The 265260-nt window shown below is 39.5% G+C and overlaps 1 protein-coding gene across 1 annotated transcript; it reads left to right on the plus strand.

The window, feature by feature from the left end:
• The first annotated feature begins 1637 nt into the window (after positions 1-1637).
• Positions 1638-232121, plus strand: LOC134566100 (collagen alpha-1(XXV) chain-like). The gene is made up of 3 exons (XM_063425810.1): positions 1638-2632; positions 7629-7698; positions 232063-232121. Exons 1-3 carry the CDS (start codon positions 2333-2335, stop codon positions 232119-232121), a joined length of 429 nt encoding a protein of 142 aa, XP_063281880.1. The 5' UTR covers positions 1638-2332.
• The last annotated feature ends 33139 nt before the right edge of the window (positions 232122-265260 follow it).

The raw sequence follows: 265260 nt of genomic DNA on the forward strand, positions 1-265260 counted from the left end.
TTTCTGCACATATAATCTGTATTTTGTAACTTTAAAGGAACACTAATATCATCCTATCCACTCGAGCTGGCTGTAGTAATTATGGTGCCAGAAGTGCCCTGGCGCCCCCACCTTGTAAGAAGTCAAACTGCACGGCAGAGCTTATCTCAGGAGAACTAACAGAGGTCCCTGCATAGGAGCATCAAGCTCTCTGTGCTCAGTAGTGGAGGCTGGGAGTGGTGCCTTTACATAATTTGACTCCTTACAATGAGGCGATGCCAGGAGACCTTTGGCACCATAACCACTACAGCACTTTCTAGTAGTGTTGGTTCCTGGAGTGTCCTTTAGAGTTAAAGTGTGGCTTGAAAATGCTGCAAAAGTAGATGCAGCATTCAAAAACAGACTCCAGGTAAAGCAATGCTAAAGCATGGTCAGGTAGGCAATCTCCCCCCCCCCCCCCCCCCCAGATGTTGTGGACTATATCTCCCTTGATGCTTTGCCAACAATATGACTGTAAAACATTATGAGAGATGTAGTCCACAACATCTGGAGTGCTGACAGTTGCCTAACATTGCTCTTGGTTCAGGGGGTTTAGGGAGACTTTTTGTTAAGGGATTTTATGATTAAAGGAACACTATAGTGTTAGGAATACAAACCTGTTATTGCCCCCACCCCACCCATGTTCAAAGGGTTAAAAAGCACTTACCTCTTTCCAGCACCAGGGTCCCTCCATGCTGGCTCGGTCTCTGCCTCCTCTAACATCAGGAATGGGGGGAGGGAAGGGGGAACCTAAAGCACATTGCAGGACTAAGTGGGGCAGAGACATTGCACACAGACCACTTCAATGGGACGGAGTGAATTGGATGCCTATAGTATCCCTTAAGGAACCCTGGGCTTAGGGGGTACTTAACTTCAAGGTGCTGCTATGGACTGTACCTTCTATCATAGCTAGTCAAATGTCACCTTAAAGCATGCTGAATTCATGCAAGGTGGCACGGTTGCCCTAAACTGAGTTTGATTGAAATTGTGCAACCTGTGCATCTAGAAACTTTAATTCAGCGATGACTGTTAACCATGAAAATATTGTTTCTTATTTTATATATAAAATATATTTTTTTATTTAGATTTTTTTTGTGATGATGATTGATCTATGTATTGGCTATCAACCCATCATGGCATCATAGACTTTAACCCTTTCCAATCTGCACCTGGTGTCATGCCATGTCTCCCCTTTTGCAGAATACATGCACGTTTCAATGTCCCCTAACTATACTTGTGTGAATATTAAACAGTAATGTATAAGGTATGATGTAGTATTGTAATGTGTTAGTTACATAATAAATAAAACGGATTGAACAGATCTTTAGTATAATGAATGAGAAGCCAAGTTCAAGCTTGTGTCCAGTAGGTGTCTGATTTATGCTGACAATATGTGGTGGGTGAGTGTCCTGGTGGGGAGGTGCTGAGCTCACAAGCCGGCCACTGCGTGCTGCTGCTGCTACTGACAGATCGGATATTTAAAGCACACAAGGGGGCAGGAAAACACACGCACTTCAACTGAGCTGCTGTTAAAACACGTTTTCAAGCTCTCCCTCTCCTTATCACTGCCTGAGCTGCATGCAACTCCATCCTAGAGGAAAGCCAGATAGCAGGAGAAGACATCAGCAAGCAACAAGTCCATCTGACTGCAGAGTCCAGCGTTATAGTGACCACCTTCCTGGGCTGCAGAACCAGCATAGTGACCAGTCTCAGTCTACAGAACCAGCACTGTGAGCAGTACCAGTCTGCAGAACCAGCTTAGTGACCAGTACCATTCTGCAGAACCAGCACAGTGACCAGTCCCAGTCTGCAGAACCAGCACAGTGACCAGTCCCACTCTGCAGAACCAGCATAGTTACCAGTTCCAGTAGCAAACTGACCCCCCTACCTGGGCTGCAGAACCAGCATAGTGACCAGTCCCATTCAGCAAACCCAGTATAGTGACCAGTCCCATTCTGCAGAGCCAGCATAGTGACCAGTCCCAGTTTGCAGAACCAGCATAGTGACCAGTCTCTCTTTACTGCAGGATTCAGTATAGTGACCAGTCTGTCTGGGCTGCAGAACTCAGTATTGTGGTTGTGTAAATCAATCTGGACTACTAATTCAAATTTCCTATTTAGTGCTGGCTCCAGATCACTTTTTGGACTTCTCCTTTAACACCGCTTTGCGCATTAACATGTCCTGATTCTTCCCAGATCACGAATCAGCCCTGCATGGGATCACCGGGCACTCTTTTTCCACCGAAGTTCATCAATACTTATCTGGATTAAAAAGGATTAAATAGGAAGAAAAGATACAAGACAAGACATTAAACATGATGGTCAAATCAGAAAATAAAACCATGGTGGGAACCTACCAGAGATGTAATGGGGAAACACCAAGAGATGGACCAAGTTCTTGGGGCAGGACTTTGCCCAATGTGTTGGCTTTTGTCCTGTCCGTTTTATCCCTGGCATTTTGTCTCTATCTCAATATAAAAAGCAACGATTTGCACGGTAGGATCTGGGCTGTGGAGCATGGCAAGTCTGGGGACCTCTCCTTCCATGTACCAGGATTATCTGTAGATCAACTCAACTCCATCGTGCAGGAGAAGGTGGACCAGCTGCTGTCTCAGGTGTGCACTGTGATACAGCTAGTGTTTGTGTAGAATGTTGCAGTCAGTATGTTGTGTGTTCCAGATATTCCATAGTTTCCTGCTTGATTGGTTGTATCATGGCCAAGTACATCACTAGAAAGTGCCCGGAGGAGAATTATCAGTTAAAAAGTTCTTAGATCCCAAGTCTTATGTTTGTATTAAACAATAGCTGTTGTGTACATTGGGAGAAATATGTGGGCAGTTAGCAGCATTAGAATTGAAAAGCTTTTTAATTCCTTTATATTTTCATTTAAGACTTAAAACTGAATCAGACAGCCCCAAATGCCACAGGCAGTGCCAGGGCACCGGGAGAATAATATGTGTGAAAGATGTCTGATTCACTAACAGGGTGGATGCTTGTTTAGTTTTTCATAAATAGGAAACTGGTGTTTGAATAAACTGGGACACTATACTAAGTGTAAGTTCATTTATGTGCCAGTAAGGGAGCTGATTAGCATTCCAGAAATAGGTAGTCTTTCCATTCAAGTTACTCTGTACTAACACACATGTCATCCTTAGGCAGGTTCGAGTGTTCCCAGAGTTATTAGTGACACATATTAATAAATGTACAGTTTATTGGGCAGTGATGGTTATATTCTCGAACTTGTGGACTACATTTCCCATGATGCTCGGTAAGGCGTTGGGTTGCTAGAGCTTAATATAAAGTAGTCCAGAGCAGCTACATTGCCAGAGATTAGTAATTCATCACCATGACCCTCTAAATCTAAATGTTTGGTATTATTATGCAAATGATGGGCTGATAAAAAAAAAAAAATCAAGATAATGAGAGTTGCAGTCCTGGCAGTGCAGTCCTATGGTTTATAGGAGTTTTTTGTTTTAAATTTGCAAACCTGAAGATGCATAGAGATTTCATGTCCATCATCCTCAGCCAGCCAGAGGCTCTTGATTATAGACAGCATGATCCAATAACTCAGATCTGCAAACATGTATTCACGGTCTAATATATCTCCTAGCCATCTATTCATAGTGAGCCAAGTATACCTCACCTCTGGAGGCGCATTAGACGGACTATCAGTAAAGTTAGCACCAGCGAGCTATAAACTGGACGTTTTAATGAGCCAGCAGGAGTGGGAATACTGCTCTCAGTATCTAACGCTTGATTTATTTACCCGTTAAACCCATGTGATCATGTAACTTAAAAATATTAAGTGTGTTGTAACATGGTATTTGACCTCGCAGGGAGGATGTGTCTGGATGAGGCTGAACTTGACAAGCCATTGAGCTGTAATGACCAACAGTTCATTTATCTATCCTGCCGTCTGCTTGTGTTTCAGCAATCCTCAGTCCTATACTGACAGGGGTAAAGAGGGAACCCTCCAATATTCAGTGCTATACTGACTGGGTATAAAGGGCACCTTGCCTTCCTCAGTGCTATACAGACTGAGGTACAGAGGGCACCCTCCAATATTCAGTGCTATACTGACTGGGTATAGAGGGCACTCTGTCATCCTCAGTGCTATACTGTCTGGGGCACAGAGGGCACCCTACAATATTCAGTGCTATACTGACTGGTTATAGAGGGCACTCTGTCATCCTCAGTGCTATACTGACTGGGGCACAGAGGGCACCCTACAATATTCAGTGCTATACTGACTGGGTACAGAGGGCACTCTGTCATCCTCGTTGCTATACTGACTGGGGCACAGAGGGCACCCTACAATATTCAGTGCTATACTGACTGGGTATAGAGGGCACTCTGTCATCCTCAGTGCTATACTGACTGGGGCACAGAGGGCACTCTACAATATTCAGTGCTATACTGACTGGACTGGGTATAGAGGGCACCCTGCCATCCACAGTGCTATACTGACTGGGGTACAAAGGGCACCCTGCCATCCTCAGTGCTATACTGACTGGGGTACAAAGGGCACCCTGCCATCCACAGTGCTATACTGACTGGGGTACAAAGGGCACCCTGCCATCCTCAGTGCTATACTGACTGGGGTACAGAATGCACCCTGGTATTACCAATTCTAGACTGGCTGGGGTACAGAAGGCACCCTGCCATCCACAGTGCTATACTGACTGGGGTACAGAGGGCACCCTGGTATTCCTGATTCCAGAATGGCTGGGGTACAGAGGACATCCTGCAATCCTCAGTGCAATACTGACTTGGGCTACAGAGGGCACCCTGCCATCCTCTGTACTTTACTGACTGGGTACAGAGGGAACCCTGGTATTCCCAATTCTAGACTGGCTGGGGTACAGAGGGCACCCTTCCATCCTCAGTGCTATACTGACTGGGGTACAAAGGGCACCCTGCCATCATCTGTGCTATACTGGCTGGGTATAGAAGTCACCCTGCTATTCACAGTGCTATACTGACTGGGTTACAGAGGGCAAACTGGTATTCCCAATTCCAGACTGGCTGGGGTACAGAGGGCATCCTGCAATCCTCAGTGCAATACTGACTTGGGCTTCAGCGGGTACCCTGCCATCATCAGTACTATACTGGCTGGGGTACAGAGGGCACCCTGGTATTTCCAATTCTAGACTGGCTGGGGTACAGAGGGCACCCTGCAATATACAGTGCTTTATTGACTAGGGTATGAATTGTTGGCTGAGGGATCAGTTACCCATTTCTTTTCAAATTACTTATTATACAGCATTTTAGAATATGCTGTCACTCCATAAACATTTCCTCACATTAATAAAAGTAAATAAAAATCATGTAGTTTAAAGATGAAAGTATGTATTTTAGTTGAGTCCCTTTGCTTACTTGATTGGGAAATAATGATTTCTGTTACAATTCACGTGTCACTCAAACTGCATAAAAATACCCTGATAGCATTTTGCAGTATTCCAGAATAAAATTAACATTGTTTAAATAAGCTGTTATAAACCGTTATATAAGCCTAATTTTGTTTTCTAGATGAAAATGAAAGCAATGATTATAAATCTGCCCAGAACTGTCATTAGGTCTCTTTGCCATACAGAGAATGTAATAGATTACATAAAACAGGAAAAATAAAGAACTGGCAACCCCCAAACAAACAAACTAATAACTAACAATGCATTTATTGAATCATTTTACAAAGATGCAGGTAAACAAAATATTAATCTGTTACACCCTGTCCTAAACACAATACACTGCCTGACTGATAACTAGTTTTTTAAAAAAAAAATCATAATTTGGAGTCCATAGTCAATGCTTTATTATTCCTGTTAAATGTAGTGTTAAATGGGGAGAAGATCCCCTCACATTAGCTGATTGGTACTCAGGCATTTTTTAAGATCAAATGTCCAGATCCACTATCTCTCTAGATCTGGCTTCCCCAAACTCCGGCCCTCCAGATGTTGCTGAACTACTACTCCCATGATTCTATGAATGAAATAGATAGGCTGAGGATCATGGGAGTTGTAGTTCAGCAACATCTGGAGAGCCAGAGTTTGGGGAAGCCTGCTCTAGATACTTATTTGCTGTGCAGAATGCCAGACCCAACATCCTTTCAAGATAAGATGCAATGTCTTTGCAATAGGCATGTAGGGAGGGTTTAATCTGCATGAATAAGGATTAAGATTTCCACCAGGTGTCATTGCAAACTGTAATCTGCACTTCAGTTTTATGTACGGCAATAACATTAAAGTATGGGACATTATAGCCGTATTCCTACCTACTGGCTTACATTTTGCTTTTTGCTTAATAATCTAGTAGCTATTAACCTTTTTGAAGGAGACAGCATGTACTTACAATCCAATAGCTTGGAGTTCTGTTCTAGAAATATATCATTTGCTCGGTCACCCATTCTTTGATTGGCACTTAATGTACATTGAACAGAAATATGCATGCACTTGACCTAGGCCCTCTTCAATGCCAAATTTTGGATTTTCCAAATAAAGTAAACTTCTAAAATATGGGTCCTCGTCCAGAGGTTTAGAACTACTGATTTAAACCAAGATAGTTGGGGGAAAAAATCTTCAATTTAGAATAAATTAAAGTATTTTCATAATGTTTTGGCCTACATTTTACAAACTTGTCAATTCACATCAACTTACATTTAAGTGGATAACCCCTATAATAGATTATAGTTTTGGTATAGATATTGTACTTTAGTAGACATGTCAACAGTTACTGTCCTAGAATTACTGCAATAGCTCCAACTCTTCAACCAAACACTATCCCTGGTAACAAATGAAAACATTAGGCAGGTAACCTGATCTAAAATCAGCCATGGCTACATTAGTACCCCCAGCCTCTCTGTGCCCTGATTGACATTCATGCCTTTCTTACCTACAATACAGCTAAAATAATACTTGTTAAGAAACATAATTACATTATTTCCAGTGGAATTTGATGATTTTATAGTGCAGTATGTTCCAATGGTTTTCTAAGTTTTAGCTAGTGATGGCGTTTGTAAATATAAGCAAATAGGGAATTGTGGAAGGCTGTTTTCTCGAATTACTGTGCCATGGTGGACATTTCCCAAGGCCCTTCTTGAGATACGCAGAGGATGCACAATAGTAATTTTTCAATTTGCACAGATCTAGTGGGAGTTTTATTGGTATCACAGCAACTTTACACAAATTTAGTGATAACCTACCAAATTTGGACCCAATTAGCTGAGTCAAAATAAAAACTTAAAATAAACGACTGCTGAAGTAGACCTTTTTTCCACTCTCCAATCTTGGAGTAAATTATGTAAGCTAGTTGTCACCCTAATACAGCTCACTGTTTAGTGAATAGATCCCATTGCGAGGACTAGAAACATATCTTCACAATAAGGTACTTTTGGCAGTTAAACATCATTTTTCCCCGGTGCCCTTTTTCACACTATCATGTTACGTTTGCTTCCCTCGCAGAAGCAATGCTAAGGGATTTAATCGTTTATGTATTGTTATAGCCCCTGTCTGAAAATTTGTTCGGGTTCAGCCCTTGTTGAAGACTGTGAAATCCATCAAGCAGTACTTTGAGGTATTAACTCCCTATCTGTCTTTCTTTTTCTCGTTTTTCCAGAGGTCATATGAACACATGGCGAAAATCCGAATCTCAAGAGAAGCTCCAGCAGAATGCAACTGCCCAGCAGGTATGGTTGATCAGATGATTGACACACATCTGTTCCCTTAGGGTCCTAAGAATACAGACAAAGAAAAGCACACTATGCCTCATGGTCTCCAATTTACAGGACTAGGAAAGGTCATCTTAATGGATTAATATTCAATAATGTACAGGACAAACCTGAACGAATAGCTAGAAGGGATACTTTACTGCATGGCTAGTTTTTATAAATAAAACTAAACAGTATTTATTACATTTTGTTGCTGATTCTTTAGACTCTTGCAGGTTTTAGATTTAGGGCTATAATATCACAAAGGTCTAAAAGTGGAGCAATCACTGTGGAAACCAATGGAATATTCATGCAGATTGCTCTACTTCTAGCAATGTGCACCAGAATTGCTCTATAGACACAACATCTAACGGACAGCTAGAATTAAAAGGCTTTGTGTGTGATGAATCTGCATTCTAAACCCTCATTTAGAATTAGCAAAATGACTTTCTTTGGAACAGGACAACTACAATCTGCCATCAGATGACGGCTTCTGCCAATGTAGAGTCAGTCATTGGTGGCAGTGAATAGCCTATCTAAATGAAATAAAAAACACCATAATACAATTGCTCTGACAATAGAATTCTCTGATTTCTTTCTAGAAGATAATCATCTATTCATTAGTCAATATAGTTTGCTAAATATGTTAAAATAAATGTTGTTCTAAACTTGCATGCGTAAACAGTCACCAACTGGCCACGAATGAGCGAAAATGCACTCTGGAGGCTAATTTGATAGCAGATTTTAAGATTCTTTCTCTGAGGCTTTATATATTTTATGAGTGCAATGTATTTATTTGTAAAGATATCCAGTGCCCCTGTGTCCTGCAATGCAGTGGGTAACGTTCTAGAACTGGAATGGTTAAATGTGTGTGTTAATAGTTTTAGCTTCCACCTCACTGTATTGCAATGCAACTGTAAGTCATTGTCTGTGCTTAGATGAAATGACATACATTATGATGCTGTTGGTTAGATTGTGTTATACCTAGGGGTATGCGTACTAAACAGTCAGTTACAGTGCATTTATCTCTGCCTGGCAAAATGTAGGCCAAAATAGTAGAACTGGAGAAATTCTTTTGACCAAGATCCATATTATTTCCTCTAATATTGGCAAACTGTTGTAAGTGAGATTTGAACCCATCGCAGCTTACTGTTTAGTATATACAACCCATTTTGTTGTTAAGGCAATGCATGAAGAGTTCATGACCATATGAAAATTTCCACTTCATAGTTTATTGTATTTTTTTCCCATTTCATTTGTTCTGCAACCTTGACTGAGAGTTGGTTTTAGTTAACCATTTTTATGCCACTATGGGCTTTGCAATTAGTCACCCTTTTAGGTTCTGCAGCCAGTCAGTTTGTGGCCCCAGGTGATAATACATGTGTACCCTTAATGTACATTATAGTACTACTGCCAAGATCACCTTTGACACACGCAGCTACAGGCATACACTGCAGCATTGTGTAGAAAGGACTGATGAATGACAGTCCAGGGTCCTTGCAGAAGATGAAAGGCTATGTATAGAGCAGGAATTCAGGACAGAGTCTCTCTTTCCCCTGTATGCATGTGGTGGAGGGGCTAACTTGTGACAAACGCTGCCTGGATGACAGAGTACTGGCCCCAAGGAATAAAACAGACTGTGACAGTTGGCGTTCAGTGTACAATAGCTCTGCCAGAGAGCAGAAATGGAAATGTAATACAATGTATTAGCTAGGTTGGATTAGTATACATCACCCTGATAGGCTCATACATACTGACTCAAGCTTTGGCATTTGAATTATGTTCATAAACATGCTTTATCAAATGTTCGTTTGTCTTGTGTGCTTGTGTAAGGATTTATATTATCACTGATCTATACAGCACCAACTTGGTTTGCTGCGCTTGTTAATTTTTGTAACTGTTTGTAACTGTTACCAAATCTGTTTGTAACTTGTAACTGTTACCAAATCTGTAATTCTCATATTTACTAAAGGTAAATCTTTTTGAAATGTGGTTATTTCCAATGAATGAGTATATCTTATTTGATACCATCTGGTATTACCATCAGGAATTCTTATATAGTATTCACATATATACGTTTGACTCTCTAATACAGGCCTGTCCAACCTGCGGCCCCCCAGATGTTGCTAAACTACAACTCCCATGATTCTTTCAATTAAACAGATAGCCAGGGAATCATTGGAATTGTAGTTCAGCAACATCTGGGGGGCTGCAGGTTGGACAGCCCTGCTCTAATAGAAAGCAAATTTGCTGAAATCTGCAATAGTTGAACATTCAGTCAGAGGACAAATGGTTAAAATAAGCATATATTAATATGATAATATTTATTTTATATTTTAAATAAAGCAATGATATCTACAGTTAATAACCTGAGTTAATATATTTTAATTATTGGATTAGACTGGACCCTTCCATGGAACGAACTCTTTCTGCATTGACGTTAGTTATGGAAATATGCTAATAACAGCTATTTTGTAAAGACAGACTCTGTTGAATGACAGCTTCTGACTGTGTGCAAATTCAGCCCTTTTGAATTGTACAATTTGGTTGAACTGAATTTGCAGATGGGCCGCTGCCAATTTTGTTTAGTTATCATTGCATTTGACTGTTTTGTTGCCTATTGCTATCCAGATTTTAGCCGTTTGGTTGCATGATGAATTCTAGTCTACAATCAAGCTAATTCTGTGTTGCAGAATCCGCATACTGGTAAATCCTGAAAGCAATATTGGATTGAAATAATTTTTCAGAGGGTTCTGGATTGGTTTTGCAAATCTGTACTGAGGCCATTTGGTCCTCAGTGAATAACGCTGGCCAAGAGTCAAAAGGAAACTCGTTGTACCATATTCACTACAGCTTAGAGATAATATGTTCAGGATGCAGTTCTTTTCATTTCTTGTCAAGACATTTTAAAGCAGTTTGATTAAAATGGGTTTCCAAAGCCCACCCTCTATTGTGATGATGTAATAATGGGACAGTTGACTTCCTCGTTTTTTCGGCGACATTTTCTTCTTCAGTATCACATTTACTGCAGGAAGGTGAGCCTTGCGGGTGCAGAGACTTGTGTTTGTCAAAAAGCAGAGAGACTGCACCCACAGCCTCCTAGCACCACAACCACCTGGCTACAGTGCAATGAGTGTCACTTTAAGGTTAATCTACCATAAGGGCTATTCACTAAGCCATGAAAGATTGAGAATTGACATAGGAGTTGAAGCCAAAATAGTTGAACTGGAAAAACTCCCCCCTACAAGTCTCCCTGTGCAATTCCCAGAAACTCTGTTTTTTGAGAATAACTGATTATATTCCACCTTTATTCCTGCTGTAATATATTGATTTCTACCTAGATAGCCAAATTTAGGGCATGCGAACATCGGCATGCCATCTCTTTCGACTTACAATGCCAAGCATCCTAGCATCCTCAGCCATGTGAAAATGTATTATCTTGTAGTCCATCTTGACATCAAGGCCAGCGTACCAGAAGATGTATGCCTATATCTTTTTAATAGAACCAAGAGCTGAATATTGGGATAAACCTCTGAATGTTTGAAAAGGCCGAAGATGGACTATTTAGGAACAGGGAGATTTGTGTGGTGTTATGGTGTAGCTGATGAGCACAATACAGTGCAAATGATTAATAATAAGCAGTTAACTAAGTTTGACTGTGAGTTTCATTGTCTTGATGAGGACAAATGCCAGGGAAGAAGAGCAGGGTAGATGTATCTGAATCTCAGAGATCACAATCCCTGAAAAGTGGAAAACCTGAAATGTATGTTATTGTTGGAACAAAATCCAAAGATTAATTGGTCAATGCATTCTAAACTATTTCTGATTTAATAGAAACAAGACATTATAACTGCATTGAATGTACCGTCTTAGATCAAACAGCTTAGTGATAGCCATGTGAGTTTATGGCATCCATATGCCTATGGATATGTACAGTCTATGTCAATCGAGACTGCTTTTCTGCCTCACTGCCACTAGAGTTTCACATTACTTCATTTCATCGTGATCAGCAGAGGAAATTAGCTTCTGCTTTCATGCTGTGAGACAAACTGCTTTAAAGAGACACTCCAAGCGACTTTCATTTATTTTAACACATTATATGGATCGTTCATTAATGTGCAAAAGAAAAAAAAATATTTATACAATTAAAATATACCTTTAAATTTTGTAAAAAAAGACTGCTTCACTGGCACAAATAAGATGCACAGAAGAAGCCCTTCTTAGACCAGGAACAGGCACCACCAATCAAGAGCCTTTCGACCTAGTCCATGGGGTCTGGTTTTATCTTATAATTTCCTGTAGAGTAAATTTTAATGTGTTGAACTTCAAATAGCAAACTTTAAGAAAAAAAAATAGTTGATTTTGAAAAACTATCGAACTCAGCTCTAGTCAAAGGTAGATTTTTTTTTTGTCTTAATGTTACTATTCGTCTTGCAATCATCAAACCAAGTTTCAATCTTTCATAAGACTGAAATGGTTAAAGGACAACTAAAAGCCCCCAGACCACTTCATCTCAATGAAGTGCACTGGGTACAGTAGCCCTTAAGTTTTAACTCTGCAATATAAAACATTGCCAATATTATGATTGCAGGGTTAAAAGCACCTATAGTGGCTGTATTCCTTGTTTCTTATGAGAAGTATTTGATAGGACGCATGGCCCTCACCACACATGTACATATCGTCCAAAATGCTTCTCTATAAGAAGTATAGGATTTGGTAAACATTGAGGAAGTGACATTTCCAGATTGACGTTGTGGCAGGAGTGGGTCGCAGCCCTGAGACTTAAAGTTGTAACCTTTCTTTTTTACAGCTCAAATGGGGAGCGAGTCTGAATCTAAATAGGGACTAGGGCGTTCTAACATTACAAATACATGTTTGTATTCCTAACGTGATAGTGTTTATTTAAACTGTAGGAATCTGTATACTAGATATTACAATTATAACTTTAACTCAATTTGGTTTAGCTGAAGTATATCTAAACGGCTTGTATTTTCAGCATCATTTCTGATCTTTATGCAAAATTGTGTCGATAAATCCCTCTTATTAAAAATTACAAAGTAATATTGGCTTACTTCTTTGAGTTTTAATTTGTTTTAATTTATTAGGGCTAGTTAATAACTAACTTGCAAAACGTAGATTAATTTAGCTAAGATAGAAAACGCTTCCAAGAGTTCAAGATTCTGTCTAAACCAGCTATTTTGGCCTACGTTGTGCAGTGCTGTCATCAGCTCACCACATCTTACTGTTAGATGAATAAAACCTTTGTAACACTGTATATATGAACAAGTAAAATGTGTAAATGAGCTTTTATTTTCACAACCTCCTAGCTGTGATGTGAAATATACAGAATGATTATTTTTATTTTATGGACATTTCTCTGCTATTACCCTAATATTTTTCTAGAAACAACCATTTAACCATGCAGTCTATTACCTAGCTCTCGGCTCTCTTGAAAATTGAAAATATTTTTAATGCTATAAAATACCCTGCAAGAATTACATTTGCCAATAAAAAACAAAATGACGGAACATGCAAGTAATCTTAGAAGATAACCAAACTTGAATGGAAAAATACAGAAAGTATGTTATAGATACTTGTGCATAGTTGTGCAATGCTCCAGAGATCTATTAACAACATAACTCATCTCCATGAGATGTACAGGCTTATTACTTCACCCAAGTAATGACAGTCATTTTGGGGTGCGGTAATAGCTCCAACTTTATTTAATCACATTTAGTCAAATTAATATTTCCATTCAACCCAATATTTCCATGTCCACCGCATGAGGAATATTCTAGGGGTCTGTAGATAGCTACCATCACACACTTAAAGGAACACTCCAAGCACCATATCCTCTATCACCTGCTGTAGTAGCTATGGTGCCAGGAGTGCTCTGGTGCCATCCCACAGTAAGTAGTCACGCCGTTTTAGTATGGTTTGACAGCTGTTTGTCCTTTAGGTGGTTGCACCACTTCTGCTTTTCTCGTGCATCAGAAGTCACATATCTCTGTAGAATAAAGCAAGCCTGACCCAGCCCTGTGCTTGCTGGCTGACAGTGCTCAGCTGATGCTCTCAGCCAAATGGCCTAGTCCTGCATGACCTTGCTTAGCTCTGTAGAGCGAACCAAATTCTCCTGCAGACCAGAAGAAGGGGCAGTTGCCATGGCCACACAGCAGGACTCTGGTAAGTCATTATTCATTACTCATAGCATGTGACTATCAAGGCACATATATCTTCCTTGTCTGGCGAAACATTATGGGAAACCTAAAGTGCTAGCATTAGTATGTACTAATCTGTATTTGATCTGTTCTACAATTGAAAACTGGAGGACTAGGACCTTTGCACATATTAGTGACTTACCTGTGACGGTAGTCACAGTCACTGGGAATGGAAGACAGACACTATGTGGAGGTCCCCAGATTCCTCTTGTTATTTTGGCACTGTGTGCCCATTATTGGTGCAGGGTATGTTTAATGTATTGCTTGTCTGTGCCTCTCCTCCTCCCCTTTATCCTATCCCATTGTTTCCCCAACAGGGCATTGTCCCAGGAACACTGCCAGACTAGTTTAAACTAGCTGCCCTGTCCCTCCTCAATCTCCCATCAGCCCTTACTATTGTCTCATACCACCCTTCCTTGTACTATAGTACTCTATGCACCCTATTGTATGTAAATTAGGCTGTTGGGGGCTTAAAATATGTGTGCTATGTCTAGTAAAGTTAGTTGCTGTTTTAACCTTCACCAAGTGTCGTCTGGTGTTTGGGGAAATCTGCTGATGTTAAGTATGTCGGGGGCTGTAAACACAGTAGCCTGGTCCAGGGTGGAAAAGCCCCTCAGTGATCTCAGTCAAGCCTCGGCGACTGGGTCTGAAGTGCTCCAGTTTCCCTTATAGCTACGAGGAAGCAGATTTGGTGGAGGTACTCAGTCAGAGTACTGGAGCTCCATCACATTACCTATTCTCCAAGTTAATTTCACACAATTCTGCTGTGCCCCATTACTAATAGAAGGGATTCCCTATTCCCCCTGAACCCATAGGATAGCCTGTAACTTTTTGTACCTGTAACGGCACCCACAGGCATAAAAGGGTTAAACCGCTGTTTAGTAGATCTTCCCTTCCAGAGACACAGGCACAGCTACTGTAGGCACCAATCCACCGAACCGGAGAAGCATATGAATGCCGTAAACAGCTGAACCGGAACCATACAAATGCTGTAAACAGCTGAATAGGAAAAAACATACAAATAGGTTTACACTCCTAGCAGTCAAACTGGAACAGCATACAGTACATCCCCCCAAGAACGAGACAAAGCTCTGTGTTGAGGGTCAAGCAGGAACAGACAGAGCTGTGGGTTTATTGTTCTTATATACACATTAGTACCACCCACAGGGTTTTGGAAAACAAACAATGTTGCAAAGGACTCCCATAACAAGCCAGGACCATCAAACTCCTTTCCCTCTGGCTTGTCATGCTCGGCTGTCCAGGGTATATACTGTGCCATATACCACCAGAGTGCCTGGTAGGCATCCTCCAGCCATAGCTCCTGCCATACCCGGTGCTCTAGTTCCTTCATCCATTCCTCCAGGGGCTGCTCTCCCAGGAAGGGCATCCGCAGGGCCACTTGCTTCTGCAACCACTGCTCTTCACTGGGGAGACTCTCACCCCGCTGGTATTGTACATTATCCAGGGCCTGGTACCAGATGCCTTTCCTTAATGCATCCCGGCCATCCAGGTCCTCCTCCTCGTATAACACTGCTGGTTCCATTCTGTTGTTTTTAGGGTCGCTGTACTGGGCATGCGTTGCCCCCAACTTGTAAATCCACAGAATGGTGTCTCCTGTAGCTGTCCTTCTGACTGTGGGAACGATCCCGCCGCTTGCCACCAATTGTAACGGCACCCCCAGGCATAAAAGGGGTTAACAGCCGTTTAGTAGATCTTCCCCTTCCAGAGACACAGGCACAGCTACTGCAGAACCCCAAACTCCCGAACAGGATACCAAGTAGCACTCCAAACTCCCGAACTGGAACCTCACGAATAGCTGCTAGCAGCTGAACAGGAAAAGCACCCAAGCGGCTTACACTCCTGGCAATCAGTCTCTAACAGCATACAGTAAATCCCCCCAAGAACGAGACAAAGCTCCGTGTTGAGGGTCAAGCAGTGAACAGACAGAGCTGTGGGTTTATTGTTCATATATACACATTAGTACCACCCACAGGGTTTTGGAAAACAACCAATAAACACGTACAATACACTCAGACACTCCCACACAAAATCCTCCCCTCTGCCTGTGATACAATTACCTTACACAATGGGTAATGTAATTATCACAAGCAGAGAAATACAGTTTTTCCACATTATTCATAACTTTAACAGTATGCATTTTCAGAATCAGCATACTCCAAATACAAACATACGTCAAAATCATACAAATTGGTCCAGTGGTTCAAAAGATAGATTGTAGTCCTTTGTGACCAAATGAAGCATGGCTTTTCTACCCAAAACCAGTTCCACAGAGTCTTCTATCCTGGAGGTAATTGGGAAGTAATCCAATTATCTCCAAGGACAGAGGCAAAACTTAATTAAGCACATGGCAGTAAAATACAATAAAATACACAAGGTTACACTTATTACATAAAATACAGACATGCAACATATTCCCAGATAGCTTAGGTCTGAGCACACATTATTACTGAATGGCGCTCAGACCATACACATACAGTTCAATTGCCATGGAGCCAAAGTCTTTCCCATAGTCTTTCATTATACGAATGGGCTCCATGGCATAGCTATCTTGGGTATCACCGCTCAAACAGCGCAAGCACCGAATGACCCTGCTTTCATGTCTTTGCAGGGGAAAATCAAGCGTTTCAACATTGGGCCATAGTCTAAAGGCAGCAGGCGGGCAACCAGGCTCCTCCAATGCACAGTGGCGAGATTGGTCTCGTCACAGTACCCTTTAGTTATCTAGCACATTTCTCTGTGACTCAGTCGGTTTGTGGATTTGGATGTGCTTGACATTTTGAGTTTGTTAATGTGCTTGGGATGTTTTTCTGTATGGCTACAAAGTTGCAGATGGAGGTCAGGATCAAATAAAAATTTTCTATGTAGGTCCAGCATGATTTGCGGCTTCAGGCCCATGAAGACTCTAATCCAGCACTGACCAAATCACTTAATATATCTTCTCCTAGCTTTTTATCACGTTCCATATAACTCATAAAATAACCAACACCGTGTATCCATTCACTCTGTCTTTATATTTCATCTCATTTGTCATTAGTTCCAGTATCCTAATACAGCCTGAGCTTGTCTTCTCTGCAAACGTTGTTCATCTGGAATCCTTTATGAAAAGCCTCACACATGGCCTTGATTGCACTATGAGTAAGGTAGCCAATGTCAGCTTCTTGTAATATGCACCATAGACATACTCACAAACCATTAAGGGACACATTAAGTGCACTGTAGTAGTTATGGTACTAGGTATACCCTGCTGCCCCCACCGTGGTAAGTAGTCAAACCAATTTAGAATGGTTTGACGTCTTATCTAGGGTTTGCAACGTCAAAAGAGAGCTGGAAGCAAGACATTTTATAAGTACAATATCCGATAAAATTACCTTTTAGGCAAAAAGATCCACATCCTTGTTTATTCTTACTGTAAAGAACCCTTTCCTCTACTGTATGCAAAAGTTCCTTTATTCAAGTCTTAAAAGATGACCTTTTCCTCTATGTGCAGTGCAGTATTACATATTGCATCACATTATAATAACTGTTATTCTTCTGTAATATTTTGTACTCTCATCAAGCTGAAACTAACTCCAAACTATGTTTGTGTGAGAACCAATGATTTTTTACCTTCATAGGACATTGCGATGTCTTGGATACAATGGCATACAACCTTTCATATAGTAGCAATATACAATCCTTACTATTATTATTATGACATAATAATTATTACATACTTTAAAACCAGTAGAAGCTACACATCATCTGCTTAGTTGATTTGATAGCATTATACACTTCATAGTAGCAGCAGTAGAGGGAAGGTGCTGAAAGAGTGTTAAATACAAAATTCAAATTCCAAACAAATGAAAACCACTGTTTATTAGATATACCCCAAACGAAAACCTTCATGCATATAATTCAGATTTTTTTATTTAGGGGTAATTGTAAAAACAACTTTCAAAACCTGCTGTTCTCTAGTCTGCAGCCTTTGCAAAACCTCCTCTTCTAGTCCTGCCCAATTCTTCTCTCACTGTCCAATCACAGACTTCCCAATGAAGCTCAATGAGAAGTCTTTGCAAGACAGGTGCTCTGGGCAATTGCTGCCTCTTGTGTTTAGCTCAGCTGAGCTAACCGAACCAGGAAGCAATACGGCCTGCTATCTGCTTGAATGTCAAAGGGGTATTACCAGGTCAATTCATAAAAGTGTCAATATCTATTGAAATCTGCACTTTTTGCTAAATTAAAAAAAAAAAAGAGGACAAACTCTTCATGCATAAAGCTTTTTAGCAAGCTAAAGTGCTTTAGTGGTCTGGAGTGTCCTTTTAAGTAAACAGGTACTAGGTATTATGATAGTGTGTGCTTTGCCTTTAGGACAAATAATGAAAGCATTGCAGATACAAGCAGGATAATAAAATGCATTAAAGCTGCTTTTGCTGTAAGGAAATAAACATTAAATGCATACCATTGCTAAGTCTTTTTTTGCAAGTTTCTGCGTAGTTGGATGCAAATATGTTTTTTACATTAACTGTTTGATGACTTTAATCTCTGTGTCCGTCCACTGTGACTGTAAATTCTCCAGAGTATAAGTATCCATGCCTTATCCCATCACACGCAACGCACACGCAGGCGTCAGTATGTCAGCATCCCTGGGCCTTCGCCAAAATAGTGCTTGGTTCTTTGTGATGTGAGCATGTAGATTAATGTCCTGTCTGGAACATTAGTCTTAAATGGGATTACAGCTAATGTAAGGCGGACAAAAGCGTGCACGTGTGGAAATAGTTTTCTTTAAGGTTCGGATAAGGGACCAGGAGAAACGAGAGAAGAGATCATTCTTAGACATGTTCTATAGGGCAGATTAAAATCACATCAGTGGTCACTTTGAATCCAACTGCAGGTTGCCTAAAATTCTTGCGTATTTCACTGTGTAGTGTAACATGAGGCAGTCACAGGAGAGAATTCCCTGGGCAGACTCTTGTTTAGACCAGTTATTTACTCTTTGAAATGCCCTATATATCAACGAGGAACGTTTTATATTGCAGACTACAGAATAGCAGTACTGGACGCCATCATTTTACTGATAGAATCCTGCCAGTCACTTTATAACTGTTCATTTCCATTTCTTACAATGCTTCATTTCCCAAGAATAGAGAATATTAATTTTTTTGTCGCACGTCATTACTGATCACAACAATATATTTGATATACCTCTGAGCTATTTGTGTAAAATTGAATCCAGAGATATAAGGCAGAATCATAATAGACCTCTTACTTTAACAGCTCTATGTACTGAGGCATGATCATGTGCTATTTGTAGGTGTGTGTAAATACCTATATATAAATATGTACACATAATGGTAGACAGTTCCAGTAAATGTATTTATATTTTATCGCAGTGTGTGTTTATGTAACTATATGCATATATTCAGAATCTGTATATCAACAAGTAATATTCATACATTCCTCTGGAATAGCCTGCCTACCGCCACCAGACTCTCCCCTAGTCTTAAATCTTTAAATAGTGCCTTAAATCCAATCTCTTTAGGAAAGCTTATGGCCTCCCAGAGTAACCTCTACCTCACATACCTGTCCCTTGCTCTCTCCTAAAGGGCAGCACTCTACTCACTCCTCCAGCTCTGGTTTACTCCCACCTTGTTTGATTGCTATTCTCCTGTCCTATTATACCCGACCTAGTCTAGACTGTAAGCTGGTTTGAGCAGGGTCCTCTTCAACCTATCGTTCCTGTAAGTTTTTGTAATTATCTCATTTATTATTAAATCTCCCCCTCCAATAATATTGTAAAGCGCTTTGGAATTTGTTTTCGCTATATAAATTCCAATAATAATTATAATAATTATAATATTATATTTCTAGTGTATGCCTTTCTTGGTAAGCGTGTCTTCAAGTACTGTCTCCTGTGTGAAGTAAATGTGTACATTTGTGTAAGTAATGTGTGGAAACCTGAAACTAACTCCAAACTATGTTTTTGTGAAACCCAATGATTTTTTACCTTCATAGGACATTGTGATGTCTACTGCATGTGTGCAAGTAGTGTGTATCTCTCTAACACCTGAGCAGTAGTTGAAACAGATATAATTGAAGTGTTCTTTAAATATTTCTTCCCAATGCTTGTCCACATATAAGGAAATAGGTATAGATCAGTAAATAATAGTGCAATATATATATGTAATAATATTACAAAATGGAAAAAAAAGAGAATGTCGCACTTACACAGATCAGCGCCTGCATTTGTGTACATTTTGCATATAGGTTTCTGTATGTAAAAAGGGGATAGAATGGAGCGTGGATGCTGAAAGAACCACGTGTGGAACTTAGGTGTTCTTCTGGAAATTGCATGAAATTCTCTTACCTCAGACACCAAGCAAATATTTACTTATAGGAAAGTATGTAAGAGCTGACATCACCAGCAGAAAAAACAAGTTCAGAGGCAAGGGAGCCATTCAGGGACAGCTGTTTACTAGATCTGTGTACAATAGATGGTTGTTTGTCAATTTCTCAATATATATTTCATATGTCGCACTTGAAAACCCATCTCTACTGAAAGCAATGACTTTTGCATAAGGACAGTTGCACAATGTAGACAGGGTACCCTCTGTTGTACATTTAATTATCTTGATACTCAGTGGAATGCTGGGATTTGTGGCTTGAACCCTGATGTATTGGAGTCTCATGGTTTGTGTTCATAGTGTCTACCAGATGTCACTAGATGTGTTATGTGAATCAGAGAGATGCTAGACTGTGCTCATATTTAACATGAGCCACCAGCTGTTTAGTGCTATGTAATATTGAAATTTGCTATTTTGGCTCATATGTGGAATCAAGCTATAATAATATAAAGGAACACACCCAACCAGAAAACAATCAACAGCTTTATTGTAAACATTTAATACATATCACAAAACCTAGCAAAAAAACGAAATATGAAAAGCCAACCCCTCTGGATTACAATATTGAATATACTAGTTCTTCCAATGCCCTTGAGGCTGATTTAAATAAAAAAAATGTGCCTCTACAAAACGTGATAGCATTCAGATCATGTATTAGCTGCCCTGTGATCAAGCTAGGCATTCAACTTGAGAATTGTATTGTATGGTTTCGAAAAATAGTTATTAATAAAGGAATACTATAGCGGTAGGAATACAGATATGTATTCCTAATGTTATAGTTCTCTAGTCACCGTGTAGGTGGTCAGGCCAGCGATGCCAGGTTAAATACATTTTACATACCTTTTCTCCCTCACAGCACTGGTATTGTCAGGGGAGCTCCGCCTTTTTGGCTGAGATCAATGATCTAAGCCAACCCAATGCTCTTCCATAGGAAAATATTTGGAGGTTAGTGTGATTGTGCCACAAAACATAGTGTTGTGCCAATCAGGTGGTCTATCTGAGATCATCTGACTGAAATAGCAGCGTTATTTTAACTTTTCTCCCTCACAGCACTGGTCTCATCTGGGGAGCTCTGCCTCTTTGGCTGAGATCAATGATCAATGATCTCAGCCAATCCAATGCTGTGCCATAGGAAAACATTTGGAGGCTAGTGCAAATGTGTCACAAAACACCGTGCTGTGCCAATCAGGTGGTTTTTCTGAGATCATCTGACTAAAATAACCTTGCGATTAAAATTGCCGCACAAATGAAGTGGTCTGGTTGCCGATATTGTTCCTTTAAATGTGTAACTTTCTTAATGTGTCCTGTGACAGATTGCTGTGACGAAATCCAATCATTATGTATATTCTACATTTCTGTGATGATTGCTTCACTTCTTCAAAATCACTCTTAAATCTCATAAATTTCTAGTAATTAGAGTTGATTTTGAATGAAAAATAGTCTAAAGATGATAGTTTTGATTCAAACTAATGAACATTCTGGCAGTAATTCCTAAAGGAAAAAGAAAACCTCACATTGTTGATTAATCAATCCTAAAACTACCTGTGTTAAACCAAAGCAGAATATTTCCATAATTAAAGATTTACTCCAATTTAGCTCAGCTCGGCCAGTGTTGATAGGAGCTTCAGTCTGCATCTCGTTCCCGTACACCTTCTTCCATGTAATCATGTGGATCTGCATGTGCACACACTTACATGGAAACAGGTAATAATTTACTATAATAAAGTATCATTGTACACAATCGGTTTCATTAAATTCTTGACATAAGTGTATTCAGCATAGCAGTTCTACTTGCAATTGCCGTATAATTGCCTCAACAAATAGACCACTCTTTCCTTTCCTCTATAGACTGGTTAACGATAAAATATTATCTGGTAAGTGCTTTATTGTTGTGAGCAAATTGCTGCAAAAATCAGAATTTTCTTTGTCTTTACCTAATGACAACTCTTTTGTAATCACAGTAAGATGTATGAAAAAGCTCTTAGAACAGACTGGTTTTCTAACCATCACTATTAGTGAAGTAAACTGACACAGTGTATTTTACAGCACAGTTGATAAATGCTTTCTAAGAACGCAAAAGGAAAGGTAAAGGTTCTTTGTAAATCTTTAAAGACAGCTCATCTTTCCATGCGTCATAATATGGGTCACTAAAGAAGGTGACTATCACAAACAATTTCTCGGTTTGAGAATGTGTTTTGCAATGTATTGTCATTTGGTAGCAAATGTTTCATCTATGTGACAAGGCTCAGTGGTAGGTATATAAATTTGAATCATTGCGTTTGTCTGCTGTGCTACCTGTTGTCAGCATCAGCCAGTCATCTATCCATTTAATCAAAAGTACGATAGTAAGAAATAGTGTGCTGTACACTAGCCAGATCAATAAATATGATTAAAAAGAAAGTGACAAGGTGACAACTTAATTCTGTATATTGATTTTGCTGTTGTTACTCATGTGTTGTCACTCATCATTTTAAAGGAGAATAACAGCATTTTTCTTATATATAAATATTTGTATATTTTTTAGAGATGCATATATAAATATTCTCATTACAGAAATTAGGAACTGCGGTTTGTTTTGTACATGATGAGGGATACACTTGTCGCTTGCTGCAGTTATATATTGCTCAGAAAGTTTTCCAAATATTAGGCAAACTGTTTCCCCTAAAAAATTTAAAAGTTAAAACCAAACATCCACCAGTCAAAAATCTGCTCTTAACAATACAACATAAGATGTTACCATAATCATCAAGTGTGGATATGTAAAATGCCCATGTCAGGCAACAAAGTATATACACAAAATAATACTTTGTTAATTAACAACATCTAATAATTAAACAATTATGACCAACATGCTGAAACATGGCTGAGGGACTTTTTTATACACACTAAAACAGCATAATGCCCCTCTTCTTCATCCCTAAAGCATTTGGGAATATATTAATAATGTATCCGTATAGTCCTGCTATTCCTAATACACATTATGGGATTCCTCATTACTTCTTATCCCAAACCTCTTACCCCCCTCAGTATATTACCATGTATATCAAGTCTGGTTTAAAGTATATTAGAAGACATCCTTTCCCGTAGTGGCTAGGGATCCATTAGACCTATTCACCAATCAATTGAAAGGCTTCCATCTAAAATGTAACATTTTCTACCAGCCCAGCAATAAGTTATGGAAAATACAAAAGTAAAGTGATTACTGCTTTCATGTCTGTTTTTATACCTTAAAATAGACTTGGTCCATAAACAAACTATTATAATACAATGTAACAACAACAACAACAACAACAACACAACAACAACTAATAATCGCTCCACAAACAAACACACAAACAATGTCCTAGACGAATTAAAACACACTAGAAAACATGCAATGGAAGAAGGGATATTAATCATTCACTGTGCTCTAACTAATATATTCTTTACATTATGCTCCTACGCAGGGTATAGAGAAAGAGAGTGCAGAGAGTGTCACCTGCCAATTAATACTGATTAAACCTGGTATGAGTTGATATGCGGAATAATGCAGAAATATAAATTTCTGTTTATCAGACCAACTCAGACTGGAAGGATCGTGGGCATCTGACACAGCAGAGTAAGAGTCAAACCATTTGTAATCAGTTTGACAGATTTACAACATACGGCATCTGGCGACTTCTGGCACCATAACCACTACAGCGTGCCACAGTGGTGATGGTGCCCGACATGTCACTTTAACTAAAGATAGTGTGAATGATCTTTTCCACTCCCACTGCAGCTTGATCTTCAATAAATATACATTCCGAAGCATCATGCATTTCCTTTTTAGAGTTAGAGCTCTTTTTTATCTTTTCAGTGATAAATCTTTCATATCAATAAGCTTGATTTGATAGAAATGATGTAAACCGTGCCACTTCTCAAATAAACCTTTTGCCGGCACTGTCTGGGATATGCTGCCAGAATCTTTTCTTGTGAATATGAATTTGTCAAACCATTAAGATATAAAACCAAAGGTCAGTACAGATGATCTAGATTAAAAAAAATTAAAATAATAAGCAATTTTTATAGCTTACAGCAGCGAGGCTTTCTCATCCTTACTTATCCATACAATCGCAGATTTGTTTATTTTTTCCTTAAATTGTTAAGGTAAGTGAACTCTCTGATGTTTAGTGAAAAGTCGTTTGAAGTTCCATGACTCATCAATTTGAAGGAAAACAGTTCCCTTCCTTTTACTTATGGTGAGCAGCTGCATTGCACATGCATGCTCTGTAGAAGCTGCACCGGTCCTTGCAGTGTTCTAGTGAGCCTACCACTAGTTAACGCCTTCATTCAAACATGGCGTGTCATTCGATCCAGCAGTTAAGGAGTTAGCGAAGCAATATAACTTACTGCTACATGTGATACTAATAGATATGCACACTTACGTCCCATTTGGGAGGAATGACAAGGCATTTCAGCCAATACTTGAGAACACATTGTATGGAAAACCCTGATTTGTAATCTGTTGAAGAACCAGTCAACCTGGTTTGCTTTTAAAATTAATTCTCTTAGTGATGTCCAAATAGTTTAAACTGATTTGTTACAAGCTACGATTTCAAACTATAGAAAGTGAAACTTAGTTCTAGTGTCCAAACAAATTTGCAGAATCTAAGGAAACCACGTACCGGTTTAATGGAAGTAAAAGCTGTATCCAATTTCTTGATTAAGTTGTTATGTCACTTTTTAAACATGTTTCCTTAATTTTCGTCTTCTCCTGCTAAAATGATGTGCTCTCAGAATTTATCTCAGTGTTAGATCTGCAAAGAATCTGTTGAAAGCATGGCGTATCATCACATTCTTATCAGCAGTGGACATTAGTGTATTTTCGAACATGCCTTTTAGACACTGTTTTGATAAATGTTAATCACTCAATGTAAGAATGACATTGGCTAATAATAGTCTTTACAGGGTAACAAGACTATAGATATTTATTCTTTTGGGCATATGGATGCCTGTTAAACAACACTTGTTTCTGTCAAACGGCAGATAGCCTCTCAAATCATCATTTTTTTCCACGTTTCTTTTGGCGCGCAAGTATTTGCTCTTTGACAAAACTGCAGTGTTCTCTTAACTGGGTTACAGAAGTCACAAAAGGGTTGCTCACTTGTATGTCGCATTGTGTTCAGATACACTAATCTTTTTGTTGCCTCAAGATTGGTTACCTCTGTCTAAACCCTGTGAAGATTCTATGAAAAAAAAACTGTCTTGAGAGGGACGTTTTGTGTTAGACAAACCCCAGTTCAAAACCTGTGAAATGCTTAAAGAGGGACGGGAGTGAATTTTTAGGCAGAATGCCTAGGAGGTCTTTTGCAGGGCATATAGTAAGGCAGCAGTTTTTTTTTTTTTCAATTGGGACCAATGATATCTGCAAAAAGTCCAGTTCGAGCATCTTTCTCTCTGTGGGTCAGCAATGTTGGTGCATGATGAGAACACACACACATTTATATATGGGCCCAGCAGGGAAGAAGTTTACTCCATCTCTATCTCCCTTTTATGATTTGTGATGGTGGGAGGTTGACTGCCCCTATTATAATGTGCACTTAAGGTTTTAGTAAACCATCAGAGCTGTCAAATAGAGCATTGCTATCTTATGGTCCTCTTCAAACTCAACTGAATGCTTTGGATGTAGTAAATGCTGGATCCTTACCCCTTACCAGTACATAATGAATCCAACAACTCGTAGCTTCAGGACATATTCATATTTAATAAGAGAACTGGGAAACGGAGGTTTTATACACTAAACAGTAAAACTCAACTGGAAGAAAGCCTCCAACATATCAGAATTGTATGTCCATTTTATTTACGCCATGGTTTGCAAACAAGTTGTCAACAGCTAAAAACTCATGGTTAAGTGAATCAAGACCCGAGCCTAAATACAAAAGTCAGGATTATATAAATGTTTCCATTTTGTAACAATTTACAATACGGAAAACACACAGCCATGTTCAGTCCATTTTTGGAGAGTGGCAAGGCTTAGTGCTGAAAGAGAATGATATATAAAATACAGACGGTCCTTGCACTCACGCTTATTAGAAGTGTACGCCGGGTGCTAGTAATCCAGGGGTAAATATGTAGATCTCAGGTAGTGATCAGCACACATGGTCTTGTAAAGTTAAAAGTCCAAAGTTTATTTTAAATCCATTAAAATACGATCAACGTTTCAGTCCCCACTGGGACTTTCATCAGGATCAGATATATATATATATGAAAATAGATTTTCCTCACCCCTCCTGGGTGGTATGTTTATTCTTCATTCTCGGGTCCTATACCAGAGGCCTGGGAGTTTGAGGGTTCTGCGCAGTATCTTACCTGTTCCTAGAACTGCACTCTTCTGGACAGTGATCTCAGATGTCCAACCTGGAATCAGTTGAAGCCACTCCCCCAACTTGGAAGTCACAGCCCTGAGTGCTCCTATCTAGTTCTTCTTTCAGTCCTTGGTTTTTGTCCACCTTCTCGTGTTCTTCCTAATGTTATAGTGATATCCACCACAACTGCAGTCTTTCGTTCCTTGTCTACCACCACGATGTCTGGTTGGTTGGCCAACACTTGCTTGTGTGTCTGGATCTTAAAATCCCACAGGATCTTAGCCCTGTCATTCTCAACTACCGTTCGTGGTATCTCCCATCTGGGCTTAGGAAGGTCCAATCCATATGTTTCGGTACACAATCCCAGCAACCTGGTTGTGTCTCTCCGTGTATGCTGTTCCTGCTTACATCTTGCTCTTGCATCTTGCTACTAGGTGCTGAACTGTCTCAGAGGCCTCTTTGCACAGTCTGCACCTTGGGTCTTGCCTGGTGTGGTAGACTCCAGCTTCTATTGATCTGGTGCTGAGTACCTGCGTCTGTGCTGCTTGGATTAGTGCCTCAGTGCTGTCTTTCAGTCCTGCCTTTTCCAACCACTGGTAGGACTTTGTCATGTGAGCTACATTCAGTCGGTGGTACACCCCATGAAGAGGTTTGGCTTGCCAAGGAACCTCCTCTTTTTCTGCATCCTTGATCTGTGGAAGTTTCAGGCACTCCCTTAGCAGTTCATCTTTGGGAGCCATCTTCGTGATGTACTTGTAGATGCTCTGTGTTTCATCCAGGACTGTGGCCTTCCGGAAGGTGTACAGTCTCTGGGTGCTGGATTTCGGGTGGAATCCTGGTCTTGAGATCCATGGTGACCAGTTCTTCTTATGTCCAGGTTATTATTCCAGCTGGGTACCTGATGACCAGTAGGGCATATGTGTTGATGGTTTGGATCTTGTTCTTGTCATTGAGCTGGGACTTCAGGACCTGTCTGACTCTTTGGAGGTACTTGGATGTTTCTATCCTCCTTGCCTCTTCCTTGTGGTTGCCATACGTTTGTGGTACCCCCAGGTACTAGTAGCTGTTCTCTACATCTCTACATCTTCTATTTGGCCTTCTGGAACTTCACCACCTTCTGTCCTGATCATCTTCCCTCTTTTTGCTATTATCCGCCCGCATTTCTCTAGTCCGAACGACATTCCGATGTCCTTGCTGTATATCCTAGTTAGATGGATCAGCGAGTCAATTTCTCGCTCATTTTTGAAATACAGCTTGATGTCATCCATGCAGAGTAGGTGGCTGATGGTAGCTCCACTCTTGAACCTTTACCGTATCCACTCTTCTTGATGATCTGGCTAAAGGGTTTGAGGCGTATGCAGAACAGCATTGGGGATAGCGCATCACCTCAGTACATGCCACATTTAATGTTCACTTGAACTATTGTCCTGGAATTGGTTTCTAGAGTTGTTTTCCACTTGCCCATCGAGTTCTTGATGAAGGCTCTTATTGTCTTGCTGATCTTGTAGAGAGACAAGCATTCCAGTATCCATGTGTGTGGCATTGTGTCATAGGCTTTCTTGTAGTCAATCCAGGCCGTATATATATATATATATATATATATATATATGGTATTTACATTTTAGAATGGACTTACTGAATGCCATAGATGTCTTCCTGTACAGAGTTCATCATTTATAGGACTCTTACCATGTGTACAATATTTTATAGTACCATTTAAACAGTGATATCAAATATAAGGCAAGAACAGACTGCTCTGCTGTTGTTTTTCAGTTAGTTTGTATTTCATTTAAACATTTTTATTTGAAAAGGGCATAGTGTGACAATATAATAACAGTAGCACAATATTGTTCATTAAAATGTGTAACAACACATCAGCAAACAGCAGAAGTTGGACTAATGATAATAGTAGAAGTTGTCAAGGTAACATGCAATCCTGTTTCATATTTTTCACTTCACAAAATGCTAGATTATAACAAAGACAGCCAATTATCATAGCACAAAGAATAAAACATATAATAATAATAATACAGTAACAAAACGCAATAACAAACCAAGTCTTCACTGCCTTATACAACTCTTCAAGTACAGTATCCATATACACCAGCATCAATAAAAATAAGTTGTCATTCACATAGGGATTGAAATGTTTGCTGATTAAATTATTGTAGAAAGGGATATAAAGCAAGGGTGATATACCAACCATCACTTTTGCAGAGTGCCATGCTTTGAATTTCAAGGACTTTTTAATTTCTAATTGCAAAGTATTGTCAAGGGTGAGTTGTTTTGTAATTTGTATTATTGAAGTGACTGGGTGGATAGACATTGATGGATCAAGAAGACGGGACATTCTGCATAAAAAAAGAACAATTGTAGTGTTAAGAGAAAAACGTGTTATAATACAAACAAATAAATGAAACAAGCCTTAAGTAACACAAAGCAGAGTATACATGTGCACAGATCCAAGTTCTCTATTTAAAGGGACGCTTCAAACACCGTAATCACTGGAGCATGCTGTAGTTGTTATGGTGCCTGACGCCATCTCGTTGGCTTAGAATGATTAGCTGACTCTGCATGATAGGTGGCTGAAGTTACTAGCAGGAGCATCCGGCTCTAACTATCAGAAGTGACTGGTACTATATGAACCCCAGGTAAGAAGTCAAACCATTTGCTTCTATCTGACTTCTTACCTGAGGTTCACAGGGGTACTTATAGCATCACAACCACTACAGCGCGCTGTGTTGGTCATGGGGCTTGGAGTGTTTCTTTAAATAGTTTAAAAGTTGCCCCTGTGTTTAAATACATTGCACATGCACAAATAATGCTTTCAAATTAATATCTTACACAAAAAATGCTAAAAAATAGTAAAGCCACTCACTTTTAACGTGCTAGTATTTCCCGGGTTTCCATCTTTTTAGCCTTTGCCATTTTCATTACCCAGTCCCATTGTCCCCCATTTCACCTTTATATTTCTCTTTCATAACTTCCTAAATATTTCTCTTTTTTTCTTGTTGACCCTTCTCCTCTATTTCCCTCTCTCTTACTCAGTTCCTCTCTCTTAGCCTCTCCTGTTTGACTTTCGTTGCCTAGGCCTATTTCCCATCTGTGACGGAGCTCCAGTACTCCAACCGAGTACCTCCACCAAGACTGCTTTCACGTAGCTATCAGGGACCATAGAGCACTCAGACCCAGTCACCGAGGCTTGATTGGGATCACTAAGGGCCTTTTCCACCGTGGACAAACCCTAGATGACACTTGGTGAAGGTTAAAACAGCAACTAACTTTACTAGACATAGCATATTTATGCCCCCAATAGCCTCATTTACATACAATAGGGTGCATAGAGTATTATAGTACAAGGAAGGGTGGGGTCAGACAATAGCAAGGGCTGATGGGAGATGAAGGAGGGACAGGGCAGCTAGTTTAAACTGATCTGGCTGTGTCCCTGGGACAACGACCTCCTTGGGAAACAATAGGACAGGAAAAAAGGGGAGGGGGAAAGGCACAAATAATCAATACATTCAAAATACTCTGCACCAATACCGGGCACAGGGTGACCAAAACACAAGAGGAATCTGAGGACCATAATAGTCTTCCATCCCCAATGACGGTGACTACCGTCACACCATCCTACGCCCATTCCAAGACATTATCTATCCATCATCTTCCCGCCTGTGACCATTTTATACCAGAAATAGCTGGGTGATAAGGAAACTTGAAAAGATTCTGTCTCATTCAAGGCTTAAATAGCAATGATGTGATTTTTGGGCCGTGTCTTGCATTTAAGATGATACTGGCTCAGCATTTTCATAGTAATAAATAAAAACTCAGGCAATGAGAGTGACACTGTGCCTAGTACTTCAGCATTGTTATAAGTTAATACAGCCATGTTTTGAGCTAATATGGTCACTAAATCAAAATCTATTCAACATCATTTTAGGCTATGCTGTGCCTTAATCAAAGTCCTCAATGTTATATGTAATGATACTGTCTAAAGAAAACAAGTCTAAAGCAGAATCCTTTGCATCATAAATTATTCCATTGTTGAAGAGACGCCTAAGTACTTCTTGTAACTACAAATATAATATTGTAACTTTGTGTTTAATCAATAACTTCCCATCTCCCCCTAACAAAATAGCAAGTGATCTTTGAATGTTCCTTTATAGATCAGCAGATCGGCCTTGGGTATATTGTTGTGTACAGTATATCTCCAGGAGAATGTCAATACAGCAGGCATTGTCTAAAGAAAGTGTTTTAATTTATGCTTTGTTTACACTATAAACTATAGCAAGAATGGCTCAAGATTCATAATCTATATAGCGTTGAGTAAAAGCAGCAGGGAGTGGATATGACTACACAATTTATCAAAAAGGGAAGTTTTTTTTTTTTAACAAACAATGATAAACCATGACAAGAGATTGGAGTATGTGACTGAACTGTGAAAGACATTGCTGCAATGTTAATAAAAATTGTCATACCGAACTGGAGTAGTAGATGCAAGGAATAACCTTCCAGCGGCGGTAGCAGGAGTTTAGTAGATAATTTAAATGTGCATAGCAGAAACCATAGGTATTCATAGGAAAATGTTTCCACTATGTAAATAACAATAATAATAGTAAAATGACAAATGTACTCTAATATACATAGACAGATATGTGTGTATATGTACGTATATATAACCATGGTAATACTTAAACATTACATGCACTTCCTAAAGAGAAACTATTAACCTATTTTAATGCTTTTAAAGAGAGAAACAAACTAGAGGTGGACCTTTTTCTAGTCTCTGTATTGTTGAAATTCTAGATTATAACACAATTCTCTGTGAAAAACATTTTATTACCACAGTAAACCATCTTTATTAGTATTAGGTAATATAAGTAAATTCCCCGCTTAGTTATTCTAGTTTAGCAGATCTGGTTTGAGACTTAAACTCTGCATTTTAAATGAAACATGGTAGCATTAAGGTTTATGTAATATGATAACACATTTCTGTCATACAGCATACACTAGTTTTTTTTTACTTGGCTATATTATACTATACACTTACGGGGTCATTCACTAAAGTAAGAATTCAAGGTGAATTTCAAATTTAAAACTACACTATCTTGTTAGGAATACAAAAATATCTCTCCGATTCCAAAGCTAAAGTCCCTCAGAGCTGGATCGGGCTCATCCTCTGCTAATGTCAGCTGATGAGGTTGGGCCTCATCGGCTGACCTTTGGGGTTTTTGAACATGCTGGACATCCTCATGCAAAATGTGAGTGTGTCCAGCGTTGTTTCACAGAATCAAATCATCTCTAGTGGCTTTCTGGTCCCACTAGAGGCAGTCTTAACACTGTAATGTAAACATTGCAGTTTAGCTAAGTGAACAAGGGACTCTGCACCCATATCACTTTAATTATATGAAATGGTCTGGGTGCCTATAGTGTCCCTTTCAGGTAAAAAAAAGCCAAACTGGAAGAAATATCTAAGTCAACTATGCTTTCAGTGCAGCTACTTTGGCCTTAAATGCTTAAATTCACTTTGAATTTTCACTATTTACTGAATATAACCTGGCATCTCTTGCTCCCTCCGTCTCCATCTCGTTTCAGAACACAGCTCTCAACAACTGCACACCACAATTAAAATTTTTACAGCTGGATCCATGTAACATTGTATACACGGTAATCTACACATGTCTGAGTGCAAATGACAGAGAGCGTTTACACAGTGCAAATGATGAACGACTTTTGCGTGGTATATAGAATACACATTTTGGAATTTTCCCCACAGTAAAAGACAGCGATAGCATGAAAACAGAGTAATATCTTATACATACTAAACAATTAGAATAACATGTTGTCACCTGCACAAGTCATAGACCTATACAATGAGGGACACTTAAACACATTAACCAACAGTGTGTGTGTATGCGCCCATCTGTCATGTCTGTCTAGCTATCTGTCTAGATCAGGGGTAGGCAAACTTTGGTACTTCAGATGTAGTGGACTATATCTCCCATAATATTCTTACAGCCATAATACTGACAGAGCATCATGTGAGGTGTAGTCCAAAACATCTGGAGTGCCGAATGTGGTGGATCGTCTGGCACCCCGACTGGGAGCCTCCGCCAATTGCTGCTTCCTAGTAGCATTGAGTACTATAAGGACCGCACCGGACACAATAAGCACCATAGCCCCTTCGCTGCCGCAGCTAGGCTGGGTTCTTGCTGTCCTCCACCCACCCTGGGCCTAAGACAAGGACCTCTACTCCTCCAGAGAGTATAGCAGGTATAGCTGTGTAGCCTTACAAGAGCTAGTGATTATAGCCAGTATAGCAATCTGAAGCAGGTATAGCTGGAATAGCTGGTATAGCTGTTCCCTAAAATCAGGAGATGTGGCTGCATGTTGAGGGTGAGGTGAACTGACTTTAATGGAACCACACTTGGCCTTTTATGACAATCCCCATGCAAGGGGTACTCCCATCTGGACCTGATGAAAGACTATAGTACAAAGTTACAGTCCAATGACAAAGTTTGTACAGGATACATAATCAAACAATCCCTCCCCTCTGCCTGGGAGATAATTGAGCCAGGAACTGTACTAACTCAATTATCTCCAGACAAAAGAAACACACATTTTTATAAAACCCCATAAGTACCTTTAAAACATACAAAACCCCCACAAAAGTTACATCCCCTGATAGCCCCGATCTGGGTGAACAGCATATCCAAATATCACCCAGATCGGTTCATGAATTTCCTGGAAGTCATCGTTTGGGCCAACCGCACGCATGTTCCAATGTCCAAAACAGTTCCATAGAATCGCAGCTAAGTGACGCTGGAGACTGACTGGGAACCGCGAAGTCTTTCTGCCGAAAACAGTTCCATAGAATCGCGGCTAAGTGCCGCTGGGGGACCGACCGGGAACTGCAAAGTTTTCATGCAGAAAATAGTTCCAGGGCATTTGTGGCCCCCTGAAGTCTATTTGCGGTTTTGGTCCATGTGAACGGCCACCAGTGAGCTAGCGTTCGGTTCGATGGAAAGCGCCGAACCAGGGGAACCAGGGGGAATAAAATATGGGTCTTTACAGTCGCTGACCTGGCCCATATGTTTTTGGCATGAAGTCTTCAAGAAGGCCCTTCCAAAAGCCTGCGGCAAGGTTCTGTTCGCCACACCAAAGGTTTCTTAGCCCTGGTCGAGATGTTTGTCTGGTCATCCATACACCCATCTCTCTGTTCGTATGTGTATTTAAATTAAAAATAGGCTGATTTTTACATATTTATTTTTGCCTTTTAACACAAAGCAAATGCCATTAACAGACGTTTAGGCCATGTGTTTGGAAAAGTCTAGCTTGTTTTTCCATTTTTCCACTAAATGTTAAAAAAATTCCTATACTAACTGGGTCCACCTAAACAAAAACGCTTATGGAGACCAACAAAATTAAATAGAATGATACATATGCTGCTATGCCCATCAAGCTTTCAAACTACACACAAAGAAAGCTATTGTCACTTCTGATACGTTTTCCGTATGGAGCCATATTTGTTCGTTTTATGTACGATTTTGTCAGGAAGAAATGTCAGAGAACATTAGAGTGAGAGTTAGTTCTTTTCCTCACAGAAACATTTACACATCATCACTAGGATCCCATTTAGCTTGCACAGTTTCAAACCTTAATGCTTTCATGTGGTAAAAACAATCGCACAATACACAATTGTGTGAATCCTTCGTGTCAGTCAGGGTTTATAGCAAAATAAGAAAATGAAACATGTTGGTTTATTTTCTCTATAATAAACTGGTGATTTAGCACTAATTAGGCTGGGAAATTACTGTGTATGATACACTAACCCAAAAGCTATTTAGGCCTATTTTACAAAAATGTTGTCTGCTAACTTCATATTACAGCATTATTTAGGGAATAAACACTATAGGTTTGTTCATGCGGCTCTATAAGGATTAGAGACACTCTATGAACCATAACCACGACAACATGGCAGCTACAGGTGGAAGGACTATAGCTTTGTCAAACTGTTTTCCAGCTTAAACTCTATTCTCAACAACTCTACTTTCCAGTGCCATAATAAAGAACGAATGCCTTCATTATCTGTACTTTTAGAATTGACTGTGAGAGCTGAGCTATAGCAGCATTTCATGGCATTCCGTCACTATCCTTTCCAATTTGCAGAGTCACCATTAAATATGCACTATAAGTTCAGAGGCAGAGGGGTTTTAATTGTTTTCTTCTAAGGCTCATTAACCCCTTAAGGACACATGACATGTCTGACACGTCATGATTCCCTTTTATTGCAGAAGTTTGGTCCTTAAGGGGTTAAAGTGATTTTGAAAAAAAATGGAGGGATTTAACCCAGAAACCTCATTGCACTACAATCAATAAAATCAACTGTAGTGGCTATGGTGCTTTGCGTTTTTCTTCATCACTTCTAGGTCATTATGTACTCATTTAAGAAGCGCCGATGTACTTTATAAACACATAACATAGAGTGAGTCATGAATTTCACCAAATATATCAAAATAGTCCCTTCACTTCTGAGAATCTGTGCACCATTATATTTAGTAGTTAATGAGTTGTGATATCATTCGAAGTCTGACTGTATATACATGTCATAATATAGGAGAATTTAAACATATCTGTTGAATTCCCACCAGATGGAAAAGAGGTCTGGAGCCCACATCATTTGTTATTGTAGACAAAAAGGGGTCCTGATGAGGTAGCATGCCGAATTTGACAAAACGTTTAGACGATAACTAGCAGATGTACCCTGAGAAGTGCATTAAGCATTATATATACATATATATATATGGATTCTTGGTAACTGATGTAATTCTTTTCCAACAATATGATTCCTGCATTTCATACACTCACTCATATTTCTTTTAAGTGCTTTGTCAAAACAGAGAGTTTGTTTGATAGCCTCACTAAGAAACATCATATTAAATGACTAACAAAGGTACTGACATACATGTGAACTCTAAAAGCTTGACCCCAAGTCTCCATTCTCAGGTTCCGAGGGTGAATAGGTGGATATTCAGGTCCACACATCCTGGAGCATAGTAAAGGGGAAGGATTAATGATTCAAGATTTACACCAAAATGGATATAAATGTGTCCATCCTGTGCTGACAGGGATTTCTACTAAAAAAAAAACAAAAAAAAACTTAAAATATAGGCCTTTTCTGCTGGTGCACATTTACAGTGACAAACTTTAAAAATATAGGGCCAAAGTCCAGTTGGAGATAATCTTTTTTTTTTTTTTTTTACAAAATTAAAAAATATATTTCAAATTCAGCGTTATTGGCCTCAATTTTGCAAGTAATTTCTTACATTTAAAGGGTATACCCCATTAAACCTAACAAGATCAAACAAAATGCCCATAAAGGGAGCAGTACACACACAAACAAATGCAGTTTCCAAACTTACAAGGCTACTTAAATGAACACTGTAGGGTCAAGAACACAAACATGTACACTATCTATTCCTCGTTGCCACCCTTGCCCCCCTTAAATATAGTAAAATCTTACTTTTATTCCAGTCTGCTGCTGCTGGCTCTGCCCCTAACCTGCCCTCCTTGGCTGACATTATCAGAAGTGGTGATCTGATCAAATCACAATGCTTTACAATAGGAAAGCACTGAATTGGCTGAGACTGTCAAGGAGGCAGATCAGGGGCATCATGGGAAGAGCCCGCACAAGCCAAATACAGCCCTGGCCAATCAGCATCTCCTCATAGAGATACATTGAATCAATGCATCTCTATGAGGAATGTTCAGTGTCTCCCTGCAGTGGGTGGAGACACTGAATGACAATGCTGCACACTGTGTAGCATTGCCCCAGGAAGCACCACTAGTAGCCATCTGAGGAGTGGCCAGTGGAGGTATCCCTCGGCTATAATGTAAGTGCTGCCTTTTCTCTGAAAAAAACAGTGTTTACTGCAAAAAGGCTGAACAAAACTGATTATACCCACTAGAACAATACATTATGCTGTAGTTGTTCTGGTGACTACAGTGTCTCTTTAAAATCAACTGTCAAAAATATGCTGGGATTTAATCCCACTATAAATGTATCATTAAATAATATTTATTATTATCATTATTATGTTATTATTTATATAGCGCCAACAAATTCCTTCTAATTGCTTCTTATGGAAAAGCATTGGATTGGCTGAGATTGTCAAGTTTGTTGATTTTAGCCAAGGAGGTAGAGCAGAGGTGGGGTCAGCTGCAAGGAGGCCCTTGTGGAAGTTTGTGCCAGGGGGGCCAAGGGCCTACATATTGCTTTTGCAGCTATAGTGACAGGAATTCGTGTTTTTATTCCAGTCACTCTAATATTACGGCAGATTGCTGGGGATTGATTAGTTATTGTTTAAAGTTTAAAGGGCTTTGAATGTCTATGGTAGCTGACTCATAGACACAAAGTATAATCAATGAGATGATTCAGATTAATCAACTTTTACAACAATGCAGTCAGGTAAGATTTATTGACTTGTACCAGTAAGAAAATTATTGAAACTCTAACTCTAATATTTTCCACAATTTAAACTGTGCTTAAAAAGGAATAATTTAAAATCTGTTTAAAAAGGAATATTAAAAAAAAAATGTATTCGACAAAGAAAGTATTTTTTTTTTCTTGGTGCAGGTGTGCAGATTTAAACAATATATACAGAAATGATCTAGTATTTATACAGGTAGATGTAAGTTTACTGAACAGAAACAGTGGAATGCTTAAAAAACACATTTATAACAAGCATATAATTCATTATGGCTCAGAATATGCAGGGTTAAGCAGGACACATTTATTGGTCTTTTATAGCTCAAGGTTAGTAAAGATCACAGAAAAATACTACAGCAAAGACAGAGAATCACTAAATAAAATACAATAGGCTGATCTTATTTTTATTATTTTAAGTGTGTTGAATTAATTCTGAATACACTTGTTCTGTTCCTCTAGCACATGCCAAATTCATTATTTGCAGGTCACGGATCACTCCTTGTAAAACTCTGGTTATTATTGACTTTTCACGCTCTCAGACTTGTGCTAAATTAGATTCATTCACAATTTTTACATGGGACATAAAAGAGGTTGAACATAGATCTTGTTCAGTGAAATGCAATTTTATGCCTGTTATGTGGCATATTAATATGGTCATATACTGGAAAATAGCATTATTAATAGTATTTTTTTTTTTTTTTAATGCGGCAGTGGTTGGTTTCTACCCGAAATTACATTTTACAAAGTGGTGAGATTTTCAGCGAGGATTACTAAACTAGTACTTACTTGTCCTTTAGATTTATATAATAGCCAGGTAGGACACATTTAAGGGGCATTGTTGGCACTATAACCGGTTGTATTTGTTGTGCTGCCAGGCACGTCCCATTTTAGGAAACCAAACCATGGTCTACCTATTCCCATACTAGTGATATCATTTCCACCCATGTTTAGAAGAATTTCATTGGCGGAGAGAATGATTGTCATGCCCTAACTGTGTTCCTTCACCTTCTGCCCCAATCCACATTTCATGTATTCCAATTCAAAATATTAAGAGATACGATAATATTGGAATTGGGATACATTTGTTTATAAACATCAAACCTGATGCCATGAAGAGCACATTTTGTAGATTATTTTCTAATCAGAGGTTCGAATGAAAGAGTACATTGAAATTGTCATTGATTTCCAGTATATCCTGGGACATGCAAACAATCCGATCTTATGACAATGTTACACAAAGAGTCCTTTTCAGAGTTTGCATGCTTGTGGAAGGTTTGCTGTTACTTGGTCAGTTATTCTCTGTATAAGATGACGAGCTGCTTCCTTGTTGTAATGGAAAATAAAGAGTGAGGTCCTGGAATTTCTGTGCATATTTTACATCTATCAAAGGTGCGCACAGCATGCTGGAAACAGATCATGCTGGCATGCAGAGTGTCCGCAAGGGGAAACGTACTCTTACTCTTTCTCTCCCTCAGTGCAGTTTAAATTGCCACTCCCTCCACTCCCTTTAGCATGCGCATGCTCTCTGAGCTGGTGAAATGATCCAGTCACAATCTTCTCTATGAGAAGCCTGTGATTGGACTGTGCAAGGGCTAGTCATGCTTAACCATTCGAGAGCTCCCCGATCCTCAACGTCCTATTGGTGCGACTCTAAGTGCCGAATCGATCGGTATGAATGAGCAGAAGTACCCAAATTTGGATTTCATCCGAATTCGGGTCTATAGGCGCTCCAAAGGGATGCCAGTGCTTTCTGTAGCAAGTTGCCCTGTTGTGGTTCTTGATTATCAAAGAGTGCGCTTTATTGTATTTTGGATTTCTTGTTACGGACTTTGGCTTGTTTATTCGTCTCCCTGCTCTCTATGTTTCTGACCTTGGCTTGTTTCTTGTTTATGCTGTTTTCTCCTACGCTTGACCTCGGCTTTCTCTCTGACCACTCTTTACATTAAATCTGGCCAGTCTAGCCGTGATACTAATGATGTCGGATGGTGGAGGGAGATCAGCGTTGAGATTTCAGGTATGCTTTATAACCTTTTTTTTTACTTTTAAAGGGGGGCCCTAGCTATCAGTGCCCAATAGGGCATTAGAGGGGGTGAAAAACCTGGGTAGTTAAAAGGGTTGGAGTAACCGTTTAAGTCATTTAGTTCAAAGCAGACAAATTTGAGAATGCCTCCAACAAGGTTGACAAAGGGAGATTTGGTTTTCAAATTGCCAGCCCTTTGTCTGTTTATCACATGTTACAAATACAGCCAAGATTCTATTCTAGGGTTTTATTTTGACACAATTTGAATTCTAGTATGTTTGTGTGTATAATAGTATAATATACAAGCAAACTGTTTTCCACTACAGGAGGCAAATAATATGTTTTTAAGGACACACACAGCCAACAGATAATTATTATTTTAAAAACGAAAATTAAGCAGGTTAGTTAACTTACATTTCATGTTTTAAATTGCATATTTCTTATTTATGTGTTTGGTCTGTTACACGGCTGAGTGTTTCATTAGCATCTGCTTATAAAATAAAAAAGTACCTGCATAATGGTTGTGTTTTTCATTAGCAAGTGCTTATCGTGCAGTTTAATGTGTGCTCTTGCTGGTGATTTTAAAACGAAATTAACTGTGCTTTTCATATCCACTGCTTTTTAATAGCATCTGATAGGCACTCGTTAATGAAAAGCTTGGTCAAAAATTAAAGAGCAGATCTGATTTTCAAAGTGACTAATACTTAGAGGAAAAGCATGAATTAATTTTGAATTAGTCATAATTACTTTTGTTACATCTGTATTTTCTCCTGCTAACAAAATCTTTGATGTGCACTTATTTTTTCCTAAAAATTAAATATTCTAAGCATTAAATTATGTTATGAGAAACACAGCTCAATCCGTCTGGTGCTGACTATTTTAATGGGCCTATTTACAGAATGTTTCTAATAGAAAGCACTATTAACAGCCATAACTCCTGAGTGTCTTGTATCTGGTGGAGGTGCTGAGGATAGTTTTGTTGATGCTGGTGAGATAGCCCAGATTGGTTAATGCACCAACCGTAGTACTTTTTTAACAGTTAGAAACACAGATTCTATTTCTAGAAGTCGGTGCAAGTTGTGAGTTCAAGAACGTTGTCTGGAACTTTAACTCCACAGAGTGAAACTATATTGCTTGTTTCCCAAGGAAACTAACTGTGCTGGGAATGCGGAAATATTGTCCAACAGTATATACTACAATTATTCATTTTATTATTGTGAAAAAATCTATTGGAAACAACCAACAACCCCATCTATCACAAATCTTGTTGAAAATGTTTATTTAAATTACACGCAGATACACACAGGTGCATCCACTGTGACACAGAGGCACAGAGTGGATGAAATTTGACAACCGTGGATTGACTACAGGTCAGGTATAGCCATAGAAACATAGAAACATAGAATGTGATGGCAGATAAGAACCATTCGGCCCATCTAGTCTGCCCAATTTTCTAAATACTTTCATTAGTCCCTGGCCTTATCTTATAGTTAGGATAGCCTTATGCCTATCCCACGCATGCTTAAACTCCTTTACTGTGTTAACCCCTACCACTTCAGCTGGAAGGCTATTCCATGCATCCACTACCCTCACAGTAAAGTAACACTTCCTCATATTATTTTTAAACCTTTTTCCCTCTAATTTAGAACTATGTCCTCTTGTTGTGGTAGTTTTTCTTCTTTTAAAAATAGTCTCTTCCTTTACTGTGTTGATTCCCTTTATGTATTTAAATGTTTCTATCATATCCTCCCTGATGATCATGACCATCTATCTACTTCAAAAGGTGGGACAGAGGGGGAGAGGAAGAAAGAAAAAGGGAAAGAAAAAAAATATTATGCAGAAGCCTGATCGCGAGGAAGGTTGCGTTGGGGTGATGGGTTGGATGGCATGACTACTGCCCTAACTGACAACAATGTTCAGAGAGACCCTGTGCACAATGCTTAGCTGTTTGTTAGTTTTTCTAGTTTTTACACTGTTTCCACATTATTTCTTTATACTATTGCAATATTATCTTGCTGTATATCTTTATATTAAGTGGCAACGTACCGTATGACCAAGCAATATTTTCTGTTTGGAACAGTCCACTACGCTGGAACCTCACAACAGTATTTCCTATTGTATTGCTGGAACATTCCCTATCCTTAAAAAAACTAACAAAACACAAGTGAAAAAAAAAGTATATTTATTTAGGTGTGTTCCTTTTAAATATGCAATAACATTTCACCTGTAGTCCAGGACTTGCTACTCTCTGTAGCCTGATTTTACCTGTATTTTACTCTGTGTACCCTTATCCACCAACAATGATTTAATCAATAGTAATGATCTCTAGTCCAATACCATTCCAACTTTACCCCACTGAGGCATGAATTAAACATAATTTTGGTTTATGCCGGAGGATATAGGGTAGTATATTTTTTATTGGGAAGAAGGGAGATCCTTGGTTAGAATGGGTCCTTGTAACTACTGGACACAAATAATGTTTACAAACACATATCTTCACTTGAGTGAGGTTTAATATTTTGAATATTCAAAGGGAATCTATTAGCCTGAAAATAGCAATCATTGTTTTGGGACTATAGGTTCCCTCCTGACCATCCCCCTTTGCTATTAAAAATACAACTTAAATAAAAATTGTTACCTCATTTCCAGCACCAGGACTCTGATAGCTACTATCTGATGCACCCGCCCACTCCGACTTTGAAGACCTCTTCCTTGATTACAGCAATGGAATGTAATAGCCTTTGATTTCAAGACCAATTTGATTCTAGAGGAGGAAGCCCCACTAGTGGATGTCAGGAAGGCAGTCACTAGAGGTGTATTTCTAAAAAAAATGCAATGTTATACACTGCATGGTTAAAAGGACAGGACCTTTCCTCCCAGACCAGTTCAATAAGTTGAAGTGTCTTGGGTCACTTTAGTGGTCCTTTAACATAAATAAAAGCTATGGAAAAGACAAAAAAGCAGTTAGGAGGTAAAGGTTTACAAGAAGAGTAACATAAAACTGTTCACATATCTCTTATACCTATGAGCTTATCGCATACTGTCTTCTTGTCATATTCTCGTATATGGCAAGATGTGTTCTTCTAGTCATGTTTCCGCAATGAGATCATCATTGTGGTGTTTGAAACCATATTAGAAACGTATAAAGGTCCCTCCAGCATTTTTCTTTAAAAATGGTGCATCTAATTCATACTTTTCCTTGTGAATGATGAAGTTATATCTACTGTGAGAGGTTGCTCTGTTAGTCTGGGTAAGCCTGGTTATATAATTTTACATGAATGCCCTGGGTTTTATGAAATTATATAGTAAGATCCAAAGAAATGATGGCTGAAATCCAACCAATCTCAATAATGATCTGTGGTCGGTGAAATATATGAGCTCTGATCCGATGTTGGAAGTAGTTCACTTGGATGTTGTTTGAAGGCTAAAACCATACGTGTGATTGATGCAATGTAAAGAGGCGAAATGTACGGGGGACTGGCGACACAGATCTGCTTTGGGAAGTTGGAGCCTTCAGCAATTGACTGAGACAGATTATGTATGTGTATTATGTGAAATATATCCAGTAGAACTTGATGTGTTTCATTTACTATATTCTACAACGCATTTAAAAGTGAGCCAATAAAGAATAAATCTGGTTAATGCGCAAGGTATGTCTTAGTCTGCTAACTGGCATTACCAAACTAACTGAATAGGAAAAGCAGTAGGTTTTTTAGGAGATTTAATATAGCAATCAAAAGCTTTATACTTTAGTGTATTGGAAAAAGAAAAGGGAAATATTTTTTATCTGTAAGCTGCCCACAGTCTCAAATATCTAAGCATTGGAGCTGGCAACTCATACAAGACAAGGATCAGAAAAAATGACAGTTGTGGCAGTGCCCGATCTAAGGGGAGCATTCCAGCACTAAAACCACTTGTTACACAACATTGTGCGCAGAAAGGAATAATGGATGGCATAACCATTCTATAATATATTTTATAGGGAGTTCTCTTTCAACTGTTTTCTCTAAACTCATTTTGAAAGTTAAATGTGATGGCAGGGTCGATGCTTACAGATTTAATAGATGCATCTCCGGCACTCGAACAGTTAAAGTTAAGAAGGCATAAAAATCCATTGGTATGAGGTGAGCGTAAAGTAGAATATTGCAGCCCAATGAATCATGGTTTACTTGATGGAAGTGACACAAGGACTGGATTTGTGTTGGCTAGTGATATAGTGCAGTGATATTGGGCCATGACAGCATGTGATGAAAGTGTGATAAATAAGAATAATATAAGAAAAAAAAAAACAATAAGATTGGATGCTGATTGATGGATGGTTTTATATTTTAAGTTGCCTTAAGGCTTTTGTGCCATGTAGCTGTAAATTAGAAGAAGAACTCTTGTGTTGAACAACCTATCCCATCAATATTAAGTTTTAGGAGAGGTACAGCCCTTGAGGGCATATGTCTGATGTCGATGGCAGGTCATATTCTGTACATTAACAGCTATAACTTATATTGGAAGTTATGGTATCCCCTGTTAAAGTCGTGGCAATTTGATTATGTAAATGAGTTAGGATGCAGCACTACGTAGTTATGATGAGAGATGAAAAATATTTGTATTTTGTTTTAAGATAAATTAAGCAACCTTACCTGCACAATGTATGCATTTATACAATTGTAGTTAATAGAAACGTATAGCATTAACAGCACACAGTTATAAACGTGTAACAATCATCTTGGTAACTATAGACTTCAACACGAATTGCTCTTCTTTTAGAACTTTAGTGTGCAATCACCTCATTACACATAATATCAGAGTGCCTATGGAAACTGGAATGTTGGCTGTGGGAAGTAACACTCCAAACACCTAAAGAACTTCAACTGGGTTAAGTGCTTTAAAGGAACACTATAGTGTTTGGAATATATATATATATGCATTTCTATACACTATAGTGGCCTAGTTACCCTTTAGGCGACTTGGCCAGCACTGCCATGGTAAAAAAAAAAGGTATTTTACTTATTTATTCTTCCTCAAAGCGCTGGTCTCTTCCTATTTGACACAGATCATCAGTGTTGATGATCTCAACCAATCCAAGGCTTTCCTAAAGTGTTGAGTGTCTATTTAACGATTGTCATGAAATTACCTGTGCCTGGCGCCCGTGCTGTTCCCCTCCTCGGGCCACGCGGGCAGAACACACCACGTGGCCGCATTACCTCAGTCCTCAGACTTTATAGATATAGCTTACCTTCGGTCCCGTGAACTGCTCCTCTGCTGGTTCACAGGACGAACTGCAGCCCTTATAAATATAATTTTATACCATGACATCATGACCTTAACCCCTTAAAGACCAAACATGTCATGTGTCCTTAAGGGGTTAAAGGGACCACATCATCTAGGCGACCCAATGCTGTTTGGGGTCGCAGAGATGACATGGACCAATAGGAACTCTTTTGAGCCTATTTAAGGCTTGTTTTAGCCTCCATTCTTTTGCCCTATCATGATTACTTGTTAGATCCTCGTTTTGTGCTCCTAAAGATTCCTTTATGATTTCCTGTGTTTGACCTCGGTTTTGTATTTGACTTGTGATTTCTGGTATCCTGACCCGACTTTGTCTTGACTTTGTGTATTTCTGTATGCCTGACCTTGATTTGTTCTTGACCTTGATTCTCACTGATTTAATACGTAAGTCCAGCCATTCTAAGGCTCAGTAATACGTCTTTCAAATCTACCTTTTGTGGATTTCCTATTTTCTGCATGTTGGGGTATGACTCCCGTGACAATGATCCATTGTAGGATGCCTATTCATATTATCTCTGTCGGTACCATGTTATCACTTTGCTATTCTGATGCACTTATTATGACAGTAACAGGTTTCACATACAATTATTTTCAGACAGGTGCTGATCTACATTTTTCCATAGTCTTTGACCAAAGTGGATAAATGAGCCACTTTTGTTGAAACTAATTTTATTTATAGCTTCCGGGGTCAGTACAGTATATCTGAAGGGCCATTTTTTCCTGGAACCTTAGAAATGAAAACAACCTTTGAAAATCTTGCAAACAAACAATTCTAGATCTCCGAACTTATGCTACTTTTCTCACTTGCCAATGTAATTGGTGTTCAAAATAGTATGCCGACTGCTTTAAAAGAGCATACGTTTCTGAATTAGATCTATTCAACGCTAATTAACCATTACTATATTTTTAAAGCAGCTGCTGGCGAACTGTGAAATTATGTGACAGTTTCTGTACTTGTATTCAGAATAGTTTCATAATTGCCTTGCTTGCTAAATCACATATTCCTGTTAGATTTTTCATCGGGTGTCTTGTTTTTTGTTTTAAATTAGATTTTGTGAATTATCACATGATCGAGTTGCAAGTTATTATTAATGTTAGGCTAAAACTCAGCGCAATCACGCATGCATTAGAGGTGTTTTTTCCATCTTTTTCCTTTTCACCCATCTTTTTTTTTTCTTTCATTAAATCTGTTTTTACATGAAATAGATACTCAGGGCTCTTTAAAAGTATATAGTATGTACCATGAAGAAATAAAGAATAAAAAAAAAAATATACACTTGACTTTGATGTTCCTGCTTTTACTGCAAATCCCATCAGTGTGCTTCTTCTGTACGAAGTTCCTATCAGACCAGGAAGTTTTCATCCAATCCCGGCTTCATATTATTTTCACTGGTATTTTTAAAAAAAAATAGCTTTATTGTTACATTGCGAACAAAAACAGTGCAGATTGTGAATGAGGGACAACAGAGGTGGAGAAATAAAGGAAATGTTATTGTTTTATTAAAATGAAAGAACATTTGGGGGAACAAATTGAAAATCATCCGATCCCTATTCTAATTTACACATTGATTACATCTTGCATGGCTATTTAAGTTTCCATTTACAAATCAGCAATTCAGTTTGGTAAATGCAGCAATCCATTTGTGTCAATTATCAGGTTTTGAAAATAAAACACCCCACAATTTCTGAAATAGATGGAACTTTATAGAGCTTTTATGTCCACCCAGGGCCGTCTTTAAATTTGATTGGACCCTGGGCAAGCATTTACTTGGCCCCCCCTGACTACATATAGATACACAAATTCACTACCTGACACACATGCAGATACACACTGACCGCATATAGATACACACAGACACTGACACACACATAGACACACACACAGATACAAACACTGACATACATGCAGATACAAAGGTACACACACTGACTACATATAGATACACCGACACACACACTGACACACACACATACAGACACACAGATACACAACCTGACACATGCAGATATACATATACAAACACTGACACATACAGATACACACACAAACACAAATGGACAACATACAGTTACAGAGACACATTCTGACAGACGTACTGACACAGACAGCCATACTGAAACACACATACACAAAGACATACTGAACCACACAGACACTGACGGACTCACACACACAGACATACAGATACACTGACAGACATACTGGCACATATACACACAGACAGATAGACATACTGAAACACACATACACTGACAGACATATTGACAAACACAGACATACAGACCCACACGGACACTGACAGACTCACACATAGACATTCTGTCACACATACACACAGACAGACATACTGAAACACACATACACACAGACACTGAGAGACAAACACACATACAGACATTTTGACACTCACAGACAGCCATACTGAAACACACATACACACATGCATACTGAACCACACAGACACTGACAGTTTTTTGTGGTGGATAATCAATTCTGAAAATATTGCCTATTCCAAAATCTAAACATATTGCGTTCTACCATTAATTCTGACAAAGTTAGACATCAGAATTAAAAATCATCAAAACATATAACTGTGTTTAATGTTTATCATTGTCCAAATTAGTTTTTTGGTGGCTTTTTGATAACATCACAGGTTAATGGTTATCAGCAATGAATCAGATAATCTATCATCACGTACTGCAATACTTTTAAATTAGTTCATTTTCAGATATAAGTTAATTTGTTGAAAAGAGTATCAGTGAGTTATCAACTGATTTTTGACAGTTGAATTTTAGAGAGAAATATGTCAATAAATCTTTTCCAAAATTATTGAGATTAAGCTTGTTTGCGTAACGCAAAATATAGGATCTGTAAGATCTTTCTTTAATTTTTGTGAAACTAAAAATGCAAAAAGTGTTAAAAAAAAAAACACTTGGACGTGTGCGATTGTGATTTTGTTGACTATGTTAATAATTCATCAGCAAAAATAAACATGCAATTGAGTCTGATGCCTCTGTAATATTTGTTATATATTTGGCAATACTGTGATTGGCACCTGTCATAAGCAAGAGAACATGAACGCATTACAAACACACACAGACATACTGACACACTGACAGACATTCTGGCACACATACACACAGACAGACAGATATACTGAAACACACATACACACAGACACTGAGAAACAAACACACATACACACATACATACTGAACCACACAGACACTGACAGATTCACACACACACAGACATTCTGGCACACTAACAGACATACACACATACATATATACTGACACACACACACACTCAGACATTCATGCAAAATTTGATAACAACCCTCCAGTTTCTTACCTTTTCCTGGAGGGTGGATTCCCTGGGGTCCAGTGGGCTGGCTGGGGTGGCTGGAAGTTAAGCTCTCGCTCTCTCCCGGCCTGGCCCCCTCCTGTACAGCTGATCCTCCTTCCTCCGCGCGGCTCCTTTTTCTGTGGGAGGAAGTGACGCGCGGCTGCCACTTCCTCCCAGCCGGCTGCCAAAAAGCAAGGGCCCGGTCGCGCTGTTAAAGCGCCACAGCGCCCGACCGGGCCCCTGCTGACACAGGCCCACTGGGTGGCCCTAAGTGCATGGGCCACCCGATGGGCCCCCATAGTTTGCGGGCAGAGGGCAAACGGAGCAGCTGTCTTGGGCCCCCCAGCAGGGACAGGGCCCGGGGCAGCTGCCCCGTTTGCCCCGCGTTAAAGACGGCCCTGTGTCCACCTAGTCGAGGTCACATAAGCAGATACTCTTGTACTGTCATTTGGCTCCATAGCACAGTTCAACTCCCCCCATAGCTATCGCTGCTACCTCGCTTCTACCTCGTTCCAAAGACAGAACTAATTTCAAGTCAGAAAATAAAGGAATTTCCAAGCTGGCTGCGTGGGGCCTAATAACGTTTAGAATTTAATATAAGAGGCTTTGAAGAGACCCATTAGGAAATACTTTGTTATCATTTGAAGTTTTACACAGGACAGGCTTTCCCACTAGCCTTTCTGTCCTAGTAAAAAAAAAAAAAATAAAACAATACAAGAAAAGGCTTCCCAGTCAAAACCTAAGACTTTGCGTCTCCCGGATATGAATAGCCACTATTAGCAATAAATTCAACAAGTCATCGACTGGTACTTGTGAATCACTAACAAAGCATAATTAGTTTTGCAAAAAGCACAGAGCTCTCTAGGAGTTTACTGAATCAATGGGGTGTCACTGCCATTCAAAATAAGTGCCTTTTTGGTATTTCAATAATTTTCTCTTCAGGTAAACCTTCTGCCTGTATTAAAATGGCAGCAGAGCAATTGGATTTTCAACGCAGCTTTCTATCACACCGCGTACCAGGTTTGATTGATAGAAACATAGAAGAGACCAGAACACTGATTTGCAAAGCAGTTTGTAAGCTAAAATAATGATGACAAGTAGAAGTGCCTTCGTGACTGCATTTTCCATACAAACATGCAAGACTGAGCCTGCTTACTGGTGCACACTGCAAGGTTAATTGGGTCCCTTCATTGAATCAGTGTTCTTCTGGGTAATATTTTCTGATCAGAGCTACATAGGAATAGGGGAAGTTCAAGCCTGTGAATGCTCATTTTAAAATACATTTCCCTTAGGTTTCAGGCAGTAAATGAATGATTTTTGCATTTATTTATTCATTTATTATTTGATGATTCTGGACTTCTGACGTTTTTTTTTTCTTGTTTCTGCTTATTATAGTATATAATGAGACCAGTGGAGTTATTTACTAAGCTCAGATTGTGCATCTGAATGGCAGAATTTACAAGCAATATCTGAATTTCACCTGAAACTGCAATAAGGGTATTTGCAAAAGTCAGACATTGAGCCAAAATGTGTAAATTCATTTTGGAATAAATTGGAGTCAGCACAAAGGATGAAAAATGTCCCAATTCCATGCAAATTATCAGAATAATTTAGTACCATCAGTGTACACAGCCCATTTCATTGGTGTGTGCACCTAGTGGTGTTTTTTAATAACAGAGAAATATTTAAAACTCAACCATTAAAATGGTGATTTCTATTTATCAAACAAACTGAAATGTATCTAAGCCGTTTTTGAATTGCCAGCGGAACACTTAAACTACAAAGTTAAACATGAAGCAAATCTTTTTGATTCAGTAACAAGCATAATTTCCAAATTAACTGATGATCTTCAGCCAGGTTTATTTCTTGTTGTCCTTATAATTGTGACTTAAATGGGTGACAATGTGGACAGTTGCCCCCTCTCGTAGGGTTTGCCTGGTTCCGTTGGCACAATCATTCCCAAACCTCCATATAATAAAATAGTACAAGTTGTCCAGTTAGAGACAGATTCCCAAATTTCATATTACCTGATTAAGTAATTTGATAAATGATATAAAATGTGTACTTTAATAAATCAGTCCTTTAATAATTGAGAGGTGGAATCTGCTCAAACCTTTTCCCTCTTTACATGGGCAGACTAGATGGGCCGAATGGTTCTTATCTGCCGTCACATTCTATGCTTCTATGTGTGGGCGGTGAGGAAATAACAAAATTCAGTTTTCCAGGAATCCTACCAAAGCAAGTGTTTATTTTCTTCCTAGTTTGTTGAGGTTTTTTTACAATTTATTTATTGGCTTTATATATTTTGTGCCATTATGGTTCCCCTTTTATATGATTCTGGAATCCTTCTTAACAAGGATGGTATGATATAATACTAACACCACTTCCATTCCCTGCACTTTGACGGGTAATCTTGTTTAGTAGGGAATTCAATATGATATTATTTGTTAATTATTTTATACCTGTTATTTCCCCAGCATTTCCTCTAAATAGTTATTGTGTTCTATTTGTTTGTAAAGTCACTATGGCCTCAATTTAATAATGTGGGATAAGCTTCACAAATGATTTAATATTATGACAAATTAAAACATTATTTTATATTATAAAAAATATTGTAATTTTGTAATATTTTGATATTTTCTAATATGTTGATTTTTTTTAATGTATAATATATTTTTGATATTTTCATTTGTTGACAAATTATGTTAAAAGTTTATCCAAAAATATAAAATCATTTGGAAACCTTATCCAACAATATTAAATCGAGGCCTATTCAGCAAGTTGTTTAATTGTTGTTGTACTCAGAACTTAATGCATTATAGAAACAGAGCAATGTAAATCCTGGTTTATAAATGTGTAAATACTGTCTGTTACAGGTGCAATAACACATGTGCCACGTAGCACAGATAGCCGCTCTAATTAGAGCATATCTATATCTTATTACACATCACAGATGGATTGCTTTGGCAGGGTACTTTTAATGAAATAATTAAGATAAAACATTGTTCTATATAAAAGCTAGTTTAGAAGAAATCCAGAAAGGAGACTGTTTTACATTAAGTTCGAAATGACCTGAAGGTACTAAAATAAACCAGATACCTGTGTGTTATCTTGCTCTGTCAATGGAATGATAGAAAACAAACTATTGCCCATCACAAAATGCAATAATACAAGTACACGAAGGAAACAAGCTAAACATTACAAAAACAGTAAAAAAAAAAAAAGAGCTACAAAAGACTAAAATAAATGTTTCTGCCAGGTCGTTTGGTAGAGGTTTAGTCCTTGTGATCTTAAAAAGGTAATTTAGATTTGAAGCAATGACTTGGTTGAAGCAGTGACATGATTTGAAACAACAAAAGAGAGTCTTAACTTTAATAAAATATCATGTTATATCATATGTTACGTTAACATTTGGAACCCAAAAATGTTTAATGAGGATTGGAAAAGAAAGAAATATGCTATATAATTTGTCTACACAGTATCACCCATAGTCCATGGAATACTAAGGGCTGTTGGTTGCGTCCCTCTTGCCAACCGTGAGCTTGTGGTACTGCAGCTTATTTTCTCTTAGCAGCTTCGTGGGGACTTTGCACATTTCTAGGTTTCAATATTGGTACTGATTGTTCATAAGTGGATTATCACAGAGTACCATTCAATAGCCAATCAGCTTCTAGAGCGGGAATAGGCAACCTTCGGCACTCAACATATTGTTCGACTACATCTTTCCTGATGCTTTGCCAACATTATTGCTGTAACATCATTATGGGAGATGTGGTCCACAACATCTGGAGTGCCAAAGGTGGCCTACCCCTGATCTAGAGATATCTAGTTTGTTTATGATGTTTTCGCCAAGTTAGGTCATGTCACTACACATTTCCCTTTGTCTCTCTGTGGTCAGTAGCAATAGTTTGAACCCGACACAGCCACCTTGAAAAAAAGACATGACAACTGTTTTCAGCTAAATAAAAGGCAGTTGAAAAGTTGGAGTATACTGAATAGACCTCCACCACTGCAGGTGCTTAACCCTAATACATTTGCTTATCCAGGTATGCAAACTGCATCTTTATCATGATTTCAAATGTGTTTTTTTTTAAATATATTTTGGTGATATCACCCATGTTGTACTCCACTTCAGCAAACGATCTACCCAGGATGATTTTCTGTTGGCATCATTCTTCTCTGTGCTATGGCCACCTGGTGACTCGCTGAGATGTGACTTCCTGGAATTTCTTTTTAAATTCTGGCAAGTATGTCATTGCTATATTGGTCTCAGACAAAATAGTTTCCTTTGCCTCTTTGTGACATCGTCCAGGGAACCAATATTTTAGTCAAGCGATGTATTGTGTTTCGAAATCCTTCAGAACCACAATGCTTTCTTCATATCTAAGGGAGATATGCTTGTGTTTCTGATAAATTATAAAAGTTGAAAACATTGTTTTATTTATTTATCTATCTATATCACATACTGCAAAATCACTTGTAGTATTAATGTTTCTCTTTAATAAAAACAAAACAAAGAACTTGTTCACAACCAAAATTACTTTCAACACTATAACAGAACAGAACAGATCATAGCATAACATTTATTTGAAACATGAGGTGCATTGCTAGCAAGGAATGATTTGGGTGCCAAGTATGTTGTTCTAATGTGGTTGCCTCCGTGGGCTGAATGCAAGCCCTGTTAAAGTGATGGGGTTGCCATAAAGAAAAAAAAAAAGTATTATGTTCATAGATTGCTATGAAGGGATACTTAAAAAAAAATCACTTTTTATTTATTATGTATTGTAAGTTTTCATTTATTGATTCATATTTCACACAAATGTTGAAGGGATACGTTGTAGAGCTTTTAAGATATTAATATCTTATTTTTTTTGACGAAAATAGCTTTTTTTTAAAGTACATAAATAATACAATACAAAAAATAAATAAAAATACCTATACATATACAATTGCAAAGCATTATCTATACGTTAAGTTACAATTTTCTGCAAGATAAATTATGATCTGCATAATCCATATGCCTACATATATAACTCAATATGAACTCAATCGAGCATAATGCAATTGAAAAAGTTCTACAGCACATTAACTCATTTCAAATAATAAAAAAAAATGACATCAACAAAATAAAATAAGGAACCATCGGGAATACCATACTGAGCAAAGAAAGCAAGAATTAAAAGTGCAAAAAAGTTTTGAAATCTTAGTCGTAGTACAACATCAATTTCTCATTTGTTTGACCACATATTTAAAGGGTAGTATATTTCAAAATGTGTGCTTGGAGGCATAAGGGACTTTGCTTAGAATACATTCTTATGGACTAAAATGCTAGATTTTCCAACAATACCATCATAGTGGAGGCGCACTATGTTATTGGAAAGTTTGTAGGAGATAGCCTCATACTCTTTTGTATGAGAAATTTTAGCAATTACTTTTGTCACATCGGAAACTTGTTTGCTATTCCACAACGCTGTACGTTTTAGCTGCTGTGAATATATCAATAATCAATGTCGCCTTCTGCGAGGGAATTTCGCTGGGCAGTATATACAGGAGATAAGTAGCCTGTAACAATGGTATGTCATACCCAGCCTCTTCTTTGATCATACTTTTAATTGACCTCTAATAACTGGATAACTGTGAGCAATTCCAGAAAATATGGCTTTTAGTACCCACTTCCGTATTGCATTTACAACATACTGATGGAGACCCTAAAAACATGTTGGAGAGGCGCTGGGGAGTTAAATACCACCTCCACCAAATTTTATTTGAAGTTTCTATATGGTCAAGACAGTGCGTAGATTGTTTTGTTACTCTCATTGCTAGTTGCCATTGAGCTGGGTCAATAATACAATTTAATTCCCTTTCCCATTTTATCATATATGGTAGTTTGTAAGGCCTAGCCGCCTCTAACAAACATTTATAGAATAGGGATAGAAGTCTTGTTTGTTTTAATTTACCCGTACAAAATTTCCCAAAGCCACTTATCTCCTTCTCTGTTAACGTCTTCACCTTTTTTGTATGAGAATGTGTTTCACTCTTAAATAGGAAAATATTTCTTTACTGTCAAGTCCATACTCCAATTGTAAATCGGAAAAAGTTTGTATACCATGAAGATCATACAATTGAAATATTTGCCCGATACCCTTCTTTTCCCAGTTACTCAAGGATAAATCTTCTGAGCAATAAAAAATACTTGGAGCATATAACATAAATGTTTCCTTTTTCATCAGTTTTGGTACCCGTTCATTGCACATTTGTATAGAAAACCATGTTGCAGCTAGCGGCTTATTCCCTTTAGGTTGTTCCTGTGGCATCACTCATATCAAATCCATCAACTGATAGGGGTTCAATATTGCCTGCTCTATGTTATACCATAGAGGTATATCTGTTTGCCTTAATAAGCCAGCCATTTGTGCACGTAATAGTTATGAATACTGGGAACTCCCACTCCTCCCTCCACCACCCCATAACACATTGATGATAATGAAACCCTTGGTGGGTTTTTTCCAAATGTGAGCATTAATTAGTTTCTGAAATCTATTTAAAATTATTTGGGGAATAAATGTGGGTATTGTACGGAATAGAAACAAAATTTTAGGTAATAAATTAATCTTCACCGAGTTTATGCAGCCTAACCAAGAAGTCCCCCCCTCTTCCATTGTTCTACAGTTTTATGTAAACCAATTAATAAACTACCAAAATTAGTCTCCACCATTCTTTGTTTTGAAGTCACCAGTTCAATACCTAAGTATGTAAGTGTATCCTTCCTCCATTCCAATGGATATGCTGCAGTTAAATGTTTCTTGATTTTACTTAGTAATTGTATTGGCAAATCTTGAGTCTTGACAACGTTATTTTTATAGAAGGAAACTTCCCCATGTTGATTAAGTAGTTCCAATATTGCTGGGAGTGAACTAAAAGGCTGGGTAACTAGGAGAAGGACATCGTCCGCAAAGAGAGCAATTTTTGGGGGACCAGTTTGTGTTTCAATACCTTTTTATTGCCTGGTGTTGTTTTACATGGTGGATGAATGGTTCTAAGGCTAAAATTAAAATCAATGGCGAAAGACATCCTTTTAAGATATTACATGAAACATTTACAGAGAGGTTTAAAAAACAACAAAAGAATGTTTCCCATAAAAAGGTAAATATAATGGTTAAATAACTTGCTCGTCTGGCATCTCTGGAAACATAGCTTCTTAAAATGTCAACTGTATGTAAAAATAGCACCTGGACATGGTAAGTTATAGTAAGTACATGCAAAGCAAACATAAAGTTTGCCCAAAAAAACTCCAATAGCTCAGAGCAAAAATACACATGACGACAAATTATAAAACAAATATTACTACAATATTTATTAAAATTCATATTGAAATTGAAATTTTGGATACTGCATGCAGGTCAAGTGCTTGAAATGACTTTCAGTGCTTTATGTCCGATTCCTGATGCAGTTCTTCTATATACCTGGGACTTTGTCCTATGAATAATGTCATCATCGTCAGTGCCCCCATAAACATGTATCCTTCTTATGTAGACTACACTCTATTTAATACCCAATTAAAACTAGTTTGTTTCTTCTTTTCTGTGGAATGCATGCCAATTAAACAATGCCTTGCTTTCTCTTTGTTGCATATCCAATGCATGGATTGACACTTATTTTTGACTTTTCACCAAACTTCAGACTGCTGGTAGATATATTACAATGATCATTTTCAAAAAGTAAGAATATATATTTACTTAGTATAAGTAAAGGGCGCACATTTAATAGGCATTATTTTATTGTTTTATCATTTAGTTCATGACAATCACAATAGAAGTCTTGGGCTGTAGATGGATTTCTGTAACATTGTTGGTTATAGTATTTTATAATCGGCAATAACTAGAATAACAAATTAAACCCTGTAAACCCATCTTACACTCCAATGCACACCCTAAAATAGTAAGGTCAAGTAGTCTGTTATTTATCACTATTTGAACTAACCACTCAGAAATCAACAGAGTGATAAACATCTGCACAATTATTTTCACCCAAAACATGTCCAAATATTGACCATATGTTGGTTTTGCTCGGTTAAATTTCTGTAACAAAAATATGATTTGGAAACAATGGCTTGGTAGATTGGGCCCATGAGTATCGGAGCTTGCAGTAATGGCGTCCGGCCCGTCTCGCTACCAGGCTCCGCCCCACCTTTGGTAGCATCTTTATTACTTTTTTATTGTTCCATGTGTGGTACATCTTTTGTTTAAACTCAACATCCAAAACATAATACACTAATTACATTTTATTTATATAATTTAATTTTATATATATATATATATTCCTTATGCTAACAAATGTAGAAAGGATGCTTTAAGTTGAATGAGCAGATGGACAGTACATTATCATTTGGCATTGAGAGCTCTGTGTAATATCCCACTACTGTCTAAACAGTGATTATTTAAACAGAGACACACACACAACATTACACAGGTGAAAACGTGTATATATTATATATTAGTATTAGGTGTCAGTAAAATCTACTGCTGTCAGTCTTCATTACTCATTAGCGTGGGGTGAGGCATGTTTTCCGTAGCTGTGATGGAAGCCATTGCCTGTTAATTGCTCTGGCAATACATTCATGCTTCGCATTGCCAAATTAACCTCTGTTTAGTCACTGAATGCTTTTCTCTGGAATAGTAAAGAACTCTAAAGTCCAGCACCATTTATTGTCCAATCGGACACAGACAATAATTGAGTCTGGTGACATTAGGCCCATTCAGGTAAAGGACATGAAAAATGGGCATTAATGATATTCCAAATGCTTAGCTTAGACAAAGGCAGCAGTGAATGATGAATGTCATTTTTCAAACTAATCATAAGGAATTCATTATATTTAAGAATGTCCCACAGAGACAAAAACGGAACTTTGCAAGATAAATCCAGTTTTTTAAATTTGATTATGGTGAAGCTGAGGTTAGTGAGGTTTTGCTAACTATACTGCTACAACAACTAGTACGTTTCCTGTGCTGTAAATTAGAACTTATATTCCTACAATTTAATCGAGTCCATGTGCAGACCATTTGGGCAGAGAGGGCCTCTTGAAAGCTTATTATATTTTCATATTATCACGACAGTCTGGGTATGGCCACTTATCCACTGGAAAATAATGTAACTTGTTTCTATGGAGTCTGAGAGTAAACATTTACTCATCAAATCAAAAGCCTTGCTTTTTTCTTGCCATTTTCTATTTTCATGTAAGCTTCTGTGTAATCATTTAAAAACAAAATAGAAAGCTAAAATTAAAGCATGTGTTAAATGCTAGCTTTGAACCAGTAAATTGTAAAATATGCTCTATGCATTGTGCAAGCTATGTGAAATCTCTAGCCAATGTATGGGTGAGATACACATGCTTTATGTTTACTTCTTGATCTCTGGGAATGGTAATGTGACCACAAACTCTCTTAAAGGTACATTCTACATTTGAGTGCTGTGATGGGCTGAAAGTTGCCAGTTGAGACTCTGGAAAACAATGCTGCCAATTGCTGGTCAGACTATTGCTTCCTTTTTACCCTGAGCAACATAGAAGAGACAGGCTGCTGAGGACTATCGCTTAGCTAAGTTGGGTTGGCATAGCAGTGGCACGGATCAGTTTATTGGAAACCTGCTGAAATTGCACCTTCTCATTCACGCTCCCTTCAGTATTTTTGTGCATGTACACTATAGTGTAAGTACTGATTTTCGCACCATTGAGTGTCTAGTTAAAAAAAAACCTAGAGGTTGGATATTGTTTTTAAAGTTTTTGTGCAAATGATGTGCACTGAACTTTACATACCAAACACTCACTATGGCATTGTGATATGCTTCCCACATAATCTGTGAGATGAGCTGCTGCGGACACATTCAGTGCATCAGCCATTTTGAATGATGATGTAAACTCTTCAGACATGTACACTTTATTTAATGCGTATATTTACTGGAGATTTTACAAGTGAAGGAGTTTAAGCATGCGTGGGATAGGCATAAGGCTATCCTAACTATAAGATAAGGCCAGGGACTAATGAAAGTATTTAGAAAATTGGGCAGACTAGATGGGCCGAATGGTTCTTATCTGCCGTCACATTCTATGTTTCTATGTTTCTAAGTGCATTGTATCCGCATACACCTATTTGAATGTAATCTCCTTCTTTGCAATTTGTATAGGTTAAGCATTCAGCTGTGTGAATGTTGCCTCCTTCTTCATACTATGTGTGGCTTATACTGTATCATGGAGCTTTGGTGTCCATCTTTGTAATAAAATGGTTTGGGAATTCTTCAGATTTGCAGAGTGTGGCTAAGTCATAATAGGTTAATAAAGGAGTGATCTAGGGAGTATGTTTTCTTTATTTTCAGTCAATGCGTTGTCAGAAGGTGTTGGGCAAAAAGGACTGAAATTACTGTATTAAATGTTTAATTGTGATGTTATTTTAGTATTCTACATATATAATATCATACAGTACTTACAAAAGCACAGCCATTTTATTTAAGAAATGAAGATTACAAAATGTGTCACTTTTGACTGACAGTGGTCTTTCTGGTAATCCCTTGTGGCATGGTAGGTAAAAATAAATATGTATTTTTGAAAGACTGCAAAATGTTAAAATAACACTCAAGTTAGTATAATTTTTAAACAGACAACTTAACTCTAAAAAGAAATATAAATGTTATCTTAAAACTGTTGTTATCAAAAATAGTATAAGCTTCCTCAAGTAGTGTGTTAGTTGGGTTGTTAAAACATATTTTTCAACCTAATCTTGATTATCCTGGGCAAAGAACATTAGGGTTTAAATAATAGTTTCTTGTTCCGTGCTCAGTAATATTCACTACAGTTTGCAAATCACAACCAAATTCCAAGATGGCCGCTTCCATACTGAAACATAAAGAGATCTTCAAGTGATCCAAATTAAACATACTATTGTTTGGTTAGATGAAAATAATATTAATCTGTCTCTGCCCTACTGATTCTGTAAAGAATTCAGCCACTTACTGCATTGCTATTGGCGACCCAGGAAACCTATATATTTCAGTAAAGGAAAAAAAGGTTGCGCCAAAGATAAAATAAAAGTAAAGACAACAATACAATAAAAATATATATATAAATAGGTATAGTCCAAAATGGTTTATCAGTTCCAATAGGTGTCTTGAGGTAAAGTAGGTATGGTCACTAATTCCACTGTGGGGGTAGGTTCTCTTGTTGTAGTATTTTCTACCGTCTCGTAATATGGAAGACACAAGGTGAAAAAGACTAATCGTGCGGAGTGTATACACTTAATGTGATGGTATAAAAATGATATATGTTACACTCACATTTAGTTGAGCTATAGCCAGCTCGGGGTTTGTAGGCATACAGCGGTATAATCCCCGCTGATGGGATATATTGTTGCTTGTCCTCCAAGGGGTATGTCCAACTCTCAGGAGAAGAAGGAAATAAAAACAGCAGATAGTGCTCTCCGATTGATTGATTAAAAGGTGGTGAATAAAATAAGATAAAATATACTCACAAATAAAGTGCAGATCACACTGCACTCAGGTAATAGCGTTAGTGGTATAATCCCCACTTCAGGATATGTAGAATAAAAATGCCAGGAAAAAATTAAATAAAATAAGATTATAGTAATAATTGTGTATATAAAATGATAGTGGTACACTTATTAGACCAAAAAATCATTTATTATAAAATAACACAATATAAATAACCATTTAACGCGTTTCACCGCTGGGGCTTTATCAAAAATGGAATAACATATTTCCTGGCACATAAAGAATTTATATAGGTACTGGTACTTTAAAAAATGGCGCCAAGATGACATCATTGTTCGGCAGCCAATTAAAATCATACAATTAACATTTCACATAAAATAAGTAAAAACTTTAAATAAGAATATGCATCATATTCTTTAATGTACCTTATCCTTGTGGGTTACATTCTGTTCAAAACCGAAGTCTTGAAACATGGATTTAAATAACTTTTAAAAATTGCGCGTCACGTGACTCGCACAGCATCTTGGGGAATGTAGTGTGCGAGTCACGTGATCGGCGTGAGGTAGTGCAGCCGTCCTATTGGTGGGCGGCATGTACTCCTCAGAAGGTGGGGCAACGATCATCACGTGACCCGCGGCCAATAAGGGAGTAGTGTGCGGGTCACGTGATCGGCAGATCGGCGAAAGGGCGCTTGGGAGATGTAGTTTAAAGCGCCCTTTTGTCTAAAAATCGGATTTAAATGAAAAGGATTCTTTTCTTATACACATATATGTAGACTTAAGAATAGACATAATGTTTATATTTTGGTTGGACATATTTTGTATTCATATAAAAGCTAAATTGATTGTGTTGATATAAATTAGGGGGGGGGGGAATTAATTAGAGACAAGTGTATAGGAATTATATAACAAATATTAGTAATATGATTATTAAAAATACATAAAATAATTTTAAATCTAATAACACATTATTTGAACCATTTTACAAGGGGTATTCTAAATAAATATATTTTTTAAAAGTTATTTCTAAAAGTTAACTTAGGTATAATAAAACATTTTGAGAACCATTATATAATAAAATGGTGATAGGTAAAAATATAGGAATGCCACATAAAAAAATGATTATAGTGGGGATTATATGTACATACTGCAACTGTAATGCATACATTGAATGTGTGTTGACATATATATATATATGCTGCAAATAGCAGTGAGGGATGCTGTCAGGTTGGGGGTATCCTAGACCATAATGCCGTAGTTGACAACTATGAGTAGGATAGCCCCAAACTGACAGCAAAGAGATAAAAATGATAATATAATTTAATAACATCATAAAAAATTAAATAAATCAAAATCAACATTAAGACCTTGGGGGGTTAAAGTTTGTAAATTAAACACCCACTCCATTTCTAATCTCCCTAGAATATTTTTCATATTTCCACCTCTCCATGGCATTTTGCATTTCTTGATTCCTATACATTTGAGGAATTTAGGATCCTAAATTCCTCAAATGTATAGGAATCAAGAAATGCAAAATGCCATGGAGAGGTGGAAATATGAAAAATATTCTAGGGAGATTAGAAATGGAGTGGGTGTTTAATTTACAAACTTTAACCCCCCAAGGTCTTAATGTTGATTTTGATTTATTTAATTTTTTATGATGTTATTAAATTATATTATCATTTTTATCTCTTTGCTGTCAGTTTGGGGCTATCCTACTCATAGTTGTCAACTACGGCATTATGGTCTAGGATACCCCCAACCTGACAGCATCCCTCACTGCTATTTGCAGCATATATATATATATGTCAACACACATTCAATGTATGCATTACAGTTGCAGTATGTACATATAATCCCCACTATAATCATTTTTTTATGTGGCATTCCTATATTTTTACCTATCACCATTTTATTATATAATGGTTCTCAAAATGTTTTATTATACCTAAGTTAACTTTTAGAAATAACTTTTAAAAAATATATTTATTTAGAATACCCCTTGTAAAATGGTTCAAATAATGTGTTATTAGATTTAAAATTATTTTATGTATTTTTAATAATCATATTACTAATATTTGTTATATAATTCCTATACACTTGTCTCTAATTAATTCCCCCCCCCCTAATTTATATCAACACAATCAATTTAGCTTTTATATGAATACAAAATATGTCCAACCAAAATATAAACATTATGTCTATTCTTAAGTCTACATATATGTGTATAAGAAAAGAATCCTTTTCATTTAAATCCGATTTTTAGACAAAAGGGCGCTTTAAACTACATCTCCCAAGCGCCCTTTCGCCGATCTGCCGATCACGTGACCCGCACACTACTCCCTTATTGGCCGCGGGTCACGTGATGATCGTTGCCCCACCTTCTGAGGAGTACATGCCGCCCACCAATAGGACGGCTGCACTACCTCACGCCGATCACGTGACTCGCACACTACATTCCCCAAGATGCTGTGCGAGTCACGTGACGCGCAATTTTTAAAAGTTATTTAAATCCATGTTTCAAGACTTCGGTTTTGAACAGAATGTAACCCACAAGGATAAGGTACATTAAAGAATATGATGCATATTCTTATTTAAAGTTTTTACTTATTTTATGTGAAATGTTAATTGTATGATTTTAATTGGCTGCCGAACAATGATGTCATCTTGGCGCCATTTTTTAAAGTACCAGTACCTATATAAATTCTTTATGTGCCAGGAAATATGTTATTCCATTTTTGATAAAGCCCCAGCGGTGAAACGCGTTAAATGGTTATTTATATTGTGTTATTTTATAATAAATGATTTTTTGGTCTAATAAGTGTACCACTATCATTTTATATACACAATTATTACTATAATCTTATTTTATTTAATTTTTTCCTGGCATTTTTATTCTACATATCCTGAAGTGGGGATTATACCACTAACGCTATTACCTGAGTGCAGTGTGATCTGCACTTTATTTGTGAGTATATTTTATCTTATTTTATTCACCACCTTTTAATCAATCAATCGGAGAGCACTATCTGCTGTTTTTATTTCCTTCTTCTCCTGAGAGTTGGACATACCCCTTGGAGGACAAGCAACAATATATCCCATCAGCGGGGATTATACCGCTGTATGCCTACAAACCCCGAGCTGGCTATAGCTCAACTAAATGTGAGTGTAACATATATCATTTTTATACCATCACATTAAGTGTATACACTCCGCACGATTAGTCTTTTTCACCTTGTGTCTTCCATATTACGAGACGGTAGAAAATACTACAACAAGAGAACCTACCCCCACAGTGGAATTAGTGACCATACCTACTTTACCTCAAGACACCTATTGGAACTGATAAACCATTTTGGACTATACCTATTTATATATATATTTTTATTGTATTGTTGTCTTTACTTTTATTTTATCTTTGGCGCAACCTTTTTTTCCTTTACTGTATATCTCTTATATAGAGGGTTAGAGGGTTACCCTCTAAAGGTCGCTGCCTGTTTATATATTATTAGCGCTAACCTTTCCCCCCTTTTTTTTATTATATTTCAAACTGAATGGTTTAGGATTAAATGATATGAATCTCAAAAAGTATATTCCACATCATAAGGATGCACATCAAACTCAAATACTATTAAAAATACCTTTATTACAACGCACTAAAATAAACCAACAAAAATATAAATAGTGATATGGCTTGCACAACAGAATAAAGCATACAATTCAAATCTGAAGTGTACCAGAGTGCAAAACCAGTGTCACCAATCCAACCCCCTATCCTTAAAATTATATGACATTTTATCATCAGGCTAGGGATAGTCTGTAATATTGTGTACTAGTAAATTAATAGAAAAAAAGGGGAAAAAAAGGTTTTTTTTCTTATAGGTGTCAATTAACATTGCATTCTGGTTTTAATGTAAACTTTTTTAGTTTCAGTAAGTTTCTCCATTAAGTACAACATGTTTAAGTGCTCTAAAAAGTACCGAACTGGTACACAGACATACAGATAGATTGAACATAATAATTTTACATTACTAGAACTACTCAGTAAATATCTTACTGGTTTTCAATTTATATTGTGTTTGAACAATGGAGGAGTATATGTTGGAGACATACACAGCGTGAGTCGTTTATAGAATGATTGCACAACTATAACACATTGAAAAGTAATAGAGCAGTACATAGATTTTCTAGAGCATCGGAATTCAGATTCCTCTCATCCAGGACAAATTAATGATATGTAAAGGCATTTTTATTGTCTGAAAATGCATTTTAAAAATTGTTAAGCACTGCGTACACAGATAGACACTGCAGTAGATGGTTCATTTGTAAATGTCACAGGCAATTGAAAATGGCATCTCCCGTGAGATTCTATCTTTCAAGTTCCATTCAATAGGATGCACTGAACATCTCCATGAAAGTTTAGTCAAGCGAAAAACATTTAACGAGTGCCCAAAAATACATTGTCTCCCCACAGACAACACATTTTGCTAAATAGGTAATTGTTACCGGCAGGAAAATGCACATCGGTGCACTGTAAAATATATACATTACATTAATGTTATATATATATATATTTTGCATTACACAGATTGACCCATTTTTGTGCCTTTTGATTTGTTTGATTAGTTTTCTTGAATCTTTTTTCATTAGTGAAAATCGGAAGAGCCAAACCATGATATCCCCGAAATACTGCCATCCCTAAATGTGTTTTATTTTTGGAACCATGTAGAGGTTCCGACAAATTATTTTTTCGCCATGCACAAATCTATCACAGACTCTAGGAGAGTATTTTTTTTCTGTTCACCATGACCAGTATAACTTTGTACCATGTACTCAAACAGTCAGTTGCGGATTATGATGAATAGGTTATGATGAGGCATCCTACATATTGATAGTCCATCTCTGACCCTAAATCTTTTCCACAGATGAAATAGAATAAGGTTGTCTAATAGCTAAGCCAGCTTTTTAAGAGGTCCAAAGTGGGTCATCATTTCATTATGTCTAACTCATCTGACATATTTAGAATCCTAATTTCTTTTCCATTTGCTCTGTTTTATAGCGGCAAAGACATGGAATGCCAAAAGGCCACTTACTCCCTGTGATTAACATTCTGGACAAACTTTCTTCTTGTTAATTACATACATTTGTAAGGAGTCCTTTTGAATGTTTTTAATAAATATGCAATTGAATTAAAATAATAAACCTATGCCTCGTAAAGTTAAAAAAAATTGTACATGCCTTCAAATTGATATTTTGTTGAATATTTAAAAATACAATCTGAAAGATACCACTATGAAAATGTATTTATATATTTTATAGATACATTTTTAACCAAACTGCTAAATATAGACCATAACAAAATAGTTAGTTGTTAGTATTATATGCATAGTGTAAACACCTATTGTCTAAATAAAATAAGGGCAAATCATTATATGGTCATATCTCCATCCAACTCCCAGTGACCTATTATTTGTGCAGGTTTCTGAACAGACAAATTGGCAATTTCCCTTGTATTTTGTAGTAGATCATTCTATTCACTAGGTGAATTTGATGTTAATCCCTCTGCACCAGTTAACTCTGTGTATTACATAAATAGTTAATATGCCTACTGAATTAGCAGCCATGTTAGACACAGTTGATGGAATAGGCACATTCCTGGTGAGTTTCATTGACATCACTGAACAATTATAGATAATGAAGTCCCCAAATTCTCCCATTTCAGTTGTTGTGTCTGATTTTTGAACCATGTAGCATCAATTTTCTGGAAATCTTTGTCTAAAAAAACAGACGCACCTTCTCTGGCAATTTCGAAAGCAAGCATAATTTTGTTTACTCAGGCATTAGATTACTGTTTCACGTCTATCTCGCATCACTAATTTGTCTGCCTTCTAATATTGCTTTTGTATTTTTTCTGCATGCAAATTATTATTATTATTATTATTATTTTTTTTTATTTTTTTTTAAGAAAGCATATACAGTGTGTTGGTGAGAGAAAGACAGTATATCCTTTAAAAATGCCTGTATTACCATGTTTTGTGTACTATATGATCTGATTTTCATTTAAGTTATTGTAATAAATGTAAAAAAATAATAATACAATCAAATGAATACAAAGACCTTTTTCAAATCATTGATCACATTCATTCACCATTCTCTGTCATTTTTGGAAAACTTTGTGAGAAAGATAATGAATTGTTTACAATTACCTGTATTACCATAGCAGGTATAACATTTATTTTTAACTGACTAAAATAAATAAGAGAAATAAATAACAAACAGAAAGCATTGCTTCATGCCATTATTGATCACATAAATCGATCATAATGCATACTGATATTATTGTCATCCTCTATATACCGTAATTATTGTAGAGCAAAACTTTGAAGTCCTGGGATAGCTAGTACTTTTAAGATGTTCATATCAGTGAAATAAAGTGAGTTTAACCCCTTAAGGACCAAACTTCTGGAATAAAAGTGAATCATGACGTGTCAGACATGGCATGTGTCCTTAAGGGGTTAAGAGATTCTTGCTTGTGAAACATCATTGCTTGTTAATCTCCATCCTTGAAATGTGCACTGCACTACATAGATCTGAGAAGAGTATTGGGTCTCAATGAAAATATGTTTTAAGGACTTCAGAAAAATGAGTTGTCAGTTCTCGGGATGTTTGAAAGAAATACAAATCCATTGCTAAAGAAGTTGACCTCCAACAGTGAAGCAGATTGTGTAAAAGTGGAAGAAGGCTAGTTTCACTGTCACCATTCCTAGACGCGATCATCTTCTTGGGAAGGTGTATAAAAATCCAAGCGATACCAAGATCTCTATGGTAATAGTTAAGCATTTTCAAGAATCCTGTCCACTGGCAAACCCCAGTTTATGAGTCATAAGGAAAACACTAAACAAGAGAGATGATAAACATTGCTATCCTTCCCAAGTTTGGTAGAGGCCATCTGTATAATTCTGAAGGCTTTTGGAATATTGTACTGTTGACAAATATACAAACATAGAATATTTTAGGATAAATGACAAAATGTTATATTTGTTGAAAGTTAAACTCAAATTTGTGATAAAGGAATCCTGGATCCTGGATGGATTGCAATAATGCAGTGAATAAGGGAATAAATATTTAACGTGAGCATCTATCAGAAAATGTGAGGAAGTTCATTTGTGAATTGAAGTTTGTCAGAATGACTATGATGCCGCATAACAACAATTCCAAATGCACAATTTGTAAAGAGCAAGTTAGGTTTTCTCAATCCAAATTTAATATTGTGGCTCGACTTGAAGTGAACAATCCATTCAATGTAACCCATAAATACCAATGATTTTAACCCCTTAACGACGCAGGACGGTTCAGGACCGTCATCGGCATTTTTGCATTGCCGACCGACGACGGTCCTGAACCGTCCTAAATTTAAAATGTACTTACCCGATCGCCGTCGTTCCCCCGGCGGCGATCGGCGGTGCTCCCGTTGTGGGGAGACTGCCTGCAGCCCAGACAGTCTCCCCATGGCGGTTTAGGACCCCTGGGGCCATGTGATCGCCCAACAGGGCGACCACATGGTCACAATAGGTGTCCTAGACTCTGCCTGCAGGGGGACTGTCTGTGCTGACAGGCAGTCTCCCTGCAACTGTAAAATCAAAAAAAAAAATTAAAGTTATAGTTAATAAAAAAAAATATATTATTATATATGTGTATATATATGATATATAGACATATATTATACCTATATAATATATGTCTATATATCATATATATAATGTCATGCTAAGTGTATTTTTATATTAATATGTACATATATTAATATAAAAATACACTTATAATTAATTTGCACACGTATATATATAATATATATAATAACTATATATATTGTATATATATATTATTATAAAATACGAATAATAAATAATTTAAATTAAATTAAAAAAATTAAAAATAATAATAAAAAATTGAAAAAAAATTATATATCTATACGAAATTTTATTCTAACTGTATTTTGATATTAATATATATATATTTATATCAAAATACACTTAGAATGAAATTGTATATATATCTATGTATATTTAAATAAATAAAAAGAATGCGAACTATTCATATGTCGATATACAAAATTACATAAATAATTATATAAATATACACGTAGACTTCAAATATATAAATATGCATATATATTTAAATTCTACGTGCGTATTTAGGTAATATTTTTACATAATTAAGTTATTTTATTGATTGCAATTTAAGGGACCTGCCTGCCAACCCAGGCCGAAAGACCAGAGAATTTAATTTGATATCACTGTATTTTACCCTGTAACGTTCTACGACACCCTAAAACATGTACATGGGGGGTACTGTTTTACTCGGGAGACTTCGCTGAACACAAATATTAGTGATTCAAAACAGTAAAACATATCACAGCGATGATATTGTCAGTGAAAGTGACTTTTTTTGCATTTTTCACACACAAACAGCACTTTTACTGATGATATAATTGTTGTGATACATTTTCCAGTTTTGAAACACTAATATTTGTGTTCAGCAAAGTCTCCTGAGTAGAACAGGACCCCCCATGTACAGGTTTTATAGCGTTTTTGAAAGTTACAGGGTCAAATATATAGGTCAAATATTTTTACATTGAAAATGGCCAGGTTGGTTACGTTGCCTTTGAGAGCATATGGTAGCCCAGGAATGAGAATTACCCCCATGATGGCATACCATTTGCAAAAGAAGACAACCCAAGGTATTGCAAATGGGGTAAGTCCAGTCGTTTTTAGTAACCACTTAGTCACAAACACTGGCCAAAATTAGCGTTCAATTTAGTTTTTTACTTTTTTCACACACAAACAAATATGAACGCTAACTTTGGCCAGTGTTTGCGACTAAGTGGCTACTAAAAAAGTCTGGACATTCCCCATATTGAATACCCTGGGTTGTCTACTTTTAAAAAAATATGTACATGTGGGGTGTTATTTAGCAATTTATGACAGATAACAGTGTTACAATGTCACTATTGATACATTTTAAAAATGTATGTTTTGAAACCGCAATATCCTACTTGTACTTATAGCCCTATAACATGCAAAAAAAAAGCAAAAAGCATGTAAACACTGGGTATTTTTGAACTCAGGACAACATTTTGAATCTATTTAGCAGTTTTTTTCATTCGCTTTTGTAGATGAGTAAAAGATTTTTCACATAAAATTCAAAAAACGTGTATTTTTTTCAATTTTTCATCATATTTTTTCATTTTTTTTAAATTAAATTAGATGAGATTATATAAATAATGGTATGTAAAGAAAGCCCCTTTTGTCCTGAAAAAAACAATATATAATTTGTATGGGAACAGTAAATGAGAGAGCGGAAAATTACAGCTAAACACAAACACCACAAAAGTGTCAAAAAGATGCCTGGTCGCAAATGTACAACATCGCAAAAAAAGTCCAGTCCTTAAGGGGTTAATGCAGAAACGTTCTGCAATGGTAAATGGGTCAAACACCTCCAAAATCGCTTGGATTGATCGAGAATTACAGAAAGTGTCTGGTTAAAGTCATGATTGCTAAATAAGGTACCACAGTTACTAAATCTAAATCATGGGTTTCCTGCAAAGGCAGTGAATCTTGGACCAATGCATTCAATAAACACATGATTTTTTAAATCAGATTATTTTTACTGATTCCTTTTTATCTATTGATATGGGTATTAATATGGCTCAATACCCACCAGGATCTGTACCCCCATGATAATTTTTATAGGCTATTCAGGGGCTAGAGTGGGGGGCGAGTGACCAGAATGTAGACTTTTTACATTTTACCTTTTATTCTTAGACCTTTATGTTTAAATAGCATCATGTGGGTTGTAGTTCTCGTATAGCAGTGGGTCTACCTTCTGTTTGGCCCTTGCCTAGGAGACAGGGTGTTCAAGTCCAATTCTTGTATTCTTCATTCTTTGTGGACTATGGGTTTGTTCTCAGTTAAGGTTAATTCAAAATACATATCACTTATAACACACTGATGATGTTGAGCCATCCTTGGAACAATGTGCTAACTGTTTAACACGGTCATTATGCAGCACATGTACAATTAAGCTGTCTATAGCTTTTGTCCATTGTCTTTAAGAGTGGTGGGCACATTTTGGCATCATGTCAATGATGTAATGAACATTCTAAAACTAATAAAGTCCGTGTTGTAAAACCATAAAACAAATAATCAACTTCTTTAAAAGTTTATTGTGTGTGACAATTAGCATTAGGACAGAAGACACTTCAAAGGTGGGCTGTTAGGGGTCTTTCTCAGAGTGTTTATTACAGGACTGTGTAGAGACACTATTCAGACAAGTTATGTGCTGTAATCAATAATCTGTGGTCAGTAGAACATTGCTCATCAAAGGGCTATGTGCTAGGCAAGGGAACAAACCTGTGTGCTCACACATGTCCTCGGTATACACTGCTTAAACTGCACCTAGGAATCTTGATAGGAACAGGCAAATGAGTGTCACTGTGCTGATCTTTATTCCTTGTTAACATTTTACACATAGATTATTTTACCATTTGTGCGAAGGAGAGTTGCTCTTATATAGCTTAAGACTTAGATAATATTGTTCAGGATATAGACTGATGTCCATCTATACCAGTGATGGCGAACCTTTTTGAGCCCGAGTGCCCAAACCGCAATACATGCCAACTTTTTTTTCCTTAACCCCTTAAGGACACATGACGTGTGTGACACGTCATGATTCCCTTTTATTCCAGAAGTTTGGTCCTTAAGGGGTTAAAGTGCCAACACGGCAATTAAACCTCAATACTGAGGTTTAAGTTTAGAAAAAACAACTCGTACTGTTGTCCGAACTAATTAACAACTTTTGTTTTAAAAGAACACAACAGCAGAGAGTTCAATAATACAAATTTTAAATAATGATATAAATAGATCAAATTAAGCTTATATTTATTAGTATCTCCAACAAATGCAATACATACACACAGAGACTGCTGAATACATACACACAGTCTGCTGAATATACACACACAAGACTGCTGAATACAGAGACTGCTGAATACACACACACACACAGACTGCTGAGTACACACACAGACAGACTGCTGAGTACACACACAGACAGACTGCTGAGTACACACACACACAGACTGCTGAGTACACACACACACAGACTGCTGAGTACACACACACACAGACTGCTGAGTACACACACACACAGACTGCTGAGTACACACACACACAGACTGCTGAATACATACACAGACTGCTGAATACATACACAGACTGCTGAATACACACAAACACTGCTGAATACATGCACACACACACAGACTGCGGAATACACGCACACACACACAGACTGCTAAATACACACACATACTGCATTGAGGGGTGTAGTTTAAGGGGCATTGAGGGGTGCTGTGTGTGGGGTGCTGTGTGTGTCTGAGGGTTTCTGTGTGCGCTGTGTGTGTGTGTGAGGGGTGCTGTGTGTGTGTGTGAGGGGTGTGTGTGTGTATGAGGGGTGCTGTGTGTGTGGGGTGGTGTGTGTGGGGTGGTGTGTGTGGGGTGGTGTGTGTGGGGTGGTGTGTGTGGGGTGGTGTGTGTGGGGTGGTGTGTATGAGTGATGGTGTGAGTGTGTGAGGGGTGGTGTGTGTGTGTGTGTGAGACAGGGGTGCTGTGCTGTGTGGGGGGTAGGGGTGCTGTGTGTGGGGGGTAGGGGTGCTGTGTGTGGGGGGTAGGGGTGCTGTGTGTGGGGGGTAGGGGTGCTGTGTGTGGGGGGTAGGGGTGCTGTGTGTGGGGGGTAGGGGTGCTGTGTGTGGGGGGTAGGGGTGCTGTGTGTGGGGGGTGTAGGGGTGCTGTGTGTGGGGGGTAGGGGCGATGCTGGGTGTGGGGGGTAGGGGCGATGCTGGGTGTGGGGGGTATGGGTACTGTGTGTGTGGGGGGTATGGGTACTGTGTGTGTGGGGGGTATGGGTACTGTGTGTGTGGGGGGTATGGGTACTGTGTGTGTGGGGGGTATGGGTACTGTGTGTGTGGGGGGTAGGGGTACTGTGTGTGTGGGGGGTAGGGGTACTGTGTGTGTGGGGGGTAGGGGTACTGTGTGTGTGTGGAGGAGTAGGGGTACTTTGTGGAGGGTAGGGGTACTGTGTGGGGGGGGTAGGGGTACTGTGTGGGGGGGTAGGGGTACTGTGTGGGGGGGTAGGGGTACTGTGTGGGGGGGTAGGGGTACTGTGTGGGGGGGTAGGGGTACTGTGTGGGGGGGGTAGGGGTACTGTGTGGGGGGGGTAGGGGTACTGTGTGGGGGGTAGGGGTACTGTGTGGGGGGGTAGGGGTACTCTGTGGGGGGGCAGGGGTACTCTGTGGGGGGGCAGGGGTGCTGTATGGGGGGGCAGGGGTGCTGTATGGGGGGGCAGGGGTGCTGTATGGGGGGGCAGGGGTGCTGTATGGGGGGGCAGGGGTGCTGTATGGGGGGGCAGGGGTGCTGTATGGGGGGTAGGGGTGCTGTGTGTGGGGGGGTAGGGGTGCTGTGTGTGGGGGGGTAGGGGTGCTGTGTGGGGGGGGTAGGGGTACTGTGTGTGTGGGGGGGAAGGGGTACTCTGTGGGGGGGCAGAGGTGCTGTATGGGGGTTAGGGGTGCTGTATGGGGGGTAGGGGTGCTGTATGGGGGGTAGGGGTGCTGTATGGGGGGGTAGGGGTGCTGTGTGGGGGGTAGGGGTGCTGTGTGGGGGGTAGGGGTGCTGTGTGGGGGGTAGGGGTGCTGTGTGGGTGGTAGGGGTGCTGTGTGGGTGGTAGGGGTGCTGTGTGTGGGGGGGTAGGGGTACTGTGTGTGGGGGGGTAGGGGTGCTGTGTGGGGGGTAGGGGTACTGTGTGTGGGGGGTAGGGGTACTGTGTGTGGGGGTAGGAGTACTCTGTGGGGGGTGTAGGGGTGCTGTATGGGGGGGTAGGGGTGCTGTGTGTGGGGTTAGGGGTGCTGTGTGTGGGGTTAGGGGTGCTGTGTGTGGGGGTAGGGGTACTGTGTGTGGGGGTAGGGGTACTGTGTGTGGGGGTAGGGGTACTGTGTGTGGGGTAGGGGTACTGTGTGTGGGGTAGGGGTACTGTGTGTGGGGTAGGGGTACTGTGTGTGGGGTAGGGGTACTGTGTGTGGGGTAGGGGTACTGTGTGGGGGGTAGGGGTACTGTGTGGGGGGTAGGGGTACTCTGTGGGGGGGGGGGGTAGGGGTACTCTGTGGGGGGGGGGTAGGGGTACTCTGTGGGGGGGGGGTAGGGGGTACTCTGTGGGGGGGTAGGGGTGCTGTGTGTGGGGTAGGGGTGCTGTGTGTGGGGTAGGGGTACTGTGTGTGGGGTAGGGGTACTGTGTGGGGGGGTAGGGGTACTCTGTGGGGGTGTAGGGGGTGCTGTATGGGGGCTGTGTGGGGGGGATAGGGGTACTGTGTGTGGGGGGGAAGGGGTACTCTGTGGGTGCTGTATGAGGGTGCTGTATGGGGGTAGGGGTGCTGTATGGGGGGGTAGGGGTGCTGTGTGGGGGGGTAGGGGTGCTGTGTGGGGGGGGGGGGGTAGGGGTGCTGTGTGGGGGGGGGTAGGGGTGCTGTGTGGGGGGGGGTAGGGGTGCTGTGTGGGGGGGGGTAGGGGTGCTGTGTGGGGGGGGGTAGGGGTGCTGTGTGGGGGGGTAGGGGTACTGTGTGGGGGGGTAGGGGTACTGTGTGGGGGGGTAGGGGTACTGTGTGTGGGGGGGTAGGGGTGCTGTGTGTGGGGGGTAGGGGTGCTGTGTGTGGGGGGTAGGGGTGCTGTGTGTGGGGGGTAGGGGTGCTGTGTGTGGGGGGTAGGGGTGCTGTGTGTGGGGGGTAGGGGTGCTGTGTGTGGGGGTAGGGGTGCTGTGTGTGGGGGGTAGGGGTACTGTGTGTGGGGGGTAGGGGTACTGTGTGGGGGGGTAGGGGTGCTGTGTGGGGGGGGTAGGGGTGCTGTGTGGGGGTTAGGGGTACTGTGTGTGGGGGGTAGGGGTACTGTGTGTGGGGGGTAGGGGTACTGTGTGTGGGGGGTAGGGGTACTGTGTGTGGGGGGTAGGGGTACTGTGTGTGGGGGGTAGGGGTACTGTGTGTGGGGGGTAGGGGTACTGTGTGGGGGGTAGGGGTACTGTGTGGGGGGGTAGGGGTACTGTGTGGGGGGGTAGGGGTACTGTGTGGGGGGGTAGGGGTACTGTGTGGGGGGGGTAGGGGTACTGTGTGGGGGGGGTAGGGGTACTGTGTGGGGGGGGGTAGGGGTGCTGTGTGGGGGGGGGTAGGGGTGCTGTGTGGGGGGGGGTAGGGGTGCTGTGTGGGGGGGGGTAGGGGTGCTGTGTGGGGGGGTAGGGGTACTGTGTGGGGGGGTAGGGGTACTGTGTGGGGGGGTAGGGGTACTGTGTGTGGGGGGGTAGGGGTGCTGTGTGTGGGGGGTAGGGGTGCTGTGTGTGGGGGGTAGGGGTGCTGTGTGTGGGGGGTAGGGGTGCTGTGTGTGGGGGGTAGGGGTGCTGTGTGTGGGGGGTAGGGGTGCTGTGTGTGGGGGGTAGGGGTGCTGTGTGTGGGGGGTAGGGGTACTGTGTGTGGGGGGTAGGGGTACTGTGTGGGGGGGTAGGGGTGCTGTGTGGGGGGGGTAGGGGTGCTGTGTGGGGGTTAGGGGTACTGTGTGTGGGGGGTAGGGGTACTGTGTGTGGGGGGTAGGGGTACTGTGTGTGGGGGGTAGGGGTACTGTGTGTGGGGGGTAGGGGTACTGTGTGTGGGGGGTAGGGGTACTGTGTGTGGGGGGTAGGGGTACTGTGTGTGGGGGGTAGGGGTACTGTGTGGGGGGTAGGGGTACTGTGTGGGGGGGTAGGGGTACTGTGTGGGGGGGTAGGGGTACTGTGTGGGGGGGTAGGGGTACTGTGTGGGGGGGGTAGGGGTACTGTGTGGGGGGGGTAGGGGTACTGTGTGGGGGGGTAGGGGTACTATGTGTGGGGGGTTAGGGGTACTCTGTGAGGGGGGTAGGGGTACTCTGTGAGGGGGGTAGGGGTACTCTGTGAGGGGGGTAGGGGTACTCTGTGAGGGGGGTAGGGGTACTCTGTGGGGTGGTAGGGGTGCTGTATGGGGGGGTAGGGGTGCTGTATGGGGGGGTATTTAAGTAATAAAATACAAAATAAAAAAAAAGTACATTAAATTAGTCCCCCCCCCCTTCCTCCTTCTTACCTCTAATGAAGGAAGAAGGGGGGGGACACAGCCATCCCTGGTGGTCCGGTGGTGGCAAGCAGTTTTCCGGGTCGGGAGACAAGAGAGGGATCTTTGCAGCAGCTCCTCTGTTCTCCCGCGCGATGCTGTGTGGAGCGTTGCCATGGTAACGCGTGGCAACGTTCCACACAGCTTGCTCGCGGGAGGACAGGGGAGCTGCTGCAAAGATCCCTCCCCTGCCTCCCGACCCGGAAGCAGAATAGGCACCTGCCGTTTTGGGCAGGCAGGCGCCTACTCTGCATTAATGGTGAACCTATGGCCGCGTGCCCACAGAAAGGGCCCGGCGTGCCACCTGTGGCACGCGTGCCATAGGTTCGCCATCACTGATCTATACAGTTAATATTATAGTTACATTGTGAGCCTGGTTTGCACATACATACCCAGAATCCCTAGCTGTATAATAAGCACAATATGCTAAGTAAATATGCACGAAAGCAGGCCTACTGACTTGTCTCAATGTATAACTATGCTCAACAATGCGTGGTCACCTTGCAGTGCCTATAATTAAAGATTTTCTCTTACAATTTCATTAAAGGACCACTCTAGTGCCAGGAAAGCATACTCGTTTTCCTGGCACTAGAGTGCCCTGAGGGTGCCCCCACCCTCAGGGACCCCCTCCCACCCGGCTCTGGAAAGGGGAAAGGGGTTAAATCTTACCTTTTTCCAGCGCTGGGCGGAGAGATCTCCTCCTGCTCTCCTCCTCCGATCCTCCTCTTCTCCTCCCCGTCGGCTGAATGCGCACGCGCGGCAAGAGCTGCGCGCGCATTCAGCCGGTCACATAGGAAAGCATTCATAATGCTTTCCTATGGACGCTGGCGTGCTCTCACTGTGAAAATCACAGTGAGAAGCACGCAAGCGCCTCTAGCGGCTGTCAGTGAGACAGCCACTAGAGGACATAGGGGGAAGGCTTAACCCATTCACAAACATAGCAGTTTCTCTGAAACTGCTATGTTTATGAAAAAATGGGTTAACCCTAGAAGGACCTGGCACCCAGACCACCTCATTAAGCTGAAGTGGTCTGGGTGCCTACAGTGGTCCTTTAAACGTAAAGGGAATTCTGTATTAGACATACACATGCATATTGTTTATTTAACCCTTTAAGGACATTAGGATGTGTCATTATGCTCTAACTTTAATAAACTTTAAAGCATATTTTGTGTGAGCAGGGTTAAATCCCTGAATAGTTTTTGTGATAACTTTTGTCAAACAATTGATTTATCCAATAACATCATTTAGGGAGAAATAATGTGAAGACAATTATGTAAAATAAATGCAGTTGCAAACATTGGGAATCTGATAAAACTGTTGTTCTGACTCATTTAATCCCATTAAGAGAGTTATAACAGCTTCAAATGCATTCACATCCAATCTTGTACATGTCTGCAGAGGAATTCATATCTGCTCATAATTGAATTGAAGCACGCAGCATCTCCCAGAGAAATGCTGACAATGGCCAAGTCCCAAAGACAATTACCTATTATTATTATTATTGCTATTTATATAGCGCCAACAGATTCCATAGTGCTTTCCAATATTATGAGAGGGGTGATTTAACTATAAGTAGGACAATTACAAGAAAACTTACAGGAACGATAGGTTGAAGAGGACCCTGCTCAAATGAGCTTACAGTCTATAGGAGGTGGGGTATAAAACACATTAGATAAGGAAATAGCATTCAAATAAGGGGGGAGTGAAGCAGAGCTGGAGGAGAGAGTAGAGTGCTGCTCTTTAGGAGAGAGCAAGAGACAGGTATGCAAGGTAGAGGTTACTGTGGGAGGCCATACGCTTTCTTAAAGAGATGGGTTTTAAGGCACTTCTTAAATGATTGAAGACAAGGGGAGAGTTTGATTGGGGTAGACAGGCTATTCCATTGGAAGTGAGCCACCCGCGAGAAGTCCTGCAAGCGTGAATTGGCTGTACGGGTGCGAGCAGTGGACAGGAGAAGGTCACAGGCAGAGCGGAGAGACCGAGAAGGGGCATACCTATGGATCTGTGAAGAGATATAAGAGGGGCTAGAATTGTTAAGTGCTTTATAGGAATGGGTTAGCACTATGAATTGACACCAATAGAATACTGAATACCAATGTAAGGACTGACAGAGGGGTGAGGTGTGAGAGGACCGACTAGAGAGGAAAATCAGTCTGGTGGCAGCATTCATTACAGACTGTAGCGGGGCAATACAGCTTTTGGGAAGACCAATTAGGACAGCATTACAATAATCCAGGCTGGAAATTACTAGAGCATTAACAAGGTCCATGGTAGCATCTTGCGTAAGAAAGGGGAGGATGCGTGCTATGTTTTTAAGATGGAATCTAGTCTACAGCATTTGGCAAGATACTGGATGTGAGGCTCAAAGATGAGGCCAGAATCAAGTATGACACCAAGACAGCGCGCTTGCGAGGATGGACTTATGTGGATACCACTAACTTGAAGGGAGAGTGAAAGAGGAGGGTCAGTATTAGGAGGAGGAAAGACAAGGAGCTCAGTTTTAGAGAGATTGCATTTCATCAAGTGGGAGGACATCCAGTCAGAGATGGAAGAAACGCAAGCAGTGACATGTTGCAGGACGGTAGGGGAGAGTTCCCGGGGAGGAGAGATATATCTGGGTATCATCAGCGGAATCAAAATGAGGTAATAAGTTTGCCAAGAGAGGCAATATAAAGAGAAAATAGAAAGGTACCAAGGACAGAGCTTTGGGGGACTCCAACCGAGACAGGACGAGGGGAGGAGGTATCATTAGTAAAGGAGACACTAAATGAGCATTGGGAGAGATAAGAGGAAAACAACGAAGTTTGAAGAAAGAGAGCATGATCAACGGTGTCAAAGGCAGCAGAGAGGTCAAGAAGAATTAGTATGGAGTAGTGGCCTTTGGATTTAGCTGCGATTAGGTTGTTACTAACTTTGATAAGAGCAGTCTCAGTAGAGTGGAGAGGGCGGAAGCCAGATTGAAGAGGGTCAAGGAGAGAGTTGGAATTGAGGAATTGAGACATACGGGTAAAGACAAGTCTTTCCAGAAGCTTTGAGGAAAAAGGGAGCAGGGATATGGGACGATAGTTAGAGGGGGAGGACAGGTAAAGAGATGTTTTCAGGATAGGTACTACAGTGGTATGTTTAAGGTCAGCAGGGACAACGCCAGATGAGAGAGAGCATTTGAAGATGTGTGTTAAGGAAGGCACAAGACAAGAGGAGAGAGATCTGAGAAGGTGAGATGGCACAGGATCAAGCGGGCGAGTGGTGGTGCGAGAGGAAAGGAGAAACACAGTCACCTCTTGTTCAGTAGCCAGGGAGAACGTCTGAAGGGTAGGAAAGGCATGGTCTACGTGTGGTTGAGAAAGAGAACAGCAAGGTGGGGAGAATTCTTTCCTTAGCTGTTCAATCTTGTCGGTAAAGTAGCATGCAAAGCAATCGGCTGTAAGGTTAGTTTGGGGGGTGGTCACAGCAGCGGGGAAGAAGAGAGTTAAAGGTGTCAAAGAGACACCTGGGATTGCAGGAGCATGAACTAATGAGAGAGGAAAAGTATGACTGTTTAGCGAGGGCTGCGCTGTATTAACACAATATGAATCTATAATGGAGATAGTCTGCCTGGATGCAAGACTTCCTCCAGGAGAATTTAGCACAATGGGAGCATCTTTGCAGGTAGCGTGTTGATTTAGTATGCCATGGTTGGGGGCGTGTCATCTTTGAGGTGCATATTTGGAGCGGGGCTGCAGCATTCAAGGCAGAGGTGTGGGTTGTGTTATATGTGGAGATGGCCAGTAAGGGACAGGAGAGGGAAGTGATGGATAGCAGTTGAGAATCAATATCAGCTGACAGTTGGTGGAGGTCAATAGAATTAAGGTTCCTCCTAAATTGATGGGGGTTAGGCTGAGGTTGTTGGGTGAGGGGGTACTTGAGAGCAAATGATAAGAGGTGGTGATCAGAGAGAGGAAATGGAATGTTGCAGATATTAGATGCAGTACATGCATAAGAGAAAACGAGATTGAGGGTATTGCCAGCTACATGGGTGGGAGAATTAGCTCACTGTGATAGCTCAAAGGAGAGGAAATAGGGTAGCCAGGCAGCAAAGTGGTGAAGGAAGAGGAGAGGGGAACCGAGGGTTGACAAATAACCGCAATGTTAGCAGAAAAAGGTTTGAAAGGGCAAATCAAATTAATTTCAAATGATGGGAAAGAGAGGGAAGGGGTGTGGGTAGAGGTTTGAAGGAGCAGTGAGGTGAGAGGAGAAATCCTACACCACCACCTTTACATTCAGAGTGTCTTGGGTTGTAGGTAAGTTGAAGACCACCGAAGGATAAAGACGGTAGCAGTGTCAGAGGGGGAGAGCCATGTTTCTGTTAAGGCTAGTAAATCTAGAGAACGAGAGATGAAGAGGTCGTGGACTTTTGAGCAGTGGATTTTGTAATATTGCAAACAGAGCGTACATTCCAGAGGACGGTATTGAAGGAGGATTTAGAGGAAGAGTAACATGAGATGGGTATGAGATTTATGTGGTTCCTTGAGTTAGTACGCGGTGGGTTTGCTGAGATGGGACCGGGGTTTGGAGAGACATCACCAGCTGCTAGGAACAGAAGGATAGAAATGAAGTGAAGGTGGGAGTAGGAATTGATGCCTCTGCTTAGGCATTTCTGCAGTGCTTGGTTACTTGTGAGTACTGGGTATTGCTAAACAATGCTGTTTTTTGTGGCCCAGTCTCAAATATTATGTCTGGGGTTAGAAAAATATATATACCGTATTTTTCGCTCCATAAGACGCACCTCACCATAAGACGCACCTAGTTTTTAGAGGAAGAAACCCAGAAAAAAAATATTCTGAACAAACTGTCCCATAGTGTTTCTTACTATGGGACAGTTTGTACAGAATATTTTTTTTCTCCCTTGTCCCATAGTGTCCCCCCTCCCATAGTCTTCTCCTCTCTCCCATAGTCTTCTCCTCTCTCCCATAGTCTTCACTCACCCCCTCCCCATAGTCTTCACCCACCCCCTCCCCATAGACTTCATCCACCCCCTCCCCATAGACTTCATCCACCCCCCATAGACTTCCTCCCCCCCATAGACTTCCTCCCCCCCCATAGACTTCATCCCCCCCCATAGACTTCATCCCCCCATAGACTTCATCCCCCCCATAGACTTCATCCCCCCCATAGACTTCATCCCCCCCATAGACTTCATCCCCCCATAGACTTCATCCCCCCCTCCCCATAGACTTCATCCCCCCCCTCCCCATAGACTTCATCCACCCCCTCCCCATAGACTTCACCCCCCCTCCCCATAGACTTCATCCCCCCCTCCCATAGACTTCATCCCCCTATCCATATTCTTCTCTCCCATACTGTCCCCCTCCCCTTGTCCCATAATTATTTACCTGTCTTGTAGCGTTGGCTGGCAGCACAGGGCGCACCGCGGTAGTGGAACTTGAATTTCATGTTCCGGTTTCCGGCGGGACTGAAAGGAAGTGCGCACTCAGCTTGTGCACACTTCCTTTCAGTCCCGCCGGAAACCGGAACATGAAATTCAAGTTCCACTACCGCGGTGCGCCCTGTGCTGCCGGCCAACGCTGCAAGACAGGTAAGTAAAGCTTCAAATTCGCTCCATAATAAGCACAGACATTTCCCCTCACTTTTGAGGGGGGGAAAAGTGCGTCTTATGGAGCGAAAAATACGGTATATATATTTTAAACACCATTATGGGTGGGGAGACATGGAGATATTGAGGTAATTGGAGATGAAAAACCAGAGGAGATAACATTTGGGATAAAAAGATATGAAGGATCAGATAGGTAAAAGACATAAACAGTGAACATACATTTACAAGACTATCAGTGAAAGAAGTAATACTTGCTAAACAAACAATTAACAACAAAGTCATAAAGATTGAACATAAAATAACAAGACTATAATTGCACCAACTTAAAAAAAAATGAATATCAGGATGGGAAATATAATAGTTATCAATTAATTAGTGAGAATATAGGGAGGGAGGTGGAATAGAACACAATTTTAAATTAAGAAATAAAGGGAAACAATAAGTAGTACATGTAACTACCACACCTACTGTGGGATTGGCAGATGATGGTCTTAACTTGTTCTGAAATGTAAATGTGGAGAGCAGAAATTCATGAGCTTTGTCCATATTGATAAAAGCAAACAGTTCAAAGTGTTAGGAGAAAGTGATTAAAGGGTAAAATGCAACAAAAGTCAAATTCCAATTTTTTGTTGGCATAATGCAAGTAAAATGTGTCCTACCTGAATAGTGGAAATATCATCAAATGACACATTATATTAGTTTAGTCCCCAGGTATCATCCACAAGTGTTGGATTTCAGGATCATCTCATATATACAGATACAGGATTTATGCATGTATTCGTAGAACTGGATTTGTGCTGACTCTACTATTGATACTCCATCACCATTGTTAGTTACGGAATGCAGTATCTCTGTAAAAAAAACAAGCAGATCCATGTCTTTGCTACAGATGAGTAACTAATAATAGTCATTGGGCCTCACTGAACCAACAGCTGCCCTTGCTGTAAGTTTATTTAAATAATTCATTCTTAGTTTCAGTTTTTGGTTAGGTACATTTTACATCCACAGCAACACTCCTTTAACACTTTCATGATAGCAGATATGCCAGGGTGGTCCTGATGTCACAGGTTCTATACCCTTCTCCAGAATGAGTTAATGCTTTATACTGTGTATTACAATTGCCATAATTACTGTTGGGAATGTATACGTAGGTTAGTCACATTTGCTGTGTTTGCACTGTTCTGTAAAAAAAGCCAAATCAATGCGGATTTAGCATCAAATTATTTTTATAATTTTTTTTAAAGTAATTGAATATGAATAATAAATGCAGGAAGTATCTTCTACTATTCACATAAGTCCACGATACTAACGTATCATTTTTTTTCATAGCTCTTTTTTTCTTTTTCCTTTGGAATGAAGTGAAAGAACATAAAACGATTAAAAAAAATTGCTCCACATTATAGAGACATTATACATTATTATTCCTGCCTGCTGCATAACAGTGGCTTGGCACCTCGTATGAGTACATATTGTCACTGACTTTGCATGGATTACCAAAGCACTGTAGATGAATGGAGTCCTAAGAATGTGGTGACATTTAGTAACATTAAACAGTAAGTAGCTATGTCACCTGAAATTGACTTTAACTACAAAATATAAAAGGTATTCTAAACAATGTAATATTACTGCTATTACAAATACAGCTGTGATACTAAAACTAACCAGCTTTTTGGTTTGGTGGCAGTCAGTGTTAGAACCAAATCACATTTTTAAAATGTTTAAAAGTTATTGATACAAAATAGCTAAATAGAGTATGTGATGGCAATAGATATATTTTAGACAATCTATACATTTGTCACCATTTGCATACCAAGGGAACCTAATAAAATATAACTATAAAAAATTGTATAAATCAAATAAATCAAATTCAATATTGAATCCCTTGGGTTCCAAGGTTTTCAGCTTATGGGCTCATTTCATTTCTTATTTCCCTATATCTAAAATTTCCCATTTAGTGTTTTTCGAGCTGTTTTCACTTGTATTAGTGCTGCTTACCTTTTGAATACTCTGAGGTTTTTAAAATATATTTTTTTTCACTTTAAAATTGTGTTCACAGCGTCTACTTGATTTTTTGTAAAATGTTTAGTTTTGTCCACTCCTACTTCAACATCTTTAACATTCCAAATTCCAGACTTCATAAATAAGAGAGAACATTTTGTAACAGATATCTATATATCCTTTCTCTCAGCTTCACCAGTACAACATTGGAAGTGAAGGAGTTAAACTGTTTGTAGACTTCATTCATAACCATGTCTCATAGGTCACATTTATTTCTTCTGTACCAAATAAGCGACATAATCGATTTCCAAGACAAATCAGATATTAATGATGTGTTTCTAAACTGTTTTATGGATTTTTAAATCGATTTTAAAGTACCCCTTTATCATTCCGAGAGTGCTGTGTATATGCAGAATGACTTTGCTTACTAGGTGCCTGTTCATGTTTTTTTATTTCATTTTTTTTTTTAAACTAGGATTTTTATATAACTTTTTAGTCTATATTATGTAAGTAGAAAGACATGCACATGCCTGTTTAATTTCACATTTCTGTGCAGATGTCTACTGTATAGAAAATCATTCATCTTACAAAGTCAAAAACAGGATAGCTTGGGACAGAGTCTAGATAGCTAAAACGATCTTTCTCCAAGAAAACAGGGGACTTCTGGAAACTGAATTAAAGACAGAGTTCAAGAAATGTTAGAATCTCACTCTAGAATGCTATCAAATTCATTAATGTATGGTATGTTTTAAATGAAATTTAATACATGTCACTTATCGGCTAACGAAAGGTCAGTGTGCTTCTTGCATGAGTCCAATGGAATGAGTAGGTGGGCAGACATCTTGTTTATCAACCCCACTGGCCATTGTGTTATGGTATAGGAGAGGTCATATTGCAAGGCCTGTAATGGTTAAAGGGACATTATAGGCGATGAAAGCATGTAATCTTATTTAATTTGTTATAGTGCCATGCACTGTCTTTCCTTTCCGTGTTAAATCATTTGCATGCAGTCTAACAATGAATGAGGGTCCTTGGCTTCCCTACGGGAGGTACGGGTAAGGCAGTAAATACACACTTCCTTAGTCATACCAATTTATGCCAGCAATGGTCACCAGTGATAGATTAGAAGAGGTAAGCTGACACAATTAGCCAATCACAGCAACCCATTTCTCCTCAGGCTAATGGTTCTTCGTTACTTAGTCAAAACAGCAAAGAATGGATGGGCTTCTGTGGACTTTTATTTAGCATTTAACATTTAAAACCCTTTTAACACCGAACAGAAGGACAGCTTCAGGGAATTCTAGACACTTTAACCTCTTTAATGAGAAAAGGCAATTGCAGTTCCTACAGTATCCATTTAATGTGGGTCCAGGGGGCCTTCATTTCTTTTTTTTTTTTTTATTTGTATTTATGTTACCCTTTGTCCAATGGCAGATAGTGTATATGTGAGCTTTTTTACCTGAAAAATGCAGGCAAACAGAAAATCTCTAAATATACCTCCCAATGTTGAAATCAGTGGAAATTCTGTGTCATTTTCGTATTCCATCAATGTACTTTATACAGGCTCATGTAAGGCTATTTTTAGTAGATAACATTTTTTAGATGTGAATTCTATTTGGAACCTTTTTTGTTAATTTACTTCTGATTTGAGATTAGTAAATACTAAAATTCCAATTTTATGTCAAATTAAGTAATTTTGCCATTTTGCAATTTTGAATCCAAGTGTTTTAAACATAGTTCCTTTAATCTTTATTATCACTTCAAGTTCAGTAAAAGGTAAAAAAAAAAAAAAAAAAAAAATACCCTAGCTTAAAAGTTTTGAAATAGTTCAACACAATATACATGGATGCTGCTGAAAGCTTCGCGCAAATGACACTTTTTACAAAGTAAAATATATGGTAATGCATTACTTTGACATAGAGTGCATGTGAGTTTTAAAGGAAAATGTATAAATGTACAAATTTCTAATGCTGAAGGGTCAATCCCACAAATGGAATACATTTTAAGGAACACATAAATTCTTCACTTAAGCTTTCACCCCCTTTCAACTTTATCTGTTGACAGCAACCAAGGTTAAAATTAGGCTAGAGCCATCACTGGGAGAACCATTACCAATTAATACCTAGTAAAAATCACTTTAAGCATTAAATTTAGCAGATGAAAACTGGAAATGCACTGCCTTCCCAGGACTGGTATTTACAAAAGGCTATTTCATTTTGTCAGAAATATAGTGATTCCCTGAAACAAAAGAGTTCGGAGGAGTAGAAAATAAATGAGTGTTTCCTTCTCCTGAGTACTAAAAAGAAACATCTATCAAAGCAACTTTTCTTTTGCTTTAGAACACCTAAATAAACAGACTGGATCTTGACCCATTTCATTTCACCTTTTCGGTTTTTATGAGAAAAATTCTAGAATCAACTCCAGCAACAAATCATTGTTAGCAAATAAAGGCTTGGACCACTGTTATAGTAAATGACCTGAGTTCTCAAGAGGGATGGTTTGTCCCACAAGCAGCAACAAAGCCAGGAATGTTTCATCGCCTTCTGGCAATAACCATTTACATTAGTTCTGTGCTACCTGAATTCCCATAGATGCTGAATAAAGAGGTATTTTCATACAAACATAGCCATTAAGGGAGGACAGTTTTATTATGTTCTGTTCTTTTTCCTCTGTTATACACGCGCACATACTCATGTTGGTGCACCTACACACAGGGTCTCCTATACAAACTGTGAACTTACTGATATATTAAGAAAGGTTTTCAATAACAGACAAGAATACAGATAAGAGAGGAACATCCTTTGGAGATGTCGGTGCTAACACCATTTGCAGACAATCGGCATGGGTTAAGTGATGAAAGAACAATTTATATCTTTAAAACCTAATACATTTAATATGATGTAATATTTTATAATATTTTGAAGCAATAAAAGAGAATATGAGAATAGACAAGCACTTAGAGAAATCCAGTACTTTGCCCTGTGGTTAGTCCCAGCTCAGGTCTCAAAATAGCATGTGCTCACTTGTGCCATTACTGAGAGAACTATTTCTATATCATACTGATCCCACCCATAAGGGCAGTTCAGCTCCGAAATGCTGGCAAGTTCCCTCTGCATAAAAGATACAGCAAACATAAACGATTGTTTGGGCCTTCTTTGGACCACGTCAGTGACCTTTACGCACTATGAGCACAGGATCCATGTCTGGATTTTAAATTAGGGAGCCCCTTAGCAAACTGAAGCAAAAACAAAGAATATGAGAATATTCTAATATATGTCATTATTAGCTATGGATTAGAGGGGTCAGGGCACCAGTGTTTTAGGAAGGTTGGGAATACACTAGTCCACCCTAAATCTGACTACCCATTAACACAAATCCAGGGAAGTTGGAAGAAATTGTAGTGCCAGTTTCCTAATACCATCTAGTGAATGATTACCTAAACAGCTGCATTAGAAAAAATATCTGGAATCACTTCACAGCCATTTTGCTTTGCTTAAAATAATTACGTTATTCTACATATTGTTAAAACATTAAAATGTGCAACCCCTTCCATCCTCCCCCCCACCCCACTCCCAAACAATTAGGTCAAGTAATCTTGCAGGGCAGCATTGAACTTATGTGGTGGATACACTCTCACAACCCGGGGACTAATGGTTACCTATACTCTGGAAGCATGTTAAAGCGTTATGATTTTGTGATTCTCTAAATAAAGTTTATCTCTGTTTGAATCAGTTCTGCTCTTTGCCAATAACAACTCATTTTTCAATTCTAACGAACTGCATACATTCATGTTTTCTCCTTTTTCCTACGTTGGATTTTTTTCTCTAAAGGGCTATAGATTCTCATGTTACAATTAAAGCCTAGACGAGGTTTGTAGAAATCTTTACAAGTGTTTTCAGTAACTATATACTAAAACACGCAATGCGACCAATGTGGTAACTGATTGTTAGACATTTATTATATACAAAAAAGATGTAAGTAATATGGAATGATTTTTACTTTGCTTACTATGTATATTGTTATAAAATGCAACATTAGGCTAATTACACAACTGAAATGTATACGGTGTTACATACTCTGTTTGCTCTAAGACTGTCATACTGTCATGCAAACTCATGTAAAAGTCAGATGGTTAGAAATGTTTTGAAACAGTTAATATTAATACGTTTACTGGATACTGTCATTAAGATTCCTTTCACATATAGTAAAGATTTGTCAATTGCTACACTGTTAAATTAAATGTCAATAATACCACGTAGGTCGTTAACAGTATGTTTAATATAGAGCAAAGTTAACAGACTGTTTTATATAGAATAAAGTTTCACAAATGATAAGAAAACTTTTTTTATATAAATAAAGTAAAGAATGCATACGATAGATAGATAGAAAGATAGATAGATTCCAAAAAGGCCTATTATCTTTTTTTTGTGGGCAACATTTCTCGCTAAGACAGAATATTTTGTTTCAGAGAACTGACATCTATGTAAACGTTAGGTGTCTTCCAATTTCCATTGCAAATAAAAAAAAATGTGATTAATTTGTAGAATTTCTTTCATCACCTTTTTCTTTGAATCCAACAATTCATCAGGAACTACCTGTTTCTCAGAACAAATTTTACAGTTGCTTATCAAATATTTAAAGGAACACTATAGTGCGTGAGGGCTTGACGAGTGAATATTACCTACCATTCAGCACTCACAGTGTCAGTCTCCATCCTGCTGCTCCACTTCTGTGGCGGAGATCATCAGTGTAGATGACCACAGCGAATCTAATGTTTCCCAACTTAGGAACATTGGGAGGCTAAGGCGCATGCACGGCAAAATTCAGTTTTTTGCACAAATCACTGAATCTCACTCAAATAGCCAAGTTTAAGTCTGCAAATTTAGTGTATCTTTTATTTATGTGTCTTTGAAAAGATGCACCACTAAAAAATATGATGAAACCATAAACACAAGCTCTCTGCCTTTCACTCAACAACTCCTTCCGATACTTAAAGTATTCCGTTCTAAATGTGGAAAGAAGATTTAACAGGGGCAAAAAGCATTAGTGGAAAGGTTATTTTAACATACTATGTCATTACACATGGGATCATTGTGTAACCTAGCCTGCCTTACTAGCAATGATTGCAGCACTTAGAGTGCTTGGCATACAGGCTTAGTTTCCCAGATGATTGTCTTCGGGAAGTGGTTAGGACATATGTTTCCATGGTCAGTCCTTAGGACCACCCAAAAATGCAGGTCTTTCAAGGACACATCCCAGAGAGCCCAGCTGATTTACAAATAAACTGAGGTGACTCTTTAGGAATGAGACATTGACTGGTCCACTTGTGCCCCTTTAAGGATATACCGGGAATCAAATTTGATAGGGTTTTGTATTAGTAGATGTTAATGCAGATCTTAGAAATAGAGCTGATTTAGATTATAATTGGATTTTAGAGTATAATCATGTGGCTATTGGTGCCGAGAAGGTGACCAGTGGTGGTACTTCAATACATTTTGGAATTTAGTGCTTGACATTTCCATTGATCCTTTTGGAGAAAGGAAGTAGATGTTCTTTCTATTTACTATCACAATTCAGTTTTCTGCTCAGCAGCACAGGTTCACCCAACTTCAGTACAGCAGTGTATACTCTGTATTGTGAATAAAACCATGCAGCAATGCAGTATATCTTTATATCATTTGGATAAAAAGGCACATAGTTCATACATTTGCACCTCTCTAACCAGGTTATTCACTAAAGTAAGGATTATAAGTGAAATCAAAGTGAATTTTGAATTTAAGGTCAGAATCGCTGAAATGGAAAAAGTTCTGGAAATCAGCTATGCTTACAATTCGACTGCTCTGGACGTAAAGTGGAAATTCACTTTGCATTCTCACTTTAGTAAATAACCCTGTAAATATCACGTTACCTCTAAATGCACCTAATAAGTCACTGAAAGTCAATTGAAAGGTAAACTGCTTGCGAATTTCAATTAAAAAAAAAAAGTATAAAAAGTATAAAGATTGCAAGCAGGTAAACACGTGGAATGCTTGTAGAGACACATTTATGTAATATGTAGTTAAATATATTAATGTATATTGAACATGCACTAGTCTAAATTCACCAGAGGCATTGCTGGGGTAAAAAAAGACATAACAATTATTTGATGACCCGTAGCCAAAGCCTCACCCCAAATGAATACACATAGACATAGACACACACAGACATGCACAAGCATACACATGCAAATCTACCTGCAGCCTAAAAGCCTTTAAGAGATCTGTCTCTACATATCTCAAAGCATAATGCACCTGTAACCATGGCTGATTATATTTCTTACCAGTTGTGTGTTAAAATGAAATATGCATGGGTAATAATATTATTTTGTATTTTTAATATTATAAAATACCCTATTATCATGATGCAGTGTTAGTAGACCCAAAACATACTTGAAAATGAGAGAAATCTCAATGTATTCTTCCTGGTAAAATAAATGCACAAACAGGCATACACAGTCACACACAGGCACCAACAAGTGCGCACAGGCACAGACGACACAAAGACACAGACAAAAACACACAGACATGTACAGGCACACACAGACACAGGCAAGCACACACACAGACAGGCACACGCTAGTTCAGACAAGTGCAGGCACGTACACACAGACACATACTCAGACGCAGGCACACACAGGCACAGACAGGAACACACACAGACAGACAGGCACACATACGGTAGGCAATGACATGTATACACAGACAGACACTGACAGACAAACACAAACACATATAGACACAGATTAACACAGGCAGTCACACAGACCCAGGCAGGCAGAGACAAGTACAGACAGACACCTATACTCACGCACACACACACATACACAGACAGGCATACACAGACACTTACAAGTACACACAGGAATACACAGATAGGTGCACACACATACACATGCAGACAGAGGCAATTACACACAAACAAGCACACACAGGCATATTTATACACAATAAAGAGTTCTATTTGTATCTTACTAGTGGTACATTGACTGGACAGTCACTGCTTCAGCAGGTAAGCTGCAAGCCTACTGTAGAAATTACATTCAGGCAGCGTGCTGCCGGCCCTGCACTTCAGGGTCCGCCACTCTCCCTGGTCTCCTCTCCTGTCAGGCTGCTGCTCTGCTCTCCTCGCTTGCCGATTACGGTCTCCTCAGTAAGGCTCAGCAGTGTGTGGATGAAGAGCAGTGATAGAGACAGGGCTAAATTTACTTAGCAATATAGTCATTGTTAAAATAAATTATATTTTTCCCTCGTGAGCAGCAAGATTTTGATCATATTATATCTAACTATAGCAATAAATTTAGTTTGAGTATTATGTTAGTCCAATAAAAATGTATCATTGCATACTGCAATACTCTGGTATTTTGCCTTTATATATATAGCATAATATATGTATAATACAATCCACACTACATATAAAATATATATATATTTATTTAATGCCAAAATAATGTGTGTATATATATATATATATATATATATATATATATATATATATATAATATAATAATGTGTGTGTATGTATGTATATATATATATATATATATTAGAAGGGAGATTGTTCTGTTAGAAAATATCTTAATGCTCTTTTATATTGCTTGGTATTTGCAACACAATTATTAAATCCCTCTATTCACAGCATGAAGTCACAGTAACCGGTTACACATTCGGCCTGTGGCATGCCTCAGGCATACTATAGCTGCAATAAAATAGATGTTAGTGAATGGATAAATGAATGAACAGCCATGGCCCTTTAGAGTCACACATAAGTATGCAGAGACGACCTTTGACCCCGTCTTGGAAGTCTACTATGCTGATAGTCCACTTGGTGCAGTGTTCAGTATTATTTACATAACTATTGCTAATATTCTGCAGGATATGTGCCAGCATTTCAGTGCTTCTGTTTTTTTTCTTTGCCAGCTAATTGATTATCTGATATGGGATGCCATGACTTGACAGTATCATATGCACAAACTGTGAGATACAAGGGCAGCTGGCAAGCTCGTTTCTAAATTTTCTATTTGGCAACTTCCGAAACAGCACAGGGCACACTCAAGAGCTTGGCACATCACCCAGAAGATACAGTGATGTCTTCTAGCTAAGCCAGTGAGTGGGCAGAAGGGGGGCAAACAGGATGTTAGCCAATGTCACTCAGGAATCGGATGTCACACTTGAAGTGTATTGAATTATCATTTGTTACATGAATCAAAATATTTGTAGTAATCCCAATATATTTTTGCAATTGCATTTTCAGAGGTGTTGTATGTTTTGGGTTCAGATAGAGGGCTAGGAAATTGTATTAAAGCACTGAAGGTGAACTAATGAAATAATCCAGTACCTGTTCACTAAGCAGTGTGCACATCAGCTACAAAAATACAACAAAATCTACTAAAATTCTGATCCCCGTTTTCAGCTTGCCACAACTTGCTAGTTAGTGATTAAATCTACTAGTTTGAAATAAACTGCAATACAACTCATGCATGTATACCCTGGCAACAGCGACTGTGTTATAAAAAATGTCAAGTTAAAATACCTCATATCTAAAATGCTAAATCCTCAGTACCTGGGAATCACGTGGGACCTCAGTTAAATGGCTAATTAACAATTTTGTATAATTGCTAAGATTAGCTTGCAGAGAGCATCCTGCTCCCACTCTCCCTGCTGAGTGGAAAACAATGACAACAATTTTGATTGCCATTTGGCCAGACCTATTAACTCCTTTTCTGTATAAAGTCAAGGGAGTGCTACACACAAGTAAAAATACGGGGGAAGCTACACGGAAGGGGGTCTTCTGCTCACCAATAAAAAGTAGAAGTCCACAGGCGTCCCAATGAAGGGTGAAAACAAAAAGTAGTATTTATTGTGGCTCAAATAGGACAAAAAAGGATACAACGTTTCCTATACACGACTAAGGCCTCACAGCCGAAACGTTGTATCCTTTTTTGTCCTGTTTGATCCACAATAAATACTATCTTTTGTTTTCACCCCACTTTGTGACACACGTGGGCTTCTGTATTTAACTCCTTTTCTGTGTCAGTTATGTCCAACTTGTACATGTCCCATGCCCAGCTAAGAAGGCTCTCTCCTTCCACAGAGAAACCAAACTGTGGCCATGCACATGTACATTCTATGGCTCAGATGATCTCACAGCCTTTTTTACAACAAATAAATTGACAGCACCTGTTGCATGGCAGCTTATTGCACAGTAAACTCACTGGATAAACTACACATTTCATAAACTGCTGCTGGTATCATTTACCCAGCCTTCAAACAGAAAGTACAGGATTTTTATCAAGAGACTAGGAGACAATGATGTACAAATTACAAGACTTTGTGTAGTGTCTGTGTAGAGAATCTGGTAAATTGTTGTTATACATAGTTAAGAGGGTTTAGTGCATGTCACTGTGTCACATCCACTGTGACCAGAGTTAGGGCCATGACTTGCTGTAATAACCTGTAGGAAGCTAAAACCTATCTTACACCCAAAATTTGTATGAGTAAAACAGGATGCAAAACTGCATACCTTGGGAGGATTCATACAGGAAATGTAGTTCACATATAGAATACAATCTTAACAAGACCAAAACACGATATTTTAAACTGAGTAAATGAGTTAACATCTACTTATATATCAGTACACCAAGTACACACAGGAGTACACAGAGACACCTGGGAATGTTGCTACCCATCAAACCACTCCCAAATAGTTCAGCTATGCACAACCAACACAGAAAAAGAGGGTGCAAATACAGTGTAAAAAATACAAAAATAATAAAACAAAAAATGTATTTAATGTACACCATGTAAAAAAATCTTAACAGGTCATATGGGATCAGTAAAGGCACATAAAAGTAGAAAACAGAGAAAATATCATGGCACAGTACATTTATTTCAAAATAGAATTAAAAGCAAAATAAAAAGCGTAATCACACACATACATGGATATAAAACAAATGTTTGTTGAAAAACACTAAAGGCTAAAGTCTCTTTTAATATCTGCTTTCCTTTTTAAGATATCCGCTCAGCTGGCTCCCTCTTGCAACTCCAAGGGGGTCCTCAGGGCTCTCTCCACTTTCGGACACACAACAAAACCACTTTTTTTTCAACTGCTGGGCAGAGGCTGCAAATAAAATACAAATTCTATTTTCAACTAATGAGTTATTGAGCTAACATCTAATATAATGTCTACAATGGATACTCTAATGATAGATTGGAAAAAAAAAACACTAACATTCCTTAAGGAAAAGCTACTGGGGGCAAATAACGAAAAACATGGATGTTGGATACAATGTACATATCATATAAGTTGCAGTAAAATAAAGGGTCACCAGGAAAATGCATAACACAGCATGTTGAGATGACGGACAAGTCATTGCATTCCAATTTTATTATTCAAATGATTAGCAGTGTGATGCCAAACCATTGAATTTTAAGATATACTTTAAGAAAACATTTCTATACCTTGCATGTTGGAAGGGACATCTTTTATGTTGTCCCCTTTTATTTTAGCTAGCACATGACAGTTTTATTTTCAGCGAATTCAAACAATCCTAAGTGAGAATGGCATTGGGATTATTTTGACATGATGCAGGGATCAGTTGTAATCTTTTAGCGTCCGTTACAAGACTCAGATCTCTCACTCACAAAACAAGCAAATAAAAAAAATACAGCTATTGAATTTCAGCACGTTTACAAGAGGCCACACTACTCTTGAGTGAAACAGTGGCATGCAGGCATGAATGCTTGCTTGCTGTTATTTCAGATGAAATATTATCATTCTGTATCAATAAACTTTAATATGACAAAAACATAGATATTTATAAAAAATATGTAATTAACATTTACCAGATAATAGACTACATGGGCATTAGCCTCTTTGGCTTCCTGCAGTGCCAACCACCTTTAATGCAGGGACGTTCTTTAATATTGAGGGAAATAAATGTTGGCACTATCTTCCAAAAGGGGTGTCTTGGCTGAGCAATGCGTTTGCAGAGAGAATATACTTTTTATCCATTAGGGGAAAGTTAGGGGCAATATCTTGCCCATATCAACAGATGTACCATGCACGTCTGTAATTGACTGACTAACATGTTCTAAGTTAACGTAAGTGAAAGAAACAAGAGAAAAAGTAAATAAAAAAGAAAATCAAGGGCAACTCTAATGTTAGAACTACAAACATGCATATTATAGTGTTCTCCTGTATTTTTAGATTACAGCTTAGTTTAAACTTCTTCCTTGGCTGACATCATTATTACTGATCATCTCAGCCGACCCAATGCTTCCCCAAAGCAGAAGCACTGGGAAGCTACTGTACATATACACCAATCACCACACTGTGCATACAGCATCCCCTCAAAGAGATGCATTATTACAATGTATCTCAGTGAGTAGTGTTTGGCATTTTGAAAAAATAGTGAGTCATAATGCGAGATTTAACTCAAATTAGTCAGTACTTCACAACATACTGAATTGTGAAAATACTGCAAAAGTGCAAGAATTAATTACCGGTAGACGCACTGAAGAACATTGTATTGCAAGAACGTCATGCAAAAAATATATAATTTTTTGCATGATATTACTTATCGATTTTTAAAAAAAACACATTTTTTGGAAAGATTTCTCTACCACATTCCATATGCAAGATCAGTGATGAGGCTTCTTGCAATAAACATATATGTGTAAATTTTTACAAATTAATTAATGAGGCACGAACACACTTGTGCCATAGAACCACTCTCGGCAGGTCCTATTTACACATAAAACAGATCCAGGTTTATTTTGTATCAATAAATATTTCAATATTTTACGTAAACTGCATTTGTCTATGTCTGCAACTGATTTACGAACAATACCAAGATATATAACGTTGAAGGTAAAAGAGGTACAACATGTGTATGTTCAGTAGTTAAAGTGCTGTCATTTCTGCCAGGACCCGGTGCAACTTTAAACTGACCAAAACGTAATCAATACGTTGTGCAAACCAGATTTACTATCATTTACATTTCTTGATTTCAATATTTCTTGTCATTAGTAGACAAAAGGGAGCTGATCAACTGATAATTATCTCTGATGATGAAGAGGCGAGTCTAGTGACTTTGTAAAAAGATTGGGTAGAATATTTGTAGATTATACTAGCTTTAGTGTAACTATAATCTTAATTTTATAGCATGACAGGAGGCAAATATTTGCTTAAGTCTCTCTTTACTAGAACTCCACAGCAGCACATTAACATAGAGATAAAAACACCAGAGACAAAAAAATCAGGAATCTATAAAAGGCTTCTCCCAACTAACTATTTCCTCTTTCACGCTGCGACAAATAAAGTACATGAACAATACACCACAAATACAATAACAGGAGAAACAAACATAACATAACGATGAATGCCATGCAAACTTGAAACCGTGGAACCAGTGGGTGAAGCCTTGACCTTTATCCTGTAGAGTAGTCAGATCTAAGAACTGTAGCCAAACCATTAAACTGAAATGAGATAAACAGAGTCGAAAACACTGATTAGCGAATGAAATGTACTGAGAAAACATGAATCCCCATCGATAATACTGACAGTATAATATCCCAGATAGTGAAAAAACCTGAATCCCCATTATAAAATACTGACGGTACCGTGTCCCAGATAAACCCCAACTACCCCAGATAACCAACCTAGCCCAGGAGACCAGATGAATAAACAACAAGTCAGTCAAGCCAACAAACAACAAGGGGAGGGAGAAACTGGGAGGGAAATATTCGCCTCCTGTCATTAATAAAATTAACATTATAGTTACACTAAAGCTAGTATAATCTACAATTTTATAGCATGACAGGATGCTTCATATTTGCTGTTTTAACGCTCGGACAGCAAAGACCAAAGAAACACGATCCGCCGTACCAACCTAAACTCTATGAAGATAGCTTCTCGTAACCGTCAGGAAAGCGTACAATGTCTTGGAGAAAAACGCCCGCCCTGTCGGTACCTGAAGTCGCCGTGTTACGGATTGAAGTGAATCGAAAAACCTATACGCCCCGCCAATGCCAACCACAACAAAGCGGTACATAAAATCATAAAATCATAAGAGAAAATACATCCCTACAGCAAAAAAGTAGGGACAGAAAAATACAATCTAAATAAATAAATCATAATGGCAGTAGGGAGGTAAACACATTCTAAACAAATAAATCCCTGCAGCCATAAGAAGGTAGATGCAGAAAGACAGAGTAAATAAATCAAGCAATCATGCAATCACTACAGCACTAAGCAGGTAGGTGAAGAAAATACAGATAGCTAAATAAATCAATCACTAGAGCACTAAGAAGGTAGATGCAGAAAATACAGTATAGCTAAATAAATCATTCACTAGAGCACTAAGAAGGTAGATGCAAAAATACCCTCTAAACAAATAAATCAATACAGTAATAAACATATAAATACAGTAAAATATCCACAACCACCCATATATAACAGGAGGCAGGGGGTACTCTGACCTGTACTGCCTGCGGAGCAGCAAAGAAAGAGGAAATAGTTAGTTGGGAGAAGCCTTTTCCTGATTTTTTTTTTGTCTCTGGTGTTTTTATCTCTATGTTAATGTGCTGCTGTGGAGTTCTAATAAAGAGAGACTTAAGCAAATATGAAGCCTCCTGTCATGCTATAACATTTATGTATCTATAGATATGATATATACAGCTTCTTAAATTACTGGAAGCCACACTAATATAAAAAATCTATATATAAATATATTTTTTTCATTTAAAAAACTTTTTCCAGCTACAATATTTCTCAGACACGTAAAAATAATAACCATAAATATATATTTCCTTTGTCCTAACCCAAAGCTATTATGTTTCAAAAAAGATGATGTGAAATAATTTCATTTCTTATCAAAGATCAGTTCAAAAGGCATATGAAATGTATTTCTTCTTTAATCCACAGAGAAATAGAAGACAGTGGTCTTGAAAGCATGTACTTCTTTGAAGTTGCCCCTTTCCAGCTGCCTGAATGATAATATAATCTGAATCAGAGAATACTGTTTCAGAAATGGATACTAGTGCTTGCCCATTGAGGGGAAGACATCCTCACACAGCATAGAGAAGCTTGTGGAGAAGGCTTTCATCTAGTTTCTAATGTTTTACAAGTTATTTATGTCTTGGCTTGATGATGCTAAATACAGATCAGAATCCCAAATCCGAGGAGGTCCAGAAAAAGAATTGTTTAAAAATGAAAACACTTTTTCTGAATCCCCCACCACTAAGAGAGGCTAAGACAAAGTACAAGGCTTAGTGCTGACTGCTTCTTCTAGTGGTCTAATCACACATTGGATCATTTTCAGTTCACTCATCATCTTTAAAGGGACAGTCTAAGTACTAAAAATCACATGATCCTAATGAACTAATGTTGATGCATAGATGCTGCCCTTAGCCTTGTAAATGAAACCACTACTGTTTTAAAGTCTTCACTCCAATAACTGACTTCTTTAACACCTGACATCAGCATGTAAAATGTCCTGATACTAAACAATTGGGTTGCATTCAACGCTTCTCAGTGAGAAGCATTTGATTTACAGTGTGTGTTGATTGTTAACCATGTATTGTATGCCCACAGTGCTTCTCTAAGAGAACCATTTAATTGGGCGAAAATTATCAATCTTGAGGATCTCACAACAGAGATTTGTTGTGCAGTAAACTCATAATGGAACGTATCTTTCATAAAGGAGCACATCTTATTTAAAAACAGAATAAAAAATGTTCCGTTAATTATTGCTACACATCAAAATGACAAGAGAATAACAAACTATAATAAATGTAATACAGTTTATAAATGGTTATTTTTCTCCACCACAAACTATATGAGCTGCTGTCCCTAAGCAGCGGATCTTGATTCTGTGTCCATAACGTCATGGCACAGTTGGGAAAATGTTAATAGTAGAAGGAGAGAAAGGTAAATAATAACAGTGTAGGAACTTTATCTGGGTGACAATCTGAGCACGTGCCAAAGGGTGTATGTTTTCAGATCAGAAACTTGATTGGAAAAAGACAAAAAAAAAAATTCAATATTCATTTTTAGAAACATTATTAAATTTTAATTTACAGTATTTATATGTTGCTTTAAAATTTTGTGGAATCATCTAGAAATAACAAGTCAGGTATAGTCATTTTAATGCATGCACTTGAGAACAGAAAATAAAGGAACTAAGAAAAGGTTGACTCACTTTTACGAGAAGTTGCACCCTCCATTAAATTCTGTTTCCAGTACCTCTGTTCAATCAATTATCTGGGTGGAAGATCCTGGTTCTCGTGACATGGAAAGTGAATATTTACAATGTGTACCACTTTGTTATTAGGGGTTTATGTTTAACTGGAAACATGTGGTCTTACTTGTTTAGCTGAGCTGCTCCGCAGAATGAATGCAGATTTGTTTGCTAAACCAAGTTTGAGGAGAAGTTCTTGAGGGATGCTTTCAGAGGCGGGAAAAACCCAGCATGTGGAACCTAGTAAAACACGATTTCCATTTGTTTGCCTTGGCTTCTGTGTGCAATGATGTTTTCAACATGACAGGTTGTGGGAAAATGTAAACAAGAGGGTCCCCCTCACGACATGACTTGTTTAACTTTTCTGAGGAAAGAAAACAAGCTTGGATTGTTTAACGCATTTGGAAAGCAAAAAGCCTCTTGTTCTGACATGAGAAAAACAGATTAAATGCAATGTGTAAAAAAGGGCCTACAATGTAAAATAGAGGTGGTTTACAAGAAAGGGGTATTGCATTTACTGTTCTACTGTATCATGTTACCCGACCGTGGATCAAGATCACTTACTTTGTTCATTGCAAAGGTCCATCTCATAATATATAAATATCTTAAATTAATTTGGTGACCAAAGTGATCATCCTTATATAACTATGTTTCCTTTGAGACCTGCAAAAAACAAACATAGCAAAAAAAAATAAAAAATCCATGTGAAAGAGCAACAGTAATAACATGAAACACAAATGCATTTCAACAGATTATTCTTTGAAAGTGTACGGGTACAATATACTGCCTATTGTGAAAAAAATATTGTTAGCCACCTGGTTTAGTAAATAAAGAAAAAGTTATCAACACCACCAAGTGTAAAGAACTGTGTCAAGTTCAAGTGTAGACAATTGTGTCAAGAGTCCAAAATATAGGAAATGTATTCATTTGTGGAGAAAGCAATAAGCATATTAAACTCTTTGCTTGGGTGATGTGTACTCTGAGTGGAAGATTAGATGGCGATTGGATGCCAAACCTTTATTTCACTTAAAAGGTTTGTGCAGAGCTGGAGAATGTATAGCAATGCTACAATTAAAGGAACACTCCAGGTACCTGCCAATTCACCTCAATGCTCGTTCTGCTGCCTCACCTCCAGTGCTTGAGCTAATGTGGTCATTATAGGCTGGAAGGGCCAGATGAAGCTCTCAGCATATCACCAATCGCCGATCACAGGTACACATGCATATTTTGTTAACCTATTATACTAATGAAAAGCAGGTAGTGATAGACTGGGAGTTTCAGTTAACTCCTATCACTGCTGCTACTTTGCTGTTCAAACTAATACTTCTGCATTAGTCAGAACACAGGAGGAGAGGCATGGTACTAGCACTTGGAGACACATGTTATGAAGTAGTTATGGTACCATTAAAGTCCTTTTTTAGGCCTTCTATATAAATGATGAGATTTTGAGTTCATAGCCCCTTTAATTGAGAGTGAGTATACTGCCTTTAGTACACACACCTGAATACTAAATAATGCAATAATTCATTAACCCCTTAAGGACACATGACATGTGTGACATGTCATGATTCCCTTTTATTCCAGAAGTTTGGTCCTTAAGGGGTTAAAAAAATTAGGGACATAGGGAGAATGCAGTGTTGTCATAAAGATGTATAATTTCTAATTTGACATTTCCAATTTTACATAGCAGCTGAGAAGCAGTGGAGTAAGAAGGTCATAGAATACAGGGGCAATAAGCAAGATGGGGAAAAGGTTCCACCCATAAGATAAAACTGAAGTCATGATGCTGATATTAATATCACTACAGTCATATCAAACAATGTCATGCAGGAGCATGACCCAGCCACATTCCTGCTTTTTTCAACCATGTCTATCACATAATTTTTCTATATCATAAAATGGTATAAAGCTGATGCTTTAGGATTATGTGGTGTGGGGCATCTCCAACTGCTCTTCCAAAGCTATGACACCTCCAAGAACTGGCAACTAATAGAATATGCAACTCTGTCAGTAAATGCCCTTAATCAGACCGATATAGGAGAACATATCAAGGGATTGCCTACAGAACCCCCGTATGGCACCGCTACTATGTTCCTAATTGCATTTTGCTAAACTATTACTTGCAGGGATTAACGAGGTGGGTGATTATGTCCATTTAATAGCATATTGGCTGACTGGCATATTATTTATGACCTTAGATAGCTTAACTGAACAAGAACCTTTAAAGTAGAACTTTTAGATGTTATGCTTTGTGATAGGGTCTAAGCACTTTGCTCTTGAAAGCAAGGTTTCACCTTTCAGAGTTTGTATCTGTTTGTAGATGGAAGGAAGGAAAGGGGGAGAGTAGAGAACAGTGACACTAGGGGCTAATCAAGTCAGCTGTTGGAATGTGTCACCCAGGTCAGATAACTAGGATTCTCTTGCTTAGTTTCTCTCAAGGATATAGAGATTCCCACATCAGTGTCCTTCCTTTCATACAACAAGGTCAAGTCTACAAGCCACTCTTTATTCACCCCAGGTATTCAAAGCTGTAACAAGATGCCAAGTTTATGGGAACACTATTTAAAAATAAATGTTATATTTAAACTTTAAAAATAAATATGTCACATTTAAGGTAGATATGTTCCTTTATTGGTTGAGATTCAAGGCCTCTTTGTTTAAACAGAAACAAGTATTTAAACTCACCAGCACTGTGACAGTCTCCTTTCCATATTTTCTGAGATCACCAAAACTGATGATTTCGATCCAATCCATTGGGAAGCAGTGAAGCACTGGAGATGTATGTCACATTCCTGGTAATCTCTGTGCTCTGCCAAAGTAGTGCTTCTCACTGAAGAGTGCTTATTCCAATGCTTCTCTATGAAAATCATTAACAGTATGAAGCATCATCACACTGTGCATGATGACACTTAATTAGAAGTCCTTAAAAAGGAGAAGAACTTTGAAAGAAGCACCTTTGGTCGCTGTAAGTGTGACAGTCACAGGGCTTAGGCAAAATATTAAGATTGTTGTTTCTCTGGACAATATTTAATCTTGTCAACAAAGGGGCAGGACCTTTGGACCAAAACAACGTTAAGATGAAGTGGGTTTGATCATCCTTAAAGTTTACCTTTAATTTTCTCGTGCCATGAAAGAAATACTTAAAGGGACACTGTAAGCACCCAGACCACTTCAGCTAATTGAAGTGGTATGGGTGCTGTGTCCCTGTTGCACTTAGTACTGCAATGTAAATGACCTCCAGCGTTAGATTTTCCCCATAGAAAAGCATTGAATAATGCATGCGCATTATGTCTCCCCCGCCAGCTGACGTCGGTGGGGGAGAAGCGTGGGCGGAGCCTGACCCAGCGCTGGATTCAGGTTAGTAGCTGAAGGGGATTTAACCTCTTCAGCGACATGAGATGGGGGGCGGGAGGGAGTGGGGCACTCCAGGATTCTCTAGTGCTAGGGAAACGGGTTGGTTTTCCTGGCACTGGAAAATCCCTTTAATACTTCTTGTAGTCTTTTTCATTTACATGTAATCATTTCAAATTGGGTTTATATTTTTTCAAGTTTATATTAAACTAGCACATTTTTATTTAGGATGTGCCAAAATAGTTGGTGGATGATGAATTTTTCTAAATCTTTTTATCTCTTTTGTATAAGTATTCCTCTTTCATAAATGTTAATTTAAAACACGGTTATAAACACTATGGCAAATGTCATTAGGTAACAGCTTTTATTATGGAAATTACTGTTAAATAAAGAGTATTTTTAACTTTAGCATTAAATGCTATTTAAAGAGCTCCCATACTTCGGGGTGATTCAAGTTTCGGTAGAAAATGCTAAATAAAAATGATGTTGTGTTTTTGGAAGAAAATGAAAGATTATGATCTTAAGGCATTTCTGTTAAGGCCTGGAGAAGGTCTGTTTGCAGACTGCAACAGTTGTGTGCTATTTCTAATAATCTAAACAATGCCACGGTTTCATTTACATCAAGTACAAACGTGATTGCCGTTATAGTGGGGTAGCTGATCTCTCATCTCTGAAACCTTGTTGGAGTTAGGTACAGTGAGGTTTATAGATAACATTTAACTATGTACATGTGAGGTATGTTGTTGCTTGAAGATGCTGCAGGTAATTGTATTGTTGTCATTTTATGAACTATGATCTAATGTGCTTTATCTTTGTGTTAAAATCAAATTGATAAATACAAAATGTGTTGCAAAATGCATTTAATTGTATTTTCCAATGTTTTAGTGATAAACAACCCACAACCTCCTGGAGGTTGAGCTGGATAGGTTAATAATAAGTTAATACAATATTTTAACTTTAGCTGTTGGTAAACAAAAGCTCCAATCATCTGTAGAGTTGAAAAGTACATGAAGAGCCACCTTTGTCTCCTACTATACTTACATTTAGTTTATCAAACAAATACTATGCATTGAGCAGCACTAGATGTACATAGTAGTGGGTTGCGTAATTCTCAGTGTGCAATGTTTTTCCTGATAGCATTAAATGGCTTGCTGTTTAAAACAACTGAGAAAGTTTTCAACCCTAGCTCTACTAAGTTGTCTTTAACAACAAATCCACATAATGACAGATACGTACATCTGAAATATCCAATGACAGGTCATGTTTCATATTTAAAAAAAAACAAATGGACCACTGATGGGATAGTGCACTACTCGGTAAGAGTTTAGGGTCACCAGTTAATCTAGTGTCAGGTTTTTAGTAAACTTCTTTCTTTAATTACAAGGTCACATAACAAGGTGTGGTATAGCTTGCTCCAGAATGTCAAATGTGAGTATTCAGATATGCAGTTTGCACTCATAAAGTGTTCTACCCTTCCACAAAATGCCAACTGTGATGCTATGTAAGCCCTCTGTTGAAAGAAAAGGCTGATGCAGGTTACGTTGTAATGCATGTAATCATCACGCATACAGAGAAGATATTATAGTGAATCTCAGATAACGGATACCGCACTCTCACTGTGAAAACCAGATGCATCAAACACTGGGTTGGCAAAACCCAATGTAATAGATATATATTAGTAGAAAATAGGTCCAGGCTTTCTACTTTCTACTAACTATTAAATCTGTCACCTGAAAAATATATACATTAACCAGCGCAACATACAAAAAAAATTCTAAATATTGTGTTAACATTAAAAAACAAAAACAGGTTTTATTTGTTAATACAAATCTCCTAAAGAAAATTTGCTAATTGTAAAGCTCTATTTTTCTTCACTGGGCTGTACAGTGGTTAATTGAAATATCTACGTATATGTGTGTTTTACGCCAATTTAGTGAAATGAGGTATCAATATGGGAATTTAGTGAGGGTTAATCTGTTAGTTGATGTAATTCTCTGCTGATTGTTTGTAGGGGAAAGGTTTCACAAGGATAGATTGTGAAAGGGTGGGTTAGCAAGTTAGCATTCCATAAGATGGGGTCACTTCACACTAGACCATTTTTATGGAGCCTGACCTTTTCTCACTATTACGTATCTGCATGCAATCATGAACCATGTATTTCTTTTGAGCTTAATTGACAAACATTTACATTTGATATTGTAATTACTCTGTCTTTAACCTTAACTTCTAAACACTTGGGTTTGGCTTTCTGACCCTACTCTTTTAATTATGAACATTTTTCCTTTAGCCCTATCAATAAACCGGACCTTAACCTTTTAGATTGGTATAATTTTTGTTCATACTCTAATCCAGGTGTAACCTTAAACCTAACCTAACCTTTACTCAAATTGAGGTTAAGGATAGATCAATAGGCACACCAAAATAAGTGTTTTGTCAGTTATGTACAAGATATATATCTTAAATAGAATATGTATAAAATGGTAAGCATGTATATCATACCAGTACATCCTGAATTAATAGATATGTCTGTATACCATGGGTAGGCATGAGAAAAGTAAAATATTATTAGCAAATTCTAAGTTGTTCTCAGAAGTGACTTGTAAATGCCATGAATGAGTGGTGAAGTATTAAAAATACAACTGTTTTAGAGTATTGTATGGAAGTATTGTGACATTAGCAAAGAGCATAAGTCATGCATATTGTTATGTAGGTGACTGATGAAGAGTAGGGTGCAATAGTCAAGATACATACCTCCCTTTTCATGGTCTTGTCCCACTCTCCTAGGTTTGCAATCCACATAATACAAGTGCATCAATAGACGCACTTACACTGTGCAAATAAATATGAGGATACTAAGGCCATGCCTGGAGTGCTGCCCTTTGTGGGGCCTGCTTGACAGACTGCCCGTTTCCTTGTGTAAATTCACTTCAGGCTGACACAACCCTTCTTTGGGTTTTGGGCCTTGCCAGTGACACAGATAGTGTCACCGTTAGAGACTTAAGAGCAAATAAATACTGTTTTCATAAACACCCTATATCAATATGATAGTTATGTCTGCAGAAAAAAAAAGTAAATTTTGTATTTTCTTTTTTTTTTTTTAAAGCATGCTTTTTAACCCCTTAAGGACCAAACTTCTGGAATAAAAGGGAATCATGACATGTCACATGTCATGTGTCCTTAAGGGGTTAAAAATATATATATATGGGGTGTAAATTTGTACACAAATATATAAATGTTGTATAAAATAGCAATTTTAATTATAAACTGCTTGTTCATGGAAACCAAAATATTCAAATTATGTGATATTCAGTTCAGAACTGAACAAATCTCCAAGTCTAGTAAGAACGATATGAGGGTATAATATTAAATACAGTTATTACAGATACAATAAACATCCATACATCTGCACAATGCAGACTGCTTTTTCTGCCTCAAAGAATCCCTGTATTGCACTTAGTTTACTCAGAGACCCCTCTTTGGTTGTTAGAATGCAGTCATAAAATTTGGCCTGCAAAAGTTGCTGTAAAGTGTGGGATGAGGAAGAGGAAATGCCATTAGGCACGAAAATAGAGGGACTGAATAGAGCCATGACTGAAAGAATGTTTTTTTGCAGAGTTAAACACTGTTTTGAATAAATGTGAAGATCAGTGGAAGTTTATTTACTAAATTTAGTTTTGTATTGCAAAATTAATTTATTATGAACATACAACCCTTTAAATGTCTGGATAAAAGAAAGTAGACAAAGGGTCAACATTGCAAGTGGCAAAGCAGATTTGCAAATGAAAAATTAATGTTAAAATTAGTTTTAATAGCACATTGCTGTAATGTGATCAAGTACTTAAAAAAAAAAAAAAACATCAGAAAGAAATGTAACATGACATGATGGCATTTTAACATAAACATTAATTTTGCAAATAAATAGGGAAGAGGATATGGGCCTTGTTCAATGACCTAGTGGTTACAAAGTGTTTTCTTGTAGAATCGTACTCTGACTCTGTAAGTAAGAGCAGTCACTTTACATTTCAGTTTGTAAAATCCTTTATATTATATTATTAATATTTATTTTTGAGGCAGGAAATACCACATATAACATTTTGTGTACAATAGTGCTAGTATAAACAGGTATATCCAGTCCAAATTTTGAATGAAAATAATCACTGAAATTAAAAGAATTAGAAACTGATCAGGACAAGTCACAATATAAAGAGATGATCTGTCCTTAACGAGCTCTCACACCCATCCGACCCATACATTTTTTTCTAATGGACACGGTGCACACTTCCATCTTCCATGTAAGGTAAACCCAACACAGAGCGAGTGTCAGTAATAAGCAGTCTACTGTATGCGTCAAATGGACATATATTGAGTATATGAAAAAACAAAAAAATACTCAGATAGGGGAAAGAAAGAGGGAATTATGGTTAGGGAGAGGGGATAGTGCTGCTGCAAGGGGAGGGTCGAGGGCCAGTACCTAGAAAACGAGTTAAAAGAGTTATTAACAAACAATTGACAATCCATAACTGTGGCAGTGAGTTGGATCTCTATTTTGGCAGCTCTTGTTTAAGCTAATTAGCAGTGATCACTCTCTCCTACCTGCTAGGGTTATCTTATCATAAAGCCTTTGGGATTGTCTGTGTAGGCCATCTATAAAAAGTCATTTATATAATCTCTTTATAACAAATTGATCTGTAAATAATTACATCAAAGTCTTAGACTTTCCAGAAAAAAGCACTTTTTTTTTAATTTACCAGAAAACTTTAAGATATTTATTTTCTATAAAATTCATATTATGCACCTTTTACCAACAAAGAAAATGGTAAGTGAATGGAATGTATTCCTTTTTAATGTATCTAAATAAATAAGTTCATCAGGTTGGCCAGCTGAGAGAGAATCAGTGGCAGATATCTGGTTGACTTCCTAACGCACACATGGGCTACAATGAATAATTTCAGTCCTGCTTGGTAAATAAGAAGAGGAACTATACACTTCAATTGCATGCCAACAACTGGCGTGAGTATCAAGTGTACGGTACAAGGCACTTGTCAGGGGTAGTCAGACATGAGCAGGGGGAAGTTACTAGTCAAGTGGTTTGCATATCAGCATCGCAACTGCTGTTTGCACTGACTGACACTGACATAATAGAAGGAGCATGAATTAAACTGATATGATGATGGACAACAAAAAAAACCATGCCAAGACAGAAATTCCACATGGGAGTTTCAAATTACATAATCGAAGGGATTTTTTTGTGGACTGGTATTGAGGATATGTATGCAGAGTGTTCCTATATTGTAATACTTTGCTCACTGTGAACATAACATCCATAATATTAGGTGTAACCGTATAGCATCATATACTTTGAACTGCATCAAGTAGCTATTTGTCAATGTTAAAGAAAAACATTTGAGATGATTATATCATACCCTGGTTCCATCTCCCATGATCCCTTGTAGGCTCATGCATTTGTTGTCACAATGTTCCTTGCTATTTACAATACTGTGCCTTGACACGTAATGAATGAATGCAAAACAGAAAAATAAAAAAATACAGTTTTCAAAAAAAATATTACATAGCTAGATGCTGGGTTCCAATAGAATCTCTGAAGTGACAGTTCCTCTTGTGGCATGTCCAGGACATTAAAGCATGATATACTCCGTAAAGTAACATTCCTCCTGGTTACGTAGTGGTGGGTAGTTGTGGCTGATGACATATTACCTAACTGTTATGAATTTATTCTTAAATCAATTCTTAAATGAACAACAGACAACAAATGTAATAACTAAAATATGATAAAGGACAAAAGGGCCGAACTATCTGAAAAAAATAAAAACAAAGAGCAGAGTACTAACCAAGATGGCTCCTGTCTGCTCTTCTGTGATACTACTCTCTGCTCCTCAGCCCATTTCCTGATTCTGTGATTGATTCAGGGACCTAACAGAGCAGGTGCCGCTTATGTCTGGGTCAGCTACACTCAAACAGGTCCTGTAGGTATTTAGCGGGTGATGTCAGATGAAGATAGTAGAAGGAACGGTGTGAAGTATTAACTCCGAATAGATGTTCTTACACAAATGCCCAAATATTTTCTGGACAGCTATAACAGTGGGAGAGGAAGCAACATATTTATAACTATTACAAAGATATATATGTGGCACATTTATTTCTAAAACAGATATGTCGTAATTGTATGTTTATTTTTTATGAAAATTTGAAAGTCAACTCTTACCATCCAGAATTTTTTTTTTTTAGTTTTATTTTATATTCATAATTATCTAGTGAGGTGCTGCCCCAAGTGCCCCTATTGGCAAGCTTCCGTTGGTGAACAGGTGGTAAACAGAAAGGAAGAGATCTGTGCCTCTCTGTTCTGTTACGCAGTGGAAGTGAAGGAGGACATGATTATGGTGTTGCAAGGTAACAGGGCATAAAAGGTGCCTTGTGGAGGAACCCAACACACTATTACTTATTGATAGATAATCAAAGACAGTAGACCCCTCTTTCCCCATTCTTCCTCAAAGCTTTATATCAAAGATGGAGCTAACACGTGGGAACCTACGAAGATGTAAGAAAAATAATATTTAAAAAAATGAAATAAAGCAAATACAATGTTAAACATGTTGGTGATCTTCAGTGCAAGTATGGTGGAATAATGCAGTATAATATGTTTAACATTAAAATGTTTTGATTTATTTTTTTTTTTTACATAATTTTTGATTTAAAGCTTAAATGGCAAAATCCTTCTGTTAAATATTTGCCAGCTTTGTATTATTCAATTTTTTCATTGATGAAGAATTTCATACCTCATTGTAAAAATTTCTTTAATTCGGGGTTAAATCATTTCATAGTATTGTTTGGGATGGATATGCATCTTCATATCTATTGTCCTCCGTTCATAAATCGCACTTGATTGAATGAAAGAAAGGGTTTTCTAAAGAACATACCATTTAACAGCAAGTTACGTGCGTGCATTTTCTTTTATGCTGGTGGGATATGATTATAAAGCAATTCTAATCTGAAAAACAGTAATAGTTTATATAAGCCCCATCGATAAAATGCTTCTTATGGAAAGTGGTAGTTAATAATAGAAGGGTTTCTTAGGAATGTCTTACCAGTGGATTAGCTTACACTGTTAGGTGCCCTATGTGCACTAGACTGTGCATGGCTGAAAACATTTTATATGCAGTGGACAGCATATGAGTGGAGGCAATTAAGACATGTTAGTCGATGTAAGCGCAATACGACAATAATGAGACAAAGTTTAAATATACAATGAAATCAATCAATCTCAAAAGCAATTGAGGCAGTAATTAGTCAACAATCAGCAATGATGGGACGACCAGCCTATAAACAGCTGGGAAGAGAGTCTGATAGAGAAAGAGTAGAAGATGATAAAAAAAAAGAGAATGGAAGAAGTAAGGAAAGGGGGAGAAAGAGAAGAAGATGATAAGAAAGAGAAGGGAAGGAGTAAGGAAGGGGGGAGAAAGCAAGAGAGAAAAAAAGGTAATAATTCGGGACAGCAGAATTTCGTCCATATGGTGGTTCAGTTTGTGTGAATTTAGTTAACGGAAAAAGAAGGAAGCAATAAACCAATAGAGGGAAAATGAGGAGGACCAACAAAAATAAACTATATTTAGATATTTCTTAAATATAAAATATATTTTTTTTTACTGCTCCTCCTTTTTTCCCCTCTATTGGTCACTACACTTTATCTGTGAATAACATCAACATTTAGTGACTGTTTCCCAGCCATCAATCATTATTTTTTTTCCATCAGTCATCCTTGTTTTTTTATATCATGGATGGAATTCAGAATCACAAACCAAATGGAACATGCTCAGCTATTGAGTGATTCGTTTGGTTTGTGATTTAGGCTCAGAGTTCAAGGATTTGTATGATCATCTGATTGGCAAAAATTTTGACAAATTGCAGTTCATAACAAAACAAATTGCCAAATCTAATATGTACGCATTTTGGGGGATATGCAAAGGACATCAAGCATATGGCACATCATTTAAGAGGGTGCCACTGAGATGTTTCCAGTAACTAACAAATATTTGATTTTATAAGTTTACATTTCTTTTTAATTGAGCCAGTGTAATTTAAGGATTACTCCAAGCACCATCAATACATAAGTGATTTGAAGTGGTTATGTCACGGTACTTGGAGATTTTATATGTAGCATTTCACTGAATGTAATTATCCAGCCAGAAATGTTAGTCTGGGGCTGGGTAATGTCAATTTTGTACATATTTGGAGTCTTTCATCAGCATGTGTAGCATGCCCTTTAGTGCCTCCAAAGTCTTCCCATCAGTCCATTCTCTAGGAATTCCTGCCGCCTAGTGATGGAAGGTGATGTCCCTGGAGGGTTAACAGGCTGAGGGAAAACATGGCTTCAGTGTGGGATTGAAAGGTAAGTATTTTTCTTACAGTGTGTAACAGTGTTTTATTGGAGTAACCCATCTAAGTGAAAAAAATGTATTCCGTAACCTATGTGGGCGAATGTCACATTTTCTCCTGTGCTATTTATCCCACTTGTTCAGCTATTAACAGGATAGTACAGTATCCAGTGTTAGTTTGCTTTTATCTAGTGCCACAAACTGCTCCACATCCCGAACTCTGCATTACTCTGTAAGTACAGACTGGTTATCAAAGTGAAAATGTGTTAGGGCACATCAAATTACTGTCATCATAACCATAATTTCACTCAAAGTCATAAATGTGCTCGCTTGCCTGCTTTACTCTGGGTCATGAGTGGGTGACAAGTATGATTGCATCATATTCATTTCCTAATTTCTAACCATCAAGTCTACCCCCAGTCTCAGATCCCTAAAAACACATGTGTCAATCTTAAAGGAAAATCCCAAGGAGAATATCGTCAGTTTTTTTTTTTTTAAATTAATATATTGCAGATCGCATTGTAAACTATGTATTATATAATAAACGTGTAGACTCAGTACATCCTTCTTAGAAATGTATGGAAGTCACTTGTCAATAACTAGTAACACGTTACAGCTGTATAATTAATTTAGTGGGAGTTAAGAGTGGTTCATATGCAATCACCTCTCTTTTATTTCATAAGGGAAAAATCTTTACGCTCAGGTAGTGATCATACAGCTCTAAAATTATCTCAGCCTGTCTTCCGAAAGTAAAGTAACGTCAAAGAGCAGTCCAAACGTATTTGTATGTGTCAAGGAATACGTTAGGTGCCATGCATAAATTAGGTTGTTATGACTTAGTTGGGGACTATTTTCATTTATTTTCTTTACTTTAAGAATGAATAAATAATTTAGCTTCTTTCCTCCTCAACCTGCCTCCCTTTATGCTACATTAATACCTGACGTGGTATGCCTTGCACAAGTAGCTTAATACATGGTTTTATTAGTTAGGATATTTGCATACTGCACTGCTTTCAGTAGAAGCCTGACAGCTGAACTACAGCTACCATGAACCCCAATGCGTCCATAAAGTCCTGCTGTGGATGCTTTTATGAGATTTGCTCAGTGATCCCATAAAACGCTGTAGACATTACAAGATTGGCTGCGACGTCGCCTGTTTGAGAGGAACAACTGCATGCTCTGAGGATTTGCAGCAAATACAGGAACATGAAAACTTACTGTCGTTTTTATATTCCGTATTTTAAAGCATTATCTATTTATTATTTAATTGAAGTTATATGGTGACTGCCATTCACCGACATTGGTTGCCAAATATTAAAGGGACTCTTTAGACTCCTATAGAACTTCAGCATGCCTAAGTGCTTTATGTGTGAAGAGGGTGTGCTCTTTCTTTCATTTTATAAATAGTGCAGATTTCAGTAGAAATTGACACTATTATAAATTAATCATGTTACACTTCCTGGCTGTCAATTACATAACCAGTCCTGGGGCCGATAGTTTATTTTAGTGGAGCTGAACTCAAAAGGCAGCAATTGCTCAGAGCACCTGCCTTGCAAATACTTCTCATTAAGCTGTATTGGGAAATCTGTGATTGGACAGCCAGAGAGTGCCCTTTAAGTAGTTTAGTTACTGTTTAGCAGAGGTCCTTGGTCCCGCCTGCAGGCTAGCCCGCCATTACCATATAGCAAAGATGGAGTTATGCTCTGCCTCATGTCATAACGGGTAGATGCAGAGAGGGAATGACAGCATCAGCTGACGCTCTCACTCTATCACTTCCAATAATCACTGATATGAATTGGTATGGTGCGAGGCAGAGCATAGCTTTGTGTTTGCCATACCGTAATTGGGGCCTGTAGGCTGTTGGAACCAGGCATCTCTGCTAAACAGTGAGCAAATAATATAAAATTGATAGGCGTGGCCTCTGGGCTCCATAAATTCTTCAATCATTTGGAATGGTTATGGTGCCTACCATGTCCCTTTAAGTTCTGACAATTTACACTATAGTGAATAACTACAATATGGATTTTTATCGTATGCTCTGCAAAGAGGGCGAAATGTGTTGTTACTATGACTAGAGTTGACTATGTTTTCACATCAGCTGTTGTGGCCTAAATTCTCTTTGCAATCCTAGGAATTCACACTTGAATAATTCTGTGTGTAATTTTCCTTCTAAATACTTTAAAATTCTTTGGAAGTATCTAATAAGATGAGACTTTTAAGTGAATCACGTATCTTTTTATCCTTCAAATGCAAACTGCTAGAGTTGCTATATTTGTATTTGGTTCATTGAGCAAAATCAGCTGGTATACAGAACATAAACATGATTTGTTGGCATTTGCCTGCATTGAATACTGCATTTACTCTTACATTGTGATTTGCTAGGATATATGGTAAAATAAGTGGTACATAAAATTGGTCCAAACAAATTACCATTGTACACTGCAGTACTTTTAGTTCAGAGATTTTTTTAGTTTCTAATGTATCTTTACATTTACATTTTATTTATCACTGGTGATTGGGTTTACTCTAGAACCTGTCACTTTTCAGATATTACTGATATTTGAATGATCACGTTTGCTTGATTACAGGGTTACATTCTGAAAAATAAACCATTAACTGTTACAATAAAACATATGAACTGTTACAAAAAAAGAAAATAACAAACACTGTTGTTGTTAAGTGGAGCCTGTTACTTCCTTGAGAGAGGGAGTAGAGTGCATATTATATCCCATCAGACGTTTGTTCGAGTCTTCAATAATACATATGAAACTGAGAGGCCAGAAATATTTTAACCTGATTTGAAAATACATACTGTATATGCGTGAGTTTGATGACGGATTCAGTTTCTGAAGTCCCTGTGAGTTGAAGCAAATGTTTGAGATCGTAACAGCATATCAGAGGTCTCGGGTGACCATGGTAGGACTGAGATGAGACTTGGCTACATAGTTTAACCGTACAGGGCTTTGAAAGCATCAGGAGTGATCGTCGCTGTCCAAACAGTTGTCGTGTCAGGTGCAGTTGGGGCCATGCAAGACAGGTTGTTTGGAAGGCCATCTCTCTCTAGCATTATGAAGGATGTCATTCCTTCACTAGCTTGGAGGAATTCCAAATTCATCAACCCAGTGCATTAATTTAGCAGGACACAGATGTAGACTGTCACCTTTTAGTAGTTCCCAACCATGGGAGGGCGAACTTGTAACTACTACAGACTGTTAACGAGGGTTTGACACGTTACATTCTTCTATTTGGGTGGCAGAAAACATTCTTGAGATACCAGCCACTATATTTAGTTATCAAACGCATTGTAACAATTTTATACACTGATTTGATCAATTGTAGTTTGATAAATAAGCAACCGGATCAGATACAAATATATAACGTACAACATTTGATTTTAATATATGATGATAAACATTCTGGGACCCCATTCTGTCTTAGGGTAATCTCATACAAGATTCACGTTTGAAATTACATATAAATAATAATTGTACATAATTTCCAACAGGAGATTGTATTCTTAACACAGTTTATTGAAAACAATTACAATTATTTTTGTAACTAAACAGAGATATTTTCTGTGGTTTTCTTTCACTTTCGCTATAGCCGAAAACAAAATTCAAGTTTCCTTAAATACCGACTGCCTTGGTTTCCAGTGGTACCAACAGAGTTAAAGCGGCACTGTCATGCCGAATCCCGTTTTTTTTTAACCCCCCTCCCGCCTCCACTACATCCAATCGACCCCCTAGTCACCCCCAAATGCCCCTAAGCCCCCCACATTACCTCTTTTTAATTCTTTATCTTCTGCCCCGATCTTTATTCAGGGCGCCGCCATCTTTGTGTGGGTAGGTGAAGTCCCTGTGGGACACGTCATCTGCCCACACTACACAGACTGTGAGATTCCCGCACATGCCCAGTGAAACACCTGGACATGCGAACGGGAATTTCACCTATTCATTCATTCATCAGACAGACGAATGAATGAATAGAAAAAATCAGATGAACAAACTAACACTGTGTATCAGTGTTAGTTTGTTCGTTCAGTTTATTACAAGGAGGGAGCTACCGGCGTGCAGCTCCCTCCTTGTAATATGTAACTATAGAAGCGGCAGGGAGCAGTGCTCCTCGCCACTTCCTAAGCCCCCCATGTCCCCCCCTCACTCTATGGGGGTCAATATGACCCCCATAATAGCACAAGGGAGATTAAAATCTCCCCAATACCCCTACTCGCTATACCGCGAGTAGGGGCATGTCCACTAAACAGTGAGCAGCCTGTGGCTGCTCACTGTAAAAAAAAAAAAAAATGGTAATAAGTAGGTCCCCCCCCCCGGCCCCCACCCCTGCGCGGTGGGTGGGGGCCCTAATAAAACAATAAGGGGGGGGGGACCTATTGTCCTCCCCCCGGCCCCCACCCCTGCGCGGTGGGTGGGGGCCCTAATAAAACAATAAGGGGGGGGGACCTACTGTCCTCCCCCCCTGGCCCCCACCCCTGAGCGGTGGGTGGGGGCCCTAATAAAACAATAAGGGGGGGGACCTACTGTCCTCCCCCCCTGGCCCCCACCCCTGCGCGGTGGGTGGGGGCCCTAATAAAAACAATAAGGGGGGGGGACCTACTGTCCTCCCCCCCGGCCCCCACCCCTGAGCGGTGGGTGGGGGCCCTAATAAAACAATAAGGGGGGGGACCTATTGTCCTCCCCCCCCTGGCCCCCACCCCTGCGCGGTGGGTGGGGGCCCTAATAAAAACAATAAGGGGGGGGGACCTATTGTCCTCCCCCCCGGCCCCCACCCCTGCGCGGTGGGTGGGGGCCCTAATAAAACAATAAGGGGGGGGGACCTACTGTCCTCCCCCCCTGGCCCCCACCCCTGAGCGGTGGGTGGGGGCCCTAATAAAAACAATAAGGGGGGGGGACCTACTGTCCTCCCCCCCGGCCCCCACCCCTGAGCGGTGGGTGGGGGCCCTAATAAAACAATAAGGGGGGGGGGACCTACTGTCCTCCCCCCGGACCCCACCCCTGAGCGGTGGGTGGGGGCCCTAATAAAACAATAAGGGGGGGGGACCTATTGTCCTCCCCCCCCCTGGCCCCCACCCCTGCGCGGTGGGTGGGGGCCCTAATAAAAACAATAAGGGGGGGGGACCTACTGTCCTCCCCCCGGCCCCCACCCCTGAGCGGTGGGTGGGGGCCCTAATAAAACAATAAGGGGGGGGACCTACTGTCCTCCCCCCTAGCCCCCACCCCTGCGCGGTGGGTGGGGGCCCTAAATGAACCCCCCCCCCATCAAGGTGACTAGGGGTCCCAAGCCCCTAGTCACCCCCCACCCAAAACATTCTATCCCCTACCTACCCCCCTCACCCTAAAAATAGTGAGGGGGGAATAAAATAACTAACCTGTAAAAAAATAAAAATAAACTTACCATTTGACGTCTTCTTTTTTCTAAATTCTTCTTACTTCAGCCCCCCAAAAGGCCAAATAAAAATCCATAAACCCGTCGCACTTTAAAAAAAAAAAAAAAAAAAAAAACGAGCGCAAACAAAAATTAATCCATCTTCATCCATGGAGGGCACGCCGCGTACTGAGCTCCGCAGGGCGGGTCAAGGCTTATAAAGCCTTGCCCCGCCCTGCAATTAGGCTTAGAACACAATGATTGGTTGGTTTAAGCCAATCAGAGTGCTCTGTGTCATTTTACACAGCGTGGGAAAATTCAAAAGAACTTTCCCACGCTGTGTAAAATGACAGATCACTGTGATTGGATGGTTTTCAAGCCATCCAATCACAGTGCTCTGTGTCATTTTACAAGCGTGGGAAAATTCCAAAGAACTTTCCCACGCTTGTAAAATGACACAGAGCAGTGTGATTGGATGGATTTCAAGCCATCCAATCACAGTGCTCTGTGTCATTTTACACAGCGTGGGAAAATTGAACTTTCCCACGCTGTGTAAAATGACACAGAGCACTGTGATTGGATGGCTTGAAAACCATCCAATCACAGTGATCTATCATTTTACAAGCGTGGGAAAGTTCTTTGGAATTTTCCCACGCTTGTAAAATGACACAGAGCACTGTGATTGGATGGCTTGAAAACCATCCAATCACAGTGATCTGTCATTTTACACAGCGTGGGAAAGTTCTTTTGAATTTTCCCACGCTGTGTAAAATGACACAGAGCACTCTGATTGGCTTAAACCAACCAATCATTGTGTTCTAAGCCTAATTGCAGGGCGGGGCAAGGCTTTATAAGCCGTGACCCGCCCTGCGGAGCTCAGTACGCGGCGTGCCCTCCATGGGTGAAGATGGATTAATTTTTGTTTGCGCTCGGTTTTTTTTTGTTTTGTTTTTTTAAAGTGCGACGGGTTTATGGATTTTTATTTGGCCTTTTGGGGGGCTGAAGTAAGAAGAATTTAGAAAAAAGAAGACGTCAAATGGCAAGTTTAATTTTTTTTTCTTACAGGTTAGTTATTTTATTCCCCCCTCACTATTTTTAGGGTGAGGGGGGTAGGTAGGGGATAGAATGTTTTGGGTGGGGGGGTGACTAGGGGCTTGGGACCCCTAGTCACCTTGATGGGGGGGGGGTTCATTTAGGGCCCCCACCCACCGCGCAGGGGTGGGGGCTAGGGAGGAGGACAGTAGGTCCCCCCCCTTATTGTTTTATTAGGGCCCCCACCCACCGCTCAGGGGTGGGGGCCGGGGGGGAGGACAGTAGGTCCCCCCCCCTTATTGTTTATATTAGGGCCCCCACCCACCGCGCAGGGGTGGGGGCCAGGGGGGGGAGGACAATAGGTCCCCCCCCTTATTGTTTTATTAGGGCCCCCACCCACCGCTCAGGGGTGGGGGCCGGGGGGAGGACAATAGGTCCCCCCCCTTATTGTTTTATTAGGGCCCCCACCCACCGCTCAGGGGTGGGGGCCGGGGGGGGGAGGACAGTAGGTCCCCCCCCTTATTGTTTTATTAGGGCCCCCACCCACCGCGCATGGGTGGGGGCCAGGGGGGAGGACAATAGGTCCCCCCCCTTATTGTTTTATTAGGGCACCCACCCACCGCGCAGGGGTGGGGGCCAGGGGGGGAGGACAGTAAGTCCCCCCCCCCTTATTGTTTTATTAGGGCCCCCACCCACCGCGCAGGGGTGGGGGCCAGGAGAGAAGACAGTAGCCCCCCCCAATCTTTAACCCCCGCGCAGGGGAGGGGGGTGTTTATTAGTTGTTTTTTTTGTTTTTTACAGTGAGCAGCCACAGGCTGCTCACTGCTTACTAGACATGCCCCTACTCGCGGTATAGCGAGTAGGGGCATATTATTTACTAATACTAAGTAATCTTTACTTAGTATTAGTAAAGTTGGCTGAAAGACCAATTCAGGTCTTTCAGCCTTTTAGTAGATAGCTCCCTGATACCGTGGGAATTAGGGAGTTATCTACTAAGCGGCTGCAAGATGCAGCCGCGGCAATGAATAGGATCGGAGTTTCATTCATTAGAATGAAATTCCGATACAAACAAAGTACCGAATTGCATCCTAACACCAATGGAGAAACAGTGCTCATTCTGTTAGGATGCAATTCGGCAGTTTTGCCGGCGTTCTGTCTAAGTGACAGGACGTTCGGCAATACTGACAGGAAGCATTGTGGGAACAGGGAGGAAAGCTAGGGATCATGGGAAAATTGCTCTGACCAGCGGAAATGAAGCACACTTTGCTCCTCCGCTGGTCAGAGCTGGTCAAGCGGAGGAATCCCATAAGACAAAGAGTCCCTACTTTGTCTTATGGTTTTAAAGAAAACTAAAGAAGACAGGAAGAAAAGAAGAACAGATCCTGAGAGAGGGGGAGAAGAGGAAGAGATTGAGGAAAGGTAAGTTCGGCATGACAGTGCCGCTTTAATATTCCAAAATGCATATTTCCCAACTGTTGAATATATATTTTGGTGCTTTGTAGTATATGTATTTTTGGCTCATGAGATAATTCTTCATTCATGTGAGTATATACAGTTTTTTTTTTCATGAAATAGTGGAATTTGCAGGAATAATTTTTAAACAAAGCTTCCCAGTATTTGGCACATCAGACACTTAAAGGTTTTGAATAATTTAGAAAATGTTTTTGTTGTGAATCCAGGCACTTACTCATTAGCATGAATCCGGCCAGCCAAGCTGAAGCAATCATGTGAGAGAAATTCATAAACTGCAAGGCCTGTCATCTTCTGTTAGCTCAAAAGATAAAAAACTGGCCTCAAACAGATCTTGACTAGAAAGCGTGCGGATGGTATTGATAGCAGATGGTACCCACTAGGTATGCCCTGTAGCACACCAAGACAAAAGCAAATGTCCCTGTCAAATCTTCATGTATATGTCCTCTCAGTGGTGGAATCCGAGGGAGTTCATTTGCATTGAAATATTTCATATGATGACTGACTGCATACAGAGTACAATCAAAGTCAGCGGAACACAATATTAACTTACTATGGTAATTGAAAAATGTTTATATATTATTATTTTTTTTATTGGATAACATAATAGGATTATTCGCTAAAATTAGATTGTTGTGAATTCAAAGTGAATTTCTAGTTTGTGGCCAAAGTTTTCCAGTTTGGCTACTTTCACCTTAAATGTTAAATTCACTTTAAACTACAAGTCCAATCATCCTCCTCAAGCCATTAAGAGAGTTATGTTTAGGAGAGTTATGTTTATTACTGATTGACGTTATCATTTATTTTTTATTCACAAACATTGAATTGTGATGAACTGAATACAGATTTAAAAACTAAACAAGTTGGTTGGGAAAGGAGCTGAATTAAGTATTTATTAGTTGTTTAGTGAATAAACCCATATCTATAAAAAAAAGCGTGAGATTAAAATATTCTGTGCTGGGGACGGAGCCTAGCCATCGAGCAGAGCAGACGTGTGGGTCCTGAGCTCCTGCAAACTAAGCCGATTTCTGGAATTTAACCCCGGTCAGCCAGAGTTTTAACCTACCGACAGGCATTACTACACTCAGGGGGTTCCAGCGAAACAGCCTAAGGCTTTGTCAAAGTCTACTACCCACTGGGGACTGGAGATCCACTATTGCAGCCTGCTGTAACAGAGCTGGGGAGAGGCGGCCGATCTCCCCGCTCATTAGCAACTAAACCATCTTGACACTCCCAACCCCCCTCCCCCTTGGACCGGCGGGGGTCATCCCGGTCCCCACTGGACTAAGTAGATCTGCCACCACCTCACCTACCTTCTAAAGCCAGGGGCTAGCCACACTCTGCAGGCCTAGCTGACTATACACTCTGAGCACAGTGGACTGACTTAAAATGGCGGTTGCGTCTTGTCCTCGAGATGAAACACACGTGCAGCCTGAAATGTCCCCATGGAGCGATTCGTACAGAGGCTCGATGAGCATTTTCTTTTGGGATGCTCTGGAGAACCGCAAAGCACTGTTGCCGCCTCAATCACGGGTGAAAGTTTGGAGGGGTGAGAGCTGGGGGGCATGGGAGGCTGCCTGCTACTGGCTTACATGGGCTGAGGCCTCCCAAGGGCTTGACCCAAAGACATCGCCCACATCGACGGAGGGCCCACCGCCATAGGGACCCTCCGCCACTCCCGAACCCCACCAGGGCTACCAGTTCTGTGGACCGAAGATGTCAGTCTCCATACCGGCCTGGGGCAGGAGGGTGCACTTACCTCTCTCTCAACGTGCCGCCTCCTCTGAACACTGTCCCAATACATGTATCACTGGTTCCGACAGGGGCCGGAAGCAGAGGAGTACCTCACACATGGACCGCAACAGGGCTATCTCTGATGGATTTAGCTGCAACCTCTGAACAGTGCCCAGTCAGGAAGTCGGTGAAGAATCTCTGTATGGGGGACAGCTTGATTACCAGACTCTGACCACTTGCTACCTCAGCGGATGACCCGAATCCAAATATGTGCCCAAGTTCTTAAGGATGCGACCTAGGATTTCATGAGCATGTTTAACGTACTTTCTTATTATTATTATACATTTTTAAAATGAGTCCTAGCCTCAACTATCCTACCTATTTGCCCTCTCATGTCTTACTGTTAGTAATGCAAGGTGCTCGTGTTAACATGGTTCCAGTGGCTACCTCTGATGCTAGTTGCTGATATAGGCATGCTTAATTCCATGCACCAATCGTTGTGTCTCTATATTTAGCAATATTTTGCATGTTTGCAGCCCAGCATGTCTACTTATACACTACTCAACCTAGCATGTCTCCTAGCTATACAGCTCACCTATGTATGTTGGCATCTAGCCTGTCTCTTGATTATTAGCTATATAGACCTGACTAGACATGCTCCTATTCTGTTATCTCTATTATATTTAAAAATTGTGCTATAGCCTAGAAATGCCACAAAACGTTATATTTTACAATAGTAGTATGTGCAGAATATGTAAACGACGAGTAATTACTCTCTTACGCATTCCTTTGGACTTGTGAAACCTATTGTTGCCTCGCAAGCTAAACTGTCTTATCTTAACAAAAATTGTGCAAAGTCTCCACGTGCCATAACTATGTAACGCTATGCATATCTATCTCTGTCTGTTGATGCTGTTGTGGCACCACAAACGTGCTTGTAACTGCCCGCACTGCAAAAAAAAATATATATATACATATCATCTCAGTTAAATAATTACTAAGTTTGGAGGTCCTGGGTGGTCTATTGCCTTTGTTTTGCTAATAAAATATTGCCACTTTTAAAAGAAAAAATATTCCGTGCTAAAATGTATTTCTTTTCACTAAACTTATCATCTAGCATTGAGATTTTTTTTTCCCAAAAAATATTTTCTAGTTAATATGTAATCATTTCCACATTTTCTCGTCTCATATTGCTAATTCCAATAGTCATAGAGAGAAGTGTATATTTATCTACAGTCAGAGGTCATTTCAATACAAAGAATTTAGAGCTAGCTGTGAGCTCCAAAATCAATTAAACTGTAGGAAGCCTTCACCATGTGTCTATTGACAATAAAAAGCCCTGAAAAACCATTGCTTCGACTTGACTAAATATCCACTTCTTAGGAATGTAGACTAGATCCCCACTGTGAGAAATGTTCTTACCTGGGAACTGTTATGGTTTAATCGTGAGTCATAGTGTATTTACTAAGATGGATATTAATCTCTCAGGATCATAAACTCTTTTGCTGAAAGCTGAAATTTTGTTTTCTAGAATAATGTTATTCTGGAATAATTTCCTTCAACTTGTGTGACCAAATTGAAGACTCACTCTCCCTACATTGAGAAGTTATTGTTAAAAGTGCACCGCAATCATTTTATATCCAATCATATAACTAATATACTGACATAACTTATAGAGAGTATTATGAGAAATAGTCATGTTTTTATATAATGCCAAATAACATGGTTATAAAACAAAGAAAAGAAAACAAATTCATTGAACGGCTCCACCTCTTGTTTATTGCTTAGAACAGGAAGTGTTAAGGTGGCCAACAGGAAGTGTACTCCTATTAACTTGTTTAAAGACATGTGCAGCGTTTCCTTATTGAATTTAGATAGTGTACTTGTGTGTTTGCAAAGCAGACACTTGTGATGTCAAATTCACTGTGATTTGAGTGCATGGAAGATATTGCAAGTTATTTCAGCTAATAGATACCTGTGCAAGATTTTTTTAGACCTAATAATAAAAGTATCAAGTGAATGAAGTGCCTAGGTAGCTCTAAACACTTGTGGCTATTATTTTGACGTGTATTGTGTGATTGGTGATTTGTGAACTTAGAAGGGCCTCATCAGTAAGCCAATCAGACTGCCCATGACAGAATGTTTTGGAAACCATTTCATGTGGACTTAAATGACGTGCAATAACCTTGATTAGCTGTATCTTTGTTTAATGATCTGCTTACACTCAGCATTTCAGGGATTTTACTTGGTGTTGGCAGAAGGAGAGAATCAGACAATATATATATATAAATATATATATATATATAGAGCATAAAAAACATTTTTTTCAGTCATGTATTATATTTTTCTTCCTGTCTTTGTTGGTAGAGCAATCAATATCCATAGTTGTTTGGACAAAAAAAAATATCTAAAACAGTTCTTGACTGCAGCCACAACATAAAATCTATTTCCGTGTAATGGCGTACAATACAACATGTTGTGCTTAATGAGCCACATCACACCTCTGTCCCGCACTGTGGTTTTACCTTGATTTAAGTTGATCTCACCCAGCAGTGTATATAGATTTAGATACAATGTCTAAATTTTGCCTGTCAGAATTCTGTTCCTTACTAGCAGGGGAGCAAATGTAATTTTAGTTTTCTGTGATGAATAAAACATCAGGAAAATGTATATAGAATACTTGTTTAATTTCCTCCTCACCTGCTTTCTTCCCCAGAAAAATTATGAAGTGTTGTCTCCATAGGTTCTGTGAAATTCATGGTGCTGAAATATAATTGATGACATTTTTTCCCCCTCTTTTTCTTTCAAATTCAAAATACAGCCGTGTAAATGAACTTGAGTTTATTTTTGTAATATTTAACACATGCTCTTAATTTACAGTTGGTAAAGCTGAAATAAATGAAGAAATAATTCAAAACAAGATAATTTGACTCTACTTCACCACCCCCAATCTCACTTTCATACATTGGGCCTGGGAATGTTTACAGAGGTGTTAGGCTCTGAACATACACAGATCAGATTTTATGTGAAAGGCTAATCTCACACACCTATCTTTTATGAAACACAAATATTAAGTGTTGAGGGGATTTTGCAGGTGAACAAGCCTTGTATAATGTGACATTTTGGTATTGTTTATCTGTGAATTATTTGGTGAAGGGCTCCATTTTCCATATGCCCAAAAAGGCAGCTGCTTAGTACCAAACCAATAGATGAAGATGTTAGCTCTTTAGTGGGAAACTAAATAATAGGTTGCAATTTGTAAGCCTCTTTTAAGAAGTATTTGCGCCCTCCTTTCTGGGGACGTGGTATCTAGTGACCCCAGAAATAGAGCACCAGAGACCAAAAGCAGGGCAGTGGGATTGTCAAGGTGAAAGCAGGATGGTTGGTAAGTATGCGCCCTATCATATTTCATGCAAAATAAAAAAAATAATAAAAACAACAACTGTGTAACACCAAAGTTAATTTTTGTAATTATTTAAATAACCATTAAAAATGGACATGGCAGGGCTCCTTTTGGGTGGTGCAATAAACATTCACATAGATTAATTATGATATTGCTAATATTTTACTTTAAAAAAAAAAATTGTATTCTTCAAAATAAAACACCTTAGCTCCCATAGTCTCATTGGCTAAAATAACTTTTATACTTATTGTCCACTGACCTATTTTTTTCAAAAACATCACATTGGTCATACTAGATTTATTGTTTTTGTCATTCAAGTTATCTAAATTTGTACTTATGAAAACAACTGTCATGGTCAGTCGACAGCAAATGCATCAGAAAGGAAAAGAACACTTAAGGCCATATGGAATATGTTAGAAGGATATTTAATAGCACATAATCAAAGTATGTGAGTTATGAAAGGGTAAATCAATTAATTGACTTCATAATTTGCTCACAAATTGATTTAAGAATGGCAGGATTCCAAATGCTGTCTAAAAAACTGAAATCCTACCTCTTGTTTCTTATTTTTCAACTCCATTTGAAGTATTGAATGCTTAGTAAAAAAAAAACAAAAAAGATTGTTAAATTGAATCAAACATTTTCTATATATTGCATTCTTGAACTTACTAACAAAGCTTACAGGCACCACAACAACTTAATCTGAATTAAGTTGTTATGGTGCAAGAATGTCTCAAAGCATTGGCTTAACTCAATGGGTTTAACCATTAAAACACAGTTTAACACCAAAGTCTTGAATCTGGCATCCGATTGCTCTGCTCTGCAATTTCTGCTAAAGTCCCAGGCTTGAATCAGGAAGCACTGGAGTTGGAGCTGCTGATAGACGGAGAGCATCAGATGACTCTGTTAACCTATTAGTAGCTTCCCATTCACAAAACAGCTTGAGAAAAATACATACTGTATTTTTCTGAATATAAAATGCACTGGAAATCTGGAATATAAAACATACCTATATATTTTAACTAGAAATTTAGGGGAAAAAAAATATATAAAACAACTTCTACCATTATTACAGAACACTTCTGCTGATGCGTATAGGGGATGTAGTGTGTGTGTGTGGGTATAGAGGGATGTAGCGAGTGTGTGTATGGGGGATGTTGTGTGGGTTTAGCTAATATAGTGTATATGTATAGGAGATGTAGTGTGTGTATGTTTAGGGAATGTATGTATGTAAGAAATTCAGTGTGTGTGTGGAGTGGATGCAGTGCATGTGTATATAGTGGATGTAGTTTATAGTGAATGCAGTGTGTGTATAGGAGTTGCAGTTTGTGTGAAAGAAATGCAGTGTGTATAAGGGAGAAACTGTGTTTGTATAATGCATGCAGTGTCTGTTTGTTTAGTGGATGCAGTGTGTGTAAGGGAGGAATTGTGTGTGTATAGTGGATGAGTGGATGTATAGTGGATGCAGTATGTGAGTGTGAATTTGTGGGATAGGGGCTGTGATATGTGAGAGGTGAGTGGAGCAGCTTTATATATTTTTTAATCACTGTTATTTTACAGATTTATTTAAAATCAGTCCCCCACCTTCCTTACCTCTGTTTAGGGAGAAGGGACATGAAATTCCCTGATGGTCTGTGGTAGAAGCTCCTGCTACTCGTTCCCTGGTGGTCTTGCGACCTCCAGTATTGTGTAGTGTCGGAGTGATGCCATGGTAACCTGCGGCAACATTAACAGGCCAGGCCCGCTTGAGAGAGCGGATCAGGTGGAAGTGCAGACAGAGAGTGTGACAGGCTACACCTCTAACTGTAGAAGCCTGCAATGTCCTGTGAAGAGAGCTCCTTGGTCTTCCTCACCTGGCCTGACATATTTAGCAATAGTCACTATACACATAAAGAAAATAGGCTGCACTCAGGATTTAGCAAACAAACACTATTTAACCCTAAATTTCAGTGTTATTTATTGTTAGTTGCACTCCCCTCCCAATGCCACTAGCCATGGAGGGGAATACGGAATTCTCTGGTGGTCTGGTGGTACTATGAGGCTACATCTTGCTGGGTGCTGGCTCTTCATGTCAGCCCCAGCGTTCCGCATTCTTGATCTCTCTCACCTGGGCTGATCAAGGTTATATATAGGTATATTTAGTGATAGTCACTATATACATACAAAAATTAAGCTGCATTCTGCATATGGGACACAGGCAGTTTTTTATACCAAACTCTGGGGTAAAATAAGAAACTGGATCCTATATTCTAAAAAATATGGTACATTTCTCAAGCTGTTTAGTGAATGGGGAGATACTGAGCCGAAGCGTAAAGGGAAATTGCTGAGCATAGAGCACTGAACTCAACACTTTGGGATTAATGGATCAACACACATTCGTTAACGGTTGCTACCCATTCAGGTGAGGTTAGGGACGTTCTTGCACCATAACAACGTCATTCATATGTGGGTGATAAATCAGATTGCAAAAGTTATGGGAAAATAGCCAAGACATTTTTTTCAAATCGGCTATTTTTTACCTACATTTTCTTATTCTCTTTTCATTTCACTAGAATTTGATATGCAGTGGGTAAACTCCAAAAACACATAAAACTGGGACAAGTTTTAATGGAGATGTTAAATATATTCATCATAGCTCATACTATACATACAACTTCAAATGTATATTAGTTATATTATATTAAATTAATATGAATGAAATATTCATAAAGATCTTAAAAATAGGACGAAAACAAGATGCTGTAAGAATCTCCCGTGTTAAATATTTTTTTTAAAACATACAGAACCATACGTTCTTAAGCAATAAACTGAAAAAGTGTCCACATATATCATAGATGTTGGAGCCGATGTTCAATCTGTGCTATGTTTAATCTAAATAAACATAAAGTCCGATTTGTCAGTGAAACCTTTTGCTGTTCTGTTTTATATTTCACAGCCAATAATAATTATTTTAAGCCAAGTTTGTGCTCTCAACTTTCTCAGAAGGTAAATTACGCTACATCTAAAAACATTTTTCAGTACAAGGAGAAGATAAAAAAAGACAGAAAAAAAGGGTAAAAAAAGCAAAAGGAAATCTCCTAAATACGAGTAGTCATGTTGGCAGGGAAGTAATTTGTGATTTAAACATGCATTTGAAAGAAAATATTTTAGTTTTTCCATATGAATAATATTGAGTGAGCACTCTGACAATTAATACCACATTTGTGCCAAGGGAAACACATTTTCTCTTAAGCAGGGAACAGAGAGCATGCTACTGAATCCATTTAGTACCATTCAAGTTTCAAGTATTTAGACAAGTTCTGGAACCTTCACTGGTGAAGTATTTTTAGTAAACACAGTCGACTGTAATTAAAGGAATTTAACAAAATAAACAGTGGATGTATTTTTTTTTTTAAATGCAATGGGAAGGTATATAATCTGCGAAAATATCACCCTGTCTTTGAGTATATTCATTTTCTTTTCTAAAGAAAAAATATATTCAGACCAGAAATGTTGAAAAAAATCCGTCTGAGGCTCACTGATTATTCACCTGGTTCAAATTTAAATTGTTTCCCAGATGGAATTGAAGTATACAAAACATAGGTGAAAAAGGGAAACGAATCTGGACGCTCTCACGCTTTGCATTAGGATGTCCAGCACCTTGCAAAAGCCAATAGAAAAGTGTTGAGTCAATGCTTTCCAATGGGAAAGGCCTAATATTTACGGCGCTCGCCATGCATGCGCATTATGTGCCTGGATCATGCTGACATCGGAGGAGATGAACCCTTTTATGTCTGGGGGGTCAGAAAGGGGGGCTGTGGAGGCAGAGGGGCACTGTAGTGTTCCTCAAACTATAGTGTTCCTTTAACACGTGGACAATCTAAGCACTGCTTAGAATGACCATTAAACTCTCTGGCCATCAACTTTCAATTTCCCATTAACCTCTCATCCCCACTTCCCATTATAAACCTTTGATTGTAAGCTCTTGTATCATCATGTATAAAAGTGCTGTCGAAGCTAAGTGTTCTGCTCATTGACACGATGTTGTCTTCTTTTTGTACTAGTTATACAGTGCTGTAGGTTATGTTATTATTTTTTTTGGATAAATACGAAATAATTATTTGTCTGGTGGGTATCATATTAAGGAAAATATAGAAAGTTTTTACATTTATTTTTATTACAATCATGGATCACTTATTTTCCAAAGGTAAAGAGGCTCACTTTATATCCAAACTGTGTAAAGCCTCTGCAGCTGACAGACTGTTTTGTATGAAAGACCAGTAATGTCATTATTCTGGAGCGCAAAGACCAATGGCAGAAACTATCCTGATTGCAAGGTGCCTTGATACAGTGCATTATCTTACTTTATTGCATGGTAGAATGCCCCATGCTTTAGGCAACATGAGAATCCAAGTCAGTGAGTACAGTCCTGCAGGCAATAAGCGTTCTATGTTTACCTTTTTCATATTATACAGTACAATATGCTTGTAGTGTCTTCTTTTGTTCGTCGCTGAATGTATTGTGTGTATTTTTCTCCTGTATAATACTTGCCAATCCATGCGGTAACAGATTGCCAATTTGCTTTTATCTCTGCAATCTGCATTTAGAGTGCGTGATAGATTGTAGATTTGTAGATGTACAATAAACATTATTAATACGTAGAAACACAAAGTCAATGTATATGCTGTGTCTTTTATGTTAGCTAGGAACTGTGTTGAACATACTGTGTTAGTTTTCCATACAAAGATAAACAGAATGTCTGTTCAGAATTATAATCACTACTAATGATGGAAGAAGCTCTCATTTTCTCTTAGCGGATGTTTTTACATTCTAATTGCATATTTTTCAGGGGAAAAAAAACAGTACATTTTTGGAGAGTTAATTTCTTTCTTGTGGATTATTTGTGACCCAGAAGATTATGTGTTACACATGTATAGCTCTACCTCCATGTTTGGAGACTTCCTGTAAAGAGTAAAATACGATAGTGGAAACAAATAAAACACGTTAAAAATTCTAACAATTAGTAGTGCCAATTATATATTTTAATATTTAAATACATTTTAGGTGCAACATTTTACTTGTCCTTAAAGGAATATGTAAAAATACGCTATACTAAAAGACACTCCTTGTTTGTTTTTCCTTTAACACCATCTATTCCAGACGTCCCCCCATACAACAGACGTCCCACTTATCTGTTTCTCCAGGGGTACGTGCTCTCCATCCCTTGGAGACTACCAGTGACAACAGTCTCCCCTTCCTGGCCAATTGGAAATTTGGCCACAAATGCACCAATCAAATGCAAACTCATAGTTTATGTTGTGCAACAAGTGAGGACGTGACAGCTCATCATTAAAATGTACCAAAACAGCTTTAGTTTAACAAAGCTGTATATGGGTGTAGTCCATACCATGCAGTCTAACTGTTCAGTTTCCTGCCATTTAGGAGTTAAATCATTTTTTGCTTCTGTTTATGCATATTAATCGTATTTCCAGACATCTTAAATCCAACGGGACAGTCCTGATTTCGGAAGTGCCATTCCTCTGTCCCAGGTCTGTTCCCTGGTGTCCTGCTTTTGAGGACATCAGGGAACTGTCCATAGAAAGGAAATAAGGACCATGCAGAGAGTGCTGTAACAGTGTTCTGTGCATGGTTCACCTTTAATGGGTACAGTCAGCATGATTGTCAATCAGCCTAAGGTGCATTCATGCCAGAATGACATGACACTTTTTGGGCTGACCTTTGTGTCACTGGCATGCCCACTTTTGCATTTGCTACAAATCACCCACTAACCATAGATGATGTTATTGGGAGATATGGTATTACCTCTGGTTGATATAAACAACAATTTTGATATATTGTGCTTTTTTCATAACATAGCAATGCTCTTTATAGTAGTAGTTGGATTTTATATTTTATTATACATAATAAGTGTGTGTGTGTGTGTGTGTGTGTGTTTTTGTGTGTGTGTGAAATCTATATAAATCACAATATTTCATATGTTCAAAGAGGGCCACTTTTATTTTGCAACTCATTATACCCTTATTTGTACCTCCAGATATCTTTAATCACCTTAAATTCTTGTGTGGTTCTCTTGATCCCCTCACTGCATTGTTTGTTTCTCCAAACCACCTCAAGCCCTTTATGCGTCACTACTAACGCACCTTTCCCCCACCTAACAATGTTGTGGCTTGGCAAAGGGGGCCACAGCAGAAGGTCTGATCTTTTAGGGAGCTCCATATGATTTGCCAGTATTATTATTATTATTATTATTAATAAAAGGTAGTGGATCCTAAATGTCTACACATATTCTGTGCAGACTGAGTGGCCAAAGGAGGTTCAGTAATATTCACCTCCCCTCCACACACCTTTTGGAGTCTTTGAGAGACCGGACAGACAAACATGCAGAGCATGTGCCATGTTTCTGATTGTCCACCCTACAATACATGGTAGCAGGGAGGGGGTGTTGTGTGTGAATGCTCCCGACACCTCCCTTATTCATTATTGATCATAGGAATAAGGTTTCAACAAGCTCATTGTAAATAAGCACTCTTTGTTAACTGGCTTTTTTATCCTGAATTTCAGGGCTTGGGACCATCAATATGTGGAAAAAATGGGAACTTCAGCCAAATGCTTGTTTGTTTACTGTAATAAATTGTACCATTCGCCGTGACGGATGGTTTCTGTTTTCTCACTCAGACAGAATCCTTAAATAACAGTATGTGCAAGATAGCTGATGTTAATGGCTAGTGAATTTGCAGAGTGCATTGAGGGAATTGTATATTGAAAAATAATGGATTCATATAAAAACTAACCCATTACCTCAGCTGCCTTCCACACTTCCATACTCATCTGACAAAATCCATTAGCCAGCAGGTAAATTGTAAGGACAATCACAAAGAAACATTCATGCAGACTACCAAAATAGTATAAAAATATATGGTATTATCATTTATCATTTAAGATACAACTATCTAGTATTAGGTATTATCCCTTTTTTCTAGATTGAATTCCTGATGGGTTACTTCTCCAAAAGGTGCATGAACCTTTCTTAGATTTTATTCCTTGCAGAGTCCATCAAATCACACAATTCCAGCAGATTTTCATCCACCTACCATACTCATGCTCCAAATCTTCCATTCCATTTATTCCCAAAATGGATGTGTTTGTTTGAGATCTAGGGACTTTTCACAACTAACAAGATTGTGCAACCACCTTGAGGTAATGAACCCATTGTGAATGTATACATTGTAGACTTGCGCATTCAGTTTCAAACAAGTTGAGTTTGGTCCAAATATTGGCTGTTCAGCCGGCTGTCAGAATTCTGTAACTCCAAAGTGCCATCTGGAAGAATCATGAAACAAACAACATTGATAATAGATAAACAATTTAGTTTGATTTGTTATTCTGGCTGTGGTGCCTAAAAAGAGATGATTGATGGTTAGGGTACAGACACTAAATTATCTAAATAAATAATAAAGTATTCCATAGTAATGGAATGCTCAAAATAGCTAATATTGACCTATGTGGAATGAATACGATTCTATCAGTGGGAATTCGATCAACCACATTCCGTCCAGCTTTAGCTTTAATAAAAGGGTGCGAAGGGGGTGATAATGAGAAATCACTGTACTGCAAAATATATGTATATAAATATTGTATATGTTTTATAGTACAGTGATAGGCTCATTTTTGCACCTTTTTGGTTCATCTGAAGCATTTTCCGTGTAACATTTGCATGGCCAAAATTCAGACATGCCATTGCCAAACCACTGCTAGTGCAAGTCAACCAAATGAAAAAATGTTGTGGCCAAATTGATTTGGCCAATTTTTTCCATTGTGTGCAAGTTTTATGGTAGTCTTTTTTTGTTCTGCATGAACTAGTTAATAGTTATTTAACAACATTTTCAGACAAATTATGTTTTGTCCAAATCAATAATTTTCGAATTTTGAATTAAATGAAATTTGATAATTAATGAATATATATGTATTCTCTTAGCCTCTACTTCTCTGGCATAATTCATCAGTTTGCTAAGTCAGGAAGTGCATCACAAAGATGTCTCCCAAAGATGAGCTTCTAAGGGAATGCCTGACACAATAGTAGATAGAGAAAGCAGATTCCATGATTATTTGGGATGTACATATACCCATCGTCAGAATGTAACATTGGCAGATTGTGGATGTGATTCACATTAGGAAATCCTACCACTGGTTGGATTAACAGGACTGAAAGACAGCTTGAGGACAGGAACAGACACTCAATACCAGATCCATATAAACGTTAGGCTACCACACCAGACAAGATCCAAAGTACAGGCTGTGTCTCACTTACACACAAACACACACACACGTTTAGACAGACACACCCAGTTACACGTGTGTGTGTGTGTGTGTGTGTTTGTGTGTAAGTGAGAGACTGCCTATAACTGTGTGTGACTTTCTGCCTGTAACTGTTTGTGTGTGTGTGTGTAACTGTTTGCCTGTAACTGTGTGTCTGTCTGCCTGTGTGTGTGTGTGTGTATGTGTGTCTGTCTGCATGTAACTGTATTTGTGGTTGTCTGCCTGGAACTGTGCGTGTGTGTGTGTGTGTGTGTGTAACTGCCTGCCTGTAGCTGGGTCTGTCTTCCTGTAACTGTGTGTGTCTGTCTGTCTGTAACTGTGTGCACGACTGTCTGTCTGTGGCTGTGTGATTGTCTGCCTGTACCTGTGTGTGTGACTGACTACCTTTAACTGTGTGTGACTATGTGCCTGGGACTGTGTGCATGCAGGGCCGGCGCTACCATAAGGCGGCACAGGCAGCCGCCTTAGGGTGCACCGGCCGGGGGGGCGCAAATAACCAGTTGACCAGCTGGAGAGAAGTGCACAGCACTCCTCTCCTGCCGGTCATTTCCTGTAGAGTGGCCGAGCGCCAGTACCTCCACTGTCTCCACAGCCCGGTGCGGTGCAGAAGGAGAGGGCGCGCGAGGGAACTGATCCAGTTCCGCATCTCCTGTATGTATAGCTCCCTCGCGCGCCCTGTAGAGGTCCTGGGAGCTGGAATGTGATGTTATATTCCAGCTCTCAGGACCTCTACAGGAAATGCATATCTGGATCGGAGCTCCCTCCGAGGAGCACTGCAGCAGCCCAGTGGACCCCAGAAGGTAGGGGTTGTGTGTGTGTGTGTTTATTTATTTTTTATTTATTTATTTTTTTGCAGCCACATTAAGGTATCTATAAATCTAGATATAGAGATAGCCCTGGGTAGCTGTAGATTGGGAGCTACAGATAGTACACATCTATAGATAGAGCTGTATATAGAGAATGATATATAGGGGTAGTATTGATCAATAGATGTTTGTTTATTTTTAATGATTAAGTGTCCCACATCAGGATCACACTATGATTTTTAGAAAACAGACCAGAATTAAAGTGTTCCCTGTCAGATCTGACTTTACAATGTAGAGCTGACATTGGTTATTTTGCATATAATATGTACGTGTGCACGGAGGCTGCTGTGCTCACTTTCATGTCACATATAGTATACAGAGAGGTGTATATTCTGTATTGCATGCTTGTGTATGAAGGCTGCTATACCCACTTTGATTTAAGATACAATATATAGGGAGGCAGCTGTACATACTTTATGACATGCACTGTGTGGAATAATGTATAGTCTGCTTTGCATGATGTGTATGGAGGCTGCAGTGCACACTTTGTTATGGCATGCAGTATATATTGACCACTGTATAGTATGTATGAATGTGTATGTTGGCTGATGTACACACTTTGCAATGTCATTCAGTGTATGCATGTGAATGTAGGATATATACAGTATATAGAATACTGTATCCTTTGTATGTTGTCAGCTGTACACACTTTGATATAATATACAGTATATAGAATAGTATGTACTTTGTATGTATGCTGCTGTACATAGTTTGATTTAATATACAGTATACAGAATAATGTATTCTTTGTATGTAGCCCCTAACCCCCACAATACCACCCCACCCCCCATACTGTTCCTATCCCCCAACATAGCCCCAGTCCCCCACAATATTGTCCCTATTCTTCCTCCCACCATAGCCCCTGTCCACCACAATACTGTCCCTTCCCCCCACAATAGCCCCAGTCCTCCATAATGCTGCCCTGTCACTCAAAACTGTTCAGATCCCCCCCAACATAGCCCCAGACCTCCACAATACTGCCCCTGCCCCTCCCCACTAAAGTGTCAACCCCCACAATACTGTTCCCCACCATAGCTCCAGGTCCCACAATACTGTTCCTATCCCCCCTCTATAGACTCATTCCCTAACAATACTGTTCCACTACCCTCGCTAATGCCCCTGTCCAACACAATACTGCCAATATTCCACCACACTAAAGCCCCATTTCCCACAATACTGTTCCTAACCCTACCACTAATGCCCCAGTCCCCCATAATACTGCCCCTATCCCGCCACACTAAAGAATCAATCCCCCACAATATGGGCCCTGTCCCCGTACTAAAGAATTAATCTGCAACAATACAGCCCCTGACCCCATCACAATATAGCCCCTATTCCCAACAATACTGCCCCTATTCTCCCCCTCACTAAATTCCCTACCCCCACCACAATACTGCCTCTATTCCCCAATACTGGTCCTATCTACCCTTGACTAAAGCCCTTGTCCTACACACACAGTACTGCCCTATCCGCCTACTAAAGCCCCATTGTAGAGCGCTACACAATTTGTTGGCACTATATATATTATAATATTGATAAAGTCCCTATTTCATACAATTCTGCCCCTATCCCCCACACTAAAGCACAGTGACACAGAAAGGGGCTGGTGGGAAAGTAAGAGACACAGGGTGGGTGTAAGACACTAAAGGGGGTGTAACACACACAGGGATAACACATTCAAGAGGGGAGTAAGGAGGAGGGTAACACATACTAGAGGGGAGGATAACACATACTAAAGGGAGTAAGAAAATCAAAAAAGAGGAGTTACGAGGCACACAGGTGAAAATACATTGTTTTGGGGGGGTGAGGGGGAGAAGGGGAGGGCAAAATGAATATTCGCCTGTGTAGCCAAAAAGCCTTGCACCGGCCCTGTGTGCATGTGGCTGTATTTGACAGTGTATGTGTTTAACTGTGTGAATCTGAAAAAATGCACATCTGTATTCACACATGGGCCTACATACATATTTATTTGCGGGTATTTGAAATACTCATCACACACATCCAATAAAACCAGCACAAATATTATACACAGCCAGTGAAATATATGCATACATATATCACACATAGCCAATACACCCATTACAATTATCACACACAGCCAGCACATGGCATACATATCACACACAGCCATAACGCCTCTCACACACAACTAATAAATCCCGTCAACAAACATTACACCCCTTTACACACACTATATATGAATGAAGGGGTATATCTGGGGGGGAGGGGCGCTGTGAAGATATTTTGCACAGGGCGCCTAAAGGCCTAAGGCAGGCCCTGGGAGTGAGCATCAGAACCATGGAGCAATGGAAGAAGGTCTGACTGGTGTGACAAAGCATTTTTTCTTATAGATCAGGTGGATGGCCGGGTGCTAAGCTGTGAATTCCACATGCCTGGTAGTAAAATACCCTCTTTGCTTGTCAGCTCACCCCACTCTCTGTGAAAAAAACACTGAAATACACTCATACAAGAAACTATATATATAACTATAAACATAACTATCCAGCACAATTTATAAACTAAAAGCTGAGGCAAATAGGTCAGATGGAGTTCTCGGGCCAGAGCAGGATATCATTTTAGCATCCTGCGCAGACCAGTAGTGATACCACTCACAGCTCCAGTTACAGTATTTATTTTTTAGAATAAAGGAAAACACTGCATTGTTTACATTTCACCTATATTCCCAGATTCATTTACAATGGCTGTTATTATAATTCCTAATATCAAAGTTTGATCTGTTATGTTTCCGAACACACGGGAGACCTTGACCCTTCCTCTACTCACAGACTTTACAAAATGCTCAGACTCTGGAAACATTTTTCTCAGAGCCTCTCTTTTCTTTACAATTCCATTTGTACATAAAGAATGCCGCAAAACAATAGAGCTTTTCTGTATGGCTTGGGAATGCCTATCTCATTAATTGCTATATTACAGCCGAGTTTACATTTCTGTAGATGAATGATTGGCAGCACACCAAAATCACAACAAACTATTTGAAAAAATTAAATACACACTTCCTGTCCATGTCATTTAATACTTACATATACTATTATAAATATTTGAAGCTACTGTGGGTTCACTAAGGAAGTCCAGGTACATATATACCACAGTTGCATAAATCATTCAGCATATATTACATTTGCATAAAACAGACATTCATACATTGTCACACATTCTCTTTTTTTTTTTCGGGATGAACGAACTGTGAACCAAACACTCTGTGAACCAAATACTGAACACTCTGCCCACATGCTGCGCTTTTATATGAAGGAGAACATAAACATAATTAAAATAAGGCTTGTAGGGACTTGTATTACAGCTAGAGGAAAACGTTTGCTTCGCAATGATCATAACCCTATCTTAAGAAACACATATAAGGTCCATTCCAATATCTGTAGTATCCTGAATCTTAAGGTTTATTTAATGATAATACACCCATTAAATTGGGCAATAGTAACAACCCCTGGATGTTGGGGTAAGGTAACATCCCCAGGACGTACTTGAAAACCAGAGTAATCTGAATGTTCCTTTCCTGGTTAACCCCTTAACGACGAGTGACGGACGAGGTCCGTCACTCAGGGGAATGCGTTAATGACGAGTGACGGACCTCGTCCGTCACCCGTTAAAATTAACCCCAGATCGCCGCAATTGCGGCGATCGCGGGGTTAATGGTGCTCCGGTCTGCCTCTGCATTAGAGGCAGACCGGGAGCACCGGATCGGGCTGTCAGAGTACATGTGCCCGCTCTGACAGCATGCCAGAGCGGGCACATGTGCTGTGTATACTCACCTCCGCCTCCCTGCACTTCCTGGTTCTGTGTGAAGTGCAGGGAGACGGATCTTCAGTGATCCTGCCCCCTGGTGGAAAGAAAATATAGTAAAATTAAAATCCCACCCCCCTTTACCCCCCCTTTACCCATTTTAATAAAAAATTAACCCCTTCCCTGCCAATTGATCACTGACTACAGTGATCAATTGGCAGGGATTACATTTTACTAAGATCTGATTTTTTTTTTAACCCCTGAGGGTTAATTCTTTTTTTTTTTTAACCCTCAGGGGTTCAATTTATTTTATTAATTAATTTAAATATTTTAAAATTATAAATTTAGCTAGCTGGGGAGGGTGGAAGTTAGTGGGGAATTGGGGGATTTAGTATTACGCTAACTAGGGGTTAACGTTAAAAAAGTTTAAAAATACGCTTTAAAAAGTTAAAAAATTAAGTTAAAAAAAAAGTTTTAATAACATTTAAGTAAAAAATTTAAAAAAATAAACCCTTTACCCAGTCCAAATAAAAATTAACCCCTTCCCTGCCAGTCGATCACTGCCTACAGTGATCAAAATACAGATCACAGTATTATACTGTTCTAATTTTTTTTTTAACCCCTGACGATTAACTTTTATTTATTTTTTAACCCTCAGGGGTTAAATTTATTTAATTAACTAATTTAAATATTGTATAATTAAATATTTTGCTAGCTGGGGTGGGTGGGAGTTATGGGAAAATGGGGAATTTACTGTTAGTGCTGCTTACTGCTAGTTAGGGGTTAACGTAAAAAAAAAGCTTAGAAAAATGTTAAATCTGTAAAAAAAAGTTTTACGAAAGTTTAGGAAACTTTAAAAAAATGAATAATCAAAACAAAAGTTTAAAAAATAGTTTTAAAAAGTAAAAAAAGTTTTAAAAAGTAAAAAAATACATTTAATAACGCTCATTACCACTACACCTGGTACAAGCTAGCGGAAAAATGATCCCACGCTAAGGTTCAAAATATGCCTTTTGAAATACCCTGGGATGTCTTCTTTAAGAAATGGTATGGCTTTATGGGGTATTTGGTTTATATAGCCTGGTAAAATACTCTAAAATGGGACATGGGCACAGCGTAAAAATTCAAAATTTGAAAAAAAATGGAATGGCTTTGTCCCAAATGTGCCCCTCGGATGTCCACATATACCTGGCAAAGGTACATACGGGGGTATTTTTGTACTCAGCAGACATAGCTGAGCAACATATGAAGTATTATACAGTTGTAGTACACATAAGGTTTGCAAAATATACTGTGCAAACTCACTTTGTGTGTCAAAAAGGCAGAAAAAACGCTTATTACCACTACACCTGGTACAAGCTAGCGGAAAAATGATCCCACGCTAAGGTTCAAAATATGCCTTTTGAAATACCCTGGGATGTCTTCTTTAAGAAATGGTATGGCTTTATGGGGTATTTGGATTATATAGCCTGGTAAAATACTCTAAAATGGGACATGGGCACAGCGTAAAAATTCAAAATTTGTAAAAAAATGGAATGGCTCTGTCCCAAATGTGCCCCTCCGATGTCCACATATACCTGGCAAAGGTACATACGGGGGTATTTTTGTACTCAGCAGACATAGCTGAGCAACATATGAAGTATTATACAGTGGTAGTACACATAAGGTTTGCAAAATATACTGTGCAAGCTCACTTTGTGTGTCAAAAAGGCAGAAAAAACGCTTATTACCACTACACCTGGTACAAGCTAGCGGAAAAATGATCCCACGCTAAGGTTCAAAATATGCCTTTTGAAATACCCTGGGGTGTCTACTTTAAGAAATGGTAGGCCTTTGTGGGGTAGTTTGAATTTAAAACCTGCAAAGATGCTTGGAAATTGCACATAGGCCCGGCGTCAAAATTCAAAGTTCGGTCAAAACTGATATGGCTTGGTCTCCTATATGGCACTGTAGCTTCACAAAATAGTGCCATAGACATACAATGGGGGTGTCCTTTTACTCAGAAGACTTAGCTGAGCATAATTTGGGGGGTTTGAACTTAGTGGCACACATGAAATATACAAAATGCCCAGCAAAAATGCAATCCGTATGTAAAAAATGCACAAAATTATTTTTTACCACATACTTTGGCATGTAATGGTAAAAAAATGGGGGCATGTTAAGGCACAATATGCACCTTATGAGATACCCTGGAGTGTCTTCTTTTACAAATGGTAGGCCTTTGTGGGGTGTTTTGAACAGTAAAACTGTTATAATACCCCAAATGGAAGCATAGGCTCATTAAATCCGTCTCTCAAAATTCTACTGTGAATACTGAAAAGGACAGGTCTCCTGTATGGCACTGTAGCTTCACGAAATAGTGCCATAGACATACAATGGGGGTGTCCTTTTACTCAGAAGACTTAGCTGAGCATAATTTGGGGGGTTTGAACTTAGTGGCACACATGAAATATACAAAATGCCCAGCAAAAATGCAATCCGTATGTAAAATATGCACAAAATTATTTTTTACCACATACTTTGGCATGTAATGGTAAAAAAATGGGGGCATGTTAAGGCACAATATGCACCTTACGAGATACCCTGGAGTGTCTACTTTTACAAATGGTAGGCCTTTGTGGGGTTTTTTTGAACAGTCAAACTACTATAATACCCCAAATGGAAGCATAGGCTCATTAAATCCGTCTCTCAAAATTCTACTGTGAATACTGAAAAGGACAGGTCTCCTATATGGCACTGTAGCTTCACGAAATAGTGCCAAAGACATACAATGGGGGTACCGTTGTACTCAGCAGAAGTAACTGAACACATAATAAAACTTTGTACAGGAATAGCACACACCAAATTTACAAAATACACATGAGAAGTTCTTTGTTATAAGTTTGTGTGCGAAAACCCCCAAAAAACACAATTTTACTCCAATATTTAGCAGAGGTTGGCGGTAAAATGGCTATGTAGAAAGTGTCAAAACAACCTTAGGTAAATAGCCTGTGGTGTCTACTTTATATAAATATATACTTTTGTGTGGAAATTTTGTTTTCTTTTATGGCTATTAGGCTTACAAGACAAACATACCAAATTCTAAAATCGCTCCACATAAAAAGTTTATTTTACTCCTTGTGCTTTGTGACCTGTAACTACCAAAAAAAACTGAAAATCCCAGACACATTATATATTCTGTAATTCAGAACAACTAAATGAATTTATTTTTAATTACTTTCCTTAACCTGCACTAATTATGTACACATTATTATTGCAAAAACTGTAAAAAAAAACACACAAAAATTCATTTTTTTGCATATTTCTGTATTTTTTTTATAATAAATAAGCATTTATATATACATGTGTTACATCAAATTAAAGCCCTTTCTGTCCTTTAAAAAACGGTATATAATATGTGTCGGTGCAATAAATTAGTAAAATGCAAATTGCAGTTGAACGCAAATAGCAAAAAATGCAAAAAATGCCGTTGTCATTAAGTGAAAGACAAGCTTCTGAAGCTCTGTCCTTAAGGGGTTAAATACTTTGTTATTATTATTATTATTATTATTATTATTTCAGACTACTTACTACCATATGACTTATTAGATTTTTGGTTCATCTGAATGAATTTGTTAGAAATGTATTTAATTTTGTCCAAAACATGCTTGGTCCATTAGTCGATTTGTCTTGGCAGAAATTTGTTCAATATTTTCAGTTAGGGATTTCCATTCAGACAAATAGAACGCTGCATTTGCTCTTTCAGATAAGTGGTTTAGATAAGTATGTAATTCCCTAATTTCGTACCCTTATGTGGGATTTTAATATTTAAGGAATCTGTGTTTAAGTAGCTATCTACTAAACAGGTTAAAGATTAAAATTACGATACGCCTTTAAGGATAGTAAATAAGCGAGCTGGCTACTAAACACAATAGCTCCATACTTTGGTCCCCTTAAATATGGTAAACCTACATAAGGGTATCAATTTCATGAATTTACAAGAATTAATTATTAAACAAATCGCCCATGTAAGAATTTCATTTGTTGCACCATTCGTTCATAAGTTCATTCTTCAGTTGTGCTTTGCATAGATTTGATATTCAGCCGAATGGACGAATGAGCCAATTTCTGTCCAAATTGCGATTCTTTCAAAAAACAAATGCCCAAGTCTGTTACATATAAAATGAGTTGCCTGGATGACCTTTCTGAGATGACCCAGTATTAGGAAGAATGGATCTGTAGGCAACCATATCCTTCCATTTATTTCTTACTCTCTCAACTTCAATAAATACAGAAAACGATTTTTATTGTTAAATAAAGATGAACAAATGTATTGTAGCGGATGGCATTGGGCTGTCCTCAAGAGTTTGTTTTAAAAATGCATTTCATGTAATTATTCTCATGTATACCTGTATTGTATGTAGCCTTCGTCTGATTGTTCGGTAGTTTTCATTCCGTGTTCCATACGAATGAAAATACCGAACGATCAGACCACCCCAGAGAGAAGTATGTACCTCGTTAAGCTTTTCACATTCTGTAACTGCAAACTAATTGACAATGGTTCGTATATATCTGGGTGGTCGCCGTTCGGCATACGAACAGCGTGACGGCGGCCATCTTATGCAAGAAAATCTCAGCGGTGTTTGGTAGTTGAGTGTCTGGAACTCAAATCGGACATTCAATTACCCGAATACCGCTGAGACCTCCAGAGCTCCATAACTCCCGAACGGAGGGGCCAACCAGCCCCTCATTCGGTAAAATAAATGTCCCGAACAAGGGAATTAATATGAATACCGATTTAAATTTGGATGGCAAGTATTTCTATGCATTTTATCTCCCAAACAGAGACCGACCGCAAGACCAAAACACATGGAGCCTTTTTCGGATACTACCTCGTGTGCGGTCGGTCAAATTGCCTCTTCCACCTAACTCCCGAACCCCTGGTCCGATCTGGGTGAATTTTGAATATGTTAGTCACCCAGATCAGGGCTACCAGGGGGGACCCATTATATAATACTATCTGACTGTTTTGGGGTACATCCAGAAATCGGGTAAAACTGCAGGATGTATAAGTGGATTATGTGTCACCCTGAGGGGAGGAGATGTGTGGGAGGTAACAGTTACACTATTGGATACTGTACTGATTAATGTGAATCCCTCCCTTGCATGGGAGAAAGCTTTAAAAGAAGGTTGTTGGGAATAAAAGTTTAGTTCTGCTCCTGATGCTTTGTGTCGTCCAGTCATTGGGATCTGTATGGGGATATTCGTAGATTACCTTGCTTGCTGTGACTATTGTTATATGGGATTTTATTACTTGTTCCTGAGCCTCACTGGGATCTTTAGTGGAGATAACCTGTGAAAGACCAGCTCTCCGCTACATGTATCACATGACAAATCAGAAACACTGTCTAACTGTAATTTATAGACACCCGTTGCTTTGAAGTGGATATCACAGTATAGTATAAGTTCAATATGTGTAGTATTAAAACTCACAATAATATGTGATACAATAACTGTGTTATTTTTGCAGTTAACGTTACCAACATTGACATTTATAATACTGAATAATGTGGGTGTGCTTTTTGCTTCAATATGTATTTTTATATTATCTTGTTTTGTTTGAACTTACATTACACTTTACGGTTGATTTATTACTACTTGAAAACACTATTATTTTTAGAGTTTATTACTCTAAAGACTAGAATTTTTAGTAAATCTGACACTTTATATGTTCATTCAGAAAGTGAAAGTCTGCTCAATTCACACGGAAAAAAATGAATGGAAAAACATTGCTACATTTACTTCCGCTCCCTGCTCTTTTTCTTGGTCAGAGTAGATATCCACTTGCTGCCTTTGAACTGGAAACACATTCATCAACGTGACAATTTAAAATGTCAGTGGAATCTAATCTTACCACAAACCCTACCATGAACTTTACAGAACATAAGTGCAAAAAATATGCTTGAAAGACTGTACAGAGCAGCTCAGCACAGATACCCCCAGTCCGTCAGTGTCTGCAGGCTAGGGCAACAAACAGCAAGTGGTCCTTGTGAAAAATGTCTTTCCTTTGATTTAAGTAGTGTCTGTCTATATAGATTATGACTTCCCCCTACAAACCCTACCCCCAGAAGATTTTATTCGGATATCCTTCATCATGCAAAAGGCTTACAACCAAAAGAACTTATTTATTATTTAAAAATATTTATTTACAAGGGCATTTATTTATATAGCGCCAATATATTCTGCAGCACTGTACAACAGATAACACCAGGCAAATAATTAATTCTAACACAATAGATTTGACATATAGGAACAGTAGGTAAAGAGAAAGAAGAGAAAATAAAATTTAAGAAATGGAGCCAGCAGCCAATCCTTGTTTCAAGAGAGGATAAAATATATTGGTCTGTACCTTGTTCTTCCTCAATAAAAGTCAAAGAAATGTTTGTTTATCTTTTATATTTTTTCAATTTATATTATTGGATTAGTATCACCAGTGGAATTGCATAATTCCTACTGTTTTGAGTCACAGACTTTTAAAATGAAAATTTAATAAAAATGACGGTTTTATATTCATCATGGATAATAATCAATTAGTTTTATTGTAACACAGAATCGCAGGACTGGTGATGATTTTACAACTTGTTTATATTTTCAGTTTTAATGTAATTTGAAATTCATAGATGGAAACAACGATAAATGCTGTGTCCTCCCGAGGGTGCATATCTCATAAGACTACTTATTAAAAGATATCACACTGTCTGGCCAACAGTTTCTACTCCGTTTGAAACTAAGGACAACAAATATATCTTTCACAGACAGACTTCTTATTAACTAATTTTAAACAAAGACAATCCGCTAACGATAAACAGTTCCACATAGGCCATCTAGAACCTTTGTATTTATCATCTTGTAATCGAGTTCGAGTTTTTAAAGTGTTGAAAAAGGACATTTAGGGTATTAGAGACATGTACATTTGTAATATTGTAGTTCCTGTGCTTATTTTTCTCTTTAAAACTCTAGAGTTGCCTGTCTAGACATTAATTTGTAAAGATCCTTTGAAATGTTTTCAAAATCTCTATTGATTTTTGTATGTCTTATTTTATTGTTCTCCCTTTTTAAACATTTTAAAAATGAGAATTTATGTGCATGCACTTTTGTGTTGTGACACTTTGTAATGCAAATTTACACCTTTTAAATAGAAAATTAAATAAAATGAAAACGTATGAAATAAAGGAACACTATTGTGACCCAGATCACTTCATCTCAATGAATGTCCAGTATTTCTCGGGGCCGGTATGAGACAATTTTGTGCTCTAGGCATGACCAACTACTGCACCCCCACCCCAAAAAACTGCCAACTTTGTCACTTTCTTCCCCCAGCCCCTTTGTGTATCTTTTTCTTTCACCGGCCCCTTTGTGTGTTTATTTTTCCTCTTCCTCAGTCCTCTGTGGGTCTCTTCCCCCCAATCACCTCTGTATGCCTTTTTCTCCCTAGTTGCTCTGTATATACACACACACACACAGATACAAATATACAGACACACAGACAGACATGCACACACACATACACACACATATAAACAGACACACACATATGTGTGTCTGTTTATATGTTTTTTATATGTCAAAATGTTTTAGTCACCCTCCTGTTTCCTACCTTTTAGATGCAGGAGGGTGACTTCCCTGGGGCCCAGTAGCTCATCCTGATGAGAGTCAGAGTTCCTACTCTTACTTCCGCCTCCTTATTCCTGCGCGGAAGGCAGTCACTTTCTCCCAGCTCTGATGTCATCACAGGGGGCCTGGTTGCACTGTTAAAGCTGGAAATTAATTTAATTAAGGGGCCACCCGATGGGCCCCTTAATGCTAACGCAGCAGAACCGCCAGGGCCGCAACACATGGCGGCGGGCACCATGGTCGCAGGGGTCCGAATGGCATCTGGGCCCCCTGGAGTGGTGGGACTGGTCGCAGCTGCTACCCCTGCGACCGCGGTAATTCCACCACTGTGTGTGTCTCTTTGTACACCTCAGCTGTGTGTCTGTTTGTGCTTCCCAGCCTCTTTGTGTGCCCCTTTGTCCCCCTCATCCATTTTATTTGTCTCTTTGCCCCCCAGGCCCTCTGTGTGTCTCTTTTTGTCCCACAGCTCCTCTGTGTGACTCTTTGTCCCCTAGCACCTCTGTGTCTCATTCTCCAAACAGACCCTCAGTTTGCCTCCCCCTCCCTCTTGTGGTCTCTCGCCCCTCTCCACTCCAGTGCCTGCTTACCTCACTCCATGTAGCATAGCAAAGTGGACTGTGGTTGAGGATCTTCTGTTTACTCTACACAGACTGACAGGAAGATGTTCCCAGCAAGCAGCTTCTTGTCACTCCAGCTAAAGGATATAGAAGATGCTCTACTGATGGTTCTACCACACTACAAGCAGTGACCGGCAGGAGGGGAGCACTGTGCAGCGTGCTTGAGTCTTGCAGTTCACCTGGACATTGCGCCCTCTGGGTCAGTGCACCCTAGGCGGCTGCCTAATTCGCATAGTGGTCCCTCCAGCCCTGTTCCTCCTGCAGAGCAAATAAAACTCGGTCTGGGAATGAAATGTTGCTGATTGCAGTCTTTGAATGAATAAGTGTAGCTTTTGTCAGTGCATGCATACCTTTAACCCCTTAAGGACACATGACATGTGTGACATGTCATGATTCCCTTTTATTCCAGAAGTTTGGTCCTTAAGGGGTTAAACCATAAGCCAGGATTGGAGGCGATCATGAAGACATTTGCAGGTGAATAATCTTTATAAAACTTAGTTTTTTTTTTTAAAGCAAGGGGGGGGGGGGAGGGGGACAGAAGTAGGATGGAGAGAAGAGAATTTATAGTCCAGGAATAGATATGTGTTTGCATAGTTAGCTTTACTCTACTAGCAAATGTAGGTATGAAATAGTCCACAGGGGAAGGTTTCTCGTGCTTATTTACAGTATGAGGTACAGAGAGTGAACAACCCAAACCAGAGTCTCTTCTTTCTGGTCATAGTTTATTAATACTAGTAAATAAAAGGGGGAGGGACGCAGCTTCCCTTCCCCCTTTTTTCTAAATGTTGGTATGAGCCTCAACTAAGGACCGAGGTGTTTAAATAAAAAAGAAATCATTTATCTGAGTTGCATATATTGGCTTTAATTTAGCATTTTGGTTGTGAACCTCCCGCCCCCCTCTCTGCCCCCCCTTCCCCCCCCCCCCAAAAAAAAACCCCAAAACGCAGAATGCTTAATTTTGAATATTTTCTCTTATATTCTAAAGTAATAAATCTTAAGAATCACAAGAGAATAGAGTGACGGATAGAAATAAATTGCAATAGCACATATCAAGGCTTTCTAACTGGCAACTGGTTACATTGGAAACCATCACTGGATGCCATACCACTATCAGCCCAGCTTCCATACATTACGTACTATCATTTACCCAGTCTTAGGGCATTTCCCTTTAGACATCTGCAAGACATCCACATTCAAATGCTTGGGGATTATTTTTTTTTTGATGAAATGAAGCATCATATCTGTGCAGATGGCTAATAGAGCTGAAATGCAGGTGGCTTCTTGGCTCCTGACCCAGGAGATATGGTCTAAAAACACAGTAATGGAATAATCTAGCGGAGCGCTCCTGGATTATGTCAACTTTCCATTAAAATAATCGTTTTCTGGTGTTTCATGTTTTTTTGTTGTTTTGTTTTTTAATTCTCGGTTGTCTAACAGAGCAATTATTATTTTTCGTTAGTTTTAATTGGCAAAGTTATCTATATTGTTAAAGACATGTTGTAAAAAAATTGAATGTGCTTTGTACACTCTTGCTCTTAGGGTAAATACATAGACTGCCAAGGTTTTCCTATGTGTGTAGCCTTGCAAGATTTACAGTACACAGCGGCAGGAGATCTGCATGTAGTGTACAGTCTTCGTTGTATTGTATGTTTCATCATGTAGAAATATTTTGTAATGCTTTATTGCTGAAATGATTTTGTGGAAAGTCAATTCTTGCAATCTTCTTTTCTATAGAAATATGACGATGTTTAAAAAAAAAAAAAAAAAATGTGCCAGTTTATTGTGTTTTATTTTTTTATATACTACCAGTATATATTTGAGGAGAACTAGAAATAATATTGAATTATTGTTTTCTCTTACCAATTCACAATTTTTAGTGTGGCCATATTGCTAATTTTATTGGGTGTGATTATAATAAAAATTTACACTCCATAAGTGTAATCAGCACACAGCAATCCCCAATCATTATTTTATCCAATACAGCCTCAATTTATTCATTTTTGTTATAGGAGTTCCTGATAAAATCAGCAATGACATCACAATAATTATTTTAAATTCAGAAAATACTATATAGGTAGATGCAGTTCACAAAGCCTATAACACATTTGGGTTTATAGATATTCCTGCGTCAGCTGGTGTATTTGTTCACAGTAGTGGAAGGAGGACTCTCACCTCTTCACAGTTAACTTGCATCTCTATGAGGGAAGTTCAGTGTCTCGAAGCAGAGGGTGGAGACACTGAATGTCAGTCACACTGTGCAGCATTGACCCAGGAAGTACCTCTAGCAGCCATCTGAGGAGTGGCCAGTGAAGTTATCACTAGGCTGTAATGTAAACACTGCATTTCCTCTGAAAAGACAGTGTTTACTGCAAAAAGCCTGAAGGGAATGATTATACTCACCAGAACAACTACAAAAAAAATTACATTGTTCTGGTGACTATAGTGTTTCTTTAATTACAATAAACAATGCTTACGTGATTCTTTCATGACAGTCTGTGGGTAAAATTAATTTATTACAAAATAGAAAATGGTACTTTCCGAGTGTTTCTTTATTTTACAGAAACTGTACTCTTACATGTAGTGATGACCAGGAGAAATCATTTAGCTAAAAATAATAGTACTTTCCATCCTTCTTGCATTTTCAAAAGAAACGGACTATTCCTGTCCCAATCTTTGGCAGTAATTAAAGCAGGATCCATAACGTTGTCATAAATGTACCAATAACATTCTTCTCTTAAAGGGACTATAGGAACCTAAACCACTTCATCTCAATGATGTGGTCTGGAATCTGTGCTTCCCTCCCTACTCCCCACACACACATTTTAACCCTGCAGTTGATAACATTGCTGTGTTCGGGGTTTGGGTGCCTCTAGTAGCTGTCACTCAAGCACTAGAAGTGCTTCCAAGGATATAGCAGAGTAAGATGCCCTAGAGACCATCTGATTGGCCTAGGGCGGTGCTTTGCCACACATTAGCTTCCAATGCTTTCCTATGGGAAGGCAATGATTGACTGAGATTATCGTTCTTGATGATCTCAGGCAAGAAGGCAGGGACTGCGTCGAGGACTGGCACTGCAGGGACGGAAAGGTAAGTAAAACTACTTATTTTTCTCCTTGTATCACACATTTGTATTCATAGTGTTCCCTTAAGAAAATATGCTAACATAAATTATAAATCACTAATTAATGCTCCACAGTTAACCATTGTACAAGCTCTGTATACAATAGCAATATTATGCAGTACTGGTTGGTAGGTAGGCATGGTTCGCTGCTGCCGTGTGCTCAACAGTTAAATCATCTGAACATGTCCTTTTAAAATATGCAGCAAGAAGCTATCGGAAAATGATGTGCATTGGTCTATACAAAGCAAAAGTTGCAAAAGACATCAATTTGCTGAGCATTTGCTCCATTCGGTCTGATAAAACCACGTAATTGGCGATTACAAGCTAATGCCATTGAAATTTTATGTCACCAAGGAGAGTGATGAGCCATCATAAATCTTTGGTTATATGTGTCTGGAATAAAGCTATTTCTTCTGCTGGATATGCACTGTCTTATTATCCTCACACTATAATTCAACTTGCTGTTTCATTTTGAAATGCTGGCATATTAGCATCTTGTAAAAGGCTCTGTAACAATTGTGCTTAGACAACGATGATGCAAGTCTCAAAATTACAGCTATAACTTCAGGTGGAAATTTCACAGATGGATTGCGTTTCTACAGGGTTTTTTTTTTTGTTGCATCTAATGTAATGTATGGTTGGATTATGGAGATTGGTACAAATTGTTCTTACATCTTTTAGCAGCATTGTGCATGTTAATGCTGTTTTTACAGTCCCGTATTCATTAGAACAATTAAGAGAACGTGGAACAAAATTTAGGTTTTCAGAGAATTGCAAAAGAAAATATAGCCTTTAATTGTATTTCTTTTTTGAAGTTCCACATGCCTTACTTGAGTGATGTTCAAAAACAGGGGTGCAAAAGGGTAGCTTGCTAGATTTTGTAGATCTACAATTTCAATGATACCTCTGGTGTTTACCTTTGGGGCACCCCTGTTCATAAACATATGGGGGGGGGGGTGAGGGAGAGGAGCAAAAAAAAAACAACTCTCTCTCTCTCTTTTGAAAAAGAAAATATCAGCAAATTATGATGTAAAGGAAAAGATGACGGGAGAGACTTATCAAAGCAAAGCAGGTGCTATTCTGGGGCTCAATGTAGAACGTTGAGTGGAATTATATTGGTTGCCGTGGTGATTGCTCATATTGTAGCATTTTATACCAGAATTGCACCTGCTTTTACCTTGATAAATTAGTTTCTTACATAAAGACCCTAAATAAACAGGTTTGTTAGACTGGTTGCACAGTGCTGAATATTACTTTAGAATTAATGTATTATTAATGCAATGTAAATAAGGTATTATTATATACAGTCTACTTTGTTAGTTTTTCATTGTTAGTAGATGTAGTTTTAAAACATTTATCGATGCACCATCAATATTTATTCGTTGTAATCTAAGCATCAATGTTTATAAAGATAATCATTGGGTTTCTTTACTGAGTGTGTTGTGCACACAGGACGGTAGTCAGAGAGCATTGTAGGACTGACAAGGGCACGCCGTCATGGAGGCTCACTTGAAATCGACAGATGGCTTGTTGTCAGCATAGCTGTAATATCATATAGAGACATTTCAAAGCTTTTCATGACACAGACATTGGCATTTCAGTTATTCTTGTGCCTTTGAAACTTGCTGCACTGTTAGGAATAGTATGACACTCTTAAAGCCAAATGTGTTTAATATTGCTGGCTACATTGTAACCGCGTTCACCCCATCACAGTTTTGCCTTGTGGCAGTGGTGCAGCTGTGTTGCCTCTTTGATTTCAAGATCACAGACTAGTTTAGTAGAGCTAGATTCTAATGACATTGTGGCAAAGTTACACCAAAAATGCAGTGCTGCAGCATAACCCTGTAACTTTAGCCACATTCCCTCTTTTCACGAAGCAGCTTCCTTATTAGATGTACAGTATTTTACTACGTATTCAGGAGCTGTGCTGCTGACATCATTCCGCCCCACAGCCAATCACGGTTCTCTTATTATTCGTACCCGTTTCCCTTGGCACAGCTTTGAAATAAATACAGATTATCATAGGACAGTGATTGGCTGTGGGGCTAGAGTCTTCTCTCATTGGCTGAGATGAGTATGTACTCAGAATACATCTAATAAAGAAGTTGCTTTGTGAAAAGGGGTACAGGGTTATGCAGCAGTTAGCTGCAAACCCTTTTCTTCTTTTATGCCAAAGTAAAGAGATTTAAACAGGTAGAAAAATGCAGCATAAGTAGTCACTTAAGGTATGTTGGTTTCTTACTTGTGCATAAGTAACGGAGGCTGGACCATAGGGATAGGTCTCGAACAGGAGGCAATTGAGCCCTGTGATGGCAATTATGAAGGCCTAATTACAGATTCTTATCGACAGAAAACATTAAAATAGTTATACCGCCCAAGCATTATGTATCTGGTGGAGGTGGTGTTGAATGGAATATTACAGGATGCAGCTGCAAGAAAACACATACTCTTTATTAATATCTTGCTTCTAAATTCATGCAACAGCAGCGTTGGGCCAAGATGGGCCACTGGGGCTGGGTCTGCCCAAATAATTGGAAGGTCAGATTGGTGTGAATGTATGTCAGGATGCTGTCAATCATGCAGACTGGCCAACTAAGGGTGTACTATGCAGACAGCGACTTGGTACGAATGCGTGGGATGATGCACTCGCTCTATGCTTTCTGGGGTTTCAGATCCTCGACACCTGAGCCTTTTTGACAATGCATCTTTAATGTATGGTAAATAATTTTGGTACATTTAAATTTTTCATTTTAGTAAATCCAGGCCTCCAAACTACCCAGATTTAGGTTGCACTGTCTCTATTTCAGAATACTATCCCACTGTCTTGATTTATTTCCCTGGTGCCTTGCATCTGGAGACAACAGGGAACGGTTCTCTGGCAGCACAGTGTGAGAGAGCTATTAGACACGCACATGCCGTCCTAAGTGCACTAGGGCCATGCATAAAGAGCTTCACAGTTTGGGATCCCAAAGGACCAGTGACCAGAGGCCAGCCATGGACTGTACAGATTTGACCATGTGGAGCTCATCAGCATGGCTGGTCCTGGTGTGGAAGTTGAAGTGTCTGTGAGAGCATATATCTAGGTGCCACCAGGAACACCAGGAGACTGCTGGAACCATAACTACTACAGTATGCTCTACTGGTTTGATGGATGATCAGTATAAAACAGGTCTTTAGTTTACTAGTAATGGAAGATTATGATTAGAATGAATTTGTGCTAGCACCGTACCTGTATATGCCTTGAGAATTATTTATCATAATGAGCTTGTTTAAAAACCCTGCTTGCTGAGAAATAGGTATATAAAAAAGCTCATAAAAGCCATTGTATACGAGTTCACTTCTTAGACTGAAGCAGAAGTATCGCAAAATGAGAGAAATTGTCTGAGAACGGTCTGCCACAATCCCTGAGGTGTACTGGAGTTTGTGTATTGCTGAACGAGCATTTCCAAAGCGTGCTATTGGTTGTTTATAAAAGTTGTTTATTATTCTTTGTTGAGACTATTTGTATGTTGTCTGAAATCCTTGCATTCAGTATGACAAGTGAATCGCATTGGGCTGGGAGTGGGGAACTATTCTGCAGAAGACATAAAATCTCATGTTTGAAGTGCTAAATGAAAAAACTTGCGCAGGGAGAAACTTTGCAAAGGAGAGAAAAAGCTAATACAATATATATGAAGTGGAACGAGAAAGCACACTTGCCTCTAAACTCACACTTTCCCCACAGATAGAAAAACATTTTCTCATCAGCCTTCTTTTACTTTGATACAGATGATTAACTGTAAATTTGAAAATGCATAGCAAAAATTTGACAGGCATTCATGTATTTATACAGCTTTGTACTGGGTTGGCGTGATATAAAATAATACTTTACGTATCTAGCAAAAAAAAAAAAACGACAGACAAAAATCGACAGACATGTATTTGCAGAGAAATGTTTGCATTTATTTGACAAAGCAGGGGCATTATTAATTTTAAGGTCAAGCTTGTGTAAGCGCAAAAAACCCTAACAGCAAAACTAAAAGTGCCATTCAAGTCTGTACTGGAGCAAAATGTTCTGTGATATGGCTGTTGTATGGGGCTTCAGAGCTGTGCTGAGAGGGAGCTGATGGGCTCTATCTGCACTGACTGCCCAGCTTACACCTCACGCTAACTGCACTGATGCGGAAGCCTGGATGTGGCGTCACCTCAGTTCAAGCATTGGTACAGAACTGCCCATAGCTGGGCAGTCTTTAGAGAGATCCCAGCATCTCCCCACTGCATCCCAGGGATGAGGTTCCACTCTAGCTCTCCCATACAATGTAAGAAAAGGGAGGCTGGGTGATCCTCATTGTAACAAAAAAAGCAAACAAAAATTGAATAAGGATTGTGTCTGTGTGTGAGTCTGCTTGTATGAATGAGTGTTTGTATATGAGTCTGTGAGCATAGATAAATGCATATATGAGTCTGTGTGTATATGAATGTGTGTGGGTGTATGAGTCTGTGTAAATATATGAATGTTTGTATGTGTGTGTGTGTTTATGAGTATGGGCATGTGTGTATATGGATGTGTGTGTGTGTGTGTGTATGTGTTGGTGTGTCTGTGTATTTGTAGGGTTATATGAATGTGAGTATGTGTGTGCAATTTAACAAAAAAAAAAAAAAATGAGTGCCAAGATAAATGTATTTCTTGGGTGGCATGAAAACTAAGTACAACTTTGAATGGATAGATGCATGGATAGGAAAAGCTTTGATGAATACAACTTACTTGCTTCATGAGGCAGGATTTAATGTGTCTCTGTCACAAAAAATGAATTTATGAGTATTTCAAAAAGGCATATCGCCAGAGTGGCATATCGTTCGTGGAGGTACAATGACACTGCTGAGCCCCCGTGTCCCATGTGGGTATGTCACTGTTGGGATCATTGCAAAATATGGAAAGACCCCACTGCAGGAGACAGAGCACCTTCAAACACACATTATGTGTTGATACAAATTGGAATAAGAGATCGTGAACAAACAGTTGTGTCTAACAGTTTTATCTACTTGACACTGCTGGCAGTTGTGTACTAGAAGAACTGCAGAGAGACTATTATTGTTTGACAAGCAATAACCCATTGTCAGATGAATAATGTTTACTTTAAGTCATTGAGTCATATGAGCATTAGATAGATCTCCAAAACCCATATTAGTGCAAACCTTAGTTAAACCACTTCCATAGATTAATGAGAGCCCTGCGCCAAGCTCCATCACTGAGAGAGTACTAAATGTTTTTGCAGAAGCTAAGTATTTAAGGTACTGGACCATTTCACTTGATATATGCAGTTGTGCTAGATTGGTACTTTGCAGATTAGTTACAATACTGATTTGGGGTTGACATACCAAATGCATTTATCCCATAGAAAGAGCCAAAGCCTTTTATTTGCAATTATCTTCTGCATGTGTCCTTGGCATAGGCACATTTTGATAAATATCGTGACTGCATACAATGGAAAAAAGACAAAACAAATGGAAAATGGAAATTTGCTTTGAATACATTTAATTAACCTGGTTTGCTAAAAGGAACCTGACATAAAATATACTGAGAGGTTTTCTTATTTTGGATTCATCTCGTTAATTATATTAGCTTTCAAGACTTTAATAATCTAGAACACTGGCAGTTAGGGCTCAGATTTGTTTCTTAAAGTACCAAGCCTACTTCTCAGTCTGATGAAAGCATTTCCTGAAACAGTAACAGGACTACTCACTAAGTGAGAATTTCCAAGAATTCAAAGTGAATTTTAAATTTAAGGCCAAAATAGCCAAACTGAAAACAGAATTGATCTAGAGTTTTATTTTCTAGATCAGCTATTTTGGCCTACATTTTGAAATTGCTCTTTCAAACATAGGAGAACCATAGAGCATAGAAATTACCTTGTAGTGTATTTAATATGTAAAGTGATACAAAATAGGGATAGAAAAATGATTCACCCACAGGCTTCCGCAAACTCCGGCCCTCCAGATGTTGCTGAACTACAACTCCCATGATTCTATGAATGAAATAGATAGGCTGAGAATCATGGGAGTTGTAGTTCAGCAACATCTGGAGCCCCGGAGTTTAGGGAAGCCTGAAGAAAGAACCCATCATAATTGTTCAAATATGTAGTGTAATAGGGGACACTACCCCTTCTTCGAATATAAAATAAATCAGTGGAATGTGTAACGATACGCTGAAAGGTAATATTCAAATACTTTACTTAGAGCAATAAAACTGCAAAATACACAGCAAATTAGTAGCACACGCTTCTATCAATGTTCTAATCAATATGTGTGATATTTATTTGCTTTGTAGTTTTTCTTTATGTAATGCAAATGTAATGCTCAGTCTCATGCCTGCCAAGCTAAAATCGCCTTCTACGTATAAATGGTGCAGCAGCAAAGAATAATTGTATTTCCATCAGAGGAGCTTCGCTTGTTCATTTTAACATGCACAATATTTGGTGATTTGGTGTATTTTTCAGTGTTTTGATAGCTGTCGAAATGTCTGCAAGTCTAACATCATGATTATCCCTACAGAACATTATGTGTGGGAAGGGTTCTACATAAACAGCAAGCCTCATGCATTTCCCTCTAGTTCATTATTGTCATTACTTCTCAATTTAAGGTCATTGCCACAAAACTAGATAGGGCTGTTTGCCGTAGGAATTCTAAACACAGGTTTGGGGAAAGTTTTGCCTCTCTCAATAGATTAAAATAACTTTTTGTATTTTTTACGTGCAGAGATTAATGTTCACTATAACACTAGACAGGGGATGTTAATATTACAAAAACATGATCAAAAGAGAGCGAGTAGAGTATTTAAGTGGATTGGTTAATGTCATATTTCCTTAATGAACATTAACATCCGGAAATACACTTTTTTATTTTTCTTTACTATAACAGTAATTATTTATTAATGTCATAATTTGTTGTATTACTAAAACAGATAAAGGTAAATTAGCATTTTGCCAATAGAATGTGGTGTTCAAAACAACAATTTTTATTTGTTGCATAAGCACTTAAAATTTTTACTCTTTCACAAGTATGGAGGGACTCCAACATTGCTATTGTAGAGAGAATTGCACATTGTTATTGGTTCTAAATGTGAGAACGTCTACTTTGGATTGGCCCTGAGAGTGAGGGCCTCCCAAATGACCCACTTTTGGAGTGACAGTGCCTTTTTTACTGTGACAATTAATTTTCCTGGGGTTCAACATCTGGGGCAGTACCCACCACATTTCAAGCACAACACTAGATGATCAATAGCAGTGGAGGCCGGGAGTAGCATCCAGAAGACCCCAGGTAAGACGTCAAATCTTTCTAAAACAGTTTGACTGCTTACAATGGCACCATACCACTACAGTCCACTGTAGTGGTTATGGTGCTTGAATTGTTCCTTTAAATACAGGGTTAGTAAAAATTATATTAAAAATCATTGGGAGTGACAGTACACCTTTAAGCATGAAGAATCACTGGAACCCTAGCAAGTGCCTTCAGTTGAAATAAATCCCAAGTGTAGTAGTAAGGATATTTCTGGATTTCTAAGAATATATGTTTTCAAACATCTTTGGGCATAAGTGGAGCTGGTTTGCAGACTATGAGATTGTTTCAAGCCATATTCACGTTGTTAACCTAAACTGCTGAATGCAGGCAAAAATAGCCGAGCTAGAAAAATTCTACAAATTCATCATTGTTATAGCATGGCAATTTTATTCTGAATTTTTCAATTTAGTTTTCTGTTTATTTAGTTATAGGGGAAAATTGCCAAATATTGACGAATTCAACATTTCAGTCATTTTTCCAGCTTGTCTTTAAATTTGACAAGTCCTTGTCAGTTCTTTGTAATGCACATCTTAGTCACGACATGGTCGTATGTTTCTGCTTAAGAGCTGGACTGACAGGGACAGCAATGGAAAAATATTCACGTCACTTTCATTTATTTTGCTCTTTGTTGCTAATATGCCAAGTAGTATAACTGCTGTCAAGTAATACAGATTTTTTATTCATTTTATGGAGACAGGTGTAATAAGGTTAGCCCTTATTTATATATCTTTTTTTTCCCCGACACTAAAGATATTATGTTCATATTAATTACTCATCAAAAGAATTTTTTCATTAATCAGTATTCCTTCAGGACTCCATCAACCCTGCTGCTACATCTAGTCTCCCGCATTGCATTTAATATTCTGATAATGAGAAATCTCTCATCTGTCAACCATCTGGGTAGTTATTATCAGGTATTACCTAGAGTATAGATTAAGTCCAATAAGGCCAGGGTTAAAAGAAAAAAGAAAGATTGCAAAGAATGTGGCAGCTAAGGCAGCATGCCTGAAGCACTAATAAAGGGGCGAAATCCTTTTCTCCCTCCTCTGTGTGCACACTGATGAGTTAAGACTTCAACTCCACGTGCTTCAGTGTTAGACATTCTAAAGTTCTTTTCCCTTATTTTATATGACCTGTCTTTTTATATTTATAATAAAGAATAAACTTGACAAGAGTGTGTACTCCAAATTGCTCTTAACCTTGAGCTTGTGTTGCTGTAGGCTTTTGAGCTCCATAAGGTAAAATACAGTGTTGCTATGCTTGCCATTATCTTTATAATGTCAAGAGACAAGTCTTGGCTCCCAGCATCCATGTATGTCAAGTATACTTTACATGCAATCATCGGGTCTTGGCAAAACAAAGTCAGCACCGTCACTGTACGGAAGTGGCTTTCTGCGTGTTTAAGATGACAGTTGTGCATCTGCGCTAACCATGTTAAGACACCAATTACCGTGTTCTGCTTGCTCTATTGAGGCTAAATGTATTTGACTGGCAAAGGCCTCCGAACAGCATTTAAGGAATAAAGGAAGAAGAGAAGGAAGTCTTAATTGGCAAATTACTCCTCGTTATTTAGTTTGGCTTCCAAGTTGAAAACGATAATAATGGGCATCTTTGTGGGACATGCCCTGTAGGGGAACCAGGAGGCTTTTTGTTCAATTACTCTTTAATGTGAGAGATATTCAAGGAACATATTGTAGCATTTAAGTCATCACTTTTTATTGCACAAATATTTTAATTTAATGGTGTTTAAATCTCACCCCACGGATGCTTATATATTTAGCAATGACTTGGTGAACTATATGCTGCCAACCAGAGCTGAAAGGATTCTCTTGTTCATTGACTTTCTCACTGTTCAACCCGAGGAGGAAGAAACATTTCTTCCATTGAATTTTTAATTGCACATACAGGCATAGATTATTATGCTTGTGTGTTGGGTAATGGTCATTTTAGATGAAATTGACTGTTTTGTGGTCGCGCCGTTGAAGAAATTAATGGCACTAACAGTTATATAGCTTTCATTAAACTCATTGTACAGCTGTGGATGACTCTTGAGATGGAATTAGCACACCATGTGAATATTTTATTAGAACCGTCTGAGTTTTTGAAGCTGATCCTCCACGTATTGCCATGAGCCGTAAACAAATGGTCAAATGGAGTGATTGATATGGAAAGTCGTTGTCAGTCATCAGCTCATTTCCTAAATTAATTTCCTAAATTAATTTTTACCTTGATTAATATTTAATTACTGAATATTAAACTGCTCTTGTGTACAGGGCAGGATTTATATATCATTTTTTTTAGCTCCTCTTAGATAACCTTAAAAACAAATATTTGTGTTCTAAACATGCTCAGCACTTTATGTTAAGCAGTAGACCATAGCCGCACAGTGCTGCATTTTATTTCTACAACATTCTGTATTATTCGGATATTTTAATGAGAGATAGTATATTATCATACCTTCTCCTTTTCATATTCTATCAGCATTATACATTGTATAACTAGCACTTTGTTATTGACTCACAAACTATTTTGTGGATTGTCATACATTTCAAAGTACGTCATCACAACAGATACTGTTAATAACTGGTCATGCCCAACCTAGTCACATTAACATGATATTTTCTTTGCTCAGCTATTTTTGGTCTAAATTGTGAAATTCTGGAATATATGTAAAACAATACCTGGTATTATTATTATTATTATTATTATTATTATTATTATTTTATTATTTATATAGCGCCAGCAAAATTCCGTAGTGCTGTGGTATGGCGAATAACCCAAGATAAGTTTAATTTTACATGAATATAAGCAGTGTGAATAGAAAAAAAAAGTAAATCTCATCCTATTGTGTAGAAACATAGAAATGTTAAAAGAACAGTCTAGACATCATAACCATTACAATGCAGGGATTATGATGCCATTAGGCTGCAAGCCTGGTTCATTGTCAAAATGTTTTTCAGTGGATTAACCAACAAGGAGTTCCTGAGGAACGATCCAATAGTCAACTGATGTGCTCTTCCAAAAAATAGCATTAAAAACGGATGTTAGGATCAGGGGATGGTGCCGGCAGCCTAATGGCACCCTAACCACATTGGCATTGGCATGTAAAGCCTAGAGCATAGATTACTCCTTTAACTTGCACTTGTAGACATAAACGTCCTTTGTTAAATGCTACGATCTGCGACGTAACTGTGCTATTACAAATAACAACATAAACTGGAGTAGACAGTTCAGTTTGTAGAAAGGGCAAGGTGTAGAATTATACTGATTACTTGCTTTCTGTCCTGCAGCAGACTCACTTTGCCAAATTAAACCTCTTAGAGGAGAGAATGAATAGAGCGGGGCTGAAGTGGTTTAGCAATGAGATTACAGCATGAAAACCAGAAAATTTCTGTTTTAGGACAATAACAACACACAACATAAATCAGATCCAAGTAAAATAGAAACCGTATCAGCGCTTAGTTAATATACCCCTATATTACACATAGGGGTCAACAATAAGAATATATTAGACAAAAAGAGTCCCAATTCCAATCTTAATGTGGGTGCTTTCAAATGTTCGCAGGGATTTGATAGTTGTAACAGTAAACTTTGTCTTTATATGTAGCCAACCTTCAATAGAAAAGATACTGACATAGCCTAATATAGTTACAATATTTTATTCCCATACGAAAAAAAACCTTATTTCTAAGGTTCACAATAAATGCTTAGTGGTATAGGGTATTAGTTGGTAGGTAAGTGGTTACCGCTCCGTTGATGTTCAATTCCAGACCGGTCCTGTGCACTCGGATCGTTCCTCACAGAAACGCCAACCAACCGATACTGCTGCAAACACTCCAAATATGATGTTTTAAAACTTGGGAAGGTTTTTAACGTATTAAGCAGCTGTATGTATTAAGTTTTTCTTGTGGATGAGTGTTATTTGGAGCATTTGCTTAGAAAATCCACTATACTACAGATATCTATTTGCGCTCTCTATAAACTTGTTTTTTTTGATAAATCAGATCCACATTCAGTCGTTGATTATGGTTACATCATCTTCATTTGGTATTCTTTTCAAAAAACTTGGAAGAAAGGTTAGCAAGAGACTTTGAGGAGGTTTATAAATTTGTCACTAAGAAAAAAAAATGATGTAGAGTTATTAAGTTGTGGCAGTCACCCAGGGGCGTATTAGCCGCGAGGCAAACAAGGCATTTGCCTTGGGCGGCATTTTCCAGGGGGCGGCAAAAAAGCCGCCCCCAAATGCCCAAGGCAAATGTCTTGTTAGCCTTGCGGCTAACAGACATGCCAGCGGGCTGCTGGGCGATCGGGCGGCACTGCCTGGCGGGCGGCCGGCCGGCCGGCGAGGGAGCACTTCCCCTGACCTGTCTGCTCAGCTCCCTCGCCGGCCGCAGAGTGAGGCTGGGAGGCGGAGCCGGAATATGACGTCATATTCCGGCTCCCAGCCTCACTCTGAGGCGCGCGAGGGAGCTGAGCAGACAGCTCAGGGGAAGTGCTCCCTCGCCGGCCGGCCAGCCGGCCGCCCGCCCGCCAGGCAGTGCCGCCCGATCGCCCAGCAGCCACTGGACCACCAGGGAGGAAGAGACACCCCCCCTCCCCAGCATTCCCAAAGGTAAGGAGGCTGGGTGGGGGGGGGGGTGTTAAATAAAAAAAAATGTGTTAAAAATAAATAAATAAAAATGTCTTAAAAATAAATAAAAAAAAATGTGTTAAAAAAAAATGTGTTAATGTGGCTGGGTGGGTGAGTGTGTGTGTGTCTGTTAGTGTGTGTGTGTCTGTTAGTGTGTGTGTGTGTGTGTCTGTTAGTGTGTGTGTCTGTTAGTGTTTCTGTCTGTGTCTGTTAGTGTTTCTGTCTGTGTCTGTTAGATTTTCTGTCTGTGTCTGTTAGATTTTCTGTCTGTGTCTGTTAGTGTTTCTGTCTGTGTCTGTTAGTGTTTGTGTCTGTTAGTGTTTCTGTCTGTCTGTTAGTGTGTGTGTGACTGTGTGTGTGTGACTGTGTGTGTCTGACTGTGTGTGTCTGACTGTGTGTGTCTGACTGTGTGTGTCTGACTGTGTGTGTGTCTGTTAGTGTGTGTGTCTGTTAGTGTGTGTGTGTCTGTTAGTGTGTGTGTCTGTTAGTGTGTGTGTGTCTGTTAGTGTGTGTGTGTCTGTTAGTGTGTGTGTGTGTGTGTCTGTTAGTGTGTGTGTGTCTGTTAGTGTGTGTGTTTGTCTGTTAGTGTGTGTGTTTGTCTGTTAGTGTGTGTGTTTGTCTGTTACTGAGTGTGTGTGTTTGTCTGTTACTGAGTGTGAGTGTGTCTGTTAGTGTGTGTGTGTGTGTTTCTGGTAGCGAGTGTGTGTTTCTGTTAGCGAGTGTGTGTTTCTGTTAGCTAGTGTATGCGTATCTGTCAGTGAATGTGTGTGTGTGTATTTAGAATGCGGGGCGGGGGGAAAGGTTGGGTGGGGGTGGCTCGGGGGGAGGGGGGACGCCTGAGTTTTGTCCTGCCTAGGGCAGCACAAAACCAGGATACACCACTGCAGTCACCTAGGAAACCAATCGAGTGACCAATAACAACATTTTATTTGAAATGGTAGGAAGCGTGTGCTGAACATGTTTGCTCTTGTGCCTCCAGAAACATTTTTAAACAAAACGTGTTAGTTTCTTATTGTAATGCTATCAAAATATATATACACTATGGGGTTTAGGGTAAAAAAAAACAACAACAAATAGCATTGCATATAAAATTAAATTGCATAATTACATAAAAAGCCAAGCTGTGAGCACAGCAGGGTTCTAGAATGTTTCCAAGTCACCAATTTCTGCCCAAGTTCTGCAATTCCAATTTAAATTCAATACAATTTGGCTTTCATCGACATTACACAGAAAATCAGAAGTCCACAATGGATCTCCGAACCATGAGAGTTTGATTTAACCAATTATATTGAAACAGCTCTCCTGTTATTAAATGCCTTCTGCATCTGCTCGTACAGCTTTTACTCCTAACCAAACACCATATTTACATCTTAATGATAACGTTTGTACTTAATAAATGGTCCCTCGTGCAATCAAACTCTGTTTTTAAACCATCCATTAGATGTGTCTAATATAAATTAAATAGCCTTTCCCCCCAGAGCAATCATTATCTGCCTCTATGGTAACTGTGCTTCCTCATTACATCATCTAACGGGCAACTGGTCTTCCACTATATTATTTCAGAAATTACTTCAATGCACATTTGTTTGTTTTAAAAATGAGGGAATGAATGACTATTCATAACAGTAGCACCTAATGCGTGTAATTTAACTGATAACTGTTTCAAGATGCAGGGTCAATCCTTTCCCTAGACCAAGATATCAATCTTCATTACAAGCGAAACAAGCGCTACGGAATCTGTTGGCGCTATATAAATGGCAATAATAATAATAATAATTTGATTTTAGGCTCACGGAAGACATTGGACAAGAAGTCCCTTTCAGACCTCCATCTATGGCATGTACAGGTTTGTATCATGCAATAAAAAAGCCTCGCAACTTGTTGTTTTAGAGAAGGAACAGAAAACACTTAGGGTTCACTATCCATTAAAGTGAGGAATGTTGGGAATTCAAAGTGACTTTAACCCCTTAAGGACACATGACATGTGTGACATGTCATGATTCCCTTTTATTCCAGAAGTTTGGTCCTTAAGGGGTTAAAGTGAATTTCAAATGTAATACTAACATAACAGGACTGGTTCATCCAATCTGCTATGCTTTCGATTCAGCTATTTTTCCATACATTTGAAATTCACTTTTAATTCCTGAAAATCTCACGTGGGTAAATAACACTGTTAGTGATGTCAAAAGACTCTGTACCTATATTGTTAAATATTTCATTATAAATTGCACAAAATTGAAAGTTACAAATATATAACCACCGTTAAAAACTGCAAAACCCACAAAGTTACATGTGAATATTTATTGATTATCAGTTCATTAGATTATCAAATGTCAAATAATAGCTACCAGGATAACTGAGACTTGGGGAATGTAACAAGTTAGAGACGTGGAATAAAAGGATGGTTTTTGTTGTATTTTGTGCCAAGTTAAGCCTATGGTAGATGTGGTTTAACACTGGTGCGGAAACCGCTGCCATGGCCAATACACAGAATTCTACGAATCTTATGGGGAAATGCAAAGTCCAGAATCACTACAGAGGCATGTTTAATAGCGTGTGGATAAGGGATATGATTTTAAATGTTCTGCGGAAACTTTCTATAGCTCTAACTGCAGCATTAAAGAAAACAAAATAATGGAGAACTATTGTGAAGCATTTCCAGCTGATGGTTACAACTAGAAAGGCAAGACATCCAAGTAATAGAATCAAGGAACTGCTTGCTTCCAAAGAAGAAAATCTAAACTTTATTCACCCCATAACTTAAAAAAACTTTTTTGACAAAATAATTCACGAGAAAAAGAAACAGAAAAGAGACAGAAAACTGTAGGTTTGATCTTTAGAAATACTGATGTCTGCATTTTGTAAAAAAAAAAACTTTTTAATTATCTATTGTTCTATCTTGATAAACTACATAGTTCCACATAGTTACATAGGCTGAAAAGAGACGTGTCCATCAACAGAGGCGGCTCTCTAATTAGGCAATTGAGGCGGCTCTCTAATTAGGCAATTTAGGCGGTCGCCTAAGGCCTTCTAATCGCCTAAGGGCAGACTAATATGTCGGGTCCATGGCAACGGTCTGACTGTAGATCGCAAGACTTACAACGTGGTCTGCAGCTCACTCCCGACAGAGCTGCAGAACAGAGAGCCCACCGGGGAGAGAGGGCACCCACCAGACCACCAGACCACCAGGTATTTGTGAACCCCCTTTACCCCCTGTCACAGCCCTCTACCCCCTATCCCCTACCCCCTTTCACACCTCGGCCTATAAAAAACTGATTGACAAAAACAAATGTCAATTTTACATTGTTTACTTGTTTATTCCTCTAGTGTTTCCATTTTTGTCATTAGAATGTTTTCTCGTGTATTTTCAGCTGCATTTATTATAGGTACATGAAAATAATGTTAAATGCCAAGTGGTGGATTTTGTCACTTATTTAGCAAGCAGTCCATCCTAATTAGATCAATGGTCTTTAAACCTTTACTTGGGAAATACCAATAATCCAACTATGCATGGGCATCTTAGTGAAAATAACTGTGACACTAATGAAGAGCTGGAATATCAAGAAATCCACACCTTCTGGTGGGTGGGTCCTAATAAAATGTATTGATTCGAAACCTCTGTTCCTCATCTCCAATAGCAGAAAACCAATTCGCCAATATTTGGCTAATTGTTATTAAGAGAGATTAAGGAACCACTGTTCTAAATATCTTAGAGGGGTTTCTAAATAACTGTATGTGGAGAAAAAACTGTTGATTTGAATTTGTGGATATATATGTGTATATATATATAACATCAGTACAATACTGTTGATAAATATTAAAATATATTATGTTCTGAAACGTTCAGGGATTATGTACAAAGAACAAATCTGGGGCAAGGTTCTTAACCCAAAGGAAATAACATGAAAAAGTTATTCGTTTCCATGATAAATATTACATCTTTAGAAAATTCCTCCATAATCCTCTTTATACATGTATCCAGTTAACTACAAAATTATAATTCCTAGTCAACACTTCACCAATGAGCCAATAACACAAAGGGACCAAAGCAGTGGCACAAGCAAAATGAAGATGACTAAACCAAGCTTTTTTTTTAAACTCTGTAAACGTGTATTAAAATCCACTGTTTTTTAATACACGTTTACAGAGTTTACAAATAAATCACCATCAGTACTTTTTTTTGTGTGTATTCTGTAACTACCAGCAGTCTATCCATAGTTGGTTCACGGTTTTGTGAATTGGCCTGTGTGCAGTGATCTCTCAAATTGAAGACAATGCATCTTCAGGGGTGGAGAGGTACAATTGATATGTCTTTGCAAAATTATTGATGACATACTGAGTAAAATCTACCTGTAAATTGATAATGTGTCAAATGAAATATACCTGCATATTGATCACATATTATTAGCTCGATGTTGAACTGTTCATCTATTGTGTGAGCTTACTTTGCAAACCATATTTGTTTGCAAATGTGCCAATCTTACATACCCAAAGTAGTTCAAAAACATGCATGCACAATAATGCAGTTCAAGAGTTAACATCTATATTAATAACTGTTAATCGGGAAAACAGGGCATTTATACCACAGTACAGAGGTTTGGAGTTCTGTAGAAATGCAATAGGTCTAAGCCATTGCTTGTCCCATGGTGCAGCCAACTCAGCGATGTCACCAAGATGTATTTTAAAATATAAAAGCTATTTATTAAAATAGTTATTTGCTAAGATATATGGTAGTGTGCCAAATAAGTGAGAATATGCTTTTAGCAGTAGTTCTGGCAGAGCAATCAGTTACATATTTCATAGAATATGTGTACTTCCACTGCTTATACCTGACGTTGATATGAGCTATCAGCAAATACCAAAAACTGACCTGAACATTCTATAATCTGAGCACTTTGTCCAATCGATCTTTATCGTATCATTAATGTAATATCAGCTAAACACATTTTCTACACTGCTGGAAAAACCTATTTGTCATTTGACTAGTGGTTGTAAATACAGCAAACCTCCAGGTCTTGGGAACAGCTTTTATATTTACAGGATTAAATAAATTTTTGCTAAACCTACATCAATCAACAATCATCAATACATCCCAACATTTCAAATGGACAAAGAGGGACACTTTAATTGTAGGGGTGTGAATAGGGGTGCGATCAAGGGTAGGTCTGTTTTAAGACATTTTAGATGACTTACTAATAATAACTGATAATTGATAAAACTAAAATATATTTGAGAACAAAAACAATGGCTCTTATTTATAAAGACTGGTTTCTTTACACATTTATTGTGGTTTAAAGACCCATTACTGTGAGTATTATTGCTGTGGAGTTTCCCTAAAAATAAGCCCTAGGTTATTTTCGGAGGCTGTCTGTAATATAAATAAGTCTTGTGGCTTGATTGGTGTGTGTATTTGTGTCTAGCAATTTATTAACTGCCCACTTACTTCAGATGGAAGGGGTTTTCATCCACATTTTGTTCCCCACCACAACTCTTTTGGTATGTACTATGTACTAAATATTATGTATATATGTTGCAGTACAGTGATCAAACTGTTTTTACACCCATTTTTGTTTGTCTGAATAGTTTTACCCAAATCAATTTCATGTACGAAATTTAGAGAAGCCAAACTGCTACGTCAATGAAATTTGGTGGACTGAATAAATTTTTTTATATGTGGCTAAATGTATTCAGCCAAACCCATTTTTTCTGCTGTGCACATGGATGTTACAACGTGTATTAAAGTGTTGCGCAATGCTGAGCAGTTCGCTTGAAACTCAACAAAAATTGTCAAATTGAAAAAAAAAGCATCCATGTTATTCAAACTTATAGAGGTTTCTAATTAAAGTTTACCCACATAGGAGTTCATGAATCTGTCCTGGCCTAAGATAAAACAACAAACAATACATTCATTTTCAAGGGTTTGACGTTTAACTTTGATTGTCAGCAATTCATGAAATTAGCTATAAATGTGCTTGTTATCAATACTCCTGAGTCTAAACAAACCAACCCAGGCTACTGAACTTAAGTGCATGTTTACAGAGTTAACAAGTATTTCATCTAATTATACCTTTTCACTTTACCAAATTGCAACCTTTTCATTCATTATCTGGAAGTAAAAGGTTCAGCCACGCTAATTGGGGGAAATTGATGTGATAATCCAGTGAGGCCAAAATTGATTGTGAACATATACTAACATTACTCAGGTTTAAAGGACCACAAATAAACCTACAGTCATCAGTGGTGAGAAAATAAATCATCCTAATTCATTGTAGATAAAGTTGAATTGGAGTGCAAGCTTTCAAGGCCAAGTAGGTCACATCTTTTTTTCCAATGTATCGATATTTATTGAGTTTTAGTACAGTGGACAAAGTGTACAGAACCATGGCATGCATAGTTGATTGTTACATTGACAATGACAGAGAGAGAATTAGAATAGGTGCAGTATACAATTGCATACAAACAGTATATCACATTATTGCGGAGCGTAGTAACCCCAACCTTGTTGATTATCCATACAATAGAGTAAACATAAATCCAATGCATACTGTTATTAACAAAAAGGTCACATCTTAATGCAGGCTCCATCGACATGCCCAAATAATATATCAAACAGGATCATTATTGAATTGTGAATTAACCAGACAATTGCAAATGTTAGGCCAAAGTAGCTGAACTGGAAGTATAGTTGACTTGGACAAAAATTGTCCTTATAGTGAATGCCCCTGTACATATTTTTAACATCTACATGTTTTTCAAAGACTGGACTTTAAATGTCCTTTAACAATAAAGCTTGAACATGTTTTTTGTATTTTTTTTTCCTAATGATTTTTTTTTCACTACAAAATTCATGCAAATCTTTTTTACTTGAAAGCTATTAGAAAATGTATCTGCCGCAGTGCAATCTTGCTAAAACAAGTGCTAAGAACATGTTAAAAATTATTGTCAACCAGGCAAAACTATATACCTAAATAATCAAAATGGCTTCCGCATATATATCAAAGGAAAAAAAATCTGTTTTTGAACAAATTCACGTGGTTTTACTCAAACTTTAAATAATTAAAGCATAATTAAAAAAAATCAGAAATCTTCCTACAATTTGAATGACAAAATGCACAAGGAATTCATTACATAGCCTGTAAAACTAAACATTAAAAACTATTTAAATTAAAAATATATTTCTAATGTTAATGGAGGAAATTATTGTGTGGGCCATACACATAACTATGATTATTTACTGGTTTTTAGGGGACTGTAGAAGGAAAATATATTGTGCATGTAGTTTCTTGAATCCTTTCTCGACAATTTTCGAGCATGTCTCTGCTGTACCACTCAAAACAAAGTGATGAATTTGAATGAAAATTGCTTTTTCCAGGCAAATGACAGCGGGCAATGGAAATTCAATATTACAAGTTCTGTCAAATAATGAAATCATTAAGATATATCATGAGTGTTATAAAATGTGGTTTTATATTAAAGATATTTTGTTTTGTTTTTTGGGGGGGGGGGGCTATTATTTGGCTATGTGCAGTTTTAGTGTGCTCCAGGTGTGTTATCTATTTAGCTTTGTCTATTTATAAAGTTTAATATTTGAATATTTGTTAATCTAACATGTTTTTGTGAGTCCGGTGGAGAACTTGACACACTAAGTGATATACAAACATAGAAGCATAGAAACATAGAAACATAGAATGTGACGGCAGATAAGAACCATTCGGCCCATCTAGTCTGCCCAAACATTACCTTGAAATGATCAGAGGTCTTTTGGCTACTTTGGATGTCAAAAGTATCTTCCAGTTTTGTTTCTCATGCAAATAAGGTCTGTGCTGATTGTCCAGCTTATGTAAAACGTTATATATATAAATAAAATGCCAAATATATGTCCACATGCACACTAGAAAAAAACAATTACGTTTATTTTATTGGAAAATTGAATAAGTTGATTGTTCTTTGTCATTTATTTTTTATTTTTTTTAACTTTAACTATGAGGAAATTACTCATTCGATACTGAGTTAGAGATGAGATGAGAAGCAACTTGTAGCATGTAGGCTGGAATGAAAACTGGGAAGTAAACCCAGATTTGCTGGATTGGAGATTTGGATATTACATTTTGGAGAGTTTTTGCAAGGCTTAACCATACTCAAACGTTTAACCCTGAAGTTGTCCTTTTAGACCCATCCGCACTGCCTCCTGTCGCTCTCTCACCCAACTTATTTTTTTTATTTGTCTTTGGCTTTTGGTGTAGGCTGAAAGCATCTTCTGAAGCTCTCAGCCTATCAAAGGCAGCCCATTGCAACTAGCAGCACATACTGTTAGGGGACAGAACAAACTAAAAAGAGGTATAAGTCTGACAACAATGCATGCCAGGCTGATTGACAGTGTCTATGAGTGACTCCACTTAGGGCTTCACATGGCCACAGTCTCAATGCACTCTGTGCCACACCAGTTATTTTTCTATGGATGGCTACTCAAAGCGCCATCAAAGAAAGTGGAACTTTTTATGGGTATACACTCTAGCAAGTTCAGTTTGCTAGCATATTTTACTGTATATGCAATCAATTTGCAGGTATATTTTAAATGATATGTGATTAATTTGCAGGTATATTTACTTGATATTTGATCGATTTGCAGGTATATTTTACTGTATATGTGATCAATTTGCAGGTCTATTTCATTGTATATGTGTTCAATTTACATTTATATTTTACTCAATAGGTCATCACACATTTTGCAAAGGCATATCACACATACCTCTCCTCCCCTGAACACGCATTGTCTTCAGTTTGATAGATCACTGCACACATGCCAATTTACAGAACTGGGAACCAATTATGAATAGCCTGATAACTGCAGTATGCCCCCCACCAGCTTTTTGAGATGTTCAACTCATTTTATTTAATGTGGTGAATTGTGACCGGGATATCATCATTTTAATTATAGGATTGAAAAATCTTGTAGACCAGAATGTGAAACCTTTGATGGCTTTTGGTGGAGCTTCTTCCTGGGTTGGGAGGTATCTTCCAGCTACAAGTCTGTGCATTTTTGAAAAGTGAAATTATTTATCGATTTGTTTGTTGTATTTTTTTCACTTACTGCAGACACTACTCATACTCACTGACTGACTGTATAGGAATTTCATTGAGAATCTTGCAAACACCCACCGTGACATAATCAGTTTGAAAGAGGGTTCAATTCTAGCATAATGTTTCCATTTAAAATCTTTTTCAACTAACTGGGAATTAATTCAAAATCTGGTGTTTAACACGTCACCCTTATTCATCCTGTTTACTATTGAAACCCATGGGAAATTGTCTCTTGCAATGGTCATCTTTACACATCGTGTTTTATTCTTTCTTTATTTCAAATAATGTGAAATTATGTGAAACATATTTTAATATCAGTCTTAAAACAATATTATACTTGAAATTTTGGGGGGAAAAATATAAATGAGATACTGATTTTTTTTTCTAGAGCTATTTCTGCACTGTTTTAAGTATTTGCTGTCTTGAATAGCGAAAAAGCAAGACTAAAGGGGGTGAAAAACGGAGGACTTTCACCTTTTAACCTGATTGTATTTTTTAGCAGGTATGCATTATGCAGCCATTGATGAACTATCTACGTTTGACTCCAGTAACTGCTGAAATTGAATGTAACTATTGCAAATAGATTAAAATGTGTTGACTGTAAGGCATTTTCTTTAACCTTTGCACCCTTTTCTACATAGAGCAATGTCAGCTTCTGAACCCTCTGGTAGTGATTAAAGCGCCTCTTTTTTTCTTTTAAGGAAGACTTTTGAAAGGGAGCCTTTGTAAACATGAAACACATCTGTCTTTAGAATTCTCTTGCAAGCTGTAAAATTCCATTGTTTCCCAGACCACTCAAGATGTGGAAGGTTTCATATATTTTTTTTCAAAACAATGCTTTATGAAAAGTCTTACAAAGTGTCCCTTATGCCATCCGATATATCAGACTAATGGTACTTCTATTAATGTGCTGTTTAAACAGGATCTCACAATGAAGTATGCTGACGATTAAATGTAGACAGCAATGAAAACAGTTAATAGTCTATGTATTCACCTAAAAAGCATCAAAAAAGTGTGTGAACGTTAGTGAGTACAAATAACCCTTTCTTCTGGAGACCCCCAAGCAACAAACACTAAGCTATAAACATTTGCAAATGATAGGTTTTTACTTAGTGATATATCAATGGCTTCCTACTTAGAGCAATGTGTTTATGGTCGATACCTGCCAGATAGTGGGTAGAATACAATATCAGAATTTTTCCATGTAGCTGAAACCTGCTTTTGCTGGAGATTTTGCAAACATGCTAACATTCCTGCCTGTATTGTGGCTGGGGGCAGAAGTTACATAGTTACATAGTTACATAGTTAGATAGCTGAAAAGAGACTTGCGTCCATCAAGTTCAGCCTTCCTCACACCTGTTTTTTGCTGTTGATCCAAAAGAAAAAAAAAAAAAAAACCCCAGTTTGAAGCACAATTTTGCAACAAGCTAGGACAAAAAATTCCTTATTGACCCCAGAATGGCAGTCAGATTTATCCTTGAATCAAGCAGTTATTACCCTACATTGAAAGATTATATCCTTGAATATTCTGTCTTTGCAAGTATGCATCTAGTAGCTGTTTGAACATCTGTATGGACTCTGATGAAACCACTTCTTCAGGCAGAGAATTCCACATCCTGATTGTTCTTACAGTAAAAAAACCTTTCCTTTGCCTTAGACGAAATCTTCTTTCTTCCAGTCTAAACGCATGGCCTCGTGTCCTATGTAAAGTCCGGTTTGTGAATAGATTTCCACACAATGGTTTGTATTGGCCCCGAATATATTTGTATAATGTTATCATATCCCCTCTCAGGCGACGTTTTTCTAAACTAAATAGGTTTAAATTTGTTAACCTTTCTTCATAGCTGATATGTTCCATTCCTTTTATTAATTTTGTAGCCCGCCTCTGCACTTTTTCTAGTGCCATGATATCCTTCTTTAGAACAGGTGCCCAAAATTGCACAGCATATTCAATATGTGGTCTTACCAGTGATTTATAGAGAGGCAAAATGATATTCTCGTCCCGAGAATGAATGCCCTTTTTCATGCATGACAATACCTTACTGGCCTTGGCCACTGCTGATTGACATTGCACATTGTTGCATAGTTTGTTGTCTATAACAATTCCCAAGTCCTTTTCGTGTGTTGTTATCCCTAATTCGCTTCCATTAAGGGTATACGTTGCTTGTGTATTCTTTACGCCGAAGTGCATAACTTTGCATTTTTCAACATTAAATTTCATCTGCCATTTGAGTGCCCAGTCCTCCAGTCTATCTAAATCCTTCTGCAGCAAAGTAATATCTTGCTCACATTGTATTATTTTACAAAGTTTTGTGTCATCTGCAAACACTGAAACATGACTTTCAATGCTGTCTTCAAGATCATTTATAAAAATGTTAAATAGAAGGGGTCCCAGAACAGACCCCTGAGGGACACCACTTGCCACCTCTGTCCAGCTTGAAAATTTACCATTAACGACAACTCTTTGTATTCTGTTTTTAAGCCAATGTTCTACCCAAGAACAAGCATTTTCATCGAGACCGATTTCCTTGAGTTTGAACACTAATCTTTTGTGTGGAACTGTATCAAATGCCTTGGCAAAATCCAAATAGATCACATCCACTGCAACACCCTGATCTATACTTCTACTTACTTCTTCGTAGAACGCAATCAAGTTAGTTTGACATGACCTGTGCTTCATAAAACCGTGCTGATTTTTGCTGATAACCATATTCTTCTCAAGGAATTCTTGAATATTATCCCTTAATAACCTTTCAAATATTTTACCAGCCACAGAAGTTAAGCTCACAGGTCTATAATTTCCAGGCAAGGATTTTGAACCCTTTTTGAATATAGGAACCACATCTGCCTTCCTCCAATCCTCCGGAACACTTCCTGAAAGAAAAGAATCTTGAAAGATTAAAAACAGAGGTTCACTTATTTCTACACTTAGTTCCTTAAGTACACGTGGATGGATACCGTCAGGCCCTGGAGCTTTGTTTATATTAACTTTCTTTAGTTGCTGCAGCACATTGTCTTGAGTTAACCAATTACAATTATTCTGCAAGTTTTTAGTAGCAATCATTTGCACATCTATTGCCATGGGTTCTTCTTTAATATATACGGAGGAGAAATAGTTATTTAGAATTCCTGCCTTTTCTTGGTCTTCATTAACTAACACCCCCGTTTCAGTTTTAAGTGTACCTATACTTTCATTTTTGGGTTTTTTGGAATGGTAGATATACCTACCTGAACGTCTCCCTTGTAGGTACTGCCAACTCCCTTTGAAGGGACTCTATAGTACTGTGGCCCTGTCCATTTAACCCCACAATATAAAACATTGCAGGTTTTAGAAAGCCAGTATAACATCCACTAGTTGCCTATCCCTGATATATTACAGGTTAAAGAGAGAACTCACGGGTCAACTGACAACGTTAAGCTGCCTTTGTTGTAGACAAGTAGAGCCTTCATTATTTTAGTTCTCACTTCAGGACTTTTATAGGATCTAGGTTTCAGGGTACTTGTGCGTTGTTCTTGTAGTTAGTGTGTGTGTCTGTGTATTGTGACAGGGTAGTTTATGCATTACACCTTACTCCTCCCCCCTTTGGCTCCCCCCATCGACAGGCACACGCACATACATACATACATACACACACAGACAAACATACATACACATACATACATAGAGACACATACAGACACATGCACACTTATATACACACACACAGACACACACAAGACACACATACATACAAAGACACACACATACAAAGACTCTTGGGTCCAGTGGTGGCTCAGACTGGTGGGAGTCAGAGTTCCCAGTCTGACTCCCTCCTCTCTTCCTCCCGCACGGGCTCTGTGCAATTGCTGGGAGGAGTGACCGGGGCAGTCACTTCCTCCCAGCATGTGATCTCATTACAGGGGGCATGGTCGCGCTGTTAAAGTGCCCAGCGCTGACTGCGCCCCCTGAAAATCCATCTTCATCAGGTGGCCCTAAGAACATGGGCCACCCGATGGACCCCTTGAACGGAACCCCAGCGGTTTGCCGTGCGAGCCGGGCCGCAAAACATGGCGGCTGGCACAGGGTTGTAGGGGTCCACAGAGCGGCTGGGCCCCCTAGAGTGACGGGCACGGTCGCAGCTGCGACCCCTGCGACCTCTATATGTACGCCAGTGACTACCAGCACTCACTACAGAAAATTAACCAGTAGCCACCACATCAGTATGGCTTATGTTCAGTGAGGCAAGATTTGGGCACAGCTCTGATCTTGTCATATGTTACTATTCTAATATGAGCAGGGCTCAAAGGTCCTGGAGCGTTTCCTAAACTTGGGATGTCAGGTTTGTTCTTCTCCTCTGTTTATATTTTAAAACTGTCACTCAGTACCAGAGCTATGATTTTTGAGTAGCATTTTTGGAATGTCTACATGATGACAGAAGTTGTGATGAGCACCTTGCCTTTTTGTTTATCTGTTTTAATGATATTGATATCCTATGCTGGTAGCACAGTACTTACACGCTGGTTATCAGAGAAACAGTTAAGAGCCATAGATGTTCACCCTGAGGCATAGTGTTTATAACAATATTTATGCATAGTTATTGTTGGTATTTTTTTGTGCATCATTTGGCTCTTTTAATTAGTTTCTGTTGTCATGTGCGCCCAGGCATCCCAGACCAACAGTGGATAGTTTAATTTCAAGATCTGTCTGCTTCTAGTCTTATCAACATTGCATCCAATATGCAGCCTTTTTATTAACAGTGTACTCTTGGCCATTAATATTAGGCACCTGGGGCAATAATTTTACTTATCTCCTAGTCTGTGGGGCATGGTAACATTAACGCTATGCAGGCCCATAGCTCTTCTTTGAAAAACAAGTTAGCTTATGTTACAAGGTAATTTTATTTGCAAGAAATATTATATATTACACTGGCAGATTTACTCTTATATTAATATTTAGGAATTCAAGCCCATCAGATTGTAAGTCCCTTCATGTACAGCATCCTCTTTCTTATCCAAAATCTGCTAAATGATCAAATCCTGTATGCTCCTAGATATTCTTGGTTATAAAGTGCAGACTCTAAAAATAACTAATAAAGTAACTCTCATGGTCATTTACTAAAATGTCAGAAATTCATTTTAAATGTAAGGCCAAAGTAGCTAAACTGAAAAAAATCTCCCAGGTAGGATGGTTACTTTGACTTTCTGACAATTCTTACTTTTGGTGAATAACATTGACTATCTATAACTGATGGCAAGCTCTGTGGTTAGTGCTCCAACAGCATTGTATCTACTATCCATTGAAAAAAAGTTGACTTCCTGACTGGGCACATTGTCAAGATAAAAAGTGGATAGCATAACTTTGTAATAGTATTAAATTACATAATAATATTAAATTGAGTTATAGTAATATCTATACCGTTTAATATATTTTGAAAATAGCTAAAGCTCAAGGTATGCCTCTTAATTTGATATTATTAAAAATTATTCATATATAGTGCATATAATATGTAAAAGTTTCCACAAATACTAATATTTCCACATTTTCTCTAATCACAGATGTCCTCTTTAAAAAGGTATGTGCATCTGGTACTTATGTTTCAGGTTACTTCTGATATAGAATCAGGTGGTGCCTCTGTTCCATCTGTAGCCTAAAGAGTATGAATGGTCCCTGCCGCTATTATTCCTTTAAATTCTCACTGTCAGCGGATTGGTGAATTTTTACCCACCAATGGACAGTGGATGATCAGGAAATTTTAAGCCCTGTCTTAGTAGTTTGTTTTCCAGAAATATTCCCAAAAAATATCAAAGGCAAACAAAAAAATTGTATTCAATATTCCCTAAAGTTGGTACGGATGTGTTACTCAACCAATTCTATTGAAGGCACGTGCCCAGTTGTTATTAACATGAATTACCTAGCCAAAAGGGAGGTAGACCTCTCACAACACCTCTCATTTAGCTTTCTTATTTTATTTGTAGAGAACAATGAGGGGAATAGATAGAACTATTAATAAATAATCACTACTTGAAGATTAATTTTAAAACATGATTTATTTTTTTACATGAAAGAATAATAACAATGATGATTAAAAGGCAAACAAAAAATTCTATGCATAATGGATAAAAGTCAAATACGGATCATCTCAACAGAATATGTCCTTTACATGTAAGACTGGAAACAACTAGTCCGTAATTAATTGAATTCAAGATGTGATGAATTGACAACTGAATGTTAACATTTAGACTAAACTGTTGGATGAAAAGCAAACTCTTTAGTGAACACACCCTCTACTATCTTAAAAGCTGAATATTTGAAAACGAAACAATATTTTAGAAAAATGGTTTAGTGGTCATTATGAAACAATATATGTTGCCCTTTGAAATTCCACATTGGTGTACAGTTGTGTGTGTGTGTGTGTGTGTTTGTGTGTGTGTGTATGTGTGTGTATGTTCTTCACCTCCTCTCAAATTTCCAAAGTTAACACAATGTTTCTGTTTCGAATGTTTGCGCATGAGGTAGCAAACCAGATACCAGTTAAAGCAACTTAGAATTACCATATCTTCCTGAAGAAAGCTGCAGGCTATAAATTGTGAACTCACAGGAAAACTATGAATACTCCAAGCCTTGTTCTGGATCCACAGAAATGTTCACCTCCATTATTTTAGACGGTGATAAACTACACCAACGTAAATGTGGTCTGAGCGTTATCGAAAGAACATCTGTCTTCCAGCGGATGCTGGTGCCTCATAATTTCAAATAAACGTCATCCTCTTTGCTTGAAGAAATTCTTTTGATTATTTGCTTAGAACAATTAGTGTGGCTTACATTTCAATGACAACAGTTGTTTCAGAAGCATGGAAGCATTTTCTTTTCGATTTGGAATATGCTGTAATCACAGAACTGAAATAGCAGTGTAGTTTTGGCAGAAACCATAAAGATAATCTTTCACGTTAGCCCTTGAATATTTCAACACATTCAGTTGGATTGATATCACGGATTGTATGATCACATAGGATTACTTTACAGAAGCAGGACTATAGCCTGTAGTACAATCAGTAGAGAGTAGGTCATACTCTTTGGCTTGGCCCACCTTTTCCACAACAGCAGAAGTGGGAAAATGCACAGTTGTTACACACTTACAGTCATGTGACATATAAACGACTTCCTAAGCCAATGTATAATAAAACTTATATTACAAATGCTAAACTGTACAGCTGAACAGCTATAATGAGACAACAAGTGACTTGGAAATACAACTAATATAGATCATTTTGAAAATATTGCTAATTCTGGCAACATGGGAATTTTTAGAACTCTGTCAATGTGTAGTAAACAAACCACAATGATATTTTCAGAGAATAAAACTCTAAGAAAGTTTAAATCAGTCTGAAATGTCCATGAATATCCAACTATAGTTACTGAGGACAATACACGTCTATGCATTAAAGGATACTTCAAAGATTTGTTATAGCTGACAAATAAAAGAGGCAATGTGAAAGGGAAGTGCATCAGTCATCTCTAAGAAAAAAACATATTTTATTTTGGTCAACAGAATGCAGCTACACAATGTTAACCAATTGTATTCTATATTCACTAGAGTAGGTAGGTACTGGTGTGTTACTCAACCATTTTTATTGTTTTTTATATCTCACATTTAGATTTCTTATTTTGTTTTTAGAGGAAAAAAAATGAGGGGAAGCAAATAGTACATAGAGCAGTTAATAAATAATCACCACTTCAAATTATATTTTTTTTACATGAAATAACAATAACAATTTGTTGATTCAAAGGTAAAAAAAATAAAATAAATACTATGCATAGTGGATAATATTCTAAACATGGATCATCTCAACAGAATATGTCCTGCAGTTAGACTGGAAACAAGTAGTCAATTTGTGTTTGAATGCAGGATGGATAAATGATAAATTACACAACAACGACAGGGGCTGATAAAGAGTAAAGCTGGACTGGGAATGCTAAATCTCTCTAATTTATCCACTTCTGAGAACAACAGAGAAAAGTTCCTAAAAAAACGCAGCATCCTTGTATGGGCAGCCTTGGTTACTGTCTTGCAATGGTGTCTGCCATTCAGGCTACATGTCTGCTGGTTGCACCCCACCAGCTGTGCATATAAGCAGTAATAGCCATTTTTACCACTGGCATACTGCCAGCCCGGCGCTGCCTGGACCAATAACCTCCTTCATGAGTTTATATCTAACAATTATGGGAGGCATGCTGGTGTTAGAAACCCCATCATGCTTTGCAACTCTATAGACTAGTGGCAACCCCTGATCTAGCATGTGACATGTTTCTACATCGTTTGCCTTAACAAAACAGCTGCAGACTGAAACGCAAGGTTTTCTCCAATGGAGGATCAGCAAGTTGCCTTGCCGCATTAGCACAACAATATACCTTTCTGTTTGGACACCCATGGGGAAGTGTTTTATTTTACTTTAATTTAACCAATTATTAAAATGTTTTATTAGGCCTGAGAGTTTAATTGCACAGACCCAGGAATACAGCAACCTGACCAGCTCGCGCTTTTCCCAAACCAATAACAATAATTAAAAATAGAGTGCTGATACGTTAAACTGCTTGTCTTTGTGTCCGTGTATTTCGGTTCAGCTTGTTCTTATTTTCCCCATGTATTTACACGTAAGAATTTATAATTCCCTCTAGAGTCTCTGAATATACAGTAAAAGTAATGCTGTAGAGGGTTAGGCAACCAGCCAACATTAACCAGCTCCCAGAGCAACGGCGGTATGCAGAAAGCTGTATAACAAAGCATTGAAATTACATCTTTTGCAATTTCTCAGATTCAGCTCATTTGCAAAAGTCCCTGGTATGTGTACAATATTATATATTTACCTAATTTAAAAGAGCAGTTTAGAAACTGTGAGCACTATTTGGCAATGCAGTGGTTATGGTGTAATTAAACTGCAGCCATAATTTTTGGTCAAATCATTACCCCCTCCGCAGCCAAACTGATAATGCAGAAATAACACTTCAGCATTATCACATGTGAATCCCTCCACCAGCCTCATGTCTATCATGAATGTGCACAGTTTTGAGTAACTTCCACTTCACCCATGTGGCTGTTTAGGGTGCAGACTAGAGTGGGCTAAGGTAGGTAATGATTCCATATCTCTATGAGATACAAATTGTTTATGTCCAAGAGTATATGCAACGCACCTTGAATTCAATTAATAGGATTTGTTAATTACATAGGTAGCTATTATTTATTATTAAAATGGCTGATATCACAGTAAACATAACCTGTTAGTGAAAGATAATTACCTATTTAGGAGCACTCTGCGTGGGTCGGGGCCGCAACACATGGCGGCGGGCACCTGGTCGCAGGGGTTGCAGGGCTGCGACTCCTGCAACCGCAGTATGTACGCCAGTGCATGCAGATGCCCACACACTTAACCCCTTAAGGACACATGACGTGTCTGACATGTCATGATTCCCTTTTATTCCAGAAGTTTGGTCCTTAAGGGGTTAAAGGACTACTACAGACACCCAGATCACATCAGCGCAATGAAGTGGTCTGGGTGCCAGGTCCCTCTAGTTTTAACCCTGCAGCTGAAAACATAGCAGTTTCAGAGAAACTGCTATGTTTCACTGGGGGTTAATCCAGCCTCTAGTGGCTGTCTCATTGACAGTCACTAGAGGAGCTTTCGCGATTCTAAGACACTGAACGTCCATAGGAAAGCATTGAGTAATGCTTTCGTATGGGCGGTTTGAATGCGAGCGCAGCTCTTGCCGCGCATGCGCATTCGGAGCTGAGAGGCGGAGAGATCCCCAGCGCCAAGGGAGTCCGGCGCTGGAGAAAGGTAAGTGCTGAAGGCACACACACACTCTCACGAACAGACGCATACACACTAGCTAACAGACACACACACATACACACTCACTTACAAAACATACACTCTCACTGACAAACACACACTCACTAACAGACATCAAACAGACTCACTAACAGAAACACACAAACACACTCAGTAACAGACACACACAGTAACACACTCACTGACACTCACTAGCAGACACTCACTCAATAACAGACACACTCACTAACACACACACTAACACACACACACAAATACTAACACTAACACACACTAACACACACACTAACACACTAAGATGTGTTTTTTTTTTATTTAATCCCCCAGCCTCCTTACCTTTTGGAGTGCTGAGGGGATTCCCTGGGGTCCAGTGGTGCTGCGAGGAAGCACTCTCCCCTGTGTGCTCCCTCGCGCGCCGCGTACTGATGCCGGAGCCGGAAGATGACGTCATCTTCCGGCTCCGGTATCAGTGCGGTGCGCGAGGCAGCTGAAGAGGAAGCACTCAGGGGACAGTGCTCCCTCGCGCGCCCGCCAGCCTGCCCGCCTGCCCGGTGATACCAGGGCCAGCCTCGGGGTGCCCTGAGGTGGTCAACTCCTGCCCCCCCCCCCAGGAGAAGAGGCTGGCCACAGTGGGTAAATACCGGGTCGCAGTGGTGGCCGGGCCCCCTCTAGGGCCAGGCCCGGTCGCAGCAGCGACCCCTGCGACCCCGGTATGTACGCCACTGGTGGTTATGCAGGTAACTATAAAGTTGAAGACTGTACCTAGCTATATCTGCAGCAGTTTTGCAAAGTAAGAAGTATATCAAGGGTCCTGGGCAGTGCTCTCACCATCGTCCCAAAACAGGACCATTCATAGATGGGTTTTATACCCCCCTTCCTATAGACTGTAAGCTCGTTTGAGCAGGGTCCTCTTCAACCTATCGTTCCTGTAAGTTTTCTTGTAATTGTCCTATTTATAGTTAAATCCTCCCTCTTATAATATTGTAAAGCCCTACGGAATTTGTTGGCACTATATAAATGGTAATGATAAATAAACAGATACTTTATTACATAGTACATGTGTTCTATGAATTCTACTGTAGTTTTATTTCTAATTGCTGAGACTTGCATTTTGGCTAAATGTACTTTTGCTGAAAATCTCGCAAGTTTTTTTTCTTTTTTTATAATAATGAGAAAAAAGATAAATGTAACAAAAAGCAACAAACAAACAAAACGAAAACAAAACAAAACACAAAGCAACATATAACCAAACACAGAATATCAACTAGTCCAACAAGTTGGATACTTGGAGATAGAAGAAGCCTAAGAGGTGAAAATGGACTGGGAGAAGGTTGCAAGAGTAACAGAAGGAGCGAGGTGATTAGTTTACATTCTGAACATTATCACTGTTTGTTCCTAAAAAAAAATTGTTAATGAAATGTTCAAATATACACATTTACTGTACATGAAGAATATATTAAGGAAAGTAGTAAAATATTCAGTATACCCCAAGAGGAATGAATGGGCAAGGATGGAAATGATGTATATATGCCATATATGCTAAGCACAACCAAAAGATTTACAAGTGCCTATGAAAGATATTATGGAGAAGTCTGAAACGGTAACACATACATTTAGTTCATAGTTAATCTGGAAATAATAATTCCTTTTCATATAATTCTAGTGTGACAGTTTGCCAAGTAACAGCAAGGAATGGATGTATAAGGAGTGGACATGGTATTCATCCTGTGTTCTTGTGGAACCTGGAGGTCTCTGGCATCCACTCAATGAGAACCTTGTTCAATAATATATCATAACAGATGTAAAAAAAAAAATGCTTACTGGAAAAAGAAGGCATGATTAAAATTGGAGAACAGAACAGTTATGTGTGAAAGCGCTACTTTCGGGAAAGGGTAGTAGGTACCAGGGACTGCATGCAAGCCATAGTATTTGGTCCAAACACTTTTAATGAAATGAAAATAATGTTCCTAAAAAAGTGAACAAAATTATTATTTTTTGTTAACTAGGAGAATGGTCCAGTGGTCTTGTTACTATTTAATTTAATTTCATTATTATTATACTATTATTATTATATAAATGTTTATGTATAAATGTTAGGTTGCTTAATGTATTTAATGTTAAGTTAGACTTGTCATGCTTTTTTGAGTGGTAGGACTGATACATTTCTTCTACTACTTCTGTTTATATTATATTATGTGTTAATTAATTATGTCTAATTATCTAATTTTCAAGTTCTGGATATGTGAACATAGCGAATATTTAAAATTGGATGTTTACTGAATTTGCGAAAAAGTCATATGACTGCCCCGATCCATAACCTGACTGAGAGCTTAAAGGGACACACACTATAGTCACCTGAACAAAATGTTCTTCCCAGTAAAGATATGAAAGGGGCATCACAAGGCTCATGGAGAAAGATAAGAGAAAAATGACTATAGAAGAGTTTTTATAGATCTGAATTAAAGTATGGATCTCCTTGGCACAGAAACAGAGTGAACTAGATATTGACATAAAAAAAAGAAAATAAATCAAAGGTACTGAACACTCCAGGGGGACCTTTTTGGAAGCTGGCATAACATGAGGGACGGTGCATATGAGTGGGTCAAAACTGAAAGCTTTGTAGGGGTATAAAAAAAAAAACATTGTCATTTGAGAGCAAGGCCATTTCCTCCATAAGATGTGTGTCTATCAACATAAGCTAATGATTCTTACAAAGTAGGTGCCAAGGGATTTTTCCAATTAATCATATTGAGTTGCTGTATTTAATAAACAGACTTCTTGTGCCTCTGTGTAGATTGAACAACATCATTAGGTAATGCAAGATGATAGGTGTATTTTTTAAATTTACACTAATTCCCAGTAGTTACTGGAGGTGCATGCAGTAGCAATGAAACATTGCAACAACATTTAAAAAAGATTTCCAAGGGCCACTTTGCATTTTGTCACACTATATCACAATGAATCATATTAAAGCAATATGTACTTGATGGCCCCTTGACAACCTTATCTAGCACCGAGTAGAAATATTTGCAATGTCTATACCAAAAACTTTAATCTGTGGCTCAAAAGAATGCACAGACAGCACCAATGCTCAGATCCATATTTAGAGTAAACTGATGGTCACTTTGTATTAAAAATCAAAAAATACATCCACAGTCAATATACTTTAGCCTTACCACAAGTACAGGACAAGTTTTATTCAGTTCAAATACCTATTTTGCCTACTTGCTAGTTAGAATCTAGATCTCAGTTCTAGCACACGTGCATGACAATAAACCCACTGGACTCTCTTGTTCGGAACCTTTCTCTAGCCAACTACTCTATCAGGTAACTTTACAACTGTATTAGGCCAGCCTTGAATCATTCTCTTTCATCTAATGGTGTATAAAAATGGACAATGCCATGCACCCCCCTTTTCACAACTGGCATTGTCACTGTGACACAAACTATTAAAACTTGTTATAACAAGAGATGCATTTATGGATAGCATTATATGCCTTCCTAGCGTCTGACTCCTAACATTGACTGAATGTGATGGAATCCTTGAATAGGCTGAAATACAAGAAGCAGGGAGCTGAATTATTCCTTTGTTTTTGAGGATACAAAAAAATAGTTTTGGAGGAGGTACAAAAATATCCAAAGACTACTTTACATTTTCCAGTGTCCTTTGCTCCGGAGATGTCCATATTTTGGATGAATTCAAATGTTATAGGTTGCTACCAGGAGAGTTATTCTCCACACGTGGAATTTATCTGATAAGTATAATCTGTCACTTTACCAAACAAAATCAGAATATGTTCATACACTGGGCTGGTTGGAGGTCTCTCAATTCAAGGAACGTAAGTTTTTAAACATTTTCCAACATTGTGGGTCCTACATAAAGTCATTAGGTACACATACTAAAGATCTTGCTCACCATATTTTCCAACCTACCAACTGGTATTTAAGACTAGTAGATGGCTGACCTCCAGTTTGATTTGGAGAATGGGGATGGATGGGAAATCTTGTTAGGACTTAAATTTAGATACTGTTTTGTTTTTGTCTCTGAAATGTGGTTATTCTATGTTTGTGGAACTGATCATGACTGCTGTATCATATTGAATATTTCGTATAATTATTTGAAATGCTATAATTGTTTCATTGTTGTTATTTTTCCATATTCTTTAAATTAACTACGTGTCCTTGAGGTGTTTGAATGTTTAATCTTTTCTTTGTCTCTTTACTAAAAAGCATTATATGTAATTAGAAAACATTCCCCACATTATTATTACTCCACCACTGGCCTGTACACTTGACACAGGGTCCCTGGCATTATTCTGTTGATGCCAAATTCTGACCACAACATCCTAATTTTGTGGCAGAGATTGAGTTGTCAGGTCATCTAATGTTTTTCGACTGTACTATTCCAATCGTGTTAATTATTTGAGCACTGTGATCTCATCTTATTATTCTAATCTGAGCTGTGTGGAAATCAACAGCTGCCATCCATTCGATGTCCTGTGAATCCAGAGATGGACTTTTGCAGAAATGTTTTACTTTAAATTCACATTCGGGCAACCATGTGTTTCCAAAATTAAAATCCCATAATGCTTAGCATTTGACTTTATGTGTGGTATTATGAAATACAGCACTCGTCATTAGGGAGCGCACAGGTTTTTATGCTCCCACTGCCACCAAAATATATATCTTTATGTCCTAAACTACACTCTAAATGTAAAAATCTAATTATGTCATATGTAATATAGTCACATAGTAGTTGTCTAGGTTAAAAAAAAGACGAAACACGGAGCAAACACTTGGCACTGCCCTTGTAAAGGCAGGTTAGTCAGCTTTTGTGCAACTTCGGAGCAATTCTTTGCTTCATACTGATTTCTTGTAATTATCAAATGCACTATATGGACAAAAGTATTGAAACACCTGAGCATTACACCAACAGGGACTTTTATGGCATTGCATTCTAAACACATAGATATTAATATGTAGTTAGTCCCCCTTTGCAGCTATAACAGCTTCCACTCCTCTGGGAAGGCTTTCCACATGATTTTGGAGATGTTCTGTGTCCTTTCATCCAGTAGAATATTTGTGAGGTCAGGCACTGATGTTGGACCAGAAGGCCTGGCTCGCAATCTCCATTCCAGTTTATCCCCAAGGTGTTTAATGGGGTTGAGGTCAGGGCTCTGTTAAGGCCAGTTAAGTTCTTCCACACCAAACTCATCCAACTATATCTTTATGGACCTTGCTTTGTGCACTTGGGCACAGTCATGGTGGAATGGAAAGGGGCCTTCCCCAAACTATTCCAACAGAGTTGGAAACATAATATTGTCCAAAATGTCTTGGTATGCTGGAGCATTACAATTTCCCTTCGCTGGAAGTAAGGGTCCTAACCCAACCCCTGAAAAACACCCCCATACTATTATCCCTCTTCAGCTATGGAAGAAGCACTCAGTGACCCTGCTCTGTGACTTTACATGGTCTTCCGCTTTGTGGCGGAGTTGCTGCTGTTCCTAAACACTTCATTTCCTATGATACCACTTACAGTTGACCATATCTAGCAGGAAGGAAATTTCCTGAACTGTCTTAATGCAAAGGTGGTATCCTATCACAGAACCACGCTTGAATTCAGTGAGCTCTTCAGAACGACCTATTTGTTCACAAATGTTTGTAAATGCAGACAGCACGGACAGGTGCTTGATTTTAGACGCATGTGGCAATTGGTCTGACTGAAACTCCAGAATTCAATAATTAAAAGGTATGCCCCACTACTTTGTCCAGATAGCATATCTATTTATGGGTAAAATGATTTGGTACCAAGAAATCTTATTTTGAAGCTGAAAGTGTAAGAAACTGCTACAAGTTAAACATTGTTACAAGCCTGCAAGTGCAGGAAAGATTTTTTTCATAAGCATATGTTTTCTGAAAGACACATTTTTCTCATGAAATGATCCCAATATTCTGTGCTTCAGACTCCATTACCATCAGTTCTGCTTTTTTATTTACCTTGACTTTATTTACTTTTTCCTCAAACACTGGTTCCTCAAACACATGTCTGAACTTAATTACTAGAGAAATGTAATTTGGCACATCATGGTGTTGAAAAAATATGTTAGGATTTCACCATTTTCATGTGTAACGTCTGGTCTGAATGTTAACTCTTTATTATAGCCAAGTCTAGAAAAAAATTGTTGAAACTCGCAATGCATAGAACCACAGAGCAAATAACACTGCTACCCAGGGAGCATAGACAGTAGCCTGGACATGTCCACAGATTTTTAATATAAATACCAGACATGTTAAATATTTTGCAGCCAAAAATTATTTTAGATTGAAATAGTGCGTGCCCCCTGGCAAAGCATTATGGGAGTTTTAGTTCTGCAGCTGCTGGCAATCTGTTCTATTTACCTTAAATCACGGATAATAAAAATAATGATTAAATACTCATCTTTGCAAACCCAATGGATGCCGACATAGAATTTAAATTTTTTTCTGACTAATGCATATTAATTATTATGATTCTTTTAGGAGGAAAGTTTTTTAAAAATTTTTATAAAGTTTATTGCGCAAGTGACAAGAGCGCAAAACCACATTTTAGCTGTTTGTGTTAGTTTTGGTGCCAGTGTCAAATTGTTACTTAGCAGTCATTATGTTGTTTTCTAAAGTGATGCTTTATAACCTGAGTTACATGAAACATTCCTAAGATCTAACATCAAAACACTTTTATACAAAGATTAAAGTGGAATAGTGACTATAGAACATTGAAAATTATCCTAGCACCAGTGTTAACCTTTTTTTTAAATTTAATACTCAGTTTTTTTTTTTTTAAATGTGTATTAAAGATACAGCAAGTGATATCACAATTCAGTTCAGTCCAGGCCCAGCCAGTAGTACAAAATGAAAATAGGGAGAAAAATCTGAAACATTGTGTCAGTTTCTACTCTTACACTCCCGCTGTCAGAAAGGGCAGCATTTACAATAATAATTTACAGGGAGAAAAGATGGTGGTGTTCATTTCCAGGATAGATATGTGGATTCTACATTTCATTTTATTTTTAGACCTCAGAAAAACATTCCTATAAAATAAGTAGGGGATAAGTAAACACAATCTTAAAATGTCTGGGATGCGATAATTGCACCTTAAGCATACAAGTAATTCTATTATATGAACCAGTGGTAAGGTTTGTTTGTGTCATTGAGAAATAATGCATTTTAGTAACGTTTTTCTATTATCAATAATGCAATATTGTTACAGTACCCATTATAATGCCAATCATTATTGCAGAATGAGAACACTGCGGTACACATGTTGAAATAAGATGAGCTACAGCTGTGTATAATACACCATAGGTGTAGGGCTACCTAGAGTTAGAATTAGGGGGCTAAGGCTAGAATGGACATAGGGTTAGGGGGGCTGTGACTGAGAAAGACTGAGAGGTTTATTTACTAAAATGAGAATTGTTGGGCATTCATTATGAAATCAAAGCGAATTGAAGGCTAAAACAGCCAAACTGGAAAAACTGACAAAACCTCGTAGCAGGTCAAAATGTTGCTGCTCTCTCACTTTTATTAACCAATAAATCTGCCTATGGCTTGAACACCTTAAATGCCTGGAGATGTTCTTTCTGTCTGCCTGATCGTTGTAGGATTGCGGGTCCTGCTACAGTGCACCTGGTGTTTACTGGAATTCAGTGCAGCTCCTCTCCTCACTTTTTTAATGCACATGTGCGGCAATTGCCATAGTGCGGCAATTTAAGTATTACTTAAGCATTCAACGTCCTCATGTAATGCGAGAAGAACTGAGCTGGACTTGGTTCTCACTGCGGAAAAGCACCATCTAGTGCCTGTCAGTGTAACAGCCACTAGAGGTGTGTTTAGCCCAGGAGTGAAAAACAGTGCAGAAGCTCCTGTATGGCAATGATTTACATTGCAGGAGCTGAACAGCAGAGGTTCTGCACCCAAACAATTCATTGAGATTAAGTGATCTTGGTGCCTATAGTGCCCCTTTAAGAGAGGTATTGACACATGATATTCCCTGTACTGTATATACAATGTTAAACCATTTTGCAGTTTACAAGCTGGTCCCTACTCATTATATAAAGAAAATCATTTTCCAACGTACAGGGTCAAAAACTAGATGGGGAATCATGTGCTTGGCTTTCCTTAGCTAGCAGAGGTGCTTGAAGAACACCAGTTATTTCTTCGGACTCCAAAACACTGTAAATTGTGTGTATGATGGAAAAACAACTGAATGGTTAGCTTTTGATTCAGCAAAAGGCTTAATAATCCAAAATGCTATGGACGATATCTTGTACAGATGTAAGTTAATGCTAAGGACTTATTTTTATTATTAAGGTTTGTATGACAGTGACCTATATGCAACTCCTTCTAAAGCTATTAATTAGGGAGGAGGTCAACACCAACTGCACCAGAATATGCTTTATCTTTTTGTTACCTTAATTTAAAAGGGCTGTGTCAGGGTGGTAGTCCGGTGCCCGGAACCCAGACACAGTGTCCAGGCGGCGGTGCGTGGACCGGGACCCAATATGCCTGATGTTAAGTGGGAGTCTTCAGCGTGGAGGTGGATTAGCAGGGTCTGGTGCAGGGTAACCGCACACCCCCTGGTGTTGAGCACCAGCGTTTGTGCAGCCACATACCAAGACCCTGAATCAGCTTCAGCGGATACCAGGAACTAGGAGCCTGGAAATTAAGCAGACCTCCCAGGAGCTGAATAGGGAGGCTCTGCAGCAGGATTGTATCCAGTACTAGAAACAAAGCTAGACTAGAGATAGGCACCAAACATGAAAAGAAGACACAACTAGTAAAACTAAGAACCAGAGAAGGATAGTAAGCTAAACCCAGAACATATACACAAGACATGAGGAAAACATGAACATAACATGGGCATGACTGGACAGGACTGTACATGGACTGGGTATACAAACTAAAACAAGACAGGAGAACATAGGCAAAACAAAAGGAGAAATAACTAAGTACTACATATGGAAATCATGGGGATTTAGTCACACTATATGATCATACATTGCATAAGCCTGCCAACAACGCCAATGTACCCCATATCTGGCAGGTCCTACACTGCCTAATGTATGCTAAAACATCCTAAGTAGACATATATAGCACTTACCTGCAAGAAAGGGCAGAAGCTTCGAGCAGCTGTCTGCAGGACTCTGAAACAGAAAGGAATGATTGAAAACAAACGGGTGTGGCAACATAAAACAAACATTTAATGGAAACCTGGAGACTGGGAAATCCAGGGACGAACTATAGGAATGAACCCAGAAATCCCAGCATAAAGAAAACCAGACATAGAATAGAAAACCAAAAACCCAAGAAAGCTAAGCAAGAATAGCAAAAAGAGTACTGGATACCAGAAGCCAAGTCCAGACATCAGAACAGAGCAGAGCAGATCATGACAGGCTGAGTGTGAATATTTAGAAAAATAATATTTAGAAAGAGCAACTTGAGCTTCTTGGTATACGTTACTGACAATATTGGAAACAAGTACTTAGTTGTTCCCAAGTCAGTCCTGTGCTGACCACACCATAAGCTAACAAAATGTTTCATGGAACTGATTTAAAGTCATTCACCAGTGTAGAATATTTACAATATATCTAGTGTTTTGTGCCATGGTTCCAAGCAATATAAAAGTGACAAACACACAATATTCTGGAATAATAATTGCCCAGCTATTAAACACAGATACAAAGCACAGATATATTTTCAAAGCACAGATATATATTATCAAACTGTGATATTTAACCTTCTTGTTTGTCCATCTGGAAGTTAAATATTTTGTTGTCAGTGTTTGTACCACATGTAAATGAAAAGGGAGGGTCAATGCACATTCCAGTAGATCATTACTTCTTTAAAGTATATCCTGTGGTCCGATAATGTCAGATACAAAAAGCTTTCTCCTTGACCTCTCTTTCAACACTAATGAGCGAATTGTTTATTGTGATCAAGCTCTTCTAGTAGGTAGCCAGATGAATGACTAGAGAATTGTTTTTTGGTACAACTTTTGTCTTTGAAGTCCTTGTGCAGCAACCTAGTAGTCTTGAAGATCAGAACACTAAAGGGATGTTTTATGTTTAATACCATGATTTTTTTTCAAGAGCTTGACCGTGTCACTATAGTACAAATGAAGCTGTTTTTTTTTTTAGCATATAGGGTCAAATTTATTTTTTTTGGTCCAAATTTATTTTCTGTTGTGTAGTTGGCGTTCAGCCTAGGTCAGCATTCCATGACTAGAACTATTCCCTGTGCCGAAGAAGTAACTTTATTAAAGGGATCAGAAAAGGATTCAATCTTCTTTAGATGAATCTCAGCAGTCTGGAATATAACAGCTTCCTTCTGGCAGTAATATTTCCAAAATTTGTGAAATATTTCTCAAAGCCAAAGGGATTGCAAATAAGGACATTATTGCTTGTGCTCTAGAAATACAGACATTTTCCATTATCTACACATCGGTTCTATATACAGAGGGATTTTAATGTCTTTTCAAATAGTGCTGCAAGGACCGTGGCAAGTGTGATGCTATAAATAAAACGTTAAAGCAGGTACATTGTTTATTGCAGAAGTTTAATCCCATGTTTCTATGTAACTGGTAATATTACAGGAAAATAATAAAGTACAAACAGATACAAGCATATTTTGCAATTATTTTTTAATTGTTACATTTTAGACTATCAGGAAATTATTAAAGGGATCAGATATCTTTGTAGACATTTTCAATTATTTTTCCGTACCTAACATTAGTTATATATTTCTCACACAAAATAACCTTACAGAAAGCATTCTTCAAAATGTTTAATTATGTACAGTGCTAAACACAATGCCAACAGGACTTTAGATGCCGTGGAACCCCAATCTCATAACAAATAGACAGCTATATTTTGGAGACCTCAGCTGTGGAATGTTTATGCAGGGGACACTTTGCGGGTTGAACGTTAACTCGTGATTGGTAATGGGAAAAAAAAAATTGAGACTCTGAGTCACTATTCAAACACAGTCACATATTTCAACGGTTATTCATTAAACCCTGAATTATAATGATTCGAAAAACAAATTTAAGACAAAATTGCAAATCTATGACTATTAGAATTGTGCATGGCAAAAAAACATCCGTTAGTCCGAATCAATTCATCTGGAAATAAAAAAACAGGCAAACAAGGTATTTGGGCATTTCAGTTTGGAAGATTTATAAATATTTGGAAGTAACTAGTAAAGGAAAAAAAAAAGAGAAATAGTAAAAATAAATCTATATTCATATATTTTATATTTATTATATGGATATTTTTTACTGTTCCTCCTTTTTTTCCTTCCATTGGTCACTTGAGCTTTGAATAAAATCAGCATTTAGTGCATGTATCCAAACGGTCAATCATCTTTTTTCCATCAATCCTCTTTTTTTTGTGTGCTACAAATGGAACTTCGAATCACAAAACAAAAAGAATCATCCATTGTCGATTTTGTTAGCTTTGAGATGTGTCCATATGCCATTTCAGAGTTCTGAAATTTGGATGACTTAATGATCCCCCACAATTTAGATGAATCGCACAAGTTGAATGACTGTTGCTCTCCTTCCTCTCCCTTATATGTCACCTCTCCTCATATAATTCTGACATTGCCTCCTGGATGCCTTCACTGTTTCTGCAAAAGCTCATCTAAAACAGAATTGTTCCTCTCCCTGCTCCACCTCTATGACCCAACTTCCACCACTTAATATTCTTTTACACAACCCTGTCCCTTCCACCCACATCTCACACTGTGGGTGTCGTCTTTGACACTTCACTACTCTTCCTGACAGATGGACCTAACCGATGTTAATTCCATCTCTTACTCTCACCTATTTAATATGAAGCAGATTTACCACTTCTCACCTTCTCTGTTGCAAAATTCCTTATCCATTCTTTAATTTCACTATATAATACCTGCTCTATCACTTCTTTACAACAAATTCAAAATATAGCTGCTATATATACAAATCCGGCCCTTGGGTTGCTCCTCTCTTTCCTTACTCATATCCATGTATACTTTATTTCTTAGCCCACCCCCATAACCACGTGCACATTCTTGGTTCTCCTAATATTCACTGAATCTCCATCCAATCATCCACCTTTCTCTTCTTGATTTCTAAACTCCTGAAACCTCTAGTCTTCCAAAAAGCTATACCTAATACTTTATAAATCATTAGTTGTGCTTAAATTTCAGAGCTGGGTTGATGCTATATTAAATGTAAGTGCTTTTACACATCCATTTGATTCAAGTGATTATATATATATATATATATATATATATATATATATAGAGAGAGAGAGAGAGAGAGAGAGAGATATATAAATATGCTTACCCCTTCATTTCTTCAGGTACCCTTAACAATGGACTAGCGGGTGATGTCCAGTTTGTTTCCCAATGATAAATTAGCCTATCTATCTATCTATCTATCTATCCATAATTTTGTGCTATGCAACTTTGTGTTACTGTATTATAACTTAAATATTAACAATTGTAATTCACTACAATTTGCTGTTTAGTAAATAAACCATTATGTTTTAGCAAAAACCCTTAATGGACATGGAAAGACTGCTCGACCAAATACACTAGTGATACATGCTTCCCACTATTCGACATCATGGGGCAACAGTTCTGATTTGTCTGCTTAAGCAAATTGTTTTCCTCTGCTGACTTGCCCAATCACACGTAATAACATAGAGTATACAGTGTGACAATATAAAACGGTTCTGCTACCCTGTTATAATATAAACAATACAACTGAGATGCTCTGGGACAGTACAGTTTAGCAGATGTTTACAAGTGGACATATTGCACAGGAAACAAACTAGTTGTATGTCCCTGCTGATAACATTTATTTAGAGAGTCAGGAATACTCAATACAATTCATAAATGTAGCCATTTTCAATCTGCAAAATTGTGCTGGGTGCAAAGAATTGATATATGTTTGCTTATCATTGAATGTATGTATTTTTGTTAGATATATAATATCTTATACAAAATTGTTTTCCATTGTCATAATATTTGAATCAGTTTCAGTATGTATAAAATTCAATTTTGTTCAACTCAAACCAAGTTCAAAAATAGTTTCAATGTACCGTCCTATTACATAATGATATTGCAGCAACTCAGCTGCAACAAAGCTTATTAATGGTTCATTAGTTTTTATCATTTTAGCTTAGTAATGATAACCAAAGTTTGCATAATAATGAATTCCATTACACGGACAAAATTTTCCTTGGTGATAGAATTTAACAGCAGAAGAGGAAATAAATCCACTGTTATTTTGTGATGAGATGTTGTTCATTTAATTTATAGTTAGGTGTGTGCATTGTTAGAGTAATTATTACAGATTACAATGATTACATTATTAGATTTAGTTAAATGCATGATTTATCATGAATTTATTGGTTTTGCATTAAAAGCCTTAGTGTCAGAGGTGAACATTAACTACAATTTTTGTGGTGCTCTAGAGGTAATTATACTTCCAAAAATAATTTAGACCTCATTATCTTGATTAAATGTGTAGTATCAGTGCAGCAGCTAAAATTAACTTCTATTCATTTAGATATGTCCCAAGAACCTAGAGATGGCATTATTTACCTCTAAAATACTATTTTTAAATTACATTATATTTTTTTTACTTCATTATTTCCCCTTTTTTTTAATTGAATTTGTTTTATATCAGCTAGTGATTGTTCCCTGTTATATCATCTGTTTAGCCCTATGTACATAGGCCTATATACTTACCAACTAACAATGACATGCAAACACACTAATATATACACAAAGATGTTCACAAAGGCATGCACAAAAATACTCTCACAGACATACGTTCACATGCTCATACCAATTTTTCCTTTCTTCCTGAAAGTATAAATCAATATATATCTGCCTTGACCTGTGAGAGGCAGTAACAATATATATTGATGTTAAGGTAATATCCCACTGATATACCCAGTTCATTACTTATAGAAATAGCCTGTCTACTGCGATTAGACTCTCCCCTAGTCTTCAATCAGCTTAAGCCTATGGCCTCACAGAGTAATCTCTACCTCACATTCCTGTCTCTTGCTCTCTCCTAAAGGGCAGCACTCTACTGTCTCCTCCAGCTCTGCTTTACTCCCACGTGATTTGATTGATATTTCCTGTCCTATTGTGTTTTACACCCCACCTCCTATAGACTGTAAGCTCGTTTGAGCAGGGTCCTTTTCAACCTACTGTTCCTGTAAGTTTTCTTGTAATTGTCTGTCCTATTTATAGTTAAATTTCCCTTATTGTAGTATTGTAAAGCGCTACAGAACCTGTTGGCGCTATAAAAATGGCAATAATATTAATAATATATATATAATACCTCCAATGCATTTATCAATTGAATACCGAGAATTATCCCTTTGGTACTTAGTAAAGTATTTTAAGGGCTAATACAAGTTTCCTATAGCAGTGTGGATTGCATTGAGGTTAACGTAAAATGCGTTGGCATTTCTCTTTTTAGATCAGCTCAGGTAAACTTGTTGCCAACCCAGTGTTGTAATTTGACGTAGAGCTTGGCAGAAGTATGAAAGTAGCAACATACATTGGCAAGATCATGAATGAGCTGAGTGGTTTCACCTGGCTGTCTACTTATAGTAATCCCCCTACTAATCCCAATATTTAAGTGCTAGACTTTGAGAGTTGTAAAAGTAAATACTTGTGGTGCCAATTGACTTTTTCTCAAGCAGTTTGTCAGCAAATTAAAGGAACTCTTCAATTACAACACTCACAATAGCATGCTGTAGCCCCTATGGTTCCAGGATTGCCCTGCTCTCCATCCCCAATGGTAAGAAGTCTGTTTTAAATGGTTTCATATCTTACCAGAGGTCCACAGGGCACTGCCCACTACCTCTGGGCAGCTTTTGGCAGAGCCAGGAGTTTATCTTAGCTTCTGTGAGCTAAGCCATGTAGTGTAGGGCCAGCTGATTGGCTGAGAGTGTCAACAGGATTCTTGCATTCATCAGATCCTATTTTGGGTTTTATCCTTATTAAGTTATTTTGTACTAAATATATAAAGTGTACATATCTGGCATACACAGATATTGTTGTAGTTATATTTTTGTCTAAATGAATAATATTTGCAATTATTCATGAGTGGCACAAGCACCTCGCTGAGGGAAGCAATGTTAAGTACAATTCTCAAGACAGTTTTTAAGTTTTGCTGGGAACACAGTCTGCTTCCTTTAAGATCAATGCTGTGACAATGCAATGTGTCATAGAGATAATTGCAGTTCCCCAGTGCTTCAGCGGAGTAAATGCATGCTGTTGGGAAAGCAGATCTCAAATGATAGACATGTCTATATTTGTTCACCAGTATTAGCCACATGCTGGCACTGTCAATAATGTGAAACGGCATAGCATGATGTCAGGGCTGCCTGCAGGTGATAGCGCGCATCCTGTCACCCCATTACTCATCTGCAAATGACACATTGCTCTGTTTTGTTTCATGGCTGAACAATGCGAAGCACAGGCCTACAATGCTTTATTATTAGATATGTGGTATTTATTCTGCCAATGTGCGCGCAGGGAACGCAGCAATGCCGTGTTATAGAGATCTAAATAACTTCTTCTATAGGGGAGATGGGGGAAGTAGTGGGGTGAAGACCTAACAATGACTGTCCTTTAATGGCTACAGGTACACTGGAATTACATTTCTGACATCATCAATAGCTGATTTTACTGCATTGTTTCAGAAGTAGATAGACAGACAGATATGTATAGACACACAGATATGTATAGACAGACAGACAGACATATATAGACAGATGTACAGACAGACGTATAGACAGACAGACATACATGTATAGACAGACAGACAGACAGACATACATGTAAAGACAAACATGGATAAACAGACAGAAATACATGTATAGAAAAACACATACATACATACATGTATAAATAGACACACAGACATGTATAGACAGACAAACAGATATACATGTGTAGACAGATAGACATACATAAATAAATATATAAATAGATATGTACATACAAACAAATGATTTAGAAGCTAGATCATAGAGCGAGCTCATTACAGTTACAGTAAGTGTATTGTTGCACAAAGTCATTATAACAGAATGTATATGTATCAGCAGGGGGAAACCAGATAATGATTAATCCTCTCTGTAGCTTATTGCAAAATGAACTTTTTAAAGAATCAATGAGGAATAAGAATGAATATTGTCCTGTTACATTTTAAAATGATTATCAATTAGTAATCAAATTGCCCTAGTCCTGCTATCAAAGACTTTAAATGAGATAACTTGGAAAATGTAACAAAAATAAAGAAAGAAAAGGAGCACAGAGAGAAATTGGAGCCAGGTTTACTGCTGTGATACTTGCACTTTGCCATCTCTCATTGGCAGCATATTGTTCAGTTTTCCCAAACCTTGCTACACTACATATGTCTTTTCTTTGTACAAAAATACATTTCTGCAGTGAGGAACTGGTGAGCACTTTATCCTCTTTCAATTTTACTTGCTGTGCAGAAACAAACACTTTTGTATCCAACAAGATAAATCAGTCAGATCGGAGAAAACATTATCTTGTGCCAGGAGATTTAAACTGACATACACAGCTCGTTTGCCACTGCAGGCATTCTGCCAAAGCACAGACCAACCTTTTTTTTTTCACATCGGGATAGAAATCCTGGTGTGTTCCTCTTTACAAGATGCTGGCAAACAAGTCATGAGAAACTCATTTTGCTTAGAGCATTGAATGGGCTCATACTGTTGTATACAGCTAAGGCATGTGCTCTATAAGTAAATACAGTCAACTACGAGACATGTGGCCCACAGATATTGACCTTGCAATTCAGCTGTGTCCGTTTTGTATCTTGTGTTAAGAACAAATCTGTTTGAGATTGATCTTTGACAAAATCCAGCAAGGGAAATGATATCTTGTATCTGTACAGCATTCAGAAATAGTCTGTTTTGTTTAATAATCCGTATTTTGGAATTTTTTTTTTTTTTTACAATGAAGCATTGTTTTCTCTGTAGTATATTATTTGTTCCTTGTTATGTTCAGCTAATTTCTGATATATGGTCGTCAGTTTCTAGAGCTCTAAATAATTATATCACTATAATACTATGGTGTCTGTTCACAATGGTTTGTAGTTGAAAATAGTAATTTAGAGTAGGTTCAAGACAAGGGTGCAAGGTTGGCCTATACTAGTGCTATTCACTAACAGCAATCTGTGGGGAATAAACATATCAATTAAGGCCAGATTCTTATTGCCAAAGATATTTTCATCCCTGTTAACTAAAATGTTTCCAATGCATTTTTTTGCATGACAAAACATTACTGGCCTTAGCAACTGCTGATTGACATTGTACATTGTTGCCAAGTTTGTTGTCTATAACAATTCCCAAATCCTTCTCATGTGTTGTTATCCCTAATTCATTGCTATTTAGGGTGTACCTTGCTTGTGCATACTTCATCCCGAAGTACTTAACTTTGCATTTACCTACCTACATTACATTTATTTCATGACATTTCAGTTTTATAATAAAAGCTTTCATAAGTTTTTATAAAAAAAAAAACAAAAACCTGAAGCACTGATAGAATAAAAGTTACGTTTGAATTTTTCTGCCTAGACCTTGGACTCGAGTGTAAGTAATTCGGATTCTTTATCTTTATGTATGTGTGTGTGTATATAGACTGTAAGCTCATTCTATAGACTTTTAGCGCATTTGAGCAGGGTCCTCTTCAACCTATCGTTCCTGCAAGTTTTCTTGTAATTGTCCTATTTATAGTTAAATATATAAAATAATAATACTTTTATTTGTAAAGTAAATATGATAATTTTTCCATCAAGTGTTTAGTGAATAACCCTTTGAAATATAACATGATTTAATATTTAAGCTTAGTCTAAGTAACCAGAAATAAAATAATGAGTTAAGTTACACTATTCAGTTATATCTCTACTTTAAAGCATTACATAAAACCATATAGAATTCATATCACATGTACAGACATGGGCAACAGCATGTCGAGGTCATTTATAAAATTGTGCAATCTACAGAGGCTTTTTAAACTAACAAGATCAGATCTAAATCTAACATGCAGTTCGAAAACACTGGAGACCACATTCCAGAATTACTTAAAGTTTGAGGGCCATACAACGTGCTTGGTCATTTTCAAATGATCCACTCAGTAGAAACCTGACGTGTCTCGCACTAGTGCCCTGGTCATAGCTTACACAGAAGCAGACACTTTTCCAGAGAAGCAATTTCTCAGATATTTTATAATAGATTTCAGCCTGTCGGCTAAGAAAACTGACTATGCCACGGGCATTGTAAGAGCACACCTTAAGCATCTGCTTCCCATATTTTATGCACCAGATATTACTTAAAAGGCAATCCTTAAAGATGTATATTGCTGAATATTTTGTTCACAATACCGTAAAAATTGCTGAACCATTCAAACATTATGTTAACACAACACAATGTCAGTCTTTATGCTTCCATACACTTGCACAAGTGTTTCCAATTCATTCTTTTCCTGTCAATAAGATGCCGCTAGCAGCTACAAAGTACACATGTGAGCGATATTGCGTTGATCCCTGTAACAGGGTTAAGACAAGTAGTTTCCAGGATAGTGATCGTCTGCCTCTCTTAAATCAGGGGAATTTGGGACGGTCATAGGTTACACAAAGTTGATTTTTATTTTGAGCATGCATTTCAATTTGGAAACAAAATTTTATTAAGGGCATTAAATATACATCATATGTTTTTTAGGTGTTTGGAGTGTCATTTAACTTAGTTAGTTTCATGTTTTCCAAGAGTTTGAGATAATTGTTTCTATTACGTTTTATTATATTTATTTACAAATGTAGTAGTCCTTAGATATCATATATTTGACCTAAAAGCTTTGGTCTATAAGGTGCAGTGCTCATATAAAATGAGGTGTTCATGTAAATCGTTCAGACTTTCTTATCAATATAGTCATCAGTTTTACTAAACTTTACTCAAATATTCTTAGTATTTGTATACAATTAATAACTGATTGCCATTTTTGTATTACTTGTTCACAATCTGATTTAATTCAGTGTAATGCATAACAATTACACAATAGTAGTAAATGGTCTGTTCACTAAAGAGATGTATCATTTTCTTTGTACTGTTTTGGCTCTGTAATCTGGCACCTAATCAAAACCTCCATTTAAATACTATTAAAGGATGGTGATGCTTGAGCAATATTGCAGACCATTATCAGTTTATATGTACTCTTTCTTATTGTGGTGTGGCAAACTGCTTCTATCAGTTAAGGTCATGAGAGGGTTGGCAAGGGGACAGTGGGCAATTCATTGGTATTTGCCACCGGGCCAAAGGTTGCCAGGCCTCCCCTGGTTACACAATAACATACAATATATATAGTTAGACCCTTCTGATTTCTTAAAATCTTTGACTTTGAGGCAGTGATGCACCTGTTATTAGCACTTATTTTAATATCAAAGCCAGACATGTTTTATGAATGGTTATTGTGCTGAGAAGGGCAGTTTTTATTTTATGACACACTGGTGAGACACTTGCCTTTCACTTCCACTGTACTTGGTTGAAGAATGCCATATATATCTGCTGTTAATGTTGATGGGAATTGTCATTGAGGACCACGATGACAATTACATCAATGTCTTTAACTTAATACCTCTTTATGTGCGTAAGATAGATATGTCTTAAACTCCTGAGACACGTCACTTTCTACAGCACAAGAAAGCAATTTGGGAATACTTTAGAGAACAGCAACCTTGAACATGAATATTATCTCATTATGTTTGACCTAAAGACGAGCATGTTTTGGTATTGAGCAAAAAAAGGATATGAAGTCAACTTAATTCTGCTGACTGGTCTCGACTATTGGAATACTGCATATTCACGCGCTCCCTTAACAATTGAAGTGATATCAATGGCCATTCATCACGTTGGAGAATTTGTCTATTATAAGTGAGTCCATCCAACCCAGACAAACTATCCAGGAATGCTTGCCACCATTGTTGAAGACATTATTCCATATTTGTCGGCCAGTTAAATAAGAAACCCAAACCTGACACTAAGACTTTGTAAAAAAAATATTCCATTATTAATTCCAATGATTTAAAAAAGTATTGAAGATAATGATATCTGTGCATTATATAATCCAATACATTGATTTATAAATAATCTCTCTTGTTACAGATAAGCCTTTAAAAAAGTAGATTACATAGTAATGAATACATGCATTGCTTATATATATCTGCCAATGAGCTTGTTCATGCTTTAGTTATTTCTCACATTAATTACTGTAATTCTTGTCTAATTGGATTTCCCAGAAACCGTATTGCCTCTCTACAATATTTAATGAATGCTGCCGCCAAGACGATCTTTCTCTCCTGTCAATCGTCTCACACCTCGCCACTTAGTCAACAATTACATTGGCTTCCTGTAACCTATAGGAGTCCATTCAAAATACAAAAACTTAACTATAAAGCTCTTAACAGCCCGTAGGTACACTCCTTCTCGGTATCTCAGCTCTGCTAGTGACCTGCTCCTGTCTGCTGCTCACACCCATACTGCTAAATCCTGCTTGCAGGACTTCTCACAGGTGGCTCCTTACCTTTAGAACAGGCTGCATACCCCCATCAGACTCTCTACCAGTCTTCAATCATTTAAGAAGTACCTCAAAACCCATCTCTTCAGGAAAGCTTACAGCCTCCCAGAGTAAATTCGATTTCACAAACCTGTCTCTTGCTCTCTCTTAAATCGCCACATTCCGCCCTCACCTCTGCAACTTTTCCCCCATGTTCCTTGGTTGCTAACCCCTCGATGCCCTTTCTATTGTGTTTTTATAACCCACCTCCTCTAGATTGTAAGCTATGTAAGCAGGGTCCTCATCAGACTTATGTTCCTGTAACATTTGTAATTGTCTCCTTTACTGTTAAATTTCCCCCTTTATAATATTGTTCAGTGCTGCTTATTAAGTTAGCGCTATACAACTGTTATAATACTAATATCATCAAAAACCTTAAATAATGTATTTTTCCTTGTAGCACTTTGATTTTTTGGGATCTTTGGTTTGCAATTTTTTCTTTGTGATACCTCTTTTTTGACTGTACATGATAAATAACTGTCTGCATTTCATTGCACAGACTATTTTTCATATTTTATTGACTAGTTTATAATATTCTCCTTTCACACTTTAAACTCTATGCTTATAAACTGCTGATTGGATCAGTTTCTCCACAGCTCATTAATGACCTCACTGAACCTGCAAAAGTTTTAAGTTGGAAATTTCCACCTGAGTCAGTGTGAATTAGAGTTACCATGATATCTTCACTAATAGAAAAGGAGCTGGACCAGTAGAGCACGTTGGAAGGAGTATGCTCATTTATCAAGCCCTGTAACTTTGTACAGGCTAACAGCTAACTGATTGTGAAGATATTTTAAAACTGTTTGGGGATTTTTTTCCTCTGGAGCTATAACTGATTAAATATATTACAAAATAAATTGTACAGTTCCAGGTCTGAATATGATGCAAAACGAAACCTTTTCAAATGTAATCTGATTAGATCAGATGGAAACAAAGGTCAGGGAAGGTAATACATCATGCTATTTCATATTTAAATTATCTTGATGAATGGAAATTAGTAATATTCAATCTCTCCATAAATCTTATTGTGTCCCAAGGTGTTATGTGAGGTGGGCCTTGGCCAATTCTACTGCTGAAATGTACCAACACGTTCGTTTTTTTTTACTTAACTGTTGAAACCTCTCTGTTCTTTTTCCTGTGAATGTACTTAAAAGTGGAACTATTACTTCTACGGAAGATAGTTCCTTATTACCTCACAAGGATAAACACGATTGCAGTGCGTGCTATGGTGAATAATGCTATGGAGGTAAGAAAAATGAACTTATCTCCATTGCATATATGCATTTTGGGTGACTTTGAGGTTCCAAGATGCCTCTAAGAAACATGGTGTGTGAATGCATGTGCACTCAAACATTCCTTATAGCAGAGCATGCCAAAAAAAAAAATGTAAACTAATGAGGTTTTGAAAAAAAAAAAAAAAAAAAAGAACTGGCATAACTCTTATCTAACATTTAGTTATTGGGTTGTGCAAAAATCTCACAAGTGACAGTTTTGCGTTAGAGCACAACTGTCACTGCTCTAGAACGTTCGTGTTCATGGTGTCATCAATATCACAAGACTCAGGGTTGTGCACATGGCAATGCCTGTCTGGGCATACCATCTAAAGTGCCAGGGTATGCAGTATTGTGTTGTTATTCAATTTGTAAAGTATGTTTTGGCTTTGTCAGGGCAGCCAGTGCAAATTTAAATAAAAAAATAATACTTATTAAAAATGTAAGTTACTGCAACCCATATGGGTTCTGCAAACGTCTCACATGTGACAATTCTGCTTTTAATGCACTCAGAGCAAACGCAGTGAAGCTTGTTGTGTTTTCCCTGTCACACTGGATAGCCAAGTTTCCTACCAGTAAACATAATAAAAATTGCAACGACATGATGGCATGGCAGAAGTTTAGTAATCATTTTCAGATGGCTGGAATACCATTCTGATGTCTCCGTCATTATTTATGGGTAGGACACTTTGTGGTATGAACAAACAGGTACAATGTGACATAGTCTACAGAGAGATACAATGAAAACACTTGAAATAGACATGTACAACTTCAGCCCATGATGCCGCCCTCTGTGGTATTTTACACACCTACAGGCTGCTTGAAATCTGATCTTAAATCATTGATTTTAATGATATCTATGATTCTGAATAATATGCTGTAATCTACATTCAAATGTTGGATAGTACTGATATTACTGATTTTGCAAAAGTGAAAGAAGGGAATCTAAATAAAATATATGACTGTTACATCTTTTGGTTTTAGTAGAATCAGGACTGGTTTATATTCACATTGACTATTGGTGTTGCTGGGGCTTGTGTATTAAATATACTGTGTTCAGAAAAGTGATCTAACGTACTAACAAGTGAGGCAGTAACTGTGGAAAGATACAGTGCATTGGTGACTAGTCCCTTTTCCATGTTTGCACTACTTGTCACAAATAACCCCCAATGTTTTGAATGACACGAATGAATACACTGGATTGGAAAAGAATGATCAAGGGACTTAAGAACCTCAAGAGGGACAAGCATGATGAAATGGTTTAATTGCTGTGGAACATGGCCGGACTGGTGAACTAAAATTTACTGACTGAGCAACCAAATAGCAGGGAGGAGACAGACAGGGGGAATGTTATTTAATCAACAATGACACACTCCCCTTCAAAGTGAGCATGCTAGTTTCATGTCCCTCCAGGGACACATCACATGCACAATTAATGCCATGTTTACTCTGTGATTACTAGTGAATTGTTTCTGGTGAACCCATAAGCGGGGTAACAGAGGACAAAAGTAGTACAGGGATGGTAAAGAGTCTTGTGTATATTTGGGAGGCTGCCTGTGTTGTTGTATGTGTTTGAAGACTGCTTGTGGAATTGTGTGTGTTGAGGCAGCTCTGTGTGGTGTGTGAAGAGATATGTTTGTGATTTACTATGTGTGGCTAGGGACTGTAGTGTCCCCGGGCTGAAAAGTGTGTGTGTCTAGAGGCTGTAGAAAGAGAGTGTGTGAGTTTAGAAGGTGTAGAGTATGTATTTGTCTATGGGGTTTTGTGTTTATAAATGGACTATAGCGTGCCTATCTAGGGGCTGTAATGAATGTATGTGTATAGCTTTAAAGTATTGAGATGGTCTGTAGTATAATGTTTGTATAGAGCGGTTGTATGCATGGGTACTCGAGCTGTGAGCGTGTGTATGTGTGAAGGGGTGTAAGGCCTTGTGGGTATAGGGTCTTCAGGGTGCAAACGATAAGAAAAATAATTATTATTAAACTAATCATTTGACTAAAATGTAATTATAAAAAATATTTATTCCCCCCTTCACTTTTGTTACCTTTGGCCAAGGAAGGGGGTGCATCTTGGTGGTCCAGTGGACTGAGTGGACATTCCAGCAATTGCAGACCGTGTTTCTCCTGTGAACTCCAGCAAAATTGAAACGTTTGCCATGGTAACATGTGGCAATGCTCTCTTTCCCATGAAGGGAATAAGTTCCTTCTTTGGGTCGACATCCACTGAGCATCGGCCCTGAATGTGCCGGCCAGGAGTTCCTTTGGCCTACTTGGTTGGCTTCAGCCCATGTCATCGTGGTTCACTGGCCATTTACCCAGTTTGCCCGATGGCCAGTGCAGCCTGCTGTGGACTGTTAGATTCCTCTCATCAAGTACCACAAGAAACCCTGAATTTTGTAAAGTTGGAGAACGTCTACTCCATGGCTTTTGAAGCATTTATATATTTCCACTTATTAAAATCTGCAAAGTCTCTGTCATCTTATCACAAATACTCTCCCTAGTAATATTTGAACTAGAGATCTTTCTTTCATCAGGGGAAACTGCAAACGTTAAACATAGGCAATCATATCTTTATGTAAAAAAAAGGCTTTCTATTCTGGCATTTGCGCTGTTAAGTAAATGTACTCAAAAAAGCATTGGATAAAAATTAACCAAACACAAGGATATTATATTTGAACACTGCATGGCATGACCACAGCCTTGAATCCCATCCTTTCTGCCATTTCTAGTCCTATAGTATATTAGTTTCATTGTTTGTTTGTTAATAGGAACTATAATTAAAACAGATGGACATGCGCATCCTGCACAATATGCTATAAAAATGACTTCTACCCTCTAGCTAAATCCCTTCGTGCACCTGTCACCATGGTCCTCTTGAAATGATATATTTGTTGTTTTAAAGCGACATCTGACAAGACTTTGAAGCAAATACACTCAACTAAGGAAGGGGTTTTATGTGTAAAGAGATGATCGGCATGTGTTGCAGGAAAAGCTTAAAGAGCGGGCAGGCGTTCCTAACTTGTAATGTGCCGCTCCTAATCTGCCAGTATTGCATTTCCACCTCTCTCATTCAATGCCGTCACAACTGAAATATTAAACCTCGCAGCTCAGTGATTACTTTCATCTGTCATCGTAATCATGAAGGCCTGTCGGGTCTGTCGGAGGAGTTAAGTGTGCGGATCATGTCACTTGGAGGAAGTGATACTTATACCATTCTCAAGTAGATTTCCCTTTCCCTATATTCATTTTATTCTCACGTTGATCTGTCAGTGTCTTAAACACTGTGGCAACATAACATTATGGTAACAAAGTTAAGTGGAGTCAGGAACTAGTCAGGTGTTAAAATAATAGTTTCTCCGGTGCATTGGCATGTTAAATAGGTAAAATGTGGAATTTTCATGTTTGAAATCGAGGATCTGACTTTGCTTATTTTTTCGAAAGAACATATTTATTACCCCGGTCGTAGAACAAATTGGTCAGTAAGTGAGGAGTTAAGGGATTCCCTGCTCTGGTGTTCTGGGAAATTTCCCCGAACATAGACGAACGCACCAGAGCAGGGAATCCCTCTAATCTATGTTCGGGCAAATTTCCCCGAACATAGATTTAATGGATTCCCTGCTCTGATGCGCATGTCTGTGTTCAGGGACATTTCCCCGAACATAGACGAACACACAAGAGCAGGGAATCCCTCTAATCTATGCTTGGGGAAATGTCTCCGAACCTAGAAGAACGCAGCAGAGCAGGGAATCCCTCTAATTCCCACGACAGCTTGCACTTACCACCCTGTGAGAGAGCTGGTCGTAAATGCGAGACGTTGTGAACCAGGTAGGTCGCAAAACAAGGACCACCTGTATGTTGTTTTTTTGAGTATCCAGGTTCCTACCGTTCAGAATACCGGGTCTGTTTTTGATTATGTCAACCGCTCAGTAGCAATATGTCAGTTTTGTGAATGCCAGTGATAACATAAGCAATCTATTTAATAAAATGAACACATATATATGGCTAAATGTCCCCAGGTGATCACCTCGTCATAAATGTCATTCATTTGGACCTATTAACTTAAAGAGGATTTGCAGCGAGTTTACAGCCAACTTAAAATAGCCAAATTGGAATTTATCTCCAAATTTACTGTTTGCTATGGGTAAGTTGGTACTAGCAACTGTATTTAAGATAAACATTCAAAGGGTACTGTTCCACTATAAATCATATTAATACCAGCCCATGGTAAGGTGGAATATATTAATTATGTCACATGAAGAGTTGCCAAGTAGAGATGTCCTAATGTTGGGAGCGCACATTATACACAGAGCAGCACAGCCATTCACATCACTAAAAGAACAAAATGTATGCGCTTTTTTACTGCAAGGAAAGATTGGGAAAATGCTTTAAAATATACGGGAGAATATCTCCTTACGGGAAAAGTCTTCATTGTGGAAAAATGAAAATAAAGAAAAGTTTTGACTATTTTAAACAAAAATGCATCAATCTTATGTCACAAGCCAGCTGCATATGATCACAGTGTGTGTACGTAAAGCTAAGTGCTAATATGTTCACATGTCATGACTTAACAGGAAGTGCAGCTAAATATTGCTTCCCTGTGACTACATAACAACACCATATGAATATTCTCTAACATTTACTGTCTCCATATTTGTTAAAAAATATATCTGAGAATGTTACCACTGTAAATAATGTATTGTATCCACGTATCCACTGCCACTAGCCTATTTGTTGTGTTGCTGGACTGTCCCTTTAAGAGAGCAGATAAAGCACACTTCTTCCTGTCTTTTAATTCGCTCTAAGATGATTTATTTGCTTGTAGGTGCTACTGCTTCCACAGAGAAAGGAGCTTGAAAAAAGCCAACTACTGTTTCATATCTTTCAGGATGTGCTCAGCCTAATGTATAAAACAGAGATTGCAGACTATCCATGTTGGGAACGAGTTTTCTTTTCCCTTTGACTTTTTTCTCATAACTCACTCAACATTTTTGTAAATTCATTTTGGGCTTGCAGAAACCATACTTTTAATCTGATATAGGAAACGCATGTTGACAGAGGAGAGTTCTCAGTATGAAAATGTGAGCGATATAACCATAAGGACTTGATTAGTGAGAAAAAAATCCTCAGTGATTCTTAGCAGCATGTTCACGTAAGGGCCATTTGTTTATTTCTTTATAATGCACATATGTCTACTGTTTCCGTGTAAGCAATTTCGAACCGTTGATCAGAATCTTCTTGGAAATGAAACTGTTTGTGCATCTAATTGGCATCATAGCTAGCAAGTGACTGCAATTGATTTGAGGTGGATTTCAACCAGATGTAGTTGGACTTCAAGTCCCATAATTCTCAAAGAATTGCAGAGAAACATGGGAGTCGATTGCCGCAATGTATGTGAGTGCAGTCTGACACTCTGACACTGTACGAACTCTTGAGTTGTAGCACAGATTAGCATAAATGCAGTTATTATACACAGGTTATAACAATTGTTTATATTGACCAGTTTTCCATCTGATGATGGGGAAGTGTACTGTACAGAGGACTTACACAAGGTATTATAAATATTATACGATTTAAAGTAGATTATGGATTTTTGTAAACTTTACAATTCAAGCAAGCACCCACCTCCACTGACAAATGCTGAACTGCAATACTCAAAAAAAAATTGTACGTTTGGTTTTTTCCATCTTAGCTATTTTCAGCCTATATTTTGCAATTCAGCCATCAACTCACCACTTCTTACTGTTTAGTCATTAATTCCCCTCCTCCACCCACCCAGGTTCCCCCACAATTATAGCTGTGCAAAGCAAGTTGCAGCCTAAAATAACTTATTGTGCCGCACGAGGTGAATTGAATGACTGCTGGTCTTTGAAAGTAATTGTTATGAAAACTCAAACCCACTTCTCACTTTGTCTACAAGAAGCAAGGGCAGGAGCTTTGTGAGTTGGCAATAAGAATAACATAACTCTGCCTGACCTCCTGTGTGCTCAAACACCTTCCGCTGGTTCAATATCAAAAATCATTACACGTTAACCTTTAAGCTGCCCTGTGGCCAGCGCCCGCTTTTGAGTAGCATATACATCCAGCATACTTTGTACTGGCAGGAGTTTCTCCGTCTTTCCAGTGTTGATTTTCTTTGATCCCCACATACTGACACTCCCACTGAGATTTGGCTAGCTAAGTAAACCATGTGTACTTCTGACATTTTAACTGTTCTGACTTGAAAGGCGCCTTCCATCATATTCACAGACTTTTGCTTTTTTTTTTGCTGCTCAGGTCTTGCCAAGGAATAATGAGGTTAAGTCATGTATTGGTAAACAGATGGATTCTGACAGCTACCTATTAGTGTGTACTTGTGCTATTTGTGAGATTCTGTCTCGCTAGTCCTCGGGATTCTTGTATAAAATAAACAGAATATTTGTTAAAAAGGGAATATAAGAAGTCACAGTGTTGTAGTTGTCAAGCTGCCAGGTAGAAATATGACTTGATACTGGAGCACAAATAAAATAAGGCACATTAAGTTATCCAGTTATAATAAGTGGAGTGTACGATTGTGTATCCCTTTAAGGAATTCTCTGCTTATATGGACATGGTTCGGCTAAGTGAGCAATGCTGCTACAATCAATTAGGGTTGCTCACTAAAGTGTGAATTGTGTGAAATTTAAAGGATTACTCCAAGCATCATAACCTCTACACAGTCCACTGTAGTGCTATCAGTGGAGAACCCTGGCCTGGTTCACCGATAATGGGGCAAACCGTTTAGGAAGGATTTTTCCTTCTACCTGGGTCCCCGCCAGACTCTGATGCTACTTGTTGCTATGTTTACATGCGCCTGGCTTTTGCACAGCTGTAGAAGCCAAAAGCTGACTCAGTGGGCAATCATTGGCTGAGAGTCTCAGCTGATCACTCTCAGGCAATGAATGGTACATTGGATGAAATTTTGCACAGAATTAACATTAACCAGCCCAGAACACTGGCTCAGAACTGGCTACTGATACTGCTGGAGGTGGAAATACTTCTCCAGCAGCCAAGGGTTTAAACTCAGTATATAACGAACATCTGCATATCCAGCCCTTAGGGACCATGACCACTTTAAACCACTGAAGTGGTTATGGTACTTAAAATAACACTTTGGTAGGAATTATAAATAAATTTAAAATTTGCAGTCAGAAGTTACAGAAGAATTTGAGTTATTAACAGTTCACACATCACTGAATAACTGAGTCTGTATATCTGCTGCGGCCATTATAATATAACTTTTCTTATTGCCCATGTCCAACTAATGAGAAGAAGGATGAATGGAGTTGCAGTGTAAAAGACGGTTCGTGTCTAAAGGCTGGCCACCTCTGATCCACACGGTGCCATATAGTCTTGGTTCTTCGGAAAGTCAACAATGATTACTAGACCAAGATAAATAGAGGAAGTGATAAGAGTGCAGAAACTGTGACACTGTTACAAATAATTCCTGGTGACATGAAGACTGATAATGTATCACTAACAATCTACAGCACATCTCTAAATGCATTTCTCATACAGCAGATTGATAGCAAGCATTAGAACCATGTTCTGCCTCATACTTATTAGCTTTGCAGCCTGACATTTGACATCTGGAAATAGTACACATTTTGACTTCAATGGGGAAAGCCTTAACATTTGTTTGATTAAATTGAAATACCTGTACAGAAAAGAGGGAAAAAAACCTGCAAGTTTTGATTTTCGTTTTATGGACGTTTAGCTTTTACTTCATGTGTTTTGTACCCCAGGGACTTTTTTATTTTGAAATTGTTCCTATGATATTTTCTGGCAATACCAGCAAATCATTTGAGACATGCTGCAAGCTAAGCTATAAGGTAATTCCCTGGCTGTCCATGGTATACAGTGCTATCATTAATCTTTATTGAAACGGTTTATTCCCTTTAGAGTTCAATCTTTCTTTAACATAAGAACTAGAAAATCGAAGTAGACACCAACAAAAAACAAATCTCTTGCTGAAATATAATATTGCAATACGAGGCGCCCAAGTCAGAATCCATGTCCTGAGAGGCATATTAAACGTGGGCTAGAAATTACCATTTCTTTTATTTTTGATTATGATCTTAGAGCAACATTGTAGCATAGGACAGTTATGGGGTCTATTCACTAAGCACGGAATTGTGGAACAGTTACCAGCTGTGTTGGGACTTTTTCTACAACTTAACAGTTTTTCTCCAGATTTTGAAGTGAGCAGATCTCAATGTTCAGTAAGAAAAAGATCCATTACTTGATGAACCAGTATACTGTGTAATGTACTAATGAGATATTGAAATAATAGTCATATTCAAAGGAGCACTATAGCTTTGGGAATATAAACAGGTATTTGTAACATTCTATATGAGACGCATCAGAGAGCGTTTGACGTCCTCATGCAATGCATAAAGACTTTGAACACCAGAAACACTATGTAGTGGCTACCAGGGAAATAGCCACTAGAGGTCTGATAGTCACTAGAGGTGTGTTTAGCCCTGCAATCGAAATATTGCTGTATTTCCAGTGCAGGACCAAAATGATAGTGGCACTACACACAGACCAATTCATTAATGTGAAATGTTATGGGCAGGGCCGGATTAAGAGCCCAGTGGGCCTGGTGCTGATAATTATGATGGGCCTAATTACAAAATCTTATTGACCAAAAACACTAAAACAGTCCTACCTCCTTAGCGTCATGTATCGGATGGAGATGATGCTGTAGGGAAACTCATAGGATGCAACTATGAGAAAACACATACCCTTTGCTAATCTCATGCTTTCATCTTTCAAGTAAACCCATACCCCCTAACAGCAGTGTCCAGTAAAGCATGAAGTCTATGGATGCGGTAAAAGGGTGGGCTACTGACACAAATCACATAACCAGAACGGCCGAAATGGCGAACATACACAAAAAGGGGGAATGTCTGTGTCCCTATGTCTCCCAGTCCCTTAGTGTTTGTGTCCTCATGTCTCCCAGTGTCCCCATGTCACTAGGAGACATTGAGAGACATTGGGACACTGGGAGACATGGGGACACAGATACTAGGGAACACTGGGAGACCTGGGAAATCTGAGACTCTTGGGGACACTGGGTGACAGACACGAGGGGACACGGGGAGACATGGGGCACTGAGACACTGTGATATATAGGGGACACTGGAGACTTGATAAAAACCTGGGTACAGGTCAAAATGTTGCGGTGTCCAATAAACCTGCTTAAAGCTATCACAGTGAGTGCCTGAGATTTTTTTCTTTTATACTAGGGGACACAGACACTACGGGCACAGAGACACTACGGGCACAGAGACACTACAGGCACAGAGACACTACGGGCACAGAGACACTACGGGCACAGAGAGACATGGGGCACTGAGAGACATGGGGCACTGAGACACTGATACATAGGGGACACTGATACATAGGGGACATTGGAGACTTGATAAAGACCTGGGTACAGGTCGAAACGTTGCGGTGTCCAATAAACCTACCTAAATCTATCACAGTGAGTGCCTGAGATTTTTTCTTTTATACTAGGGGACACTGAGACACTAGGAAACATGGGTACACAGAGACATTGGGAGACTAGGGGATTTTGGGAGTCTAGGGAACACTGAGACACTAGGGACACTGGCACACTACAGACACTGAGAGACACCAGGGACACATGGGGATACTGAGATACTAGGGACACTGGCTGGGAGACATGGGGACACTGCCATGTCTCCTATGTCTCAAAGTCGCCCAGTGTCCCCATGTCTCCCTGTGCCTCCATGCCTGTCAGTGTCCCCATGTCGCCCAGTGTCCCCTAGTGTTTGTATCCCCATGTCTCCCAGTGTGCCTTAGAGTCTGTGTCCTCATGTCTCCCAGTGTCCTGATGTCACTAGGACACTAGGGGACACTTAGAGACATGGGGACACGGGGAGACATGGGGCCACTGAGCCACTAGGGACTGTGGCTGGGAGACATGGGGACACAGACTAGGGGCCACTGGGAGACATGGGGCCACTGTGTCCCTAGTGCCTCAGGGTCATGGGCATCCGAATGGGGGGCTAAAGGGGGGTACTTGCCCCCCCCCCGAATTTTTCAGCTTGTGCTGCTATTTTTCGTTTTAGTGTGAGAATACATTGCAATACCAGCGCTGGTCAGTAGGTGCTGTGAATGGAGAAAGGCAGGAAGCTACAGCTTATCCCTGCCTCTCTCTCATGACTGAAAGCGCAGGGGAGCAGCACAGAGGCAGCCTACAGAGCAGGTAAGTGAGGGATGGGGGTGGGGGAGACCGCATAGAGCATGGTAAAGTAGAAGGAGCAGAAAGGTTCTGCAAGGTGCAGGAGGGGTCAGCAAGGAATAGAAAGGGGCAGCAAGAAGCAGGAAGGGGTCGAAAGGTTTTCAAGGAGCAGGAGGGTAAAGTAGAAGGAGCAGCAAGGAGCAGGAGGGGTCAGCAAGGAGTAGAAAGGGTCTGCAAGAGGCAGGAGGGGTCAGCAAGGAATAGGAAGGGGCAGCAGGAAGGGGTAGGGACGGTCTGCAAGGAGCAGGAGGGGTCACCAAGGAGTAGGAAGGGTCTGCAAGGAGCAAGAGGGGTCAGCAAGGAGTAGGAAGAGGCAGAAAGGAGTAGGAAGAGGCAGCAAGGAGCAGGAAGGGGCAGCAAGGAGTAGGAAGGGGCAGCAAGGAGTAGGAAGGGGCAGCAAGGAGTAGGAAGAGGCAGCAAGGAGTAGGAAGAGGGAGCAGGAAGGGTCTGCAAGGAGCAGGAAGGGTCTGCAAGGAGCAGGAAGGGGCAGCATGGAGTAGGTAGGGGCAGCATGGAGTAGGAAGAGGCAGCAAGGAGCAGGCGGGGTCAGCAAGGAGTAGAAAGGGTCTGCAAGGGGCAGGAGGGGTCAGCAAGGAGTAGTAAGGGTCTGCTAGGAGTAGGAAGGGGCAGCAAGGAGAAAGAAGTGGCAGAAAAGAGTAGGAAGGGTCTGCAAAAAGCAGGAAGAGTCTGCAAGGAGCAGGAAGGGTCTGCAAGGAGCAGGAAGGGGCAGGAAGAATCAGAAGGAACAGAAAGGATCAGCAAGGGGCTGCAAGAAGCTGTAAGGGGCAGAAAGAAGCAGGAAGGGCAGTAAGAAGCAGGAAGGGTCTGCAAGAAGCAGGAGGGGCCATCAAGGGATCAGAAAAGAGAAAGGATCAGAAAGAGAAAGGAGCAGAAGGGCGCAAAATAAGCAGAAAGTAGCAGAAAGGTAAAGGAGCAGAAGGAGCCTCAGAAGACAAAGAAGACTGTGTCAAATGAAGGAGAATAAAATGAGATTGGAGCACTTCATTCTGGACACCACATCATAAGGCGTTGGTACCTGGGCCTGGCAGGGAAACTTTGGACCTTCTCATCTCCCCAGGTAAAAACAAACAATATCAGTGTTAATGTGTTCACTTTTATTTACTGAGTGTTAGGAAACACAGAGGGCTGGGTAGGGGTGCCGCTGATTGGCTATATGGGTCAGCAAGCACTCTAAGCCAATCAGTAGCTCCCCATTCATAAAAACTTAAAACATTTTTATGAATCGGGAACTAGCGATTGGCTTAGAGTGTCAGCTGACCACTCTATCCAATGAGCGGCACCCATGCCCAACGTCAATCTGCACTTCCTGACACTCTGTTTCAGAAGTCAAATACCACTGAGCGACCTAGAGATCTGGAGCTGAAGGAAGCCTTTGGGGGTAAACCATTTGAGAGCGGTTTCATCCCTTCAAAGAAAGAGCACCCAGGGGCCTCCTTGCATCACAGCATTTTCATTTACATAAAGTTGTTTTGGTGACCAGAATGTTCTTGGAATTTGATGAAAGGAACACTATAGTGTCAGGAATACAAACATATATTCCTGACACCACAGTTGTGAAAACGCTATTCATCCTTGCTTTATGTGAATATTACTATGCTCCTTCCCTTTCATGACACTGTCAAAAAGGGGCCAAGCATGGATGTCATTACAATTATGCCCCCCCCCCAACGGAAAAATTCCTGCGGACGTCCATGCTCAGGGTGCCCATGTTCCCCAGTGTCCCAATGTCTCAGCGTCCCCATGTCTCGGAGTTGCTGTCTGGACTCTCTGTGCAGAGGTGCTCCCCCGCAGATCAGTGAGTAGAGAGAGGCAGGGAGGGAGATGCCGTAACTTCTTATCACTGCCTCTCTCCACACAAACAGCGACCCCTACTGGCCGGCGCTGGTATTGCAGAATAATCTATGTTTATACTGAGACAGACATTTGTATTGCCGGTATTACTGCAATACCGGCACCGGCTAGGCAGCCTCAAATACCTGAGAAATACTTCTGAGAAATATCTGGCAACCCTAAGAAATACATGAGAAATACCTGGCAACCCTAAGAGTAGTGTGTAAAAAAAAAGAAATATTTTTTTTTTAAACCAATGGGCCTATTCCATGGGCCTGGGCCTGGAGCTGCAGCTCCATCAGCCCCTATGTTAATCCGGCCCTGGTTATGGGTACCTATAGTGTCCTGTTAAGTATGGACATAGTATTTCATTTACCTGTAGCTAATCAATACAGGAAATATAATATGCATTATACTATTATAATGTCTGGAGCAAAGCCAATAAACCATAGAATAGCTGGTGTGAATTTCTAACACTCCCTTTTCTTTTTACACAGATTTTTATCTCATATTTCCCAGTCTGCTTGCTTCACTACATACATATATATATACATCACACATCAATGGAAGCTTGAATAAATAAACCGTCATGTAATAGCTCAGGGCTAAAGTGGAGGTTTCCTGCGCTAAATGATTTTTACAGACATGAGTGATATTCCCAAAGGTATTACACATTTTCAAGTACAAATTTGGTGGAGACCTTCCTATGGGCCATTTCTTCTTACTAATATTAATGAGAAATGGCTAATCAAAGGGCTGTTTGAATCAGGGATCTGTGGGATTAGATACAAGGCCAATTATCACTGTATAAGTGATGGGGGGGACATATTTTAATCTACATAGAATAGCTAATAGCGAGAGGTGTACATATTTTAATCTACATAGAAAATATAGAATTGCTCCATATTAACTAAATAAATTGGAAGTCAATCTATAGATTTGTAATTGTATATGTATATATGTGTATATACAATACACAAGATCCAGCGCACTCACTCATCCACTAAACAGCAACTTCAAAGCTTACCGATTTTATTTGTTTTTTTTTTAAAAGCTCCTAATCTAGGCAAAAATAATGCAGGTTTAATTACAGTATATGATCATACATTGCATAAACCTGTCACCAGGCCCAGACTGGCCATCGGGCACAGCGGGCAAATGTCCGGTGGGCTGCGATGTCCATGGGCCGAGGCCAGCAGAGGAGGTCACAGGATCTCCCCAGCCGGTCTATGTTTTCCATGACGGGCTGGTGGGGATATCAAAGATCTCCCTCACTGGCCCACTTGCACAGACATGCGACTGAGGAGGGAGAGGAGGACCCGGCGGAGCACTATCTTGCAGCTCCACCAGGTTCCTCTCACGAGATCCGGAGCATTGCCATGGCAAAGCCCCCAATCTCGCGAGAGTGAACTCTAGCCCCACAGGCTAGAGTTCACTCACCACTAGCACCACCAGGGATGGTGTGAGAGTGCCGGTTCCCCCCCTACCAGGTACCACCATGCCGGTCCCCCCCTCCCAGGCTAAAGGTAAGAAGAGAGGGGGGCATATCATTTTTTTGGTTTGTTTTTTACCCCCCCAAAACACAATCCCTTCTAACATATACACACACATCACCCTCATGGGAGGATAATGTATAATAAACACAGGTTACTGGCTATGGGGGGATAATGTATAATAAACACAGGTTACTGGTTGTGGGGGGATAATGTATAATAAACACAGGTTACTGGTTGTGGGGGGATAATGTAATATAAACACCGGTTACCGGCTATGGGGGAGATAATGTATAATAAACACAGGTTACTGGCTATGTGAGGATAATGTATAATAAACACAGGTTACTGGCTATGGGAGGATAATGTATAATAAACACAGGTTACTGGCTATGGGGGAGATAATGTATAATAAGCACAGGTTACTGGCTATGGTGGGATAATGTATAATAGACACAGGTTACTGGCTATGGGATGATAATGTATAATAAACACAGGTTACTGGCTATGGGGGGGGGATAATGTATAATAAACACAGGTTACTGGCTATGGGGGGATAATGTATAATAATCACAGGTTACTGGCTATGGGGGGATAATGTATAATAAACACAGGTTACTGGTTGTGGGGGGATAATGTATAATAAACACAGGTTACTGGTTGTGGGGGGATAATGTAATATAAACACCGGTTACCGGCTATGGGGGAGATAATGTATAATAAACACAGGTTACTGGCTATGGGAGGATAATGTATAATAAACACAGGTTACTGGCTATGGGAGGATAATGTATAATAAACACAGGTTACTGGCTATGGGGGAGATAATGTATAATAAGCACAGGTTACTGGCTATGGTGGGATAATGTATAATAGACACAGGTTACTGGCTATGGGATGATAATGTATAATAAACACAGGTTACTGGCTATGGGGGGGGGGATAATGTATAATAAACACAGGTTACTGGCTATGGGGGGATAATGTATAATAATCACAGGTTACTGGCTATGGGGGGATAATGTATAATAAACACAGGTTACTGGCTATGGGGGATAATGTATAATAAACACAGGTTACTGGCTATGGAGGATAATGAATAATAAACACAAATACAAAAAAAAAATAATACAACAAAAAAAAATGAATGCAGCTTCAGAATTAATCTAAATTGTATGCTGTCTAGGAGGTGGGAGGGTCTGGGAGGGAGGGTGTGCTGCTGATTGGCTGGAATGTGTCTGCTGACTGTGAGGTACAGGGTCAAAGTTTACTCAATGATGATGAATAGGGGGCGGACCAAACATCGCATATGTTCGCCATCCGTGGCGAACGCGAACACGCTAAGTTCGCCAGGAACTATTCACCAGCGAACCGTTCGGGACATCACTAGTGGTGGAACATAAGACATAAGCTTATGACGATATTTCTGTGGTGGTCAAAAATAGGAAATTGACTATCCCTGAATTTGTGTTGGCATTTGGCATTTATCGTGATGTTATCTGTACAGTATATCCCCACAGACGTGAGGAGTTTGACTTGTATACGCACAAGCTGGTGGACCTGGGCAACAAATATGGTGGGTCAGCTTTCTATGATTACCATAGATCCTTTTCTGCCAAAGTGTCTGGCGCTTTCTCCCAGTACGGAACAAGGTCCAACTGGAGCAAGATTGATATGGTCATTTTCTGCATGCACTTTGCAGGTCTAAGAACGCCGGCTTGTGCATACTGCTCCTCCATGGCTCATACGGCTTACTTCTGTCCAACCACTGCGAACGAACCTACCCCCTCGCAGGGCACTAGTTCCACTGGTTTTACAGGTAAAACACCCAAAGACAAACTGGGACGGCCTATCAAGTTTCTGGGCAAGTCCCAGATATGTAATAATTTTAATGTCGGAGCATGTAATTACAGTGGATGTCGATTATTGCATATATGTTCAAAATGTTTCAGGGCACATGCTAAAACTATGTGTCCAAATAAAATGTATCCTAAACATTAAGAACATTCTTAGGGGTATTCAGAGATCCGAACCCCCACGTACGGCCCAGAGGCTACCCATATATTTCCATATTTTTAAAGACTTATGCAACTTACTAGATTTAAAACCCTTTGCCAACAACACAAACCTCGTCATCAAAACCGCTATATACGTAGCTTTCTATGGTTTCTTGAGACCAAGAGAATTTACCGCCATTAGCACAACACAGTCTACTCACATCCTACTTTATTCACACTTAACAAAACACATGGACTACTATATCTTAACTCTGCCTCACTCCAAAACCAGTCAACATGCACCTCCAGTAGAGGTTAAGTACTATCCTACTCACAACAGTTGGTGCCCCGTCAAACTACTGGACTCATATACCCAGCATAAAAACGCACCACCATCTCAACCACTTTTCAGTCTACACGGTTCGGTACTCACTACCACCGCCTTTATGACACACGTCAAGTCTTTACTTACACAGTTGGGCCTCAAATCAGCTAACTATTCAGGCCACTCAATCCGCATAGGAGCGGCCTCCACAGCATCCAGTGCAAACATTCCAGTACATGTTATCAAGTCACTAGGGCGCTGGAAATCATCTGCTCACTCTAGATACATACCTAACCCGGTACTAGAAGTAAGAAATGCCTTTCAAGACATGTCTGGTTAAAAGTATGTATATTGCTGGTATGTAATAAATTAGATTTTCTACTTTTGCCCTCTTTATTTACAGGCCTACCTCATCGTCGGTTTCGGCACACCACAACCGACTTGCTCTTTTAGTCAATCTTTCTTTTATTAAGGCATGTAGAATGGGGTACAGAAGAGAAATTGGGGGAAACATTCAAGAGGTTTACAGCATAGGGTTGATACATCAATCAGCAAGATTAGATTATGTTTCAAGAATTGCAATGCCTCATTTTTTAATTTTTGTTGTTAAACTTTAGTTTGTAAATACAGGCTATGGACCGTAAGATCCGGTTGGTAACTAAAAGTAGGGTAAATAAAGTCAAAGCAGACACATTATGTAATGCTAAGCAAAGGGAAGAACAGTGTTATGTAGATTAGAGTTGTAACGTTTCAAGATTATGGCATAGCCTTTCTGAGGAGGACAAACATGCATGCTTATGCCGAGAATAAAACAGCGTATATTCTTGTTATAAGTAAAGATTTGCGTCTTACTGCTATTGTGATGAGTCACGAGTGGGACGACAAGCTTAAATTATTAAACATAGAAGGGTTTCCCCTCACTTAGAGGTGAGCAGGCACAGGTAGACAATGCTTGACTAGTTGGGCTATACACATGAGACATATGAGCAAAATTGTACACTGTTTGCCAAGTTTTCCAGAGTGGCCCTTTTATGGGGCCAAGCTAACTAAATGAGCATATCAGTGCATCAGAGCTCAGTGTAAACTGTATAAACCAAAAGTAAAATCAAAGTTAACGTTTGTAAGGCATAAAACATTGCTTTAGCTGAGAACTGTTAACTAGGTAGAGAAAGTCAGTGGGGTATTACAACACTGTTCTGCTGCTCTGGAGCCCCCTCCGGTGCGTGGATTAATCAGTGCTCACCCGATGCCTGCTCTACTGAGCTGCTGATGCTGTGTGTGAGTCTCTTGGTGTTGGAGTTATCCGTGTGGCAAGGTCAGTCTCCCTTCGGGGTTCTGTCTCCGGTGGGCCATGATTGAGCTCTTTGTCCTGTCCTGCCAGTCGGTGAGCAGGCTTGTTGCGTTGCAGGAGGCTGTGTGGGGTTTCAAGTGCGGGGAGGCTTGTTGTTAATCAAGGTTCGCAGGATCTGCTGGGAGATAGGCAGGCCTGATGTACAGGCTGGTTCTGTCGTCTATTACCCGTGAGCAAGCTCGGGTGGTGGCTGCCGATCGTCCTGTGCTCAGCCCTGCGCACATGGTCTCCGCCATCTTGAACGCGGGTTTCAGGACTGCATGTCTGTGCTTCCACAGAGCCCCTGCATGAATGGGGTCCGGGAGAATCTCACTTAGTTTAGCGTAGTGTAGTGAGCTGACACATCCCTGAAGCAGGACATTGTGGTGCTCGGATGACGCTGGATGGATACCTCTGTGTGCAGGTTCCAGTCTGTGGGTACTTCGCACATGTGGCTGGCTTGCGGTGGCCATCTTAGGAGGGTGCTGCCGGTGAGTTTTCCCCAGCAGGATGATTGTTTGACGCCTAGCTTAGCGTGATAGGAGTTGCTGATGCTTATGCAGACCGGGATGACCCCCCCGGTCCAGAGGGGGGGGGAGGAGGCCGGACACCAACCGGAGACCCAGGAGAGCGGCCGTCTCTTCCCGGCTCAAGCTCCAACACGCCTCGGGCCTTTGTCGGGTTACTGCAGGTGCCAGATAGGGTCTTGAGGGGTATCTCCTCGCACCCCAGGGTCTGGGGCTCAGGTTAGTCTCCGTTGCCGGTTGTTAGAGGGAGTTTACCTCCAGTTTGCGCCGATTTTCGGTCCTCCAAAGCGGGAGCTCAGACAGGCACGTCTGATCCCGTCGGCGGTCCGGCCCCGCCCCCCCGACTTGCTCTTTTAATACCATCCTACACTTATCAGTGTTTGTTTCTTCTGTACTATCATGAGCCCTTAACACAAGTATTAAGGCCTTTTGGCCTGTAATTGTGGGAGGGGCGTATGACACACCTCTTCCCTACTTAAGGGACACCCCTTACCTGGCTCCATACCGTTCGAGGTCAGCGCTGCATCACCCACTCCTCATTATTAACTCATTTTCTCTTACATTTCTTCTTGGTGGGGCCTCTTTATTTACAGGCCTACCTCATCGTCGGTTCCGGCACACCACAACCGACTTGCTCTTTTAATACCATCCTACACTTATCAGTGTTTTTTTCTTCTGTGCTATCATGAGCCCTTAACACAAATATATATATATATATATATATATAGAAGGCGTATGCCTGAAATTGTGGGAGGGATTTCATGCCTATTTAAACCCAGCGTTCCCCCCACTCACCTGTCTGCGACGATTTCGGAAATTCGCTTTCATTTCCGTTTTCTCAGACCTCTGACGTCAATCTGCCGCGACGCTCGTACACAGCCCGCCGGTTTTCGTGAGTCTCTTTCATCCGCATGGAGGCCGTTCGGCGGTTCGCTCAAACCGTGAGTCCGTTCGAATTTTTCTTCCTTTTACACATACGCTCCGTTCGCATTTTTCATTCCACGACGTAAAATGCTCCGTATAGCTTCCCGCACACATTTCATTCTCTCTAGCTAGCCTAATGTATATATATAGTATATATATATATTAAACCTTTCCACTCTCTCTCCCTAAATAAATAACAGGCAATTTATTTTTAAGCTAATAATGGGTGAGATGAACTGTGAGGGGTGCCGCTAGCAAGCTGGAAATTAGTCTAGACTGGTGCTGAGAGGCCGTGCTCTGCCGACGGGAAGCTGTCATGTTATGCCATTTGGGGCTTGTTGCGGGGTTGCTGGGATTGTCGGCGTCTGTCAGAGCTGGATAGAAGCCTGAATGTTCGGCAGTTCAGTGACTACTGAGTGCACGCTGTCTGGCATCGTCAGTGCGATGGGAATCCAGACGGACAGAACGACTGGCATTGCATGGCTAAGGTAGGGAAACATGAGAGCACGTACCCCGGCAAACGTTTACATCCCTCCATTTTGCAAACTCTTTAAAATATTTACTTCTGATGAAATCGTAGACTTCACTGCGAGCACACACACACAGATATACAAGCTTTTTAAAAGACCTGGGGTGCTCGTGAAAATATATACAGCCCGCTAGCTGTGTCTTCCATTATATATGGGCACGTTTTAAGACTGTGTACTGCGTGATGTTTGGGCAATGCATAGATATTCACCTTTTATTATAACTAATTCCTTATACCAGAGTTGTTACACCAGATGCTGTTCTCCTTCAACTCCTATGAACCTCAGCACACCCACCGCTGGCAGGGAATTATGGTTAAATTCAATAGCATCTGGTGCGTGCAGCTCGACACCCCCATGTCTTATTAATCTCTCCATTACTGATTTGATTCCAGGTAGACGCTAAAGCCATTAACATTACACTACGGCTCACTTCTGCCTCTACCCTAGTTTACCGTTTCGTCCACAGTTTTGCTTTTATTTCCCACTGTTCAGGGCTGCATTACACAAATTGCATAATTGAACGCTCTCTATACTGCTCAAATTAAAATGATAGCCAACATTTGCAGATCTCATCCACGGTACATGCATGAATCACGGACATCGCGTTTGTTTCTCCTGGGCGCATTATGATTATGGCTCGGGAGTCGTTCATTGGCAGGAATGTATACTGCTTGTTAGTCAAAAAGACAGCACTACACATTTCTTCAATCTTTGATTTTTCTTATTGCAGTTACTAAAGTTGACCTTTACAGCCTCATGGCCCCTATTACAGTATCATACATCCCAAGTCTCCCTATTTAGGTGGGACAGTCCCTATCTTGGGCCCAAGTCCCTCTTTTTCATCCTAATGTCCCTCCATATAGTTATGGGAGAACGCCGCACAAATAAATATATATATATATATATATATATATATATATATATATATATATACGTATACTTACAATAAGTCTCACAGTGAATAGCACCTATATAAAATAAATAAAAAAAATAAAAAAAATTATAATGATATAATGATATAATGATTCTGTGATTATATTATACATTATCCCTGATGTTCACGTACGCAGATATACACACTGACATGCTGATATACAGAGACACGCATTGGCGGTTACGGAAATTTGCCTGCTCGTTTGGTTATGGCTGAATTTTTGGATAATTGGCTATTCTGACTTTCTTTAACCTGCTCATCATTGTGAGGGTCTTTTAAGCGATGTAGGTACACGGCGCACGGAGCATTGTCTGTACCAGCCCTAATTCATCCTCAGTCAGTGCGGCAATTTGCGTTACGTGTAAAACCCGGCGTACTCCTACGCAGGCAAGCACGCACGCTGCTGGACAAATGCATCTACTTTCACATTGCAGTTCTGGCGAGCGAGCCTCGGCTACGGCAGTACGCGTTTAACAATACTACGAACAAGATCTGCATATATATACATATAAATAAACGATAGATATACACGTTTATTCGTATTGCATTTCGAATCGAGGCCACGGTCTGGCACCACGGGCCCCGAGGGCCATTCATACGTTCATACACGCATCCTAGTTCACACGTCCCGACCATCCGGACCCCACATGCTCACCGGGCACTCCGGTTTCGGTCAAACCATACGATCCTAACTCTTTGCTACCCACGTTTCGTTCTGTAGTATGTCCTCTCTCACTAACTACCCTTCCATCTTAGTTAGCAACTGCTGGCTGTTAGGTTCCTAGGTGTCCACTAGTTGTTATTCTCCCCGGCTTCTTCGCCATAGGTTAGTGGTCCCGCGAGGCCAACTCCCATCCTCATACTCGGAGGTACTACGCCCCTCGGGCCAAATCATAGCTAGTCGCCTCGCATTGTGGCATAGAGAGGGCCTCATCTGTCACTCCCAGTCTATCTTATGTTAACTGTCACCGAGAGGCCGACACCCCGCCACCTCATTCAGTGGCCACGCTACCCCCTCACGCCAACGCATAGATAGAGCCTCTCAAGCCGCTTGGCAACTAGCAGGGCCTCACCCGTCACCAACCTAGTGTAATCGTTTCGCTGCATTGCGGCACTAGCTAGTCAGCCAGCACGCACGCACTCACGCTCGCTCGCGCTCCTAGTAAGCTGCGGGGGGGGGGGGGGGCGGCACACCCCAGACCCGTCAAGCATAGTCACTATGTTTTAAATCCCTTAACCGCTTCAGGTATCCTAGCGCTTTATTTCCCGCCTTAGTTTCGATCGTGCGTTACATACTCCTACATTGATGCAAAACGGTATTTCAGAACTATCGTACTCGGCTACTCCGGTGCTTTCAATACGTTATCTCTTACGGGCAATGGCTCTGCTAGACGCTTAGTGCTAGCTGTTCGAGGATACCTATATATATACATGTGTATATATATATATACATATATATGTTACCCCAACCTGTCGCTCACTGGCGATCCTTGGGTACCACGTACACTACGCGCCCAGACCAAGCTTGGAGACTCCGAGACCAGCGGTTCCTCCAACAACTTGTTTCAGGCATTTCTTGCTTATATTCAGTCGAATTGGTATGTTGGGTCTCACGTTGCCCTCCGCGTTGCACGTCGTACAGATTTGGCCTCGTATCGGACCATCGTCGGGTCCTCCAGGCACTGACGTGACGTACAGTGACTGCTTCCGGACTCATGTATCACGGATATACCGTTTATTTCTTCGCAACGTTTTGGGGACACTTTGGTACATTGAGTTCTCAATAACCGTTTATCGACTCATACTATCACTCAATTTTCACGTCGGCATCGCTTCTACGAGCTATGCAGGACAAGCTTTAGCGATCTGATCGGACCGGGTGAACGGAATTCCCACCTGTTTCATATCTAACACCGAGGCATCTCTCCGCCTCCATTTTTGGCCAAACTAATATTATTCGAATCCTTAATCTGCTAATTAGGGACTTGTCTGCACGCCTGACGTTCACGGGGTCCTCCATGCGCAGTCATTTCATTCGTCATGCATTTGTCGTCGTTCACGCTTCTCTTTATGTAAGCTTAAGTAGCCCATCGGGAGTGACTTTCGGTCATGCTGGATGTTCAGATTCAAGGCGTATCACCTTATGCATCCTGTAGTACAATCCTGTACGATCTCATGCCTACCAAGTAACTGCTATAGGGTACTTGCTATATGAGCACATATCGTCTTCAAATTTAGTCAAAGCTTCTTTTCAGGTTCCTCTCTCGTACAAACGTTTCCCTACGGTGGGTCACGGCTTTGCATTCTGTTCTTCAATTTACGTCACGGCAGTTTCGTCAGGCGCCTGTTACAGTCCTTCTTCGCTATGGTTTAATGCAGGTAATCGCACGTGTACGGTCAGGTTAACGCTTTTCCACAAGAGGTTAATACCCTGCCGCGCATAGATGGTACAAGTCCACATGGCCCGAATCGTAGGTAGGGCTTCTCTCAAACACAGGGCTACTAGCACGGCCTCAACTCTTTCGGGATAGTCCTTATCTTCACCTACTGGTACCCATTAGCTAGCAGCTCTACTACACGAGAAAGCTCAATGGGCTTCCGAGTTTTGCATAATTTAAACTTATTACGTTTCCTTCCCCCTCACAGCATACTACAAGAACTAGCTCCAGGTATCGTATTATCTTTAATAAACGCTAACCCTGACGTCTCAAGTCCCCTGCAGTATCCTCCGCTTTAGCCACTTCCGAAGTCCTGAAGTCGGACCTTGCTTAAGCATAACGGTTGAGATAAAAGAACACGCAGTCCAGATTTCCTCTGCAGGTCAAAAAGGTATCAATCATGCCTGAAGTTAGAGGCTATGCAGGTAAGGTTTGTCCACTAATACTAAGCCAACATACTCTGCGGCTTACGATATGTGTAAGTATTATATGTGGTTCAAGTTACTAAATGCGTTCCGATTATAATGGTTGCTCGTACAATTTTTGCCACATCTCTCAAACAGTTCATGCTATACATTCGCTCCTTGTTTGTTAGTCTTGGCCTCAATCCGAATTCCTTCTCGGGACATACTTTCCGCGTCAGGGCCGCCACAGCAGCCCCAAGTCGTCCAGTTCCAACTCATCTTGTAGAGAAGATGGGTCGCTGGAAGTCCTCGGCATACTACCGGTACATTCCAAATCCAGAAGAATCAGGCTCGCTTTCTATAATACGTCTAAGTGATTTGTTATGTTTAATAAATGTCACACACTTTTTGGCCCTCTTTTGCAGGCCTAACCTCACGTCGGTTTCGGCACACCTCAACCGACTCTCATATATTAAAATTACACACAGTTTTAATGTGCGCCCCTTCCATAATCCCGTACACAAATAGAAGGCGTATGCCTGAAATTGTGGGAGGGATTTCATGCCTATTTAAACCCAGCGTTCCCCCCACTCACCTGTCTGCGACGATTTCGGAAATTCCCTCCCACCACACCCTTTTCATATATCATTATACCTGGGTGGGCCCTCTTTTGCAGGCCTAACCTCACGTCGGTTTCGGCACACCTCAACCGACTCTCATATATTAAAATTACACACAGTTTTAATGTGCGCCCCTTCCATAATCCCGTACACAAATATATATATATATATATATATATATATAGAAAAAGTGAATAGCTTGGCACTCTCCTTAATGCTATTTCCAGTATATCTGCTGGGTGCAATTGCAGAAGTGATCTCCATAGCAACATATTAAACAAGTGTATAGGATCCGTTCCTCTAGTGAAGAGTGAATACAGGGTGGTGATGAAAAGACAACAAGATGGAAGATTTAGACGGATAATAATAGATACCATAATACCTAAATGGGCCACTTATATCTAGAGGCCACTGAAAGTGAAAACAAAGTGCTCTGAAAAGTGAAACAAAACGTGAGCCAGTAAATGTAATCAGTGAGTGAACCAACACACACACTACACACACACACTACATTCCTAACATACACACTCTGGATCCCCTACAAACACACTAGATTCATTGTAAGCAAACACATACTACACCCCTAAACAGACACTCTCTAGAACCCCTACAAACACTACATCACCTATATACACACATACACACACTATAGCATGTATGCACACACTTACTACATCCCCTATACACACATTCTCTACAGCCCCTAGCCACATATGCATTACATTACACTACAAACACAACACGACTAAAACCCACCTTATTACACAATACCACACCACAATCAGCTCACTCTATACACACACACAATCCCACAAGCAGGCTCCAAACACATGCACACTACTCTTCCCTGACCCTTTTGTCTCCTGTTATCCATTTATAGAGACACCAGAGACAAGTTGCAAGGAAACACAGTGCAAGCAATTTATTAAATTTGCTTACACTGTGCAGAAGAAATACAGGGCTTTTTTTTTTTTATCATGCTAGAGCTCTTCAGCAGAGCTCTGCGCATGGTCTGCCCTGGAAGAGCATTGAACCAACATGAGAGGGGGGCGTGTTTGTCATTAGTGATGACAAAACACACCCTCTTCGCCCCACCCCCCTTCTTAGTGGGCCGCTGTGATAAAAAATGCCCAAGCCGAATATTTTTCCCAGTCCTGCCCTGCCGGAGTGAGAGAGAGATTATTAATATTTTTTCAGATCTCATTGTTCTTGTGATGTTACTTCAGATATATCATGGAATGTATGAAAGAACACTCACATTATTATTATTATTATTATTATTTCATTATTTATATAGCGCCAGCAAATTCGATTGCGGTGTACAATGGGTGGACTAACAGACACGTAATTGTAACCAGTTAAGTGGACGCACAGGAACAGAGGGGTTGAGGGCTCTGCTCAATGAGCTTACATGATAGAGGGAGTGGGGTATAGTGACACAAAGGGTATAAGTAGGGGTAATGGAAAATTTGCTAGAAAAGTATTCACTGAGAACTTACTAGTTTTTTTTTGACAGTTGCAGGAGAGGAGTCATGGCGGGGGGAGGGGAATGAAATCCCGCTAACAGTTTAAATGATATACTTTCCTGAAGAAGTGTGTTTTCGGCAGAGTGCAGGGGCTTCGACGGGACATACTTGTGTATTAGGGAGGATAGGTAGGTTGGAGCAGCATTATGTAGGGACTTGTAAGCAAGCACCAGAATCTTAAATTGAGTCCTGTATCTTACTGGAAGCCAATGCAGGGATTTACAGAGGGGGGGAAGCGTGGGAGGTGCAGGCCGACAGGAATTATAGATTGCAGCGGTGCAATCTGGGAACACGTAAGACAACTGAGAAGGGGATTGCAGTAGTCAAGGCGAGAGAGAACAACGGCATGGACCAGCACCTTAGCCTTGTCCGGTGTTAAATAGGGGCGGATGCGCGCTATGTTTTTGAGATGGAAGCGGCAGGATTTGGCGATTGATTGGACATGAGGGGTGAAGGAGAAGTCGGAGTGAAAGAAAACACCTAGGCAGTGAGCAAATGCATCAATTTGTTACAGATCCATTATATTTCGTTAACATTTTTGTTTTTAGCAATTCAAACTTTTTTCAGCACATCAAAGTGACATATATCATTCTGGTTATTTGTATACCCGCTTGCTACATTGAGTTTCATCTCAATGAAGTGGTCTGGGTACAGTGATCGTGCCATTTCAACCCTAGACATGGCAGATTTGTGCATGATTAAATACACCTCTAGTGGCTGTCTACCTTACAGGCACTAGAGGTGCTTCCTCCTCCAGAATCAAGTGAAACTCAGTCCTGGAATCATATAGCAGCATTTGATTGGAGAAGCGCAGTGTATGGCCACGAATGCCTAGTTCCAATCCAATCGCTATGAGAAGCAATGGATTGGAGGAGATCTCGGGAGTAGTCAGCTTGGATGCTGACATCACCGGAGGCGGAACTGGAGACACAGCGGAGGAGTCATTCGCTAACTTTAACTAACTTTATTTTATTTATTTTTTAATTCCAAAGGGGTAAAGTGGATTGAACAAAATGGAACATGTTATTTCCTGGACTATAATTTCCCATTAACAATACACCTGATGCATTACATTTACCAAGTCATTTTTTTTCATATAATAGTAGCTGGTGACACTTATGAGCTGTATCACAGAAGGAATGAAAGTCTATATTTTGTACAAGCTCAGTTTTCATCTATTATGGAATTAGGTCATTGCCACTGTGTCAGATGTCTATCTAGTTTGCAGACAGATGGAGTTTTTCATTCTGCAACATGTGTTGTTTCTCCATATATTTGACAGACGTAGTTATAATTGCATTTTTGGAACCTGCACAATAAAAAAAAGTTTAAATACAAATAAAAAAGAGGAGAACAGACACATCTCTTCAGAATTTTAGTTTTTTAAAGGGTTACTCCAATCCTTTTTGAGGGGGAACTTTCTTGTGTAAAATGCCCTATTGGGCACAGCCACAGGGCCACAGCAAGGAATTCTGCTGCCCCCTCAGTGGAAACATTAAACTGTGTTTTTGTTTTTAACGATTTATTAAATATACCTCCAAAGAAAATATGCTTTTATTTTTTTTCTGCATGTTTTTATGCGCCCCTGCAGTCTGTGCCAGGTAATACTCCAATCAGAGGCTTCTCACTGAGAAGAAGCCTCTGTGCTGGATTTGGAAGTGCGCGCATGCACTCTTGATCATAGCTTTCCTTTGTTTCCCATTGAGCTCTAGTACTGCTCATTGAGAAAGGTGAATGTACATGTTACTACAGCCAGTCTGCCTCTTCTGCTAGCTCTGTGTAGCTAAAGGAAGTGGAAGACAACCTTCCTGGCTGCCTGAGTGACAGACAGAGAAGTGTTTTTGCCCTGTTTTTGCTTTTTTTTTTTTGCCCTGTTTTTGCTTTATAGATAAATGCTTACACACACTGCCTAATGCATGCATTGAAATATATAATTATTACATACATGTAATGCATATATACACCAACACACAAACTGTCTCATACTCACACTCACTGCCTAATACTTACACTCACACTCACTGCCAAATGCTAACACTCATACAGACACACACTGCCTGATATACACACACACACACACACACACACACAGAGCAAGCAGCCTCACATACTCAGGTGGGGGCTGGGGGAAATGGAATAAGCCCATTTAGTGAGTTTGGTACCTCCTCTGCTGCCATGCTTTTAGTTCCTGTCTGTGGTCCGTCCCACAAGCAGTTCAGGAACAGGACTTGCACTGCCCTTCTCTTCAAAGTTTTGCAGTGTGGAATGGAAGCTGGATCTTGTGAGATGGGAGCAGGGGCATCCTGGAGAGGCGAAGTTAATATATTTGGGGCTGTTTACGGCAGATTTGGTTGTGAGATGGGTGGGGTTGAGATATTGTGGGTGGAAAGAGGCTGGGTTACAATTAGAACATCAATTCAACTCTGAAGCTGCAGAATTAGCCAGAGGAGAGAGCAGGAACAGAGAGGGGTGGCACTGGCAGGTCTGTCATGGGGGGAGGCGGGGTTTCTGTAATTGCAGCATGTTAGCCACCGATCTAGAGGAGTGTTACAGCCCCTGCTGTTGCCCCCTCTTGGAGAGCACCCTAGGCCACTGCCTAATTGACCTAATGAAAGCACCGGCCCTGATTGAGCATTATGGAGAATGCCCACTCCACTTGCCCTTCAACCTGCAAAATAAAGATTTCTAGTAACCTGGAATCCACTGCCGGATGAAGCTCCTGGTGATGATTTCTGCACCCCTCCACGGTCACTGGGGCCTCGTTGGTTTTGCCAGTTGAGATCGCAGGTGGATCCTCTTGGATAGGGATCGAAGGGGAAAAAGTAGAGAGGGAGGGATAGTTAAAAAAAAATAAAAAATACTGAGGGCAACTCAGTCCTCTAATCCAGGGGTTCCCAACCCAGTCTCCAAGCACCGCCTACCAGTCCAGGATTTAGAGATTACTCTGTTGTGTCTAAAATATATTTTTTTCTTTTTCTAAAAACACCTTACACACAACTGGGTAATACCTAAATCCTGGACTGTTAGGGGGAACTTGAGAACTGGGTTGGGAACCACTGCTCTAATCAAATTCTGCTCTGCCTGCAAGGGAGAAGATTTCTACATCTGTTGTACGCATGCAGTGCTCGCTGGGGACAGATGCAAAAATGGACTACTAGTTCCCAGCACACAATTAAAAATATTTTGATATGTGCAGTGCTAAAAGCAGAAACACTGCACATCCAAACTCCTACCACCATAACCACTTCAAATCTCTGAAGTGGTCATGATGGATGGAGTAACCATTTATCTATCTGGAAAATGCTGGATCACTAAAGAGAACAACATAAAGTTCAAAAAGGAGAAAGAGTCCAGATATCACATACTCAAAAGAAATGGTTTACACTAAAGTAGCAAATCTAAGAGAAATACATAGTAACTCCTCATTTATTTATTATTGTTTGTTAAGCAGTCAGGTTGTTGGCTGAGTTGATATTACAGTGACCATGTGAGTGGCAACTATTTTCAGAAATGTTTACATAGTTACATAGCTGAAAAGAGACATGCGTCCATCAAGTTCAGTCGAGTTCAGCTTTTCAAGAGTTAGTTCAAAAAGCAATAATTCAGCATGGCATTTTTACCATGTTTGGAAAAGGCAAAAATATATAAAAAAAATAAAACAAATCAAGCAATAGTTCAAGTTGTTTTGTTACGTTGTTACACATTAATATGTGAGCGTCTACATTTGTTGGACATGTTTCGGAATCCCATGAGACATATTTGGTCATATATTCAGCACACACAGTGACATTGTGCCTTACAGAGCTGGCTTGCCTCCAAGTTCAGAGAACAGTTGAAGTCATTGTCAACGTCTACTTTACAAATAGTACTGTCATTTAAATCTTATTTTTGTGTTTTCCCTTTAGCTTGGCCCCTCTACATTTCTTCCGAATAAAGTAAGACCGACAGTAATTGGTACAAGTTCAAATGTGACCTCATCTAAATGTGTGTCGTGAAATGGCTGCTATATTAGCAAAGTAGGGTCCATTTCATAGCGCTTGCATACAGTAAGGGTAGCAGGCTGCCGCACTTCCTTAATTTCTGTTAATGCAAGAAATTCTGACATTTTCAAGAACACTTGTGCATGTAGTCATTCTGAAACAGTGTCAGCATTGATGAGATAGATTTTCAGTTCAGCTGTCCTTTTTCGAGGGCTTGCTGCTGCTTTCCTTTGAGAAGAAATCCTTTGATTGCCAGAGGCAGACTTCATTAGCCCACACACAAATGCTGAATTATTTTTTTATTCCCGTCAGTGACATTTTAGGACCTTTGACAGTTTTCCTTCTTGAGATACCAAGTGGAATCTGCTCAATTTCCTAAGATGCAAGCTGCAGCAGTCTAATCTTTTTAGCGTGAATGCCAAATCTCTCCATCGCCATCTTCTACCAGGTGTCCTGTTGTTCTTTTCAACACATTGCTTCCTGCAGTCACCGGTGAATGGATGTCAAAATGAGAGAGAAGATAGGAAAAGACCAACAGAGAGATAAAATAGATAAGGGGGTAAAAGTAAGAATCATTTCTAAAGGTGTTGCTGTTTATTTTTAGAAGAGACCCTGGATCATTTTCAAGTAATGTTATCAGTTTCAAATTGTAATGTAGACGAGTGTGTGGATGTTTTTCTCTAAATATAAAATATTAATATAAAAGCAGATTTTGCATTGGATGTTAAATTGCTTGACAGGCGCACAGTCGGATTTGCCGGCATATGCGCTAACCTTACCCAAACCCCCATTAAAACACGGACACAGGTTATACTGTTGGAAATAATTAGTCCACAGCTTTAAAATTATTAATAAAATAATTAAGGAATAACAAATGGGGTCATTGTCAACAAATCTTATTAAAGTTAACATCCCCCCCATACACATAACATACCCCTAGCAATGACCCCACAATAATAACAATAGATAACAATCTAAATAACATGTTAATACAGAAACTGGACGTCCAATATGACCACATTTCCACCAGGTTAAATTGTAGGGGTGTACCGAGACACCGCTACCCACCATATCGATTGTAGGGGTGTACCAAGACACTGCTACCCACCATATCCATTGTAGGGGTGTACCAAGACACCGCTACCCACCATATCCATTGTAGGGGTGTACCAAGACACCGCTACCCACCATATCCATTGTAGGGGTGTACCAAGACACCGCTACCCACCATATCCATTGTAGGGGTGTACCAAGACACAGCTAACCACCATATCCATTGTAGGGATGTACCAAGACACCGCTACCCACAAGTTCCAGTGTAGGGTGTACCAAGACACCACCACACCCCTAGGTTTGGAGCCACCGACGGGCTCGAACCTACCAACCACCTGCAACACTGCCCAATCCACACTAAACCTCAGGATGCCCACTTTCTCCTCCATCTACCCTCCAATTTAACCAGGCCATTCCCCGCCGCTGTGAAAAAACGGGAAATCAACTAACCTAACCAAATACAGGGAGGGTGGGAGGGACAACTGACAGGTAAGCTTAGGTTCAGTTAAAATGGCCACTTCATATAGTGGCTGGTATACATACTCCCCTTATGGCTCGGCCCTACCCAGCATGCTAGCTGTCACTAACTTCCTGTGGCTGCTATGCCTACCTCCTGGCTCTGTCAAGGCCTATTCCTCTTAGCTGTGCTGATCCATGGGCTACAGGACAGTTGTAGACTCTTAAATGCACATAAATTGCAATTTGTGGTTAAGTGGCCTCATCTCACACTCATACTCAGTGGAACGCTGCATTTAACATCCTGCAGCAAATCCAATAACCCTCAGGCCTCATCTCACACTCATATTCAGTGGAACGCTGCATTTAACATCCTGCAGCAAATCCAACAACCCTCAGGCTTCATCTCACACTCATACTCAGTGGAACGCTGCATTTAACATCCTGCAGCAAATCCAATAACCCTCAGGCCTCATCTCACACTCATACTCAGTGGAACGCTGCATTTAACATCCTGCAGCAAATCCAACAACCCTCAGGCTTCATCTCACACTCATACTCAGTGGAACACTGCATTTAACATCCTGCAGCAAATCCAACAACCCTCAGGCCTCATCTCACACTCATACTCAGTGGAACGCTGCATTTAACATCCTGCAGCAAATCCAACAACCCTCAGGCTTCATCTCCCACTCATACTCAGTGGAACGCTGCATTTAACATCCTGAAGCAAATCCAATAACCCTCAGGCCTCATCTCACACTCATACTCAGTGGAACACTGCATTTAACATCCTGTAGCAAATCCAACAACCCTCAGGCCTCATCTCACACTCATACTCAGTGGAACGCTGCATTTAACATCCTGCAGCAAATCCAACAACCCTCAGGTATTGACGGAAGCTTGGAAGACCAATAGCTGCATCTCTCTGTTAACTCTTTTAGCCATCACCTCCAAATTTCCCCTGCTAACTCTTGTCTCAAATCCCCTCAAATATTGTCTCAATTGTCATACATTCCATAAGCACTCTTTGACTTTCTCCATGTTGATCCCATGTTTCAAAGGCCCAAGACCACATGACTTGCACCTTCTAGCAGGACACAAAAAAATTGTCAGGGATACAAATGCCTTAGCACTACTTATCAAGTGAAACTTGGAGAACCGAACCGAATCAAACGACAGATACCACAGGAGAAGCTATGCTGATAAAGCTATAGGACAAAACTAACTTCAAAAGATAGATAAAAGCAAATACCGCTAGTCTCGCAATACACTAACTTGGTTACTTTCTGGTAATAAATACCATGAGAGCTTTTATTTATGCAAGCATGCCAACTGAACTCTACAGTCCTGATTTTGCGCTCCTGTCGCACTATCCCAGGTTTGTTCATTATTTTCACACTTTTATCTTTTTTTTTGTCAATGTGGGCAGCTATAAGACAACTTTTTTTTCCACTAGGTAGTAGGTCTGAGAAGGTAAAACAAAATCTCTTGGTTCTTTTCTTTATTCTTTTTTATAGATGGCAAGCTGGTGTGTCTGTCAGGGGGGGAGGGGGTGGGGAGGGGCATGCATTGGTTGTGTGGACGCCACTGCTACAGGGCAACCCTTTCATGTACTGCCCATCAATATGTATATATGATATGTGTCCCTGAAAACATGGTGGATATGGTAACCCTACCTATATTTGTGTCTATATTTATTCAGCTATTATTTAATAATCAGAATCAAAGAAAGCTTCATTCATAATGAGTAATCCAATGAGTAATTGCTTGTCATGAAAGTAAATAGACACATCCTGAATGGAGCTTACACTGAATGTACAAGGTTGTAGCATTTGCAATTGCTGTACTTGGAAGGTCACATGTTCAAACACTTACAAGGTCAGTTCACCATTTAAGCCTCTGAGGTAGAGAATAAAATAACAAATTAAAATTGAGTTTCATTTGTGTGTCAAGGCCTTCATTGGAAAGTGTTTTGGCATTAAAGGATAAAATGACAGTGCTGCACATAACAGAAAACAATTGAATGAAGAAAATCTTGCATGTGATTTGTTAGACATTATCCATAATAACGGAAACAAACCATCTCTTTTTGCTTTTCTTAGGACCTCCCGGACAAAGAGGCAAAAGGGGCAGAAGAGGTGAACCTGGTAAGTACCATTAAGACTATTTAGAGAATAGGGAAATTACAATATTGTTACAATTTCACCAGTGGCTCGGCCATGCATATCCATATTCCATTTTGCTCAGTGTAAGATGGAAACCTCTAATTCATTCTTCGTCAAATAATATCTCACTGCCCTCTCTTAAAAGTCGTTTTTTGTTTTTCTTTTATTACAATAGCCTCGTGTAATCTTGTATGTTCATATTTGAATGCACAAAAACAACCCTTTTCTCATGTTTGATTCACTTTTAAGTGTGAATTTTATGAACTTAAATCGCTCTGTCACTTCTAGTTACTTTGTAAGTACAGGTGGTCCTCCTTTTACGATGGCTCGCACTTCCGACCAGGGATTAGAGGGATTCCCTGCTCTGCTGCGTTCGTCTATGTTCGGGGAAATTTCCCCGAACATAGACAAGCGCACCAGAGCAGGGAATCCCTTAACTCCTCACTTACCGACCAATTCGTTCTACGACGGGTCGTAAAAATGGAACACGGTCGGTAAGTGAGGAGTACCTGTATTTCATAAATATAAAATGTTGACTACATTGGAATTTTATTGAAATTCAAATATATCACAAGACACATTTGGAACTACTTTGTGTTATAGTAAATCCCAAAGTGTAGAAAGGTTGCCAGTGGATCCTATAGGATCGTCCATAGACCTCTGTGTATTACTGTTGTTTATGCCCAACAGTATAGTGGCAGATATAGTGACATGAAATGAAAATGACATCAACTGCAAATGAAAACTTCATGTATGCACAGCTATAATTTGCTTCTCCCCCTGCCACATGTAGCTGGCATGCCACCTACAGAAATTTACAAAGACACTCATAAGTGACAGAGCTTTTTAAGAGTCATGATTATAGTGATTTCACGGTATGATCTGTTCACTAAGACTGTAAAAAAAGGGTATCTCATATAATTGTTGTGTTTGTGAGTGAGAAAAAAAAATATTTGTGATATTTACTAAGCTTTTCTTCACTTTGTGTGTCTGTCAGAATTGTTTGTGTCTGTCAATTAATTGTTAAATAACTCCATTGCACAACTGTAAATCTCTTCTAAACATGTTGGTGTATGGGTCAAATAATAAGACCATTGGGTGTATGGACCTGTTCTGTTACTGTAGGTCTCAGTCAGAACACCATGCATCAACACCAACATTGTCACAGGCATTGTCACAGACAATTTAGTTGAATGCAAACACAGATTGGGTTTTTATATGTGCTAAGCGTATGACAAGCAAATCTTATTAAATCTCCCAAATCAGTTAATTTAGCCCGTTAATCTCCCAGGGCATATCATCATTTTCATTGAAAACATCTGATTAACAATGAGGTTAAACCTTTAAAAATGAGTATTTTAGCCTCTCGTGGGATGTAGTAAATAGTCACACAGTTAAAGTTAATAGATCTTTTAGTTAGAATATAAACACTGTATTTTAACAGCCTGAAAGAAATCAGGTGAAAAAAAATAGAAAAACGGGTTACAGGGGTACAAACAGGGCTTAACCCTAAATTATACAAAGGATACAAATTAAAGGAGATGAGGGAGAAACTTTCCTGAACAGAAAGTAAATCCCAACAAGACCAGTACCCCAGTGGAGCACTATATATAAACCTCATACAAATGTATCTCAGACAAGGTGCAAACCACATAAAGAAAATAATAAAGTTTATTGATAATTAATTAATTAAAATCAGCACCACATGCCTCGAATACATTGGACTGTTCAAACAGTCATTGTGGACAAAACACAGAAAAAGATATAGACTCCAGCTTAATTAGGTGTAACTAAATTATATTGATACAGTTGATACTATAAATAATAACAAAGTGGCTAAAGTGTAGCAACAAAAGTAACAGAAAGTATCAACTTATCATATATAGAAGAAAAGCTGGAATATATCTCAATTAATCCAAATGAATGGAATCAATAACATATAAGAACCCAAAGTTCCCCTAATAAAGCCTGATCCTATGGTATAAATCAGGATCATATGCCTAAATATACGTACTCAGATTAACCCCTTAAGGACCAAACTTCTGGAATAAAAGGGAATCATGACATGTCACACATGTCATGTGTCCTTAAGGGGTTAAACTAGCCCTATAAGTATCTCAAACTGTGAAGAAATCGAAAGGACAGAAAGGAGTAAGTATACTGGAAACAAAAGGGTTTAGGAAAAATAATAAATAAAGGTTCTTATTGTTCCATGCAAACTGTATGAAGTAAAGAGCAGGAATTCCGCCGGCAGAAAAAAGTAAGAATCCCTGCTTAAATAAAGCATATTAATGGTAACTAGTTACCTAGAGACAGAATGCAAGATAGTGAAAAAACACACACCCATAGCCCAACGCGCGTTTCGGCGATATTATCCGCCTTTCTCAAGGGCAGAAATACATAAGGGTAATCCAGCTGGATTACCCTTATGTATTTGTACCCTTGAGAAAGGCGAATAATGTATTTGAGGCATGTGGTGCTGATTTTAATTAATTAATTATCAATAAACTTTATTATTTTCTTTATGTGGTTTGCACCTTGTCTGAGATACATTTTTATGAGGTTTATATATAGTGCTCCACTGGGGTACTGGTCTTGTTGGGATTTACTTTCTGTTCAGGAAAGTTTCTCCCTCATCTCCTTTAATTTGGATCTTTTAGTTAGCAATGCCTTTGGCCCTTGGCGATGATGCAGGTGACACTAATCTTGACATGGGATTAGGGGCTGGAAAGATTAATAACCTAGATATTTTAGTTAATACTCTTCCTCCAAATTAGATAGATTAATGCTTGTTACCTAAATCAGGCAGATTAGTGAATAAAGTCTTTAAAGTAAAACAAGTTTTTTTTACATGAAATAAGCTGCTTTTGAAACGTCATAGTTGCATCTGCTGGTCAGAGCATATAAAGGTTTAAGAATTCCTTTATATGTTCTCTGTACTTGTGAAATGCTGTCCCACTGAAAATGTATCCACAGGAATCAACATGGCAAAAAAAAAACTTAATCAAAGATATATAGCTTAGCATTTTTGTACCATTCCATCATTTATTCAGAATCAAGACCGGATTAAGAGTCAAGAGACCATGAAACATAATTGTCCTCTAACCAGAAATGCAACAGCAATGAATACAAATACTATATAAAATGTACTTTTAGTGTAAGCTTTTTACTATCTATACCTAATACCATAGTTCTCTAGTACTTAATAAATACAATCCTTCTTCATTTATAAAACGTTTTGAGAGATGAAATCTCTAGCTTTCACCTCTCAAATAAATCCAAAGCCCCCAACAAGGATCATGTGAAGTGGGATGTCAGAGGGTTGGGTAAAAGGAGGGGGGTTAGTAATGCAAATCACTGCTCAAGGGGGCAGACGGTCCCTAAAAGGGAGCTGCTCTGTCAGTATACAGTCTGGAACAGAGAAAAGGTGGATGTAGTGAGTGTAGCTGAAAGGGCACACGCCACACTGTAAGAGAGCCTGAAGCAGCAAGAGCATTTGCACAGTGTGCAAAGTCCATTTACATGAACTAATTTCATTGTTAGCCAGTTCACACAATGTCTGTTCCTCTACATCCATTCTAAGTCCCCATACTTAATGCCCTCTGCACAGAGCAAGAGCATGTGAAAAGTAGTAAAAAACATATAGTTTGGCTTATTCCATGGGCATGGTGCTTGGACTTCATCTGAGATCAGTTAAAGAAAAACTGCTAGGAACATGCACATATATTAAACTCAAACTAAATCCAGCAGTGAGAAGACTACTGCCAGTTTAGAAGACTTAGTACAGCAGGGTCCTCTATCTTGAAGACATTCATAGGAAAGTACGTGGGACAATATCCACGTTTAGGCCCTCAGATAGAGTCCTGCTCTGCACACAAATAGTGAAATATGCTGACCTTGCCTTTTGGTGGTCTTTCTTGTTTCTTGAGCCTGCTGTGCCTATTTCAACTATTGATATAGTGTAGCATGGGATAAATAGAGCAGTCACGGGTTCCCAGAGTGTTTACTGATTGTATGACAGGTACCAAATGTCATACAATCAGTGTATATTTTAGCTCTAATGATATTATTATGCAATTCGTCCTTCGATAGTTTGTACAATTAAACATTTTCATTTCCCAGTGGCAAATTATATTACAGAGGTACGGTCACTTCCCAGGATTTTTATTAATATGTTTACTTATTCCCAATATTTAACAAATTATATGTACAAAACCCACACCTCTTTATCCTTCTACATGTGTCTCCATTTTAGCTCTTGGTCAAACGTCAAAATCTCTGTCCTTTGTACCTGGCAGTCAGCATGGGAAATTATAGGGAGAAGAGGAGAAATTAAACAATGCATCTATTTCTCTTCTTCATTTACATTTGCCATGGCATTGCCTTGTCTGAACAGGACTGTGAGGTCATCTGCTAGACATTTATTATCAATGTAAAATTAAGCAGAACATTTTATGAAAAATAAAAGGTTGACACAAATCATATGTTTAGTAATTTTCCATTTTTTTTTTTTTTGTTTTTTTTGTGCTGCCAATCTCATTTCCTAGAAAAGCATTGGAGATTGTATCTTCCATGCCAACATCACAGAACAGTATAACCCTGACATGGCCTTAATGCAGTTATCACTACTAACACACGACAGCCGATCTGCTCAGTATAGCTGCACATATTTATTCATGGTTCATTGAATATAACCCATTGTACAGTGCTGAATTTGTTGGCACTATATAAATAGTAATAATAATATCCAAAACAAAAGAAAAAAAAAAGAAAAAAAAAGTGTGTTAATAAAAACTTCTTTGACTGTACTTTTGTTGAAATGTAAAAAATAAAAGCCTTTCTATCCATATATGCCATACAAATCAGAAGCTGTAAAAAGAAAATCTATTTTAGGACTACGGTGAACTTATATCTTAAGATGTTTATTGTCTGCAACAAATCTAGTAATTAAAAAGAGGTATACATGTGTCACAGTTAAAATTAAAGGGAGACTCTATGCACCAAAACAACTGCAGCTTAGGGAAGCAGTTTTAGTGTATAGACCAGGGATAGGCAACCTTCGGCACTCCAGATGTTGTGGACTACATCCCCCATAATGCCCTTACATCCATAATGCTGGTAAAGCATCATAGGAGGTGTAGTCCAAAACATCTGGAGTGCCAAAAGTTGCCTATTCCTGGTATAGACCATGCCTTTGCAGTCTCAATGCTCAACTCTCTGACCTGAATAAAGTAACTGAATGCAATCCAATATATGACATTATTAATTGCACAATTATTTCTCATTTATAGGCTAACGTACTTTCTCTTCTCTTTTGCAGGACCTCCTGTAAGTATCACAATCCATTCTATATTGGTAAATGTTCTAATATGCTGAAAATATTTGAAGAGCTGAAAATTGTAAGTCAATATACATGAAACTATATTTATATTAATGATAGGTGGCTAACAGATAGGAGTGTCGTCTTACTCAGTGTTTAATAAACCCGCATATTGTTTTGACCGCGAGTACCTCTTGTATAGGCCACTTTATTACAAGACTTGCCATGGATGGTTGGAAGGATGAATGATAGTATTGCCTAGTCTCAGTACACCCACACTCCAGACAGTGTTCAAGTTGTAGGAGAAGGTGACTTATTGATTAGAATGCCATTTAAAAATGATCAACAACAGTTTTTAAATAAAATATGTAGAATTTCAGACTCCATTAATATATTTTGCTTATGACCGCTTAAAAAACAGAGCTTCCGTTAACTTTGCTTGCCAACATAGTAGAAAACAACAGACGAAAACAAATACAGAAAATATAATGTATATAAAATGTCAACATTGATTCATGTCACTGGCATTCTGTAAAACTGTATAAGACACTGCAATGTCACATGTATAAATGTAAATGCTTATATGTTTACCATCAACATCATCTGATCAAAAATAAAGAATAAAAAAATAAAAAAACAGAGCTTCCCTTGACATTCATATAATGTAGATGATGCTGTGGCTTTACCCTCCTTGGTGCCCTAAGCCCAGTTTCCTAAATGTCCCCCTCACGCCCCTGCTATAATATATATATTTAAACATGAAGTTGGGGTATTTCATTGGATGTGTTAATGCAACTAGTTTGTGGTAGGATGATAAATGGGACAGGCCTGGGAATGGGTGTGTGTATGTCTGGGGTGGCTGCTGGTCGTGATGCATCTTGTGGGTAGGTCTGTGGTTTTGCTTGTTGGGGATGTTGCTTGTGGGGTTGTGTGTTGGCATGCTGTTTATGGGATTGTTTATGTAGGGGAGGCTGCTTGTAGGGTTGCAGATGGGGGTAAAGGATGCTTGTAGGATTTTATGGAATTGTATGTGTAGATGGGACTGTTTGCGCTTTGGTACATGTGTGTCCATGTAAATAGGGGCTGTATGTAGCCAGTGGCTGTAGTGTGTGTTTAGGGGGAGAGGTTCTGTAGTAAGTGTGTTGAGGAGAGAGTGGCTTTAATGTGTGTTTGTTGAGAATAGTTTTGTGATTTGAGGAAGACAGGGACTGTTGTATGTGTGTTGAGAAGGAGAAATGGACTGTAGTGTAAGGATAGGGGCTATAGTGGATGCATATAGGCTGTACTGGGGGATAGAGTCAATAGTGGTAGGGTAGTGGCTATAGTAATGATGTTGGGACTGTAGTGGGAGTAGAGGGGCTATAGTTAGGGTATCGGGGCTGTAGTAGAGGATATGGACTGTAGCGGGTGAGGATAATGGCTATAGTGTGAGGAATTAGGGCTGTAGTGGCTAAATAGGGGCTTACTGGGGTTATAGGAGCTATACCCATGGGACAAGGTCAATAATGGGATGGTAGTTACTATAGCTGAAGTCTAGGGGCTTTAGTTCAGGTATAGGGGCTATACTGCAGGGCAATAGTGGCCATAGTCGGGCTTTAGTGGGGAATAGGGACTCCTGTGGGTAGATAAAGGGCCTGAAGTACAGAGATAGCAGCTAAAGTACTGTATTTAAAAATTTAAAAAACCTTTTTCATTAAACAAACAAACAAACCAAAAAAACTTTATTCCCCCCTCCCTGAAGCTTACCTTTGTCTAAAAAGAGAGAAATCCTGATCCCTTGTGGGATAAGATGGTTATCTGCTGATGGGTGCAGACAGCTTCATCTGGTTCCGTTTTTTTGGCAATGTATCAGAGCATTTCCGTGATATCCCTCGACAATACTCTGATACTATAGAAGTATCGGACAGCTTGGTCAGTGATGAAGATCAGACAGGGCCTCTTTTTGAGTGCAGGGCTGGCTAAAGAGATCTCCCCTCTCTGCCTCTGCACTCTGGCAGAATAATGGGTTGGCTAGCCCTTGCTGGCCTTATGGCAAATCCAGCACTGGCTGTGGTGGTTATGGTGCTATGAGGGCCCTGGCACCCACCCACCCATTGTAAGGACCCAAACCATTTTAGAACAGATTGACGTTTTTGTTGGGGTATGCCAATCGCTGCATTTCACTGGAAAGCTCAGGGCTTGGTTCATTGGTAACTTTCAGCCAATGCGCTGGCACAGCACTGCAGAGCTTATGTCAGGAGAGCTAACAGAAGCTCCTGAGCAGAAGCTTTCAGCTCTTACCAAGGGAGTAGCGCCTGGTGGACCCTAGTCAAACCATTTGAAAATGCTCTAAAAATGTATATTCAACAATGCATCTGGCACCACCACTGACTAATTCCAGACATCTCACAATTCTGAAGTCCAGATAATTTGCTCAAATCACGGTTTAACCTAGATAATGAGTAACAGGCAGCGGAATGTCATAATTATGGAACTATGTGACAATAATGTCAAATACAATCCTCCTGCTAGACTGTGGAATACAAGGGGTTGAAAGTGAAGTAGTTAAACTTTTTGTGAAATATAAACTATAAAACAAATGTGACATTTTCAGGTAGACCATTACCATGAATATAAAACAGTGGCAGTTTAACAGTCTTATTCCATTTGCTATGTGTGGCAGTACTCTCAGGATAGACATAAATCAATTTAACAGCAACCTTTCCATAGACGGTAGAGATGGGTGCCTTTATGTCTCAGTGACCTATTCTTATGCCCCCTGTCCACATTAACGTTTCAGTCTTAATATTAAAGAGGTATTGCCAAAAATGATTAATGTAAAGCTGTACCTGCATGTCTTATAACATTTATCTAGGAATCATGATTTTGCGTGACTCTGTTTTTGATATTTGCTAAAGTAAGACTGGCAGGTTTTAGCATGTTTGCTACAGAACTTTAAATATAGTAAGTTTGTGTTTATTACAAATATAAATAAGGTGCTGATCTTGGCAAAAAAGGTTTTACATCGGTAGGCATGAAATTGTAACAAATGGTGATAGATCCTGAAAGCAAACCTCCCAAATGTTCCAATCTTGGCAGGTCAGTCCCTACTACACGGTCCTGTCCTGCTGTCCTGGGTTTTCTTCCTGGTGTCCTGCTTTTGGGGATCTGGTACCATAAAGTACAAGGCATAATTAGAGGTGCTTGAACTGCACTAAGGGCACCAGGAATATGTAGAGAGTGCTGTAACTGCACCCTCTGCTCGGTCCACCTTTCATGGGGCCAGCTGGCATGTTTGTCCATCAGTCTGGTGTGCAATCATGCCAGGTTGACATACCTAGAACCGCCACCATATCCAGGCACAGTTACCCCCTTTGGGCAGCATTAGTAATGTTGTTCATGACACTTATCCACCCCCTTTTACCTCACCCACTGGCGTCCCACTCTAGATGGCAGTGACTTGATGTGTGTTTCCAGTTAATGCACGATGCTAGGCAGATCTGGAAAGTGACAGCCTGGTGCATATACTCCTAATTTAATTCTATGTATATTACACTATTCCATCCTCTTTTTTTCACTAGAGTGGACTAAAAACACAGCAGTCCAACTTTTGTCTAATTAATGGGATTATTTTATTAGGGGGAAATTGTGTCATTTTGGGGTTCTGGATACCATCATTAAACAATACTATAATATATATATATATATATATATATATATATATATATATATATATATATATATATATATATATATAGTGCTTGATCATAACTTCTACAAATACTTATTTTGTCAAACAGAGTTATGGATGTGTATGTTTACTTGGCTGTTAGCCAGCACCCTGTAGGTCTTAATCGGTTTCTAAATACACGTTTAAAAAAGGTGTTAACATGTTTCCTTGAATATGACAAATTAAAGTGCTTAGTGCATTAAATTAAACATGTAAATGGTGAAGATTTATGAACCACCTGGCTTAGCTGTATATTAAATCAGCCTTTGTAAGCCTGTTTACAGAACTATGGAAAATGTTTAAACGATTAAGAGACGCATAATTAAATCAGTAATAAAAGTGACAAATAATTACAAATGCTGATAGCAGGATATATGTGTGTGTGTGTATGTATGTATTTGTGTGTAAATTAGATGAACTATCTGTTATCCCCGTGGGTAGTTTATGTTTTCTATCCATGTAGTTAATGAATAGTGATGTCACACATGCAGTTTTAATGCATGTATTAGTGCACAGGTCACCACATGTATTACTGACACCCCTGGTCTAAATGGTACATGCAGTAGGTATACGTGTTGGTCTGCCTGTTTTGGTCATCCCTGAGTGTCAGCTGCCAGTCATTTTAGTTCAACTCTGTCTTTAATATATACTAATATATGTAGATTTTATTTAGCAATCGAAAGAATATTTTATAAAAGAGGAAATAGAGATAGGTTTTATTATTTTTTGCTATGTTTGGATCCATTTCTAAACATACTGTCAAAAAGTAAGTAATAAACCACAGAATGTCAGTGGAGAGGCTACTATCATGCTTTAGTTTGGTCGTTTAACTGTGTGGGCTCTGGTAATAAGGAAGATGATAATTCCACAGTGTTCTGGTGTGTTTATTGTGACTAGTAATGTGGAAACATGTCAACATGTGATCCAAATAATTGCATGCGTTATCTTATGATAACATAAATATACCATATTAGATAGAAAAAAAAAATTGAAATGCAATGATATTTTGTTTTTCTTCCAATGCCAAGAGTATTATTGTTAATTTTGTAGCCACATAGAGATTGATGGGTTACTACAGTACCCAAAAATTTAAATTTTAAAAAAACAAATAACTCTGTGATGCTAGCCTTGCACCCTGTTGCTCACACCGGGGTCACATCCAAATACAGAAAAAAAAGAAACCAAGGGAGCGCAACCAGAATCCAAAGGTGCTATGTTAAGTTTATTTGAAGGACCAAAAAGAAACAAATGTTTCGGATTTTCCCATTGTCAATGCCAAAATGTCCTTCATTCTGGCATTGACAAAGGGAACCCAGAAACGTTTGCTTATATTTGTTCTTTCAAATAAACAGTATATAACAGTCCCTGTGCATATTTGGCATCTAGTTACGATACATTTCTGTAGAATACAGACACTAGGAGCCAATAACTCAATAATAAGTAAAGGAACAACAATAAAATGTATTATTTTAACAGTTAGAATGTGAATACCCATGTTACTGAACATGTTGCCATTTTAGAATGCTTTAGGGCAAGAACCTATTTGATTTTAAATTATTATTATACACAAATATTCTATTTTTACTATTATGTTAAATTAATTCCCAACATATCTGTGATTATATTTTTTCAGAGAAAGAACTAAGACATAAACTAAAGAATAAAACTAGCTAAAAAAAAAAAATAATAATTTCCTTTTAAGGAACACATAACATCAATAAACCACTAGAATGTCTTGGGATCACAGGCAAAATATTTATTACATAATCTCATGAAAAAGTGCACATACGAATTGATTTGTTTTAAAAAATTAGCTTCAATGTATTTGCATATCGAAATTGCTATAACATATACTATCTATACTATTATTTTTCATTTTTCTTTGTTTCGCATATGCTACCTACAGGGTAATTGGGCAGACTAGATGGGCCAAATGGTTCTTATCTGCCTTCACATTCTATGTTTCTATGTTTCTATTCACTAAAGTGAGAATTGTTGAGAATTAAAAGCTAATTTTAAATGCTAAAATAGCTGAACAGGAAGCATGGTGTTTAAACCTGATTCGATACCATAGGTGTAACTCCACCCAGGGCCGTATCTACCACGCGGCAAACAAGGCATTTACCTTGGGCAGCAATTTCCAGGGGGCCGCAAAAAACGCTGCCCCCAAATGCCCAGGCAAATGGGTTGTTTGCCTCGTTTTATGGGAGCCCAAGAGCTCAATTTTAACTTTTACTAAGAAAGAATTACAGGGTTATTTACTAAAGTGAGAATTTTAAAATGTTAGGCCACAATAGTCACTTCTGTTTCCAGTTCAGCTATGTTTTGTGTGCTAGAAAGGTTGGTAATACACATGATCAGCCACAACATTAAAACCAGTGACAGGTGAATTAAATAACAGTGATTGAATCATTACAATGGCACCTTGCAAAGGGTGGGATATATCAGGCAGCAAGCGAACAGTCAGTTCTTGGATTTTCCATGTGTTGGAAGCAGGAAAAATGGGAAAGCCAAAACATGATGTTGACAAGTGCCAAATAGTAATGACTAGATGACTTATTCAGAGCATCTCCAAAACGGCATGTCTTGTGGGGTGTTCCCAGTATCCAGAAACAAAAACTAACTATACACTTTACATTTTTAACAGTTTGAGCATCATTAGCATGGTGTCAGTTCTTTTGTGGGGTGTTTCCGGTACACAGTGGCAAGCAGTTACCAAAAATGGTGCACAAAAGGACAACCAGTGAACTGGCATCAGGGTCATAGGCGCCCAAGGCTCTTTGATGCATGTAGGCAGCTAAGCTAGCCTGTCTGATCCAATCAAACAAAAGAGCTACTGTAACTGAAATTGTAATGCTGACAATAATGGAAAGGTGTCAGAAAACACAGTGCATCACAGTTGGCTGCGTATGGGGCTCCGTAGCCACAGACCAGTAAGAGTGCAAATAATGACTTCTATCCATCAACAATAGAACCTTTAATGGGGATGTGAGCAGGGGCCTACGTGATATCAGGGATGTGGTTTTAACATTGTGGCTGATCAGTGTATATCTATTTATTCAGTATAACAAGAGAACTGTATTGTGCGTAACATCTCAGTTTAACAATAACCAAAATAAAGCGGTTTTGCAGACAGACAGCACAACTTTCCCAGGAAGTTTGCATGGTCTCTTAGAATGAGCAATCAGCAATTTCTGAAAGGTAGGAGGAGAGCCATATCCCTTTCTGCATCAAATACCTCATCAAAACAGGCTCATCATCACATGATGATCTCTGGGAGAAATCGTATAGTGGTGTAAAGGTGCCTAAATCTGTCCGGATAGAGCCAGGCCTAAGGATGGGCCAGACAATATCTAGAAGAACGGCGATTTATGCAGCCTCGAGTTTCCTTTTTAGTGCTAGGAGATCCCAATATAAACCCCAAGACAAGTTATTAGGTGGAGTTAATTTTTTACGTCTTATCTCATTATTGGCTGGTAAAAAATAAATGAGCTATTGTTTATTTATGGGTTTTGCATTTAGCCCAGACAGAACAATATGGAGCTTGTAGCTTTTTACCTGCATTTGCATTAATTGACTATTCATTTTTATTAGTGCACATGGAAATTCCTGCAGAATGATTCTTGGAAAATAAAATATTAAGAAGGGAATAGGAATGAGCTATTATAAGGGAGCTTTACACACATTTACATGACTTTTCAAATGAGGATGATGATATTTTGAGAATCACACCACCAAGCAATGCCAATATGGACTTTGAAACATGTTCAACTTTACCATATAAAGGTAAAAGAACCAGCACATTTGTGTAAATTAAACAATTCAGAATCAGACACTGTGTAGCAATGTTTGAAATTATTTAGATATTTAAAGGTATTCTTGAAGTTTGAAATGAGATTTGCCACAGCCTGGTATGGGTACTGTCATACCAGTCTCTGATTTTATACTTCCACAGTTAGATTAAGGTGCAAGAAGTCCACATACACACTGTTTTATTTATTACATGAATGATTTAACACAAAGTAACTTCAGCTCCATCTTCACATAGCCCGCTCTAGTGATCACCGTTCTCAATGAAAAGTGTCAATCCAGTTACAGAATAGTTAAGAGCAATTGCCTTCGAATTGCCATTTGTCAAAAGATAAGCTTTCTTTCTTTTAAATAATAGAAACTTTTTAGAGATTTACAGCACAAGGGCACCTGCTAACAAGTTTAATTATAAAGGATTACAGCCGTGGAACTAATCCATCTCCAGTTGTGGGGATATCAGGAACTTTGCATTGATTATCCTTCCATCCGTATATCACTGCTCTCAAGATAAGATATTCTTCCAGCTGTGTAAGATAATCAGGGTTTTTCTATAAGATCTTGATTTCTTGTAAGATATATATATATATATATATATATATATATATATAAATATATCTTACAAGAAATACAATATATATAAATATATCTTACAAGAAATACAATGTATATAAATATATCTTACAAGAAATCAAGATCTTAAAGAAAAACCCTGATTATCTTTATATATATATATATATTATTATTATATATATATATATTATTTTTCATCCAGCTACTGGTATATTAAGTATTAGTATGGTATTTGAAATGGGGCACAGGGAGGAACTTTAATATACTTCTATTTATTTGGTTTATATTCGGGCTGTAAATGACGAGCTGCCACATTGAGAAGTGCTATATCTGGACGTCCAACCTGATATGTCTCCGTGACTCCTATCCACTTGTGATGCTGAGTACATTGTATTGATGTAATGTTGTGTGCATGGTGAGTTATGTAGATTTCTTGTATTACCTCTGCAACTGGTTCACAATGCCATAGTACAGAGTCCCAGTTCCCCCTGCAGCCCAATTCTTCTTCTGTGATATCACTCCTCCTCATTGCAGTGAGAGCTTTGTCACAGTGGCAGGCGACAGGGAGTGTGGCACAGAGGGGGGCTGTACCACCATCGGACAGAATGCTATTCTACGCACAAAATTCACCATAGCATCCCAGAATGCTGGTGTGAAACTACTGGTGGCGCAGCTGGTTTGACCACCCAATGGCCCCAGGATCCTTTAGGACTGCCTGTTTTCAGCACTTATAATCTGCTTTTTTTTAGAGCTAAAATAGACTGGTGGGAAGATATAAAAAACAGAAGCATTTGGCTAGTATCCTCAATAGTCTTCATATAGAGAGCTGCAGGAACAGTCATAGGGTGTAAAACTCAGTGCTGTCCCAGCTCCTCCAGTGTCTGTGTGTGAGGCTGTACAGGAAGAGCTAGGGATCACTGCCCATCTGCCCACTAGTAACCTATCACGGGACAGCATTGAGTGTTGCGCATGGTATAACAACTACTGCATCTCACAATCATAGGAGGCTGACTACATTTTAGAAGAGTAAGTTCTTTGCAAATAGCCCTCCAAACCTAATCCTAAATTGAACTCCTCTTAAAAAATAAATAACTAATGTACCCCAATACTAAATTGAACCCCACTTTAACAATAAAATGCAGTTATCAGAAATGGATATTAGTTTTTTTCTATCATTTTATAGATGCCAGCAATGTCCATTTTAAACCTCATTTTATCTGCATTTTCTTTTTTTTTTTTTGGGTGGGGGGCAAGGGGCACCCTAGAATTGTGTGCCTACAGGCACTTGATATGTAAATCCTGTCAGACTGGCAGTGCAGCATCCTATCGCACCAGGGCTCCAGCCGGTCAAGGGGACTGCTGATGCCTCTTGCTCTCATGAGTACCATGTGGCCTCTTCTGGCCATGCTGGTAAAACAAACTATCCCAAACTAAAATAGAGAATGTCAGGGATTCAGGAAAGGTTCCACTGGGCTCGGGGGAATACATGTGAAGTGTGCATAGCAGGATGGAGAGCTGAACATGGATAGTGTATATGTGTGTGTGTGTCTGTGTATCTGTTCATGTGTGTCAATATGTGACTGTCAGAATATAACTTTTTGTGTGTCTTTGTGCATCTGAGTGTGGCAGTGTATGTATGTGTTTCTATTAGTAGCACTGTCTGTGCATTTACTGTGTGTGGCAATGTGCGTCTGTATGTGTGAGTGGCTATGTGTATGTGAACATGCACCTGCATGCAAACACCAACATCACACACAAACACACAGCTGCATTCAAAAAACTGACACTACACACAAACACACCCCTCCATTCATGGGCGTAGGAACCGGGGGGATTAGGGGGGATGCATCCCCCCCAGCAAATCATGCGGGGGGGACAGGTTATAGGGAAATCCCCCCCAGCTCCGCCGGCCCCCCTCATGCTGCAGCCGCCCGAGCGCTCTGCAGAGAGCCTCAGGCGGCTGCAGCTTTGCCCGGGCTGGTGCGTCCATGAGGGCGCACCGCCCGGGCGCAGCATGAGGAGAGGGGCTGACAGGAGGGAAGTGCTCAGCGCTCAGCGCTCCCTCCTGTCACTCCCACACTGTAGCGTGGCCGAGCCCTGTATGGTCCCCGGGTACAGGGAGCATCTGTCTCCTGTACCCGGCCAGACTAAAAGGAAGTGCACACTGAGTGTGCACTTCCTTTTAGTCCGGCCGGGTACAGGAAACAAAAGCTCCCTGTACCCGCGGATCATACAGGGCTCGGCCACGCTACAATAGAGGTAGGGGGTGGGGATTGACAGAGAGGGAGGGGGATAAAGAGTGACAAGAGAGGGAGGGGGAGAAATAGTGACAAGGGAGGGAGGGGGAGAGAGTGACAAGGGAGGGAGGGGGAGAAAGAGTGACAAGGGAGGGAGGGGGAGAAAGAGTGACAAGGGAGGGAGGGGGGGAAAGAGTGACAAGGGAGGGAGGGGGAGAAAGAGTGAAAAGGGAGGGAGGGGGGGAAAGAGTGACAAGGGAGGGAGGGGGGGAAAGAGTGACAAGGGAGGGAGGGGGGGAAAGAGTGACAAGGGAGGGAGGGGGAGAAAGAGTGACGAGGGAGGGAGGGGGAGAAAGAGTGACGAGGGAGGGAGGGGGAGAAAGAGTGACGAGGGAGGGAGGGGGAGAAAGAGAGTGACAAGGGAGGGAGGGAGGGGGAGAAAGAGTGACGAGGGAGGGAGGGGGAGAGAGTGACAAGGGAGGGAGGGAGGGGGAGAGAGTGATGAGGGAGGGGGAGAAAGAGTGACGAGGGAGGGAGGGGGAGAAAGAGTGACGAGGGAGGGAGGGGGAGAAAGAGTGACGAGGGAGGGAGGGGGAGAAAGAGTGACAAGGGAGGGAGGGGGAGAAAGAGTGACAAGGGAGGGAGGGGGGGGAAAGAGTGACAAGGGAGGGAGGGGGGGAAAGAGTGACAAGGGAGGGAGGGGGAGAAAGAGTGACAAGGGAGGGAGGGGGGGAAAGAGTGACAAGGGAGGGAGGGGGGAAAGAGTGACAAGGGAGGGAGGGGGAGAAAGAGTGACGAGGGAGGGGGATAGAGAGTGACGAGGGAGGGAGGGGGAGAAAGAGTGACGAGGGAGGGAGGGGGGGGAGAAAGAGAGTGACGAGGGAGGGAGGGGGAGAAAGAGAGTGACAAGGGAGGGAGGGGGAGAAAGAGTGACGAGGGAGGGAGGGGGAGAGAGTGACGAGGGAGGGAGGGGGAGAGAGTGACGAGGGAGGGAGGGGGAGAGAGTGACGAGGGAGGGAGGGGGAGAGAGTGACGAGGGAGGGGGAGAGAGTGACGAGGGAGGGAGGGGGAGAGAGTGACGAGGGAGGGAGGGGGAGAGAGTGACGAGGGAGGGAGGGGGAGAAAGAGTGACGAGGGAGGGAGGGGGAGAGAGTGACGAGGGAGGGAGGGGGAGAAAGAGTGACAAGGGAGGGAGGGAGGGGGAGAAAGAGTGACGAGGGAGGGAGGGAGGGGGAGAAAGAGTGACGAGGGAGGGAGGGAGGGGGAGAAAGAGTGACGAGGGAGGGAGGGAGGGGGAGAAAGAGTGACAAGGGAGGGAGGGAGGGGGAGAAAGAGTGACGAGGGAGGGAGGGAGGGGGAGAAAGAGTGACGAGGGAGGGAGGGAGGGGGAGAAAGAGTGACGAGGGAGGGAGGGAGGGGGAGAAAGAGTGACGAGGGAGGGAGGGGGAGAAAGAGTGACGAGGGAGGGAGGGAGGGGGAGAAAGAGTGACAAGGGAGGGAGGGAGGGGGAGAAAGAGTGACAAGGGAGGGAGGGAGGGGGAGAAAGAGTGACAAGGGAGGGAGGGAGGGGGAGAAAGAGTGACGAGGGAGGGAGGGAGGGGGAGAAAGAGTGACGAGGGAGGGAGGGAGGGAGGGGGAGAAAGAGTGACGAGGGAGGGAGGGAGGGAGGGGGAGAAAGAGTGACGAGGGAGGGAGGGAGGGAGGGGGAGAAAGAGTGACGAGGGAGGGAGGGAGGGGGAGAAAGAGTGACGAGGGAGGGAGGGAGGGAGGGGGAGAAAGAGTGACGAGGGAGGGAGGGGGAGAAAGAGTGACGAGGGAGGGAGGGGGAGAAAGAGTGACGAGGGAGGGAGGGAGGGGGAGAAGGAGTGACGAGGGAGGGAGGGAGGGGGAGAAGGAGTGACGAGGGAGGGAGGGAGGGGGAGAAGGAGTGACGAGGGAGGGAGGGAGGGGGAGAAGGAGTGACGAGGGAGGGAGGGGGAGAAGGAGTGACGAGGGAGGGAGGGAGGGGGAGAAGGAGTGACGAGGGAGGGAGGGAGGGGGAGAAGGAGTGACGAAGGAGGGAGGGGGAGAAGGAGTGACGAGGGAGGGAGGGGGAGAAGGAGTGACGAGGGAGGGAGGGAGGGGGAGAAGGAGTGACGAGGGAGGGAGGGGGAGAAAGAGAGTGACAAGGGAGGGAGAGAGATTGACATCCATCACACACACACACAATCACACAATCATGCAACCCTTACACACACAGAAACACACAATGCATTCCTTACACACACTCAATGCACCCCGTACACACACTCAATGCACCCCTTACAGACGCACACACTGCATCCCGTACATACACAGAAACACACCTTGCAGCCCTTACACATACAAACACAGATTCACACAATGCATTCCTTACACACATATCAGGAGATCCCCTACACACTGCACCCCTTGTGAAGAAACTCATTGGTGGAACATGAAGGTGGACCCTGGGACCCAGACCTTGAGCTGTGTAAAGGGCCCCAAAAAAAGGGAGCTGCTTCCCGTTCTCCCAGACCATTGATTTTTGTGACCACAGTTACAAACAGCCTCCAGAGAGCCTGTTCTACACCAGACCAGTGGAGCCAGACTGCAGCTAGAGCTCATCATCATCCTCATCTGGTTGTAAGTAGGCAATCTAGCATATTATTCGTGGCACTAATCTCTAATTTACCTCACATTAAAGAAACACTATAGTCCCCAGAACCACTGCAGCTTAATGTAGTGGTTCTGGTGTCTATAGCCTGTCCCTGCAGGCCTTTTAATGTAAACACGGCGGCACTCCAGTTAACATGGCAGATCATATGGGTGGGGCATTGTGATGTCACATGGGGGGGGGAGGGCGGCAAACTTTACTTTTGCCTAGGTCGGCAAAAATCCTTGCACCGGCCATGGCCGGGTGTCACGTGACTACCCGGCGCTCAGTCTGACACTGCGCCTGCCGGATGTCCAGAGTTCCCCCTGCTATGTCAGGTAAAAGGGGGGACAAAGGTAGAAAAATAATTGGAAGGGTTTAGGGGGCTAATAATATGGATGGGGGAGGGGTAGGTAGAAAAATTATTGGAAAGGGTTAGAGGGGCTAGTAATAAGGATAGGGGGAGAGAGGTAGGTAGAACAATAATTGGAAGGGTTTAGGGGGCTACTAATATGGATGGGAGGAGGGGGTAGGTAGAAAAATTATTGGAAGGGCTTAGGGGAGTACTAGTATGAATGGAAGGGGTTAGGGGGTACTAATATGCATAGAAGGAGTTCGGGGGGTACTAATATGCATGGAAGGGGTAGGGGGTTAATATGCGTGGAAGGGGTAGGTGGCGTTCTTTTGTGCATGGAAGGGGTAGGGGTGGTTCTAATATTCATGGGAGGGGTAGGGGTGGTTCTAATATTCATGGAAGGGGTAGGTGGGGTTCTAATATAAATGGAAGGGGTAGAGACGGGTAGTAAAATGTATGGAATGCATTTCTGACAGTGTCACTGAATGGCAGTTAGGAAATGTGGTCACCCTAAGTCAGGGGCAGTATTACACAATCTGTATATGTATAAAAAGTAATCTGCAAAGTACAAAATGTTTGTGTCATATGTCGTGCTAAAAATTAAGCTAGGAATGTGCATATTTTTTTATTTTTTTAAAATAATTTTTAGAATAATGATACAAACATTTTATTCCTTACATTTGTGATGATTCTTTTTTCCTCTCTATATTCAAGGGACACTATAGTCACCAGAACCACAACAGCTAAACGTAGTAGTTCTCGTTTCTAAAGCATGTCTTTGCAGGCTTTTTAATGTAAGCACTGCCATTTCGTAACAAGGCAGTATTTACATTACTGCTGAGGAATACCTCTAGTGGACACTCAGATGGCCACTAGAGGTGCTTCCTAGTCGAGACACGAATGCCGCCCTATGAAGTATCTGCGCATGTGCGGCAAAGCTGCGCATGCGCACCAGAGACCAATGGTGCTTGGAGCAACTCTTTAACTTTGTATCAATATTGAATCACATCTGCCATGTATTTGCTCCATACTCTCAATTATCTAAATCCCTCTGTGGAGAAAAAGCTTCTTACTCAGACTATTTTGTATGCTCTTCATAAATATATTTCATACATTAAGCTATTTGAAAATGAAATGCTTCCTATTCATTAATCCAATGGTGCTCATTTGAACTATTAAAGCATTCTGATCACACTTTTCTTTAGAAGCTAGTTGGGAAATGCGCAGGATTTTAATTACAGTCAATGCAAGTGTTTTACATTTTGGGTATTGTGTCTTCTAGATAAGACACCCATAACATACAGAATAGTTTTTATTCTTGTCAGAGCTAATTAACTATAGTTGACTTCATAAAAGGAATACAAACCTGGCCCTATGGAGATTCGGCCCCCCATTTGCCATAAAAATATTTTATGGCTGCTCGCCTCTCTGTCTCCTGCTGCATCATTGAGAAGGCATGGTTCCTTTGTCAATGGTCTAATTCAATGCTCTTCGTAGAAGAGCAATGGGGACCTGATGCACATGACACATACATCTCTAATGCTTCCCATAGGAAAGCATGTATCCAATGCTTTGCTTTAAGCTGCAACTTCATGTCACAGAGGTTTACTTGGTCAAAACACAGCAGATGCACCTCTAGTGACTGTCAGTATGACACCCAGCAAGGCAGGCTTAACCCTTCAGGTAAGCATGTTTCTGCAAAACGGAAATGTTTTACCTTGCACCCAAGCCAAGCCACTTCATTGAGACAAAGGAGTCTGGTGACCTTAGCGGACCTTTAACAGATTAGTAGTTTGTTTTATTTTTATAAAGCCATATTGGCTATTTAAGTAAAAATAAAAACCTGTAAAAGATGATTTTTAAAAGAACTTACGTGGTATCCAGTGCTGGGAGAGGTTCTTTCACATCCTGTCTGAAGTCATGCTCTATCAGTCCTTTACTTTCTGAGAGAAGAAAGAGGGGATAATTAAAAAATGAAGAAGAATACCAATGAAGGGAGGTGGGGAGGGAGCGCACCAAGAGAGGAGAGAAGATCTAGAATTTCTCTTGCAGATGTGCTCCCAACGCTGCCTGTGTGGGTAGAAGCTCATTACGCATGGTTTCAGAGCAAAGTGTGCAGTAAGAGCAGCGTACAAACCGTATCCATAACAAATAAATTAAAACAATTGCGTATTTTTATAATCTTTTCAGTCAATTTTAACCTGACCACCCTATTTCAAAACCATCCATCCTGTATACTTTATCATCAAGTACATCTTAGTCCCTTTAGAGGGACACTCATGACCACAAGAGCACTTAAAATTGCTCAAGTGCTTTATGTGTGAAGAGTGTGTCCTATTTATTTCATTTGACGAAAAGTGCAGATTTCCATAGAAATAGGCACTTTCGTAAATTAATCATGTTATATCCCCGTTGCTGCTGCTAATGCTTCTCATTGGCATAACGTGTTAATTGCCACTTAAAGTACCCAGTGCCACTCTATGAAAATCATTGGATTGGACTAAGCGCATGAGCACTGATGATCTCAGAAGAAGCAGTGTGGTTGCAGTGAGAAGACGATCCCAGAGCTGGAAAACAGTGACTTTTTAAATTATTTTTTTCAATTTAAAAAAAGTGGGCCAACAAAAAGAAGTGGGCCTCTTGATAAAGGGCGCTGAAACGTGCGTCGAGGTTAGACGTTTTTTTAACTAGGTTAGGTCTCTGATGCAGCTTTAGATTCTCTGGCACCTGCGAGACAACTTTATTTTGCGGACCTAGCTATAGCTTTAGAGACTTTGGATTTCAGGATTGGCTATAGTTCGCTCCATCAAGCTCCCAGGCAGGAAGACTATTACCTCATTTAGACTTGTGTTAGTCAGTCTCCAGGCAGTTTTTCATCTGGCAGCTCTAGGTCTTCAGTTTATATTGATAGGGTGTGGAACTGCACTCTATCCCTTTAAGCAGTATGTAGCTGGGTGCAACTCAGACAGTCTCAGTACCAGAGACCAAAATGCTGAATAACAAAATAGAAGGAAAGTCGAGGCACTCCAAGGCACAAATCAGGCAATTTTATTGAACCCACTCCATCGCAACGTTTCGACCTACATGAGTGGGTTCAATAAAATTGCCTGATTTGTACCTTGGAGTGCCTCGACTTTCCTTCTATTTTGTTATTCAGTTTATATTGAGGCAGTTTGATTGTGCATGCTACTGGTTCTTTAGCAATTATCTAGGCAGCTGATCTGTGTTAGAAAGTTACACTTGTAACAACCATTCAGGTAGCTCACTGGGCTAGACAGTCACACTTCTCGCACTACTCAGGTAGTTTACTGGACTCAATATTTATATTGCGCATAATAAGAAGAAGAAAAGGAGGGGGGGGGGGGGGGAGTCTCTACCTTTATCTTCCTTACCTCCCCCAACAATTTATATTCTATCTGAGTGTATTGCAGACTTTGATCACTCAAGATAGTGTGATACTCTCAGCCTGCCTTTCTACTTGGCTTCATGTCAGACTTTATTTTGTATTCATTAGTGTGACTTTTTGTTTAAAGGTGTGTTTATTATACGTTGAGGGTATGCAAGGTTTACATATTGAGTTTACTGTATGCATTGATATTGAGGTACCCATCTTGTATTATCACACTGGATGTAGCTTTTTCCTTTACTAAAATAGCGAATGGCCTCATCTCTTCTGTTAAACTCCTAATTTAGAGCTATAAGAAGGGAGAGACCATTTGAATTTAGCTCTATCGATTTATCAGGAGTTTAATATGCACAGGTTATAGCATCCTGAGTGTATGTTATGTATCTGGAGTCTCTTACTAATCAGATCTACTGCAGGTCATTATCAGATACCAAGTCTCGACTCTACGACTCTACGTCCTTAAGCAGATGCCACTTGGTTATTGTGTTAACAGCATCAATTATTTTACTACTATTGACTTATAGTCAGTTATATATATACACACCAGAGACTATATAGGCTGCATTGAGCCTTTCCTTCTTAATATCACTAGCACGTTTGCTTTTTTGTTTCACTATTATTATTTTCTCACTTTTTTTTATTATTTTTGGCCTAGATGTGTCTAGAGACAATTATTAATCCAATAAAGTATATTTTATTTTTTTGTACTCTAGATTGTGTGCCCCTTGAGTCATTCCTACCGTTGTGGGTATACCTGGGGGGACTTCTTGAGTAACGGCCATTGGCCCTTTACTCTTTTAGTGCTCTGAGAAATTTATTTTCTTGTTTTTTAATATATACTGGGTCATTAGAGACCCCAGCATGTACTTTTTTATATACTTTTTTTTTTTTTTTTTACCATTTACAGTAATTATATCTGCAAACAGGGACATAGTGTTGCTCTTTGTAGCTATAACTGATTTCAGCTTCAACACGGCTATTTACTCTACTTAGAGAATCAACTGCTAAGTTAAGAATTTGATTTGTATGTCTGTGTACAGAACAGTGATTTAGCACTGAAAGCATCTGTGATATAGAATCATAGAGCTGCATTATCTCAAAGACGTACCCAGCTTTGGCTGTTGCTATGCAATTTGTCTCTTTTTCCATGGTCATTCAAATGGATTTCACAGACAATTCATTTTGAATTGAAAATGTAGATATCACGCACAAAGGAGATTAATGTGAGGGCGGTTAATGCTTGAACACTATCCCTTTGATCAAGAAAGGTATTTCTGTACTTTTAAACATTTTTATTGTTTTGTTTTTTGTTTGACATAGAAACAGGTGTCGTAGTGTTGTAATCCCTTGAAAAATAGGTGGAAACAAATGAAAAGAAAAAGTATGCAATATATTATTTTTTTAAATACAAGTCACAATGAAAAGGTTTCTTTTTTATTGTAAATGAGTTGTTATTGATATTGGATACAGGTATTTGTTTATTGGCATAGCGTAGGTGCAAGTAAACCTTGATAATGTTTGAAATGAAAACATGATGGGTCACCTAAACTATTTCTAAGAAATTTGCTGATTTTGTTTACTTATTTCTGGCTATGGTGGACATAGTTATTTTTCTTTTACAGTTGCCAGGAAAATGTTAAATGACGACATCACTAAGCTGGTGGATGTTAGAGACTTTGCGCTCCCCCACCTTCCGTTTGAGGATGCCCCACAAATGTTCAATAGAGTTTAGGTCTGGAGACATGCTTGGTCAGTCCATCACCTTTACCTTCAGCTTCTTTAGCAAGACAGTGGTCATTTTGGAGGTGTGTTTGGGGTCATAATCATGTTGGAATACTGACTTGCGGTCCAGTCTCCTAAGGGAGAGGATCATGCTCTGCTTCAGTATGTCACTGTACATGTTGGCATTCATGGTTCCCTCAATGAACTGTAGCTCCCCAGTGCTGGCAGTACTCATGCAGGCCCAGACCATGACACTCCCACCACCATGCTTGACTGTAAGCAAGACACACTTGTCTTTGTACTCCTCACCTGGTTGCCGCCACACACGCTTGACACTATCTGAACCAAATAAGTTTATCTTGGTCTCATTGGACCACAGGACATGGTTCCAGTAATTCATGTCCTTAGTCTGCTTGTCTTCAGTGAACTGTTAGCGGGCTACCTTGTGCATCATCTCTAGAAGAGGCTTCTTTCTAGGACGACAGCCATGCAGATCAATTTCAGTGTGCGGCGTATGGTCTGAGCATTGACAGGCTGACCCCCAGCCCCTTAACCTCTGTGGCAATGCTGGCTGCACTCATACGTCTATTTCCCAAAAACAACCTCTGGATATGACGCTGAGCATGTGCCCTGAACTTCTTTGGTAGAGAACAATACACATAGGTAGATAGGCCTGTTTTGAGTGGAACCTGTCCCGTGAAACCGCTGTATGGTCTTGCCCACCGTCCTCCAGCTTGGTTTCAGGGTCTTGGCAATCTTCCTATAGCCTTGGCCATCTTTATGTAGAACAACAATTATTTTTTTCAGATCCTCAGAGAGTTCTTTGCCACGAGGTGCCATGTTGAACTTCCAGTGACCAGTATGAAAGACTGTGAGAAAGATAACATCAAATTTAACACACCTGCTCCCCATTCACACCTGAGACCTTGTAACATTACCTTGTCACATGACACTGGGGAGGGGGAATGACTAATTGGGCCCAGGGTTTGACTTATGGCTGTGTGTTGAGTTATTTTAAGTGGACAGCAAATTTACACTGTTATACAGGCTGGCGATCCCTAAAATGGCTCTGGACAGGGCTGCCCAAAGTAGAGGAGTGTCAGCCTGACCTGAGTTTTTGCCATACTGACTGATGGCCATTCTGAAAAGCCCCACTCAGGGAAGACAAGCAGAGAGAGTGTTGTCGAAGGCAGCATTCTGTTTTTAGTCCTAATACCCTCAGTCCAGTGTGAGAGCTTTAGCTGTTATTGCTGGGGACACTACCCTATGTCCCTGTATCTTGGTGTATTGTGAAGCATAAACATACATAAGGGCAACATATATGGTGAATGAGTGGATTATAATTTGAAAATGTAAATGTTAAATATTCAGAAATGTTATTTATTTGTAACATTTTTATTCGATAAATAGTTTTATTACATTGATGCCTGTCCAACTAAAATATTTCTTTAGTTTCCATTAAATTTCTAGGCTTACTGAAATGAAAAAAAAATCCTGCATTACTTTACAGAACACAAAAAAAACACAGTTTCTGTTGGTCGGGTTTTGGAAAATTACTTGAATTAATTCTAGACTGCAACCTGCTATAACAATCCACTATAATAAACTGATCGATAGGGCTGTGTTTCAGAATAGCAATGTCACCCAAGTAACCGAAAAAGACATTTGTCACTCTCTGTGCATTATTGGTAGTGCATGATGTGTTCTAAACGAAATAATACAGTTGGAGACAGTTCTACAGTAAAGCAATCAGCAGGAACATTCCTTAGGATTCTACAGTGATTGCTTAACTTTTAGAACTTTGGAGCCCAGTTGTTCTTTGTATATCATTTTCAATGGTTTAAAATATAATTTGCACAATATGACATGAAGTAATTGAAGTAATTAATAAAAAAAAAGTAAAATGTGCTGCTTTATCATAATAAATAAAATAAAAAACATCAAAATGTCTAGCTTGGGGGAGCGGGGTCTGACAGCCAAGATGGCCTGTCGCACACTCAAAGATCTCCTACAATGACAGGGGAGGCGGCCGATCTGCTGGCCCGGGACGAGCTCCTAAACGAGAGCACACTACAGCCCTGCAACCCCCCCTCTGAACCGGCGGGGGATATCCCGGTCCTCGCTGGGGACGATCACCCCAACATTCCTGCCTGCCCAAGCAACGAAACCCGCGCCCAAATGGAGGTGTCAGGGCCCAGCTAAGATGGCGGCACAGTGAAGCACTCGCCTCCCAAGCCACCCAAGCACACAATAGAGTTCTTCAACAGGCTTTGTACATACCTGTGGGCGAAGCTTAAAGCCAGGAGACAACACTTCAGACTGGCGGTGAAAGCGGTTGCGGAGTGGATCCGCCTGGCAACCCACCATGGAACCCACCACATGGCCCCAACATAGCCTCCCGACAGGAACGAAGACGTAGAGCAGTTTGGCGGAAATCGGCGCAGGGGACCTCGGATGACAGTACATACGACCTCAAGCCCGAGCACGGTCCCAGCAACAGCCGCCCCGCAAAGCAAAACCCAGCACGGAGGCACCGGCGGAGCTGCCAGCGACGCAAATTACGCCGCAGCAAGGTTGGGGACTGACCCACGGCCAACTGGAGAGAGAGCACCAAGGGGGCAAGTGTACTGTGAAAGCACAACCACCATCAGCCCGCCAAGTGAGCGGGCTACCCCCGGGCAGGACACCCCCATGTCTACAAATGCTCGTAGTTTAGGGAATAAGATCCATGAACTTGTGGCAATAATGGCAACTGATAGTGTAGATTTAGTCGCTGTTACTGAGAAATGGTATAATGAGAAAAATGGCTGGGACATAGCAATACCAGAGTACTCTTTATATAGAAAAGACAGGGAAGGCAGGAAGTGGGAAGGAGTGGCCCTGTATGTGAAGGATAGCATAAAATTTAGCCTAATAAAAGTTAGTGAGGCGAACATAGAGTCCGTTTGGGTTACGTTAGAATTTGGTAATCACACAGTAACTCGTGCAGGTGTGATTTATAGGCCCCCAGGACAAATTGAAGAGTTAGATAATCTACTAGTTGAGGAAATAGCTAAAATGACAATGAAGGGGGAAGTTATCATCATGGGTGACTTTAATCTTCCTGATGTCAATTGGAAAACAAAAAAAGCTACTTGTGCCAGAAGCACACATATTCTAAACTCCCTACTGGGATTGTCTCTAAAACAAGTCGTTGAGGAGCCAACTCGTAAAGAGGCCATACTAGATTTAGTGTTAACAAATGGAGATTTGGTATCAGATATTACTGTAGGTGAAAGTTTAGGATCCAGTGATCATCAGTCAGTGTGGTTTAATATAGTCACACAACACAAAAACAAAAGTTTTAGACTTTAAAAAAACAGACTTTTCTAAAATTAGAATATGTGTAAAGGAGTCATTATCAGACTGGAGCAATTTAAATGGAGTCCAAGAGAAATGGGATTATTTAAAAGTTGCACTACTGAAGGCAACAGAAAATTGCATTAGGTTTGTCAGTAAAAGCAAAAAATTCACGAAACCACTGTGGTACTCCGCAGATGTTGCCAAAATAGTAAAAAACAAAAAGTTAGCATTTAGTAATTATAAAAAAAACCAGAGTGAGGAAGACAGAATGATCTATAAGATCTATAAGATTAGTCAGAAAGAGGCTAAGCAAGTTATAAGAGCTTCCAAATCACACACAGTAGAGAAAATAGCACAGTCAGTAAAAAAGGGGGACAAAACTTTTTTTAGATACATAAATGAGAAAAGAAAAGTAAAACAAGGATTAGTTAGATTAAAAACAAAAGAAGGAAGGTATGTAGAAGAGGATAAAGGTCTAGCTGACTGCCTCAATTAATATTTTTGTTCGCTATTTACAGATGAAAATGAAGGAAAGGGACCTCAGTTAAGAAGGATAAAATGAGTCATTTATAACACGTGAGTTTACAGAGGAAGAGGTTCTATTCCAACTCTCAAAAGTAAAGACAAATAAGTCAATGGGACCTGATGGAATACACCCAAAGCTATTAAAAGAGCTTAGTGGTGTACTAGCAAAACCATTAACAGATTTATTTAACCAATCATTGATAACAGGAGTAGTCCCAGAAGATTGGAAGTTGGCGAATGTTGTGCCGATTCACAAGAAAGGTAATAGGGAGGAGTCGGGCAACTATAGGCCAGTAATCCTTACTTCAGTAGTGGGGAAAGTGATGGAAACCACGTTAAAGGATAGGATTGTTGAACATCTAAAAACACATGGTTTTCAAGATCAAAGACAACATGGATTTATTTCAGGGAGATCATGCCAAACTAATCTTATTGATTTTTTTGATTGGGTAACTAAAATTATAGATCAGGGTGGTGCAGTAGACATTGCTTACCTAGATTTCAGTAAGGCTTTTGACACTGTTGCACATAGAAGGCTCATCAATAAACTGCAATATTTAAGTTTGGATTCCAATATTGTTGAATGGGTAAGGCAGTGGCTGAGTGACAGGCAACAGAGGGTTGTAGTCAATGGAGTATATTCGAAGCTTAGGCTTGTCACCAGTGGGGTACCTCAGGGATCTGTACTTGGACCCATTCTCTTTAATATTTTTATTAGTGATATTGCAGAAGGTCTTGATGGTAAGGTATGTATTTTTGCTGATGATACCAAGATATGTAACAGGGTTGATGTTCCAGGAGGGATAAGCCAAATGGCTAATGATTTAGGTAAACTAGAAAAATGGTCAGAGTTGTGGCAACTGACATTTAATGTGGATAAGTGCAAGATAATGCATCTTGGACGTAAAAACCCAAGGGCAGAGTACGTAATATTTGATAGAGTCCTAACCTCAACTCAACATCTGAGGAAAGGGATTTAGGGGTGATTATTTCTGATGACTTAAAGGTAGGCAGACAATGTAATAGAGCAGCAGGAAATGCTAGCAGCATGCTTGGTTGTATAGGGAGAGGCATTAGCAGTAGAAAGAGGGAAGTGCTCATGCCATTGTACAGAACACATTGTACAGACCTCACTTGGAGTATTGTATGCAGTACTGGAGACTGTATCTGCAGAAGGATATTGATACCTTAGAGAGAGTTCAGAAAAGGGCTACTAAACTGGTTTATGGATTGCAGGATAAAACTTACCAGGAAAGGTTAAAGGATCTTAACATGTATAGCTTGGAGGAAAGATGAGACTGGGGGGATATGATAGAAACATTTAAATACATAAAGGGAATCAACACAGTAAAGGAGAAGACTATATTTAAAAGAAGAAAAACTACCACAACAAGAGGACATAGTCTTAAATTAGAGGGACAAAGGTTTAAAAATAATATCAGGAAGTATTACTTTACTGAGTGTCAGGGTCTTACCTGAGTTGGGAGTCTGTAGCGCAGATATGACGCTCACCCTTGCAGATAGCCACAGGCCGAGGTGGTCAGGTAAGAATTCACCTGGCCTGTGGGTCTGTGCACGGGGCTGTGCAGGATGCAGTACCAAATTCGCAGGACAGGCAAGGACAGAACCAGCAGGATAGTCGAGGGATAGCCGAGGTCAAAGGATGCCAGAGGTAAAATAAACGAGTCACAAGCCGAGGTCAAATACACGAAGCAGAATAAACAGGAACACTGGTACGACACAGGAACAAAGATCAAAGACTTGACAATGAGTGCAGGGCGAGGCTGGGTTTAAATACCCTGCTAATGGAGATCAGAGTCAGGTGAGAAGCAGGCAAGTCATGGTGCAGCCCCCGGTGTAGTAGCCAAGCCAGAATGAACAAGGCCGGAATCAGAAGTCTCAGGTAAAGCCGCTGTGGCTCAGAGGTAGAGAGCAGGACTGGGATAGACAAGTACCCCGGTTCAAGTCCCCTGTTGGGAATTCCAGGAGCGACCACGTCTTGCCGTCTGTCTCACAGGTGAGTACCCTGACAGTACCTCCCCCTTCAAAAACGACCTCTGGGCGTAAGCAGGCTCCTCATCGAAGTAATCCGTCTCACCAGTGTCACTCTCAGAATCCGTCGAGTCCCCATAGTGAAAGTCCTCAGCATGGGATCCCTGATTAGTTCGGGATTTCCCAGTACCAGCTTCTGGTACAGCTGACGATCGGTCTAGGTTCCGGGTAGGGGTGACAAAAACTTCCACCACTTCGGGAGGGACAGTGCTCGCAGCTAGCAGTGCTTTTTCGAACACTTCCAAGTCTTTTTTACAGACCGTAGTGCCATTAGAAGAAATGACACAATCCTTAGGTAAATCCTTTTCAAGTGGGTAGGAAGTAGTGGTGGTAATACAGGAAGCAACTTTGGTAGTAACGGCAGACGACTCTAGAGCAGGAGGTCTAGGAGGGCGAACAGGACAAAGGGTGATGAAGTGTCCACCCTCTCCACAGTAAAAGCACAGACCATGGCTTCTCCTTCGGTCCCTCTCTCCCGGTGTGACTTTGCAGTGGACACGTCCAATTTGCATAGGCTCCTCAGGATCAAGTTGAACACAGGATACCTCTGGAGTTCTCCTGGGAACTGGATCATAAGAGAGTATCACTGGGGTGTGGTGACGTAGACTCCGCGATTTTTTAGTAGTAGGAGCTGGCTTGGGCTTAGTGATCCTGCACTGTGAGTCCAAAGCAATAATAAAGGACTCCCAGCTGACAAGGACAGGACTCTTCCTCTGCAACATTTGGTAAGACCAGGCTTTAATGCGTCCAGACAACAGGTTGATAGCCGCTCTGACCCTGATGAAATCCGTGGCGTAAGTTCGAGGCTTTAAAGAGAACAATACCTCGCAATCCATCCTGAATGACTGGAAGGACGTGTAGTTACCATCAAATCTGTCGGGCATGATGACAAAGGGTTCCGGAGCTGGATGTACTGCGCCTTTAAGAGATAAAAGTTCCTGCTGCAACTCCGAAACAATCTGGGCCAGGCTGGACACTTGCTGGAGTGAGGGTGAGCACATTTCTGCGGACTCCATATTGGTCAAGTCTTTTGTCAGGGTCTTACCTGAGTTGGGAGTCTGTAGCGCAGATATGACGCTCACCCTTGCAGATAGCCACAGGCCGAGGTGGTCAGGTAAGAATTCACCTGGCCTGTGGGTCTGTGCACGGGGCTGTGCAGGATGCAGTACCAAATTCGCAGGACAGGCAAGGACAGAACCAGCAGGATAGTCGAGGGATAGCCGAGGTCAAAGGATGCCAGAGGTAAAATAAACGAGTCACAAGCCGAGGTCAAATACACGAAGCAGAATAAACAGGAACACTGGTACGACACAGGAACAAAGATCAAAGACTTGACAATGAGTGCAGGGCGAGGCTGGGTTTAAATACCCTGCTAATGGAGATCAGAGTCAGGTGAGAAGCAGGCAAGTCATGGTGCAGCCCCCGGTGTAGTAGCCAAGCCAGAATGAACAAGGCCGGAATCAGAAGTCTCAGGTAAAGCCGCTGTGGCTCAGAGGTAGAGAGCAGGACTGGGATAGACAAGTACCCCGGTTCAAGTCCCCTGTTGGGAATTCCAGGAGCGACCACGTCTTGCCGTCTGTCTCACAGGTGAGTACCCTGACACTGAGAGGGTAGTGGATGCATGGAATAGCCTTCCAGCTGAAGTGGTAGAGGTTAACACAGTAAAGCATGTGTGGGATAGGCATAAGGCTATCTTAACTATAAGATAAGGCCAGGGACTAATGAAAGTATTTAGAAAATTGGACAGACTAGATGGGCCGAATGGTTCTTATCTGCCGTCACATTCTATGTTTCTATGTTTCTATGGACACAACGAAACACCCGGTGGGTGTAGGCTGAAAGGGGTATCCTCACAGGCATATGGCGCTGGACTCTAGCTTCTGCCTTATACGCCCCATGGGACAAGGTCACCGCTAGCAATACCCCACAGTCCAGGCACTCGCCTCACAGCATGTGCCTATATTGAACTGGGAACAACTAAACTCATATTGCACTGCCTCGCCATGCAGGTTATTAGTTATTAGATTCACTCTTCACTTAGTCCTGCCTGTAAGCTGTTCCACAACATACTGCTAGTCCTGCCAAGTTAAGCTTAACATGCAAGCACTTAGCAACCACATAAGCGACTACAGTAATGCCCTAGCTAGCATGCGACTTAATATATGGTTCTAACTGCATCAGCATAGCTAACCTAGCTCCAGTGAGCACTAATCGTTTTTTCTTTTGTTTATCTCATTTACAGTTACTCTGACATTTGTAATTACTTAGATCTTACGTTTATATCTAAAGTTAAGCTTGTTTTACTATACTAAAAAAAAAATTCAGAATACCCATATGTCATGACACAATATCTTGTTGTATGTTCCTATTATGACTATCGCTGCCGTCATGGCACCACACACATGTATGTTAATCGATGCACGATAAAAATAAAGAATTAAAAAAAAAAATATCTAGCTTGGTTCATCTAAAATGACATATAAATAACATAATAGCATAGTATTTTAATGTCAACAAAATAGCAGTAATGTGTCTGATTTTGTACACTAATTTTTATGCTGTGAACAGAATTTTTTATTTTTGTCACTCTTTGCTAAAGCCCACTGAAATCTCTTAAAGAGACACTCAAAGAACCAAGACTACTGAAGTGATTTGTGGCAAAGACCCTGTAACTTTTCTGTATAGATAAACATGAGGCTCTTACTTGTTGAAATATTTTAATTATTGAAAGTCTTCTTCATGGATTCAATGCTTCTCTATGAGGAATGCGTAGTAATTTCCCAATGCTGCTCTATGAGGCATGCGTAGTAATTTGCCAATGCTTCTCTATGAGATTAAAAGTAGAAGAGTGGCTAGACTACTGCTGAACAAAAACAGCATTTTTTATTTTACTAAAGGTGGCTATAATCTAAATGTAAGGAACACCAATATTAAACATTTACTTATATATCTTTAATGTTAATATTTTCTAAAGGAACATCAATATGGGACTTTATAGTTTGTCTTCTTACTATGTTCTCATTTCAAAAAGAATTCTGAAGATATATTCTGTCATTCTTACACTAGCTCAATGGTAGGCAACCTCCAGATGTTTTGGACTACATTTCCCATAATGCTAGAAAAGCATCATGGAAAGGTGTAGTCTACAACATCTGGAGTGCCGAAGATTCTTATCCCTGCAACTAGTTTAACATTTGCCACTGATGAATTACTTGACAGTATCACTACTGATTGTAATTGTGCACAAGTTGCTTAAATGTATACCATTACTTTCTGTAACTTGTATTTGGCTCTTTTAATGTTATTATTATTACTTTATTGTTTATATAGCGCCATCAGATTCCGTAGCGCTGCACAATGGGTGGACTAACTGGCATGTAATTGTAACCAGACAACTGGACGTACAGGAACAGAGGGGTGGAGGGCCCTGCTCG

This window comes from Pelobates fuscus, chromosome 6, assembly GCF_036172605.1.
Source record: "Pelobates fuscus isolate aPelFus1 chromosome 6, aPelFus1.pri, whole genome shotgun sequence".
Lineage (NCBI taxonomy): Eukaryota > Metazoa > Chordata > Amphibia > Anura > Pelobatidae > Pelobates > Pelobates fuscus.

What these genes read in the sequence shown, in the direction of transcription:
- LOC134566100 (XM_063425810.1), top strand. Translation starts at nt 2,333, where the DNA reads ATGATGGTCAAATCAGAAAATAAAACCATGGTGGGAACCTACCAGAGA. An exon ending in TGGACCAGCTGCTGTCTCAG is followed by an intron (nt 2,633 to 7,628) that starts GTGTGCACTGTG and finishes TCGTTTTTCCAG; the next exon opens with AGGTCATATGAACACATGGC. An exon ending in AGAATGCAACTGCCCAGCAG is followed by an intron (nt 7,699 to 232,062) that starts GTATGGTTGATC and finishes TGCTTTTCTTAG; the next exon opens with GACCTCCCGGACAAAGAGGC.